The sequence below is a fragment of the Copadichromis virginalis genome, linkage group LG4, assembly GCF_057382275.1.
Source record: "Copadichromis virginalis isolate Kocher_CV1m ecotype Utaka linkage group LG4, C_Virginalis_male_GT1.1, whole genome shotgun sequence".
Lineage (NCBI taxonomy): Eukaryota > Metazoa > Chordata > Actinopteri > Cichliformes > Cichlidae > Copadichromis > Copadichromis virginalis.
In genome coordinates, this window is record NC_140621.1 from 20,449,467 (window position 1) to 20,682,085 (window position 232,619).

Consider the following 232,619-nt stretch of genomic DNA (forward strand, 5'->3'; position numbering starts at 1 on the left):
AGCAATAAAGGATTCCTGCTGCATCAAGCAAACTGCAGCACAAGCGTTTGGGCTTTGAAGACCTGCACATTTTGCAGTCAGGCAACACAAATTTTGGGCCGTTTGTTCAACATAGTAGTCAGTCACATCCAGATGAACAGAATGAAACTTTTAAAATAAAATTAAAATAATACTGTAAATTAATTAATTAAAAAACTGCAGTAATAAATGGTAATAAACCATTGTTACTCTGCAGTATAATCGAACCTCTTCTACACCTGCTCTTAAATGACAGATAACATAATGTGCTTTTTAAAAGTCAGAAAAGTGCTGTCAGGAGTGTCGTGTGTGGATGAGAGGACGGGAGGAAGGGACCCAAACGCTGGACTCACGGTGTCGGATAATGGTATTTATTGAAACGGCTGGCTGAAATGAAGTGACTGAACAGAACTGAACACACGGGAACGGCAGTGACAACATCAATGACACCACGGTGAACAGAAGGAAACTGAAGACTTAAATACTCTGACTGATGATGACGATTGGAGACCGGTGAGTACACAGCTGAACATAATCTGACTAATGACACATGCAGTGGAACTAGAACATAATGCACAGAGACAGAAGGTTGGCACAGTGAAACACAAGCATGTAGGAAACTGAACACGAACAAACTGAAATCGCTGGGTCAACGACCCAGGAACCCTGACAAGTGCTAACGTATACACAACATTTCCTCTAAGATTGCTTGAAATATAGATAATCTATAATACCATAACTGGTCAAAACAACTAAAATGCAAAAGATACATTTATAAATTGCACGTTTGTAATCCTCCCCTTGTCATGGGAACAGTAATTTGTTTAGCTTTCACCAGCATGCAGCTTCCAGTGATTTCAGTCTGCAGTTGCACGCCATCAATACAGAACATGAGGGATTTGTTTTTATGAGAGAAAAACTACCCAGTGTGGATTGAGTTACAGGCCACGGTGACTATTTGAAATTAGGCATGATGGTGGATGTCTATTTCCTTCTTTTTTTTTTGATGACTCTCATTTTTGAATAATGGGCACCCAGCTAACTAATCAGAAACACTCGGGAGGGGGGGCTATGAACTGAAGACCACGCTGAGGGGAAGAGCGCTGATTTCTACACACCAGATTAAAAGTAGGATTAGCGTGTAAAAGTGGTTTCCCCTTTGAGCAGCCACAAATGAAGATAGTTCATACTGAGCACTCCACACATTTTCCACCCTTACCGCAGACTCCGTGGATTCAGGGAAGAAATGCTTGGGGATTTTCTCCCTTTTCGTTGTGGTTAGGCCTCACACTATCTTGTTAAATTTTGACTCCGCTTTTAATTGATGAGAAAGAAATTTGGGCTGGGGAGATTTTCAAATGCTCGTGGCAGTTCAGTGCAAATTAGGAAAACTTTTGAGGGACGCCGGATTAAGAACTTTTACAATAGGATTTTATAGCATTGTTTTTCTGGACACATTTCAGCACATGTTTCCATTTCTATTTTAGACTACAGAATACCAGCTCCAGTTTGCTTATTGAGCTTTGATTGGAAACCTTTACAGAGAAGCTTGCACTTAGTTGATGAGGTACAGCGTGTTGCCAAATGAATGGAAAGCTTTCACACTAAAAATAAAACTGTATTCAACTCTTCTGGAAACACTCTTTGGAGGAGCTTTTATTTTTATTTTGCTGCGTCCACATCTGTATGGAAGCAACGTGTTTCGCAGTTTAGCTGTTAAATCTGCTCCGGTTTGCCTTCCGCCAGCAGCTTCAAACAAAGTGTTAACAAACTGTGTGCAGTCAATCACTTTGAATGAAAGAGGTCTGCACCTGGGCGTCATGCATGGTTCTTTTTAATTTGTCAAAGACCCCATTCATTAGTCGGTGAGAATGAATTATGGCTCCGCAGTTTGGCCCGTGAAGATATAACACATCCGTTTTTAATTTCCTCCATTGTGTTAGTAATAACTAATGATTAATGCAACTGTCGTGTGCACACGCACAGGAGAGTCCATAAAACACGGGATAAAGACACATATTCACCGAAAAACCTCAGTTGATGTATAAGTATGCACATAGAGTCCTGTCACACGGAGCTGCTTTTATGCCTTTCCAAAAATGACATCAAATCAATTTCTTGGCCGTATGAGAGCATGTCTCTTTGATGCAATATGTCATATGCATTCCCTCTGACTCAGTCCTTCCTATGGTTGGTATTTTTTTCCCTAAGAATAGCCACACCACAGCCCCATCTGGTGACTTGCAGTGCAGCACGCAAATCTAGGCCTAACGAATGGTCAATTGCTCAACACACAGACAGACACGAGCTGGTAATCAAGGGATAACGCTTTATTCTCTCAGAGAATGGACAGTCCAACGTCTTATTTAAAAATTTATAGTTGTTTTTCAGTTAGACTCAACGCTGCAGCATTCTTGCCTTACACTGTATATTCAAAAAAACAAAGGCTGGATGCTGATTTAAACTGATATTACACACTATTATAAAACAAACTGAAAACAGTTCAGTTTCCCTTCAGTGAATCATTAAAGAATAGGTACATGTTCAAGCCTGTATTCACATGCACATTGTTTTTCATCTGAACCTGCGATATTTGACGCAATTACCTCAAGCAAGATGATACCTCAGCACTAAGTCTCGCGATGAGCTGATGGCTATTAACAAATGTTGAAACAAGTCTGCCAGAATATGCCATAAATGTCATTTTACAATAGATTTAACAGGTCTCAGATTCAACCAGCCACATCCTGCCAAATTATTCTACCCTGTAGTCTTTTTGTGAACCTCTGTCTTCAGACACAATATGTGGTTGTTTATTCTTGCATTGTGATAATCTGTAGATGAGGAAGTGTTCATAAATGTTGCCACTTTCCGCGTTTAGATTTTTATACATAGCACATCGCTGGTCCCAAATTCTACAAAAGCCCTAAACTCATCAACATTGAGTCAGTCTGGGATTACATGAAGTTACAAAATGTGTTAAATCCACAGGCTGAGGACAGTTTGCTCTGTCTATGATGTTCACTGTTACCATTCAAGGGACTGTGCATAACATTTCTGTCAATCCATTTTTTTTTTTTACCCATTTCGGGGTCATGTTTGGGCTGGAGCCTATCCCAGCTGTCATAGGGCGAGAGGCAGGGTACACCTGCACAGGTCACTAACCTATCACAGGGCTGTCACAGAGAGACAGCCATTCACAGTCACACCTATTGCCAATTTGAACCATCACTTGACCTAATGTGCACATCTTTGGACTCCCGGAGGAAGCTGGAGTATCTGGAAAAAACCCACACAGGCACAGGGAGAACATACAAACTCCACACAGAAAATCCGAGCAGGCCAGTAGCCTCAGCCTGTAGTGCTAATCACCACACGACCACATAACAATTCTCAGATACTAAATGCACACCAGCAGCTCTCTGACAATGTACTCTGATCGACTCTGTTTATAAGACTCAGTTACCACCTGGGCTGACATCATGAGTAATGTCACCGTTATTGTTGCTGAACCGAAAGACTGTGGTCCTCAAGTAATCCCTGCTCAAAGCGTCAAAAAAACCTTCTCAGGCTCGTTGACACGGTGCTGGTTTATGTGCTGAATGTTAAACCAGAGCTGAGCTCCAGCTTTGAAGCCGTTGTTAAAAACCTGTGAGGCTTTAATACCTGCAGTCACACGGGTACAATGAATAGTATGATTCATACCTCATAAAAGACGACACCTGTGAGCACATAGCATACTAACCCTGTGATGAGGAAAAAAATGGGCCATGGAAACATTTCCCAGCTCCTGAATCTAATTGAATCTGTCATAACTGTTCTAATGACAGACATACATAACCCCAGAGTTCCCTGCAGGCCAGGGCTTGGCACTAAGAGTGTTGCAGACAACATGCCCTACAGGTGTAGGAAGATGATGTATATAGACTCAGGTTACGGCAGATTGGCCTGGGACAGGCTGATGGAGGCTCTGATTGATCCTGAAAACAGAGAAGCCTGTGGGAGAATTGTCTCTGAACCTGGAAGAGAAGTTTAAAAGTCTAAGAACTATCAGGGTACGGTGAAGGTTGACATCCTAGAAGTCAAAATTACACTGGATGTGCAGAAACACCACAGCTGATAATCTGGGTTAATGGAGGCCCTCTTTTATGTGTCTCAGATTGTTTCAAGCAAATCAAAGAAAGTATCAAATGCAGTATTTAGGTGTGACGCAATTAAACATTCGGAAGGAAATACATCTCGGCTGGTTCAATGAGCAGCAAAATACACCCGGTTTAACAAACGCTTTGTTAGTTATACCTGTTAGGCTGCTTGTTAATGCAAATATCTAATCAATTACATGAGATGAGATGAGATAGCCTTTATTTGGCAGTTGCAGGTCTTTTGCCCACAACCGAGATGACAGACCTTGCCGACCGTACATACAATACAAACATCACATTGGGGAGACAGGTCAGGCTAGGTAGCGAGGAAAAAACATTGAAATGTGTAACACAAAAGGATAATACAGGAATGCACAGGTATCAACACACCATAACACAATAAACACAGACAAGCAACATGGGAAAGTGTTCCAGTGTGTACATCTCATCTGGGACTGCTGCAATCTTTCGACTGCGCCTCCAGCTGACCCGATGTCCACATCATGGGGGAGGTAACCATTGGAGGTGGCGTTGGATAGGGAGGGTGATGCGTCAGTGAGTGCTTATCAGTATCAGTATATGTATGTGTGTGCGTGTCCATAGTTGAGCTGAGACAGTGTCCTTCGCCCCGCCAGGCTAAGTAAACAATCTTCCAGCCAACCCAGGTGGCCTTGTAGGGAATGGGAAGGAACAGTTGTTCGGCTCCAGCCTTGAGCCCACAGCTGGCGCCGGAGGGGTAGCCGCATTATGATGGTAATTTTTCTTTTGCAAACAACTCATGAGAATTTCAAGCTGTTTTTAACACTCCGATACTGGTCTCTCAATCTCCCGTTAATAGCTGCGAGTTTCTCCGTGACGTTATTAGCCGTCGATTCTGTGGTCTTGTCACTCTTTTTTGCTCACATAGCAGATTCTGAGACCTCACAACCGCATCCAACTGATCCGAGATGTTGCTTCCGCCCAGAGATGTTGTTCTGAGTTGATGGTGACAGCACCTTGGTGCGTTTAGGGTTGTTGACATGGACAAGAAAGCTGCTGAAGTTCAAACTGAGCATGAAAATGGAGAAGAAAAGTGACTTATGGTGACTTTGACTGCGACGTGGTTGCCAAAGTATTTCAAAAACTGCTGATCTACTGGGATTTTCCCCCATAACCATCTCTACGGTTTACAGAGAAAGACCCGAAAAAGAGAAAATATCCAGTGAGCGTCAGTGCTCTGGGTAAAAACTTGTTACTTTGTTAATGCCAGAGGTCAGAGAAGAATGAAGGCAACAGCAAATCAAATAACCACTTGTTACAACAAAGGTATGCAAAAGAGCGTCTCTGAACACCCAAAGCGGATTCATCCTGTCTTGTACTAACAGTTCAGGTTGTGACATGACAGTGAGTTCAAATGCTCAAATGGCCTCCACAGTCAGCTGATCTCAGTCCAATAGAGCCTCTTTAGGATGTGCTGAGAAAGGAGATCCTCATCATAGATGTGCAGCCAACAAATCTGCAGCAGCTGTGTGATGCTAACATGTCAATATGGGCCAAAATCTCTGAGGATGTTTCCTGCACCTTGTTGAGTCTGTGCCGTGAAGAATTAAAGCACTTCTAAAGGCAAAAGCAGGTAGCTACAGTATGTACTGAACTGGCTGGTAAGTGTAGCCATGTTCCTAAATTAAGAACAGCTGGGTAGTGAAACCTGTATTTCAAACTCCCGCAGTGACAAATCTGATGTTACTTTCAGCTGCTCCCTTATTCACAGGGGGCGCCACAGTGGGTAGCTCCACATGTTTGATTTGGCAGATGTACTTTTTTTTTTTTAAACTCCGGATGCTTTTCCTGATGCAACCCCAAAGGGATTTGTCTCTTCTCCTGGGATTGTAGAAAGACTTTTCACTCATTGGGTAAATGTGTAAACTGCTACCCTATGGAACTGATCCCGTGCTAATCAAACAGGTTTTTTCAAACTGAATTCTTCTGAGGACAACAAACATTTTCAACCCATAAGCTTCTCTAAATTGTAATAATTCCTTAGATATATTAAAACTTTAATACTTAAATGAACCATACGTTTTTGTTTTTTTTTTTGTAAAACTCATGGTCTTTCATGCAATTTACATCTACACTATAATGTAAGGAATGCTTTCTTAACGTTACCTGTACCTTACTGTTATTATTGTAATTTTAGATTTTACTATATAACCCACTGGGAACAAAAGCAATGCCACTAATTATTGTGGGGGGAAAAAAATCAACTTTTATATCAACATTTTGAAGTAATTGTTTTTAAGTATTTTGAGTGTGTTTCAAACATCTGGTGTACAAGATTACGAAGAGACACTTTTTCAACATTAACATAAAAACATATATGTGATTATACATAGATCACATCTGCGCTGAGAATACTATTTGAACTTTAATGCATTTATAAAAAGATGAATACTGATATGAACTGTCATTACCAATGACAAGTATTTTTTTTTAATGGAGGACTTGTTTTTATTATGAAATAGCTTTCTTATTTACTGTTTTATTTACTGTTTTCTGAAAAATATGAAGTTTCTCAAAAAGGAGAATACAAGATGCTGTTTTCAAGTTTCTGCAATCCTTTTATTTTTTACAGCAAATGATTAAAAAAGAATAATAAATTACAAAAATATAATGATCTAATGCTCATTTTAGTTTTGTTTTTTTTACATCATTACACCTTTCATTTTAATACTATAAATTACTTCATAGTCTGGTGAAAGACATAGTGACACTGTGTGATGAATATGTTTTTTATATCATGGCTAAAATACAGTAAAATAGATTATAGTTGTCCTGATTTTGCTCAAACGGTGTCACGAAACTGTGTGTTGTACTTCGGCTCTTCTAAAATGCTGGGCAAGGCAGCAAGAATTGATCAGAAATACAGTCTCGGTGGCACAGCACTGCCATCTGCTGATGCGCAAAGATTTTAAAAAAGATTGAAGCACCTTCTCTTCACGAGTCTTTATTATCTCATCTGCCTCAGTTAAGTCTCTTTTCCCGCTAATGGTCTTGTCTGTCTACTGTAAAGCTCATCGTAACAATGTCCTCGATCCCAGCCTGCAGCTCATCGTGCTCCTGCACGGCGGAGACTCCTTTAGGGGTCCCGGTCAGGATGAGATCCCCTTCCTCCAAGGTGATGAAGTCGCTGATGTAGCTGATGAGATATGGGACGGAGAAGATCATCTGAGAGGTGCAGCCGCTCTGTCGAAGCTGATTATTTACTTTCAGCCACAGGCTGACCTTCGCCGGGTCAGGGATGCGCTCTTTGGGGATGAACTCGCTGACAGGACAGGAGGTGTTGAAAGCCTTGGCCATGGTCCAGGGCAGACCTTTGGACTTGCACTCGTCCTGGATGTCTCGGGCTGTCATGTCCAAGCACAGAGCATAACCCGCAACATGCTCCATAGCGGCGGACTGCGGGATGGCCGTGCCCCCTTTCCCGATCACCACCCCCAGCTCCACTTCATGGTGCAGATTAGTGGTGTAAAGGGGCACCAAGATAGGCGAGCCCTCTCTCACATATGCAGTAGGAGGCTTCAGGAACAAGACAGGCTCCTTAGGAATCGCGTTTTTCAGCTCTTTGGCGTGATCCGCATAGTTTCTCCCAACGCAAATGATCTTCCTCCCCCATTCCCAGAACCGGGAAATATTCCGTGCTGTCATCGTGGAGAACCGTGAGCTGTTTCGGCTGCCTTGATGCAGTCAGCACGAGTGTAACTAAACTTTGACCGACACCGTTTTGACCGCTCCGGAACATCAACCTACGGCAAGCCTGAAGGGACATGCGCAGAGCACAAACGTCGAATCAATGCTATCTTATTTGAGATCATTACTGGGACTAAAATGTAAAACAAAACCACTTACTAACTTTATTAAACTACTCTTGTGCAGAATTACGTAAACAAGTTAGACAGTCACGTGTAACTTGTTTACGTAAATAAATACGTAGATAGATCATTCCCGATCTATATACCCGAGACTTGATTGGCGGAGCCTTGGAGGTCAAAGGGAGCGGAGGCGGAACTGAACCAAAACCAAACTTTTCTGGTTTGCACAAACGTGATAAGACTTTAGCTACTGTTGTTATGTTATTCAAGTCACTAGTAGGGAGTGCCTGCACTCTATTAGGAGCTGCGACAGCCTTAAAGTTCGGTACGTCCACACGGTTTTCTCTCATTTTCAGCCCGCGAAGGTTTAGCGTAGTTTTCGCTTGCTTCGCTGCCGTTAGGTGGGTAGATGGCGTTTGTTCGTTTGTTTATGTTTTGTCGTCTTAAAATGGGGGGAGCTGTCACATGAGCACAGCCGGCCTGTCTGAGCGCATACCTGTTTCCTCTTATATAACCTCCTCTATGACAGTCATATCGGTGTAATTAATTAGCGTGCCCACAAAAAATCCAACACCGAAGCGTGTTAACGTGTGGCGTTCACTTGTCCAGCGGGGCGGTGAGGTGTGTTAAGTTTCTCGCGTTTGTGGCATTAAACGAATGTAAGGCAAGGAGTATGTGAATATATTACAGAGGTACAGGGGACTAGAAGTTAAACTGTCCCGATTTCTGTCTGATGTGGCTCGGTGTTAAATATCGGCTTTTATCCCCTCATGAAGCTCCGGTGGAAGTCAAGGCCCAGGCAGCCGCCCTCCTTCACAGTGTGGTCAGGAAATCTAATCTGGTGGAGCAAGCAAACATGAAGATTGAACTGCTCCCTGCGCTGTCTGACAACTACATGTACCTACTGATCGATGTGGACTCCAGAGAAGCAGCTGTTGTAGACCCCGTGGAGCCAATAAAGGTCTGTTCAGTCACTGTATCATATCAAGTAATGTTATATAAACCAGTTGACAACACTTTAACACCAATGCAGAAAGTCTACCTACAAGTGATTGTGTTAATCTTTACACACTATTCAAGTCAAAATTGTGTCCTTTTACAAATATTTGATAGCAACATAGTTTTCTTTTTGTTTTGTCTTTTATTTATTTTTTTATTTTGAGCCTGAAAGTATTAATATTATCATTATTATTGTTGTTGTTGTTGTTGTTACTATTATCATTATTATTATAATTATTACATGATATGGTATCTGAGGAAGTGTCTAGTTACAGGACAGTTTGCAGTTCGTTCAAGGTGCAATTGTACCTGCTGCCAGTTCACCTGAGGTTAGTGTGTGTGTGAGGAATAACCAAGTTAAATTAAGTATTTTCTACACAGAGTACTGTAGTAGTTGCTTCATTTAAATGAGAGAAAGTGTGTGAAATAGTTTAGACACTTTTTTTGTTTAGTTTTTGTGTTTCTGACTGACTTTATGACTATACCTAAAATGATCCAAAATCTTATACTGTTGTACAGGTGCTACAATCTTTTGTAAACTGAGGCTGTTTGTGATGAAATGTGATTTTTAGATCTACCAGTGTGGGTCAAATAAAAAAAATGTGGTTTTAGGGAATCTTGTGTGCAAGTCATGCCTATGTGGGTTTTTTCCTTCTTTACTTTTTATTGGACAGACGTGACAGACGTCAAGGGGGACCTTGACACTGTCACGTAGACTGTCTGCGTCCTCACTATATTTGCCCAGGTTCCCACAGAGACCGGTACCAGCTGGTCTGTGAGATGGAGTGATCTCCAAACAGTGCACAAGAGGTTACATAGATGTCAGTGAGTGCCTTTAGGGATGGTGCCTTGACACAGACATGAGATTTGAAATGACTCAGCATGATGGTGCAATGGTTAGAAGTATTAGAATTGTTGCCTTTCAGCAAGATTATAAAGATACCTGAACTGGCATTTAGGTGAGTGTGGGAAACACTTGCGTAAGTTCCACACATGCAAGGTGTCCTACCACTGCCCTGAATAAACACATTAGTTTGCAATGAACAAGTTATTGAATTATTATAGATATTGTTATAGGCTGCAGTTACAAGCAGTTTTTTTATGACATATCAAGGGGCAGTGTTTAACAGTTGTAATAGTTTTGCATTGTTATATAATAAATCCCAAAAGTTGAGGTCATTAACATTTTCACTTTGAGTAGAATATAATTAAATCATAATTTTTCTCCTGCTTTCAAGTATTAGATTTTTTTTTTCACTAAAAATGAATCTTGTAAATCTCAAAAAAAACACTATCTGGTCTCTGAAACATTAATTAAGCATTAATCATCCAATTTTTTTAGATATGCTATTTATGCATATTCTATTTATATAATCTGTAGTTCAAAATGTTGTATAAACATTTATACCAGTTCTTAGCATGGGTCAAAACTGACCCCAACCATATTCTGAAGGCTTGAAATGCGAACAGTTTATAAGGGTTAAAATAGTCATTCATCAATGAGAATACATATAGTGTTCAGCATCATAACTCTGAGAGAATCCACTCTGCGTTTTGCTGGTGATATTGTGGACTTAAGAAAAATATATTATTGTTGTTGTTATTATTATTATTGTTGTTGTTGTTGTTGTTGTTGGGTGTAGGTCAAAACATAACCCTAGACTATTGAAAACACTACGTAATTCTATCCAAGCGTGATAGATTTCTTCTTATTTATGTATTTATTTATTTTACTATTTTTATTTCATTATTTTTGTATGGGAGGTGCCTACTTTCAGGACAGTTTGCAGAAAGGTGCAGAGTACCTTATATCAGTTTGAGGTTAGTGTGAGAAAAGGTTAAGTATGTACTGGATAGAATACTGTAACTGTTGCAGGAAAATGCATCCAATCTTTTTATTCAGAGAATACTGAGAATGAAATTTGATATGATGTGCATTTTTATCTGCCCGACCTTTGTTTGGGCTTTATAATGATATGTAGTGAAGGACAGACACAACTTTCCAACTACGCAGTAGTCCTTAGTTTGGAAGAAGACCAATCTCCTTTCAACTATATACAGAATCTGCATAGTTTGAAAGTCTACTATCAAGTCAAAGGTATTTATAATATTAGAAAATATCAAGTATTTGGTCATTGCTACATTTAAAACTAGCGTGTGAGTAAGAAATACCAATTTGATGTTTTCAGCAAGTCCAAAATCCAAGAACCCTGACTGGCCCTAATAAATTAGTAGTAGGGCCCAAATCTGTGAATTCTCCATATTCTATTCTTCATTAAGACCTTTAATAACTAATTGTTGTTGGATACTTATTGATAAATTAAGTAGTTATATTGGCATGGCTCCACTCAGCATTTTTTTTTGTGTGTGTGCTTTGAACAGGTTGTTGAAGCTGTCCGAAAGCATGGTGTAAAACTCACCACAGTTCTAACCACCCATCACCACTGGTAAGCTACTGCTTATTTTATAACATTGATGAATTTTTTTTTTTTTTCAAGATTATTTCTCCATAATAAGTAAGCTAAAAAAAAATACTTATTGTACCTGTTAAGGCAAAAGATACATTTTATATTCATCACCATTACCATTAATATAACCACGTTCACATCCAACGTGCTGTGTGAACAAAGTATTAGGTCCACTCTGATCATGGAAGGCTGTGACTGCAAAGTAACCTGCCTACTGTACTGTACTCACTCAAAATTTGTAAAGTCTTTTTTAGGACAAGGTATGCTTATATATTTCTCCACCAGTTTCTCACGCAGGGCTGCAGTAGGAGTCAAGTGATTTTGTTTGCTTTGATTTACTTTCTTTTAATTTTCTCATGCTGATGTGCATCTTACTACCTGGTCACATGCTGCATTTAGCAGCAGCATTCTCCAGTCTAACAAAGTGCTTCTAGGAAAAGCTTGTGGCAGACATTGTGTTTAGCTTGATGCTGGCTGACAACACAGACCACAAACTACCTGCATCATTATACTAGCATTACTATAGTAATGGTGCAAATAGCCTGCAAGAGAAGGAATGATGGCCTAAAAGGTGTTGCTGTGCAAACATGATCCCAAAACATCAGATGCTGAAGTCAGAAGATGCTCCTACTACTTAAGACGTCATCACCCCACCCATTTCCTGTCATTATGTTTCCCAGAAATCGGCAAATTGTCTTGATTGTTTTGCTGTGAATACCATTTACTGGTATTAAACGCTACTGCCCACTAAATGCACGCTTTATAAATAAACATTTCCTTTGGCTTCTTATGCTAAGAACCTGCTAAACCTGTATTGGACAAAAGAGTAATACCAACACATTAATTTTCTGTTTTAGGGATCATGCCGGTGGAAATGAGAAGATGTTGAAACTAATGCCAGGTCTGAAGGTCTATGGAGGGGATGACAGAGTTGATGCCATTACAAAGAAAGTTTCTCATTCCAACGCTTTCAAAGTGAGACGAGCAAACTCTCTGCTCTGTGGTCCAACTATAAGCTTCAAATGAATGATTGCTCACTTATGTTTTTCTCTCCTCAGGTTGGCTCACTCCATGTTAAATGCCTTTCTACTCCTTGTCACACGACTGGTCACATTTGTTACTACGTGACCAAAGAAAACAGCACTGAACCACCAGCTGTCTTTACAGGTGTGGTTACTTAAGTTAAACATTTATATGAGATAAACTGCGAGTGTAAATAAAGACATGTTTTGTGTGAACTTAAAGGCCCTAAGAACTCCTGTTTTTCCCATGTAGGGGATACTCTGTTTGTGGCTGGCTGTGGGAAATTTTTTGAGGGTACAGCAGAGCAGATGCACAAAGCCTTGATAGAAATTCTGGGTCGCCTTCCTCCTGAAACGGTAACTGCAAACATAGGCGTTAATTTTACAGATTTTTAGGATGGAAAAGGAAAGACTTAAATTCTTCAGTAGTTGATGAGTTAACTTTGCTGTATGTTTAAGGTGTGTGACTAACTTTAGCGTGTTTGTGTTTAAGCGTGTCTATTGTGGTCATGAGTACACCGTCAACAATCTGAAATTTGCACGTCATGTGGAACCGCACAATGAAGTAATTCAGAAGAAGTTGGCCTGGGCAAAGGTACGTGATTCATACAGTAACCACTTCAAATCAGTTATCCTTAATTAATTAAAACAACTTTGCAATTTTTGTGTATTTATCTGTCTGTAGGAGAAGTGCAGCAACGGAGAACCAACTATTCCGTCCACTCTGGCAGATGAATTCACATTTAACCCCTTTATGAGAGTAAAGTATGTATAACTTCATTAAAAACAGCCTTGTGAAAAAGAGTTTTCACAGGACTTAATGTAGTCTTGTAAAAAACTAAGTACAGCAATACTACTTCTATAGGAATTTAGAGAATAAGCAGTAGCCAGATGCTGCTAATGAATTGGACTTAATTAACTGATTATCAGCGAGTGTGGACTTGTAGAAAAGCTGACATTTGGGCAGCTTGCTGGTCTGGCGCATTTAGGGGTCTGTTAATATAACTAAGGTAATACAAGTCTTCCCAGGAGTAGATGTCCCGGCACAATCATCTAACAGTCAGACTGTAATGCTCAGAGAAAGTGAAAAAAAGAGAGCTCCATCTTAAACTTGACAGGCATAATTTAGCATGTTAAATGTAAAAGTTTGTGACATTACAATTAGAAAAATGCTGAACAAGTAGGGCTGGTTTGGAAGGGTTGACAGGAGAAAGCCTCTTCTCTCTACAAAGAACATGGCAGCATGACTTAAACTTTGTAAAGTTGGATCAAACCACAATTGCCTTTGGACAGACGACACAGGAGTGGAGATGTTTGGCCATAATGTACAGCGCTAACACAGCATATTTGAGGTGTTATTGGGGTGATGATTTGGGCTTGTTTTGATCCACACGACCTTGGACATGTTGTCCAAAAGAATTTTAGAATCAAATGTGAGGTTATCTGTCCAGAACTTAAACCTTGGCCCAAATTGGATCATGCAACAGGATGACGCACAGGAGCAAATCTATACCAGCATTGCTGAAACCAAAAAGAGTGGAGGTGTTGCAATGGCGCAGACAAAGTCCAGACCTTAATCCTGATTAAAATGCTGTGGTGGGACCTTAAGAGTGCTGTGCAAAAACAAATGCCCACAACTATCAATGAACTGAAGCAACGTCATGTAGAGGAGAGTATGTCGAAGTTCCTCTGCAATGATGTGAGAGACTGCGAGTCATACAGGAAATCATTACTTATTGCTGCTAGAGCTGGTCTACAAGCTACTGAACCTGGGGTGCACTTACTTAGTACAGGGCCCTGTGAAATTTCTCTTTTTCACATCACTGTAGTAGTAATTACAGATGATTATAATTTGTTTTGAGGTACCTACAGTGAGAGTGCTGCCTGACTACATTTGTTTCTCCCCCCCCCCCCAATGTGTAATTTAGAGAGCCGTCCGTTCAAGAGCATGTGAAGCAGACAGACCCTATCGAGACCATGAGAAGTCTTCGGAAGGAAAAAGATAATTTCCGAGTGCCCAAGGAGTGAAAGTGCACCAGAGTTGGCATTTCAACTGATTACAACACTGCAAGCTGTCAATTATATACTCAAAGAAATACCTGCAACTAATCTGTAAACCGACTGAAAAACAGCACATCCATTGCATTGACTTTAACTCAAGGTCCATTTTTTTCTATCACAGTGTTCAGCATAACATATTAGACTATAAATCTATAAATAAATCATTCTTTTAGATATATTTGAGTTTTTTGGGTTGGCAGTTTTAAGGAATAAATGGCCATTATTTGAATGTTTTAAAATGAGAAAAATGTAGTTATTCTGTAAATGTATCAGAAAAGTTATTTAGTCTTATGCTTTAATATATTGATGTTCAAACTACTGTTTCACTCAGCGTTTAAACATTTAACGAGACGAGGACCACATGAGTAACAAATGTTGGCGTATGTGGACACTTTCCGTGAGTTGGTTTAATAATAGGTAATCATTTCTTCGCCTACAAAACTTTGTATCAATGTTTCTTCATGTCATTTATTTTCACGCTTGCTTAAAAGATGCTAGTTTGGTTGTTTATGTGCAAAATACAGCATAGCTGCCTTTACATATAAGTAATCAAAGTGATCTGTGAGCTCAGCCTTGTCTACCTCTTGTGTCAGCATTGTTAGAAACCCCAAATCATATTTTGCTCGTAAAGTAAAAATTTTCAAGGACTATTGCATGAAGCAATTTGGAAAAAGCAATAAAGCACATTTGTTTCAGTAGGTTTACACAAAAGTTTGTGTCAATAAATTGTGTCATAAGCAAAATATATTCCTGATGCAGAATAAGGCCATTAAAACTGTTATATTCTCATATACATCTCATATTATTGGATTATTACAGTAGTAGAAGTTTGCCTTTGGCGAACGCTTTCATCGGTGTTATCTAACTTTTCCAGTTACATTTTGGGAGATGCTTTGGGTTATAATTGCTAAATCTTGTCTATTAGCAAACCATGGAATTAAGCTTCTCTCATGTCTAAATATGATGAAAGTATTAAGAAGCAGGTCCGGTAGCATTTTTTAAAAATAATTATTATTTTGTTTCATTTAGTAGGTGATTGATGTGGACACATTATTATTATTATTATTATTATTATTATTATTATTATTATTATTATTATTATTATTATTATTATTAGGACTGTGTGCACACAGTCCTAATAATGAAATTGAGGGGAAAAAAACATATGTGTAAGCACATTATGGATATGTAGCCATACTTAATCTGTGGGCTACTCAGAAACAATAGTTGTGGGCCTTTCAAAGAAGCCCGGAAAAGGGAACCACAGTTTATAAAATGTGTTTTTTCACCCACAAACTGTATATCTATTTTTTTCTAAATCCATACAGGACATATCTTTTACCCATTGCACATACGAGGGGGGAGAAGAGTCTTTCCACTTAAGTAAAATAGCTCATCTGGCCAGCAGTAATGAAAAGTTTAATGTTCTGTGTCTGGAGTTGGGCAACTTCAGGTTCTGGCCCGCACCAAACATAGCACAGAGTGACTCTGGTTTAATTTGATGCTGCATGACTTCAGACATTATATAGAAAGCAGAGGTCCAAAAGTTGGCCAACGAAGGACAGGATCAGTGCATATGAAGTAATCTACCAGGGGCACCCCCACACCTTCTACAGGTTGGGTCTGCCTCTGGCACCAACTTAGCCCTTAAATTCAATCTTAAATTGAATGAGTGTGTGTCGAGCACACAATGATATAATGTGAACTTGGCCAAGGATAGAGTCCCACAGTTCTTTTGTCAAATGAGAGTTAAGGTCCTGTTCCCATTTAGATTTGATGGCAGCTACTGAAGAACATTTTAAATTGGAAATTGAATTGTACAAGGCTGATATTATGCCCCTAGAGGCTGGATTGACTATTAAAAAGCCATACTTTATCCATTGTTTAGTAATTTGAACTATATAAATGCACCACATTCATGTTTGCTTCTATATAAAAACTCTTTGCAAAATAATGATTAGCCATCCTAAAAGGTGTCAGATAATGTCTGAAAATGCCTATTCATGCTTTACTAATAGTTAATTACTATTATAAAATAATTATAGTCTTTAACAATGTAAAAATGTGAATAATTATTTGAAATTTTAGATGTTAATAATTTAACTGGTTTTTATTTTTAACCAAGGCTTGTACATTTCCAGGGGCAGAGAAGCATGAATCAAGAAAAAACACATTGATAAATAAGCCCCTACGACACACACGTATATATTTGTAACAAATTTAAAGGCGTTTGACTGTTTCCAGCTCGATTAAAAGGTCTTAGTTTTGACCCTTTGATTCCACGATGTCGCGATAACTTCTTCGTCTGACAGAAATGTGAGTTAATAATTTGAAGATGGGCACCGTCCAGCTGCAATAAACGACCTGATCGGTACACTTAAAGAGAGGTAGCTCTTCTCTGATTTTTTTAAAACTATTTTTAGATTTTAGAGTCATGTGACATCATCAGGAAGTACTCGGCTACATGACACTGTAGTTTACGGGCTGGCGCAGCTTACACCGGCCAGCATGCTTATATCGACTACCTGTTTATGCTTGACGAAGTATTTAACATCTCGTGCAGAAGACAGGTGCGTTCAAGTAAATGATTCATACGTTGACTAATCAAACCTCTTCTTGAAGCGTCGCTCACTGTGGTGCGCATGCGTGTGCGGGTACCATGAAGGTAAAGGTGATCTCCATCCTGGAAGACAACTACATGTACCTGGTGATAGAGGAGCAGAGCAAACAGGCGATAGCTGTGGACCCGGCTGTGCCACACCGGGTGAGAGACATTGTTGTGCCTGTGATTTAAAAATGGCGTCATACTTCAGAAAAGACTTCAACTTATTTTTTTGATCATCTATGTATCTAACAAAACAAGGAAACAGTTTAAAAATTGATTCAGTGAAAAATCGAAAACTGGTTTGTTTAAAATAAGGAAATTTTAAAAAGCAATAAGCAATATTCATAGATACTGTAGAGAAAGTGCACTACAGATACCATACTTGCTTTGAGAGTGTTTATGGAGAGGTCAGAGGTATACAGAGGTCAAAAGGAATTGCACTGTCTCCAGAGAAGGCATGATAGGGTGCAAAGAGACACACTCTGGAAGTCAGTATGAGGAAGTGAGGAGTGACAGAGAAGTAGGGTGATGCAGGACCTGTATGAGGACAGCGAGATGGTGGTGAGGTGTGTTTGCTATGATGAGGCAGGAGTCAGGCAGGAGTCTCTGTGGGGACTATCATGTTTGCAGCAGACACTGTGATTTGTAGTGAGAGTGAAGCAAAACAGAATACATGTGTGTGAATGAGAGGGCGACAGGTGTGCCTCTGCAAGGGGCAAAAGAAGGGAAGGTGGATCAGTTTAATTATGAGCCAACAAAAGAAGAAGAATTTTAAGGGCTGCAATAAATGTTTGCTTTCCTCATCATTTAATGCACCTTGTACATTCTCCTACTATTACACTTTTCTGAAGCTAAAACAATCATAGGACAAAGAAGCTGCACCTGAGGACTGTTTGGCTGTTTTGCTTTAAAAGTAACTGGATGATTTTTTTCCCCCCACAGCTGCTAGAAATAGTGAAACGAGAAGGCGTCTCCTTGATAGCTGTTCTCACCACACACCATCACTGGTAAGAGGAGCGTTTCGTGTCAGGTAACAACACTGCAAAGCATCTCAGTCAAATTGAGGCTAATGGAGTAATTTGGTGCCTCTGCTTACTAGGGACCACGCTCGTGGGAATGAGGCTCTGGTGAAGGAGGTCCCTGGCCTGAGGGTGTACGGGGGAGACGATCGAATCGGGGGTCTGACGGATAAAGTGACAAATGCACAGGAACTGAAGGTGTCCACAAAGCACCTACAGGAGCTCGATGAAGATGCCGTTTAGCTGCGTTTTGAAATTTTACAAACCTGTTGTCTTTTTCAGTTCTGATTTTTTTTTGCCTCGTTGTCCTTTTCTTCATCTGCAGTTTAGCTCCATCAATGTGAGGTGCCTGTTTACTCCCTGCCATACCTCTGGTCACATGTGCTACTTTGTTTGGGAGGATGAGTGCACTGACGCCCCTGCTGTGTTCACAGGTCTTTTTCTGTACACATAAAGAATCAGTGCACCGGTTGAAATCCAAGACACTAGTAGATTTCGCCATACTGCTTCTGACTGTACAGTAAAGGCAAAAAAAAATGACTCACTTCATGTTGCAACTGTTGTGTCTTCAGGCAAATAATCTTAATAACTGATTTCTGAGTGGCTAGAGATATGAATACTATAAGTTGTCCATGTTGTGTGCGATGACAAAAACTGACCACTGCCTCCTGTGACATCCCCTTGTCCTTTCTTTGGGTTGCTAGGGGATACGTTGTTTATTGGTGGATGTGGACGGTTCCTTGAGGGTACAGCAGAACAGATGTACCACAACCTCACCCAGGTGCTTGGTTCCCTACCTCAAGACACGGTTAGTGGAAACAAGAAATACTAACTGTTTGCGTATGCATGTGTGTACGACCTCTACAGGGTTAACAACAGCTAGCATGACCTCAGATAAGTCTAAATCACTATAGTGAATCATCACTCCACAACAATCAGTGAATTGAGGGCAGGACTGGCTCTCTTTTCACCCTTCATAGTACAAACTGTCTTAAAAATGGTACAAAGCCCAGAATGAGTAAAGATACTGAAGCTGTGCTGTGAGCTAATCCCTACTTTAAATGAGGCTTTGTTCATCTTTTAGAAGGTGTTTTGTGGGCACGAGTACACCATAAAGAACTTGAAGTTTGCCATGCTGGTGGAGCCAGAAAATGAAAAGGTTAAGGAGATGCTGAGCTGGGCCAGGGTGAGCATGATACAGGAAGCTGCTACAAGAATAAGGCTTGCAGTTTTCTCTGGTGTTAGCCTGTCTCCTGATACGCAAATATATACAGATTACATAGTAGGTGATCCACAACTATTTCCAGTGTGTTAAAGGCATTTCAGTTAGATCGTTGTTGTTGTTGTTTTTAAATATCTTGGACAACAATGGTGGTCTGTTGCACAGATAAGTAATCCTTTACAGGCTTTTGCTGCACAGAGAATAGTCCAAGCCTTAATCTTTAAATACATTTAAATATGTTTATACCAGGTTTCTTAAAGTGTTTGCTGTCTCTGCAGGCAAGAGATGATGATGACAAACCCACAGTGCCATCTACACTGATGGAAGAATTCGAATACAACCCTTTTCTTCGTGTCTCGTGAGTCTGGATGTTTATGTATAGCACATATAGAGTGATGGGTCAGGTGAAACACAATTACTTTAAAATCAAGTTAGTCACTATAAGCAACCTTTAATTCCTGTTCCAGAAACAAAAACTCCCTTTGTGGGAAACCCTTTGGGTCATTTCCAGCTCTGTGCTTTACCAGCTTTGCATCATTCACAGTTTAAAATAACCCTTGTTTATGTTATAATGGCTCTTGGAACTGCCTCCTACTAACTAAGTAACTAACTTTCTTGTGATTGGCTACCCCTCACAAACAGATTAGATACATTTTCTAGTCACGATTCATCTTTGTTTATATTTTGCTCAGAAAATGGGAAATGGGTGGAGGGATTCATTGAAACAGCTACAAACATATACATCAAATAAAAGTATATAAGACAAAAACATATTCTGTACAATCCTAACAAGCTTTAAAGTTAATATTTGATATGACCACCTTTATTCTTTAATACAGCCTGAACTCTCTTAGAGAAGCTTTCTCATCATTTCTTTAAGTAGTCTTCAGGAAAAGTCTTCCAGACTTCTTGAATTAGCTTCAAAGCTCTTTTTTTGGATCATGGCTGCTTTTTGTTCTGTTTTCTGTCCAGATGATCCCACACTGCTTCAAAAATGTTGCAGTCCAGCCTCTGGGGAGGCCAGTCCATGACTAATAGTGTTTCACTGTTTGTTTTTCTATCCAAGTGTGTTTTTACTGCATTGACAGTGTCGTTTCCACATTGCACTGATCTTCAGTGCAGTTCTTGTGTAATTTGGCATACCTCAGCTTTGCCTCCCTGTCCTTAAAAATTGCTTCTTAACAGCCACCCTTCCACTTCCTGCGGCTGAACAGATTTTCCTATTTGTTAATGGCATGACTTTCAGATGGTGTTCATCTGCTATCAATATATATATATATATTTAGGCGTGCCACTTCTTCTTTTGTCTTCCACTTGTCCAGTTTCCTCTCTTTCTTCTTGTTTTTTTTTTAAGGACACTGTACACCAAGCTTTCAGCGAATAGTTTTTTAAGCTACTATTTTGTGTCAGTCAAACTGTATTATCTTTGGTATTTTTCATAGATGTAACTGTAACAAATTATGTGTTTTTGTTACAGGCTGCTAGAAACAAAGTGCCTAAAGATACTGTTTAAAATAGGTTCTTTGCTAATTTGTCACAACACCGGTTCATCACTTGAGTTGGATTCGTTGTTTATGCTCGAATGATTCATAGGTCAGTGTTAAGTGGCTGAGTAAATAATAACAATAAAAAAACATTCCTTTGAAAATGATTCACACTATTTTGCTCAAGACCACTTTAAAACGTTACAAGATAGTTTGATTCCTTGGAAGCAAAAGGGTGACTCAAGACTTGCACAACACTTCACGTACGACTGAAAAACAGGAAACGCTCAGTAACCGTGTGTTATTCTCTATGCTTGAATCAGTTTGTGGTCAACTGTTTTTAAAACCTGGACTGAACTAGAGGGAAGCTCTTAGTTTTCTCAAATATTTTTATTTTGTACTATAGTGTAGTGTAGTGGTGCATCAGTTGTGTTTCTTCCTTTTCAAATCTTTTTTTACTGCAGGGAGGAAGCAGTGCAGAAGTTCACGGGGAAGACTGACCCCATAGAGGTGCTGAGGGTCCTGCGAAAAGAGAAGGACAAATTCAAGAAGCCCAAGGAGAGACTTCCTCCTCACGCCATGCTGGCTCTGGAATGGGGGCTCCTCAGACCTTGAAGTCCACATTCACAGGCATCAGCAGTAGTATGTAAATCAGTTAACCAGAGCTAACAGAATGAGGATGAGGGTGAAAAACTGAATGCAGCGAGACACAAGACCTGTAGAGTGCATTGTTTTGTTGCTTTAAAACAAAGTCTGACCAATACACCCCTGAGTGCTGGTTAACCATCAAGTGGAATCCCCTCTTTGCATTTAAAATGCAGTACAAAGCTGCTGTCATTAAATATTCCTCAGAAACAAATTAATTTAGAGGCCGGTCTCCCAGTCTCTTACACACCAACTGCACCAGTTAACGTCTGTTAATACCAATTTTCAGTAAAACTGTCGAGATTACATTTTGTGTATTTATTGATTCAAATAACTGGTTTTGGAAGAAATGTAACCTTCAGTTCATTATTATTTGTATGCATGTGAAACTTTCATTGCTTTGATATTTACTTTTTTTTTTATAGACATTTTTCTGTCTGGTAACATTGCTACAGTTCTCTCATTTAACTTTTTTGGTCAGTTTAGAGATTATGTATATGTGTATATATATATTTCCCAGTGTCTTTGTCCTCTTAATTCTGGAAGTGAAAGCTTCAGATCTAATTTACCTTAATTTAAGTGAATTTGTTTGTCATTTAGACTCTACCTTGTGCTCACTATTTTGGGACAGGTATCGAATATGTTAAAGTGTATTACAAGGGTAGAAAAATACATGCAGTGAACATCACTATGAATGTAAATTGATGATTTTCATCCCAAAGATTACATGCACAAAATACAAGAGCCTAAAAGCTGTATATGGGAGTCAAAAGATTATTTAATAAAACATCGGTCTCAATCCATATTCAGGACACAGTGTTCTTTTTTCAGTAACTTATAAAACACACAGCTATAATTAATGTTTATTTTCAAAATGTGTACACACATGTAACGATCAAATCAATGAATACATTTTGCTTACATTTTAACAGGTTTTCACATATTTACTAAGAATATATGAGCTTGTTGGCTGTGTCAACTTTATACCAAAGTTTTCAGCAGCACAAAGGTGGCCCAGTGGCTAAATCACTGCGATGACTTTTGCTGAACCTGTTCAAAGCAGGTTAAATGGCACATTTTCATCTTTAAATGCAATACAGATTCTCTGCTGGTGGAATACCTTACATATGTGCACGTTATTAAGCCGTATCTTAGTAACATCACAAATGAAGCTCAGCTGTAAAGCATCATCTCTGATTAGAATTGGATGACACTCATAGGGATCATTTTGTGTGCAAGAGTCATCGTGTGATGTGTGAAATGCTCATTTTTTAATGTGAGTGTACATAGAACCTGAAGCAGAAATGCCAGTTTAACAGAGAAACTTGATAACCACCTCCATTATCGCCGACTCTGGTTTTAGGTTTTGTCAAGGCAGCTAAGGAAGAGACAGCCTGACTGTGTTGGTCTTCCTTCATTGTATACCCCTCTGCCATAAAGCTTTTAGGTGAGGAAAGTGTTTTACAAAGAGGTATTAGCAAACAAATATTATATATTTGGACGATCTGTAGACACAGCCTGTCCAAAATTTGTGCAAAATAAAACTCTGCAGAAACACTCTGCTGGACAACAAAAAACATGTATCACCACTTCATAGCGAGACCATTGGTCATTTTTTCCACAGTGTGGTATTGTGTGTGTAACAGCTCTTTGGCTCTTTCATCTCCTACACTGTTGAGCCAGGACTGGTACAATTCAGCTACGCGAGCGTCATCTTCTGGCAACAGGGGGCGCTCTGCTTTGTAGAGATCCTCAACTTTCTGGAGCAACTCCTTTTGGTTTTGGCCAGTCGAGGGCTTCACCTGCCCGCCGCCATTCAGGCATCCTGAACAAGAGGTAAAGACAAACATAGATAAACATTAAATAACAAACGGCAAGCTGATGTGACTATTGTGGAGTTTGTTTGTTGGTTATTCCCCTGACGATGTAATGCATGCATGTTGTACTATTCACTTCACAGATGTGACTAAATGCTGCATCTTATAATTTCATGTCCATTTGTATGTAGCAATGCCATTTTTAAAACATTCGGACCAGCTTATCGCTTAGCGTGGCTAATTTGCATGTAAAAATGATAGTGCTGAGGTAACAATTCAGTCTCTTATGTGGGTAACCTCCTATTCTAATAGGTCAAAAGTTCAATGGCTCACATGAAAAAAAAAAAAGGTATCTGGAAAGTTGAACATCTGCATTTTTCACCTCACCTGATGGGCAGGCCATAACTTCAACAAAGTGGTAAGGCGATTTTCCCCTCTTGAGTTTTTGCACCAGGTTCTGAATGTTGCGGAAGCCGTAGGCTGAGGCAAAGCACAGCAGGACAACGCCATCTTTCTCTAGACTCACCTCCTGGAAGTCTTTATTCCTGTGGCAAAGAGTGATTGTGTCGGGTTCTTGCATCATATAAATCAACAGAAACTGAACATTCCCCTGACATGGTGGAGTGGCATAATCAGTCTCATGAGTAGTGTTACTTTGAGATGATCTAGCTACTGTGAATGTGCATCACGAGCACAGAATGTGTCCTCATTTATATTTGGTTTCGAGCTTGGCTGTTCCAGGACACATCACACCACCGTGAAGCGCTTCTGCTGCTTTAAGAAGAGGCGACATGCTCACCTGAGGGTCTTGTAGGTAAGATTCTTCACCTCCTCTCCGAAAAGGTGCTTGGCAGCATGTGTAAAAACGTGATGCAGGTAACCTCCTGATCCACTCCCAGCATGACTCAGGAACTCATCTCCACAGAAACTGCTGAACCTGTGATAAAAAAAATAAATGAACAGGGAATGAGTCTAGCTATGCAGGTGGAATTGTATAATTACTTTATGTGAGTGAATTAACAAATGTAAAAAAAAATGCAAAATGAAAAAGAACGTACATTATATCTGGGGCAGCAGACTCCAGATCATTAAGGGACACATTTTCCTCCTCCAGCATTTTCAGAACCTCCCCTTTAATAGATAGGAAAAATAAGACCGACGATAATGCGAGTCCATACGCACAAAGACCACTATAGGAGTAATCACTGTACCAGACGTGATGACACAATCCACTTCACGGGTCTCAGCGTTGGGCATGTAGAAGTCTGACCGTGAAGCCTCAAGTTTCTTGTCAAAGCAAGGCATTACTGCCACATGGTAGATCTGCTGTGGACTCAGCTCCTAAAAATACATGGAACACACATTTCAGCAGCCTCTCTTTTTGAGACTTTTGAACTGTGTATATTTACACCACTCCTCAACAAATACAAAGCTCACCTGTCGTTCAACAAAATAGCTTTTGACCAAAGATCCCATCATCTGCTGGGGGGAGCGAGTGGTACTAATAAATGGAAGAATATACTCCCCGTGAGTCTTCTCTGCATAACAGATCCACCCTGAACCAAAGACAGACACTTGCCTAAGACAGTCCAGGCTGGGTTGAAGAATAAAGTTGGTCAGACTAATTATTGACTTTCAAGCTTGTTAGAATTGTACAAACTCTGTGTACCCATTATCTACTCTATTTCAGTTTCATTTTGCACATTTCAATAAATCACTCCATCTATTTCCACCATTTTTCTAGCAAAATATAAAGAAATGAAGGGTGGCCCAAGACTTCTACACAGTATTATGTCAGTTATGTGGCCCATCACTGTTAACTAACCCAACTGCATACTGGATTACTGGATATTATTTGACACTGGAGGACTGACTTCTGTTAATTTAACCTTTGATCAAATCAATAAATATACCAAGTACCTAATAAAATTTTAAACATTCTATCTTTCTTTGTGAGAGTGGAACATTTTTTTTTTTTACACACAAGGACAGTAAACGATGAAAGACAAACAAGGATGACGTGAAAAAGGCAGGACCCTCCAACATCACTAATTTTACTTTGTGCTCCTGAGTGTTTCTGGTGGAATACCTGGACAGGCTGACGTTAGCATGGGCAGGGCCTTACTATCCTGTTCCTTCCTTTGGAAACGCTCCACAAACTCTCTCTGACTTTCCAGCAGACTAAAGGTCCGACTGAAGCTGGTATCAAACACATGATGAACTCCTGCAACAACAGTAACAACAACAATTTTCAGAGGTGACTATGTCAACCTAAATAAGCCCATTGTTTGAATGCATATTTACACTCACCAAGGTCTTTGAAGAACGAGGTAAGCCTCCTGCCTGCCTCACTACTGCTCAGGTTATAATGTGCTGCCAGGGAGGCTCTGGCCTGTGGTGACACTGACACCACCACAATCTTTTGCTCTGTCTCATTGGCCTGAAGTTGAAATGATTCACAGGTGAAAATGATGCCAGGCTAAATTATTAGTCTCATGTAAGTAGCATTCAGACGACGTAACTCTACCTTGTTCCTACGGAGCACTTTGAAGAGCTCTTCATGGCTTTGCTGTGTGATGAGGACACTCTCAGCTGAGGTGATACAGCCACTGCAGGCCAAACAGTCGTTCAGTGTGATCTTTGCTTTCTCCAACTTCTGCTTCCCACCATCCTAAAAACACATTTGATGAACTCAAAATATGGGGCGGTGCAATACCTGAAATTCAACAACTCAAACTCAAGCCTTTAAACCCACCTTGTTGACTTGTACATAACTGCCATCATCTTCTATCTGTATTTTGGCCACAGATTTACCTTGTTTCTTCTCTACTTTGACAGGCTTAACACACTCCTGCAGAAAAAAGTCAACAAGAAAAAATAAATTAGCAATTTTTTAAATGCTAAATCCACATACAATGTTCTTTTAATTCTTTTATTGTTCTCAATTTTGGGGTTTGCCACGGTGGATCATCTTCCACCACCTGGCCCTAGTATCCCCTCCTGTCACACCAACTCTCTGCATGTCCTTTTTCACTACATCCATGAATCTCACTAAGGTCTACCTCTTTTCCCCATTCCTGCTTTCTCTGGTTCCACAAAGACACAGTGCAACACCTTCAGACCTTCTCTATCAACACTCTCAAAGCAAACATTGCTCCTTCTCGGAGCAACATACTGAAACACATACTGCTGCTCACTGATTGGTCACCTTCACCTTAGGTCTTCTTAACCTAACTTCCACACCTTTTTTCTCATATCTTCATGGTGTGGCTCATCAGCTTAATCTGGTTAAAAGGTTCACTAGGCATTTCATTCCTCCATAGGTATGTCATCTCGATCAACCGCCTTTCCATTCATGTACAATAGAAAACAATTTATGACAACGCCCAGAGGCACCAAAGAAAACTAAAACAACACAGGAAAAAGTATATGATAGGACATAAAACACAAAACCATTGCTAGCGAGCGCGATAAGCTCTTTTTAAAAGACTTGTTTCCAGCAGTTCGTCATACTTGCGTCATGATCGCTATAACTAGCAGTAAGCTAACTGCGCAACATCCGTCTCGTCACTTTAAAGTTCACGGATTTTACAAACTGAGACAAAATTACTCCAATTTATAAATATCGTAATATGGCGAACTTTGTTCGAAAACTACTCTATGTCAACTCACAACAGATAAGAACAGTTACGGTTAGATATGCTAGCGACTTGGGTAGGTTTTCTTCAATTAGTATTATTTTTTTATACATACACGTGAAGCTAATCACTCGTTAGCGATGTCCCACAAAAATACATATGATATTGTAAGATGTTACACGAGTGTTACAAAACCTGCCTGAGAAGGAGTTATAAAATCATCGAGGTCTGTCAGCTGCAGCACACCGCTGAAATGAGAAGCCATATTTACTGCCGTAAAGTTTACTCGTATGTCGCGAATAGCAGGGAGAAACACAGACACAAACCTTAGAAATGTCAACTGTATACCTATGTCAATAAATACATAAATTATATTGTTTTACGAAGCCAAAACACTGATACCCACAATTATCTTTTTTCTACGAATGTTTTCTTTAAAGCGTAAAACCACTTGACCCTTAAATGACCCCCCCACTGCAAGGTCATTTAAGGGTAAAAGATCACCAGTACATTTGCCAAAGTCTTATTTTTGTATTGCGTTGTTTAACTGTATAAAAAGTGATCCATATGAGGACAATCTTGACATGAGTAATGACACAATAAGTGTAAGGACACATGAAGTATATGAAGCCATTCATAGGTTGTCTGATAATAAATCCTCTGGTTTGGATCACATCACTGCAGAACATTTAAAACATGCTAGTTTAAGGCTAGCTCCTCTTTTAGCACTCTGTTTCACTGGGTTTATGATTCATGGCATATTACCAGACTCAATGCTGTGTATTTTACTGGTACCAGTTATGAAAGACAAAGCTGCAAAAGTGAGCTGTTTGGATAATTACAGGCCGATTGCACTAGCCAGTATTTTATCTAAGGTGTTAGAAAGAATCCTGTTTGATAGAGTTAGTGTGTTCATCTCTTCTCTGGATAATCAGTTTGGCTTTAAACCAAAGCACGGCACTGACATGTGCATATATGCACTCAAGGAAATAGTCAGGTTGTATAGGGCTAAAAATTCATCTGTCCTCATGTGTTTCATTGATGCCTCTAAGGCTTTTGATCGAGTGAACCACAGAAAACTTTTTGATAAATTGAAGACACGGGGAGTTCCTCAATACATCGTGAGGATTCTCTCTTACTGGTACGCTCATCAGAACATGCAGGTTAAATGGGGAAGCAGTATTTCTGCCCCCTTTGGTGTCAGCAATGGTGTCAGACAGGGTGGGATTTTGTCTCCAATTTTATTTAATTTATATGTCGATGATTTGTCCATACAGCTGAGAGCCTGTAACACTGGGTGTATATTAGGTGAAGCACTGATAAATCATCTTGTGTATGCAGATGACCTGGTTGTTTTTAGTCCAAGCAGTGCTGGGTTACAGGATCTTCTTAATGTCTGTACTGAATATGGTGTGCAATATGACATTGAGTACAATGCTGCTAAAAGTGCTGTTTTGATATGTAGAACCAAGCAGGATAAACAGCTAAATTTCCCTTTGTTTAAACTGGCACAAAAAACTCTTGAAGTTCATAAAAAGGTGAAATACCTCGGTCACTTTATTACTGAGCAAATGAATGATGATGATGACATATACAGACAATGATGTAAGCTCTATGTGCAGGCAAATACTATTGCACGCAAATTCAGCTTTTGTTCACTTCCAGTTAAAGTGGCTTTGTTTAAAGCGTATTGCACACCGCTATATACTGCCCCCTTGTGGTCATCCTACAAACAATGTAGCATGCAGAAGCTGCATGTTGCATATAATGATGCGATGAGAATCCTTTGCAGGATACCTAGAAGTGGTAGTGCCAGTCAGATGTTTGTAGCTGTGGGTGTCTGGACTTTTAAAGCACTTTTAAGAAAGTTAATGTTCAGTTTTAGAGAACGACTGGATGGTTCGAGTAACAGTATAATTTTAGCACTTACAGATCCGACAGTGAGTGGTTCCCGTTACTCATCCAGTCTCAGAAAGCACTGGTTAAAGTGTTTGTGTATTTATTGATTTATTTTAAGTAATTGTGTTTTATGTATATTATGGTTTTATATTTTTACAAATGATTTATATACTTATTTATATACATATATATATTTAATGGTATACCTTGTGTTGTGTGTGTGTGTTTCTTGTCTTGTTTTTATGGACATGTAGTCTGCCAATAAAGATTGAATTGAATTGAATTGAAATATAAATAAACAGAATTTAATGATTTTCAAACCTCTTAAACCCATATTTTATGAAAAAGCATTAATGATGCCTTTCCAGATGCCCAAGCTTGTAATTACATAAATATTAGTGCACACTCATAACATCAGAGATGCAGGCTTTTGACCTTAGCGCAGACGACAATCCCATGGTCTCTCTGTCTTTAATCCAGAGGACACTGCATCCATCTTTTCCAAAAAGAATTTCAGATTTTGACTTTATTTGACCGCAGATCTGTTTTTCACTTTGCCTCAAATCCATTTTAAATGAGCTTTGGCCCCGAGAAGCCGTGATACAGTAATTTTGATGAGATAATCGTGCCTGGTATCAGTTTAAACATTTAATGGTTTTTTTTGTGTTCTATTGTGAATAAATTAAGGGTTTATGAGATTTAGAAATGGATTCTGTTTATATTTACAGTTTACACAATGACCCATCTTTTTGAATTTGGCTTGTATTTACCTGCATTTCCCACATTGTATTTTTCTCAATGTGTGTTTAATCCCAGCATTAATCTAAATCCTAAGAGGCTGAGATGAGACAATGTTCAGTATGTTAGTGACAAGTCTCTTCAGCTCAAGTTAACATTGTTTTAAGCTTTTTATTAGATTTCAGATTGAATTATAACTTTGGCTTTTTTTTCTTTTTCCTCCTCACAGATGTAAGCGGCACTCAGTTAGGTCGAGGGCGCAGGAAGAAAACTGCTTCCCTTAAAGTGTCTGACCAGTCAGATGAAACAGAAGGAGTCGTATCTGACAGTGGTGACAGTGACAAGCTCATGTATAAAGTCAACACAGAGGGACGTTACATTTGCCACCTTTGTAAAAAAACATTTAAAACTGTGAGTTTGCATTTATTTTAATTGGAAAATGTAAACACAATGGTTATTAGGAGTTTATGTTGCTAATTTGGCCTGTGTGATTTATTCATTTTTTCTTCTTCTCAGACCAATATCTTGAGAACGCACATGAAAACTCACAGTGACCAGAAAAACTTCTCATGTGACCTATGTGGGACGTCGTTTCGAACAAAAGGTTCCCTGATTCGTCACAACCGTCGCCACACCGGTACGACGAGAAAACCGACGTCACACGAGACCTATTTATTTAATCCGACGTCATCTCGTGAAAATGACCTAACTACATTTTAAATGACATCTTTTCTCTTGCAGATGAGCGGCCGTATCGATGTACCCTGTGTGGCCAGGCCTTCAGAGAATCCGGTGCTCTCACCAGACACCTCAAAGCTCTCACACCATGCACAGAAAAGATCCGCTTTGTTCAGTACAAGGAAATCCTGGTCAGCAAGGATGGAGTGCAGAAAGGTTGGATTTAGCTCCTGTCTTTGTGTATTTGTTCTTAAGAAACTAGCTAAAAACTAACAAGTCGTCTTTATGGATGTATAGTCAGTTTAATTTATAGTGTATTATGCCTCAGTTTGAAGATTTGCTGATTCTTTGCGATTTGTTCAGGAATCGACGCTGATCAAGCTGCAGTGGCTGCCCAGCAAGAGGTTGTAGTTGTGGAGGAGCAGCAGCCGGTGGAGCAGGAAATGGTGGAGGCTGAGACTGCTGTGGTCAGTGTGGTAGAGTCTGGTTCCCAAGAGGTTCTCCATCAGGTCCACTTTACAATGGAGGTTGATGGAACTACCAGAGGTGTGGACTCGAGTCACATGACTTGGACTCGAGTCAGACTCGAGTCATTAATTTTATGACTTTAGACTTGACTTGAAAAAATGTTCTAAGACTTGTGACTTGACTTGGACTTTTACACCAATGACTTGGGACTTGAATTGGACTTGAACCGGTTTACTTGAAAAGACTTGATATTTTACCCCAAATATAAAATTTAACATGCATATTATATAGAGATTGAAAATGTGACGTCATTCACGGGTAGAACCGCAAAGGATTCTGGGAACTCGTGGCAAGCGGTACTAGCGCACGCAGGCTTTCAATTAAAATCAGTCACACAGCAATAAAAAGAAACACAAAAATGTCAAGAAGCTGTTGTATTATTAACTGCAATAGCCGGTCGCATGACAGCCACGGGAAGCCGACGGGTAAAGAGATCGGTTGTTATCGGATTATGTCGTTGAAGAGAAATTGTTCAAGCCATGTTTCCGAAGTAACAAAGAGGCGACTGGATTGCAGCCATTCAAAGAGCAAATATAACGTCCCAGAACCCTCCAGCTCACATGTTAGTCTGCTCCAAGCATTTACACGAAGGTCAGTCTGCTGTTGTAGTTAATGCGTCATTTTCATAACATAATTAGTGATATAGGTTACAAGCAAGTCTGGTGCTGAACAGAAATTGTCGCGCTATGCTCCTTTATTTATTGTGTTTATTGTGCATAAATAGTGAATTGTCCTGACACAATATTGTGTTTCGCTTCTGTTATTATGGTACATTGACAAAAACATATACTTTTATTCACAGGGTAAAACAGTTGTTTTGTATCACTAATTGCCCAGTACGATTACAACATACAATATTATTGTCACTGCTACATTTCTGTAACGCGTACCAGAAATTATTTCCACTGCTAATTAATTACCGCTGAGCTCAAAGGTCCTATTAATAAACGGTTAACGAATCTGTATTTATGACGACGATTTGTGAGACTGGTAAACTTATGATGTGTACGATGGTCTTTACTTTCTACACGGTGCATTTCAAGGTCCTGCACCCATCCGTCGGTAAACTGTACCTGGGCTTGTTGCAGTGACCTGAAGTTACTAAACTTCATGAGTGTATGCACTCACTCCAAGAAGCGTATAATTATAAATATGCATATAAATATGCTACGATGAGATAGCTGACTTCATCTAACTAGCAAATGTTGTCCAGGCTACGTTGGTGATGCAGTTTTTTTTAATGTGTATGATATTTTTGTCATGCGATTTTAAAGCCGGTCCTACAACCGCATCCAAGAATAACATGCAGCTTATCTCAGAACTGTCGGTGAAAATTATTCTTGGAGCTAGGTTTAATTGAGCTGCATTTTAAAGAGGTGCAATTTCACAATTTGTGTATATTTTCTAAGTTCACTATTTTGTCATGTGTTGAGAAAAACACAGATTTAAAAATTACATGGTCTAATATTTACATTTAGCATAACTGCAACATTATTTTTTCGTTTTTTTTTAAAGACTCGAAAGGACTTGAAATTCAAAGTTTCAGACTTGTGACTTTACTTGGACTTTTACACCAGTGACTTGAGACTCGACTCTGACTTGCCTGACATTACTTGAGACTTGACTTGAGACTTGAGGATAAAGACTTGAGACTTACAAAACAATGACTTGGTCCCACCTCTGGGAACTACACAGGAGCAACAGGTTAGGATGAAGATTCAAACACTATTTTTAAACTCTTGCTAAAATGCACACATAAGACATACTGAATCCTCTCCTTTAAAGTTATTTGGTGCATTTTTGCACGAGATTCTTTTGAGGCAGTTTAAAGTAGAGTTACACAGAATTTTTTTTTTTCTTCAAATCTGCAAAGAGATGATTGCCAGCATTCATAATTTCTGGAACTTTTCTTTGATGTAGTTTTCTATTTGTTCAAATGTAACATTTCTCACAGTGCTCCAGCTTACTACAGAGAGCTTTCCTGTAAAAATGAAATCAGTTTATCCCACTTATATCTAACATGCTTTTCAATATCTGCACCCCTCTGTAATTACACTGGTAACATTGCTACAGTTCTCTCATTTAACTTTTTTGGTCAGTTTAGAGATGATGTATATGTGTGTATATATATATTTCCCAGTGTCTTTGTCCTCTTAATTCTGGAAGTGAAAGCTTCAGATCTAATTTACCTTAATTTAAGTGAATTTGTTTGTCATTTAGACTCTACCTTGTGCTCACTATTTTGGGACAGGTATCGAATATGTTAAAGTGTATTACAAGGGTAGAAAAATACATGCAGTGAACATCACTATGAATGTAAATTGATGATTTTCATCCCAAAGATTACATGCACAAAATACAAGAGCCTAAAAGCTGTATATGGGAGTCAAAAGATTATTTAATAAAACATCGGTCTCAATCCATATTCAGGACACAGTGTTCTTTTTTCAGTAACTTATAAAACACACAGCTATAATTAATGTTTATTTTCAAAATGTGTACACACATGTAACGATCAAATCAATGAATACATTTTGCTTACATTTTAACAGGTTTTCACATATTTACTAAGAATATATGAGCTTGTTGGCTGTGTCAACTTTATACCAAAGTTTTCAGCAGCACAAAGGTGGCCCAGTGGCTAAATCACTGCGATGACTTTTGCTGAACCTGTTCAAAGCAGGTTAAATGGCACATTTTCATCTTTAAATGCAATACAGATTCTCTGCTGGTGGAATACCTTACATATGTGCACGTTATTAAGCCGTATCTTAGTAACATCACAAATGAAGCTCAGCTGTAAAGCATCATCTCTGATTAGAATTGGATGACACTCATAGGGATCATTTTGTGTGCAAGAGTCGTCATGTGATGTGTGAAATGCTCATTTTTTTAATGTGAGTGTACATAGAACCTGAAGCAGAAATGCCAGTTTAACAGAGAAACTTGATAACCACCTCCATTATCGCCGACTCTGGTTTTAGGTTTTGTCAAGGCAGCTAAGGAAGAGACAGCCTGACTGTGTTGGTCTTCCTTCATTGTATACCCCTCTGCCATAAAGCTTTTAGGTGAGGAAAGTGTTTTACAAAGAGGTATTAGCAAACAAATATTATATATTTGGACGATCTGTAGACACAGCCTGTCCAAAATTTGTGCAAAATAAAACTCTGCAGAAACACTCTGCTGGACAACAAAAAACATGTATCACCACTTCATAGCGAGACCATTGGTCATTTTTTCCACAGTGTGGTATTGTGTGTGTAACAGCTCTTTGGCTCTTTCATCTCCTACACTGTTGAGCCAGGACTGGTACAATTCAGCTACGCGAGCGTCATCTTCTGGCAACAGGGGGCGCTCTGCTTTGTAGAGATCCTCAACTTTCTGGAGCAACTCCTTTTGGTTTTGGCCAGTCGAGGGCTTCACCTGCCCGCCGCCATTCAGGCTTCCTGAACAAGAGGTAAAGACAAACATAGATAAACATTAAATAACAAACGGCAAGCTGATGTGACTATTGTGGAGTTTGTTTGTTGGTTATTCCCCTGACGATGTAATGCATGCATGTTGTACTATTCACTTCACAGATGTGACTAAATGCTGCATCTTATAATTTCATGTCCATTTGTATGTAGCAATGCCATTTTTAAAACATTCGGACCAGCTTATCGCTTAGCGTGGCTAATTTGCATGTAAAAATGATAGTGCTGAGGTAACAATTCAGTCTCTTATGTGGGTAACCTCCTATTCTAATAGGTCAAAAGTTCAATGGCTCACATGAAAAGAAAAAAAAAAAAAAAGGTATCTGGAAAGTTGAACATCTGCATTTTTCACCTCACCTGATGGGCAGGCCATAACTTCAACAAAGTGGTAAGGCGATTTTCCCCTCTTGAGTTTTTGCACCAGGTTCTGAATGTTGCGGAAGCCGTAGGCTGAGGCAAAGCACAGCAGGACAACGCCATCTTTCTCTAGACTCACCTCCTGGAAGTCTTTATTCCTGTGGCAAAGAGTGATTGTGTCGGGTTCTTGCATCATATAAATCAACAGAAACTGAACATTCCCCTGACATGGTGGAGTGGCATAATCAGTCTCATGAGTAGTGTTACTTTGAGATGATCTAGCTACTGTGAATGTGCATCACGAGCACAGAATGTGTCCTCATTTATATTTGGTTTCGAGCTTGGCTGTTCCAGGACACATCACACCACCGTGAAGCGCTTCTGCTGCTTTAAGAAGAGGCGACATGCTCACCTGAGGGTCTTGTAGGTAAGATTCTTCACCTCCTCTCCGAAAAGGTGCTTGGCAGCATGTGTAAAAACGTGATGCAGGTAACCTCCTGATCCACTCCCAGCATGACTCAGGAACTCATCTCCACAGAAACTGCTGAACCTGTGATAAAAAAAATAAATGAATAGGGAATGAGTCTAGCTATGCAGGTGGAATTGTATAATTACTTTATGTGAGTGAATTATCAAATTTTTTAAAAAAAAAAAAGCAAAATGAAAAAGAACGTACATTATATCTGGGGCAGCAGACTCCAGATCATTAAGGGACACATTTTCCTCCTCCAGCATTTTCAGAACCTCCCCTTTAATAGATAGGAAAAATAAGACCGACGATAATGCGAGTCCATACGCACAAAGACCACTATAGGAGTAATCACTGTACCAGACGTGATGACACAATCCACTTCACGGGTCTCAGCGTTGGGCATGTAGAAGTCTGACCGTGAAGCCTCAAGTTTCTTGTCAAAGCAAGGCATTACTGCCACATGGTAGATCTGCTGTGGACTCAGCTTCTAAAAATACATGGAACACACATTTCAGCAGCCTCTCTTTTTGAGACTTTTGAACTGTGTATATTTACACCACTCCTCAACAAATACAAAGCTCACCTGTCGTTCAGCAAAATAGCTTTTGACCAAAGATCCCATCATCTGCTGGGGGGAGCGAGTGGTACTAATAAATGGAAGAATATACTCCCCGTGAGTCTTCTCTGCATAACAGATCCACCCTGAACCAAAGAGAGACACTTGCCTAAGACAGTCCAGGCTGGGTTGAAGAATAAAGTTGGTCAGACTAATTATTGACTTTCAAGCTTGTTAGAATTGTACAAACTCTGTGTACCCATTATCTACTCTATTTCAGTTTGCACATTTCAATAAATCACTCCATCTATTTCCACCATTTTTCTAGCAAAATATAAAGAAATGAAGGGTGGCCCAAGACTTCTACACAGTATTATGTCAGTTATGTGGCCCATCACTGTTAACTAACCCAACTGCATACTGGATTACTAGATATTATTTGACACTGGAGGACTGACTTCTGTTAATTTAACCTTTGATCAAATCAATAAATATACCAAGTACCTAATAAAATTTTAAACATTCTATCTTTCTTTGTGAGAGTGGAACATTTTTTTTTTTACACACAAGGACAGTAAACGATGAAAGACAAACAAGGATGACGTGAAAAAGGCAGGACCCTCCAACATCACTAATTTTACTTTGTGCTCCTGAGTGTTTCTGGTGGAATACCTGGACAGGCTGACGTTAGCATGGGCAGGGCCTTACTATCCTGTTCCTTCCTTTGGAAACGCTCCACAAACTCTCTCTGACTTTCCAGCAGACTAAAGGTCCGACTGAAGCTGGTATCAAACACATGATGAACTCCTGCAACAACAGTAACAACAACAATTTTCAGAGGTGACTATGTCAACCTAAATAAGCCCATTGTTTGAATGCATATTTACACTCACCAAGGTCTTTGAAGAACGAGGTAAGCCTCCTGCCTGCCTCACTACTGCTCAGGTTATAATGTGCTGCCAGGGAGGCTCTGGCCTGTGGTGACACTGACACCACCACAATCTTTTGCTCTGTCTCATTGGCCTGAAGTTGAAATGATTCACAGGTGAAAATGATGCCAGGCTAAATTATTAGTCTCATGTAAGTAGCATTCAGACGACGTAACTCTACCTTGTTCCTACGGAGCACTTTGAAGAGCTCTTCATGGCTTTGCTGTGTGATGAGGACACTCTCAGCTGAGGTGATACAGCCACTGCAGGCCAAACAGTCGTTCAGTGTGATCTTTGCTTTCTCCAACTTCTGCTTCCCACCATCCTAAAAACACATTTGATGAACTCAAAATATGGGGCGGTGCAATACCTGAAATTCAACAACTCAAACTCAAGCCTTTAAACCCACCTTGTTGACTTGTATATAACTGCCATCATCTTCTATCTGTATTTTGGCCACAGATTTACCTTGTTTCTTCTCTAGTTTGACAGGCTTAACACACTCCTGCAGAAAAAAGTCAACAAGAAAAAAGAAATTAGCAATTTTTTAAATGCTAAATCCACATACAATGTTCTTTTAATTCTTTTATTGTTCTCAATTTTGGGGTTTGCCACGGTGGATCATCTTCCACCACCTGGCCCTAGTATCCCCTCCTGTCACACCAACTCTCTGCATGTCCTTTTTCACTACAGCCATGAATCTCACTAAGGTCTACCTCTTTTCCCCATTCCTGCTTTCTCTGGTTCCACAAAGACACAGTGCAACACCTTCAGACCTTCTCTATCAACACTCTCAAAGCAAACATTGCTCCTTCTCGGAGCAACATACTGAAACACATACTGCTGCTCACTGATTGGTCACCTTCACCTTAGGTCTTCTTAACCTAACTTCCACACCTTTTTTCTCATATCTTCATGGTGTGGCTCATCAGCTTAATCTGGTTAAAAGGTTCACTAGGCATTTCATTCCTCCATAGGTATGTCATCTCGATCAACCGCCTTTCCATTCATGTACAATAGAAAACAATTTATGACAACGCCCAGAGGCACCAAAGAAAACTAAAACAACACAGGAAAAAGTATATGATAGGACATAAAACACAAAACCATTGCTAGCGAGCGCGATAAGCTCTTTTTAAAAGACTTGTTTCCAGCAGTTCGTCATACTTGCGTCATGATCGCTATAACTAGCAGTAAGCTAACTGCGCAACATCCGTCTCGTCACTTTAAAGTTCACGGATTTTACAAACTGAGACAAAATTACTCCAATTTATAAATATCGTAATATGGCGAACTTTGTTCGAAAACTACTCTATGTCAACTCACAACAGATAAGAACAGTTACGGTTAGATATGCTAGCGACTTGGGTAGGTTTTCTTCAATTAGTATTATTTTTTTATACATACACGTGAAGCTAATCACTCGTTAGCGATGTCCCACAAAAATACATATGATATTGTAAGATGTTACACGAGTGTTACAAAACCTGCCTGAGAAGGAGTTATAAAATCATCGAGGTCTGTCAGCTGCAGCACACCGCTGAAATGAGAAGCCATATTTACTGCCGTAAAGTTTACTCGTATGTCGCGAATAGCAGGGAGAAACACAGACACAAACCTTAGAAATGTCAACTGTATACCTATGTCAATAAATACATAAATTATATTGTTTTACGAAGCCAAAACACTGATACCCACAATTATCTTTTTTCTACGAATGTTTTCTTTAAAGCGTAAAACCACTTGACCCTTAAATGACCCCCCCACTGCAAGGTCATTTAAGGGTAAAAGATCACCAGTACATTTGCCAAAGTCTTATTTTTGTACTGCTTAGTGTTGCCACTCATGACTCATAAAGGTCTCTGTGTAAATATGAAATGACTGTAACATAAGGCAACGAAGCATTGAAACAGGCGATGTGAAGCAGGGACAAGAGTTTGTTCCTTCTCCATTTAAATCAATACAAATGTAAGTTCATAAAATTAGACCTCTTGAAGAAGTCTCCCTTGCATTAAGTGCAATGCCATGGGCCATTATCAAGGTTCGATGTGAGCAACTACAGCCAGCATGAACCTAGACTACACACTTGTTACATGGATGTGGAAATTTATTTCTGCCACAGTAAAAAAAAAAAAAAGTAAGGCAGAGCTGGGTCGAAATCTTGAGTTATTATCTCAAACTTTCAAGTTACATATTTCCACTTACTAAGTATCTTAAAATTTCGAGTTATTTATGAAATTTCAAATTTTTCAATATATCTAAAGTTTGTCTTACAAATAGCAAAAAACAGTTTTCTTCAGCAGTGGGAACATGTTTCTGCTGAAAATTTTTGTTTCCTGTCCATATGTTATGTATCATACATTTTCAAGATACTCAGTAAACTGACATTCTAACATAATAATCTGAAATTTTGAGAGGATGATTTAAAATGTCGATTTAGCTCTGGCATTAAAGAAGAAGAAGAAGAAGAAGAAGATAAGTATTACAACTTAGAAGTGATTTAAAGTTACCTTTCACTCAGCAGTTAGCTCTAACCATACCAGGAAAAATACCAACTGGAGCATAACAGAAACCGTTGTTTTCCTCACTCCTTTAAGTTTAACTCATTTGGGATTAACTCGTTTAAGAGTGTGGGTGCAAAGGAGCACTCCTCACATGTATTATTGCCACCGGTTTGTGGGATTTCCCAGTGGTTTGTAAAGACATACATGTATACAGCGAGCGCCATTTATAGTTTGTTTTCTTCTAGAAATGTCTCTATATATTATTTACCCGTCACACGTCATTTCAACTGCGCATATATGAAGGAAAAATAGAAATAGAAATATTGTATATTCTTTCCTAATAAATCTTATATTAAATGTACTGAGCTGAATGAGAGCTGCCTGTATTATGTGTATGTAAACATGCATTTTCAACATAATGGATTTTCGCCTTTCTGTCCGCGAGAAGACATACGCACGCGCTCTTTGTTGTTATGACTACGGGGTCGTAAATCCGCCATGTTTTCCTCCCTTTTGCAGCGTTGCGACAGAGACGGAGGATTGAAACGACATGAGTGTGGAAAATAATCATACGGCAGAAAGTGAGCGGGAGCAAACGAAGAACGGCAATGAGACGATCACCATTCAAACCACGCTGGGAGACGAAGGTGAGTCCTCATAGCAGCTAAAGCAGATCTGAACTGTTTATTGATTATTGTGTTTGGGCCCAACTTCCTTCATCTTCAAATGTTGCTAACTGCCGTTAGCAAGATTAGCTTGTTTGCGACCTCGCCTCAGCGTTGTCCACGTTAGAAGTCCAGCCAGTATTTGGGAAAACTTTACAGCAGACAGGTGATGGCTTACTGCAAAAACAGGTGAGGTTGCCGCACATTGTAAGGGCTTGTTTCTGTGCTTTTTAGATGAAGATGTACACAAGTGCGGACGCTGTCAGTCCGAGTTTTCCACATTGGAGGCTTTCATCCAGCACAAGTTACACCACTGCAAACGTGTGGAGGCACGGGACGCCAGCAGCCTCGATGGCAGCCCAGAGGTATAAGATGTGATGTGTGTTTTCGGGGAACACTCTAAAATCGGAGGGTTTTTACTGAGTCACATCAGGTTGAATGCTGTAAAATTTTCACAGGTTGCTGCGGTCAATGGAATTTCTTCTTCAGAGGCGAAAACGGCTGAAGGAGCATCTTCAGCAGAGGCAGTGAAGACTACCGACGGTGAGTCAAGCAGCAAAATCTATTCCCCTGTTAGCCGTTTAGCTAATGCAATGATAGACCTCATAATACAAATTTTAAAAATGGATCCTTTGTAAATATAAATAAACAGAATTTAATGATTTTCAAACCTCTTAAACCCATATTTTATGAAAAAGCATTAATGATGCCTTTCCAGATGCCCAAGCTTGTAATTACATAAATATTAGTGCACACTCATAACATCAGAGATGCAGGCTTTTGACCTTAGCGCAGACGACAATCCCATGGTCTCTCTGTCTTTAATCCAGAGGACACTGCATCCATCTTTTCCAAAAAGAATTTCAGATTTTGACTTTATTTGACCGCAGATCTGTTTTTCACTTTGCCTCAAATCCATTTTAAATGAGCTTTGGCCCCGAGAAGCCGTGATACAGTAATTTTGATGAGATAATCGTGCCTGGTATCAGTTTAAACATTTAATGTTTTTTTTGTGTTCTATTGTGAATAAATTAAGGGTTTATGAGATTTAGAAATGGATTCTGTTTATATTTACAGTTTACACAATGACCCATCTTTTTGAATTTGGCTTGTATTTACCTGCATTTCCCACATTGTATTTTTCTCAATGTGTGTTTAATCCCAGCATTAATCTAAATCCTAAGAGGCTGAGATGAGACAATGTTCAGTATGTTAGTGACAAGTCTCTTCAGCTCAAGTTAACATTGTTTTAAGCTTTTTATTAGATTTCAGATTGAATTATTACTTTGGCTTTTTTTTCTTTTTCCTCCTCACAGATGTAAGCGACACTCAGTTAGGTCGAGGGCGCAGGAAGAAAACTGCTTCCCTTAAAGTGTCTGACCAGTCAGATGAAACAGAAGGAGTCGTATCTGACAGTGGTGACAGTGACAAGCTCATGTATAAAGTCAACACAGAGGGACGTTACATTTGCCACCTTTGTAAAAAAACATTTAAAACTGTGAGTTTGCATTTATTTTAATTGGAAAATGTAAACACAATGGTTATTAGGAGTTTATGTTGCTAATTTGGCCTGTGTGATTTATTCATTTTTTCTTTTTCTCAGACCAATATCTTGAGAACGCACATGAAAACTCACAGTGACCAGAAAAACTTCTCATGTGACCTATGTGGGACGTCGTTTCGAACAAAAGGTTCCCTGATTCGTCACAACCGTCGCCACACCGGTACGACGAGAAAACCGACGTCACACGAGACCTATTTATTTAATCCGACGTCATCTCGTGAAAATGACCTAACTACATTTTAAATGACATCTTTTCTCTTGCAGATGAGCGGCCGTATCGATGTACCCTGTGTGGCCAGGCCTTCAGAGAATCCGGTGCTCTCACCAGACACCTCAAAGCTCTCACACCATGCACAGAAAAGATCCGCTTTGTTCAGTACAAGGAAATCCTGGTCAGCAAGGATGGAGTGCAGAAAGGTTGGATTTAGCTCCTGTCTTTGTGTATTTGTTCTTAAGAAACTAGCTAAAAACTAACAAGTCGTCTTTATGGATGTATAGTCAGTTTAATTTATAGTGTATTATGCCTCAGTTTGAAGATTTGCTGATTCTTTGCGATTTGTTCAGGAATCGACGCTGATCAAGCTGCAGTGGCTGCCCAGCAAGAGGTTGTAGTTGTGGAGGAGCAGCAGCCGGTGGAGCAGGAAATGGTGGAGGCTGAGACCGCTGTGGTCAGTGTGGTAGAGTCTGGTTCCCAAGAGGTTCTCCATCAGGTCCACTTTACAATGGAGGTTGATGGAACTACACAGGAGCAACAGGTTAGGATGAAGATTCAAACACTATTTTTAAACTCTTGCTAAAATGCACACATAAGACATACTGAATCCTCTCCTTTAAAGTTATTTGGTGCATTTTTGCACGAGATTCTTTTGAGGCAGTTTAAAGTAGAGTTACACAGAATTTTTTTTTTCTTCAAATCTGCAAAGAGATGATTGCCAGCATTCATAATTTCTGGAACTTTTCTTTGATGTAGTTTTCTATTTGTTCAAATGTAACATTTCTCACAGTGCTCCAGCTTACTACAGAGAGCTTTCCTGTAAAAATGAAATCAGTTTATCCCACTTATATCTAACATGCTTTTCAATATCTGCACCCCTCTGTAATTACACTGCATATACACTAGTTGGCAGTGGTGGTACTATTGAGGTTTTGCAGATGTGTGACTGGTAACCATGTGACATTAACTGGGATGTAACAAGCAAGGTGAAAATGTAGGATTAAGTGAATAAGGCCTGAGTCACACAGGTCAGTGACCATCTGGCAACCGCAGGTCATGAGGGGAAAAATAAGTTCACTGACCGGTTGCATGTGGTGGCTGCAGCTTGATGACAATTGCTGGGAAAATCATTGCTAAAGCCCCAGTCACACAAGCCTAGAGACCAGTCAGTGACACTGGTTTTCTCATAGCGACTCATCTCTCCCTGGGGAAAACATTGTGTATTCCTCGATCAGTTGGCAGAAACCTCTTTGTGATTATTTGGTTGCTAGCATATCGCTGCCATCGCCTTTAGTTTGCATGTAAGAGACAGACTTGTCTACAAAATGCTCACCAGCTACTCTCCGGGCTGCAGTGACTGGTGAGAGGCAACAGTCAGCTGCAGGATAGTCTAATGAAATTAGCACAGATTGTGTTATGACTCATGCTCTCTAGTTTAAAGCCTGTCATTCTTTCCTTGTCTGTGCTGTCGGTCTCTCTCATGTCAGGTGGTGGTGGAGCAGTCTCAGGCAGAAGCTCTGGCGGCTGCTGCAGCAGCAGGTGACAATCTCATCTGTCAGGCCATCATCAACTCTGGCATTGCACTGGGGACAGAGGAGACTGTAGTTGAAGAGACAGAGACCCCACATGCAACTGAGGAGATAAATAAAGTTGTTTCGGAGCACCCTGAAGCCGACGGAGGCGTCATTGAGATCCAAGTTAAAGAGGAGTTTGTGGAGATGGAGGAGGTAAGTACTGGGAGTGTGAATTGACACAGCATATACATTCACCAGACCAGGAAATGGTACGCTTCGTTATTTTGTTAAAAGTCAAGGTTTTTCATCACGAGACACTGTTGTATTTTCTTTCTGGTGCATTTTAAGTTTTCTGTGGTTTTTGTTTTGTAGGAAACGGGTGACAGTGGTGATCGGACATCATCAAAACTGCACACTTGTCCACACTGTAACCGCTCCTTCAAGGGATTGAATTATTTCCGCTTTCATGTTAAGGGCCATTTAGGTAAGTCTCTACCCAGCACTGCGACTTCATCAATTAATGGTTGTATGGAGGCTGTGTCAGAGTAAACTGGTATGAAACCACTTGACTACAGGAATCACATTCTTCATGGGCGTGTGGATGTTAAACAGCAAGGACTGAAGGTTGCTGACTCTAGCACTGCTAACGTTAGCTAAAAATACGACTTCATTATTAAAGATTGTTTGTCACTTTCCAGTGGCTCTTAAATATATGCTGAATATTCTTGCTACATTTAACCACACCCATTATACTGGTGCCAGGATTTTGTTTAAAAAAATATAGATAAATAAGTAATTTATTTATGTTTTAATTATTAGGCCTTTATTTTCACAGGGCAGTAGAGTAGATGGGGAAAGTGAGGAGAGCAAAATGTTGCGAATGACTTGGAGTCCACTCTGTCATTCACACGTCTTTTGGTTGCTTGCTCAACTTTGTTAGCTATACTTTCGTAATTTTATTTAACCTGTAATTTTTTTTATTAGGGTTAATGAGATTTTTTAGTCACCAGAGACCTCCCTCGTCCTTGTCATGTTTTTTTGTTTGTTTGTTTGTTTGTTTGTTTTGTTTTGAAATTAACTCTCATCGTGTGACTCGGTCTTACCAACTTCCAACATAGTTGTTCCTGTTGCCAAATACAGAGAAATACAGAAAGTCGCCGCTGATTTCTCTATCGTTATTTACACTCTACAAAGTCATGCCAAGTGTGCTGGATTCAGTCTTTTGTTGTCTCAGTTCTGACCTTCTTGCTTTATAGGTGCCACTTGTGGTAAAAGATGTTTTGTTCTTGTGTTTCCCTTCCTCTTTATGCAGGTTATAAGCCCTTCAAGTGTACACTGTGCCATAAAGAGTTTCTAACTGGTTACCTGCTGAAGAAACACATGGAAGTCCATGTCAACGAGAGGAGATACAAGTGCGGCGAGTGTGGCAAGCTCTACAAAACCATCGGCCATGTACGGGAACACATGAGGGCACACTCAGATGACAGACCTTACCACTGTACCAGATGCAACAAGGCATACAAAACCAAGGTAATTCATTAAAAAAAATTCTTGAACTAATGGCATGGGGGATTTCACTCCAGTCTAACAGATTTTCTTCTCTTTCTCAGAATGCCTTGCAAGTGCACCAGCGGACTCATGGTGATGTAAGACCGTATGTGTGTCAGTTTTGCTCGAGGGGCTTCAGAGAGAAAGGCTCTCTGGTACGACACATCCGCCATCACACCGGCGAGAAGCCTTTCAAGTGCCCAAAGTGTGCACGGGGCTTTGCTGAGCACGGGACTCTCAATCGGCACATGCGCGCTAAAGGTCAGGACGACACACAAAGCCTAACTGACTTATGTACTGGCAGCACAGATGCAAACAGCCCAGTTAACACAACCTGTATTTATACCAGGCGGCTGCCATAAGGATGACGCCTGTGAGCAGCAGGTTGTTTTAACAGAAGGACAGACAACACTGGACAGTCCCGATGCAACAGCCATCATCTCAGACGATCCTAACGCTGTGTTGGTGGAGTTCTCCTCAGTGGTGGCAGACACACAAGAGTATATAATCAAGGTTAGCACTACAGGTTAACAGAAAACATAGTCTTTGCATAACAGTTATTAGATGGGCAGAAAAAAACAAAGCTGTTAAACAGTTGCTGTGAGGGGGGGTTCAAAGTTTGGAGCATGTTGCCAAATCTGTCCAGAGTTCAGTCACAGCAGGTGCTATTCTCTCTTTTAGATCAGCGACTAAAGTGCAAGCTGAAGTGTGTAATTTCACTCTTCAAGTTGTACTAAATGATTATATCTGCAGGGAACTGATTGGGTCGCTGATTACAGCCAAACAATTTCCTTTGCCAAGTTTAGGGCCTAGATTACGAGATTTCCGAACCACAGCAAAATGTTGTATGTGATATTTCATTAGTTTTAAAGAGAAGTGTTACTGCAGAATGACTGGAATGGGGTTGAAATACTTGAAGAGCAATTTTGTATTCAGTGGAAAGTCAGAACTAAGGCAGTTTGTAAAGGTCTGAATTTCAAAAGGAAAACTCCTTTTATCTTTTTAAACAAAAAATCAAAAGTTTTTTTAAAACCAAATTAGTACTTTGAGCATTTTCCATTCATACCAGAGAAATTTAGTTTGAAAACCAGCAAAAACAAATATGACTTTTGTCGAGCACTGTTTGAAGCATTTTTTTTTCTGTACAAGCTGCCTTAAGGCTGTGAAGCATTTGTAAGAATTCATGAACGCATATATTTGGCCTATGATTTTGTGGACTTGGGGACCTCCTGTTCTTGTGTCCATATGTGGGAAGATTGAAATAGGGAGAGCAGGAACTGGAAGTACATAATAAAATGTGCAACAGATATGACTTTGTCAGGAATTGTAATGTAGGTGGATTTCAAAGCAGCCAGTAGATTAAAAGCAACTGTGTGCACTCTAAATCAGGGCCAATTAGACTTGTACTCTGGAGAAGGACGTTGTGTGGTCCTGTTAGATACCTTAAGTCCATTTGCAGTCCACTCAAAGGATTTGTTTGCATGCATCCACAGTGTCTAAATAAACACAAAAATCCTGATTATTAATTTGCTTTGTTGTTTTCCATCATTCAGACACAAACGGAGGAGGAAGTGCAGCAAGAAGTGACGGTCATTGAAGACAGCCAAAATGAGGTTGGTTCACAAGGATTATATGAACGTGTGTTGGAGCATTTTGCAGAATATGTGAATCTCATTATTTGCTAAAATTCAAGTTGAACCCATATAGTGTTTTAAAAAAACAAAATGAAACAAAAAAGCCATCAAACTCTGTCCCTCCCAGATGGGAAACCACATCGTGAAGGTGGTGCAGAGACTCGTCAGCCAATCGCAGAGTGCGGGTGGCGCAAGCAGCCACCAGATCATTGTGCGAAATGTGGCCGAGAACGAGGAAGGCCTGTCCATCTCTGACTGCGGCGATACCATCACCATCGCCACGCCCGAGAGCCTCACCGAGCAGGTGGCCATGACGCTGGCCTCCGCCATCAGTGATGGCAGACTGCTGGCCAGGGCAGGTACAGCGGAGGGAACTGTTACTATGGTTACCACGGAGGAAACATTGGAAGAAGGAGTACAAGTGGTGCAGCAGCAAGAGGAATATGTCATCACCTCCCCAGACGAGGTGGAGTTTCAAACAGTCGTTGTATGATCGAAGCGGATGCTAACTACAGACTGTTGTGGCTTTGATTATGACTTTGTAGCCAGTAACTGTACAGTTTATTTGCACTTCAAGTGAAAAAAACCCAAACTAAGGCCAAAGTGTTTTTGATTCATGCGGTACACAAGTGTGCCACAGGACTACTGCTTCATCACACAGCTCATTTTTGTTGGTCGATCTACTAACATTATTCTCTTCATTAAATGTTTTGTCTAATTTGGGAACTTTTGGATCTTAAAATGATAGGCATGCACAAATGCATGTTTGTTTTTTGATGAAATAAATGAAACATGCCATTTGTCGTTGCCTAGTTTTTGGCAGTTTTTGTACGGCAAATAAAAATAGCTGTTTTTTACATAAAATGACATCATTTAATTTCAGTTTTTCCTTCCTTCATGTCTCGGTCAGGTGTGAAAAACACTGGCTGTTCTGAGCTGGTCAGTCACAATGAATCTCTAAGTTTGATAGATGTAAAAATATCAGATTAGCTAGAGTTTGCATCAAATAAATGCTATTTTCTTACATAGTTCAGTTTTTTTGGGGGGGTTTTTCCAGTCATGTTTTCTCTGAGTGGAAAAACTCCTGATGCTTCTACTTTGTGTCTTTGCTGCTTGACTAAAATAATGTGTTGTTGGTCATTTTACTTTATGGTCTTAAATTAGTTCTTATTTCTTTGTTGTAGAAGTGTATATGTGGCTGTAGAGCAGGGGTCGGCAACCCTAGGCACGCGCGGCACGCGTGCCACGGCTGGCACGCGAAGGGTTAACCGACGGTGATATTCCGTTTTTATGGGCCGATGATTTATTTTATTTATTTTGTAACGGTATAAACAATGAAAGATGGTGGATTGGCCAGATGCTGGCCGGTGTATAAAAATAACTCAGTAGTTTGGTGGTGGCTATGGCGGAGCTTCCTCAGATTCAGTAACATTAGCAAGTGGTGGAGGCCAGCAGGTGGATGAGGGAAAGGGGAGGCAAGAGGAGAGCCCCTAGGCGGCCGCCGGTCCGAGTGTGAACTGAACTTCAGGTAAGAAGTTATGACCTGTAGTCTATCTGGGTCAGATATAAACCAAGTTTAAGTGGAGTTTATTTTCGTTATGCTGACTTTTTACAGTCAGTTACAACAACTGGTACTGCAGCTGGGTGGGTGCTATGATGTTACTGATAGTGAACTTTATTCATAAGGTTAGTAGAGTTGCCAACCGTCCTGTAAAAAGACGGAATGTCCCGTATTCAGAGAAAATATTACGCGTTTGGTATTGAGGTGAAAAGGAACACAGTTTGTCCCGTGACTGACTCTTCTCTCATCCTCTCCCCTCCCTCTCCTGTTGCTTCTTCAATCATGAAACTGATCAATGATCAGCTGATCGGCTTTTCTCTCTTGTTTGTTTATTGCCTGCCTTGCGCCAGAAAGAGGAAACCAGCGGATGTCGCGCTAAACAACAGCAGCATGTTTAAGCTTGATCAGCTGTTGTTAGAATTGATTTAATATTAATTTCCAGTATCAGCTGATGTTTGCTGGAGCCACAGCTGTAAAGCTGCTGGTCATGATGTCTGTTTGGATATATGTTGAGAGGGAAACATGAAGATGAAACCAGGAGATGTCCTTACTGAATCATCAGAGCTGAACAGGTGATGGAGAAACAGGTTTACCCTTTAGGTGACATTAATGAGTTGAAGGGAAGTTATAAGGGAAGGAAGAAATACACGGATACATCCGTAGACTCCAGACACAATGCATTTTTGTGACTTTCAGGTGTATGGACCAATGTTTTATTTTCTGATCAAACCAGAAATCTTTAATGAGCAGCTAGACTTCTCTCGCATTAACTGGCTGAGTTAATGCCAGTTAATGCAACATTGAAGCAGCTGGAATCCATAGCTGTGTGTGTTCATGGAGCTTGCATTTTTACCTGCTGGGCATCACTACCTGACAAGTTTAACTGTCTTCAGAACATTGCAGAGGCCTTATTGACAGTACTTGGCTCTACATATCTGTGTGAGCAGATTTTCTCTCACATGAGTGTCTGAATGCTGGACACTCGGAGACCTGTGTCTCTGAGTGGGAGACCAGAGATCAGAGTGTATTAACAGACATGCCATATTGGCTCAGTTTATTTTTCTTATCATTGTTGTGAGGAGACCATAAATAGCATTTGTATTTTCTGTTGTACAGTTCATTTGCTGTTATGGATAAAAAGTCGTTTTTTGTTTCAAAATAGCTGATAACTATTTGCTGATAGCTGCGAACAAATATAATTCTATAAAGTGGTTCTATATAGTGTGTAACTATTAATATAGAGCGCTATTAAATTTATTGCTAATGCAATCATATGGCACACTGACTTCTGAGGAAACTTTAGATGGCACTCGTCATCAGAAAGGTTGCCTACCACTGCTGTAGAGTGAACACCACCTGCCGTCTTGGGAATCCTACCTGTTTTGAAAGCATACACACCTGGCAGGTAAAGCACAGCATCCACTGCTGTGGCTCCTTTGTAGGAACATGAAAGCACCGCTGTTCTGTCATAATTCCTACAGAGACAAACTGGATCTATTGATCCATTAGCCCTGTGGTCTTGTGGCAAATTCACTGTGGATGATTGGCTTAGCCAAAAAAAAAAACCCTCCAAAAAACCACTGTTGTATTTGATGTGTGTATAACCTTGAGCCTATCTGTAGGCTCCATCTCTGTAACCAGTGCTCCAGTAGCAAGGTTAGCACAGATGCTATAATCAGAGACGTGTCCCTGGCTCATACTCTACAGTTTCTGGGTCATCCCTCAGCCCTCTGAGAGGGCCTCATGCACATGAGCTACAGAGGGAGACAGAGAGAGGCTGGGAGTGAGAGAGAGAAAGGTATTTATAGAAAAATGGGGCTTTGCTGTACCTTTTCTCGCAAATAACCATTTCAGGACCAAGTGTGCATGTCCCAGTTTCCTGATCGTCAGCCACAGGGTTTGGACTGAGGCTGCTTCACCCAGGATGGAGAACCTGACTTTCAGACACTCTCCCTTCTCCTCCAGCCTCCACCACCACTGCCTCAGATTGCTACTTCTCTGAGAACAGGGGGAGGCACTGGCCTACGTAATCTCCAAATGTGACCTCTCAGGTACACTTGATTTACTTACGTGGGTAGAAGCCTTTGGAGGTAGTGAGCTCAGGTGAGGAGCAGCGTGAGGGTGTCCTGGGACACTCTTTGGCTGCATCAGCCCCCAAGCTGGGGGTGAAGATAGGCTGGCTGGAACGTGCCCTGCCGCAAGCCGGGCAAGGATGAGGCGTTTCCTGAGCAGAAAGGGCCGCTTCTCCCTGCGCCAGAGCAAGTCGGGAACTCGGAGTGCCTCCAAAGATTTCTGTAAGTCTATTTCTCAGAATGATAATTATTTTTATGCTATTCCCGAGGTGTTTCATCTAGTGGAAGTCAGATAAAGAGGGAAGCTTTAAAAGGACCTGGAGCTCAGATGTGTATCTGTGTCACAAGCCGGAGAGAAGAGGACAAGAAAGTCTCGATAGTGCCGCTTATGTTCTTGCAGGGAGAGAAGATTACGATTCACATCTCAGTAGTAGCGATTTTCCAGTCTGTTTTAAAGCCTTAATCAGCTACTGTTTGTTTCTGAGATCAAACTCTGTGGGTTTTTGAGTCTGTATATATGTATTGTATTCACCGCCCTGAATATTCATCCCTGTGCTCTGGTAAGATCTGTTTTTTTATGTCTTGTTTTGAAGTAGAGTCTGACATTTTCAGATTACTTTACAAAGGCTTGCAGAGAATTTGAGCTTTTTAATTAGTCTTTTTTCTTTCTTTCTTTCTTTTCTTTTCTGTGTCTTTACAAGACGAATCATTTGCAAGAAGAAAAACAATTCTTTGGTGCTGGTTGTTGCGATTGGTAAATATTTTTTAATGTGTTTTCCTTTCCGGTTTTCTGCCTTGGGATCATGATGTCATAATTTATATTTTTCATGGAGTAGCGGCACTGGCTTGACTTGTTTGATCAAATAACTTGCATCTAAGTTTTCAATCTTGGCCACATACATGACAACTATGTACAAATTAGCTGGTTCTAATAAGCAACACTGTAATACAAATACAAATATGGATGCTGCAAAAGACAAGAACATAGACAGAGATTTTGGAACAAAATAAAAGCATCTACACGTAAAGTCAAAGTGCACTAAACAGTCCCAATAATGTCCTACATATATCTTCGATGCATTCGGATGGCTGTGGAAGACGAGTGATTCTACTGGGAGACCTACAGCAGCTTAATGAGGCCAGTGACCAGGGGAAGGTCGCTGGTTTGACATGTGGGCTAGATAGCAGCAGGCATAAATAACCTCCTTTGGTTTATTAAAAGTCAATCTTTCTAAAACAGAGAGAGTGCCTTGAAATTTTGCAGTTTCATTAAATAGACCAGTGCACCTGCTGCTACAGCTACAAGCAGCTCCATATCTCAGTTGGCCCATTTAAACAGTCGGTTTGACCTCTATTCTACAGCTCGCAACCACCTCCACTGTATTAGGAGCTTTGGACCAGATTAGCAATGCTCTTTTTATGCTTTCAGAACATGCGATAAGCAGCAAAGCAGAGATGGTTTCACCCCTTCGTAAAGTGCCTATTGATATAACCATCTTTGAGTCTGAGGCTTTGCTCTGTTAATACCTAATTCCGCCCAAGAAATGTATAAATGAGCTATTTCTTTGCGTCTCTCCAAGTTTTATTTCTCTCTCTGTTATCCAGACCTCGGCCTCCCAGCCACCAATCAGAACTGGCCAGAGGCATTTGGCTTCCGACTTGGAGGCACTGGGCCCAGCTATATCCTGTCTGTTGTAGAAGGCAGTAGTGCCTACCTGGCTGGCCTACAGCCCGGTGACCAGGTGGTGGACATAGAGGGCCAGGATGTGACCAACCTCAGCACACCGGCGCTGATCGCTTTGGCTCAGACCCTCAAGACGGTCCCACCGAGCATCGGGGTGGTGTCACGGATTGAACAGGTCAGCTGAAAGTCAATAACCCACATTCAGCTCTACAATGGTGAAGACGGTGCAAAGGTGGCAAACTTTATTCATTTTTTGCCCTCTCAGATCGACATCAACCCTGGCCCAGATGGCCGTTTTGGCTTCACCATTGTGGGAGACAGCCCCCTAATGGTTGAGGACTGCATGCCTAATGGTCCAGCTGGCCGCAGTGGCCTCAAGGCAGGGGACTATGTCATGGAGGTCAACGGCATTCCAGTGAAGCACCACGAAACAGCAGCCGCCATGATAAAAGCAGCTCAGGGACGACCTCTGCGTTTGGGTGTGCTCAGCATGGCTCGTCGACCCAAGCGGCTGAGCAGCAGCATGAGGGTGCTGTCACAGAGCGGTGATAGCGTCAGGGAGAGCCGGGCCCACAAGGCCATGGAGTTCAATAAAAAAGTAATTTTCTATCATTTTTCTGCATGTTTTGAATTGAAACTTAACATATTTAATGATGCCTTTTTTTCTTTCTCTGTCAGGTGGAGGAAGTGTTAGGAGAGGAGCCAGATGTGAAGGAACAGCTGTTTGAGGTGCTAAAGCAGTACGCTGCTGAGAGGGATGTGGAGAGCCTGGCTGAGGCCCTGCCTGATATTCTGATCACCGAGGAGCATCAGCAACTGATTGACAGTGTCAGGTAGCTATTCATTCACCCAGATATGCAATCAGAGAGAGACTTGGGGGTAAAACAAGCCTGACTAAATGCCATGTGCATCTTTCAAGAAGATTGGCTTCAATGATTTACTTCTTCTTATGCAGTGATTAACAACACTTTCTCAGAAAAACGGGAGTTTCTTAAAACTGTTCCTCCCGTACTTAGATGTCCCTGGAATACCAATGAGGGGGAGACTCACAGTGCAACACAGTTCTGATCATTTTTACATCTGGTTTCAGACCAAAGCCAAACCTGATATGATATTTAGTATTTAGACTTGGATTATAATCATCTCTTTCACTACTCCAAGCTGTATAAAATGCAAGCTCACGTACTCACATTTTATAGTCTTTACATTGGTTCCAATATGTTTCAGGAAATTCTTGTATTTACATACAGAGCACTAAACAGCCAGTTTTTTTTTCTTATCTCAGCTTCTTACAAAATACACTGCTGCTCGCTGTCTTCACAGGCTCAGAATTTGTTAGTTGTTCCCCAGTTTACGGGGAATTTTATTGAATCATTATTATTCAGTTATTTTTAAAAGACCTGTTTATTTCATCGTGTCTTACGGTGCCTTTTTATTGGCTATTATGGCACTTCATTTTCTTATTTATTTTATTGTTATTGTGAACAGTGCTGTGTGACTGCTGTACCCTGCCTCTTGCTTGCTCATTCAGCATTTTACTGTGTCAGGGGCACGTCAAAACCACACATAAATAAGTTTCTTTTATGTCTAACACTGCTCTTGGGTGCTTGAATGTCACTCTTCTGTTTCCCCCCCACCTCAGGTATAGTATGCAAAAAGCGTATGATTAGAAGTGTGACCGCCGAATATTGCAATTGTTCCTTCTCAGCAATCAATGGAAAATCAAAACCCAAACCACAACACAGCTGCACACGCTTGCATTTCCGCTCTCTCTGTCTTTTCTGCTCACTTCACTCTCACTCTGGTTTTTTCTCGCTTGGTCTCTTTCTTTCCCACATCTCCCTGTCAGCTGTGATGCACTCTTTGATACACGCACCAGTTTTTTGTGTGGATCACATTACTGGATGCTCTTTATTCCCTCCTCTGCATACAGCTCTTAGCTGCTACAGCCAGTTTGCTGCCGGTGGATGAGATTTTGCACACATAGTAACACACAGTGAAACATGCAGATGCTCAATCTCCATCCACACAGTCGTGGCTTTGAAGTTCCATACTGGGAAACATTATGAGTTGCTGTCTCAGGTGAGTACCGAACAATTTGTCACGATTAATTTTCAGAGCGTTTTCAGCATATAACTGGTCATTGAGTTTGCCTTCTTTGGCATCTGTCGTGTGTGGTCATTTCTGATTGGTCATCAAGTAAACTGCACTGCTGTTAAAGCACTCTGTAACAAGTCGGCTGTCATAATCAATCAAATGAGTTTTCCCTGTGCCTCTTTTTTTTTTTTTTGGTGACGAATCTGTTCTACCTGCAGCTAAAAAAACAAAGCTGCTGTCCAGCCGTCTCAGTTTCATTTGAACACAGATGTCTGTCTCACAGCACTGATGGCTCATTTCCATCCTTAGAAAGCTGCCTGGGAAAAACAAATGGTTTGCAATGTTTGTTGTCCACAGGAGAGCCATCAATTATGCATTAGCTGCACCCATAGAGGACTGAGGACTGTTGAGCTGTTTTTCTCACTTTCAGCAATAACTCTAACAATAATTGTTTGAGTCTGTCTTTAAAAAAATCAACTCTACCTTCTTTTACCCACAATTCCATACTGTGGTGCTGAATCAGGAATGCTATAACCTTGAAAGGATTTGATGTACATGTGCTACGTTCCACGCTTTTGTCTTTGTGTCTGCCTGTTATGTTGCCTACAGCTAAAAAAAAAAGATTTGGAAGGGTTTTTTTGAGTTTGTAGTCTCAAGAAAGGCTAAAAATAAACTTTATATTCCACATTTAGAAGAAAGGTCTTTATGTTTCAGCTGAATCTTTAGTTTGTCTGTGGTGGGAGCCGTATGGAGTTGTGCTTCCAGGAGCTGTGCCTCAGGCGTTGTGTTGGTCGATGTAAACAGTTTCTGTGGACAATGAAATTTGTAATATGAATGCAATGTCTTCTTAGCTAATTTTGCTCAGACTTTCATGGTTCCCCATGAAAAAGCCCTCTGACTGCAGTTTATAGGCTTGACTTTCCAGTGAGCATCTTTTATTAAAACCATGAGGTTTACATTGCTCGTTTTGAGTGAAAAATCTCCAGATTAGAACAAGGTCCACAAAATTGAGTGCATGATCCCCTCACAATGAATTGTCATAATTTCAGCTATTTGCTTGTGACCTTTCTTAAAACTTCAGATGCATTTTGGTGCTAACTAGTAAACTGTGTTCCCCATTTATTGCATTTAACTTATCAGCATGACGGAGCTATTCAGAGCTGTTACCCTAGCCTGAATTTGCTGATACTGAATGCCTTTTTTGTCTCATTAAGTATACTGATTGTGCTATAACTCCTAATCGCAGTGATCTGAAAAGCTGTACTGGGAATCCAAGCCGCTGACTAAGGAATTAAGATGCCCGACAGCAAGATATACGATTATTAGTGTGCTCCGTCATGAGCCTGGTGCCTGTGTCGTCGTTCTGAGCGCGGAGAATCAAGTGTTTGCTCTCCTTCTGCCACCCAATCTGCCGGTCTGTGTCCCTCAATCACTGTTACTTACTACGACAGCCCTCACACACTCATGCACATGCATTTACACACGAATGTGAGAACACTCCACCCACCCTCTGATAATGAGGGGTCTGTGTCAGAGGATCTGAGGTGTGCTTAACAGCTCATGAAACTATTTCTTTTGTCCGCCTTGTGAAAACTTGACCAGCTGGGCCACACGCTGCTCAGTCTGCCTCTGTCCCCATCGCTGATTCGCCTCCCCTCCTCCCAAAGGATGTGTTCTATTTTTAAGCAGCCTACTTCTTTTAATAAAGTCTCTCTTAGGTTTCTGGCGCACTTGCCGGTGTCAATTCTTAAATGCTGTAAAGCCCAGGGGTCAGCAAGTGCTTAACAATTGAAATTAGCGACAAGCTGGGAGTACCTATTAGCTCTTTTGTTCATGTGGCTGTGCAGTGTTTTGATAACTTGTGAGTATAGTGAAGTGTCAGCCTTTGTCTGACACTGCATCCATATATAGACTTCAAAGGTGTGACTTAATTAGACTTTCACATCCTTTTGTGTTTGAGTGCCAAAATGTTTTCAGCTTCTGCTTTATGAATCAGTCTTTTCTGGTAGTTTTTGCACCAGTTTGGATACATTTCCTACCTAGCATACATGTAATGAATAGGGATGAATCACACAGTCACAACTGCCAAACTTCCTGCATGTTCACTTATGCACATTACAGTTTCATTGTGCTGACCTGCCTATGAAATTCCACTGGGGCTCCACACTCTTCTCCACTTCTCTCCTCTCTCCCTCCTCACTTACTCCTCTGTTCTTGTCATTCTTTCTTTCCTCCACTGAGGGAAGAGAAGATTTGTCACTCACTACCTCTCACTGCTGAATGATGGACAAGTCAATACTGAGGATTATCCTTTAACCGAGACCAAGAAGACAACCTTGTGTTGACCTCGAGCCTTTGCTTCTGTCTTTTGGTGCCTGTGGAGGACGAGGATAAAGGATGGGAAGGCACAAAGAGTGCTCCCCCAAACATGAAGTTGGAGAAGAGCTAATGATGCTGCCTGAGGATGTTTTGGAGGTGTGGAAGGATTTAAACCACAGCCACTCTTATAGATTGCTCCCTCCCTCTCTCTCATTTGGTCTCGTTCTTCATCTGGCTGCTTTCCGAGCCTGCAGCAGGCACCTTTGAGATCCAGGACACCTTTGCGTTTCTCATCTTTCTCTCCTTTCTCCTTTGTCCGGGAGAGTTGTTTGTTCAAAACTAGATGGGGACTAACTGAGACAGAGGGAAGGCATTTGCATTGCTTAACTGAGCTCAGACACTTCCTCAAAGCCCTGAAGAGCCATGGGAAGGGATAGGAGCCTTTCCAGACACTTTCGGTATGGCACTTTTTGTTTGATCTCAGAACAGTGTTCACTGTGCTTTGTGTTGTTGTGCTGAGCTGTATGTGAAGTTGCTGGAGCGCTGCTGCGCAACTATATCTGGTGGGCTTGTTATCAAGGTGTGTAATGATGATCAATTTTACACTTTGTGTTAGCATGTGAAAATGTCAAAACTAGAAATATCAGATTCCAGCTGGGATGAGAAAACCTCTAGATTTTAGCAAAACTCAGTTTGACATCTCCCAACAACCACTTTTGCATTTTCTTTTGGAGGCTTTTTAATTTCACTCTTTATTTTAACTTCACCGTGTCACATAGTGTGATTCCTATTTGCAGATTCATACTTGGCCCAGCTGTTAAATTAGCTGATCAGAAGTGGGTCTGATGATGATGATAATAATGGTTTTCTTGCACTGAGTTTCCCAGCTGATTGCAATTGTCACTCATCCCTCTGTGCATCATGTCCTTGATCCACCCCTCCCTCAGACCTAATTATAGATTTATCTCGCCCTCCTTATAATTGAGGGCATCCCAAGGCCTACATCCAGCTTCACTGGAGAGAAGCTTTGAAGTTTCTGCTCACTTGTTTTGGCTAAGCTAAACTTTTTTTCTTTTTTTTTACAAGTAGAAGTTTCTTTGACGTAGGTCGGATTGTTTCAGCGGAGTTACAGTACAGGGATGTAGAGAGGGAGTACAGGCGATGACAGCAAAAGAAACCAATAACTGACAGAATGAAATGTGATAAACGTGTAAAAACTGGCCCCATTCTGTTTTGTATTTCCCCCCAACTCCGTTTGTCTGGGGAACCATGGTGATGTATGACTGTTTTTCAGGAAAGTTGAATGGCCTACATAGGGTGTAAGCGCAGAACATACAACTTCATTCCCAATAGTTATATGACCCTGGCCTAGAAAGAGCTCTAGTTTTCTGCCTTCTTTCTTTCCTAGTCTCATGACACTATCAGATTTTACAGCTCATGTCTTCATATCAGTCTCTTTTCCGTTTTTTGCCGTTACTTCATCAGCTCCTGCTTGTCTGTCTTTCCTTTTCTTCCTACTTTTTCTTTCTTTGTCACTCACTCTGGCTTTCTGCTGGCTTGGATGGATACTGTTTTCTCTTATGTATTGCTGTTTATAACTGGAGCATGGTCCTTGGAATAGCAGTACCAAGCAATCTGGTGTTACAGAATAACACATTGCTGCCCTCCAGGGAAGAGTTGACTTTTTGCTGCATGAATACACAGTGCACTTAATCATTGTCACCCTCATACACACCTTTTTGGGTTCATAATTAACATGAATTTAGGTGGATGAAGCATTACCTATGGAAGAATTTTTGTCACTGATAACACTGAGGAGGTTGTCCCAACATGCTACAGAAAGCAGTAAAAGGGAAAGGGAAGGTTTAGAAGATGGTAGTGAGACCTGCTATGATGTATGGTTTGGAGGTGGTGGCACTAAAAGAAAACAGGTAGGGAGAGTTGAAGATGCTAGGAAATTTTATTGGGTCTGTCCAGGAGAGAACAGGAATAGAAATGAGTACATCAGAGGGACAGCTCAGGTAGTGTGACTTGGAGACAACGTTAAAGAAGCAAGGGTGAGATGGTTTGGACAAATACACAGGAGGGATAGTGAATATATTGGACAAATGATGTTGAATAGAGACCTGCCAGGCAGGAGGAAACAGGAAGACCTTATGGATGTGGTGAAAGTGGACATGTATTTACTACAGTCTTTGAATCTTTTGTAAAGACTCTGTATTTCAGCTACATTTTCCAGATGAGCCTCAACACAAGTCTTCAACAATGTTCTGTGCATTAATAAACACTGTATCTGTGAAGTATGTGAAGAGAGCTTCTTTTGATAAAGTTAATGTGGGCCCGTGATTGCACCATGGGGAACGCCACTTGGCATACTACACTGTTTGGTTACATGAAAAACCAATTATCTGATAGTCACTGAAGCAACTTTACCACCTCAACTCACTCACTCACTCATGTTTCCATTTTTCCCTGATGATGGGTGTAACTGACAGTTATAAATCAGTTTTTGACATCAGTGAATAGAAAAAAAATGTACAGCATTGCTTTATCTAGTGTGTCTTTCTTCAGTGAAACAAAGAAGGTTTGCATAAGAGTGACTATAATTAAGTGCATTGTGTATTCATGGGTTTGGTCTTATGTCAGTGAGACTGCAAGCATCCAGACTGCTTTTCCATTATTCAAGTTAAGGGAAAATACCTGATGATGCTGCGAGTCTGTCCATGGCTGGGTTAGACCACGAGAGTCATTAAGTGTTAATGAGGTTGAAAAACATACAGCGAATCAGCAGTTAGTTCCCATATGTATTTGTGAGTGTGTTTGAGTCAAGGTGGAATAATTTCTGTACCAGGAGACACTGTGGAAAAGCAAACTGTAATTTTGCAGTGCTTCTGGCTTTGTGCTCTTTGAGTTATGCTTGTAATATACATACAAGTGTACTGTAGGTTTGTTCTTGTATAAATGTAATAAACCGTATGAAAGCTGCAGGTGCAACCAGTAAGCAAAATAAATGTCACAAGTCTTACCAACAGTACAAAAGTAGAGACTGTATTAAACTGAGTGTTTTGTTCTTGTGGATGATGAGCACTGGATGTTGGTAGTGGTTTAACATACAGCTTGGGAGTGCATGACCTCATTTATAGAAGTTTTAAAAGTCTCAGTCTGTATTTTTGGAACACCTGTGCATAGCTGGGTTTTGGATACCGATCAATGTGCAGTGTTCCAGGTTGGTTTTAATTAAAGCTATGGTCTGGTGTATATCAGTGTGCACTTGTAAAAACCTTTAAGTTTAAGTGAGTCATAACTTTGTGTTAATAATTCTCTAGAGAGTGAATATCTATATTCCCTCAGCTTTGCATCTTAAGATATTGGTATGAAGGCAACACACTACATAAGCAAGGATTTTTAAGAAACTACAAAACTGAGAATAATCTAATCTTTGCCTCCTAACGATATTCCCAAATGTACCTCTAAAATCACTGTGACAGCTTTGAAATCCAAAGTGCGCCGCTGAGCCTTATTGCGATTTAAATCAGAATTTATGCTGTGTACATGGAGCCACACTGGAACTGGTGCACTCTGAAAAAAACAAAGCACTCTTTCCTGCTCTGCAACAGTGGAAGCACCCGGGAGATTCACGGTGAAGTTAGAGAGATAGAGAGAGTTGTGTTGAGAATCGAGGGAGCATCATTTTGTAGGCAGGATGGGGAGGAAGATATGCAAAAGAGAAAAGGTGGCGGGGAGGTGCACGCGTATGTGTAACAGAGGAGCGCCCTATATTTAAAGAAGGAGCACACGATAGAACACTTTCCAAAACAGTTATTGGCAATATTTCTTCCATTTCTAGGTCACTTCTGTTGCTTTGTTATGCATTTTTCTTGTTCTTGCAGATAATTGGCCAAATATAAACCAGCAGACAGCACTAAGACTAAGACAGTTTAATGGGACCAGACATTTCAAGCAATCTAAAAAGATCAGTGGCAAATGTCAGGTTTGGGTGTGAGTAGAAACCGTAAGAAAATGGTTCTTTATCAGTGTTTAAAGCTGATGCTAAAGATCTTAACCCTTCAAAGCCTGAACCATGAAATAATTGTGAGAAAATTCAAATCTTTGGAAAATAGGGTGTTCTTCTGACAAATTAAGAAAATAATTTCCATATATCATAAATATATTTGCTATATTTGGCTAATTTTTTTAGCAGTGTATTGCTTAAAAATGTATTGTGCAGTTTGGAAAAAATCAGGTTCATGATGTAGGCATTAAAGGGAGAAATTTGTATCAAATAAATAGCAGCAAGTTTTTTGATGCACGCAAAGCTTCTGAGAGGTTGTGCATCTGAAATACGAGCTCTCTTTGGCTTGATTCATTATTTGAAAAAGAAATTACAACTCTGTTTTGTTATTTTTAATCTCTGTGCATGAAACATACAAAAGATCGGGGGGAACTGGGTGCACTACCCTCATAACACACCCTTTAACACACTAAATTTAATGGCAACTTGATGTGAGGGTTTGCTTTTCCTTTAAGAAGAAAAAAACCCACATTTGGAGTAGATGATGGGAGGGCAAAATACCAGTAGTAGGGGGGGAATGAAGTGCTTTCTCCCAGAGGTGGCTCTGGCACTGAGCTTCCTCACATTTCGTATATTAGCAGTGAGCTGTCACTGATACTGAACACTTTTACCTGCAGCCGCTAATGTGACAGGATCACACAACAAAGCTCGTCTCTCTCTTTCATTCTCTCACTCACATGCAAACTCTCACGAAAATCTCACACACACACACACTCAGATGTTGGACCAGTTCTTTCTGCTTGCCTCGACACTCCCATGAGATGATACGGATTGAACTATTTTTAAGCCAATTAAGTGGATCCTGCTGTTGGAGCAATACGTAATCAGAACAAGAATCCCTCTGCAGTTTTGATACCTCGGACAACAGATGTTTTGAGACATTAGTATAAAGAATATGATTTTTGTTTGGAAGGTATAGGGTGAAATACTGCTTGTTTTTATTATATATGATACTGATCTCTTGTACAAATGTAAAAAAAAAAAAAGATTGCTGGGTACTGACTGAACACAAGAGAAGCTGAACTGGAAACTGCTCCTCCTTTGCTGTAAAAGCTTATCCAGTCTCTCTGGGGTTTGTTCTGATCCCACAATGTTTGTCAGGATCTTCATTCCCAAGAAGCACCGGGAGCGTTTTGACGAAGTGGTTTCCCAAAGCCTGATGAGCCGGCTGAAGGGGCGCAGCTTTAGTGACCCCAGCCGCAGCCACCTTCGCCGTAGCCGAAGCGAAGATCACCCCGAACGCCTTCTTGTCTCCACCCGCGCCAGCTCAGTGCCACGCACCCACGCAGAGGAAGGTGTGGTACCCCCTGCCCGAGGCATGCGCAAGACCACGTCACTCATAGCTGGCCACTCCAGTGGCACCACCACAAACTGCAGGTCTGTGTGAAGTAACAATGATTTTGGTTTTCCTTAAAGTTTATTTAGAGCAAAAAGATAGAGGTGCACAAGTCCCACCTCTGCAAAAATAATGAGCAGTATAAGAAATTTGGATTTTTTTCTGCTAACATTTAATCAGTTCCAGAGTGTGCTGGCTTCAGCTACACAGTATATGTCATTTTTAGTCTTCAAGATGCCAGTTTCTTTAAATAACTGTCTATCCTCCTATGTTTGATCACTGCACCTTTCCAAAAAAATCCCCAAAACTGCCTGAACCGCCGTCTCTGTGTAAGCAGGGAATTTATTTAAACTGGAACATGTAGGATTTCAGTGAAAAATAGACCCTTAAGTGGTAAAACCAGTGGCGACATAAACCTATTAGGACAGTCACGCCTGCTCTCTTTTCCTGCAGTGATGCCGTTTTTCATCATGAATTGACGTCATTCGCTTTTCCACTCATATAAACTCATTTAAAGATTTAATGCTGAGAGGTTTTTGAAAAACACCTTTAAACATGATTTAAGCACCCTTTCACCTTCTGCTAAAGTTATGGGAGTAAACCGCCACAAGACACTCCCGATCTCCTCGTTATACAGCTCCCTGGGGACAGATTGTCCATATTTAAGTAGGCTTGTTCATGCAGGATGTGAATTTAAAGTAGTGTGCTGAATATGGAAGTCTGCTCAGCTTCTTTCAGAAAAGGCAGACGAACTATGTTTAACTATGTTATGTGACTCAAGGCTACATTCACTGAGCTTGACAATTAATGAACTTTACCCCATTTATTGTAACAGTTTCTGTCCACTGGATGTTATTTTAATGATGTTTAAAAGTTTAAGAGGGCTTTCTTGTAACCGGTTTTCTAATATTTACTACAGTCGTGCTGATTTAGCCCCTGAATGTGATAGATTATTTCAGGTGACCTGCTTTTCTTTTACAACAAAGGAGCTCTGAGTATGGTTGTTAACTGAAGCTTAAATTTGCTTCTTTAGGACAGTGAGAGTTTGCAAGGGCAACATGAGTTTTGGCTTCACTCTCAGAGGCCATGCTCCAGTGTGGATTGACTCCGTGATCCCTGGTAAGAATGAAGCAGATAATGGACTTCAATAAGAACTCCATATAGGTAAACTGTCTGTCATTCCTTCTCTGTTCTTCAGGAAGTCCTGCAGACAAAGCCGGTCTAAAACCAGGAGACCGCATCCTGTTTCTCAATGGACTGGACATGAGGTTGAACTGCATAAACTGCACATATTCTTTGCATGTTTTTGCATAAAACAGTGCAAATCCTAAAGCAATTTGCTTGTAAAGAAATAAAAAAGAAGAAAAGTGATAGGACGTTAGCATAAACATGTTGTTATGATCCCACTGTTAAAGATATTTTTTTCATTTGTAAAATTTGGAGCCTTTGAATATATTACAAGACTGAAGTAAGACAAAATATGACAAGAAAGTACCCCCCAAAGCAACTTTTCATTCATTGGTTACTGGTTATTTGGATGACATAAGTAGTAGTGACATCACTAAATATTAAGTTTTAGCTTTTCTACTAAATAACTGGTAGAAATGCCTTTGACATCCTGGATACCATCTGTCCGCCTGCAGGACCTCCTCCCATGAAAAGGTAGTGTCCATGCTGCAGGGAAGCGGTGCCATGCCCACACTGGTAGTGGAGGATGGGCCGCCTACATTTACCCTTGCAGAGCAGGACCTTGCAGGAGGCGGCGTTCCTACAGAACAGGCCCGCTCTCCTGTGCTCAGCTCCCTCCAGTGGGTGGCAGAGATTCTGCCTCCCAGTATCAGGGTTCAGGGTCGCACCTTTGGGCAGCAGTTGGAGCACCTGCTGACCATTCAGGAGAGATACACAATCTGCAAAGCATTGGAGAACTTCTTCCAGCATAGGTAAGCAAAGCACAGGGAGAAAAGGAGAGTATGGATAGAGACTAGGGGTGCAACGATACACAAAATTCACGGTTCGGTTTGATACTTTGGTGTCACGGTTCGATATTTTTTCAATACAAAAAAATGTTCATGCCTTTTTAATTTGTCATTTATTAAAATTATAAATATATATTTTAACTCAAAAGTACAGTTTTTAAATTTAATGTTGCTGAAACAAAAGTAATTAAAAAAATAAATATATCTCAGGGCTCTCAAAATTTCAAAATCCCTGGTAGCCCAAAGTAAATTTAAGTAGCCTGAATAAAAAAGAGAGCAATTTTTTGATTGATGTTTTGTTTCCTGTTTTGTTTCCTTTACAATATTATACATTAAAGTATAATATTGTAAAGGAAACAAAACATTAATCAAAAAATTGTTGAAAAACAAATTACAACATTGTATAAAAATTACAATCATCAACTCAAATACTTGGTTCTAATTGAACAGAAATTTCTATGAACTTGTAAGAACTGTGTAGGACTTGAATCAGTCTGTGTCAGATCCTGAATTTGAAATTTCCGCTGAAGTCACAGGTAAGAGGCAAGTGGAACCAAGATCTAGGACATTTGCTTTTTGAAGTTTGCAAAGACTGCTAAATTTTGCCAGTGGTAGTTCACTCTTTGCAACATAGTACGCTGTTCTAAACAGATTTTTCAGGTTTATTTTTAGTATGTTATTTGCAATTGGTGTTTGTTCTGGGAAAGATATTGCAGACTGAGCAATAATGCATTTCTTGCATTTCTCATGGGTTCTAATGGGGGCCTTTCTTAAAATGACTGGTCCCAGTAACAAAGGCGCTTGTCGACTCAGAAATCGAGAGAAAACCAACAACACACCCGGCAGAACATTATGTTATTTACACGGGTGCACATAAGTGGTCCGCATGTGCGCATTCGCTGTCAAAATAAAAGACGCGCACCAGATAAGAAGTTGCAACGCGCGTTTGCGTCCATATAAAAAGCACTGTTTTTGTCCGCTAGAGTGGGATTTTCACGGCACATTCCGCACCACATCTCTGTGCGTTCATCATTTGTTTGAAGCCAGCTCACCACCTGCAACCACTTTTCCGAGAATACGCGCTTCTTTTGTGACATTTCTTTGGAGGTGGAGGAACACCAAAGTAATTGCTTAAAGGAGCTTCTTCGACATCTTTAAGAGTTCTAAACAAATGTCTGTCCTCCTCCAGAAAATCTTATGTATGCAAACACGTGTTGCAACTTCATATCTTGTGCGCGGTTTTTTTTTTTCTTCTTCACAGCGAATGCGCACCTGCGGACCACTTATGTGCAGCCCTGGTTATTTAGCTCGTCATATTGCAGCCACAGAAATTCTTTTGTCCATGAAACCATAAAGCTGCACTTTCTTTTTGCCTTATAGTCTGATTTGTCATAACTTCTCCGTTTTGTGGTAAGCTTTTCTTTGGCTGTCACTTCTTCACCCTGACCTGTCTTATTTGGCTCAGCAGAACTAAAATATATATCCTGCTGCTTTTACACACACACACACACACACACACACACACACACACACACACACACATAACGCTCAGCGATTCTCTGCGCGATCAACCTCTCATATGTTTAAGCTTGCTGCGGGAGATTTCACTTGTCATGTTTGCATAGTAAGCTAACGATTGATAAGACGATGTCAGAGGAATTGGTGCGCAAATTATCATCACTCACCAATCAGTGCTGTCGCTCTCTATACACAGTTCGCACGATTGCAAAGTGAAAGCAAAAAACAAGCGCAAATTCAAACGCGCTTTCAATATGTCACATATTGACAGTGGCTCATCGATGCCAATGACATAATTACCCAGCTACATTTCCGAAAGAATGCAAAAGCATTGACATATATTTTTCCTTCCTACAATAGCCCAACGGGCAGGGCAGAGATAGATTTTGGTAGCCCGACGTCCCGGGGCTAGCGATTTTGCAAGCCCTGTATCTGATTGAGGAATCATTCATCTTTGGAAAAGAGAGTTTATTACAGAGAAATGGCTCTTTCCAAAATAAAAGCTATACTATCCGCTTCTTCTGGGCTATATTCTCAGCAGCATATTGTAGCGGGTCAGGGCTGTTCGGGGTTCTGTTTGTACAGTTATGTTTTGTTTATGTTGCCATAGTGACGGGAGACGCCCTCTCGCTGCGACGGTGTGTCCTTCCGGGGTCAGAGGGCGCCCTGTGTGTTGTTGTTGTTGCTGCTGTGGGGTTGCACTGAGCAGTTAGCTAGCGGCAGTGTTCTTCTGCAGATGTCGATAAACGGCTGTGCTCCCTGGCTAGCTCACGGGAAGCAAGACCAAACGACAACTCTGTCTCCACCTTGTCTGAGCTCGCCACATTGGTGTCAGAAGTGGGATGATGGTGGCACCCCATGTTCTGACCCGAGTGACTTTTCCCCCTCCGGTCGTGACCAGCCGGTGCGCCAAAAGAAGGCACCTGGACATTTGCAAAGTGAAAGCAAAAAACAAACGCAAATTCAAACGCGATTTCAATATGTCACATATTGACAGTGGCTCACTGATGCCAATGACATAATTACCCAGCTACATTTCCGAAAGAATGCAAAAGCATTGACATATATTTTTCTTCCTACAATAGCCCGACGGGCAGGGCAGAGATAGATTTTGGTAGCCCGACTGGAAAAATCGCTAGCCCCGGGACGTCGGGCTAGCGATTTTGCAAGCCCTGTGTTACAGGCATGGCCCTTTAAGGATGAAGCCTGATGGGAAATGTATTCGGGATGTGTGTAGCGGGACTGCCTGGTGTGTGTGTGTGAAGAGAGAGAGAGCGGAGAAGGGGAAAAGGTAACGGTTAGCTACAGAAGAGACGAAAAGAAAACAAATAAAAGGAATATAATAACTCCCTCAACAGCCAGAGTTGTGTCGGCGATGCTCGCGGTGAGTAAACTGTTTCAGCCCACTAAAAATGTTGCTGTTAATTTCGGCATGTTTCAGTTTACAAACGGCGCCCCATATGTTCGTGCCTTAGAGAAGAAATAAAGTTCGGTGAAGCAGTTTCCTACGCCTCCTTCGATCTTTTTGCTAGCGGAGTTGACCTGTATAGTAAGCTGTTGCCAGTGTTGTGCCAAAAAGTGATTGTCTGCCAAAAACAGATTTCCAGTGTTTCTGTGTATTTTTTATGTGTAATATCTTTACGTATGTTCGTAAATAGACTTCGGTGAACAGGGGATACAAAGGGGTTACATAAAGAATTAAAACATTATCTGTTTTTTAAGTATCTTTACAACTTGTACTTACATTATAACCAATCCGGTCCTTTATCCCCACTTAAAATATTTTTACAGAACTATTGTAATATTTGCTGCCATTTCTGCTGTCCTGTTGGGCAACTTACTCTTACAAAATACATTTTTAATGTTAATGAGATTTTTTTTACTGCATAAATAAAGGTTATATAAAAGTCGCTGCCAAAAACTGATTGCGGCTTGTATCTTGCTACACGAATGTTGTTTGTGGCTCAAGATGACTTTATGTCATCCATAAGGGATGCATTTGACATATGTTTAACATATTATAGCCCAACAAGTTACTTATAGCACTTTAAATATGAGCAATCGCTTTTTGGCAAATACCGGAAATCAGTTTTTGGCAGACAATCACTTTTTGGCACAACACCCGGCTACGAGTCAGTTACGGAACCTTCAAGTAACTGCCAGAGGTTTCCTTACTATGGTTCGGGGCCGCGGATCTGGCACGGTAACACCTGTATCTGATTGAGGAATCATTCATCTTTGGAAAAGAGAGTTTATTACAGAGAAATGGCTCTTTCCAAAATAAAAGCTATACTATACGCTTCTTCTGGGCTATATTCTCAGCAGCATATTGTAGCGGGTCAGGGCTGTTCGGGGTTCTGTTTGTACAGTTATGTTTTGTTTATGTTGCCATAGTGACGGGTGACGCCCTCTCGCTGCGACGGTGTGTCCTTCCGGGGTCAGAGGGCGCCCTGTGTGTTGTTGTTGTTGTTGCTGTGCGGTTGCCGCGCTGAGCAGTTAGCTAGCGGCAGTGTTCTTCTGCAGATGTCAATAAACGGCTGTGCTCCCTGGCTAGCTCACGGGAAGCAAGACCAAACGACACCTCCGTCTCCTCGTTGTCTGAGCTCGCCACATTGGTGTCAGAAGTGGGATGATGGTGGCACCCCATGTTCTGACCCGAGTGACTTTTCCCCCGCCGGTCGTGACCGGCCGGTGCGCCAAAAGAAGGCACCTTGACATTTGCAGGACTTTGTGTGGGGTAATGGGGTCGTCGGGGACGACTGACCCCTTAGGTGGGGGCTATGTAGCGGGTCAGGGCTGTTCGGGGTTCTGTTTGTACAGTTATGTTTTGTTTATGTTGCCATAGTGACGGGTGACGCCTTCTCGCTGCCACGGTGTGTCCTTCCGGGGTCAGAGGGCGCTCTGTGTGTTGTTGTTGCTGTGCGGTTGCGCTGAGCAGTTAGCTAGCAGCAGTGTTCTTCTGCAGATGTCAATAAACGGCTGTGCTCCCTGGAAGCAAGACCAAACGACACCTCCGTCTCCACCTTGTCTGAGCTCGCCACAATATTAAACATATCAGGTCCCCATAAGGAGAATCATGTGCTAACGGCTGTCTAAATGACTCGGGTAAAGTTTGTAGCATGCATGCTTGTTGTTTTTGTCTGCTTCCACTTGTCTTTGCACTAGGATGATGTCGGCGTAAATGTGCAGTCATATTCGTTGTGTTCCCACTAGTGCTGTCAGCGTTAATCTCGTTGAAATGACGTTAACGCCACAACATGGCAAATCTCCGTTAACGAGCTACCCCTGCATGGGGCTAGACAGCCAACACGTTAAGCTAACTGCGCTAACGCACTAGTTCCCACCCATGTAATTGAGCATTGCGTGGCACATCCAACATACTGTTTTACTTTAGTCCATGATGCGCTTACCTTCAGGGTCATACGTCACATGAAAACCAAAATAATTCCAAATGCCAGATCTGAATGAGGGTGGGGGAGGTTCAATTTGCCATGTTGCAAGGAGAGCTTAACTTCTGTCTCGCTAGCTTGCCCTGCGCTCTTCCTTCTAACGATCCTGTCTGTGTTGAACGCTTAGTGGATCTGCGCTCGACAGTGCAGCCTAGGCAGTAGTCGAACGCAGATTCACTGAGCGCTCAACACAGACAGCATCGTCAGAAGGAAAGTTGATAAAATAAATTACAAATGTTGTATTGTTCGATACATATGCGTACCGAACCGAAAGCACTGTATCGAACGGTTCAATATCGATACGAGTATCGTTGCACCCCTAATAGAGACCATAGATTGTGTACTGTATAAGGGGGAGACAGAGAAAGCTAGTGACTCAATAATATTGCTAGTAATATATTAATATGGTTGTATTTTGCTCAGCTAGAAGCAAATTAAGTTGTGGGTTTGGATTTCAGTTCAGTTCAATAACTTGGGCCAACTACATAGATGATGGCCATACACCTGAGTTCAAATTTTCCTGTTACCCTCTAATTCCTTTGACCTCTAACTGGACAGCCAGGTGATCTCTGTCCCGTTGCCTGTGCTTCAATGACAGGAATGTTGACACTCTGATCGTGGATGTGTTCCCAGTGCTGGACACTCCAGCAAAACAGGTGATCTGGCAGTTTGTTTACCAGCTGCTTACGTATGAAGAGCAAGAGCACTGCCAGAGCAAGATTTCACGTTTTCTTGGATACAAATCCCCAGGTAAGTGCACAAATTTGTTGTAGTTTACATTTTTATGACACTTGGTATTACATATGGATTATGAAAATGTGTTTGTGTGTGAGATGGAGACTCTTCTAATGAAACGGCAGTGTCCTTTGATGTGGTCTCACTTTTCACATAACTTCAAATGAAGCAGTGGAGACTGCCAGCAAGACCCATTGCAGCCAACCTTTGCATGGAGGAAGTGGAAAGTAAAGCTCTTGGCTCTTTCACAGAGACAGCACCTAGCCACTGGTACAGATACATCAGTGACACCTGGGTCAAAATCAAAACTCAAGAACACAAAGCCTTCACAAGTTCCCCAGGGAAGATGCAAAGTTAATACAAAGATAATAATTTAATGTTTCTGGCTGTGCTGTTGTATTACGGAGGATGGAAGCCTCAACATTGAAGTTTACTGGAAGCCCACACAGACCAGTACCTACTCTTTGACTCCCACCACCCTCTGGAACACAAACTTGGGGTGATCGGGACGAATCGGGCAGAAAAAGTTCCCTTGAAGCACAACATCCCAGTGCACTTTAGACCCAACCACACACTCAGACAAAAACTGGTTCATCCCAAGGACAAAACTCCCAAACACAAGCTAAACAATGTAGTGTATGCTGTGCAGTGCAGCGAGGAGTGCTCAGACCTCTACATTGGAGAACCCAAGCAGCCGCTCCATAAACACATCGCACAGCATAGAAGAGCCACCTCGACAGGACAAGATTCATCTGTACATCTGCACCTAAAGGACAAAGGTCACTCTTTTGAGGATGCCAGTGCTCACATTTTGGACCGAGAAGAGGAGTAAAAGAGGTCATCTATGTCCGCTGTGAATCACCATCTTTGAACAGAGGTGATGCTTACGACACCAACTGTCAGCCACCTACAATGCATTTTTGAGATTCCATCTAAGGCAGCTCAACCCCATTCACATCTTGTGTCAGGTGATCTCAACAGGTCATATGATAGGAAGGCTGAGAATCGATACGCCACTCACTGTGGTTTCATTCGAAGCCTCTGGTAGCAATGACTCATGGCTTGGCTTGGCTCATGTTACGATGCATAATGACCACCTCCTCAGAGACAGTTTCCCAATTTTTCCAATTTGTGGGACTCACCATCTTTTGGTTTAAGAACCGAAGAAGCTTCTTGAACATCTCCAAACAACTTAAAGAAGTCAGTCGACTTCGTTTCAAGCTCTTAGGACTACTATGACCAGGATGACTGAGAATCTGCAGAGACGTATGTCCTGACGATAATCACGGGTCATTTTTGGGGATCTTAAATAGAATCGCTAGTTCGGTGAAATGCAATCAACCCAGGTGCTGCAGCCCCTTACACTCCTGCATTGCAAATACATGTGTGTGTGTTCCAGTTCCACCTCCACCACCACCACCTCCCCCTCCTCCGGAGCCCGAGGTTGTCCCTGAGCCCCACCGCCGTAGCAGTTCCATGAGGGTGACAGGGACCACGTACAGGAGCAGTGTGAGGGGACGTAGCTCTGATGACCTGGTCATTGGTACACACTTGGGCATGGGTACTGAACTTTACTGTCTCTGTCATCATCAGCAGCAACATTAACACCCCGACCACCTCGGCACGCTTGACTCCTATCATGATCATGACGCCATTAGCACTGATATTGTTATCATTGTGCCTGTCCACACGGTCCTGTTTAAATTCACTTATTGATCAGAATTAAATTTTCTTCAAGCTTCTTTTATATGAACAGTTTTGTTGAAATCACTACATGCTTTTACATTTGCATATTTAATGTATTATTTAATGTATTTAACATGATCCCATGCAGTCATGTAGTAACATCAGTCTAAATCCAGTATATCTCTTTGCTGATCTCACTCACTCTGCTCACTAACTCACAAGCCACCCAAAGCCCAAATACTAACAACACATGCAAAGCTGGAATCTATATTTGGGTCTATCTCACTCATAAGAGTCTAAGTTCTTCCAATGGTTGTGTTATCATAGGCCACCGTGCAGAGCCATTACTGGAGACGGGGATGAGGCTAGCTCCAGGAGAGAGACAGTCAGGGGATGGTACCTCTCTCCCTGAAACTCCCAACAACCTCACTAATGTACGTAGCCATGCCCATTTTAATGAGACAAGATGCATATAATAATGGCAATTAAAGAGTTAGGATAAGAATTCTCAAACCAGTATATATATATTTATATATTCGTTTGCACATTTTCACCATGTAAGCTGTCAGCAGTGTACGCTGAACTGGAGAACATGTATTCAGCCAAGAGGTCCAAGTCTCTGAAGAGTCGCCCGCCTCCTGCCCCTGAGAGTTTGCTGGATCTGGACCCTCCGTCACGCACGGCATCCCCTACGATACACCTTAACACAGGTAGCTGATTGTAGACGTTTGCATTTGGAGCTGGAGTGGAATCTTACTCTAATACACAAAATCTCCATCTGTCTGTACATCATGAAAACCTCCTATATGATCAGGAGCTGAGCACCCAAACCTGACACACAGGTACATCTTAGAGCCCTGAAATTTCTTATCGGTGTCACATATTATTGGGGCGTTGTCACGTTACCTAGCAACCACCTAGGTAACGTGTGTGTGTGTGTGTGTGTGTGTGTGTGTGAGGGAGAGAGATTTTAGGGAAAACATAGAAGTGAAGGGGAATGACAAAAAAGGGCTGCAGAAAAAGAAATATATACAAAAATCCTGGGTTAAACGAACAGATTTGTTTTCCTGCTGTACATAAATACACAGCAGAGCAGAGGTTTGAGACAAATACAAAATTTAATCTCCTCAAAAAATTCTTTTCCCAAGGGCTAATTTATTTTTTTTTATGACCCACGTGGGAAGGATCAGAGCAGTCCTCACAAATTAAATCTGGATCACACTGGGTTAGGCTCTGACGATTTAAAAATTTTACATCAGTAACAAAGTGCTGTCATCGAACACTGAGCTGCATACATATTTGGTGATGGTGGATGTGGAACTAGAAAACACACCATTAAGTACACCTGTCAGTCAAAAATTAGATTTCTCTGATAGTAATGTAATTACTGTATGTAATATGAACACGAGAATCATTACTTGTATTTGTTCTCATAATTCACTGACTGCAAGGTATCATTAAAGAGACATTTCTTTTAACTGCTACATTTCAACATAATTAAGAAAGCCAAGATTCTGTTGTCATCATTACAATATATTATTTCCTTGTCCTAGGTAGCCGCAAAGGCCCTTCATCCCATACATCCTGGCCGGAGCCTCTCCCCAGCCCCCCACAATCCCAGTTCTACCCATCAGGGTTAACAAGCCAGACCAGTGGGGAGTCCAACCCTTACATCAGCCTTGACAGTCCCCCTCCCTCACCTCCAGAACCCCCTGACTACCCGTCTAGCCCCCCTGCTCACCGCAGCAGCAAGCGCCGTTACACCTTCTCCAAACCGCCTCGCTCTGAAGACACGGACCGCTTTCTGGATGCACTGAGCGAGCAGCTGGGACAGAGGGTGGCAATTGTCGATGACTTCTTGACTCCTGAAAACGACTATGAAGAGGTAGAATCACATTAACACTGCACCAATTTTGCAAAGCACTGAAATGAAATTATCATCGAGTAACTGTTTAGCTACTGGGAAAACTAATGTTTAACTTTTCACAGTAATCAAAACTCCTTTAATTTCTACAAGGTGCTTTATGCAGTAAAAAATAAAATGCCTGTTAAATCCTTTGTGGCCACAAAGCACAGGACACACAAAGACATTGTTCTGTGTTTGTAATAAAAGATGCTGGGACATGTTTCCCCAGTTTGTTTAATATAAGATTTCAACAGTTTACCAGTTTAGTCTCTCTTGTTGTATAGGTCAATCTGTCTCATGCCTCTGGCTCCTATTTTGGAGTAGGTTATCTGCTTATATTTTTATTTTTGCAGTACAACATGTCATATTTGCTCAATCCAGCATGAAAGATGAATAAAAATTGTCTTTTCTTTATTTTTGTGACTAAGAATTGCATGTTTTAAAGGGTTCTATGTGCTTTATTTTAAAGTATTATGAAATTATCTTTGACCAGAATAGTCTGTTACCCTCAGTGAATTTCTGTTGTTTCTGTGACTTCAAACAACATCATAAAGCATCATTAAAATTTACTGCCAATCTTAAGGTTTTCTCATAGGTGGACTGCCTTGACCTTGGTGTTTTTAAAATCAAAGACAATTTATAGAATAATATGTGTCATAGAGAGAGGTTCACAAGCTGTTGTTGACCTGACAAATAAATCTTCAAATGAAAGAGCATGTAAAGGATTTAAAAACTTAACTGCAGCATTTGCATTGAAATACATTGAGGAGGTTGTAGAGAACCTGCTTACACATTTATGTATTTTATTTCTGGTTAACTCTTGTAGTTTGACAAATGTACCAAAAAAATCCACTTTGGCATTAGGTCTAATGAAGTGTAATTGGTGTTAATGCCAGGATGTTGTGCAGATGGGCTTCCCAGATGAAGAGGATGATGATAATGAAGACGATTTGGTGGTGGATGAAGAAGAAAGTGGAGGATTTGTCGCTCCAGAGCTCAGCAGCCCGAGTGATGTCCAGAGCAGCAGTGGAGAAGAAAATGCCTCATCTCTGACCTACTCATCTTCCTCTGATCACATTCCCCCACCCCCCATGACCCCTCCTCCACCCCCACCAGTCCAGTTCAATGATCCACCTCCGCCTCCTCCGCCCCCAGCACCTGCACAGAGTCAACCGCAGCACCAACAGCAGCAACAGCAGCAGCAACTAAGCTACACTCCCGAACACTCCCCAAGAACATACGTGCCCATCCGCCGGAAATCCGGCCCTCCTCCCCCACCTCCTCCCCGCAGTAATCCACCACCTAAACGCCACTCCTTGCATAAAGTCCTCCCTACAAGGGAAGACCTACAGGTGCATGCTACCATACAAGAGCTAAAAGCCTACCAAGAGCAACAAGCCTACCAGGAAAGGCAAGCCTATGAGGAGCAACAGGCGTATAAGGAGAGGCAGGCATATGAAGAGCAAAAAGCCTTTGAAGAGCAACAACTCCTGCAAGAGCAGCAGGCCTTGCAGGAACAACAAGCTTATCAAGAGAAACTTTTCAAAGAGAGACAGGCTTATGAAGAGCAGAAGGCATTCGAGGAGCAAAAAGCTTTTGAAGAGCAACAGTTGTACCAAGAGCAACAGGCCTACCAAGAAAGACAAGCGTACGAGCAGCGTCAAGCCTACCAGGAGCAAAAAGCATATGAACAGCGTCAAGCCTACAAGGAACAAAAAGCATTCGAGGAGCTTCAAGCCTACAAGGAGCAAAAAGCATTCGAGGAGCTTCAAGCCTACCAGGAACAAAAGGCCTATGAGGAGCAAAAAGCCTATGAGGAGCGACAAGCCTATAAGGAGCAGCAAGCGTATCAAGAGCAACAGCTGCAGCAGATCTACCAGAGCCACCACTCGATGCCTGCCCAGCCAACGCAGCAGAAAGCCCATTCACCTCTTCCTCTTCAGTCCTTACCTCCTCTTCCCTCTCCAGACTCCGTCCATCACCACGCAAACCACCCTCTTTACATGATGCGCCAAGCACAGCAGCAGCAGGCCCACCAGACTCATCATCACCGACGTCTGTCCCGTTCTGCGCCTCCCCCACACCAGCCGTCACCCCAACCAACAGGCCATCCCAGCCAACAAGGTCAGTACGTAGAGGGCATCTACCAAAGTCATCAGAGTGTAAGACCCCAGCCCCACCATTCCTCAACTGAGATGCTCCACCAGATGCACCAAGCCCCGGCTCATCATTCCTCAGCTGAGGTGCTGCACCAGTTGCAGCAATCCCAGGCCCACCACTCATCTGCTGAGATGCTTCAACAGATGCAGCAAGTCCATGCCCACTACTCATCATCAGAAGTGCTCCACCAAATGCACAAATCCAAGGCCCATCATTCGTCAACAGAGCTCCTGCACCAGGCTCAACAGATGCAGCAAATACAGCCTCTCCACTCCTCCACCGAACTTCTCCACCAAGCCCACCAGATGCATCGAGGACAGCCCCACCATTCCTCAACTGAGCTGCTCCATCAAATTCATAAACCCCAGGCGCACCACTCCTCTACAGAGCTTCTTCATCAGGCTCATCAAATGCACCAACCCAAGCCCCATCACTCCTCCACAGAGCTTCTGCATCAAACCCAGCAAGAGCCTGCATCCCTCCCAGTTCAGCTAAATCGGGATGGCCACTCCCATCAGAGCAGGAGAAGTCTAAAGGGCCATCATCAAACTGAAGTGTCGGTGCAGGGGAGGCACCAAGAGCAGCAGATCCACCAAACCCACCACCCCCAGCCCACAAAACCCTCCCCCCAGAGACCCCACTCTATCCAGCAGACGCACCACCATTCCAGCACTCCTCAGATCCACCACATCCATCACATGACCCCACAGCCACCTCCTCAGGACTACCAGCACCAGATTCAGGTCATCCACCCTCCCCAGCAGCCTCACAGGCCCCAGCCCCTTCTCTCCACGTTTCAACCCCTGCAGCCACACCAACCCACCCTCTCCACTTTTCAGCCACTGCCTCAACACCCCCAGTCCTCCACCCAAACTGCCCGCCCACAGTCACAGCCCTCGCATCATTTGCTGCAATCTCAACACCAGTCACAATCCCACAGCCAGAGCCAGCCCCAGTCCCTCCCCCACTCTCTTTCTGACCCCACGGAGCACCTAGAGCCCCCACCACCTCCTCCTCTTCCCCCACCCTGCTCCCCTCCACCTCTACCAAGACCTAGTCTGTCCAGAATGGACTCCAACCATATGAGTGTAAAGAGGCTGCGCTGGGAGCAGGTGGAAAACTCAGAAGGGACAATATGGGGACAGGTGAGTTCTGATTGGAAGCCAAAGCTTCTCAAAGTGCCACCGAGTTTAGATTTAGAATTCTAAATGTAAAATATTTTGCAAAACTATAACATTTAGACCTTTTTTAAACTAAAAAAAATTGTGTTTCTAACAGTTGGGAGCAAATTCTGACTATGAAAAACTGCATGACATGGTGAAGTATCTGGATCTGGAGCTGCACTTTGGAACACAGAAGAGCGCCAGTGAGTATAAGGGGCTGTGTGCCTAACTGGAGTGCTTTTATCTGTGTGCACAGCTAAATATTCATAAGAGATAGGGAAGCCCAGTATAAAGAGTGAAAAATACTTTGATTAGTGATTCATTTGATGGGAAGACAACATTATACGTCAACATATCAGGTTTTCAGATGTCTTTAATCACAGTCCAAGGATACAGAGATTTTTAAACAAAGAACGAGGCAGCTTCCTCTTTGGGTTGAAGGACCTTGGCTTGATCTGTCATTGTACTCTATATAATTTGCCTCTAAGAAATCAATGTAAGCTATGTAAAAGGAAAATTTAGACTAAATCTGTTTGTCCAGTCTCTCTCACCTACCTTTCTAAATTTTGACATTTAACTTCCCCGGTCTAATTTTCAGTGCCTGCCCCAGAACCATCCCCTCAGCTAGAAACCTTCAAGAAGAAAGGTGTTATAGAAATTCTGTCCCATAAGAAAGCTTACAATGCCTGTGAGTATGACTGCCTTTAATAAAATTTTTCAAATGTCATTTGTAATTAAGATGTCAAGATGAAAGTTAGAAACCATAGTTGTAGCTCTGTGAATCAGAGTTAAGTACTTTGATGATGATTATCTTCTGCCTCTAGCCATCCTGATAGCCCACCTGAAGCTGTCTCCAGGGGAACTGCGTCAGATTTTGATGAACATGGCCACAGACAGGCTGGAGCCAGCCCACATTAAACAGCTGCTACTGTATGCCCCCGATGCAGAGGAGGTCAAAAAATATGAAGAGTATAGACAGGACCCCAGCAAACTGAGCGAGCCAGATCAGTTTGTGCTGCAGGTACAGTTCTGGTTTACCGTTACCGGGCTACTTTTGAGTTTCATTGATCTTGCATTTATCTTGATCTGCCTGTTGTGCATATATCAGATGTTATCAGTACCGGAGTACCAGACCCGCCTCCAGTGCCTCCTCTTCAAGTGTTCTCTTCAGGAGAAGACAGAGGAGCTGAAAGGAGCATATGACTGTATTTACAATGCCTCCATGGAGCTGAAGACCAGCAAGAAGCTAGCTAAAATACTAGAGGTAGCCCTTATGTTCAGAAAGGTTATGTCACTGTAGATTAGAAACACATGAAAATACCACATACTTTTTTGACTAGTCTGTGAGATACTGATAAGAGACAGAGTCACTGTAGAAGCAAAGAAGGACATTCGCTAAATTATGTCTTTTTTGTGTGAAAGAAGAAGAAAAGAAGAAAAATTTAATTACTGGAGCAAAAAAATTACACTCATAAACTAGGGGTGAAAATTAACGATCAAGATAAATTACTGTTGATACAATAACAGATCTGCTTACTAATTTGTGCCCTGTTTAGTTTGTGTTGGCGATGGGGAACTACTTGAATAACAGCCAGCCTAAAACCAACAAAACTACAGGCTTTAAGATCAACTTCCTTACAGAGGTACACCGAATGATATTTAACATATTATGGAGTATTTATGTATGGGCTTGCATGTGTATTTTATGACTCCACAATATCGCGTGCAGCTGAGCACAACTAAAACAGTGGACGGGAAGTCAACATTTCTGCATATCCTGGTTAAATCGCTATGTCAACATTTCCCGGATGTGTTGGATTTTTCCAAAGATCTTACGATGGTTCCACTTGCAGCAAAAGGTAGATACATACATTTGCCTTTTAACATTCGTTGAGAGTGCCAAAAATGTACTGGCACGATTGTCAAATTTAAGTGGTTGTTTTCATTTTGGCTAGATCTGCTTTTTGTCTCTGAGCATCTTTTTCCTCTTGCCTCTGGTTTCCTATGTTGCACGCACACCTGCTTTTAGTAAACCAGAGGAACATCACCTCCGATCTGAATGACCTTCATACCACAATCCAGGACATTCGCTCAGCTTGTCAGAAGATGCCTGCGACCTCTGACGACCGCTTTGCTGTTGTCATGAGTGTATCCTTAAAACCCCCTCACTGGGGTCAGGGGACAAAGAAAACACTATGTAGTAAATAAGATTAAACATTTTTGTGCCTTAACTCTGTGGTGTTAAGAATTTCCTGGAAAACAGTCATCCTGCAATCCAGTCTCTGGAGTCTCTCCAACAGAGAGCCATGGAAGAATTCAGCAAGACTGCCTCCTACTTTGGAGAAGACGGCAAAGCCACAAATACCGAGGCCTTCTTTGGTATCTTTGCCGAATTCATAAACAAGTTTGAGGTGAGCAGGAAATATTGAGCCATTCTTCATTCAAATGATTATCTTTGTTGTGTCTGCAGCATATTTCCTTTGTAGTTCCCTCCCAGCAGTCTCAGTTGCTTTTGCTCAACCGCTTGTGATGCATAACCTAAAAGGTTGCAGATAAACAGTTGCACTGTTATCATCTGATGACTGCCTCATTACTTGCTATATTTTCTGCTTTGCCAGTGTTTTTATTTTTAGAGAGGGCCGTGCATTGTGTTTAGTAATGAGCACTGTCTGCATTAAATCAAAAAAGCACTCTGCTAGGTTACAGCACTGATAATGAGCTTCATGATGTAAACTAGCAGGGCCACTTTGTAAACACTCAGCATTCATTAACGTGTTCCAGCCCGCCAGACGTTTGATATTGGAGGTTTTAGATACTATACTTTAAATTTTAAAAAAGCAGAGTTTTGAAAAATGTAACACTGTTTTGCATATTTCTGTCATTTGCATTTAGTGTTCAGTATGTTAAGTGCAGCAGCTCTTTGCTTTTCCTTTTTCCTCTGCTGCTTTTTCTTTTTGAACTTTGCTGTGCTTGTGGTTTTCAAACTTATCAAACTTTTATTATTTTTTTGTTTTTTTACACCTGTTTATTAACATTTCTATGTAGTGAGTAGACCACATGAATAAAAGTACAGGGCTACACCTCTTTGTCTATGATTTCAGGTGTATAAAATCAAGTACCTGCCCGTACCTTCTGGTTTTTATAAACATCACTGGGATAAGTCAGTTCATGAAGTTTCTCACCTCCCAGATATTCCACAATCAACTCTAAAAGGTGTTATTGAAAAGTGGAGGTGTTTAAGAACCACAGCAGCTCAGCTACAAAGGGGCAGACCACATAAAGTTAAGAGCAGAGTCAACCAGTGCAACCTACATCATTAACATCAGCGCAAAAACTGTGCACCTGGAGCTTCATGGCATAGGTTTCCATGGCTGAGCACCTCCTGCAGGTGTACTGTACACGTGGCCCAGTACTTTTGTCCATATAAGGCACGCACAACGACTGTCACAAAAAATACAAATATATATCTAGAAATATTACATATTTCAATAAGCAGGATGCATGCAACAAAGCAATTGGTTAGAAAAACTAAAAATAATACTACATGGAAAAACAAAGGATGTATATAAAAGTAAATTAAAAGAAAATCCTGCATCATCTTTTTTCTGCATTTCTTTGCCACAGAGAGCTCTGAGTGATCAGCAAGTTGCTGAAATCCCAAAAAGCCCCAGGAGTCCACGAATGGCCTCCCCGCTGGCCTGGTAACACACATGCACGTGTGGAGATTACAACATGCAGTTGTTCATACAGAACAAAGTATACCCAAGTACACAAACATCCTATATACATATACCAGTATATAAATACACTAACATACAAGCACATAAACCACACATCACAATACCAAGCAAAAAAAACAAGTTAGATGAAGGGAAAAGCAGAAACATTGGCATCAAAGACAGATAATGTAGCTTTAGACCAGTGTTGTACTATATTATATGTATCTTCAATGATGAAGACCAGTCAGTAGACTGCAACCTTGTTTAACCTTCAGGATAACTCTGCTGTTTGATAGTCGCTCAGTAACATCGCATAGTTTAAGTAATATTTCTCTAAGCCCTCTAAGTTTAGGTCATTGAGCACCTGCATAGTGCGGTACGACAATGATTTAATAAAATCTTTGTGGCATAACCACGATTAAGACATAGATCCAAAAATAGATATTTAATTTAAATATATTCACACTCGTTGGTTCAGATGAAAGTACAAAAAGCAGTTTTTGAATTAGTTTGACCTTTTTAAGGTGCCCACCGCACTGAATGTAACCTAAATTCTTTACTAAGTGATGCTTGTTTTCTTAAGTAAGTCCTCAGCTTAGGATGCTTTCTTTGCAGCACTCCTTTAGTTTCAGTGGAATTTTCCATTTTCTACCATGCCAGCTGTGGTGGTAAGATTTTTTTTTGTATTGCTGTTGTATAATGCTTAACTCCTGACCCTACCAACTTGTGTATATTAATCATTGGCTCAAAGTCACTGTTGGTGGAATTTTCCATCTCAAACCGTGCCAATATACCAGTAGGATTTATTTATTTTTTGGATTGTTCATTTTGTTTCTGCATTGCTCCTATATAATGCTTTACTTCTTATCCTACCAACATGTACGTATATAAAGGTGACACTGGCTCCAGTCTCGAAGACACTGATAACAGATTGCCGAAGTGGGATTATGTGGATCTTACAGCGGGCACTGTGCAATAAATGAATGTTTAACTGTAGTCCACTGTTTGGTGTTATATCTATTAAAGTGTAAATAGGGATTATATTGTGCGTGTGGACTGTACAGAATAAGCCAGAATATGAAGAAAACATACGCTACAATTTATAAAGCACTTTGTTACTTTAATGTATTACCCAAGTATTTCTTTTACTGAATGTGTGATATGATGGGACCATAGAGTTATACCACTGAGAGGGCGAAATATCATATCGTGTAGCAGCATTTGATATCATTTTCACACACAACTAATAACGCAGTATACCAGCTGTTCAGATATTCCAGTGCTTTGTAAAAACTGAAGCTTATAGCTAATATTTTTTGAAATCATAAGACAAATTATTACGGTAACAGTTATGTGTGCAGTCAGTAAAACCTTTGTTTTCTAATGGTATAAGTTGTAATGTTCTGGCTAAAGTACAGAATGTAAACCTCTAAGGCACTGGCGTTCATTTAAGGCCTACTAAGTGTTAAGTCTGTGTTTTGTATTGTAATCTAAATCTGACAAATATAAAGAGCTGTGTGAGATCCACATTTGGGTGAATGTCTTCTTCAGAACTTAAGCTGTCTTTATACAGGAATGCTGAATGGACTGTATTTATGCCAGGGCAAAATCAAACACCTCATATACCCGTGTCCTTACAACTTGATTACTGCTCCACATGGCATTGCTGCAACCAGTTAATCTCTGCTACTGAGGTGCAGTGTTAATGAGCCTTTGTCTTTGTAAGATAAGCCTGTATCTGCATTTTTCTCTCCTGGACGTGAACACACACACAATCTCAATGTTACTTTGATAGCATACTATCACTGCCCACATCTTTAGTGTATTTTACATGCATTTAACACATTCAGCAATCACAGTTATTTTACTGGCAACGGGACTCTGTTGTGAAAAGACTTCCCTGTGTGGAGTAATAAATCTCTTACATTTTAACTACACCGTGTCGTGGACGAGGTAAAAGTGGAGTTTGATCTTTTGGAATGGAAGTGGAAGAAGCTTTGATTCCCAAGTCATTCATGACACATTTGTGAATCGGTTGGCTTGCACGAGTTGACTTGCAGAGAGCCCAGCTGGAATGATACAAAGTGTGACGGTGTACTGAAAGGTAAGCTTGTTTTATTCAATTAATATCCAACAGAAAGCCTAAGAGGGTAAAATGGCGAGCTGCAGTTGTTGCCGTTATCTCAGATATAGCTGTTTTGTCATTTTTAATTCTACTATATTGGAGGAACTTTGACTAAGTCTTAAACAAGCCAGCAGATGTGTTTAAGAGTGAAGTACTTTTGGTGCTGTATAAAGCAGTCTGTCTGACATGGTGGTCAACTCAACTGCACACGCGTACATATACTCATTGGCCACTTTATTAGGTACACATTGGGTTGCACAACTGCTCATGAAGGCAAATCTTTAATCATCTAATCACATGGCAGCAACTGTGCCAACTCAAGAGGACATGCTGAAGTTCTAACCAAGCATTGGAATGGAGGAGGTTTTTTTTATTAAGGTTGTTTGTGCAAGATGAGCTCGTCTAAATATTTCAGAAATTTTTGATCTGCTGGGATTTTCCCACACAACCAGGGTTTCAGAGAATAGTCCAAGAAAAGAGAGGATATCTAGTGAGCAGCAGTTCTCTGGGAGAAAATGCCTCAGACTAGAATGGCCAAACTGCTTCAAGCTGACAAGAAGGCAAATACCCACTTGTTGCAACTAAGGTATGCAGAGGAGCTTCTCTGAACACACAACATGTCAAACGTTTAAAGTAGACATGCTACAGTAGCAGAAGACCACACCGAATACCACTGCTGTCAGCTAAGAACAGGATACAGTTCACATGGATTCACCAACGTTGGACAAAAGGAGACTGTAAAAATGTTGCCTGGATGATGAGTCTTGATTTCTGCTGCACATTTGGATAGTAGAGTCAAGGTCAAGGTAACTTTATTTATACCCATAGGCAAGGTAAATTTGCTTTACAGAAAAATTATAGCATTTGGCATCCCTTCAAAAAAATAAAATAAAAAAAAGATTTGGTGTAAACAACATGAAAGCATGGATCCGCTCTGTCAACAGTTCAGACTGTGGTGGCACAGGAGATTCCTGTCACATACGGTCAGCTGAGAAATCTGCAGCAACCGTGTGATGCTTTTGTGTCGATCTGGATCAAAATCTCTGAGAAACGTTTGCTAAACTAACTGAATTTATGCCATGAAGAAAAAAGCCAGTCCAACCCAGTTCTAGCAATGTGTAAAAAAAAAAAAAGAGTCTGGTAATTGGATTTTATGTCTGTGTTTAAGGTGAAAAGAATTTTCTACTTCATTCATTGTTGGCTCCTGAGACTGACTTTAAATTCTTGGATTCCAGATGACCTTTGACCTTCCAGTAGAACGCCAGGGGACCAGCGTGCCCCCATCCCCATCCACATCGCCATCTCCAGGGCATGGCAGTACGCTTGACACCGTGGATATAGTGGTGCTGGTAATCTATTTTCTACTGGTGCTGGGAGTCGGCCTATGGGTAAGCACAGAAAATGATACCAACATTTTTACATGGCAATCTGTATTCTTTGTCATACAAACTAAAACGAATTCAGATCTAATGCCTTTAAATATAAAACATATTGTGAAGACCTCTGTATAGTATCTGTATCAGTGCTTTTTTCTTACTTAATCTTTGCAATCGGCAAATGTCCTTCAATGAGAGCAGAGTGATCTGTATCAAGCTTTATCAGAATTTACATTCCACTTTTTTATATTGCCCCTTTTCTTGCCCTTCTCCTATAATTAACTTCCTTTGATAACCTGGATGCTCACAAATGGAGATTAAAGATCATATTACTGTCCAGCGACAGTAAGAATGCAGTGTTTTTTTGTTGATAACAACAAAGAAAACACCTCTAAATGTAAAAAGGTGGATTTGAGGTACCTGTGTTGACACATGAAGGCACATGAAGCTACAGAGTTCACCTACATGGGTGGATTTTGTAGCTCTACAAGCTAAAATAAGTGAGCCGGTGGGTCTGAAAGCCAGCCGGGATCTTTAGAAGCAGACGCATTGTGATAATTTATACACAGAAGATACGAGGGATGTTTAGATTTGGGATTGGGCAGCGAAATTTGGGTTTTGTGGTCCCTGAGATATGTTGTCTTAGAAGTTTTAGAAGCCTTTTAACTTAATCTCTATCTTACAAATAGATTCCATCTCAGCATTATGAATAAATAGGTCTTCTGTTACTGTTACCTTTAAGAGGTTCTATAACATTTCCCATGTTTTTTCCAGTCCATGTGGAGGACAAAGCGCAGCACGGTGGATGGATACTTCTTAGCCGGGAAGAACATGACCTGGTGGCCGGTGAGTTGTGCAGAAACTCTATCTAGAGCACACTTTAAAAGTCAGATGGAGGCAAAATGTTCTGATTCGGACTCTCATCTATATTTAGGTGGGTGCTTCGCTGTTCGCCAGTAACATTGGCAGTGGACATTTCATCGGCCTGGCAGGGTCAGGAGCCGCAGCGGGAATTGGTGCCATTGCATACGAGTGGAATGTAAGAAAATAATCTGTCAAAAATAACTTTGATATGAAATATTAATAGGTTTAAATTCTTGATGGTGCTGATATTTGTTAACTGACAGGGTATGATGATGGTACTGCTGCTGGGATGGCTCTTCCTGCCCATTTATATTGCCTCTGGTGTGAGTTTTCTACACACACTCTGAACAAAAGAAACAATAAGTTGTTGCATGCATGATTTTGGTCATTTATTCCCCCGTGATCTCATAGGGCTTGACCTTATTTCTTCTACAGGTGACAACGATGCCAGAGTATCTGCAGAGGCGGTTTGGTGGTAGAAGAACTCAGTTGTTTATAGCCATCCTTTCCTTATTTATTTACATCTTTACAAAAATATCGGTAGGCTATAATCCACAATAGTGATTTATTTTGTGAAGCTTTATCTGGGTTAATTTCTTTCTAGTTTCTTAGCATAAACCTATGTGTGTTTTTGGCCAGGTGGACATGTATGCAGGTGCCCTGTTCATTCAGCTTGCCTTACAATGGAACATCTACCTGGCTGTGGTGCTGCTGCTGTTAGTCACTGCTATCTATACTGTAGCAGGTGAGCTACAGTCCCGCTCATGTTGGCTGTTCTGTATTTTACCAGCTTCTAGAAGTGCATAATGTGCTGTTTGCTGTTCACAGGTGGTCTGGCTGCAGTTATCTATACAGATGCAGCTCAGACTGCTATCATGCTGGCAGGAGCTCTGACCCTCATGGGCTTCAGTAAGTGAGGATATGAGTGAAAATCACAGCTTCCAGTTTCCAACCCTTTATGATCCAGCTGATCTGACTATTTTGTCTCTATGTGTAGGTTTTGTGGAGGTTGGAGGCTGGAATGCTTTCATGGAGGGTTACGGCAAAGCCATCCCATCAATTCGTGTACCCAACTCGACCTGTGGCATCCCCCGAGAAGATGCTTTCCACATATTCAGAGATCCAGTGACTTCTGACCTCCCCTGGCCTGGTGTTATTGTCGGCATGTCCATCCCCTCCATGTGGTACTGGTGCTCTGATCAGGTCAGTGATTTTCAAAGCTAAAGTTATGAAAGTTAAAGTTATGAAAGGAAGCTTTCCCCTCAGAGAGTGTTTAATCGGTAGAGTTCAAATCAAAGGCTTCATAGGCAAACCTCGTTTCTACAGTGAAGGCAGTTCAGAGCTCGTGAGCCCTGATTTACCAACATGAGCATTAAAAATGAATTTAAGATGTAAGATGTCAAGAGATCTTTCATCTATAAAATATAAAAGTACAACTTAGAGCTTTTACATCTTGTTGACACCGATTAAAAATTTTCTCTGGAGTACTCAGAGAGTTTTAATCTGAAAATCCTCATCTTGAGAATTACTCCGTAAAGAAGCTGGCATGTTTCAAAGGTCCAACTGAAGTGAGATAAGAAAAAGCACGGTTAGTTTTAATTAGCATTTACAGTCTTTCCAGATACACAGCAGCATCTGTTTAGCCCCTGATATCTTACAAATTCCTGAGTGATAGCAGTAAGCTTTGTGGTTCCATTCTGCCTTACATTACACAGATATGTAGTTACCTGCTTTACATATATATATTTATATATATATTTATTGGTCAGCTTTTAATTCGGGACTCTCTGCAGGTCATTGTGCAGCGCTCTCTGGCTGCCAAGACCCTGACCCATGCAAAAGGAGGCTCCCTGCTGGCTGCGTACCTCAAAGTTCTGCCCTTCTTTGCCATCATGATCCCCGGCATGATCAGCAGGATACTTTACACAGGTACAGTGAGAACTGTAGGCTGCAGCTGGAATACTGTGTTTGACCTTACTGCATATTATAACATTAGCCTCCATAATGGTGCTGAAAGTGTGTGAGGTATTTAGGTAACACTAAACAAAAATATTGTGGATATTTGAGTTTGACTGACGCGGGTGTGTTTCTACTGTGCATAGACGAAGTGGCTTGTGCAGAACCTGAGGTGTGCAGAGAGATTTGTGGCAATCCAGTGGGGTGTTCAGACATCGCTTATGCCAAACTGGTCATGGAGCTTCTTCCTGCAGGTGAGAGACTCTTTCTGCTGCACCTCGTTTCCTGCTTCATGCTTTACGTGACGAGTCTTTTATGGTAACTGTGCGTCTTTCCTCCCAGGACTGCGGGGCTTGATGATGGCTGTGATGATTGCTGCTCTCATGTCTTCGCTGACCTCCATCTTTAACAGTGCCAGCACCATTTTTACCATGGACCTGTGGAAGAGTTTCAGATCCCGTGCTTCTGAATGGGAGCTCATGATTGTGGGCAGGTATGTGACCGCGTCAGGGCATTCTGATATAAAACATGCAGCATGTATATCGTATGCTGAGACTGAAGTTTGAGCAGAAAAGCATTTCTGCACTTTATTCTCACTTAGAGCATCTACATTTGGAAAACTGAGCATAGTATTAGTTCAGTAAGTCGATCTTGTTAATGCCAACCTGCGTAAACTTTTATGATTCAATCAACAAATCTCACACAGGGGACACTGTTTAAGTTGCTGCTGCTGCCTCTGCAAGCTATTTTGAATCCCACCCCCACCTCAGCTCCTTCTTTTTATGTTGTCTGACTTAATGAATGTAATGTTTGTGGTCTTTGATGCCTGCTCTGTTCCGTAAGAGGCGTTTTGATGCTGCTCTCCCCGCCTCCAGCTTTGCATGCATGCAAAATGAAAGAGTGGGGTGATCCCATAAGAGAGCTCATATATGAATTACTGCAGATGGAAATAACAACCTACTTTAATTAAAGTGGTCCTGTCTGAGAAAGCTTTGTATAAGGCCCTTTATGTGAGCTCATCCACCAAACTTTACTCAATAATGGCTAAATGCATTGTGTCGTTTAGATTCCAGCGCCTTTAGTTTTCTGCTCTTTGTCAAATCTGTGCATTGCAGAACCTCATTATTATTGCATAACGCCCGTTTTATGGTTTGATGTGTGTGCTGCAGAGTGTTTGTGCTTGTGTTGGTTGTGGTGTCCGTTTTGTGGATTCCAGTCGTCCAGGCCAGTCAGGGTGGCCAGCTCTTCATCTACATCCAGTCCATCAGCACTTACCTCCAGCCCCCCGTCTCCATCATCTTCCTCATGGGCTGCTTTTGGAAGAGGACCAATGAGAAGGCAAGATGTTTTTTCTTCTTCTTCAGAATGTTCTTGCGATTGATCAAGTAATTCATGGAAAATACACCCGCTGGTCACTTTATTAGGCACACCTGTTCAACTTCTCGCTACTGCAAATATCTAAACAGCCATTCACATGGCAACAACTAAATGCTGCCATGTGACTGACAGACGTGTTCAAAACGACTTGCTGAACTTGAATGTGACAATAAGGAAATTTAAGTGACTTGGCACAGTTGCTGTTTGGTGTGGCATGCTTCCAGCAACTTGTTGAATCTATGCCCTAAAGAAGTTAAGTTCTGAAGGCAAAAAGCAGGTCCAACCCAGCATTAGTGAGGTGTAGCTAATAAAGTGGCCGTTGAGTGTATATTCATGTTCCATTACACTGTGTATAATGCTGATGTTTGACTCCCTCCCTGGTGCAGGGTGCTTTCTGGGGCCTGGCTATTGGCCTTGTGGTCGGGTGTATTCGTATGTTACTGGACTTCATCTACCCTGCTCCACTGTGCTATGAAGAGGACGACAGACCTGCAGTGTTAAAATATGTTCATTACCTCTACTTCTCCATGTTGCTGTCCTTCATTACCCTCGTTGTGGTGGTTGTAGTGAGCTTGGCTACAGAGGAACCAAAACCAGAGCAGGTGAAGCCACTGTTAACTTTCAAGAAAATGCCGACTGTCTTTAAACACACTTTTGCTAAGACATGAGCAATGGATGGATGGAAACATTACAAGGATCAGCTCATAACATCACTCTGTAGCACCACTAGGTGTCAATAATACCACAGGGTACATTTATAATGAGACTGTCTTGTTAATTACCTTTTAAAGTCTGAAGAGAACATTTCAACATATGTAGTGTAAGTCGCACCTCTCTACAATACATAGATTTCTTTAACTCTCAGAAAGTTTGACTGTCACTTTTGTTTCTTTAAAAAAAACAAAAAAAAACAAAAACAAAAAACAGATTAGTCGACTCACATGGTTCACAAGACTCGACCCAGTGAAGCCTCGAGAGCAGGTGTTTGCATCAGAGCAAAGCAGCACAACATTAGATGTAATTGCTATTCAGACTGATGATGTGGGAGCCACTGGGAGAGAGGTGGGAAGCAGCAATGGAAACGCGTGTCATCACAGGAAAGGTGGGTCTCTGTCCTGCTCTCTTTTCCATTTGGCAACTCTTCAGCTCAACGCATCTATGAGACAATTCCAAGTTATTTTTCCCCTCCCTCTCTCCTTTTAACCCTTTAGATTCAGCATCGTCTGCCAGCAGTGTACGCAGTCAGTCCAAGCTGATGTCTGCCCTCTACTGGCTGTGTGGGATGGAGAGACGGAACAAGGAAGATGATCCCGCTCCGCTTCCTGCACCTGAACAAACGATCTGTTCTCTGGAGGAAAAGCCCCGTCTACAACTCATTGTTAATGCAAACCTCATCATTTGCCTCTCTGTAACCGCCTTTATCATTGGTTACTGGGCTTGATGGGCAGTAAATGGACAAAGAATGGGCTGCATGAAAGACTGTAGAGATTTGAATGTTTTATTTTTTCACTCTTTGTAAAGTTTTATCTTAAAAATTATAAAAATGTGGTTGACTTTTTGTAATACGAATCATATAAAAATGTCATGTCAATTGTTGCTTAAAAAACAACAACAAAAAACCCCTCAAGTAATGGACAGAGTGCAGGCAACTTGTTTTTTTCCCCAAAGAAGAGACCATTTATGAGCAATAATATTTGGCATAAAAAAATCATTCAAGATAAAAACTGTTGAACAATCTTTATTTAGATCAAAAACACATTGCGCAGTGCATTTTGTGCAGAAGAACCACCATAAAAATGCTTAAACAACCAAAACAAGAAAAGAAAAAAAAAAAGCTGAAAATAAGGCAAAGCTAATGAGCCATAGTAAAAAAAAATTCTACAAATTTTAATCACATGCTGGAGTTTGGTCATAGCTTTTGAGTGTGATAGAAAAATCAGTTATATTTTTGTCAGCTTTGTGAATCAGGTCCATGGAAATCAAAGAAAATTCAAACTGAAAACTGCCCTGAATAACTAATAAATGGCAGTGTGTGCACGCTGGGATGGGACAGCAGTGGAAGAGAAACTGTTATATTGCACTCACACTAAAATATTTGGTCATTAGCAACCATAACAATGGCTCAACATTTGAACTCAGTTTGCTTTGACTAACAGTCATTTCCTTTGGTCCTTCATAGTATTGCTGTGGACATGAGGGAATTATTTACTCACTGAAAAATTTTCTTTATTTGGGTTTATGTGGTAAAACCAGATTCACATTTTAAAGAAGTGTTTGCATAATTGAAGATTTAATAGTAATAGTTTTAAAAAAATAAAAAGATTAACTTTACCAGCATTCTGAAGCCAGCTGCGATATTCAGCTGCGATATTGCTGAGGTTTTATGTTAAAGCCCCGCTAGCCTTGTTCCTCACAAGGCCCTGCAGTCCAATCAGAGAATACCCAAGCAGTATGTGGAGCAAACCGTTTAATGTGCAGTCTAATGTGGAAAGTGATAGCTGGACAGGGCCCTTGTGGTCTGAACGACTAACTTAAGATGAGGTTTCTGGTGTGAGTCAGTATAGCGGAGGAAAAGGCAGCCATTCGTTTCCAGCGACACTCTGACATCATGTGAGCGGTACTTGAAGAGCCGGAGTGATTTCATTTTGAGTTACCCCGTCTTATGTTTGATCATAAACAGTCAAGCCCAGACTTTAAAAAGCGGTGCTCTCTGTCTGGATGCTGGGGTCTGGGTTCAGGGCTGGGGGGGTGTTAGTGGTAGTAGTGGCGGTGGCAGGCTCTTGACCAGCAGAGCTTTCCGGTTCTTCGTCCTCAATCACCTCAGGAATGATGGCTCTTCCAATCCCCTTTAGAACCAGGCCTCCTTCTGGAAAGGATGTTGAAGGGAACCAATCAGCAAACAAATCAATAAACCAAACCATATATAGACACACAGTTTTAGACCGGGGAGCTCACACTCACACATACAAACACGCACACACAGCAAGACACCAAGGATTGCTCTCATAAATCTATTCTAACCAGCACTACTTGAGTAACTCTTTTTTAGTTGGTGTGGCAGTCATGAGAGTTTCCTTGGTGTGTTAATCTTTAAATGCAATGCAAATTATTTAAAAAAAATAAAAATCTGTTCACACACACACACACACACACACACACACACACACACACACACACTCTCTCTCTCTCTCTCTCTCTCTCTCTCTCTGTGTGTTAGTAACCACAAATACAAAAAATTGCAAGCATGTTAGTGTTGTTGCAAAGCATAGCTAAAGCCTAGGACAAAAGCACCAAGCCTACATATAAATGTATATGTGCACGCCCACACACGCCACTTTTCTCTCCCCCAGACAGATGCACATGCAGTAGACACAGACCGAGGTTAATGCATCAGCCAATCAGATCCTTACCATTACCTGCCTTACAAAGCTCATCTTACAGGCAGGCCCGCAGCTCAGACATCTGCAATATTTACACATATGCCGTCATGCATCAGATCACCACAGCTCTTTTGTAAGTGTGTGAGCCAAAAATGAGACAGTGAAACCAAAAGCCACTGAGCTAAATATAGCACTGCTCCGAGAAGAAGCTGAAATCACTCAATAACAGAAGTGAATATAGTACCAGCAGACGGCCAGCAAGTGAGTGAGTTCAATAATGGGAATGTCTGCACAAAGAAAATCATTTAAACAAAACCCACACCAAAGAAAGCTTCTATTCTTCAGTAGATCTGGTAACTTCCTTCAAAAACTTGTCTGAATAAACAACAATTGCCTTTTATCTATATTGTTTTCAAAGGTGGAGTGTAACCATGGTGGAAGTGGTCAGATGTTAAGTTAAAATGATACTTCACCATTACTCGGAGGTCATTTTAGCAGATATACATTTCAATATTTGTACTGCACTGTAGTTTTACTTCCCACTTTCACACCATTATAATTCATGATCCCATTGAAATCCATTTTACAACTGCATTACAGTTATTTACATGATCATTTCAGATTAATGATTTATTATGTGGTTTATTATCTGGGGTCGCATCAAATTTATCACCGTACTGTTATTTAATTTGCATATTCTTCTGTACTCTTGTATTTTTTTCTTGGTAGCTCTTCGAATGCACGACCCTTAAGTAGAGTTTTTAAAGTTAACAAAAAATAAATTAATAAATTTAAAAAAATATATATAAAAAAAAAAAAAAAAAAATCACATCTTTGCAACCACTGCACTGCAAAAGTGGCCAAATCAACGATTACTCTGTTTAGAGGTTAAAGCTTTGTATGTACACATACAACTTATTTTAGCAATGTTTTTGTTGCAGTAGTTGATTTCTGCCACACTGTATTGCTGACACCATTTAAGTCGATGATGCAAACCTTTGTATTTGTATTTTAGTATAAAATATTTTTAGTATAGTATATTAATTTTATACAAAAAAAAGAAACTGAGACACAGACTGGTTTACCTGTTATGATCTTTGAGGCCGAGTTGCACATGCCATTGCCGCTGTCATTTGCTGCCGGTTGCGGAGGCGGTGGCATGCTGGGACGGGGTTTCGGTTTTGGAGCTGGCCTCGAGGGTCGAGGGAGAGATCCGGAGTGGAAGAGCGGCGGAGTGTCAGGAGGAGTGGGACTGCTAGGGGGAGAGTGCTCTGACTCTCCCTGGGCTTGTTGGGGTGTAGGCGGCTGTGGGGGTGGATGGCTCGGAGCTTGGATTAGGGCATCTTTGCTGTGGACACGACGGGGCGTGATGGGTGGGTGCTGCGGGGAACCGGGTGCTTGGGTGTTACTGAGCTGAGAGGCGAACGGGCTGGCCTGTTTGGGTGGGGCTGGGGCTTGCTTCTTGGTGCCTTCAGAGGAAAACGTACTTATTAAATCTCATTTGCTATATTAAACCACTAAAAATAACAGATTTAGATTTCCTCACCTCTGCGGACCATGTGTGGACTAGGCCCTTTGGAGCTTCCCTGAGGGTGTGGGGTTCCTACAGCAAGATGGACCGCTGAACCATTCCTCTGCGGAGGCGGGGTGGACATGTGCTCACGGGCCGGGCTGTGAAAACACCACAGTTCCAATTATTAATCCATTTCCGTGTCATACACCCTTAACATTCAAGGATCAAGTGCGGCACCAGTGCTCATGCATAAAACCAACTGCACACCTTTCCATTCAAAGAATAATTATACTTGATTAGGTTATTACAGAAAGAATGACTCAAAAGGATCGATAAACGCACGAAGAAAGCACGGGATGCAAAAATCATGAAAGAAGTCCATTCAGCGGACGGAACAAGTGTTCAGTAATGAGACACATGCATAAAAACAAAGTCTTCAAAGCTTCAAAGTTGTTAAACCACCAAACAGACGAGCAGACAGGAAGGAAAGACAGCTTCTCTTTATAAACAGAAACCGAGAGTTCTGTTGATCATCACAAACAGAGGGCAGGGGGAAAGTTGTGCAAAGCATAACAGTGTTTTTCATTTATTTACATTATTAATTAATGAAGCAGATTTAATACTTGCAGACATTATAGACATTTTTATGCTCATGATTTTTTTGTGACGTCCAGTAAATCAAATTAATCAAATACATGGCAAACAAAGGGTGGCGAGCTCCGGATCGGATGATTGGCTGCAGTGGAGTACCGGTGCTACCTCAGCTCACTCCTTACCTGCTCTCCTCTGTGCTGAGCTGGGTTACAACCTGATGTTGCACTGTGGCTACCTGGACCCCACCAACCAGACCACCACCACCACCACCACCACCACTGCCAGCAACACTCAAGCCAGGCTGCTCAGCCTCTGAAGGAGGAGGAGGAGGATGGGGTTCGAGCTGTGTAGGAGTCCCGGCTTCCAGAGGGGGTAATGGGGGTTGGAAGGTGGGTGAGGTTAGTGGTGACTGCTTTCTATTTAAGACGCTGGTTCTGCGAGGAGCAGGCTCCGGCTGTTTGTTAACAGGGCTAGGGAGGGGGGGAGAGGGGAGAGTGTTCAGGAGGGCAAACCACAGGCCATCAGACAAGAGTGAAGGAGCAAGAGACTCAGAGACAGAAGTAAACAAAAACGACAAACAAAAACAAAAACCCCCTCGAAAGAACCCAGCGAGAGCAGTGAGAGATGTTGTGATGTCGAGACAGAAAGAGACGCCACTTCCTGAGTGGAACGAAACCGGTTCAGAAAGAAGAACCCAAAGAGGACATAAAACCACATGAGTGACCTTTAAAATAGAACAACTTTGAACTGCAACATTAATGCGGCGACAGGTGAAATAGAGGAAAAAAAAAAAAAGATGACAAAAATGCAAGCCCACGCAAAACATAAAACCAGCAACCTACAGTGCAACCTAAGCTTTAATTGGAAATTAAGGAGATAACACAAGAGTACACAACAGTAACACAAGAGAAATAAAAACTTGAGACATAAATGGATTCCCAAACATTATTAAAAAGGCTTTGTGTTTCATAAATGTTATGGTCATGTTACGGACGAATCTCAGCAAAATATAACTGATTAGCTTAAAACACAACAAATGTAGTGCACAAATCACACAAAGCATCATTTCCCTTATTTCACTTATTAGTAACTGGATTCGTGGGATCTACGTTAGACTGCGGCACAGCCTTGAAGTCTGGACTGGGCAGATCTTCAGTGGGCGTTTCAGTGACCGTGATGGACTCGTTGGCCACGACATAAAGGGCCGACACCGCTGGGCCCCTCGACTCCTGCCTGCTCAGTGTCTTGGGACGGGACGGCAGGGTGAGGGGCAGGCTGAGGCTGAGGTTGGGACGAGACAGGTACCTGTCTTTACGAGGGGTGTGACTGTCCCCGTCCTGCCCCATGCTGCCGGGGCGTTTCCTGTCCAGGATAGGTTCGGGGTCCGGGGTGGGTGGATGGCTGGGCAAGGAGAACATGCCTGACACGTTGAAGTCCACCTCTGGAGGACAGAAGCAAATTAAGCAAATTAAAAATGACCTACAGCTTGCAAGAAGACTGTATACAAAAGATGCACAAAGCCTCTGTGACATCACTCACTGGCCACTTGGAGCCATGATATTTTCAAGAGACGGTAGAGTGTGCTATAATCAGCTGACTCTAGGAGACCGTACAGGTGTATAACTTATACACCTACCAGCTAATAAGTGCCAACCAACACACAAACAGAATACTACAATTTCCCTCACTGAAACTAGAGTAACACACAATAAGCCTTTTTTCTCCAGATAATTTAATTAAAAATACTCAAAACTAGAGTCAAAAGGTCCAGATTAGTCACTCAAGTTAGCAAAATTGAGGACTAGCAGATACCTACAGACTCTGCATCCTTTTCTTTAAGGCTCAGTAAAGTTATTTTAAAAATGCACCCTCTGCTCAGCTGTTACAGAGTAAATTCATTATAGAAACCACAACTGAATAATAGTTGTGGATTTCATCATCATAACAACTTAAAGCTGAGCTTTGATAGTGAACTGGGTAAAATTATCATCGCAAAATCAGCACGAGCATGGCTACAGACTCTTAGCCTTGCTGGCTAATGTGGAGAGAAACCGTTTCAGCTACTATTCATCAATTTAATGAGCTTCAACATTTTTCAAAGTACCCACTGTCAACCCACAGAGGATGAGCCTGCGCGTTAACATTGTTGCATGAAAACTAAGTGCTGGCAAACTCCACAAATCAACAATGGAAATTTATGCAAATGTTATCTTTTGCAGCAGCACTCAACGGACGCATTACCACACGCTGCAAAGGTTCAGGTAGATTATATCATCGAGAATAAGCACGCCAAACAGCAGACAACAGACAGAGAGAAGGAGAATTATTGCAAATACAACAACAGTGTTTCACCTTCAGGGAAGAACCAGTCAGCGTGTTGGATAATAGGCTCAATGATGGCAAGTACATGCACAGATGTAGCTGCTGCCATCTCTGCCAGCGTCCTGAGTACGAGCACAGAGACGGAGATAAGAACGGGAGGAAGGTCAGTCAGCCTAAGAGAACGACGCGCTTTGCATTTCAGAATGATGACATAAAAGTGAGGTGAACCGTCCACGACATGCTCACCCTTCGGTCTTCGACCACAGCAGGTTAGGCCCCAGGACTATTGCGATGTTGCTGGGAGTCATTTTATTAACATCACTGTCCTGAGCCAGTTTAGCCAAGAACTTCACCAGATACCTGCAACGGAGACACAAACTGCCTTAAAAAACAAAAATATCTCCAAAATATTTTTCCCACCTTTAATCATACACTGTCCCCAACCTAGTGGGTTTCTGACTCCTCGAGAAAGTTACGGCCTTGCTGTGAATGTGGCCTGAGAGGCTCAACCAGTAAACTGGTTTACTAGAGCATCAAAGTAACATCTGGTACAGTGGTGAAATACACACCTATTTTTCCATCTACAGTGCTGTGCAAAAGTCTTGAGCCAAGCCTCATTTCTAAGTACTTTGCTCTCAAGGAGCCAGATGTTCTTGTCATTTTTTAAATTAATGTTGCGATTTTTTCCACTCATTTTTTTGTTAAGCGTATTAAACCACTTAACTCTGACTCCTGAACCAGTCTGACATAGAAAAAAGGGGAAATAAAGAAGGTGTTTAACTCACAGAAACAACCACTTTTGTGTTTGCACCTAACAAAGAAGCTGTAACTGTAGAGCCAATTTGTTACCAGCAGCCTTTTGCAAAGGCAATTTATTCCCATTGTTTAACCAAAAAGATGATTCTCAAAGAGCTATTTACTTAAAAAAAAATCCAGCAGAGTTTTTAGACCTGATGCAGCATCTGAGTGATGCATCTGTCCCATTCATTTGATTCACCTTCTGTCCATTAAAGTCTCATCAGAAATGGTCTCAGTGGAAGTGGGGTGGGTTTCAAGAAGCTTAAAGAAGGCAAACTGGAGGAATATGTGGAGGTATGCCAAATTATACAAGAAATTCACTTAAAAATCCACTGCAAAATCTGTTGTGGTTTGGGGCCCCGCATTTTAGCCTGTGGTGTTTGAGATCTTGCCAAAATTGAATTATGAATACAAAAAAAAAAAAAAAAAAGCACTGTCAGATTTGATCCAACATGCAATACCATCTGAAAAGTGCCCAAATGCCAACGGCTTCATTTTTCCGTATAACAATCATCTCAAACCTGCTGCCAATGCAGGAAAACCACACCTGGATAGAACAAACACAGTGTAACTATGGACTGATCTCTCCAGAGCCTGGACCTCAACACAGACATCATGTTGACAGAACAGAACAAAAGGCAGCCAGCATCAAAAGAAGAGCTTTGAATGTCCTTCAAGAAGTATTCCTGAAGACTACTTAATGGCAAAAAAAAGAACTCTCAGAGAGCACAGACTGAACTGTTCAAGAATAATGATGATATCTTTATCTTTTGCTAATTACAGCTCCAATTTTCCATTTTTCTGGCAATATATAAAGAAATGAGGGATGGCTCAAAATCTGGTGAATTCCTCACATGAATAAACATGTACAAAAAAGGTTACATTTAAAAAACAAACCAAAAAAAACAGCGTTATTTAAAAAAAAATAATAATAAGGCTGGCATAAATGATAGTAATTAAAAGAGAGTAATATAGAGTACCTGAAGTTGGCTTTGTGGGCCTTTGGCAAATGGTCACATGTCACCCACAAGGCCTGAAGTCTTTTGTCAGAGTCTAAGGTACTGAAACATTAACAACATTTACTGCAAACATACTTCACATGTATCTAAAGTTTATTAGTGCTGCACAAGTGTTTTACAGGACATTACAGGAGTCGTGTCTTTGTGTGCAGTGTCTTACTTGGAGGCCTGTATCCACTCATCATAAAGGCTAAATGTCATTAGAGGTTCAGGAAGTTCCCTGAGGTAGGACTTGAGAGCTCCTGTGTATCAAAAACAAAATGTATGCCATGAGACAAAGACCTGGAGCTGATGTTTTTACTTTCTGTGGATTTGTAGAAGTAGTACCAGCCACGGCATGGGGATCAGAGTAGAAGCCCTCGAGCTGTGAGGTGGAGCAGTCCAGCGCTGCTTTCAACTTTTTCAATTTTGAAGCTCCAGCAGCAATTCTAAATAGACCCTGAAAAGAAAATAAGGGAGAGCAAGGTCACAGCAGTGCCTGGTTACGGGAGGCTGTTTCTCTCCTAAAATTAAAGAAGTGAGTCTGGGTTGGTAACACAAAAGAAGAAGTAATGCAATCGAGTACTGAATGTCTGCAAAAGTAAAGAGAAATGCTTTTGCTACCAACAGAGATGTGACTCTTTCAGGATGAGCACCAGACGGATGCACAGCAAGAAGAGGTTTGTTTCCATTTAGAAATGTCTTGAATCGTACTTCATGGGGAGTCTAGTGATACAGTTTCATTTCAAGAGTGCAACAGCGATCATACTAATGGGTAACAGATGCCTGTGTGTGCACACACACAGAGGTTTTATTCCCACAGGACAAAGACTGGCTAACCTCAAGTTGGCTGCAGATGTTTCCAGACTTTACATGCCATCATTTTTAAAACGCAGTCCACATGACCCACATGTCCTTCCAGTTCAAACACACAGGAGGTTTATGGGTACAAATTTAATCCAAATTCTGGTCAATTAACCCTCAACTTTGCCCTACTTTAGCAAAGTCTCCAATTTTCTTCTTCCATCTCTCCATCCGTACCTCCTCCTTCATGCCGGTCTCAAGCAGCATCATGACGCAGGCCTCAATCGGCAGAGCGATCTCACGGTTGGTCCTTTTCAGATGCTCCTCCAGCGCCGTGCCAAATGCCGGCTTCTCTATCCAGGAGTCTAGGTGAGACAAGCATCGGCAATGTTCTGCGTTGGCACTCGTTTCACTAACTGTCTGCAGTTAACTTCATGGCTTTCAACAATTTTTATATAGTTCTACAGCTGACAACAGAAATACCACATTCTTTATTTAGACTTTTAAAAGAAGTCTTTGCATGTATGTTTGTGTGATACGATTGCTCTTTTGTCATGTGTATGAAAACATGTAAAAAGCCAACTTGAAATCCAGTTATCCTGGCTTTCATCTGGATAAATCTGGGCCAAACAAATAAATCTATAATCAGATTACATCAGAAAGCTGATTCTAAGGTTCATATAAACACACTTAAAAAAAAACAACCCCAAAAAAAACCCTCTAATGTGACGATGTAATTGTAGTGAGTCGTTTCACTATGTTGCAATAAGCAGTGCACTTCGCAAATGAGATAAAAGCTTCTTGTCATAAACAAATTCAACAGTTTGGGACACACACACACACACACACACACACACACACACACACACACACACACACACACAGTGATATATACCAGCCAATAAGACAGAAAACCTGCAAAATTTATAACAGCACACCCTGCTAAGGGACCACAAAATAAACAATTATAATGTGAAGTCCTTTGTGAGAACTGTTAAGCAGGATGACAAGCCACTCTTTATTTCTCTAACCCTAAACCAGCAGATCAGCAACAAAAAGAAGAAGCAAAGTTTAAGTGTTTATGTTATTTACATGTTTAATAATATGTTTTGTGTCTTATTGTTCACCTTGCTGTGTCTGGATGGTGGGTATAACTACTTCCAGAGCTGCCAGAGACCTCCTGTGGTACTCTGCCTGGGTCTCTAATAACTGTTATACAGAAACACACACACAAAATCACATACACCAAATCTAATGTGAACATAGTACTTGGTTATCACACATCGCCTAGTAACTGTGTTACAGTGGAACGTTCCATATTTGCATTTCCATTACCAGTAAACTGAGGTGCACTCACCATCACATAATAGCGTGCATAGTCTCCCTCTTTAGAAGCAAAGTTGTACAAGTCTGCAGAGAGCTGGTCCTGCATGAAATGACAAAAGAATGACGTGTATGGTAAACAATGAGAAACTGTTCACGAAGACATGGATATGACAAAGCTATGAGCTTTAATTACTCGGTCCAAAAATGTGCATAGCATCAGTGTCCTGATTTAGTCCCCCTTATAAAGCCTTCTTTGTTCAGCCAGTTCATCAAATATGAGCCTAACCTTATGCAGCAAGGCTCATGGGAAAGAGTCGACATGAAATCTACCTTGCATATTTCTACTTTATTGAGTGCCTCATCCATCTCGTCTTTGAGCGAGTCAACTTTAGCTGCCATGGCTGGATTGGTGGACTTGGTCGCCTGTAACCACCTGCAGAACAAAGGATTATTTAAGTAACCATGTTAGTGGAAACATTTGAAAGATTGGAGCCATACAAAGACTATTAATTAAAAAACAATTTTAAAAAATTGTTATCAGGCTGTGTGGAAATGTACCGTGTTTTAGCAGAGTCATAATCGAGAACCAGCTTAGCAAGCTGCTTTCTCTGTTTCAGTATGTTGGGAATCTCTACCTGTGAGAGAAACAAGAGGAACCATGAGAACGACATGACTACACATGCACTGCAAAAGGTATAATGAGCACTTTTGAGCAATTTTCCTGTGAGAACCTTGTGTCAATTTTAAAGATACAGAATAGCAATGAACCCAAAACAGTGCTAAAGGCATCGTTGAATTTGGTACAAACACAAAGTTCAGCTTGATGTCTCTGCTGCTGGGTCTTTGTTTTTAAAATATAGTGCATGATTTTAAAGGGATTAAAAGGAAGAAGCCAATCAATGGTTGTATGCATGAGCTTTTACCTCTGCCAGCTGGTTGAGAGGATCCAGAATGTCTTTCTCCATCTGCATTTCATGCTGCAGCAGCTCAAAAGCCAACTTGCCCTCGGCTTCGCCACACACATCCATCATCTTGCTGTTCACGTGCACAGAGACATATATGCAAATATCCCAGTTATCACTACTTTTCCTCACAGCGAGTAAAACGTATGTAAAGAGCTTCAGCTAGATCCCACATCCCATTTTTATTTAAATACTTTTACACTGATCTTGATAAACACTTACTTGTTCACCAATTTTTCCCATTTAAAGGTGATATTTTCAACTTAAACGATGCTGAAACTGGTCTTTCGATGGAAACTCACCCAATCATACTCTCTTCTCCAAGCTGACTGCCGCCCTCCTGCATGGTCTGGGACAGCCCGGTCAAGGGCAGCTTTTTCTACGAGAGAGAAAGAGAGAGAGAAAGAAAGAAAGAAAGCAGCTCAGTCTACTTAATAACGTTCACTTCATTGACATGTTTTCTTTTCTGATTTGGATCAGACTCAAATTAGTTGCACAAACACCAAAATACCAAATACGTCATATATTTAACTTAAATATGAATTTGCGAAAAGGGGGATATAAAGGCAGGTCTTATAGCATCAAGTAAACATGTAGACAACCCCCTCCCCAATTCAGCTTAGCTTCAGCTCATTTTTTTTCTCCCCTTCATTATCTATACCCTGCCTGCTGTGGCTCTACCCAACAGTTTAAGGACAACTGATCCAACCACGTTGGCTTATCTGTTAATTTCACTTTGCCTGCAGGAGTGCCAAACACTGCACCATCAAGATGACTTAATTTAGAAAAGTAATCAAAGTATGACAACGTAACAGGGATTCCTTCAGAGTTGCGTCAGTTTTATTGGCCTTTGGGCTGGGTCTGCTAAATGGTGATAGTGAAGCTGGAAGGAGAGTCTCTGTCATATCTATGTGTTACATAAGAAAAACACATGATAGCAGGGCCCTAGTTCAGAATGGCTGTCACAGTGATTCATCCTAATTATGCTCTTGTAAATGAAGCCATATCCAAAGTGTGGCATGTTGCTAACATGATGGGATGAAAAAGTGAAAATGAAAAAGCTAAATGATGGAATGAATCTGACAGAGAAAAAAAAAAAGAAAAGGTGCCTCTTACATGTCTCTTCTCTGTGTCTGTGCCCAGCTGACCTTGCAGACAGGAAACCAGCCTCTTGTGCGTGTTGTGAGACACCAAACGAACCAGCTCCAGCCGCCTCTCGATCTGTGGGCACACACAAAAAAAAGAAGAAAAAAAACAAAAAACAAAAGATAAAATGCAGTGTTATCAAATTAGAACAAGCAAAACAGGTCTACTGTGGAAGAGATCAGCTAACTGATTTAAACAAGGATGAAGGAAATAAGTGTAATGGACCGTTTAACCTTCCTGTTCAGCAGAAACAACACAGGTGAGGGCTACAAATCAAAATACAGATGCTGCACATGCACACATTCATCTCGCATATTTCCCACCCTGCTAGTGTTTTTGAAATATGACGGCAGTTGTAGGTTGTTTGTCCAATTCTGTTACATGGCGTGCAGCTCTGACAGCCAGATGGAAGGAATCAGAGTCAAGAGCAAGTCTTTACCGATAACAGGAAGCGAGAGATGCTATCAAAGAAAGCAGATGCATCAGTCTAACTGCAGGCCTGAGCTACTGGTAATGGAGGGCATCAAGCACACTTTCCCAGTGGTTTTCGATGTCTTTGTTTCTCTTTCACTCACATTTCCATGACCCCCTATAGCATGCTATACGTTTTGTAGCTTGACAAAACGGTTTAATTTTAAGAGGCTTGAAGCCAGCAACAACAATTCCACATTCTGCCCTCGTTTGCTGTCTGCTCCCAACTGATTTGACTAATTTTCTCTACGGTGGCCCTGAGTGCACAGGACACAAGTGAGCCAAGAAAAACACAATCACCAAATACGACAGCATGTGCAACATTTGGATAAAAATGCTGAAAATTAAGACAACAGTGATCTGCAACTACAAAGAACATAGCAGGATAACCAACACATATTTACACTTTGAGTTGACAGTAATCTTGTATTTTATTGCTTCATTTTTCCAGCACCAGGGTGGGACTGTGGCCTTTGGTAACTGAGTCACCAAGAAAAAACTATCATGTCCCACAAATCAGGTTGAGAGTTCCTCTGTAGCCAGACACTTTATATCGATGGGCTGATGGAGACTGTGGTTTGTGGGTATCGAGGCTGTCAGGTCACTTGGTGAAGACCTTACAAAAAAAAATACACTTTTGAAGTTGTATTTGGGCGTGGCAAGACCCAAATATGATACGCTAGATTTTCTTATGCTGTATATTTTCTTATGCTGTATATTTTCTTGTGCCTTTTTCCTATTAGTATTTGGTTTTGGTCTTGTCAGCGTTACTGAGCGATGACCTCGAGTCTAAAAGTGGGGCGGCCTGTGATCGAGTGTGAACCAGATGGGATGCAAATTAGCGCCTCCAAGTCTGTTGGTTCTCAGCTGGCAAAGGATAGAGTGATCGCTCCAAGTGGAGGAGTTTATTTATCTTGGGGTCTTGTTAAGACTTGTTCAGTTGCAGTGATACAGATGCCGTACCTGTCTGTTGTGGTGAAGAGAGAGTCCCAGCTGATTTATTGATCGATCAATGTTCACACCTTCACCTATTGTCACATACTCTGGGAAATGACCAAGAATCTTACTTGATTGTGGATACAAGTGGCGGAAATGAGTTTCCACTGAAGGGTGGCCGGGCTCACTCCAACTTGCGAATTATATTTCTGCGCCAGATCTATGTCGAAACTTACACCACAACCAGAACCCCATTTTAGCCCTACGCCACAACCTTCTAAGTAACCTTATGTGCCCATCCCGAGAACTGTGACTACGCATCGGCTCGACACACTCCACAAAACACTTGGGTTGCGTGGAATGTTGCCGTGTGGGGATAAAAGGAGTTTTTTGTTACTACACATGTTAGGACGCAAATTTCCCACAGAAGTCTAAATAAAGCTTTATAGATGAGGTGAGAAGTTCAGAGTAGAAAAGGAGACAGCTAAAGTAGTTCAGGCATCTGACCAGGATGTCTCCTGGGTGAGGTGTTCCAGGCATGTCCCACTGGGAAGAACCAGGACACAGCGGAGAGATTACATCTCTCGGTTGGCTTGGGAACGCCTTGGTATCCCCCGTGTAGAGGTTAGGACGTAAATCTCCCACAGACAAATACACATTTGCCTTCAATACATTTTCTGGAAAATCTGCTTAGAAACTTGTAGTGGATACAATTTTATTATTACAGTTACTATTACAATTACTATTATTAGTGATTAACAAACATAAAAGGAGAACTTTACAAATCTTGGTATAGATAACTGGCCCAATAACTCTCTACTGTCAGACTGTCCTCAAATGCACCACCAGTGCAGAGTTTCAGGTACCTATAGTGACGTTGTGAGAATTACTGTGCTCTGCTGAGTTTTTAGTTCCTGACTCTTCCAGATGTGGGTTTGAAAAGTCTGCTAAAGATGGCAATTATAGAGAGAATTTACTCTGTAAATGATCAGCAGTTATGTGAAGTAAAAAAAAAAAAAATCTGCTGAAGCTTGCATAATCACCAACATGGTCTGCCATAAGTATCCACTTCCTCTTCCTGTTTCAGTATAAACATTTAACTGCAGCGCTAGATCTGAGAGCTGCTCATTTGCTGTCTGATCCCATCTTCTTCCTTCGTTTTCATCCTCCCAAATTCACTGATCTCCTTGCCCTGTTTGAGTCTCTCCCATACACTCGTACAGCTTTACTCCACCCTCCCTTTACTCTGCTCCTCCTTTCCTGCAGCTGTTGCAGCATGCCAAACCACATCTGGACTTGGCTTCCTTGCCTGGATCCAATTGATTCACTCACTATTCAGCTGATTCCAGTTCAATTGCATCCAGACTTCCAACACTTTTGGCCAGAAAGGAAGAAAAAGACCTGAGTGACTGCAAAGTGGGCGGTATTGTGGACTGAAAAGACTGGATAATCACAGTACTAGTGTTATTAGAGCATTTGGTTCTATTTATCGACTTCTTTTTTGTGAGAGCACACCAAAATAAACTGGGGACAGACTTCAAGATATTCTACAAGCTTGTCTATAAAATACTTTGTCATAAACTGCAAAGTGTTTTTTCACAAAAACCCCACAAACTTTTCTTTTGCTTGATCAGAACTAGAGATGGCAGAATACCACTTTTTTTTTTATGTCCGATACCGATATGAATCCGACATAGTGTGTTTTTTAATCACTAAAACTGTGTTTTTTAATATCTTGCTGCTTTTTGTATAAGTTCATACTCAAGTTAAACAAAACCCCCAAAAAACACTAAAGCTATTCTGTTATACCTGTATGCAAAAAATACACTGCACCCAAAATATTTCATAGTTCAGCAATACTGATCAATCTAATAAACTTAAACCTACTCAATCCTTCCTATTCTGGTATTTTAAAGAGTAAGCAACCTAACCAATAGGGTTCTAAAACTCCTAGCAAAGAAAAAAATAAAATAAAATAATAATATAGGGAACCACCCACCCTCCACCTCATGTTGCTTAATTGACGTAATCAACTTTAATTTGATGCAGGTTGGGGGGAAAAATGCACAGAAATTAATTATTTTTCAAGAATAATTAAATAGATTCAATATCTTTCTTCAACAGAATTGCAGACTGCACAGATCGTACGTTCCCAAAGGATAAAGTACTATAGCTTACTAGGGTATATTAGACTTAATAGTTACTATATACAGTAATGGACTTCTATACATTTTACATCAGATTAAAACTTTGGGTGTAAGATTCGGCTAAACTTTGCTAGATCCGCCCCTGCACAGTTACCAGCCGTGAGCTACGTAGAAAAGGATCCTGCTGTAGAAAGTAATATTAAATAAATTCTAACAAGGTTATCAAGGTTAAACGTGCTGATGTTGTTAAGCCGCTGGTTTCCTTTTTCTGGCGCGAAGTGGGCGATAAACAAACAAGAGAGACGGACTCGGGACAGAAAAGCCGATCAGCTGATCATTGATCAGTTTCATGATTGAAGTAGCAGCAGGAGAGGGAGGGAGAAGAGGCACTCCTCCATATATCGGTTGTTAAGCTTAATGTGGGAATGCTTTACAAACATTCAGAGATGAACTTACACACTTGCTTTACTTCTCTCTGGGATAACTTCCTCGGAGATGAAATGCCGCATTGCTAGAGAGGCTACAAATACACACAGCCGCTCTATCACGTGACGCATACTGCTGCAACGTGCTACGGTTATGAGCCGAGTTATGCCATGTCGCAAGTTTTGTGAGGTGCTTTTTGATATTTAATGGATTGGATTACATTTTTTATTTCTCTCCGATATCCGATCCAGTAATTTACGTCAGTATCGGACCGATACCGATACGTAATATTGGATTGGTCCATCTCTAATCAGAACTGAGAGAATATGAGAGGAAGTTGCTAAGATTCCCTACAGCACAGAAAAGGCATCAAGGACAGCAGATATGGGATTTATTAATTCAGATATGATGGTGGTGGGTTGCAAATTGACTTACACAGTATATTGGAATTAAATGGAGGTTTCAGTAGCATGCCTAAGTCATCAAGTGGTAAAGTTGGAATTGTTGGAATTACAAAGGGGGACAAAGTGTTTTCATACAGCCCTCTGAAGTCTTTTTATAAATAAATGAGATGTGCATATCTTTAACTCTTTATAGTGGTAATACAGCAGAGACAACTATGTGCGGGCTGGAACCGTATTAAAATAATAAATGGTGTGGTAACAAAATCTAATAAGTTTGTCTCAGGGTTTAAACTTGTAGGATCATCAGGAAGAGCCACCATTAAGGAAACAGAGAGATTCCAAGTATAAGAGTTGGGAAAAAAAGAAAAAAAAAAAAAAAAAAGATAGGAACACTCCCTGATCATAGGCAGAAACAAGCCCACACACAGACAATTAACACAACAGAAATGAGCACTTCCACTCTCCAGTTACTTGCTGTCCAAAGGTTTACAGTCCTACAGTCTACTTGCCAACTTTTCCCCCCTAAACAGCAATGAAATCAGAATAGAGAGAGCTGACAACCTCTGACCTTCCATAACAAAAAAAAAAAAAAAAAAAAAAAAAACATGGAACATTTAGTGAGTCACACAGGATGCAGTCATGTTTTCTGGATTGGACTGAATGGCTGGTTAACTGCCGGCTGGCAGGTGACGCTGTGGCTGACCTTGTTGGCAGGCCGGTTTACTATTCGACGGGCCGATGACTGAGCCGAATTGAGACTTTAATGCAAAAACAAAACAAAGTGTCATGTTTGACTGAAAGGAGTAGTCTCACAAGTTATGTGAGAAAAACGTGTCTGTCCTTTAAATGTGTCTGTAAGTAACTGGTTTTGTTTACATTAGACTGGAAATATGACAAAGTGGTAAGACAGTTTTCCTCCAGCATTTAGCTTGTGATGAAATAGTAAAGGAGTTGTTTAAAATTTAGTTGTTTTTTTTTATCCCAAGATAAGACAACCGGCTGGAGAACTCTCTACAGAGACTCCTGAGTTTTGTTTTTCCTCACCAGCCGTTTCACTGGTAGCCACTTGCTTGTTACACATTATCAATTATCAGTCCATCATGCCCTCATATCAATTTGAGTACTTAGGCATGGGTCCAGCTCTAGCCTTGCTCACTAGTATGAGATCAGGCAGCAGAGATACAATCCAGTCTGACAGCCGCCTCAACTCCCCCTCTGAAGCAGGACGTGTCCAAACAAGATGAATGCCTTAGCCAATGCAAACGACTATGGAAAAATGGAAAAGACTAGAAGTCATATAGAGTCAAATTTCAATTTGAACTTCTCAGGGAAGGCAATTGTGGAAGAGTGTGGGGAGGGGGAAAGGAAAACTTATTCTCTCTCTGTTCATGTTTGGAAAGAGGGGAAAAAAATAAAACTTTTCCAGGCAGTGTGATTAAATTACAATGGCGATACTGATTCACTGCTATGTGAATCAGTAGTGCAGCAGCTACACACTGTATGGAGATGACTAAACAGGCAGCAAATCTGAAAACAGATTCTTTGCGTGTATACGAGGTCTTCGTTATTTGCAAAAAAGAACAGATTCTGACATGAGTTTTCCACTATGCTCGTCGTTTGCCAATTACATTCCTTACTGAGAGCCGGAGCTTAAGGAATTCCCAACAGAAAGCTCCTGTCACTCTGTTATTTGATGTCTTTGCTAATCATGGTTTATCCATAACAAAAACACCATCTTCCATCATAAGTGAGTTCTATGAGTGCACAGGGCACCCTAGGTCGCAGGTTGATGATCAATCAGAAATGCGTCTTATGCACTACTTTGTGTGAATGGGGTTCAGCGGTCAGCTGCTATCATAGAACTATGACTTCCTTGACTGAATGGGGGTTGGTGAGTCTTTTCCCCCATCAAGCCTTCATCTTTACCTTCTTCCACAAAAGTTGCTTTCTTCCCTGAACATGATTTATTCCTCTCAGTTTGTCATATTTATTCACACCATTTTCCCAACAGTGATCTCACAGTTTCACTAGCCAGAGCTTCCCCATCCCCCTCCGCCACACAGCGCTACAGTGGACATCAAGTATAATTTCAAGATAACAGAGAATCGCCAGAGCTTGCCTTGAGTGGAAAACCATAAGGCGCTTCTGCTGTGCCAAACCCTTGAGCTGGCTAGGCAATGCTGAATGAAAGACTAGCCAGTAAAGTTTTAATGGCAGCAGTTATACTCCGAGATTGCATACAGATTTGGCATCAACAAGGCGCAAAGGCACGATTGCTTTAACAGAACTTTTGCGAGGAGCTTGTAAGTCTTCTGATAACTTCCGTATTTTACTCTACCAGAAAATTATATCTAAACAAGCCGGTTTTACATGCAGACATAAAATAAGCTATGGTTAGGCAGTGAACAGGACATCTTTCATAGGTGGCAGATACCCAGTCCCAGTGTAAACATATTTTATCGTGTGCTGTGGGCAAAACCTGAACTGTTATAGGGGTTCAACAATAAAGTCCAGTGAGGCCCTGGAGTTTACTGGACTAACAGATTTGAGGAAAATTAAATGTGAAGTCATATTAAGAAACTGCCTTCAGAATGACATTTATTCTTCATGGTATACGTTTAACTAGGGGCTGGAAACATTTCTGAGAGATTTTGTTCCATATTTACATGATAGCATCACACAGTTTTGTCACATGTAAATCAATGATGCGAATCTCCTGTTTCACCACATCCCAAAGGTGCTTTATTGAATTGAGATCTGGTGACTGCATAATTCATTGTCATGTATAAGAAACTAGATGATTTAAGCTTTAAGATAAGATAAGATAAGATAACCTTTATTAGTCCCACACGTGGGAAATTTGTTTTGTCACAGCAGGAAGTGGACAGTGACACAGCTATCCTGCTGTTATCCTGCTGGAAGCAGCCAACAGGACATGGATACGCTATGGTGTTACGCATATGGACATTACTAAGGGACTCAAAGCGTGCCAAGAAAATATCCTCCACACCATTACACCATCACCAGGAGCCTGAACTGTTAATACAAGGCAGGATGGATAGAGCCTCAGTTTCAGTTAGCTCATAGGAGGAGCGGCACACAAGTGTGGTTTGCTGCTGTAGCCCATTTGTTTCAAGGTTTGACGTTTTGTGTGTTGAGATGATTTTCTGCATAGCTTGGGCGTAATGAGTGGTTGAGTTAATGTTGCCTATGAAACATCATGCAGACAAATTCACTGCATTTAAGCACTGTTACATTTTTTCTAAATAAAGAAGGTTGCATTGACTTTCAGGTAGGCTTGGCAGCAAGGTTACTATAGTTACATATAACTAAACTAAAAATTTAAACTAGATGTGAAAACATGTTCATTTAGACTCTGGATGTTTACAGTACTATAGCACATTATGGATCAACACTAAAACTAATAAAAATTAAAGTAAAACTAAACATTTTCAAACTGATGAAAATGAAAACTAGAAAAAAAACTAATAAGAAAATACAAAACTATTATAACTCTGCTTGGTAGCCATTTAACTGATGGACTAAAAAAAAAAAGCATTCAGTCGTGTCACATCCTGAAGGTGTTTTTGTACATGTGCATAAACTTGAGTTTGCTGAAATAAGCAGCTGCACCAGTATATAGGTCTCTTAAACCACAGATGTGAGAAAACTTTCTATGACATTTAGACTTTGTATTTATTATTCTTCTACCCGGTTACCACCATTAAAAACAGCATTGTTCACATTTGAGGATAAATGCTTATCACCTGCCCACCCCTCATTAGACTGCCAAATGGAATTTTTTAAAGATAATAAAAACTATTGGACGTAAAGTCCCTTTAAATAAGAGAAGATAAGATTTACCTGCAGGAGGTCATCGCTCAGGACCTCAGTTTTTTCAGCCCTGTGAAGAGAAACAAAGGCCAGTGGTCAAAGACTGAGGACATACAGAACACACCCGTGTCCTACAGCAATACAGGTGAGACACGAAAAGCTTGCACAAGAGAGTTATTATTGCATTTTACGACTATCCGGCATTGCCTTCATTTTTTCCTCAGGCTTCACTGTAGTAAAAACAGGTGTACCTCCTTCACGCAGTGTCATTGCAGGCATGTTAACCTGACTGGCCTGTTATCAGCTGAGCTTGGGTTTTTCCTCTCCTTTTTCTCCTGGTGGTTTTGGTGAAATATGAGACTAGTGATGCTGACATTATATGCACTTGTACTTATTTATGTATAGTGCATTTATTGCTTTTTGTGTACAGCTCTCTATTGCTAAATAAACTCTGGGACTCTACAGACCACCAAAGTTGAGCACAATCTCCAGCACAACCAGTCTGCAGTTTGCACTCTGTGCTGTATGCCTGCAGTAAGTGAACAGAATAAGCTGAAATCTACAATCAGTTGTTATAATGATATACTTATTTGCTACTATTGGTACCCCCAGGCAGTGGATGGCAGCCCCTCCCCGAGCCTGGTTCTGCTGGAGGTTTCTTCTAGTTAAAAGAGAGTTCTTCCTTCCCACTGTCACCAAGAGTTTGTTCATAGAAGGTTGTGTGATTGTAGGGTCTTTACGTTGCACTATAAAACCACCTTGACTGGATTGTTTTTGTAAATTAGCACTATACAAATTAAAACTGAACTGGATTTGTACAACCATGTTGAACATCGATGCATAAATGTAATGCTGATCCCCCTCCTGGTCTAAAAAACACACTTCCCCAGGTGTCATCTGCACCGTGTTTGTTATGGCAACACGTAAAGGTGTGCCTTTTTCTATGAAGTGAGGAGGAAGTTGCCAGGTGGCCTGTTGATTTCTGAAACACACCAAATACATGCTGAACTGTCGTAGAGTCTGTGGAAAATATTATGGCACAACAGCTCTCCCACATTTCTAGGAAATGCTGACAAAAAGCCAAACCCTTTAAACATCAGCAACTGTTCTTTAGCCATTTGATTTACATCTCGCTCAGCTGGTGAGATTGTCAAAGGAGTGATTGGTTTCCCCGTCAATAAATCCATCAACACATACACAGATGTTGTGTATTTATGCACAAATCTCTGAAGGCCTGTCCCCACCCTCTAACAGCACCAGCCAAGAAACACACAGTAGATTTACACCTTGCAGGGGATAAAATAATCCGCTCACATGCAAGAATTATTACCCAATACTGACGTGGGACACAAAAATAAGATTTTCACATTACACTCTCAAAATGCAGTACAAGCTTACCTCACTCATGCCTGAAATACTCTCACTGTTTAGCGAAACTGCTTGTGGTGGCTGTCTGCTGTCTCGAGCTCAGATCACAAATAAGACCAATTCACATTGGTAAAACTTTGCAAAGCATAAAATGAATAAGTAATTTTTTGAATGATTCTGAAGACAACTTTTACTCTGAGCTGCTAATTATGCTGTTCAGTACTCCATATGCAGTCTCTCAGATATTAGTGCGAGAGTCTGTGGAAGATTAAAATGTGAGGCATTACAGTGGATCACAGCAGAAGAGTCCTGAGTTCAAACCCGAGTAAGCCCTTCTTGTGAGAAGTTTGCACGTTCTCCCTGTGCTTGTGTAGGAAGATTAGTCTATGGTAATGCCCAGGACCGTCTTGCAAAGCAGTGACTCTAGAATGAAGCTGTGTGAGTGAATGTGCTCAATAAGACCAGAAAAAGTACCTGATATATGCCTCTCCATTTTCCATTTAATTAAATATCTCTAGGGTCTGGATGATGGGACACACCTCAAAGTGTACTTGTCAAAGCATCCTAATGAGGACCAGTCTGAGATTTAAAACCAATGCAGTCAGGACATTTTGAAAAAGTGGGGACCTTTTGGTTAGTCCTTACATCTCATCTCTTTAAAGGCCTGCTTGAGGGTGAAGAACTGGTTTTAATGTTATATTTATGTTACGATTAGCGTGAGGGTCAGTCAGTGTCTTCACAAAGATATTTACGCAAATGTGTGCATTTTTCTTGCCAATTTATTCCACATAGTCAGCATCAGATGTCCTAGCTACAAAATGGTTTTACCCAAACAAAGAAGAAACTGATTTAAAATAGAATATAGACAAATGGATACAAGTCAGTGACTCCAATGTATTAAGTAAACAGAAACTGAAAACAAGCCATTTATTAACATAATGCAGCTAGAATACCTCCACATGGATCCATATGACGTCATTAAACATTAGGCTTTACAGGCTTGTCTCTGAAGGAAAAAGCTGCATGAGCAATCTTTAGATTCCTATCAACACGGAATTAGAATCGATTGAACTGGAGTGGAGTGCAGCTTGGCTCTAGCCAGAAGCTACTGTTCTTAAAAAAACCGACAGCTGGAGCCGGACCTTGGAAAAAAAAAAAAAAAAAAAAAAAAAAAAAAGGTGAAGGACAACTGTAACTGTAAAACATGCACCTGTAGGAAAACTGACCAAAACAAACACACAAAATCTTAAAAGCTGCTCGCAAAGATGGATCATATCATGTTTCACTGACTCAGTTTTGGTAAAGGACACTGTGTAAGCATGTCCTATAAAAACACGCTACCCTGCCATCTTCTACCGCAATGCAACTACATCTAAATTGAATCGCTTCCTCTTATTATTCACATGCAAATGAAATCTGGCTTCCTCTTTTATAAAAAACGACTTTGTGGCTGCATGACGGCCCGAACCCTGCCATGCCTCTGCTGTCAACAGCTACATAAATGCTTACTCCACAAAAACTAAAAACCTGTGTGTGTGTGTGTGTGTGTGTCCAGCCTTTCCTGGGCCAAACAGAAAACCACAAATCATCACAAACTCTCACGCGGGTGGACACAGATTTACTGGTTTATGATCTAGATCTTCACAGCCAGCTTAATTTCAATTCTGTCAAATTGTATTTGGAGCATTTATTAGCAGGAAAACCTTTTTTTGTTTTACCCCCGAGCTCGAGACAGAGATCTAATCTAGACCTTTATAACTTCACTTGATGGATTATGATGTGTGATCATGTGTAGCATAAAGACTGGGGGGGGGTGGGGGGGGGGGGTGTAACATTTAACCTTAATTTAACTTGAGTGCTTTCTGTGATTTTTTTTTTTTTTTATTTTGTTTATTTTCTAGCTCCCACCCACTCTTACTTAAGCTGTGGTATTAATGGCACCCGAGGATTTCTTGCATGTTAAACTCGCCCAGCAGTAATCCAGAGTGGGTGTGGGCAAGCAAACTATTTTGCCTTTCAGTATGCAAGCTGTCATCCTGCCTTCTCAGTTGAGTTTTACTGCTCTTACACAACAACATGTGGAGTCATGTATGCAAGGAATCCAAGGCCAGCACCTGCAGGGTATCACAGGGTATCGACAGCAGTCTGGTTAATTAATACAGCAACAAATGGAGACACTGAATCAGAGACGCAGGAAGAAGGATGGTATACGTAGTTTGCCCTATCAACACCCATCAGGTAACATGCGTGTGAGCACATCCTACCCTGTAACTGAACATATACCTGCACATGTGAGTACATAGTGCAGTAAAAGGTGGGGTCATTCTTGGGTCCACAGAAGGGCAAGGGGGACTGTTGACAGACTTAATTAAATAGGTGTTGATGACAAAAGTGAATTCAGAATCGAGGCCTCCTTCAAGTACACTAAAAGAGTGCAATATAGAGAGCAAATAGAAATATTTGTATTTATCTATTTAGCATATATTTAAGTCTCTCCATCCCTTACAGTGATGCCTCTTTATTAATATTTGCCACTGTTGTTTTATTGTTTGCGGTTTGTATGTTTTGATAGTATCACATGCATCCTAAGCAGGGCTTCTCTATTTAAAGAAAGACATACTTTCATTGCCTCCATTTGAGCCATTAATTTATTAAAGGCAATAGCTGTGATAGTACATGAACTGTTACAGCAGATTAGATGAGAGCCGTTTGTTCTCATCTAAAATTGGTTTTATGTTCAATAGATTATACAATCTAAAAGAACATTTGATTATAAGGTTATTAATAAGGATTTTTAAAAAATCTGTTGTAGCCATTTATCCATTGAATCCACTTACTTAATGCTAGTAAATTTAAATGTTTTCCCAAAGTTACAGCCACATACTTTTAAACCAAATCTGGAAAATCTACTTTTCAAACTTCTTGTATTTTTTGAAACAAACAAACAAACAAACAAAACATTGTTCTGGTATCTGGACAAGCTTTGTGTGCTTCTGACACAATTTCACTGCAATCTAAACCTTTAGAAATTCTCCAGATTTTTTTAATCACACAAAATCGTGGTCAGCCCCTCCGACACCGCCCACAATAAAAATCAGCCAGATGACAACAGGGAGACATAAATTAGAAGCGCTGGCCTAACACAATAATGTATGACATCACGTTGCAACAATGTTATGTAGCCTACCTTCCAACAGTCTGGTTGGCAAGTTGCTTCATACGATTAAACTGCTTCTTCATGTTGCAAGTCTCGTGAGCTTCTTCCTACAAGTCCGTAAAAAGTTTGCGGCACCAACGAACGCTGTCGATCATCCACCAAAAAAAAAAAGAAAAAAAAAGTTGCGCTACGTCGCAGCCATTGTGCTACCAAGACCTGACTTCCGACCGCTTTTAGTCACAAAAACTGAACAGTTTTCCTGGTTGAACCCGGTGACATCGGCCGTTACCGTTAAGACGCGCAGGGAAGTGAGCAGAAACAGCGGCGGACGACCTTCAGGGTCCCCATTGCCAAGAATGTCAGCGCTCCTGTTAGACTGGCTGATTTCTCTACTACAGCTGTGATAGGAAGGAGGAAGTGCTTTTACTTCCCGCACTGGAAGCCGCATGGGCCCCGTGGTGACATGTGATACCTTAACATGAAAAAAAAAAGACTTTGGTCATTGCAAAGTCACATGTTTTAACGTGGGGATGAATTCTTCAGAATAAATATCAGAGTTTTAAATCGGGGGTGATTGTCAAGTAATGACAAATCAGAGAAACGTGACAGAAACTCATAGATGCAGTAGTATGTATTGTAGTGTGGTGCCAAAATATATTTTTTTAAAAACGTGGTTGTGATGCACGTGAAAGCCATTAAGAATTAATTAACAATAGCAGAAAATTATACAACTTTAACCGCTGCTTCTGGATCAGTCCGGGTCACTGCTCACCCGGATTGTGACTAACTGTCTGATTTCAGATCAGTTCGTCACCAACCAGCACAGAGTTTTCCGGAGTGATCTGCCGCCACCTTGTGCCTGTCACGCAAAGGCTTTGTTCAGCAGTTCTTCACCGATCAGTTTCATTATTAGACTCATATGGGCACGACTGCCTGTCTGGGTGTTGGGGGATTAATGTGAATGAATGGTAGTCAAGGCGGTTGTAATTCTCCCAGGTATAACCTTGTTAAAGAGCTCATAACTCTCTTAGCACCACCCCACCTTGATTATATTAGAAGGGCTGTTGATGGTCATTCCTGCTTGAGGAGCAATCATTTTACGGGAACTGTAGACCCTGTTTGTCACAGCAATGACTGGTAGGGACTATATGATCCCAATAAATTACAGCAAGCACGCAATCATTCCTGTGTGCCCTGAGCTGAAAACTTGTCAAACTCTGTTAAAGGTACTTTAAATGTGGTCATCTGCTGTTAAAGAACAACTAGTGCCATAAATAGTTTCTATGTATAAACTGTGATGTACTGCTGTGGGGAAAATGACCTTTTTTAAAATCAGTTACTGGACTAAATTATCTTTAATTAATTATTCTGTGGGGTTTATTCTTGTAAACCTGCCCTTTCACTTTTGCTACTATCCTTCTACCACAATTCATCCTCACAAATCATCACCATCCTACCTGCACTCTTTTCTTCTGTCTTTGCTTTGGATGGTTGATTCCAGGTATTTAAACTCATTTACCTTCACTGTCTGCCTTTCACGCACACACACACACACGCACACATGTATTCTTTCCATCTCACGTTTGCTGACATGCAGGCTGACACCTATCCTATAAATACAAATAGTTCTAATAATTGTAATAAACTATAAGAAACCTTAAGAAACTGCAAACTACTCAGCATTACTGTTTGAGTTGTTTTTCCTGTTGCCATGTGCACAATAGCTTCAGTTCTCCTCTGTGACACAGGAACTTTTTCATCTTAATGAATGACTGAGCTGTGCCGTGTCATGAAATTTAAGTGAACTTAAGTGATCCAAGGTAAACACTGTGCTCTGAGAAGACACGTAAGAAATTTGACCTTCAGGGGGAAAGAAAAACAGACAAGTCTGAACTTTTCATTTTCAGGTAATACGTCATCTCTGCATTCAGTGCCCTTACACCCTGCTTTGTCCTAATCTTCCCCAGTCATGAAAAAAAGGTAATAAAGAAACCTAATCAGCAAATACATTACACATTTACCTTAGTGAGTGCTCTCTCGCAATGTCAGGGCATGTTGTAAATATGCCTTCTTGCCGACATATTTATAGAAAAAAAAAGTCAGTTAAGCATCATTGCCAGATAATCTGACAAAGACAAAAGGAAAAGAACAAAAAAGGACACAAGAAAAAAAAGTAGAAAGTTCATTATGAGTAAAAAAAAAAAGCCAAACAAGTAACACTGGTAGTTTTATGACTAACACTAAATGTGATGACAGAGACTGGGCAAAACAACTTTTCTTTCCTATACAATAAAATTAGACGTCTTTCACATTAGTAAAGGTGTGTGTGTTTGTGTAAAGTTTTTGCATTCTCTCACTGGCAGTGTTGGAGACAAAACAGTACAACGCTTCACACTGCAGTAGGTTTAATTTCAAATCAGAGTTACAGCTGATGATGGAACTCAGTTCACCAGCCTCTTCTTCAAATACAAAGAAAAACATGTTGTTTATCTGGAGATTAGGTTGGTATTTATGTGTTAGACTGTATCTGCAATTTTATTTCAGCTTCAAATTACCAAGAGCGCGATAGAAAGTAATGTTCAACCAGATGCTGGAATGATGGCAATAAGACACAACTTTATAAAAGCTCTCAGACTGATGCCCTTTGTATTTTTTTATTAAAGCTTTGGTCAGAATTTGATTATTTCAAACACAAATGCTGCCCATTTTCAAAAGGAGACCAAATAGCGATCTTTTCAGAGCGAAGAAACATCTCTGCTTCAGCTTTGTGTTGCTGCTACCCATGTCCCAGGTCTCTATAGCGGGAGCGGTGAATGCCGGCTCGGCATTGGAGGGTATCATGCTGTTTCCATATTGTACCCCTGGGCCTCCCCACAGCAGTGGCCCACATGGGAAAGCAGACCAGGCGGTGGGATAAACCAATTACCCCCCAGTCTGGGTGGACTCCTGCCGGCGCACCATGCAGCAGCTCCGGGCCGAGCCCTCCTAGGCTCGATCCCCATGAGAGCCTGCTGGAATTCCCAGAGATGAGAATAGTGTGGTCTCAAAGGCCTGCAGAGAGACTATATTTTGCTTGGAAATTTGACATGGTGGCCTCCTGGGACAAAGCTGAAGGAGGAGACTTCAAACTGTGCTTCCGTAGGATTAAAAAAAAACATTTGTGGAAGCCTTCATTTTTGTGGACCATTCATCAACATTAGGCACTTTTAGACCTTTATCCACTTCTTATACTCACAGATATCTCTGCAGAGACACATGCGAAGAAAATGGGCTTTTTTCTAAAACTCTGATCTCCAGAAATATTACCCATCTGCTAGAACTATAATAAAATATGCACATAACAAATTATATTTTCTACAGGTAATTACAAATTAACTTTTACTAAATGAGCACATTTTGGGTCTATATGCTGCTGTGCCTTGGCAGAAGCAAATATGAATACTAACAGGAATGATGGAGAAAAATCTAAACTAGAATATGAAACTGAGCCTAAATGTGCAAGAAGAGAAAATATTTATGGAGTTAAAGAAAACAGAGGGCTCTCCTCTCCTCTGACTTCTTGCATTCATGAGCCCTGATGGTTTCTAGATGACAGCAGCCGTGACAATGGTCATTATGTCTGCCAGAGGCCTAGTCGCCGCAGGGCCATTGTGTGTGCCCCATTCACCACACAGTCATTTACACTTTCATTGGCAGCTATTTAGTCCTCATAAAACGTTCAACACACCAATTTGTGAGCCCTGCTCAGCCAAGGAGAAGTGTGGAATAGGCTCAGAAAGCAGTTGCTTTAAAAGTCAATTAATTGTTCCCTTCTCCTGGGAGGGGCTGAAGGGGAGGATCCCCGGGCTTCAGGGGGCCTCACATCTGTCTATTCATCTTCTTGGGCCATGATGCACAGGCCACACGGCTCAAAAGAAACGCCCGATTCAGTCTGCTCAGAGTTGTGGCCAGCTAAGATTCTGTAATTCACTTCGAGGAAGGGTTATCCTATTATCATAAGAATCTGATTCCTGGGCGAAAAGATGTATTAAAGAGTGAAAGAAAACAAAAATGAGCTTGAAGGGAAGTTTGGCACTAAATCCTCTTCTGTGCAGACAGATATAAAAAAAAACAACACAGATTATGCTGCATGCAATGAGAAAGTGGGTGGGAAGTCATTTAAGTCATCACAAAGGAACCTTTTAAGAGGCCAAAGCATATTCTGTCTAAACAGAGGGCCTCATGAAATGTCTGTTTTATTCATTGATCATGAGCTCATTGCACTTCTCAACACTTCATCAGACACAGTTATGAGCTGACCACAACATCTGTGCAAACTGTTTAAAAGAGTGTGTAAAAAAAAAACCCATCTGTGGATTGATTGTGTAAATAATGAAATGTTGATTTATCTGTTACAAAAAAACATTCTTCTGAATAACATTATTTATGTTATTTATTTTAAAATGGCAAAATGAGCACATGAGAGCGACGGAGACGTGTAGACATATTTGATTTATTTAAAGCTCAGCAATCCAGAGTCTCAGTTGTTTCTAGATTTCATCCACTCTCCAACCGAAAAAAAAGAAAGGAAATAAAGTAAAATATCTACGGCAAACATCTCCAGCTGCAAGAAAAAAGATCACTGCACTGCGATCCTGAATCAGAAAGAAAAGAACTGCCTCGTGCAGGATCCAACAGACAGGAGTAAACACAAAACAGATGATTTCACAATGCTGTAAGTGATAAAACGTCGTATATATGTACACTCCTATTCAGTAAAACAAACTGGCAATAATAAATGGCTGTGCACCCTCCTGCCTCAGTTCATAGGGCAATTGTCACAGAGAGGCAGCAAAATGAACAACAGTTAATGCAGGGAGAGGCACAAAAAGAGAGCAGCAACTCAACCCCTCCTTATTCTCCCAGGACTGAGGGCATTGATGGAAGAGAGACAAAGGCCGGCCCTCTCTGAGCTGCAGTGCAGGAGGCCCTGCTGGTTAACTCTATTCTCCTCCTCCAAATTAGTTTTTATCACCAGCATTTCAGCGGCTTTTCGCTGCTGGTGCCACCTTGGTGGAACGTGACAGCAAGGATCTGAAGTGCGCCAGTGCAGAGGTGGTTAGACTTCTCAGCTCAGTATTGCTAAGATGACCCGCGCACACACACCCCTCCTCAGTCTAAAGGAAAGTCGCAGGAATTCTGGCGTGCCGTTCGGGCATTGTGGTAGACAGACAGGAAGTCTTTGTATCGCGGGGCACACCCTAACCAAGCTTCCCCAAAGTGTTCCGACCCAGTGAAAAGAAACTCTCCGTCTCCGGGCTTGACGTGGCACTGCAGGAGTGTGTGGATGTGTCCACGCCAGGACTGACATGACACCAGTGGATCCAGATGTTGCTCAAACACTCCACTGCGCTGCCAGTACACCCTCGGCGCTGATACCTCCACTGAGGACATTTGACGCCGAGAGTCATGGGTGACCTTTTTGATGTAGCCTCGAACAACTTAAAAAGACAGGAAAGCAGAACCACGTGTTTACGCCGCATCCAGTGGATGTTTCAGATAAAGTGGTCACTTAATTAGGGGAAAAAGCTGGCTTGATGGGGGCTAAACAAAGGTTAAGTGTAACAAGACAGAGGACTATTTTTGAACTGGGACATATGAAGAACTACTCAAGCAGAGTTTAGTCTCCCTTTAAAATGAACAAACAAAAGCACAGACAAAAAATGTCACAGCCTCACTCAGCAGATCATCAACATCTGTTTGAGTTTGTCTGCACTGCTGTTGTCCCATTATGCAGCCTAACATGAGATGGGTTTTGAAGTGTTGCCAGGTAGAGAGTGCATTCAGCTGTAATTCAATTAAATTTTGTTTATATAGAGCCAAATCACAACAACAACAGTCACATAAAGGCATTTTATATTGTAAGATAATGACCCTATAATAATAGAGAGAAAAAGCTCAGCAATTCCCTAGAAAGCATTGGTGACAATAGGAAGGAAAAACTCCCTTTTAACAGGAAGAAACCTCCAGCAGAACCAGGTTCAGGGAAAGGCAGCCATCTGCCTCGACCAGTTCAGGATGAGGGAGTCAGGAGAAAGGAGATCCTTTAGACAGTGGTGTGATGTACAAGATTATATTTCAAGGAAAATCTTACTGTTGCTGAGTCATTAAGATAAATTCAATGATGCAGCTGCAGGAAAAGCCAGAGGGAACAAGAACAATAGCAAGAGACGTGTCATCTTGTCATCTCGCTGAGTAAGATACCCACCAAAGTCGCTGCTGCAGATAGCCATGAGAAGTTCTGTGTCATTGCAGGGTCGACAGGATGCTGTGGGTGGAGAAAATCATTTCACAAAATTAGAAATGTGCTCTTTGCTGGGCAGCTTTGTGACTATCGAGTCATCTGCATCGAGTAATCTTCCGCTTGTTCTGCTATGTTGTTTCTCGCCTTACCCACTTCTCTCTGTCAATCACGTCCTCGCTCGGCCTGCTTAGCTCTCTTTTCTCTCCTAACCGTCATGATTCAAAGCTCTATAGCTGACAGTGACTGACAGAAAGGTGTCACTTCTCCTCGCCAACACTTCACTGACCTAAAATCTGACCCACATACCGGCTCCATTCATCCCCCTTCTCACATCACACACTGAAGAAACCATGGCTTGGCCAGAGGAATGCTGCTTCTAGCCTCTGCCCATCGCACCACCAGATCAAAAACCCACGCTAGTCTCGACCCCACGTTTGACTCCTTTTGTATCTGCCTAATTGACTGACCCCGTGCCAATGCAGGAGCCTGCAGGAGTCAAACACTCCACCAGACTGGCAATACAGAAAAGATAAACCTGCAGCTGTCTATTATCGGCACAGAATGACATCACCACACTGAAACCAGCCTGCACACATGGATAAATGCTAATAAACAGACAAGCACAATGATAAGGCATTTGTGGAATCTGCAAAGTATTTGCAGTCTCAATTCAGGCCCTTGGCCCGGTGCCCTCCAGCCACTATGCAGTCTGCTCAGTCCCATCTGCTTTGTCCCTTGATGGAAACCAGACAACTAGACTGACCAGCAGCTGCATGCTGCAGTCCACAAGGCAAGACTATAATTCAATAACCACTTTTTTTTTCAAATTGGGAATTATGACTGGTAGGCAAGTCTCCCTCGAAGATCCAAATCTGCCTTTTGAAGTCACTATAGCAGTACATACCTCTGAAACCATGAGAAAGGTTTATATATATATATATATATATATATATATATATATATATATATATATATATATATATATACGTATATATATACGTGCAAACGTGACTTTAAAGCAGAGCCTTTACATTAATACTGCGATATTGACTGAAATGATTTTGCTTTAGCAAATAAGAAATATTAATACGTTCATAATGGTGCTTTATCGGGACCTAAAGCCAAATTTTGATTTAGGTTCAATGTCCTCGAACCAAAAGATTACTACTCACTCTCCAGCCCGCTGGGGCCGAGGTTTGGCGCAGCACTCCTGTTGGTGAGCAGCTCGTATTTGAAGCCCACCGTGCGTCTGTTCCGCGGTCCATCACTCTGAGGGCTGGCCTGGAGGTAGATTACGGGCTTGTGAGGTCCGTCTGCCCGGAAGCAGAACACCTGATACTCCGGCCGCCCTCTGTCCGTCACCAGCAGCTCCAGCTGCCCGGCACGCTCAATGAACACGCTGGCTCCGCCGAAGGAGGGAGACGGTTTGATGCAGATGGAGGTGTGCCGGGCGGAGGACAGATTGGGCTCGAGGACCACTCTGAGGGCCTGACCCGGGTAGACCCACCTCACCGAGCCCTTTGTACAGCGTAATCGCACCTGGAGTACAATCCTGGAATCCACGCCAGCTGCAAAACCGCTGGATTCGGGGGGAAATGCCAAATCAAATACTGCATGGATGTCATCACTACTAATAAAAACTAAATGGTTCGATCCTTAATAAATTATTCAACCATATTAATCTAACAAAAAACTCAAATGGACCAGATTCCAACTTATTTGTTTATCCCTTCTGCATTAAATTTAAAAAGTCTGTTCATAAATTCCGACCATCAGATCCGCAGATTTAAATATGAATTATTCATTAATGTTCTTTCATCTACCAAGCCTCCTGTTTTAATCCTCTTAACGGATTGTAAATGTTCTACAAAGCGAACGGTTTGAAAAAATATAAGTTACATAAGAAAAGTATCAAAGCTTCTCCCCAATCTTTACCCGAGGAGCAACATTGCACTCAGTATTTTCAAAAAATCGTTTAAAGAAAAGAAAAATCCCATCTGAAATCAGAGTTCTTACCTTCCAGTCCAGTTACACAAATCAGCTGCACAGCGGAGAGCCAGAAAACACGTCAAAATAATCAGATTTGGCAACATCTCACCCACACAAAGATAAAAAACCCCAGAGAGGCTGGTAGCAGTGCATGGCTGGAGAGTTTGTCAGTGAATAAACAGAGTGAGGGCTTTCTGCTGCTGCTCTCTGGGGACTGGGGCGGGGGGGCATCGCTCCTGTGCTCTCTCTCTCTTTCTCTCCCTCTTTCTCTCTCGCTACACAGCAGTTAGCACACTCTCCCCTCTCTTTGTCAACCTCTAATTAGGAGCGATCCAGTTGTTGGGTACTGCCGGCCAGCTCTTTGTCTTTGCTCTATAAAGACACAATCGGTTTGAAGGCCCTCAGCCATCTGTTAACATCCTTGCGCTTTTCTGCACTGTAATTCATTCACTCCCGAAGTGTTCAGGGTGTATTATTAAGTTTTACTGGAGTTCTTAAGTTGTATTTTGTATCTGATTCATTCAACTTTCAAAAATGTTGCTTGCCATAAAATTGCTTTCATTTTCAAAAAAAAGTTACAGTTCCTGGGAGGGGAAAAACGTCTGATTTCAAATCCCCGACTGCGTTAAGAGAAGCCTGATCTCTGTATAGACATTCTTTTAGAGGCAGGCCATCTACAAACAGAAAGAGCAGGCAAAGGAGGAGGGAAACATGCATCCGAACTTGAGCTTCATCTAGTGGCGGGATGATGCACCGCAAGGTCTCCCCACATCTGGAAGGCAAAGTAAAGCCTGCTGCGGGCTTCTTCTGCAAAAGAGAGCGAGTGCAGGAGCAGGCTGCTCCCCTCCTGCCTCTAATTCTGCAGCTGGGTACAGAGTGGAGTGAGTCACTGAGTTGTCATCAAAAATTCATCCACTGAGGAGCTCTTCTGAATTTTTAACCTGCGGGGTCTTTGTGTTTAAGTAGGTTGGCATCCCTTTAAAGTCCCGCTGGTAGCGACATCTCGTGGACGTGTGCGGAACGTAACAGTAACGTAACTGATCCGAGAGCTTGCGCTTCGTGTTTGTCGAAAACGCCCTGACAGGAGGGGATTTTGACAATGAGTAGAAGCAGTCACGGGGACAGTCCCCCCCATCAGATGTCGCCTCAGCTGCTTGTAAGCCGCAAATATGGAGGAATCAAATCATACCCGACATTACAAGTGTGAAAATAGGCTTGGTAGTTTTTAGTCCCTGTTTACTATACGCCTTTTTAAAATCGTGAAGTTCTTTTTCTGTTATTTTAAATACGATTATAGAAGTGTTCGCCGCACTTCCGTTTCCCATTTAAATATGACCTTGTTTGCAGCTTCAGTTCAACATTAGAAAACGTTAAAGAGGTTAAAAATAAACAAACAAATTTAAAAAAAAGAAAAGAAAAGCAAGAGTCAATTTCCAGGATCGGCTCACAGAGAGACAAAGCTAACAAAAAAAAACAAAAACAAAAACAAAAATGAATGGAGGCTTTGTGTGTGAAGCGTGACCTCTTACAGTGCAGACTGGATCCGGAGGCCAAACGAACCAAGGTGCTGCATATCATTAATAATAATATAAAAACTACAATATCTACACGATCAATCCATCGCTTTATATTCGTGCATTTTGTATTTTTTTTATTTAACTTTTAATGAAATGTATTCATCGCTCATGTGCATTCGGGGCACGGGGTCACGGTGTCTGTGGTCATGTCTGCAGGCTTTATGTCCAAACCACAAATCACTCAAACTAATTACAGATGTGTGTCATTTACTGCGTTTATTTCTTTATTTATTTGACTAAATAAATTCAAACTGTTAACGCTAACACTCAATGCCTGACTGACAGTGGCGTTAAGGCCTCTCTGTGTCCATAACGTAAACGCGATCTCATCTACTGAGATAATTAATTACAAAAAAGAAAGAAACAGATTCAAAGATTATAACTTTGATTTTTTTTTTTTTATTTTTTTTTTTTTCGGTCTTAGGTTTTAAAGCTCCACAGTTCATTTTTTACTCTCGAGTTAAAACCCTTTTCTATTTTTTTTCTATTGAATTAAATGTAAAAACTAATGATGAAGTTCATGATTTCTTCGGCGTGACCTCAGGCCTTCACAGTATGAAGTGAAGTTCTTGGGAACGTAAGCTCCACCGTTTGGCTGCCTTGACAAAATTTCCAATCAAAATGTTTATTTTTAAACGATAAAAAGATTTTATCTGCTAACAACATTTTCCATGCCCACACAGGTCAGTGCTTACAAAGACTTTGTCAGCTTTCACATGTTTAAATAAGCGTTTTAAGGTCAGGACTTGACGCAAAATATAAAGTCGCGATAAACAATTTTCTGGAGACACTTCTAAATATGAATCTGTGCATTTCCTCTTTGTCAGGAATGATAAAACATTACACATTATATTTACATTATTTTTGGATAATAATACACTCCCACGAATTAATATGAGCAAATTAATAAAAAAAAAACCAATTACAATAACCTCTGATCTTAATTAAAATCGCGGTGTTTTGTTGAACGCAGGATGGTGCAAACCTAAAGCTAGAAATTGGGCTGAATCACGTACAAAACTTCATCACAATTCAACCAAAACCACCTGTCAGCCAGCGAGAAATCGTATTTGGCATCGCTGTCAAAGAATGTTCCAACTGAATGAATTTTAGCCAGCAAAGATTGTTCCACAAAGATCGCGATCAGATAACTCTACAGAAACTCTGCAAGTATAAACAAACAGTGCAAAAAGAAATAGTGAGAGCGGACAGTCAAAGAGCAACAACAGCAACAACAACACTCCTTAAACTTCAGTTTGATTTTAATTTCATCAGCAGCGTATTAAATATCGGTATGTACACGTTTGAAAGTTACATAGAAAAAATATAGTATTACAGTAGGCCTGTTTGTTAGTAGCTTGTTACACAGTTACCTCCTTGGCAGGTATTGGCCTCCTCTGAACTACATGAAATACTCATCTTTTATCTTTGAAGAAGCCTTTGTCCGTGCTGCTCTCTCTGACGGTGACTGTCAGGAAGTTCAAGGTGACATCGGTTATGGTCACAGTGTCCAGGTGAGCGAAACAGGGGGTCCAGGATGAGGCTGGATGCTCGGAGGATTCGTGGATGGAATCGGTGTGTGAAGGTGAAGCTTGTTCCCGGGGAAGAGAGTTCTCGTTCGCTGCAGGCCGCTTCATGCTCAAACAGTGAATCCTGTGCCTCCCCTGCTCGCTTTTGCGCAAATCCGAAGCTAATGCGCACGGGTAAGAGAAGCCCGCGCCCCCCAAATGTCTCTGCTCGCTGTGGGATTTGGGTGTTATCGTGGTTTCCTCCTGAAACCTCTTGGTCAACTGCATGAGGCAGTGATCTGACGTCTCCCCGTGATGATGCGGGCGTCGGCTGTGGTGAGACGTGGGCTCATTCGTGAACTTGCTACGTTTGACGTCTGGCTCTGCTGAGCTGCTGCCGTCGTCTTTATCATAATGCATGTGCATTTTGGGTTTGCGTCCTCTCTTTTTGGGGAACTGCTGAGCAGCTGCTGGAGTTGTTCTGGGTCTTCTCTCCAACTCTGGTGGGCGAATGTGGACACTTTCCCCTCTGTTGACCGCGCTGGGCGGGAAGATTGTGGGAACCACGGTGCGCAAACCCTCCCTGGCCCTCGGTGTTATGATAGGCTCGGGGATGGGATAGGAAACCTGGATCCCTCTGGGAGCCTCTCTTCTAAATTCATACGTCTTTTCTTTGGCTTTGGCTTTGGCCTGAGGAAGCAAAAAAAAGAGAAGAGAAAAAAACCCAATTACATTTGTGACGAAAAGTTTCCCAGAATTGAAAATTTTAAGTCTCTTGAGCAAATGTAAAGTTTTAGAGGCCTTGACCTAAAGTTTCTGTGATTTAAAGGGAATGAAAGGCTGTAAGAATGAAAATACTGTTAATATTCACATGTAAAGTCATGTAAAGTTCTTTGTCCAACATTACATGACCAGAAACCTTTGAGAAAAGAGATCTTTGGAGACATTTTTTCAAACTTACAATTGTTTTCAAAAAACTGAAACCACAGCACAGTGGCATCAAAGTTTATAGGAGTGCACACATCACTGAAATGATTCAGCCTGTGTACACATGAAGCCACGCCTCGGAAAGACAAGCGAATAAAACGGAATACCCAGAAATAAATACAAACACTCACCTTTAAAAGAAATGTCTCAGGCTTGGGTCCCCTCTTTTTCGGCCCGAACATCTCCCTTTCTCGCTCCCTGAAGAATTTTTATAAATCGTTAAAAGAGTCCGCACGACACAATAAACAATTATTTTTCATTAAGTCAATGATTAAATTGGAACATCTCATTTTACTGGACTATGGGCTGAAATTCAACCAGCTTCCATCAGCTTTCACTTGTAAGCTAAATACAAATCGAATAAAGCGAAATATATATGCATCTGTTTGGGATTTATTTATTTATTTTAAATGGGTGACATCACATCTTGCAGCTACTTAAAGTGGCTCTGCTGACACTTTCCTGTCAGGAATGGGGATGTGGGGCTCATAGATTTAAACCCAGACTAAATGTTTTATTTAAAGTGACACTTTTGCAAAATGCGCGGTGCCAACTCGATTCTGCAGGGAGAGGGAGAGAGAGGCCTACTTGTTTCACTGTCAAACCCTCACCTCTCTTCGAAGGCAGAGAAGAGACGTGCATCCAGAATGTTTTCCTCCGGCTCCCAAGTGCTGTACCTACGTCACAACAACCGAGAGGAGAGGTGTTTGGCGACACACAGACACACACTGAGAAACGCTCATTTGTCAATGCGCAAAAACACGCGCTCCTGACACTTTTATCAAAGCAATCTCGCTTTGCTCGCTCTGCAATTACAGACTACGTAGCAGGACAGTGACGCATGGTGAACTCAGCCATTGCTAAAGCTAGTGTAGACTTCAACACATCTCAGCGGGCTGAAAGCGAGATGTGTTCAAACACCTGCCAGGTGCACACGAGCCAGCAGGCGCACGGCACACGGCACCGCCGTACACCGAGTGCGTGAAATGCATTTTATTTTATTTTTAAAACAAACCACACATCCACAAAGCTGAGTAACGCCACACTGTGTGATGGTGCAGTTGTGCAAGCGGCCAGGATGGAGCGCTGTCCTTCACAGCTTCGGTTATTATACTCACTTCTGAGACCAACCCTTCCATTTCACGAGATATTCCCAACGACCCTGCAAAAACAGACCCACAACAGAGTCAGGTTATCAAATGTCTACGTGTCGACACTGCAAACGCACATGTTTGCGTTAGAGACGCAGAGACACAGCCTGCGGGTGGAGGAAAAAAAACAGCGAATACCCGTCTGATTCGCCGTTTAATGATGGACTCGGCTGCGAAGACGCTCTCACCGACAGCCGAGAGCTCCATGGTTCACCATGCACCTCGTTTATTTCTGTGTTTTTTATTATTTTTGGCTTCCCCTCGTCCTCTTCGGGTTGTTTAATTCCGCACATCCCATAATACGCACAACAGGACGTCATCACGTCTTTTTCTGTTGCCAGGCGCCGCGGTCGGTAGGACGGATCGTGGCGGAGCTCATTGGCTCAGTTGTTGCTACGTGCTCCGGATTTCTGAGTGAATGGGGCGGAGTCTTGTGCTGTGGCTGCCGTACAGGAATGTCTGGCACAGTGGACTAAGCAAAGTCAGAGGGTCTCGGAGCGGGTCTACTGACCCCCCCAGAGGTCCATGAGGGGGTACAAAGAGCCCTCCCCTACACGGCGAGAAGAAAACGCTGAATTCCACTAGAATAAAAAAGAAACGCGAACAAAGATGGAAGACTAACTCCTTTATTTAATGAAAGATTGTATACTTAAAAAGCTCAAATAAAGGTGTAAAAAATCCACAAAATATAAGTCTATAAAAAGCAGAAGCATGAACTACTCAGCGCTAAAATAACAGGCTAATAATTATTATGATAATAATGACATGCAGATGCAAATGTATTAAATGAAACCGTATCAAGCTTGTACTGAGTAACCCCGGGTTACTGTTTTAACTGATCTACAGATCTAAATAATTTTTTTAATGACCTGTTTATTATAAAAACATAATTTAATGTTAGATGTAAGCAGTGTCGTGTTCACACGCCGAGTCTCTAAAGAAGGTTGTTCCCACTTGTTCCCATTGCTCCGTCCTTGAAACACTTTCACTGTCTGTGTCCATAATTCAGCCAGCATGGCTCAAATTACATAATAGATAATAGAAATATTATTTAAAAATACGAATTTTAAAATTGTCTGTTTTTAGCGGCAATTCCGGGACCTACTGGTGTAAATCTTTATGGCAGAAGAGAAATCTCTGGCACATAAAACAAAGTCGGTTTGTTTTAATTTGCTATTTCAATGGCAACAGTTATGGAAACGATTGTTACAAGAAGATCTAAAGAGTATGAAGAGCAAATTTACGATTTAATTTTAAGTTCTGCAAATTAACGCACAAGCAGCAGCATCCTGTCAGAGTTTATCCTGGGAAGATGTGAGAGGAAACAACATGTCAGGGACTTTGAAACTTTGAGGAGAAAAAACTGTCCAAGTGAAATTTACAATCAAAATTGTAAAATTTAAAGGATAATCAGATTTTATCTGCTAACAACATTTTCCATGCCCATACAGGTCAGTGCTTACAAAGACTTTGTCAGCTTTCACATGTTTAAATAAGCGTTTTAAGATCAGGACTTGACGCAAAATATAAAGTCGCGATAAACAATTTTCTGGAGACACTTCTAAATATGAATCTGTGCATTTCCTATTTGTCAGGAATGATAAAACATTACACATTAGATTTACATTATTTTTGGATAATAATACACTCCCACCAATTAGTATAGAATAGAATCGAAAAATCCTTTAACTGTCCCACAAGGGGAAATCTGGTTGTAACAGCAACCAGAAAGACACATATACAAACAAACAGTACACAGGACACAGAGCAGAAACATACACAATGTTTTTCTTACATATTTACATCAAGGACAATGGTTACTATAAACAGAGTAATGTATGGGCAAACTAATTAAAAAAACAATTACAATAACCTCTGATCTTAATTAAAATCGCGGTGTTTTGTTGAACGCAGGATGGTGCAAACCTAAAGCTAGAAATTGGGCTGAATCACGTACAAAACTTCATCACAATTCAACCAAAACCACCTGTCAGCCAGCGAGAAATCGTATTTGGCATCGCTGTCAAAGAATGTTCCAACTGAATGAATTTTAGCCAGCAAAGATTGTTCCACAAAGATCGCGATCAGATAACTCTACAGAAACTCTGCAAGTATAAACAAACAGTGCAAAAAGAAATAGTGAGAGCGGGTGGACAGTCAAAGAGCAACAACAGCAACAACAACACTCCTTAAACTTCAGTTTGATTTTAATTTCATCAGCAGCGTATTAAATATCGGTATGTACACGTTTGAAAGTTACATAGAAAAAATATAGTATTACAGTAGGCCTGTTTGTTAGTAGCTTGTTACACAGTTACCTCCTTGGCAGGTATTGGCCTCCTCTGAACTACATGAAATACTCATCTTTTATCTTTGAAGAAGCCTTTGTCCGTGCTGCTCTCTCTGACGGTGACTGTCAGGAAGTTCAAGGTGACATCGGTTACGGTCACAGTGTCCAGGTGAGCGAAACAGGGGGTCCAGGATGAGGCTGGATGCTCGGAGGATTCGTGGATGGAATCGGTGTGTGAAGGTGAAGCTTGTTCCCGGGGCAGAGAGTTCTCGTTCGCTGCAGGCCGCTTCATGCTCAAACAGTGAGTCATGTGCCTCCCCTGCTCGCTTTTGCGCAAATCCGAAGCTAATGCGCACGGGTAAGAGAAGCCCGCGCCCCCCAAATGTCTCTGCTCGCTGTGGGATTTGGGTGTTATCGTGGTTTCCTCCTGAAACCTCTTGGTCAGCTGCATGCGGCAGTGATCTGATGTCTGCCCGTGATGATGCGGGCGTCGGCTGTGGTGAGACGTGGGCTCCCTCATGAGCTTGCTATGTTTGGCGTCTGGCTCTGCTGAGCTGCTGCCGTCGTCTTTATCATAATGCATGTGCATATTGGGTTTGCGTCCTCTCTTTCTTTCTAGAACTGCTGGGACACTTGGAACGTCAGAGCAGCTGCTGGAGTTGTGTTGGGTCCTCTCTCTCTCCCCCTCTGTTGACCGCGCTGGGCGGGCAGATTGCTGGATCCACTGTGCGCAATCCAGCAATCTGGCCCTTTTCTTTGGCTTTGCCTAAGGAAGCAAAAAAAAAAGGCCTTCTTGTGCTTTTTATTAACAAAAACGGTGCAAAAATAAAGCTTCACGTCGACTTTATGTGTAGTGTTCAAGTAGAAAAGGATTTTTCTTCCGAAGTGCAGAGTAGCTGAAATACATTTGTGACGAAAAGTTTCCCAGAAATGAAAATTTTTCCCCTCCTGTCTGGAGGGGAGAGGGAAGGGAAACAGGAGATCAAAGGAGGGAGGAACAACTAAGCTGCAGTGCCTCTGCACCTCACTGTACAATACCTTGTGCAATACTTTTTGTAAATAGTCAACAGTGCAATAGACTCAATACTTGAAATGTGCAATTCACTTGTATTTTTATTTTTTATTCCTATTTATTCTATTTATCCCCTTTGTATATTTTATTTATATTTGTCTCTGTATTTATATATGTGTGTGTGTGTGTGTGTGTGTGTGTGTGTGTGTGTGTGTGTGTGTGTGTGTATATATATATATATATAACAGTTCTGTAACTGTAACTTCGGTCGTTGCTGTGCTTTTTTTGGAAGTCGAATTTCCCAGAGGAACCCACCCGAGGGATTAATAAAGTTCTATCTTATCTTATCTTATCTAAATCTTAAGTCTCTTGAGCAAATGTAAAGTTTTAGAGGCCTTGACCTAAAGTTTCTGTGATTTAAAGGGAATGAAAGGCTGTAAGAATGAAAATACTGTTAATATTCACATGTAAAGTCATGTAAAGTTCTTTGTCCAACATTACATGACCAGAAACCCTTGAGAAAAGAGATCTTTGGAGACATTTTTTTAAACTTACAATTGTTTTCAAAAAAGTGAAACCACAACACAGTGGCATCAAAGTTTATAGGAGTGCACACATCATTGAAATGGTTCAGCCTGTGCACATGAAGCCACGCCTCGGAAAGACAAGCGAATAAAACGGAATACCCAGAAATAAATACAAACACTCACCTTTAAAAGAAATGTCTCAGGCTTGGGTCCCCTCTTTTTCGGCCCGAACATCTCCCTTTCTCCCTGAAGAATTTTTATAAATCGTTAAAAGAGTCCGCACGACACAATAAACAATTATTTTTCATTAAGTCAATGATTAAATTGGAACATCTCATTTTACTGGACTATGGGCTGAAATTCAACCAGCTTTCATCAGCTTTCACTTGTAAGCTAAATAAAAATCGAATAAAGCGAAATATATATGCATCTGTTTGGGATTTATTTATTTATTTTAAATGGGCGACATCACATCTTGCAGCACAGCATCCTATCAGAGTTTATCCTGGGAAGATATGAGAGAAAACAACATGTCAGGAACTTTGAAACTTTGAGTTGCTATAGAGTTATTTAAAATAATGCACACAAACGCTTACATACTCTGTCTATAATAATAATAACAATAATATTAATAATGAAATATTTTTTTAAATGGCTTTCTTTCTGCTTGGACAGATCAGCCATTTATTTATTCATTTATTTAATTTTAAATAATTACTTATTGAGAACATAAAATCATTTCCAGTTATTAAAGAAATTATCAGAAAAAAATGCAGAAATTGTTGGCTTCATCATCATCATCATTATTATTATTATTATTATTATTATTATTATTATTATTATTATTATTATTATTATTATTAGTATTACATTTTCTGGAATATCTTTGATATTTTTTAATGCGATTGTAACATTTATTCTGAGTATTGATTACTGGGGCAGGACTGTGCCTTCCAGTTGTATTTTCTGTGGGGCTCATGTTCGTTAAAATAATGCATGAAAATAAAATTAGATAAAAATAATATTAATAATAATGCATTTGGGCTTCTCTTGAATGAGTGGGTTTTTATTCTTAAACAGTCCTTATCACAGTGAATTGTTAGGCCATCCACGCGTGTCTTTCTGATGTCAGTCAGAAAGGTTTCCAGGTTTGAAATGTATTCCGCGCAGTTTATTTCACGTTGCTCTGAACAGCAAAAACACGAGGACGGTGCTTGAAATGCGCAATTTTCGTTCCAAGATTCTGCGACTTTTTTCCTCCTAAAGTTTATCTATTGACATGACAAACAGGCAAAGCTGCACGACCAGCTCAGAGTACGAGAGTGTATCAGTTGAATAAGTAAAGCAAGTCTCTGCACGGATTATTTGACATTAAACCTTCATGCTGATGTTGCGTTTGGCTGTGTGCGCGCTGCTGATCTGTTTTGATTGATAGTTTTTGGTCCATTGGCAATTTGTTTTGTCTTAAAGACTCTGCTTCGTCCACAGATGGATTGATCATGAAATTTTAAGATGATTAAAAATATTATCTGTAGAGGCAAAATCTCTCTCTATATATATGTATATGTATGTGTATTTGTGTATATATTTCGCCCCTGATCTCTGATCTTGAATTTTCACATGAGCACCTCAAACAACACCTCAAGTGAAACTCTTGGAAACAGGAGGACAGAGGCGGACAGATGCTGAATGTAATTGAATTTATGTGAATCACTTAAACGTTTAATCTCATGTTTGGGACCTACTGAATGAAATTACCCCCCCCCCCCCCCCCCCCCTCTAAAAAAAAGAAATCAGGAAGGAGGCACTCAGTCTGCTCTGAGGAGAGGTGCAGCACCAATTTGTCCGTCTTTACTCTCGATCGTCTGAGAGATCGTGGATAATTGGCTGATAAACTTGTGCTGCTGTCTGTTTTTTCTCTTCTTCTTTTTTTAAATTTCCCAGCAGTGGAGCAGACAAAGGCGGGAGCGCAGCGGACAAAAGATGCGTGGTGGCTGCCGTCGAAATATGAACCACCATTTTGATAGTCATAGCCTGTAGACCGACATTTCCTGTCGGTACTAGAATGGCTGTACAGCCTACACTGCTTCTGCAGAGGCAGAGAGCGGACTGGGGCGTGCTGACAGGAGGCAGCCGCACATACAGACACGTTGCTGCTTCTGCGGCTCTCCATATTTGGCTGCGAGTCGGTGAAAAGTGGGTCTGCAGGAGCCGCAATGGCGACAGCCGTACATGAATAAACAGAGCTGGCTCTGTGAGAACATTATTGGCTCTCTGGTTTCTGGGCAACTGCTGCGCACAGCTCGCTGTCCTACTTACCGGGCGACATTTTCTGCTCAAGGTGGCTGCTCAGATGTTTTAAAAACAACAACAAAAAAACCCACAAGCGAGAAGATGTGAAGCCGTGTGGCTTTGACCTGCAGCCTGAATCAGACTTGAGCGCATGATTTGAATTAGAAAGCATTATCTACAACAGCAAACGCAACCGCAGCTCCATGTCTAATTTCTCACCAGAACCTCTTTCAGGTTTCTTTAAGGCGCGGGGGGGGGCTATATGTGTTTTAATTGCTCTTTTGAAAGGAATGAGCTCCATTAAAAAAAAAAAAAAAGATGCTTAAGGAAATTTTTAAAAAGGGAGAAAATGAAGAGCCTTCGCTTCTATTTTGAATCCCTTCATATTTCTGTCGTTTCTGGGGTGTCGCAGGCCTCCAGCGGTCCACGCGCAGGGATTTAAATTAGAGAAGTGATCCCTGCTGCTCGCGCACTCCTGCGAGGCTGCACTGCTGAGATGAAACCGACACTGTGTGCAGGCTGCTGCTGGGTACGATGATAAAGGGGGTATGTGAAACATCACACTTGGTCTATAAATATGTTCCCCTGTTAAAACATGTTTCGGTTTCCTATAGCTGCTGATGCATGACTGGCTCACAGGTTCAAAGCCACGGAAGGCCTGTAGAGAGAGCCTCACGCATAGAGAGAGCGAGAGAGATTTCAAAAGCCAGGGTGGAAAAAAGCTGCATGAAATATATAAGATATAGGAAAATATCGACTAAGCTTCACCACTCTGAAAACAGAGTATGCGTTTATTTGCCAGTTTCAGTCGACCGCACACCTTCCGGTGGGCCTGTTAGGATTCATCGAGCATTTGAGACTTCAGCAGGTCACCTCAGCTCCCCAAAATGGCCACAAATACATTTCCAGTTCATCCACAAATAAATGATTCCTGGATAAATAAATAGTAACTCATAATCTATTGCCCGCTTTAGCTGAAAGTCTGGTTAATTAAGTCTATATTACAAGATTATTAAGGGGCCATTTCCAAAACGAAATCTCAGAGAAAGAGGGGGAATGGCCTGAAATGTTCGATAAAGGTTTGAGAGTGTCATTTAGACCGGAAGTGAGCTCATTCTTGTAAAAATGCCAGCAGATTACCTCCTCATTATATGCGTCACCTATTGTGCCTGCAGTCTTCCACCTACGTAGGTGGAAAAATGCATTTGTTTATCAAAGAGGTTGATTTTTTTTCCTCTCTGAAAATCAAGAAACTGATATAGTTGGTCTCCTAAAAACTAACTCTAAGTTGGCATTAATGTCAAGATTACAGGGCAGCTAGTTCGCCCCCCCACGCCCCCACCCAAAAAATAATAATAAAAAAAAAAAATAGAAGAAAGCGACGTTAAATGGTTCACTTTGCTCCGGGATCACTTTTAATTAAACCTGGCAATAATATATTAATTATTAAAGTAATTAAAGGACTTCACATGACTCGTTCTGTAACGATAGAGCACCATTGTGGCCCTCTTTTGTAGGTTTTCATTTCCTTATATGGTTGTTTGATTTTGATCAGTCAGCTGTCACTGACAGACAATGACTTGACTAAAGAAACAACCAAAATACACCTCACACATTTCTCCGGGCCTTTCTGTTTGTCACACCATGCAAATGTTATGCCTCTAATCAGTTTGTAATCCTCTTATAACAGAGTAGATTGTTTCTCCGTACAGTTTCAGACCTGGCTCCAGGCTCCCCGGGCCTTCATAAAGTCTGGAAGAGGCCCACAGAGTTTGAAGGTGTCAAGAAAGGTCAGTGTTTAGAGATGATTCACAAAAAGTCGTGCACTCGAGTATCAGCCCTTTCTGTATGATGACAGTGCAGAAAAACTTGCTGTGTCATTGTGCCGCAGGCCACACAGACCTGTTTTACAGCAAGCTGGAAACACAATAAAGCCTCCTAGCAGACTGGTTTTTTTTTTCAAACCTCTTATTGTTGACGTCCTTTCCTTTCTGCATTGTGCTGGACGGCACAATGCAAAACAGCATCAGGCCAAACACCCTCCATGAAGACTTTCTTCTTGATAAAATCTAAGAATTACATAACCTCCTTCCTTCAGCAGATTTTAGATTCCTGCTCTGGATCAAGCTGCTATAGAAAAATAATTCTTGGGTAAGGTTTTAATAATACAAGTGACCGGTGCAGTTGTGCAATACAGAGCGCTCTTTGTGTGGGGTCATTAGTGATTATGCAACATGATCTGTTTTCCTATTTTGTTTTTGCTTAACAGCCAAGTTAATGTTTCTAAAGTTTAACGCTTCATTCTGTCCAAGCGTGAGCCAGGAGGCTTCAGACAAACTGCAGGGTGAGAGCATTGATACGCACGGCGGTTTTTACTGGAACTCTAAAGGGCGGCCGTGAAACGTTAGCCCATAAAAGGAAGCCAGTTCAAATTATAAACTGACAGCGCTCCCAGTTTGCCCCCAGCAGATATCAGTGCCACACATCAGAGGTCAAATCTCTTTCTTTATTGTGAAACATACCAGTCAGTAAGCTGCGCCAACAGCTGTAAGTCAGCCAACTCCAGGTATAACATACTTTATAACAATCATTTTGACTTTTGAAATGAGTGCAAGAAGGAATGAACAGAGTAAGGTGAAAGGAGGGGACGGGAAGAAGTAGCAAACAGACTCAAAATCATCCGAGAGGGCGAAACTCTTCAGTGGATTCACGCAACTTCTGATGCAGCAGACATCTGGGAAATGCTTCTCGAACGACATGCTCAGTGTCAATAAATATGCACTCTTCATTTTTAACATTATAGCATTTTTAGCATTCTCACTGGCTTTAAATGTGCATAAGACAGCCGTTTAGACTCAAATGTAGGGTACATCCAACAGCTTTGACATTTGAATTCTCAGCAGCATAGTCGAAACAGCTCGCACTCATCGGATTGCATGTAACAGTATACAAAGTCAGTCTCGTAACTCACATTTAATCTCTGTAGCATACTCATTTATGACCCTGGCAGCTTTCTTTTTTTCCTTGTACAACAAATAGTCCTCACTTGTACTCCTCAGATCATAGGATGAGCTTTGAAAGAAAAATGAGATGAATGTTGTAAAGCAGTGTGACGTTAAGCCTTCTAACAAGACTAGCAGTGTTTTAAACTCCAGCAATATATCAGCAGTATGGTAATAAACCCCAATCTAATCAAGGGAGGGGGTGATCTTGACGGGAAGACACGTTTGATAAATGACACCATCTTCTTCATGTGCAACGGGCCTTTAAAAGTCTACATGTTATTTATTTATTTTCCTAAAATGATTCTTAAGTGGGAGAATGTGCAATATATTAGCAGATTGTGCAGGTTGCATCGGCTGCTGACTGCTTTTGCAGCGTCCCAGTAAAAAGAAAAGGCTGGGAACGTCACTTAAAAGCCGTCGTTGCAGCTGAGTGTGTCCCACTGTTGCCACTGTGTTTACACAGTTTTCAGACGCACCTGCTTTCCAAATTTGCATTTCATGGGCAATCATAATCCTTAAACCAAGCTGCAAACAAAACAGGCCATTTCAGTGTCAGGGTATTTGTCTGGGATTTAAAAAAAACCCCACAAAAAACAAAGAAAAATCAAAGAGACTAGCTGTTTCTCTGGTAGTAATGACACAAGTAAACGTGTGGAAAATGTAATTAAGTGCTTTCGAATTGATCTTTGATCAGCATATACTCAACAACGTCCTCTCTAGCTTCTATCAGGACCAAAATAAGAGATACCGTTAATACAAAAGACGTATAAACCTTCATACATCTCGGGTTATAAGTTTGGTACAGGTATGAAACAACAGCAAAAGTTTCCCATCAAGCTCCGTATGACAAATTAACAGATTTTAAACCAGAAATTATTTTCTTTTCTCGGTGAATATTTCCACCTGAATGTATTCGCTCAAATCCTCGAGGGCACTTTCTTGGCTATGACGTCACAGAGAGGAGTTACAGTATAAAACATTATAAGAAACATATTGAATTTTCATGATAAATTATAAATTTCCATATATACAAAATTCTGGTGTTTTTCTTCTTTTCTTTCTTTCTTCTTCTTTTTTTTTTTTAAACATATGCACATATGAACAGGATCGTCCAATTGGTAAACACTAGTCCCGTTTTATCAATAGTTTCTTAGAAAGAAACGTATTCCTTGAAGGTTACAGTGAGACTGTTTGTTGTGATGTCAGTGATGATGATATTTCCCATAAAAGGGGAGGTTTTTTTAACAGGCGCTTCTTTAGATGCCTCTGTGGATATCTGCGTGTCCTCTGTCACAGGAGGTGCATCTTTGACAGCAGGCTCTGGCTCCGGCGGCGTTTCTGCTGGAGCTTGCTTCTTAGTCTTTGGGCAGCTGAGGTCCATCGGCTCCTCTTGACTACCCAAATCCTCGTACGTACATACACCGCTCTGGCGTGGGCCGTTGCAGTGGAGGTCCATAGGTTTATCCTGAGGTGGCGTGACCACAGTGCTGGGCACGCTGAAGCTCCTCGAACTCAGGTAGATTTTGGATACACTCCTATCCTCCACGGGATCGGAGAGCTTTCTCTTGCGGTCAGCGGGAAAAGAAGGGATCCGGATCTGGTCGACAGCTGTTGGCGTTGGAATGTTGGTGTCAACAGCCCAAGAAGTCATAGGAGAGCTAGCGGTCAGCTGTAAGGGTAAATCGTCCGGTAAATCAGCTTGACCACGAGCCACTTCGGTGTTGTATTCCTCTGCTGTGCTTGGTGAAGGTTTGGAGAAATGCCTGTCCTTTGGGGAACACTTTATAGGATGCTCCGCTACAGAGAGGGAACTTCCATTACAAATCTCTTTGGGGATACCGTTCTCCAGGTGCTCCTCCAATTTGGTTGCATGTGCTGGGTTGTTTTCTGACGTCTTCATGTTTTGGGGTTTGTCTTCCCTTGATGATTCCCCGTGTTTACCCTTTGCACCGTGAACCTTGTTACTGTCCATATATTTGCTCATGACAATAACAATACGTCCGTTCTTGTTTTTATTCTTGATTATCTTCATTTTGCTGCTAATAGCACTCGGCAGGGTTGCATCCTTGGGATTGGGCTTAAGGGCGTGCTCACTCTCCGCCTCTTTAACAGCCGGTTTCCTCACTTCCACGGCCAGCTCCTTGACTTTGCTCAGGCAGCCTGTGTCTTTGTCACGGATCCACTTCTGCTGCAGGGCCAGAGGTAAGTTCCAGCCTGGATTTGCAGGTTTACTCGCTGCCTCCTGAACTTTAACCACCTCTTTGAGCCTAGAGGCCTGCGTGTCGTACATATTTGGGTCGGGCTCATAGTGGTGGTGCTTCTTGCTGTTTAGCTGATAGATGAACTTCTTCTTGTTGCTGGCCAGCTGGTCACCGGGGACCTCCTGGCTGCTGGGCTGGTACTGATGGTGCTTCTTGCTGTTCAGCTGGTATTGCTGAGGCTGGGAGCGCTGCTGTGCCTGAATGGGATCAGACTTCAGGTTGCCTTCTGCATCCTGAGATGTTTCTTCAAAACCAGCAGGAATGCTTGATCTTCGGGCAAACGAGGGCACCTTCAATAAGAGATGAGACTCAATTCAGCAATTTACCCACATTTAGACAAAGCTTGCACTGTACTCCACAATACGGTAACAAAATAAAGAAAATGTGAGAAAACTGACTGAAATTCTGGGATTGTTTAAAGTAAAATTAAAGCTCTTAACCAGAGAAGGGTTAGGGTTAAGTAACATACCGACCTTATTATGGAATCTCTGCTTATTTGGCAACACTAAAGGGAAGTGCTTATAACAGCCAAAATGCTTGTGCAAGATTTGTTTTCAGAAGTAGTAGTTTTTCTAAACTGCTCCACCGAATTTGTCATGCATATTTTTTAAAACTGAAAACTGAACTGAGTACACTAAGATAGCTTCATTAAGACATTAGTCATAACAGAATTGTGTGGTCAGGCTTGACAAAGGGGTGACTGTACCTCAGGAGGTGCAGCAGGTCATCTAATAATAGGAAGGTTGGTGGTTTGAAGTATACTGAAACCCAAGTTACTCACCGATGCTTTCACTGGAGTATGAATGTGTGTGTGGAAGTACAGCAGCAAAGCGCTGCATAAGAACCAGTCCATTTACAAAGCCGTTTGTTCTTTTATGGGTTGGGCATAAAAAATAATAAACTAACATTTGTTGCTTGAAGACCTAATATAAAAAATTATAAAACCTATCAGTGATCGAATAAAACTATCCAACGAGCTCTCAGCTCGCCGCCACCCTCCCACCATGTTGCCCCCTCCTGCTTTACCAGTACAGGCCGACCACGCTGACGTCAGAGACGCGGTAGCCGAACGATTTGACTATGACCTCAGGTCAGTGAAGTGCCACCTGACGTGTCACGCTCCATCTCAGATTGTCGGCCACGTGTGACTCTGGCAGGATGGTATGCCTCTTAAGGAGTGACAGTCCATAACAATCAGCTCCGAGTCGCTCAAAATATATAATCACACTTGGCTCAGGTCATGTAAGCTCAGGCCTTTAAATGCCTGAGCTGAGGAAATTAAAGCGGAATGCTGCTTTGAACCATATATTTTCGTCTTGGGATAACAAATGGCAACATGAAAGAAAACATTTCCACTGGTACTGATTCACTTGGTTCAAAAAACAATGAAAAAAAAACCCCTCAGGCATAAGACCCAGTTTCAGAATGAGTGAGGAGTGAAATTCAGCTGCACCCACCCCCCCCCCTTTAAAAAAACCAAAGAAAGAAAGCAACACACGATAACAAGACAGCAGCTCTAGCACACCTGACAGTATCCCTCTTGTTTAAGCCTTTGACAGATTCAGTGGAAATGTTTCTACGGAAACCGTGTTGTGATGACTCATACAATACCTGGAGAAAAAGATGTTTTGGTTTCGGCCCACGTTTTCGATATCCCATCAGCTGCTCTTGCCTCTCTCTGTGAAAACAAAGAATAATGGCATTAAATCTCATGCAACATGCTCGTCTCCCATAAACATATAAAATGCTTCATTTCCCAGACATCTTTAGAAACCTACACGTCTGACGCTTGAATTATTCAAGGTCAAAAGTGGAATTTTGATTTAGAGGACTAATGAATGCCCGCATGTGACCCACTGCAAAGCATTATGGTCCTTATTTGCATAGCTCTCCATGGTAATCGGTCCATTCCTTATTCTCATTATACTGAAGAAATTCAATTAAGGCTAAAGCAGGGAGAATCTCAAACATCCTCCCTCCTACAGCACACCCTTCCCTCTTCTTACATTCAATCTCTAATTAGGGTCATGAGGTACAAATGAAAAGGGATAAATACTACATTGTGGAGTACATCTGGGATACACCCTAATGCCAGGCCTTGTGCAAGACAACGCCTACACTTTGAAAGTGCAGGGTGAAGAGTATCAGATTAATAACAAACATCTACTGGAGCTGTTTTTATTGAGGGAGGAGATGCAGACGTGTGTTTTTGTAGTTGCACTGGCTAGACCAGGCCCGGTCTTTGAAATATTGCTCCCTGATATAAACCTCTACTCATCACTTGGCTCATAAATAACAGCAGTGGGCGAAGGCCGGCTGTACACAGGCGTCACCAGGCGCGAGTAAAGCCAGCCTATTGTTGCTACAGATGTTCAAACTATCGGCGCTGCCAGAAGATTGCCACAATAAACAGTCGACGTTGTTATAATGTGTATGATTTCAAAAGGGCGACTAACGGGGTGACCCCTATTCACAGAAGATTTGGCAATTACAGACTCCCTCGTCGAATCCCATCCCCCATCCACTGGGAGCAGAGAGGAATCCACACACACACACACACACACACACACAGTGCAGAGGCAGCACTCCATGACCATCAGCACACAGCCACACACACACAGAACCAGGCAGGCGGGCAAGCAGGCTGTGGGGGAATATGAGAGCGGTACACTGGAAACGTTGAAGAGCGCTTGCGTGTCAATTAGCCTTTTCAGAGAAGCAAATTCCTTTCCCCAGCCATCATGTCTTTACCCAGTCCCATGAGCTGCTGCCTCCTGGTCTACAGAGAGAGAAAAGATCTCAGGGGCTGCATGGGTCCAGCAACCCAGACAAGATGTAGTTGTTTGTGCGCTGTAGAGTTTGAATGAACTAACATCTCCACCTCTTAGGTAGACATTGACCCATTCTTGATTGTTTTACGGGCCTCTGGGTAAACCCAGATTGATAGCAGGCTGTCAACACAAGCATCCAAGGTCCAAAATGAAGATAATTTCATAGGATGTGTCAAAACTGAATGCTGAGCAGAAGCCAGCCTAGCCTTTTGGCAAACTAATAGTGAGGAGAATCCCATCAGGCAGCAGCGTGGCCCTCCTCACATCGAAACCCACAACAAACCTGCTGTGCTCATGTCCTGAACACTAGTCACACTCTCCACAGTGCAGCTTATCCTCTGGCTCCTGACTGCACAGCAAATTAACGCGTCAAACATTATCACGCACAGATTACACTGCCTTTTAACTGTCCTTCATGCATTTTGTGGCAAATGCACCTTCTCCTGTTTTCTCTGTTAGATTGGCCAATGGCCATCCTTGTAGCTCTCCAGGCCAAAAATAACAACAACAACAACAAAAAAAAAATCACATTTATTATGATAGATTTTTATAAAGAGAAAATGGAGGTCCTCGTGCAGATCCCTTCAGTCCATTAGCACATTGGGGAATTCTCAATATCATATCCCTAGAGTTTTTACACCAGGGAGAAAAGGAGGGGGGGTGGGGGGGGGTTAGCGCTAGAGTTACTAGCGCGCCCCTCCTCCCATGCCCTTATATGGCCATGGCTGCACTGGAGGCTGAGCGGCCTCGTCCGAAGTCCACGTCTCTCTCACCTGTGTTGAAACGCGACGAGGAGGCGCGGGTCAAGGATGTTTTCCTCTGGCTCCCATGTGTTGTATCTGCAGAGAGGAGCAAACAACTGTCAGAAAGCTGGCACGTGCAGCCTGGCTTTTCCACCCCCAGCTGACAGGCGCACAGGGCTTTGCCTATGACACACACACACACTCCCACGTCTTCACAACTAATGTGCAGTTAGAAAGGAAAGCTGTATCCAGATCTCCAGTGTAACGTAAAAACAAATGGTTCCTGCTTTGTTTTTTTTATTTTACTGTTATTAAATCAAGATGATCGAATCTGCAAGGAACCCCGCTAAGTCGCAGTGCCCGCAGCAGGTTACCAGTCATGGGGACATCCACTGGCAGAGGGGGGAAATGTCAAACAGAAAGCGTCTGTGTGAGCTCTCCAAACGCTTCTCCAGCACCAACATGCAGTCGGCCATTTTAGCACTCCTGTCTCGTAAAATTCGCTGGCAGAGCAGAAATAATTAAAACGGGATTACATGGCTGTGCCTAGCCCCCCCTTCCCTCGCATAAATTAGTGAAGGCATCCGCGGATACACTGAAACGCATACCGACCGCGCTCTTCCAGCTTCTACACACACTCACGTGCGCGCGTACAAGTCACTGTGCACGCTCGCCCTTCATGGTTTGCGTTTTTTTAAGTAACAACACTTGATCTTGTGACATAATATTGAAATGCATCGTTTCGATGCAGAATCGCTGGAAATGCATTAGAAAGCGTGCAGTAAGACTTACTTGGGAGACCAGCCTCGCCACTTGACCAGGTACTCTATCTTGCCCTGTGATGGTGGAGAAGGAGAACATTTTTTAAACCCGACATTTTCATCGTCCGCGCTTTTTTTTAACCCCCATTTCTTTCCTACAAAGACGCTTCGTGTCTCTTTACCTTTCGTATGCGCTTCTTTTCGATCCCCTCCACCGCAAAGACGTGCTCTCCAGCGGCAGGGAGCTCCATTCTCGGCTCAATCTGATCGAAAGCGGACGGGGAGTAGATGTACTGCTGGCTACGCACAGTCGATGTGCCGTCCGCTCGGTGCGTGCTGTGCGCGCTTGGTAGTTTTCCAGTTGTATCCGAATTCAACTGTATCCCCCCCACCCCACCGCTCTCCCTCTCTCTCCTTTGCACACTCCACGATCTTGGTACTGAGCGTACAGACATTCACAGTAGTGCGGCTGCGAGCAGCTCTGTTCGTGCAATAGCTTCAGCTCGCCGTGTGACGTCAGGAGGGGAGGGGGGCAGTGTGGATTGGGGGACCTTGCAGAAAGGTTTTTTTTTTTTTATCCCGAGCGTACCGGACGGCGGGACGAATGTTTGGGAATTCAAATCAATCCCAACTTTATCGTCACGAGCACGAAACCCGCCCCTGTAATGGTGCTAATGTAATGCTTTGCTGTCAAACGTAAAAGTGGAGACGCTCGTGAACACCCCAGAAGCCACTGAAATCACTCTGAATGACTTTTATTCAACTACACTTTACGCACAGGTGTAGGTAAAAGGCAGACTCGTTTGCATCAGTCATGCAAATTAAAATGAGCACGATACTCCAGCAGAAGTTAAGGTGATCTGTTTCCAGCAGTATCGGAGCAGTCGTGTAATACTGCGAGTGATTGGGGCTGAAATTCCGTTTAGTCACCTGTTTTTCTGCTGTGGAGCAAACACTGGTTTATCAAGAGACCAGTCTATAAGCGCGGGAACAAAGGTGGGCCCCGACCTTTTACGCGAGAGCCCAGTGTCACCAAAGCTCGGGCCATCACCCCACATCAGACTAGCTGACTAAGTTATTTAAAAGTAGAAGTTCTCTTTTTGTTTGCTATCCCTCTCCGTGAATCAGCACAGTTGTAGATGTGCACAGTGGAGCTTTCTAACGGCGCTGTGCAAATATAGGTCACACACGCTGAGATAGTCAAACCAGTGCCATGTTCCCTGGGCTCGGTGCTGTTAATTTGACAAACGAGAAAGGGGTTGCTGTGCAGCTTTTACTCTACCTGTGACAACTTTAAAGCAGTCGAATCAGCTCCCACAGCCCCTGATTCGACCCCATCCCCCCAGAAAACACCACGATAGCCTTTTATAGCTTGAAATATTGGCCGTATCCACATAAAGACAATTTAAATCAAGCGGCATAAACCACATGAGCAGTGAGCATGTTTTCTGGGCTGTAAATGTCATCCACGTTTAGTCAGCTGATTTATATGGACTTTATTAGTGCACAAAAGTACAGTTTTTGTGCGTAAATTGTGATCGCAACAAACCGTAATCAGCAAAAACGGCAAATTTCGTTTGTGTGCGATGAGCCGATGCTGCCATAAAGAAACTAACAAGCCAAAAAAGCCCAAGCTTTTCTCGCTTCAAAAAAAAATTCAGCACCACAAGGGTTAAAACGAAGCCTCTAAGCAGAGCGGCAGCGAACAGCCTATTAAATACAGGCACGATATATCTCTGCCCTGCCATATAAGGTAATGGCGCAAAAGCGCCGAAATATCGCATTTTACACTCTTTAATTCCCGAGTTTGAGCCCTGAAATGTGTGCTGGAGGGGGTTAAGAGCCAACCCGTCACAAACAAGCTCGATTAAAGCCAACTATTTATGCGCTATTCCCGTTTTTTCTCCATGCCCTTCATCCGCGGCCAGGGAGCGTATACGCCCTGCTTCCCTAGCAACAGCACGAAAGGGGAGAGAGAGGCAGAGACACAGAGGGGGGGAGAGAGAGTGAGAATTTAAGTTTGTGACAAACAAACAAAGGTCGTGACAAGAAGAATACGTTGTTAATCTTTTCTGTCGAATCGAAAAGCGCCTTCAAAATCGTCGAGCTCCAAACTGCACAGACCAAAGGGGAAAAAAACACAAATCTGGGAGCTGTACAGTCTTCACAGTCAGCTCTGTTTACTCAACAGAAACCCAAAATACAAATTATCTATCATTTTATGTTTGTACCGGCGGGAGGGACGCCTGATGTCTGCGTCAAGACAAAGACATTCATTTAGAAAATCCTCTGACTCTGCTTGTCGGGGAGATCTGATCACAGCGCAACATCATGTAACCTGAATATATTTCACAATGAGTCTGCAATCAGTGGGCTTCATCTCAGTGGGATTTAATAATCGCGCATTATTCTGAATTAAAACACTGTTGCCAACACCAGGAATGACACTTTTATTATTTTTACAGATGTGTGAGGATTCTTTTCTTTCTTTTAGATTTTTTCCCCTCCCACACGAGCTTGAGCTCACTTTATGTGGACCGGTGTGAATGTTTTATCACACCTGCGATTTCCATTTGTCCCGAAGCACTGTGGTAATTTTTCTGATCACTTTGGAAAGTCATCACATGTAGATCGAATCGTTTACAGCGCCACAGCTGCGTGTTCTTGTTTGGAAATGAGAAGGTTTCTGGTGTTCCACTCGCTCCCCGTGCCCTCTCAGGAATGCGCTCAGGTGAGCTCATGCCCTGTTGCACTTGTTCACCTGTGACTTTTCAGAACGAGATAAACGTCGCTCCGTGGAAATCGACCAGATTTCGAGGGCAGATTCGATTGCCGACAGTGAGAAAAAGAGAGAGACACAGAGAGAGGGAGACTAAAAAACACACACACACAAAATACACAAAAAAGTGAGCGAGTATTTTATCAAAGGAAGGGCAATCAAAATCTACCGATGCCGATTCAGAGAAAAAAATTACAGGTGGGATAAGTTTGTGTTGTGAGTCTTTGCATTTTATCCAGGAAAATGCGTCATAATAAACACCAAACGCGCCCAAGCAGACTGCACAGTCAACGCTGTTCTTATACATTTTTTATTAATTAAATAATTTCATTGTCAATACTTCAAATTTTATGGACTTGTTTTTTCCTTTTTCTTTCCTTTTTTCTCCTTTCTTCTTATTTTCCCTAAGCACCAGAGTGTTTGCAGAAACCCCTCTCCACGTTTATTTTGTCCTTCCTGTGGCCCGTCAAGGTCAATCGAGCCGTTATCTAAAACACGAGGATAAACTCAGGGTCAACCAGTCTGTTTTTTATCTCCTGTTTGAAGGGACTCTTTTCAAACAACCTATGGCGTCATCCGCAACAAGGCTCTTCGTGCCACTGGTTCAGATTATTACTCAGCAGTGAGAGAAAAGAAACATTTTAGGAAACGTGTTTAGGTTGGCTACTTTTATATCAAAACTACAAACTTTTTTCTTTTTTTTAAATTAGAGGAGGTGTTGTGATAATCCTGAGTGGGAATTCTACAGAGGGGGGAAAACAGGCAAGATGCAGAAACTACATGGCTGTGTGTGTGTGTGTGTGTGTGTGTGTGTGTGTGTGTGTGTGTGTGTGTGTGTGTGTGTGTGTGTGTGGGCCAGGGTCAGGTAAAGTCGTGATCTATGATCTTTAGTCCAGCCTCAGCAGGAAGCATAGAAAGCTGAGTCTTCTGACCTTTTTTCTATTGCAACACCAATTCTTTCATCATTTTCCCTTTCCCCCCTCTTTCACACACACACACACACTCTGCATACACACAGCTGGCTCACTCGAGGTGCAATCCACAAAATGGTGGCTCTGGGTAAGCCAGGAGGCCTTCCCTCCTTGGCACCTGCCACCCGCTGCATCAGGGCTGCCAGCTGAGGGAATCGAGAGAAGCGAGAGGAGGGAAGGAGGTAGCTGGGAACTTGTGACTGTTGCAGTGTTCAGGAAAAAGGAAAAAAAAACGTTGCAAAAAGATGGAGGATGGAGACAGCAGAGAGGGACGAAGAACCGTGGCCAAGCATCTGATTCATTCCTCCACAGAGGAAAAGAGAAAAGGGTTGACTGGTTTAAGGACAGAATACAAGGACAGAGTGGAGAGGAGGAGAAGGAGGATGAGGGGTGGGGGGTATTGCAAAAATGTTTAGAGGGCCCTGAGCCATTCTCAGAGTGCTCAGCAGGCAGTCATTAAGCTCCGCTATCAAACAGGCTGATGTGGCAAGGACATGCAGATGAAACAAGAATGGCGAAGACAGAAGAATCAGGGTCGCGCTGTTGCCGAAAACAGATTATGAAACCTCCGAATGACTGAAACAAAGGCTCTTTAATTGGCTACTGTAAATATGTGCTGTGATTCCCAAACGCGAGTCTGTTCGGGGATAATTACGCTGTTACAAAAGCTTTCTCCTTTCCAGTACCTGCATCCCCTTCTGCTTCAAGTGCTAACACAGAAATCTCTCCTTTCCTTTGTCTGCCCCTGACATATGTTTAATTATGATAATTGTAACAAATGAAAGCTATTAGGAAGTCATTCATCTTGCAGATTTTAATGCGCTATGAGGAACGGGTGGGGAGATTTGTGTGTGTGTGTCTGTGGTAGCTGGTGAAGGGTGGGGGGGCAACGGAAATTCCTCCTCCAGTGTCATTGTCACGGCCATTGTTGCGCCGAGGGGTGCTCCTCTGCCAGGGTGGCCCCACCACCACCAACACCCAGCGACCACCCTCCTTTCCTCCCTCCATCTCCATCACTTCTTTTCCTCTCTGCCCCCCCTCCACAAGCCTCCTTGCCTGCGAGGCTGCCGTCGTGTGGGGTTCACACCCTCCCCTCAACTCCACCGCCATACACTTTCCCCATTGATCCCCCGCCTCCTCCCTACCCAGGAGCCTGAGCAATAGGTGGGGGAAAGGGAGCCTGGGAGAGATAGGAAGGGGGGCATAGAGAGGAGTAGGCTTCCAGGGGGTTGGTAGGGGTGAGGGCCAAGGCCAGTGGAGGAGTAAGAAAACGAGGAGGAAGGGGGTGGTGCAGTGGAATTCTAGCAGACTGTAGCTGAATACAGGACTTGTCGATACTGTATTGAGCTGCAGCCATAGGCGAGGAGCGAGGACATCAGGCCGCTAACAGGGACGCATCTTTGTGTTCTAGCACATTGCCACAAATGTGCATTCAGAATGCTGCGGCATGCTGGAATCTCTTGTTCACTACCATCGGCGACAGATACTCTGCAGCTCCATGCAGCAAGACACAATAGTAAGCTTGTTCACGCAGCACAATAGTAAAGCACACAATAGCATGCTTTCAGACAACAATAGCTGAATAATCCACTGAGTAACTGCGTGGATTTTATTTTTTGTTTGATCTAAGGCAGAAATGAATCTTACTGGATGGGATGGTGCAGTTATTTTCACTGGTGCGAAGACCTCACAGTGGCAGGAACAGCTCTCTCCAAATGTGCCTTTGACCCAGTGTTCAGATTTAGCTCCCTTCACTCTAATGCCATGCTAATTATGAGTGACACAGGCCCTTATCCTGAGAGCTCCTTTTCCTCGCTTTTCCTCCTCTCCACTCCCCTTCTTCCTCCCCCCAACCCATCTCCCGGGAACAGCTTATTTGCCTGTTTTTAATTGCGTTTTAATTTACATGTAAGCCTGCAAGCACCGTGATGAGAAGCTGGTTTTTTTCTTCTTTCTTTTTCCCCCCTTCTTCTTCTGCTTCCCCATTTCTTTCCATCTCTCTCACCGCTGAGGAATCATTAACCGCAGCTTTAAAGAAGAGGAAGGGCAGGCACGATGGAGCAATAAGACTCTACACTGCACAAACGGGCACAACAAACCACGGCAGGGGAAAAAAAACCAAAAAAAAACAAGCGCAGGTTCCTCTTTATGGGGTCAACACCGGTTCAGGAACAATCAAGTGTCCAGGGCAGAGAGAAACATGGCAGAGAGTGAGAGATGGGAGGGGTAAATGGGAGGGGAAGGGTGGGGGGTGTTGCGAGCTGATGATGTAGATGAAGCGAGCATCTCTCCATCAAAATGCAATAAGAGGCAGAGTGGACAGAGAGCTCGCAGGTAGACAAGTTTAATGTGCTCGACTATCTATATGGAAATTCAGCCACACAGTGGGCTGTTCACTCTGCTGCTTCATTTTTCATAATTCACTTTGGCTTTTTTCTTTCCTTTTCTTTTTTTATTGGCTTCTCGGGGGGAGAGGAGCAGAGAGATAACGCAAGCTTTCTTTACTTGACAAAGAGCATGACAGGGATTTAAGATTTGTATAATATTTAGAGAGATAATCAAGCCGCCATGGAGCGTCTGCCATTTCTCACAATAAGGTAACTCACAAACTGCCGTCCACAGCAGTTCTAAAGTCACAGTATAAACAAAGACTTTGCTGCACAATGTTATCTATTGTTTTCATTCTTTGTATTTCACTCTCTGTTTTTTTTTATTTTACATTCTTGAGCTACACTTTCAGAACCTCAATTTAAAATCTCTCCAACTTGGAGCTGCGCATGCATCCTCTCTGTATTCACATTAGCATAAATCTGTTTTACATTATAGAAAACTTTTCCGACAATAAGCCGGAATACCCACACGGCTGTATAATCAACCCTCACACCCACTCTGATGGCCTAAGGCAAGCCTGTCAGGACTCATAAAAGCAGGGCTGGCAGTATGTGCGCCTGTCAGTCATCGCCCTGTCGCTCGAACTGCTGCACCAGACATCATACACTCAACACAGGAACCCGTTGTGTGTCACAGGTACTGCAGCTTACCACATCAGAACAGAAAGGCCTCTTCCTGAACACAACAGCACAGACAGCCTTTTGTCTGTTGCATGTCCTGTATTATCCCCCTCTGCTGTTCGTGAGGTCCTGTTGTCACTGCGACTTGTTGCAAATACGTCAATTCAGTGTAGCACATAGCACACCCATATGTACATAGCACGTGTGTCAGCTGAATCCCTTTAAAAACATTTTTTGTCTTGTTTCATGTTCTTCCGTGAGAAGAAAATAATCACTATTTGGAGGACTTTACTAATAATAATACAGTTATAGACAACGGGAAAACTGACCTGCACGACTGCCTGATGAAAGCTGAGGTCAATACACTTGGTTAATAAGAAAATTAGAAAAAGACGCCTATTTAAACTTGCTCATGCTGTTTGATTTGAGTTTATGACTTTTAATTCTTTTGTGTCTCTTTACTGTTATTTTATCTATGCTGTGGATTTGTTGCTTAATTGCTTCCAAGGTGTCATTGAGTGTTTTGAAAGGTGACTATAAATAAAATGTATTCTTCTTATTATTATTAACATTTCATTTCAGTGTGTTGGATCTTTGTTAGGTATGTAGAAACAATATTTCATAGATATAATACTAACCTTTCATGCACATAGATCACTCCTTTCAATCAAAGACAGAAAATCAAGGCATAATTTAATGCTCTGTGGGATAAAACACATGGGTCTAGGATTAAACTAGGATTGCTGCACTGAAACTGCATCACTTCCAATGTAAGCGATGGAGGGAAAGAAAACCTGTAAAAAAATGCTTTACAGCTCAGCCAGAGTTAAGGTGATGCCTCCAAACCAGACGTGTTTTTAGTGCAGAAAGGTGCACCGGCGACCAAAAACTCCTCCACCGAATATGTCGCATAAAATAGACTTAAATAGTTATACAGACTCTAATGTTGCTGAAACAGTACTTGTATTGGACAAAGTATGTCACCGTGAACCAAATGTGAGCCACTCTGTTCTCCAGAAACAGAAAGCCTATATTCTTTTTGGCGTTTCTAAAGTCAGGGAGGAACCTTTGAGCGTGCCAACACTGTGATTCCTCTGTGATTTAAATACATTCAGATTTATTGGTGGAACTCAATGTCGAGAGAAATCCCTCGCAACAATAAGCGCCATCAGGCTCTCTAGTAACGCCTGAATCAGCAAAGCTTAAGATAATACACCAGCTTCTTCTTTGTTGGCCGTAAGATGCCGAGAAAATATTGCCTTGCTTACACTGGGCGTCCTGTGTGTTCCAATTCGATATGGTTTCTCCGTGATATATCTCTCTTGTCTTCTTGTGATGGTTATTTAAAGGGAGGCCCATGGATTTTCTCCCCCGCATAACATAATGGCAAATCAATAGCACAAGCCATACAGGGAAGAGTGGGCTTTTCATAGAGCAGCCTAAAGGATGGGAGGCTAAATTGAACTGGAGTTTTGGCAAAAAAAAGGGGGGAGGAGGGGTAGATGGATTTTAAAACTGCATTAAAAATAAATGTGTAATCATTCTTGTCTTTTGTGGGTCTGAATGAGAAATTTCTCCTCCTCCTCATCATCATCATCATCATCATCGCTGTTAAGCTGCGTGATTGTTTCTGAAAGTTCAAATGTGCAACAATTTTAAATTTGGGGATTTTGTTAATGTGCAGGTCAGCTAGCGTGTCTGAACATGTGACAGGCGTGTGGAGGAGTGTGTTGTGCCTGAAAGGTCTCAGGTGTGTGTGTGTTTTTGTTGTGTTTGTGTGTGTGTGTGTGTATGTGTGCACACCTACTTATGCATGTTTTTCCCATGGTGAGGCCTGTCAGCCAGGAGATGTCTGACATCATCCACTGAGCGAGTAGGTTTTCCACTGCCTGAGTTATAATATATGTGTGTGTGTGTGTGTGGTGGGGCGGGTGTAGGAGGAGGAAGATGGTTGTTATCATGACTTATGGATTGGAAAGCAGTTCCTACTGAGCAGAGAGAACACAGGAGTGGTTACACAGAGGAATGCTGGGTTTTTTTCTTTCCTTTCTTCCCGTGGTCAGAGTGGAAGCGGTCAGGACAGAAGGATGAGGAGAAGACTGAAATCAAAGAAAAACAAGGAAATGAATCTCCGTGAACCACCAGTAGTGACGACAAACACCAGGGGAGAGAAGAGACAGCTGTCAAAATGCGTGGAGGTCTTCTTGTGTTTACACTTTCCATTTTGTCAGTCAGTGCCTCCTCCATAGTCTTTATCTCTGACACAGCTCGCAAGCCCTCCGTGACTCACTGCGCTCTGAAGTGCTGCGAACCTGTCTTTGCGGGAGGAGGAGGGAAGGGCTGAGGATCACCAGCAAATCCTGCTTAATCATTCCCGCCACCGCTGCTGCTGCTGATAGCCTTTGGGTACGATTTAAGGATGGGGATAGTGGGGGTGGGAAATAAGGGAGTTGCACCACACATCCAGATATCATGACAGCTGAGGCAACAGTTTGTGACTGTTCAGCTTCACTCCCACACTGACCAAACTGAAGGTTGTCTTCTTTAATTGTGTGGCGAGTTGGAGCGCCCTCGTTGTGGTGAAGCTTGCCAAAATCTTGGTTCCTTAGTTGGAAATTTGTTGTAAAGAGCATTTATTGTCTTTTTCTTTTGGCTGAGAAGCGCTGATGACTAACAGGCTGTCAGGTTGATCCCACTTCTCTCCACGTGGGCGCAATCAGATCAAACACACTAAACTTCTAATTCATGCTTTCATTGGCAATGAAAGCATGAATTAGAAGTTTAGAAGTTTAGTGGCCAACACAAAGCATTTTAGGCAGTGTGCTGTAAAGAAATTTTTTTCTACCTAATGCACACAACACAGTAGATGATGAAGAGCTCTGGTGTAATTTTTTTTATAGATGATATTGTGTCACTTTATCATATCGCAGATCTTGGGGTGTGCCTCGCACCTTTGCAAAAACTCCACAAATAAACAGTGTGTGCCCTGTGCACGCTCAGAGGTTAGACTGATATTACTAAAAGTGGATTATGGGCAACATCACAGTTTCACAGGTTTTTCTTAAACACAAGGCTGGTGAGGTTTATTTACACGCACACACACATTTTCTGCATATACTGGATTGCCTGGTTTGAGTCTAGTCAGAGTAATAGAAGACAGAGCCAGGAGGAGAGCTGGGATGTGCAACATTAAACTAATGCTGAACTCTCACTTTTCCAACTTCCAGCTGAATCTGACTTATCGTCTGCATTATCTCGCTCACAGAGTCATGCATACGTGTAGAAATGTGCACACAGGGCTTGTTTGTCACCTTTTTCTTACTTCGGATGGCTTTGTTCTCAAACACTTGAAGCTAAAGAAGGCTGAATTGAATCTTCTAATTTCAGCAATAACAGATCATTTAGACAAAAATATACACCCTCAAAATTCTGCAGATTGCTCTGTCGAATGCAACTTACTGATTGGATAAAGTGCTATCTTGTGAAAGTACCCAACTCTCAAAGACAAACCCTTGTGGTCTAGGCAGAATCACACCACAATGTTCACACATCCTGCTAGAGGATGGATGCAGCTACAGAAACACAACCTAACAAGCTATGCAAAAAAACAACAACAAAAAAAGCTTTATGCTTGGTTGGACTCCTTCTCACACACACCGCAGACACTAACAAAATCTTTCTAGTTATCAATCATACATGTGAAAACACGCACAGCAGCCACTTGATCATCTGCTCTGTCCTATTTCTGCAAAACTGCCAAATCATGTTGTTTCTAGCAACGCGGCTCAGTGTGCATACCACAATGAGCACATGTTGCAAGGTGAAGAAAAGATCAAGTGCCACATTCACAAGTCCACTCATTTTCTCTACTGCAAAGGTTCTAAAATCAGGAAAACCAGAAGGACCTTCCACACTTAATTGCGTCTTGAGGACATGTAGTCTCCTTAAAGTTTAGTACTGTGACTGGATAGTGTAATTTGAGCCACAGCTCTGGGAGTTTGCCGTACAGGCTGTGAGCTCAGAGCTCCAAACACATATATTACGAACAGAATTTGGGGAGTGATGAGTTAGGATTATCTCCCCAGTCTATGGGTGGATGCTGGGGTGGTGAAGGGGTTGAAACAGCAGCCAGATGACATGTTGGATGGATGTGAAATTCTCCAGCTTAAATAGACTGCCGAATTGGGAGGGAAATAGAAAATGACTGAGAGTTGACTTCTCGAGCTATCTTAAAGGCTTCGCTCCCTCAGTAGTGGTTGGAAATGAGGAGTGCAAAAATGTGTTCACTGGACTTGAAAACCAGACTAAAATGAACTGAGCAAATGTGACTCTTTTAGTATTTTTATTTTTAACTAAACATTATCTATGAGGTAGGGGAAAAGATGCAAGAGTGTCCTGTAACACACAAAATAAGCTCTAATAAAATACATCCTGAAGTTCCAGTCGATAAAAGGACCAGCCAGTGTCCCGAACAGGGGCAGAAATGTTCAGGCACAACATCTGCAGCCTGAAGTTACTGCCTGCACGTCATTTACAAATCACCTCCAGTTTATTTAGTGCAACAAACTCCATGAGACTTAATTCGTTTTGCACCTGATTCCAGGCAAAAGGAGCTTCAAATTTAAACTTAGTGCCAGCTTTAGGGGCAGATAGAAGGACTTGAAACCAAAGATCATAACTTCCTGTATTTTTCTGATGGATGCAGGCCAGTAAGTTAGGTGGGAGCAGAACAAGAAGGGGCTTGTTAAGGAGAATATACCAGCTGTTGAGTCGCCACAATAAAAAAGCAACCACAACCTTTCTTATAAAACTCATTATTGCATTATTATTAATCTTTGGCTCGCTCTACAGTGTGTCTTTTGTCCTGTCTCCCTCCTGCTTCCTCAGCCTGGTTCTGCCGGAGGTTTCCTGTTAAAAGGGAGTTTTTCCTCCCCCCGTGACCAGGCGCTTGCTCAAAGGGGATCATCGGACTGTTGGGGTTTCTCTGCGTTAGTGTGGAGTCTTTACCTTACAATATTAAGCACCTTGAGGCAGCTGCTGTTGTAATTTGGTGCTATATAAATAAAATTCAATTCAATTCAATTGAATATAAACATTGCAAAGATGCATGTGTATAACATCAAAATACTCCGAAACTGGCAAAAAACAGAGTGTAAGCAAAGTCTCTTTCTTGGCTCAAAGGAAAAGCAGAACTTAGCTTTAAAGTAAAAGGCAAGTTTTAACTTCATTTGTTTTCACCTGTTGCTGAATGTGAGGTGCAAAATGTTAACAGCGATAAAAACGTCCCCTGATATCTGCTAATCACCCATCAGCAAACATTTTTTGTGAAATAAATAAACTGCTTCCTGTTCATGTTATTGCAATAAAACACAAATTTTCTGCAATATTTAATTTTGACTCACGTTTCTAAAGCTGCTTATATTTGTGAATCCTCCATAAGAAAGTGAAGTCATTCCACGGGGACTAATGAGGGGCCCATTTAAATAACACACTGTCAGTCACAGGCAGGCAAACTCTGGACAGATGAATTAACTAGTGCTGCCTCTGCCCTATGACCCACAATTTGACTGCAGTTCTCATGAAAGTATTGATAAAAATGGCCACATGAATGATTGCATCAGTTGCGTTATTGATGGGCACGCGGAGAAAGCGTGTAATTAAATAGTCCCCGGTGTGCACTCAGGTCATCCTGATCGCTATCAGCAATAAACAGGAGGTGGACAGCGAGGGGCTGGAGATCAATGCGAGTGTATCGGATTTCAAACCCGGAAACACAGATTTACCCGCCCCCTCCCCCAATGCAATTTTGTGGCATTTAACAACAAAATTTACAAGTGCAACCAGAAATCTGAACATCACCATCAAATATGCGTAATTCTTCCTCACACGATCTAATTTTGTGTCATGTTTCCTTGTCACACGTATATCTAAATCCTTCTCCCTCTGGGCTCGTGCGCGGTGACCTCTTCCATCATCTGCAGCGGAGAATGACTTTGATTCCTGTTTCGGCGCCTCGTCTCATCCATCTCTCGCTTCTCTCCATTGTCTGAAGCCGCATTTAAATGACAGTGATACATATGGCGCATTACAAAGACAAAAGGTGGACAAGGCCCAGTTTTTGCTCGCATAAAAACCGTGACAAGACCACGGCGCGACTCGACCTCACAGCACCGCATAAAACATTCACGCGAGCTGGGAATTTAACGGCAGTGTCTTTAAAGGCAGCATCCAGGGACTTAGCCGGGCTGAGGTGTGCGCTGGGATCCCATTAAAATGCACTACAGAAAATGAGATTTGGGAGAGCCCTGTGAAAAACCATGCGTGTAATCATCTCTCTTTCTCTCTCAGTTTATCTGCGAAGGATTTGGAGGAGGCTTTGATTCCCCACCCGCCCTGCCCCCCCCAACCTCCTCCATACCACACATTAATATTCATAGAGAAGATTTCTCTTTGCTGTCTGTTGTTGTAGCCCACAGACTTGGCTTATTAGGAATCTAAAATATGGTTTGCAGACTCTCTGATGGGAAAGGCTATTGTGATTTGTGTGTGTGTGTGTGTGTGTGTGTGTGTGTGTGTGTGTGTGTGTGTGTGTGTGTGTGTGTGTGTGTGTGTGTGTGTGTGTGAGAGAGAGAGAGAGAGAGAGAGGGTGATACTTGGCATCAGTCATGTTATGAATACTGCAGACTATTTATATTGATGCAGTAACTCTCATTATGTGCATATGCTTATTTAGTTTTTTCAGTAAAACCATTTTGGACTTGTTGTTTTTTTTTTTGTTTTGTTTTGTTTCGTTTTGTTTTTTTGCCGCTCAGTCTTTTGTTAATTTGTTGCCTTGTACTGAGAAACAGATTCAAAGGTCTGTGCTGCTCAGTCAGGGCTGACTGGTTGATCTTGCGGCTTGTTTTGGCCACTGTGGTGGAGTGAGTCAGAGTGAAAAAGATCGCTCTACTTTGCCTTTTCTGCATTGGTTCACGATGTGCAGAGAGAGAGAGAGAGAAAGAGGAAGGTGACTCATGTCTCCCATGAACAGCCTCATTAATTACATGCTTACACTCATTAAATCACCTTGCAGATCTCAGAACAACAAGCTCCACAATGGCAAAAACATTACGGCTCTTCTTCTTCCCTCAGTCTGACTATAACGTTTGCTTCTCCAAACCTTAAAACTGGAATAAATTTCCAGATCTTGTCTCTTTTACTTAAATATGCATTTCTCTTCCTATTACTTCTTGTTTTTTAGAGGATCAGGTGTGGCAGATGCCAGATGTTGGCCTACATGCAATATGCAAAACTTCCAGCTGTCTCTCTCTCTCCCTCTCTCTCTCTCACACACACACCCTATACCAAGTAGCCAAGTTTATATATTGAGTCTAATGCAACTAAATCTCATAATATTACGGTAAAATCAGCATCATGCTGGCAGTAGACTGTGCTACAGTGTTTAATAAAGTGGCTACTGGGTGGATATTAAGGTCAGGAAGCTGCATAACACAGGGGATTTATGTCATTAGAGAGATTACATTACAGATTTATGTCATCATTATAATCCAGTGTGTACAGATAATTTGAAATACATCTAACCATTTTTTTAAGCATTTGTGCCTTCATTCGATGGTAAAGATCAACAGGAAACACAAGGAGAAGGCAGCATAGTTCCCATGGTGCGTGTGTCAAACCACAGGCCACAGAGCGCTCAGTCATCAACGTTTTTAAGTGGTTAGATGCTCGAACATCTTTATCTGCATTAAAGCTAATAAAGAAAAAAACAGCAAGCACATTAACATGATACGTAAAAAAAAAAATGCAAAAATCCCCCAAACGCATACTTAACATGCATGGGTAAAGCATGGCCTCGTGTCCCATCTGAACCTCTTCTCCAGATTACACTCATGTGAGAAGAGCGCAGTTAGTTCCTGCTCTCTCTCCCTCTCTCACCACTCTCCTCTTTCACATGTAAATGAGTCTTTAATCTCTGCTGCTCTAATAGACAACCATGGCAACGGAAGGCAGGCCTAATGAGGCAGGTTAAAATATGCCTGCATACAAGCACCACTCACACAATCAACAGTTTAAACAAACACCTACACACACACACACAACCACGCATTCGCTTGCATCCATGTAGTGTAGTCGTCGCCTATTGCTCCGCTGCTGCTGAAGTTGCTACTGTTGGAGAGAAATCTCTGAGAGCTTCTTCAGTTTCTAATTTTGGAGGCGGTTAATTGAGAGACACACTATTGCAATTCAAATTCAAAGCCTTTAAAAGATATTGTGCATATATGTGTGTGTGTGTGTGTGTGTGTGTGTGTGTGTGTGTGTGTGTGTGTGTGTGTGTGTGTGTGTGTGTGTGTGTGTGTGTGTGTGTGTGTGTGTGTGTGTGTGATCAGTTGCCTGACTAATTAGGGAATCGGTTTAAACGAAGCATTAAATTAATGATCCATCCAGTCTGCTCCAGTGCATGAAAACCAGCATAAAATTTATGATCGTAAGTGGAAGTGATCTTTACAAAAAGAATAACCAAACACATAACTGACCTCAAACACAGTCAGCTCAACCAGCTGAAAGATGCATGGAACTCAAGATGCAGCGCTCACACACACACTTGCAGACACATGCACACACACACAGCTGATAAAGCTCTGAATACACCATTAAAAGGCACTCAAGTAGTTCTCATTTCCATGTGAGTGGTACTGATGCTACAGCACTCAGTTGACTGTGATTTACAGCCATATTAAATACATTAGACCAACATGTGTTTTCAGCAAAGGGTTACCCGCAGAAAAGCTTTTCAGCATGCTGCAGCACCAAACCTCAAACACACACACACACACACACACACACACACACACACACACACACACACACACACACACACACATACACACAGTGAGTAAAGGACAACGGGGGGGATGCATGTTTGTTGCATGAGAGCTACAGTATAAGAGCGGCACACTGTAATTATTGCATTAAGAGGATCTTTGACAGCACCAACCTTTCAGTCCTGTTTTACTGGTTACTTACAGAACATTTTGTTCTTAATCTTTACAATTTAGCTGGCTCACATTCAAATTTGTATGGCTGTCTTTGTGATGATAATTCATTGTCTGGTTGACCTAAAACTAAACGGAACCCTCAAACAGCTCATTGATTCATCAAGTCTTCACTTCCAAGGTCTCAAACTGGTGCTAGGCCTCACAAAGACAGCCATCCGATTACCCACGCATGTAGGCTTACATCACATCAAACTTATCTCTTGAACAAGAAACTGCCACAGCAGCATTGGTAGATTTAACCAGAGATGTCATCATGAGATAATCATACTAATACTGGTGCTCTTTGGTCTTTTCATTGGTTTCCATTGTGCAATCACCAACTGTAACGGCACAATAGAAATAAAAAATGACAGCCATTTGTTAAAATCTAAATAGAAAATTGCAAATTACAGTAATGCTGCCCAAATAATTATTAGAAAAGCTCATTTATTCTATTCTACTTCTCCACGTCAGCTGTTCTGCAGCAAATGACCCGCAAAATGTTCCAAATCCCCCCAAAAACACAGCGCAGATGAAAAGAACCCGTCAGTCTGTGAGAGCTTCTCTCATCAATCTTTTTTTTTTTTGTTTCATACATCCTCGCAGGGAGCAGAAGCTGACACGTTCCCACAACACCTTTCATTGTAATTATTCTGTGTACACCGACACAGTGCTATCACCTCACACTGAGGTCTGTTGCTACCCCAGCCTAATTAGCAATTAACAGTCCTATAGTGATGAAAACACCGTCCACCGGGATTCACTGCGGGATAACGGCTGTAAATAAGAAAAGAAAGAGCATTTGAAACAAGACTCGTACTTGTATCCTTTCATGACGTGTAATGAATCTAATGAGTGATTGTTTCGGGATATTAATAAATAAGCTACTGCTTGCTTTATGATTCCAGCATGAACATGTTGTTTAGTCTTGAGGATAAAGGCGTAGGCTGATGAGTGAAAAAACACACTTTGTCTTTCTATCTTTGGTGCAATGTTATTTTTGCCCTGAGGCCCAACACAATTAACACCCACTGCCAACTGGTAGGCTGTGTGTGTGTGTGTGTGTGTGTGTGCGTGTGTGTGCAAGCTGCAAACATCTCAGTGCACACATAAACAGCTTTAATTTATTTTTTCTATTAATTTAGGAAAAATACAGTTTTTCCTGACAGAATGAGCGCCCTGTCTCGATTATTAATGCGTTTACATATCTAAACACGCATCATGAGGGAAATTTCTGTTTGACTGATTTATGTTTTCATCATTTCCGACTCCTAATTAATTGCTCTTCAGAAGTTAATTTCTCAGTAAATCTGATATAAGTGTGCAGTAAAGCTGTGTTTGATTTGGCTCGCAAACAAGGCAAATTAGGGCAACACACACAAACTTGGAGTTAAAAAGAACACGCACGCACGCACACACACACACACACACACACTCCTCAGATTGATCACTAAAAAGCAAATCAATGGCATTTGGACGTTTAGGAACGTATCAGTAAATCAGTTTAACTGGTTACAATACGAAACAATAAACCTTCCTTCAGAGGTAATGAAAGAGTAAAGTCCCTTCCATTAATTTATTGCCTCTGTGTGGGTGTGGGTGTGTATAAATGAAATACGAGTGGATAATCGCAGGCCAGGAATTTTTCTGGCAGTGTGACTGGGCAGGTTGGTATGCTGTCCAGAGGAATGCGGAACCTGGAAAGTCAAAACAATGTTCGACAAAGGAATGTGGGGGAAAAGTGACGAAGGACCCAAGAAGGGCCGCGGATGACAGGACCAGGGTAAGGGATGCAAAATAGAACCAGCCAAAAAGTAGAGAAGGAGGAAGAAAAGATCAAATGAGGGTTTTTTTTAAGTCATGCTGGAATAAAAATAGTGCCATCCAGATATGTCAAAGTAATGGGAAAACTATTAAGTATAGTTGGAATTTATAGCCTCTTCTCAGCCACCCCCAAAAAAACCACTGTGTGGAGCATGCTTTTAAGGAAGAAAAAAAAACAAGCATACGCACACTGCTTAAGTGCTCGGTTTATTATGAGGCTCTGAAATCCCTCCATAAAGGTGGTTTTGCCACAACAACCGTCTTCATTCTCCACCTTCTCCCTGCCTCGAGCCTCATCCATGTTCCAGCCTCCAGTTGGGACACTGGAGGCTGGAACATGGATTGGGACATCCAGAATCGCTCTAAATCTGTGTAAATAAGGAAACGCACCCATTTCGATGCAAACCGCAAAAAAAAAGATGCATGAAAAGATGTGTGAGCCCTGTAACACAATACAATTCAGAGGTGTGGAAATCTCCCCTCCTTAATCCAGAAATCAGTGCTGTGGAAAGAGGGATTTGGGGGCTGTCACTGCTAAGCTCCTTGTCCCTAGTGTATTATTGAAGCTGTGGCATAGAAGAGAAACACTAGGAGGATGATACCACCTCTCGTTCAGCATAAACAGGTTCTAGGAAAATAAGCAACTTCCCATACCCAAATTTTCAGGCGCGACATAGAGGAAGAGTGATATGGATGCTTATCTCTGTCCTGCATCTGGGTATACACAGCCAGCCTTAAATGCTGAGCCACAATCTTTACATGATTATATGGTGTAAGCTGGTGTCTGGAGGAGGAAAAGCTGGGTGAATATCAAGAATGCAAAGGTGTGTAATTGTTTATTAGCAGTTTCACACGTAGTTTTCTTCGTTTTTTAAGCTCCACAGCTTTTTAAAGATTACATGCAGACACCTGAGACACCTGCATTCAGACAGACAGAATGAATTCACTGAGAGATCTGTTCACACATATTTGAACACTGTAAAATAATTCCCTTAAACTGCAATGAATTACTGAATGTATTATAAGGTGTGTAATTCTCTCACACCTTCAGGTAATTGGAGGGGGAAAAAGCAGTACTGGAGCTGCAGTAATGCTAGAAATGGAGCTTAAGTGATTCTGGCACGCTGGAGCCATACATAAGGCACAAGCAATGGTGGGGAGGTGAGTGGGTCGCAACTCCAACCCTGTTCTATTCATAGACCCTGCCGATAACAGGTTGACTACTCTGGGAGAGCAGCGGGGACAGAGAGGGAGAGGGGGAGGGGGAGAGGAAGGTGATGGTGCGGAGACTAAGGGAAAGGTGCAGCAAAAATTCACCTGTGGAAAGGAAACAGAACGGAGCCGGAGGAAGGAAGCATGTTTTAGGGTTAAAGTGGGAGGATAAAACAGGGGATAACGAGGCATCTGGCGCAGAGAAAACACCACCCACACACCTGCAAGGCAGGAACCTCACACTTTCAAATAAGACTGCTGATGACAGTTGTGAAGAAAAGAGGGATTTCCATTGAAATAAGGTGGAGTGGGAGGCAAAACAATGCAAGGGGGAAACTGGAGGATTTCCAAAGTTGCAAACATGAAGAATCATGTCCCCCGACTCCATCTCCCCCTGTTACATAAAAATAAGCCTAACCCAACCTTATGAAGTGAGGCGACGGTGAGGCAGACTAGAGACAGACACAAGAAGCAGCTGCTGGGATGGGCCTATCAAACCAGACTCTTTTGGCATGCCCAAGTACAGTTCAGTTACTCACATTTTTAAAATAGCTTATTACAGCAGCAGAATACGGTGGTTACGGAGTCTAGGAGCTCACCACACCCCACAAATACGTTCCATTCAATTCAATTTATAAAGCGCTAAATCACAGCAGCAGTCATCATGAGGCAGTTTATATTACAAGGTAAAAACTTTATAATAAAAACCTCAACAATCAGCAAGCACTTGTTGACATTGAGAAGGAAAACCTCCCTTTTAACAGGTAGAAACTTCAGGCAGAACTGGTAATAATTAATGATTAAATAGAGAGTGATGTATGAACACATGGTGAGTGTAATAGGGAGAGTGAAGACGATTCAATACATCATGACAAGCCTCGGCCAGCTGAGGTCTGTTTCAGCACAACTAAGAAAAGGTTCATGGTCACCTGATCCAGCCCTGCTGGTGTGGTGGAGGGGTCAGCGCTGCACTGGAGAAAGGAGTGAGAAATCTGCAGCTTAAAAAGATAAAGTTAATTTACGAATGTGTGTTTGGTAAATGACTCTGAGAAAAGTGACTCATTGTATGTGTGAATGATGCAATGCAGCTTAAGTTAACTATGTGAACTATCTCATAAGTTTGGCTCTGTTCAGGTCAGATATGTGTTAGCGCAGGAGACCACGTCCTGTCTGTCAGCAGCAGAGGAAGCTGATGCGCTTGAAGAGATTAGAGCAGTGTTTTAAATACAATACCGGCAAATCACATCCTGCAGCCATCAGCTTTTACTGTATACTGTCTTACGTCGTCATCAAAAAGTCTTATTTGCTTTTAGCAATTGTTGAATTGGATTCAGAATGGATGCAATAAAAATAAAAGGTCCAACATTTCTTCTGACAGCAGGGGCTGTGGCTCAGGTGGTAGAGCGGGTTTTCTACCAATCTGCAGGTCAGTGGATTAATCCCTGAATGCATGCTGGAATAACCTTGAGCTTGACACTAATGCCCAAGTTGCCCACGATGCATTCATGAGAGTGCATGTGTGTGAATGTTAGAAAGCACTTAGGCATAAATATCATGTATGTAGTAGTAGACCCAGCTGAGTTGAAAGGTGCTCTGTTTAAGTCCAGCTTATTTTACCACAAGCTCCTCCAGACTGCAGGTGGATCAGTAAACAAGAAGCAGCATTTTTTGAGAGACAGAAAGAAGAATAAAAAAACAAGATCTTATACTAAATACTAGTATTCCGTTCATGAGGTCAAGATTGTTATTGAAGACAGATTTTGTTGGCCCAAATAAGTTTGGCAACTCATGTCAGTACAGAGAGACCACACAGGAAAAGAGTTTGGATTGAGATTTCCTCCAGTGACAGACTAGTCACCAAAGCCATCTGGCGGAGGCACAGGCGGACTCTTTCAAGCAGGCCTTGAGACCAAAAACAGAGCTGATTAAACACAAAGGGCAGCATTGGTTGGGGTGGCTTGCTTTAGGCACCGCTGACATTCATGAAGCCCGGTTTCAGTAATAGATCTGTTCATTTCAAGGCTTATCACACACACACACACACACACACACACACACACACACACACACACACACACACACACACACACACACACACACACACACACACACACACACACACAGCATGGCAGTTTGTACTCTGAAAAGCTCTCACGGCATGAGCAATTTTATGCTTTCCTGTGATAAAAACAAGGTGAACTTTAGACATATTCTGTCAGGCTTTGAGCGTATTTCACCTGCGCTGCAGCTACTGTTAAGCTATGATCTTTTTCGCACAAGGCTTCTGTTGGTCTGTAGATAATTTTATTAATTATGGAGCCGTGAAACCAACAACAAGCATGTTCCAAAATACATAAATAAATATATAATCTGTTGATTTTATAGAAACGTTTCTGCCCACTTGACTTGATTCTCTCAGTTTCCTCTGACTGAGATTGGAGCTGCTTTTACTCCATGTCACATGGCCGCTCCATCGAGGAGCTCTGCCAACCTAGCCAAGCCCCCTATGCCAACGGAAATAGCCTCCTCTAATTTAGCTGGACCGGCTACATTCCTCGCCTAAAACAAAGCCATTGCTGTTCACCATATTAAGGCGATCTTGCAACAGATACCAGCTCCATGTTAAAACGGACTCTAATCCCCCTTTCATGCTGGCCTCTTGGGCCTCATCCAGTTGTACTAGTATTGACAATTGAACTCCCCCGGGCATGTGCACTCTCATTTTTTCTGGCTTTAGTAATAACAGTGATAATGCATTTTATAAATAACACATGTTTCATTACATGCAAATCTCGCAGGGGAAATGGGGAGAGTGGTGGGGGGTTAAGCTACGTGATAATTACAAGCAGGTAAAAACAGCATGGAAAAGAAAAAATGTGCAAGGGTTTAGAATTAGAGATCAGCTAGTGATAACTTGGAAATATTGTGATTATTAGTGGATCAGTGTTCTTAGGATTGCCTAAATGTGCTTGGAGGTGTACAGGGTGTGCATTCTAGATGGAGAAGACACCTCCTCCAAAATTCTAAGCCCCCTGTGCTTTATGTTACACCTTAGGCCCACAGGATGAGAAGGGATCCTAGACCTGATGATGCTTCAGATGTCATTTACACTTGGGTCAATCGAACTCTCCTTCCTCTTATCCACCCTGCTCATTTTCCTTCTCTTCTCCTCGCTCTCCCTTCACATGCTTCCTTCTTTCTGTTGCTCCCTTATTCTCCGTCGGAGCCCTGACCCAGACGTCTGTTCCCTGTCTGAGCTCCTGCCAGATTCCTGCAAGGGGAGGAATGCACAGGAGGGCCTCACCGAGTCGCAATTAACATTTCGTCATTGCCGTGCCTGCACCTATGCAGGGTGCTTAATGATGGCATATTCATGAAACGCAAATATTTGCACTGAAAAGCAGTCTCCCAGCGACCGGCGAGAGTAGAAGGGAAGATAATTGAAAGGAGCTTGCGGCACTTCTAAAAAAAAAGAAGAAGAAGAAGAGCTGAGATAAATGGAGGGCTGTGCTTTAAAGGGACTGGTGGTAGCAAGAGGATGCCCTGTGAGGAGTGTGTAGTGACAGGAGAAAACCCTCTCTGTGGGGGACAGATGCGCATGCTGAGAGGACACCGGCATGAAAAAAGAAAAAAAAATCCTGGCACATCAATGTGAAGAGAGATGTAGAGAGAGCAGGAGAAGACAAGGAAGGGTGTCAGGTAGATTTTTTTTCTTTATTTTATAGAACAGTGCCAATTTAGATGGAGCATTTTAGAGGTATGCTTATTATACACAGAGAAGAAGAAATCAGAGGGAGAGAAAGACATGATGCACTGATTTTCCAAGAGGAGCAGACTGCATGCTGTCCTCCATTTCCCCAAAGAACATCCCTCCCTACTGCTGCCCCCAGCTGGGAGCGCACACACACATAGACACATACACACATGTGCGTACACACACACACACACACACACACACAATCAAGCCTGGCTGTCTGGTTGGGGGAAGGGTATGCTGAGATTCAGAGAGATGGAGAGGGATAGTGATGGAGAGGGGAAAAAGGGATTGGTGAGGAGACAGTGAAGGAGAAGGATGCAACAAAAGGGAGGGGTTGATAAGATTGGGAGAAAAAGAAAGAAAGACGGAATTGGGGGGATGTCGAGAAAAAAAGGACCGCGAGCGAAGAGGCGAGGAGGTGGTGCGGCGGTAACAAAAGAAAAGGAAAAATCACGTTACATATGGCATCACTGCATTTGCGTCTCCATCTGCTCGCCAACAGTCAGACTATAAATCACCCACCTGACTCAGCATACCACTCTGTCCACACACACGCTCACAAACACGCCTCTCTTTTCATCATTCCTGTTCTGTCCGCCACCACACACAAACACAAAATTCCAGCAAAAATTCCCCCCTTCCAGAGAAGTCATTCAGGAGTCAATATCACAGCACACACACACCCACTCACACACACAACGCTCCTCTTCAAATCTGCACGCTTATACATGCACCCCAACCACCACCCCCAACCCCAAAGCACACGCATACATATACAGTATATGTGCACACTTGCACACACATGCAGTCCTAAACGAGACAGCTGGAGCTATCAGACCAAAGCCTGAGAGAGCCAGCTTTCTTCAGATGGATTTGAGATGTGGGCTTTACCGTATCATCTGCCAGCACTGCTGGGAATGAGACGTCACAATCATAAGAGCCTACTGCCTTATAAGGCAATTATCTCTCTCTCTCCCCCACCGTGCCCTCGCTCTCTCTCTCTCTCTCTCTCTCTCGCTCTTCTCCTCTTCAGTGGGGGGAGGGATGAGTGGTTTCAATTATGTGCGACAAAGACCAAATTAGGCACCTGGCAATTTCAATATGGCCTCTTTATCTGCATTAAGTTGATAGGATGTGGTTTTGATGGGGAGGTAATGTGGTTGCGTGCATCTCAGCCTCATGGATGAACATGCCTATTTGTTTGCACACAGGTAAACAACTTGCGTTTGTATTTTTTGTGTATTGCAAGAACAAGATACCTGCAAATCTTCTGGAAAATCTGAATAAGATGTTCTTTTATTTTATTTTCCCTTTCCTGACGAGGAAAAAAAAACACTGCACACTGTCGTGCACATTCCATTATGCCGGTCACACAAAAGCTCAGCAGCAGCAGCAGCAGGCCGTGATCGATCCGTCGGCAGCTTTGAGGGCGCATTGAGACTTTAGTCTCATTGACTACTTCACAATCAATAGTAGCTGATTACTGGCTGGTGAAACTAGCTAGAGTATCTGTTCTGCTGCTGTGGTTATGCACTGGGTTTTCACACATACAGACCACTGTGAGCACAGGATATAGACTTAAAAACCAGTAACTGCTCTTCAAAATTGCTCTCACACAAAGCACGCTGTAAAATGTGCAAATTGACAGACACTGAAGTATAGATAATGTGTCTGAAGGAGGATGGGAGGTTGCAGTTGTATGGAAGCTGTCATCGGTCCGTCTGGATGCTGCATACATGTCCGTGAGATACGACAACAATAGGATGAATGCAGCTTTTATTTAAATGACCTTTTCGGCTATTTAGTTTAGCACAGTCCACCTAAACCTATTATCTCCTGACACCATATTTGAGACTGGAAAAATCAACTCTTCGTGTTGTATGAGTGTGCACTCAACCATCCCCTTTTTTCCATCTCCATGTATGGTGCTCCTGAGTAAGCTGTGAGGGGACCGGCGAGGCTTGCTGCTCCTCTCCTTCTCTGCACCTCTCTGGCAGCTCGGCGTCTGCGCGGTTCTAATCCACTGAGCTGCTCAGGAAAGAGTGCTGACGGTGCCCTTTTCCATCTACTATCCTCTAATCCAGCAGGGTACGGGGTCTGAGCGAATAATCCTGGATTAGGAAGTCTCCCAGTGGGGCGACCGTGGGGTCCCTTGTGGGGGCCCCGTCACAGTCAGCTGTGCCTGAGGCGTCGTGAGAGAACATAGCAGCCAATCCAAAGAAAGAAAGAAAAAAAAAACAAAAACAGGCAAACAGTGTCTGATTAGTAGTGAATTGGTTCAAACCTCGCCTTGTCACCCTGAGGGGAGCTGCAGTGCTTATTGGAGATGAATAATGGTAAAGAGGGATAATGGTGGATAGGCCTTGTGATGTTACAAGCGCTTTGAATGCAAAGATTTAGATTGAAGACTGGGAAGAACTGAGCCCCCAGCGCTTTATTACAACGGGACACACACTAATTGATGCATTGTTGGAATGGCAACAGTTTTCTTAATGACATCCCTGAAACGTGTGTGCGCATATGTGTGTGTTCCCATCTTGACAAACACAGACATATTTCAGCTGAGGGCTTCACAGTCTGCTGGGAAACCACACAGATGCTCAAAACAATCACAAATAGTGACACAAGATTTTACTCAACATGTGTCACGTTTCTCATGACGACTAAGGTGAAAGCTAAACCATGTTGGGGATGAAGAAAAGTCATCCACATAGATTGTACTGCCACCCCCACCGCACGCACTGAGCAAAGATGTAGCTGCACATTAAATGAAAGGACACTTTCAATCTCTTCAAATTGGCTTTCTCCTTAAACTGAAGGGAAAGGCAATTTTCATCATCTTCTCTATCTAAATCGATGACTCTCTGCCAAGCCTGCATATAGATGCAATTAAATGCAAATTAATGACACCGCGCTCTGGAGAGTTTTTCCTGCAGGTCAATAGAAGATTTGTATTTCGGTCACCCTATTAAAGATTGATCCAAAGCTCATCCCGAGGCTGAGAGTCAGGGCACAGAGTATTACCGTGGCTAACTAATCAGTAATCAACAGGCTTTTCCATCTGGGCATGTGACGTCCTCCCTCAGCACACAATCACCAGTTTATTTACCTGCATGGCTGCCCAAGAGAGACGAGAGTTTGCGTCAGTGCACACATCCCACGGCCCCAGTGAAGCACAACGGGGGACGGCAGGGACAGCAGGGAGGCTTAATACACTGAGCGTCTGTGTGGACACATCGTGGCTACACCTCAAGATGACTCCAAACTGTCAATTTCATCATCATGATTGGGTAAATAAAGTGCAAAGTGGCTACTTCTACCCATTTTTGTTGTTATAATGGACAAATAAGTTTGTTTAGTTATCTAAAGGCTGATGTTCTTCTGGATGTTTGCCATTCTGCAAAATTTTAGTCCATTTCTTGGTTGTTTTAGGATTTTCAGTCCTGTCTGTGCCACTCAGTACATCCATTCGTGCCCAGTGAAGACAATAAGCTTTTAAATCCTCATAAATATTTAGATATGTATTTTTAAAAAAAGGTTTAAAGATGTACAATTGTTGGAGGAGACTATTACAAGTTGTGGATTGATGCGTGTTTGGTTTGGTTTTTAGAGGGCCGGGATGATGTACAACACCTCGTCTACATTTGTAATAATAAAGAAACATGTCCCACAGTGCAACTCACTGATGTGTTTTTGTGTGTACTTTCAGGCAGCTGTAACCTACATACATGGCTGTAAACACAATGAAGCACCATTAGCAGATAGAGAAAAAAAAGCACATGTTCAATCTTGTGCAATTTACTGAACTTTCATAATATGAAAGTAAAGGAAATGCTGTGTTTCCTTCCTTGTTCTGCCTCTACCAAAATATGCGAACACACACACCATCACCACCAAGAAACCCGGCAGGGAGAGGGAGGGGATCTGAGATATGCATGCAATAATAGAGATATGTGTTCGCATTCACCTGCACTTTCTCTGCATGTCACATTCACACAACCAATTGCAAAGTTAATGCGGCACACAGCACGCTCCGCAATCCATCTCAACACCTGTGACATATCTCAGAAGCATTCAGAGACTTAAAACAACCCACAAGCTCTAAAATACACACAAAGTCATAACATATATCTTCACCCCTGTCACCCTCAATCCCCCGTCTTACTACTCCCCCACCCCTCCGCCGTCCCCGTCTGCCTGTAGCTATTTTGAGAAACGCCTCATTTTCATTTCAATCTTGTGTATGATACAGTGCATGGCTGCCATAAGCTGACTCCTTCACCTAAATGACAGCAACAGTTGAACAGAGCACTGAAAAGGCAGGCATTTGAAAGAGCTCCTATTGTGATGATAAGAGGGCAAGTCAATCTATTTGCATTTATGGATGAAAAGAAATCCTTTTTTTTTTTTTTTGCATTTTTTATGCATGAATAAAAGAAAAAAAGAGACAAGGACACAGATGTATATGGGAGTACGAAACCACCGATCAGCTTGTGTCTTCTGTCACGCTCGATCGGTTTTCCTTGCTGAATGATATCGGCAGCAATAAGCAAATGACACGCTACGCGGAGAGTGGAATTTGTATGGGAGATAGTGGCTCTTTTTCTGAATGTATCGCACTGTGAGTATTGCTGAGGTCTGAAGATCAAACGTAAGCCGAGCTGGATGAGCACTTTACCAGAGCAATGAGGCAGTAATTCAAGAAGCAGATTCTTCTTTAATGCCGCTGCAGACCTTGACTGTACAGAGACATGGTTCTCATACTTGCTGGGTAAATTCAATAGGTGAACCTGCTTTGCCCTTCTTCAAATTTCAGTGTAACTGATCAATATATAAATGTAGTGTTGCACTCGTGTGAGCGTAGTTTGTTTCGTATATCCTTTAAAAACACAGCTAAAAATGAGATGGCCCTAATTTAACTTGTCACTACTGTAAGAGATGCAGTGATGAGTTAGTGTAGTCTTTTATTTTTGTACCACTTGTAATGTGCATTCCACAGTGATTATGTAATTTAAGGTAATCAAAACATAACTGAACTGAGTAATGTTATATTCTTTGCAGCACCATACATACTGCTATCATGCTGAATTTGTAAGCTTGCTGACTTACAAACAAATGAATCATTTTAACAGTAAGAGAAAAAAAATCCAGAAAAAAGAACATAGATAAAAGTTATAAATTAAATTTGAGTGAAATAAGTATTTGACCCCCAAGCAAAGCATGACTTAGTAGAAGCAGAGCAGTGAGACGTTTCTTGTAGTTGGTCACCAGGTTTTCACACGTCTCAGGGGGGTTTAGTCTGCTCCTCTTTACAGAAACCTAAATCCTTTAGGTTTATTAGCTGCTGTATGGATACTCGAAGACTGGTGAGGCCACTCCATGACCTTAATGTGCTTCTTTAGCCACTCCTTTGTTATCTTCGTGATATGTTTTGAGTCATTGTCATGCTGGAAGACCCATACATGACCCATTTTCAATGTTTCATAATGTTTCATAATGTTTCCACATCTCTGCCTGACTGTGGCAATGGTGCTTTTTGACTTGTACTCAGTATTTCTCGTCCTCCAAACTCGGTGGGTCGAACTGATGCCCTCAATTTCAGTTTCATCTGACCAAAGCACGTTTTCCCTTCCCTTCTCTGAACCATTTAGATGTTCACGGTCAAACTTAAGATGTGTCCCTGGTGTCCTTTGATTGCTCATTGCTCTTGCCCACGGTGGTGGACAGGATGGACAAGTGTGCGTCATACACATAAGAACTTGAGATCAGGATTCTGTCTGGATTATAATGACATGCAAATCAATTTATAACTTTAATTGAATGAGTTTTTCTCTCAATTTCTTTGTTGATATTCTCTCTCTGTTAAAAAACAAACAAAACAAAAACAAAAAACAACACTACTATAAAAATTAGACACTGTTGATGCCTTTGTGATCTGAGCAAACTTACATGTTCAGCAGGGGATCAAATAATTATTTTCTCCCACTGCTGATATTTAACAGTACATTTGTTCTAGATTGCAACAGATTGACAGCATAAAACTACAGTCTAAGTATATTACTGCATGGTGACAGCTCAAGCAATGTGCCCAGTATGTAATGGGAATCTTTCCACTGAAACAAAGCTGCACATTAAAAGTAACGTCGCCATTATTCTTCCCTTGCAACTGCCTCTGAATGCTCACTGAGAAAAATCATGTCAGGACTTGCAAGTGACACATGTGGAAAAGTGCATGTGCAGCTCTGGCTAATAAAGTCGATCTATCACTGCAGTAACACCAGAATCCCCACTGCAGTTCAGCATGAGTCTGTCCTCTCATGCTGTTATCAGACACCCCGGTGGATCAGCCTGCTGACTGCAGCCCTGGAAGGCCCATTAACACCTCCAGAGGGTAAAGCCCAGCCCCCTCTATAAACAGCCCAGCCGGAGGTCCTTCCTAATGGGCTAAGCTCATTCCCAGCCTGGCCTGCTGCAGGTGTGGAAGCCGAGCCCTGTAATTGATAATTAGGGGGTAATAACCCAGCATTCAGTGCAGGCCTTAAGACAGGATAGTAGCCAGGCCCCACACTGTCACTCAGTCAGAGGCAGTGGAAACTAGAGAATTGAGGAGGAGGTGGGGGTTAAGGGCTATAATTCAACAAGGGGTGCATTTGTCTAGAGGTGAGGAAAAAAAAAAACTTGGAAACAATAACACATGTATACTCCGGCTGGATTTAGAGTATATGCAAGGACTGATAGAGAACACAAAGAGCCTCCACAGAACTCAAGTGCTTTGCGTAGGTCACTGATAGCGTGTGTGGGGCTTATGATACCACAGGTAACAAAGTGAAGCTGCAGCACTGTTGGGGGTGTGCTACAATAGGTCGACCATGTATTTCCACACACACCCATTTCCATGTTACTGTTAAACCACAGATTTTATCAAAGTGATGCACTAAAAATTATCTAAGTAGAAATAAGCAAAAAGCCTCCAACGGAAACTGCAGTTCTCAGGTAGACTTAACAAACAAGGTGATGTTTTGTGTCTTTTGTGCCTCCGTTGTGGTGTTTGATACATTTGGATGTTCTGCGAATGAAAATGGCAATTGTGCTTCTTTTTTTTCTTCTTTTTTTTTAAAGGGGGCAGAGGCCAAAGATTTGAGTAATGAAAAGTGGGAGTTTATTCATTTATGTATTTATTGTCATTTTCCTTTTATCTAGTTTCCTGTTATAGAAATGCATTAGCCCTGAAAGAAGCTATCAATCAGGGAGCTAATGGGTTGTAATTGCAGGCAGGGAGGCACCCACATCACAAGCGACGGGGTCCCTGTACAGTAGAGAAAGACCTACAGTGGATTCGGTCCCTGGGTGATCCCAGGTTAGAGGAAATTCTCAAGTCATTTTCCTTTTGAAACCATTACACTCATCTCAGTGCAATAATCACCCCGGCTAGTATATTTATGGTTTTAAACAAAAGTACATGGACGAAGTACGAGGGAGTTTCGGGGGGGGGAACCCTGACTGTGTTATTCATAAGATTTGAGGATTTTTCCAGAGAAATATGTCTGAAATTTGGTCTTCCTGGAACTGCTGAGTGGCTAAACCAGAATACCTGCTCTGAGTCATTCCACACACACAAAAAAAACAACACTCCGTCTGCTCCAGCGTTTCCAAGGAATGACAGCATCTGATACTCTCTATAGCTGTCCGTGATAGTCACTCGATTCCTGTCAAATGCCTGAGCCATCACTCACTCTCATTCTCTCTCTCTCACACACACACACACACACACACACACACACACACACACACACACACACACACACACACACACGGCAAACGGTAGAGGCTGAAAAGACTTTGCTAGACAGTTTAGGGTTGAACTCTGGGAAACACGCTGTTCAAGTTATTGGTTTACTGCTGGCTTTAAAAGGTTTTGGTACCATTATTGCTATTATTAATAAGAAGAATCTGACTAACCAAACATAACACAGGTGTAGTACTGTGATAAAGTCTTAAGTCTTCCCTCGTGTCTTTATATGCTACTTCCAAGATCCTGGAGAACCAGAGAAAAGTTTCACGTTTTCTGCTTTTTTCACTCATTTTCAGTCCAGTCCTTATACTGATCATTTTCAGATTTTTCTTTCCTTCTTTTTTATTCATTACAACAACTTAACACACATTATGAATAATTCAAGCATATAAAGGCACCTAACTTAAGGAATGAACCAGTGTTGCATCGACACATAACAGACAACTTGGAAAAGAATCAATTTTAATGGATCTTTAGGCACTTTGTTACTAACTGCCTGTTGCATAAACATTGATTGGTTCACATTTCTTTAGTGAATCCACAAAGAAATGCCAAAGATAACACAGTTTGACTGGCATGAAATAATATTTTATGCACCAACAAGGCGACTCCCAAGAGCTACAAACCTAAAGCTTGATATAGCTCAGCATGGTGAGCAGTGTGTCCTTAAAAGAGTGAAGAGGACAAATGAAGAAGGGGCAGGACAGAAACAAGTCTAGAGTAGGTAAACAGTAACTGAAAGTAGTGTTCTTTAGAAAGAAAATCCTCAGAGATGCATCTGCTCTTCACTCAAAATTCATCGGAAATGGTCTCTTGTTGGCTGACAAGAAGTCATTCTTAGTGGAAGGAGGGAGGAAAAAGGCTCAGGTATCCCAAATTACACAAGACTAAAAAAAAAATCAGTGGCAACCGGTCTGATGCAGTGTTGAATCCAAATTTGGATTCATGGCAATGATCTCCAGTAAAAACATGCCTGATAGAAAAACTCAAAACAGAAAATATACCTTTCACCAATTAAATCACTGAACATTTTCAGTACAGCTGTTCAGTTCAGTTTTTTATTCAGTCCAGACTTCAAAATTACTGAGGGAGTGAGGGATCATCTGGACCGAGGATGGAACAAAAGGCAGCCAACATCCAAAGAAGAGCTCTGAATGTCCATGAAGAAGCCTGGAGAACTTTTCCTAAAGACTACTTAAAGAAAATATTGTAGCCTGGATATGTCGTATTAGTAATAATACACTATAATATCTACATGGCTGAGACATTAGGTATTTTTTCTTTTGGTTCATTTGGGCATAATCTTGATACTTGCATTTATTTATTAGATAAAAAAAATACTAAATTTTAGTATTTTTTTAATCTTTATACAGAAAAATGCTGGCTCTAGTGCAGTAAACCCCATTTCTGCTTTATTTTCTACCAGATCAAAACAATTTATCCTCAAAATGACATAAACTGAAATATTATTTAATCAGCAAAACAACAACAATCTTTCAGAAGTGCTTCATGAAAGCATTAGTGTCATTTTATTTCAGTCATTTTCAATGATACCAATGATAAGAATAGGCTCTTTTTTCCCTGTGACGTGTACAATAATGCATCAACATATCATAGAGCTTAACAGCTGTACATTCGTGACCACAACTCACAACAACCACCCCTGGAAATCGGAGTGTTCATTAATCAAGCTTGTGACTTGCAGTGTCCGTGTAAACAAATGTGATTTCAATGCTAATACAATTCATGAGCTCCCTTTCACACACATTCGCGCCGACCGTTGCTTTTCCGTTTTTCTGACTTTGCTCACTTCGCCGCAGCCTCCCCATCTTTAAAACTCTGCGGGCATCTCCAGCAAACAGCTGCACATGATAACTAATATGTCATTTACTGAGGCTGCTTGCTGAGAGATGCAGAGAACCGAAAGAAGGGGGAAGTGCGGCGGTGTGGGGGCGGTGGAGAAAGCCCGATTGAAGATCTTAATGTTGCGTTTTAGCAACAATTTAAAGATGTTTTCACTTAGAGGCCTGTTGCTCAAAATGTCTCAGGGATGTTTTCCAAGTGGAGATTGCCTTTAAGTCTGATTTAAGATCAGCACGCATCCCTCCTCAAAGCCTAACTGCTAAAGCGGCTGGCTTGTCTTTCTAATTTATCTACCAGGTTTTTTTCTGCAGGGTGGCTGCTGCTAATCTGGTCGTAGGGCATTCTGTGACTCACCAGATGTTAGCGGCCAATCGAGTTTCCACACACACACACACGCACGCACACACACATACATATATCAAAGATTTTAACACTTCTGTTGTCGAGTGAGACGAAGCAAAAAAACAAAACAAAAAAACACAAATACATTCATGTGAACTGATTCTTGAGTGTTGTCATTCATTTTAAGGTGAAGTGGAAAGACTTCTGGAAGGAAAGGGGGGAAAACAGACTAAAAACTGTGCTGATAATTTTTCACAAGGCTGTCTAAACATGGTTCAACACAGACGAGGATGAAGTTTCAAGTAGGAGAGAAAGTCATCAGTTTTTCCTGTCTGGATAAAAACCGCCGTCCGCGTTCTCTCTGGCGTCACACCCATTCGACACCTCGAGCAGAAAATACATTTCATTTGCTTTTTTATGCTAATGTGAAAACGGGAAGGGAAGAAAAATAAATATCCTATTGCTCAACAGGTAACATGACAGCCTGACTTTCTCAGAAGGAAGAATGTTGTTGTTTTTCTCCGGCTCCTCAGGAGAAACTACGAGAAGGTTCTTTCCCATCATCTGATGAGGAAATACAAGAAAGCCCTCAGGATGTGTTTGTCCTGTAAACACATTCTTACCTCTGTGTTTTCTAAAAACAATTACTGTACGCTGTGCCCTCTATATGTAAAGAACTGCTCATGCAAGGATATAATATTGCTAAATATTTGTAACTGTTGATATAAACGCAAAACATTCACTTTGTTTAAAAATCAAACAAAACTTAAACAGACCGCTAATCCATTCAAATTCATCATATGTAGGTTAACGCCTCTCTGTTAACACCAAAGGATCAGGTTTCACGTTAAAAATGTCCTGCTCAGACTTGAGATATGCATGTATAAACTTGATACTCAGACAAATATTCCACTGTCAGGACATGGGAACAGTGTTCAAAATGTAAAGTTCAAGTTATTGTGAATGAATCTCCAGTTTGTTTTGACCCTGGGTCAGCATCCGCAAGAATTCAGCCCAGTTGCCTCGGACCCTGATGTGACCCCCTACCCACGAAGCCCCTGGAAGAAAGCCAAGCCAGCGGCAGACTAGAACCTGAAAGTAACTCCAGCCAACATAGAGGCTGGTGATTGTCCATTTTGCTCCTGGAGGAAAGTAGCTTCTTGACCTCTGATCTATCCAACAGCGAATCCTCATCACGGAGTCTTGTGAAATGAATGTTAATAACAACATTCTGGTAAGGCAGTGTTCTACATTGCTCCATGTGTGGCAAAATATCCTTTTTAAGAGTGTAAAACTAGAAGCATGGACGATGGAGAGACACAGAGAAAGAGAGAGATGGGGAGGGGACAGGTGCTGCACGGTGACAAGCAAAAGCACCTCATAACCTCCACCTCAGGTCTGTTTCCGAAAGGTGAAAATGTCTCGAGTTTTAGAGCCTCTCTTGCCCTCCGGTGGAGGTGTCGGGGTGAGGTTCGGTGAGGGTGTGGATGACGGGGAGGGTGAGGAGGGCTGGGGGGTGGAGGTGCCTCCATAGGGGCAGCTCTGCGAGTCTGGATGTTCACCCGAACACTCCACGGCGGGGATGTAGCGGCTGTCCCACATCCCCGGGCCGCACAGTTTACAGAGGTCGTGAAGGCTGCACGGGATCCTGGGAAGCAGGCGGAACTGGTAGAGTAGACTGCGGGCCTGGAAAGCAGGACGAGAGGAAAGGAGTTCTAGTTTGCCACGATGCGGAGCCAATAAATGCAACACAGATCGATGCTGATATCAAACAGCGCATTAAAACACCAAAATAAATCAATGGGCTCGACTCCAGGCTAAAAGATAACAAAAGACTCTCAAGGTCAGAAAGCGTGATGTTGCCTAAAGCTACAAAGTCCGCATCGCATGCAGCAAAGCTGTGGAGTTACACCACCTGCATGCTAACATGAACTCGCTGCCTGTGGTTGCAGTAGTAACACACAGTATCCATAAACATGAGGAAGCAGGCATGGACACAATAGCCGGGATGGAGATCATAAATCCTCCACTTTGGCATGGCAGCCTCCCATTTAGTACCTCAAGGCCTCTGTGGGCAACTTAATGTGCATCAGTTGCTTTGCTGCAGCATTGGGGCAGGGCTGCCTTAATGCAAGCAGCACTGGATTTGGTTTAAATGTGTAGCAATGCAGCAGTCTGTCGAAGAATTCTTATGATGATCGTAAACAACCGATTATTCTCATATTTGGAGATTGCTGCGTGATAACCTTTATTTTTGGTATGAAGGAAGCGGAGTAGTGAGATGAAATGGTAACATAAAGGCATGAAAACCAAAAAAAAAAGGTTTTACTGTGATACCTTGCGCAGAACCAGCTCTCCGTTCATGTGCATGGAGAGATTGCTGAAGTGCAGCAACATCTGGTCAGTAGCGAGCTGCTGCTCTGTCACATCCTCCCCGTAGAGAACAATGATGGCCACACACAGGAACAGGTGGAAGTAGTCCGTCTAAAGAGGAGGAGATCAGCAAAGAAGTGAAAGGTAGAAGGAAAATATGCATATTATCAGCTTCTGTGGTGTACAGTCAGTTATGTTACTAATGCAAATTTAAATTTCAGTAAGTGCTTTGCATTTATTCATGCCTTTGTTATAAGGAACAACGTTAAGGACACGTCTAGGATAAGGATACATCTACGCTCACTAATATTTGCTCAAATGTCCGTTAACAAGTTGCAACTCTATCAGATGCTTTTGGTAGCCATCAACAAGTTTCTGGCATAATTTTCTGGCATGATTATGGCTGGATATTTAACCCCCCTCCCGGCAGAATTGGCAGAGTTCGTTTAAATTGTTTGGTTTACTGGCATAGACCAGAGTTTTAAGTATAGTAAATAGATTTTTAATAGCGTTGAGGTCGAGGCTTTGTGAAAGCCATTTCAGAAGCTTAATGTTAGCCTGGTTTATCCATTTAAAAACCAGTTTTCTTGTGTGTTTGGGATAATTATCCTGCTGAAACACCCAGTTGTATCCAAGTTACAACCATCTAGCTGCTGATTTGAGTGGTTAATTCCAGCAACTTTGTGGAATATATGCCACCAGAGTGGTGTAAGATCAGAATAACTTGTCCTTACGTATAACTGTCTGTAACTTGTGTAAATCTAGATGATCACTGAGTTCCTCGAACCTTCTCATTGTTCTGAGCGTTGGTTAATCCAATGGGAGGTGTCTACCAGAAACTACCAGCTGTAGCCAATCATGATCACTAATGAAAAGTTGATATGATTTGGCAAGTTCAAAGACACTGTAGAACCTTCAGGACCATTTATTAAAAGATTTAAGTGAGTGTATATTTACGTTTGACCCTGTGTGGATGCAGGTTCAAATAAATCATTATAAGCCCAAAAATTACCATGATTTTCAATACGAAATTAAATAAGGCCTTTATTAAATCTACTGTACACAATGAGCTATTGATGTGCAATAGTATTTGTTCAGTTGTCCATAACACATTAAAATATCTTCCCCCATGCCTTTATTATAGGTCTGTTTTCACCTCCTGGTGGAATAGCCAGACTTTTACAGTTTACCTGTCCTTTTATCATTAAGAAAGCAATAAATTCTTTAAGAAAAGCAAAACATTTTTCATGAAAAATCTATTTTTGGACTAACCCCAAACATTTCGTTTAGCAAGAACTGTCGAGATAAATATTGTGTGACCCAATATTACACGATTCTTCCCTTTCACAGAAAAATCAGATATCAATCAGAAATTCTTGCTTTTAGCCCATCTGGTATGTGACACTCAACTGTCTAAACCAAGGTTTCACTCTCATATCTCTTCTATCACCACCTGTAGCTTCAGATCAGAACATCTAGAAGAGAGTTTGAGCAGATGGCACGAAGCAGTGAGGCTGATATTTGAGGAGAGGTGTTAACCTCTTTCTCACTACGCACTACACAGGCATGACTAACTCTGATAAAATACAGAAAGGGTGGGAAAATATGCACTGGGTAGATCGATTCAAGATAAGCCAAATGACTTTTTTTTTTTTTTTTTTTAAACAGTATTTTTACTTTTTACAATTTGTTTTTTAAGCTAATATGCTATTAGGGGTCACTGTAATCTCTGGGAATCAAAACCCAAAAATAAACAAAACCATTAAACCCCTTGAAGAGCAATTACAGGTTTTAAAGGCAGGATTACAGAAGCCTGCAGTGGGAAGCATTAAAGGAGTAACATGCAGCGTAGTATATGCAAAGTTTTTCTTTCAAACTTGTGTATGCAAAGGAGCCGTTCGGACTTTGACCTGACCTGGTAGTGTGCCCAGCACGCCTCCCACATGCGCAGGGCCTCGGTGTCGGGGAACTCTCTCTTAAAGCAGAGCAGGATCCAGCGATGGCAGAAGAGGAGTTGGAGGCCGTCCTCCCCGAGCCTGGTCAGGTGCTGGTGAAAACGTGGCAGCATGAGGCGCAGCAGCTCCCGCAGGTACATCTGGAAGCAGGATCATAGGGCTGTTTAAGCTTATTTCTCCTTCTATTTAAGCCAACTTTATGATTGGCTGCCCTTCATAAACTCAAAGTTTGAACAGCAGGCTGTGGAGCTGTGTGGCTGGGATGACCATATTAGGGATATCTACCCTCACTGACATCACAGAGTCAGAGTTTTATACTGCATAGTGGCTCTATAGCGTAATGATTTATACAGTCACCTAACAAGCAAAAAGATCCCAGGAGGAGAGACAAATCCCTTGAGGATTGCATCAGGAAGGGCATTCGGCATCAAATATGCAGCACCAACAACTGTGGTGATGACTTATGAATAAGGGAGTAGATCAAAGTAGCTTTGTACAATGTGATTCATCAGAAAACTGAAAGAGTTGTTTAAAGAATGAACAAAGAAAGCTTAATCTAGCCACTTGCATCTGGTCAAGGAAATAGATATAAATGTCTAAGTTACAGAAATTGTTAGAGACAACTTGAAGCTGAAGTGTCAGAAAGCTGTGGTGTAAAGCGTCTCTGCAGAATCAATTCAGACATTCGTACAACTCACAAAAGACGCACAGAGAAACTGCCTACCAGCTGCCTCTCCATGTCTTCGTCCCGCGGGGAGCTGATGAAGATGGTGTTCTCCATGAGGCCGACAAAGCACCAGAAGGTGTCGCTTTCATCCTGGATCTCAGTGAGCAGCGGGGCCACCAGGTCAGACATGCCCTGGCAGTAGCCCATGTCAGGATTAAACACTGCATAGTTGAGCAGAATCCGCCTGAGGCGACAACAACCACGAACATCTTAGTGGTGTCATAACATCTCAGCATCTCAAAAAAAGCGCTGTAAGTGGCCACAGTAGAACCATAAACATAAACCCCTTTCACAGTCTCCAATACAGCCTCTACACAGTCCTGCCAAACCAAATGTATAGTCCCACCCAAACACTCTCAGGTTTTTTTTTCCCTTTTTCTTGCATGGTTACCAATTTTGAGAAAACTTCCTTTGCTGTTTTCAGACCTTAGTAAGTACTGCATAAACAAAGGAAACAGGCTAAAGATAGTTTCTGTTGTTTGAGCACTAAATTAAAAACAAAGACTGAATTTGTGGAGACGGAGACTGCAATATGAGGATGCCGGTCTCTCTGCTTAGACTAAATGATCCAGACAAATGTCTATTTGACATATCAGTAATAGCTGTGAGCTAACTTATGAGATGAGTGCTCTCTATCTGGACATGTGCAGTGCTGGTATCACCCCAGCTCACATACAATATGAGACATAATGCCAGGACAAATACCAGGAGCCTTGATGAGAGTCACTAAACTAATATGCTATTTAAATCCTCTTGCTCCTCGTTTGGAAAGCTATTAGCTCTGAGTATGCATCAAAAGTGCTCAGACGGCTTAGTCAGAGTCAATAAAGCATGAAACTCATTTGCCGTTCCCTCAGGGTTCAGAATATGAAATGAATAGGTACGCCTGTGCGTTGGGCTGAGGAACGATAAGGCTGGACTGGGAGAAGGTGACAGATAGAAATTTAAAGTGGATGGGAAAAATGAGAAAAAGATGGTGGTCTGACCTCATGATCTCCACATTCGGGTTGTTCTCGCCTCTAAAAAAGTGGTTGCTGCGGTCCGTTCTCACCACGTCTTTATCCACCGTGAACTGGACCTTTCTCCAGAACTCACTGTGCTCCTCCGGGCTCATGGACAACCTGAGAAAAATTCATATAAACACCAGAAAGCAACAGAAATATTAAGCGAAAGAAAAGGCAAACTTAAAGTTGCAGCAGTTAATAAAGCTGTTAAAGCGGTGGCGTTAAAAAAAAAGTTTTTCACTGCACAGTCTCTTAGGAAATGCTTGGTAATTAGAATCACAAAATGAAGGGTTATCAAGTGATCGTTGATGCAAATGTGACTCAGGTGTAACACTAACACTTAGCTAGAAATGAACAAAAAATCCAGGGGTGTGTAAACAGTGGGCCTGGCAGGGTATTTTACAATCAAGTGTTCCACTGAGAATAATACCACAACCATAAAACTCCCCCTATCCTTCCCTGTAGATGTTAGCAACTATATTAGCAATGTACTCTGAGTGTGGCACTAATGTACTCAAGTCCTAACAAGCAGAGGGGATTTAATTAACACTGTTTGTTTTCCATGAAGCCCCACCAGGAATAATGAGCGCACACCTGATGCAATGCCACGCAACTGTTTAGTTTTTGTTGTGTTCGTGTCCTTGGACCCTTCTACTTCTCTTTGACTTGAAATTTGAATTGTTTTCATCACTTTGTAGTTCATAAGCCTAGACAATAAGAACATAGATAGTTATAATTGAATGAGGCAAAAATCTGTATTTTTATGTGACTTTTCTGAGGTGAGACTTTTTTTGAGGGAAAAAAAGTCTTAATCTATCCCTCGTTTCTATATATTTTGCAAAGATGGGACATAGGTGCAGCAATTTATTGAAAAATGTGCAAACATACATGGAAATACAGGATATAAGGCAAAAACAATTCTGGTTTGCATGAGTCTAACAACCTTGAAAGTCAGTATTTGGTGTGACCACCTTTATTGAGCACAGCCTGAACTCTCTTAGGCACGTTTTTGTGTATTGTGTTTAAGTAGTCTTCAGGAACACTTCTCCAGGTTTCTTGAAGGACAGTCAAAGCTCTTCTTTGGATGTTCGTTGCCTTTTGTTCTGTTCTCTGTTAAGATAATCCCACACTGCTTCAATAATGTTGACCTCCAGGCTCTGGGGAGGCCAATCCATGACCAACTCCATCGCACTGTGTGTGGGATGCAGTCGTGGAGACTTTGAGACTCTTTCCACGTGGCAATTCATGGTGGATCAAACGCTCTCTTCAGATTTTTCAAATTTTAACTAAAGAAATAAATTGTGTGTTTTTTGTGGCAGGCTGCAAGTAACAAAGTGCCTAAAGATACAATTTAATGTTGCTTCTCTTCCAAGTTGTCTTTTATGTGTAGACTGGTTCATCCCCTGAATTAGGTCTCTTTTATATGCTTCAATGTTTCACAGGTCTTTGTTAAGTGGCTTAATCAACAAACAACATTACTCTGAAAGCGGTCATATACTATACAAAGACTGGACGAATGAGTAAAAAAAAAATGTCCAAAGACTATTGCTCAAGACCCCTTTAAAAACTACAAGAAAACCTGGCTCTTAACAACTTTCTTAAACCAATAATGAACTATTTTTAATTTTAATCTTGATGGCATTGATATATTTTTTTAAACGTTCTTCAAGCAGGAACTGAAAACGATGAAACCTTTATCTGCTTTAAAAAGAAACCTAATCGGATGATATCATCTGCCGGACATTATTCAGGTTAGACCAGAAATGCGATTGACATGATTCCTGTCATGCCACAAGTGAGAAGCAGCAAGTTAAATTTGACATATGTATGGTAAGTATAAAAGCTCAGAAGCCTTATCAACTGGATTATTTGGTATCCAATAACTAGACTGTGATTAAAGGCCAAAGGCTTCTCATTGTAGCAGTATAGGTAAGATCTTTTAAATGTGTTTTTATTGTTTTGTTTTGTTATTTGTAATTTGAGGACAGATCTGCTCCATTTTCTTTTAAAAGTTGAGCAGTCTTAATTTAAAAATAGCTAACCTACAGATACAATTTAAAATTGGTTCTTTGCCAAGTTGTCTGTGTGTATAGACCCTAAACTGGTTCATCCCTTGAGTTAGTCACCCGTTTTTAATCCTTGAATGGTTCAGAAGTCAGAGTTCAGTGGCTTAACAAAAAATCTCCTACAAAAATCATCAGGTAGAAGGACTAGAGTGAAAATGACTGAAAAAGCAGCCAAAAAGTCCAAAAAATGTCCAAAGAAAACCTCTGAAAAGTCTTCAGAAAAGCCTGGAGAGCTATTGCTCAAGACCACTTTAAAAAATTAAAATAACTTTTATTTATAGTATAGTATACTTATACTTATAAGCTCTAAAAAAAAATGAAATAAAACAATTTATCTTCAAGTTAGCCAGAGGACATTTTCTTATTCAATATATATCATGTAATAAAAGCTGCAAACAAAAAAAATTATGACAACAGCTTGAAATGTTTTTTAAATGATAGGGATAAGAAAAAGGACAACTACTGGTATGCTTAATGTATGTTCACATTCCTCTGTTAGTTTCGCATATTTTCTTGTTGTGCGCTCACATTTCAAATTCAAATTCAAATTTTATTTGTCACGTACACAGTCATACACAGTAATCACAATAATCTAGTGTCAGTCTGGTTAGTTTTGCTTTACTTGTTATTGCTGCCCCATTTCCATTGACGGCCAGGTAGTTATCACATCTGACGGTGACACAGAATGAACAGACATGTCTCTTTGCTCCTAATGATCAACTAGTGGCCCCGGAGGCTGGCTCTACTCAAAGGCTCTTTACAGGAATCCACATCACAGTCAGAACAAGGACTCTAATTACCTGACTTCAATAAGACCTTCTCAAGCACTCAAAATGTTAATAGGCCATACACATGAAACCTGTCCAATTATCATATTCATTACAGACAGAGGGGCACAATGTGTGAAAATATGTGTACACTTAACCTTTTTGATGGCAGGCTGGAGGCAAATGAAGACTGGGGAACGTGCTCGTGTGTGTGTGACGTGTGCGTGTGGTTGGCCGTGCATACCGAAGCTGTGTTCTGTTTTTTTGTTTTTGTTTTATTTTTTCCATCCGACAAGACAGTATGATCTGATAAGCGCTGACATGTTTTTTTCTCAAGAGACCTTTTATTTCACACCCAGCACCTCCCCTTAACACTTTCCTGATTGCGCCTATTGATTGCTGAGCGCCTGCGATGAAAAGCCACAATAGGCTCACATATGGTTTAATGTTTGACTGACTGAGCATTTGGCAGCAGACACTGCAGCCACATGATAGTTTATCTGTGTTTCAGAGAGTGAAGCATACAGATGTCTCTCAATACAAGCTTTTTCTTTTTTTTTAATACTTTTAAAAAGACTTCATGATGTTAACACTGTACTTCCACAAACATACCTCCTCTGCTGGATGTCATGGTACTGGCTACGCTTTTGCAGTCTCCAATCTTCCCTTTCTTGGGAAGAGGAGTCATAGCTGTAGTAGTGCAGCAGGAAGGGCCACACCTCACCACGAATGGATGGGTCGATACCACCGAAAAAGATGGCCTGGTAAAAAGAGTGTAGAGGTGAGCACAGAGGGAGTGTGTTCTCTGCGTTCAAAGGGCAAGCAGGGGCCAAAACTGATAACTATGAGAGCAAACCATACTTTATGCAAACAAGGCATGCAGACAGTGCGGCACAGCCTGCAATGCAACTATCACCTCACTAGGCTTGTTTATCAAGTGCTGCAAAATGTTGCAAAACTGAAACTTCTGTAATGTTAACGGGGGGGGGGAACAAAAAAAACAAACACTGCTTTGTCAGCAGGGGGGGGGGGGGGGGGGGGGGGGGGGGGGGGGAGAGAGAACAAAAAAACAAACACTGCTTTGTCAGCAGGTCCAGCAAGAACAGTCCTCTTTTGCAATTCCTGCACTTGTGCATTTACTGAGGAAATGTTTTGGTCTGAGTCTAACGGCCTCTGAGTCATTTTCAACAATATGGTAAAGTTTAAACTGAGTCAATCAAAGAAGACTGAAATGAGTCACAGGGGGACAGTGGCCAAGACCAATCCTCTCATCATTTACAACCTGGGAGTGCTGATTCAAACTGAAACTTCAGTGTAGGGCTGAGTTTCAAAATGACTTTCCGAAGCATGTGCTACCAGAAAATGTGATGCTTACAGTATGGATAGGTATGACTGAGCTTAACATATTAGCTGATTGATTACGTTCTGACTGATTCCTCAGAATTATAATAGCCTGCTTGTGTTCACACCTGCATACATACCTTGCGCAGCTTATACTCCTCCTCCACCTGTCCGTTCTGGTTGAGGTGACGTAGCCAAGTGGTGACATCCAGCCTTCGATAAAGCCTCTCTTCTGGGTGAGTCTCGGCCGATGGCAGGGTGGGCCTCTGGATGGAAAACTGCATGCAAGACTTCTCATCTGACACCTGATGTTAAATGAGACCAAAGGGGAGAAACACATTGGCGAGGACACTACAACTGAATAAAAACTGTTAAAAAAAATGCTTCCTTTTCCAATAAAACTAGAAGCCAAACTGGGAATTTGGGCTGTAACCCGACCTGGTCTTTGAGCTGAGTTTCTCTGCAGCACTTCCACTGCTGGAACACCTCAGCCAGCTTGTCCAGGCCAGCATGATGAAAGTGGAGGATCTTATATTGGCTTTCTCTGCTAGCTATCACCAGCTGGCCACTAGTGCAGGCCTCGTCACTGCAACAACACAATGGTGAATGATAAAGTCAATAACTACTGTAGTAATAAAGAACCTCACGCAGCGAACAAAGAGCCTGTGAGAGAGAGTGAAACATTACGCAGTAGCGCAGCAAAGTGACCCCTCGCGACCTTTCTCCGACCTTTTGCACTCTCCGACTGACCTGAAGAAGAGTCTCAACGACCTCATGTGACCCAGGTCGACCCTGAAAACTCCACACAATTGCTCCAGAGCTAGGAGCTTCTGCTGCTCCTCCCACCGCATGCCCTGCGACTGGCTGCTGCTCTCAGAGGGGGCATGGCTGTCCAAACTTGAAGCAGAGCTGGCCGAGTGGTTCATGGATTCCTCGCACAGCTCCCTGGAAAACAAATAAATTTAAAAAAAAAAAAGAAAAAAGATTTTGGAATCAGAATTTGGGGGTTTGTTTAATTCAAGTATTTTCCCCTTTACATCACAATAGGGAGTCTTTAAATGTAGTTTCTCTCTCTTTGCTTCTTTAACCTCACATTCAGATAGAAAGTTGTGTTTTTCAACGTGAAGCATTGACAGTTAATATCACAAAGTCAGAGGCCGTTGGTGGAGACACTCCTCGGCTCAGCTCTTCCCTGTTGTTTTATGTCTCAATATGTTTTTCACCAAGAGGCTGAGAATAGGAGGAATGCATGGAGGCGTCAGAGGACAGAAACACACACATGCACAAACACACAAGGAAATCTGTACACACACAAATCACACACACACACAAATCACACTGTCCGCTGTCCAATTTCCCCTGTCATTCCCTCATGGCAAGCATGTTGTTCCCGGCACTGAAACCTGAGCTGAAGGCTCCTCTGCTGCACGAGGAGACACACAAGAACACACACATTATAATCACACGTGTGTGCAGAGAAACATGCATGCGACAATGCCAAAATATGTACGTGGCCAACACAAACACGCACTGCGCACCGCAGCAAACCACACGCCAGCCAAACTGCTCGCTGGCTGGCGTGTTCTCTCTAACGTACACACATGTAGACACACACACACAGACGCTCAAGAATGGACCATAGCTAATGACCAAAATGCACTCGCAAACACGTCTCCAGACCTGCTAACGCTGAGAAACAGAAATGCATTAAACCCGGCGACATTTGAGAAGCACACGTGTAAATTAAGTTGCCTGATTATGACTTGCTATAAATCCTACACACACACACACACATATATTTCTGATGCATATATATATATTTTTTAACAATACAGCCAAGAAGAGGTCATTCACGATCAAAATTTAGTAAGAGAAGAATATCAATTTGTAAAAATGTATATATTTTTTCCCACTCTGCTCGCATCAGCTGACACGTTGGCTTCTTTGATCACGAGAGAGGCCGGCTGAGCCTTTTACGCCCCGAATCAATCATGTCTTGCTAATAATTTGCCTGTTAGCAGATGGGAAAATAACAAGGCTGATCAATCCAAGCTGCACTGTTTCCTTATGCTATCTGGTGATTTACTGCTCTCTGTCTCATGTATCATGCCACAAACCAGACTGTGGAAGACTACGAGACGGGGAGAGAGGCGCAGAGAGTTCTGGTAAGAGAGTTAGGCAATGTGAACTATGAAGGAGATCTTTTAACGGACAACTGTGTTTCCCCTTTTTTTTTGTTAAGTGACTGTGAAGGCCCATAAGCCCATTTACAGCTGACATTTCCTTCTCTCTTTCCTGCATGCTTAAGACTCATACATTAAAATCTTTTTGTATATTTCGCCACACAGACAAAAAAAAAAAGTAACAAAGGTCAGAGTGAAAAAGCACTTGATTTCTGAAATCTGAGCATGGGTCATTCACTGTGCTGCGTTCAAGCGTAAACTCAAGAAGTGATTAACAACATCTGTCAGTGTTTAGAGCTCGATTCTATTCATTTATATTAGGGAGCAAAAGTAGGCAGCAGTCACGCCATAAATTCTGCACAGTGTACATTATATAAACAAGCTGTTTTGCTTGAGTGAGACTGCTGTAACCATCATGTCCCACCAGGCCAGGGTGAGATCAAACTGCCCTGAGGCCCTGTGTAATGCTTCCCTCCACACACATAAGGCTTTACTCCGGGGGAAAGTGCTGCCAGGTCACCCTGAGAACCACCACGCAGTGAACAGGCCTACAGAGACTCCCAGGTCCTCTAGCTAATCCCTGGAGAGAACAGGGAGTTTAAGGGAGGGCTCAGATGAAGGGGGCGGTGTGGGCGCACACTGAAAAGTGGTCAGTACAATTTGAAGTTTTAGAAAAGGAGAAAAAACATCCAGCATCATCTTATCCTTTTCGGAAATAATCCCTCAAAGGCACTTTCTGCACTCTGGACACTCTTTTGTCCATATTAAATGTACTTTAATTTGATTATAAACCAACAGATAAAGAAGAAAGAAATATTTCTGCTGAAAAAAAAATCCTGTTTACCGATTTTTTCCCCCTTACATAACAATTAGGTAGTTGAAAAAATATTTAAACATGGAAAACTGGAAAAACAAGGAAAAACTAAGATCGCAACTGCCAGACCAAATATACGTAACAAATGGTTGCAAACGTTTTCAGGCGTCACAGTAAAAAACCACTGTTCTTAGACATAATCATATACTAAACGTTCCACAAAGTGCAGCCCCAAGAAGGCAGTACGCATTGACAGCATCATAAACTAATGTTAAACTTTAAAGAAACTTGTTAAGAAGCTCGACAGAGATTGCTGCAGATTTCTCTCTCTCCCTCTTTTTTGCCCTCTCCCACCGCTCTCCTCTTTCTGCCCCCCCTTTTCATCCGCTCTCACTCTCATTCGCAGAGCTTTCTCTTTGAATGATTCCAAGTGACATGTTTCCAGTTCCTGGCCCCTTAACAGTGTCAATTAAAGCAAGAGAGAGAGAAAGAGAGATTGAGTGGGTTCCAGGGTTTTGGCTGCTGCTCTGCTCTCTTCAGTCCTCTAATCCAGAGAGCTGACATTCAGCCCAGCACAACAACCCTGGGAGCACTGAGAATCAAAGGGCTTCACACAGACTTTAGGAAGGGGAAGGGGAAAGGGGGGGGGTGGTGGTGGGCCGAAGTATTTGAGAGGTGGACAACACCAAACGATACAACTCGAGAATATGCAAAAGGAAGAGATGTGAAATAATAATAATGAGAAAAGTGGGAGGAGTTGACAGATATGGAGAACAGAGGAGAATCCAAAAGAAGAAGAAAAAGAAGGAGGGGGGAAAAAAATAACAGGCAGAGGAAAAGATGGATACAGTGCCAGAGAGCTGTGAAGAGACACCAGCAGCAAGTGAGGCAGAGAGTTTTGGATGAAGAGAGGGACGGAGTAAAGGTTAGAAGCTGTGAAGCAAAGAGCAATGCCAAGTCACACACTGACTGCACTTACAGCGAATGTGAAAAAGTGGCTAAAAACACTTAAAGTCACACTGTCTCACTCTTTTTTTTCTTTTTCGGTGGGGGTGGGGCGGTGGGGGGGGGGGGGGTGGGGGACACTGACACAGGCTTACACATTTCTGGGCAACATATCAGGCCACATAGCTGCGTGAGGAAACATCCGCGAAGGGAATCATAAAATCACACGACCGCGAGGTCTGAACAGCAACGCAATTACTGTACAGATGGCTCCCCTGACTACAGAACAGTGTGTGGAGGGATTGTGGTTTGGCTTGCTTTATTTTTGTTTGTTTTTTTAGGATTTGGAGACTTATTTAAAGACCTCTGTGACATTACACAGCATTTAGATCGAAGGCCAATTTAAATAAAAATTGAAATTGTGAAGCCTGATAACATTTCATGGTTCCTGCTGAAGTCATCTACCTGCTTTCAGGTCGCTCGGGACATTTAGCTGTAGTGCAGTGAGCCACCTTGTGGCTTCAAACTGTAAACCAGCTCACATGCAATCAATTCTTTTCTTTTTGGCTCCACCTTCTGGTAGCTTAGGGCAACTAAAAAAAACAATTTGTGAATAAAAATAACACAAAAAATTACAGTAAGGGAAAATTTAACATTATGTTATTCGAAGCCACAACAAGAAAGGGAAAGAAATCAATCATTTTGACTTTATGGAGCAACTTAGCTGATATTAAATAGAATGAAATATTTACTATAAATTTACTTTGGAGTACCACTGAATACCTCGAGGAATGTAGGAACAGCCCACTAATATAGCCTCATTCGCTTTTAAAAGAAACACACACAATCTCATAATATTTATAACACAATCTACTCACACAACACTTCCATGATCTTTAAATGTATGCAAAAATAACCCAAAATAACCCTTCCCATAAGTTAGTTCCTAAACACGTGGCAGGCTCAGTCTGAAAAAAGCTGTCCAAAGTTTTTGATTATATTTTCTTAAAACTGCGCATAACAGGCTTTGAATGTGTTAGTTCCTGTTTGGTGACTGGTTAGAAGTGTTATCCAGTCAACAGAGATGTGTGTATGAACCCTGCTGTATGAAACAGAAGTGTAAACGGTTTAGCTTCACCTTTCTTTGTTTGTTAAATAAACTTGAGAACCTGGACAACAACGGGTCAGTTACTGTAGTTTTCACACAGTGTCTTTATTTTTATGATAACAAATACAAACACAAAACAATATGTAAAATGCTAAGTCACACCATCCCTCAAAAAAACCCCAAAAAACCCCAACAAATAATTAAATTTGAATAATTTTAAAACTGAGTTTGCACGCACTGAAGGATTTAGTGTTGCATTGTGCTTAAAATTTATTTATATATATATTTATATATATATGCAACGATACACAAAATTCACGGTTCGGGTCGGTTCGATACTTTGGTGTCACGGTTCAATATTTTTTCGATACAAAAAAAATGTTCATGCCTTTTTAATTTGTCATTTATTAAAATTATAAATATATTTTAACTCAAAAGTACAGTTTTTAAATTTAACCCTAACCCTTGTGCGCGTTTTTTATTTTGACAGCGAATGCGCACCTGCGGACCACTTATGTGCAGCCCTGGTTATTTAGCTCGTCATATTGCAGCCACAGAAATTCTTTTGTCCATGAAACCATAAAGCTGCACTTTCTTTTTGCCTTATAGTCTGATTTGTCATAACTTCTCCGTTTTGTGGTAAGCTTTTCTTTGGCTGTCACTTCTTCACCCTGACCTGTCTTATTTGGCTCAGCAGAACTAAAATATATATCTGTCTGTGAAGGTTCTCAGTCATCCAGGTCATTGTAGTCAAATATATATCCTGCTGCTTTTACACACGCACTGACCTGTCTTATTTGGCTCAGCAGAACTGAAATGCTTTTACACACGGACTCACATAAGCTCAGCGATTCTCTGCGCGATCAACCTCTCACATGTTTAAGCTGCAGGAGATTTCACTTGTCATGTTTGCATAGTAAGCTAACGATTAATAAGACGATGTCAGAGGAATTGGTGCACAAATTATCATCACTCACAGATCAGTGCTGTCGCTCTCTATACACAGTTTGCGCGATTGCAAAGTGAAAGCAAAAAAACAAGCGCAAATTCAAACGCGATTGCAATATGTCACATATTGACAGTGGCTCACCGATGCCAATGACATAATTACCCAGCTACATTTCTGAAAGAATGCAAAAGCATTGACACATATTTTTCCTTCCTACAATAGCCTGACGGGCAGGGCAGAGATAGATTTTGGTAGCCCGACTGAAAAAAATCGCTAGCTCCAGGACGTCGGGCTAGCGATATTGCAAGCCCTGTATCTGATTGAGGAATCACTCATCTTTGGAAAAGAGAGTTTATTACAGAGAAATGTCTCTTTCCAAAATAAAAGCTATACTATCCGCTTCTTCTGGGCTATATTCTCAGCAGCATAAGGAGAATCATGTGCTAACAGCTGTCTAAATGACTCCGCTAAAGTTAGTAGCATGCTTGTTGTTTTGGTCTTTGCACTAGGATGATGTCTGCGTAAATGTGCAGACGAAGTCATATTCGTCGTGTTCCCACTAGTGCTTTCAGGTTAATCTCGTTGAAATGACCTTAACGCCACAACACGGCAAATCTCCGTTAACGAGCTACCGCCGATCGCCCCGTGTGTGGGGCTAGACGGCCAACACGTTAATGAGCTAACTGCGCTAACACACTAGTTCCCACCCATGTAATTGAGCATTGCATGGCACATCCAACATACTGTTTTACTTTAGTCCATGACTGGCTTACCTTCAGGGTCATACGTCACATGAAAACCAAAATAATTCCAAACGCCAGATCTGAATGAGGGTGGGGGAGGTCCATGTGTCTTGCTAGCTTGCCCTGCGCTCTTCCTTCTGACTATGCTGTCTGTGTTGAGTGCTCAGTGATCTGCGCTGACAGTGCAGCCTAGGCCTAGTAGTCGAACGCAGATTCACTGAGCGCTCAACACAGACAGCATCGTCGGAAGGAAAGTTGATAAAATAAATTACAAATGTTGTATTGTTCGATACATATGCGTACCGAACCGAAAGCACTGTATCAAACGGTTCAATATCGATACGAATATCGTTGCACCCCTAATATATATATATATATATATATATATATATGAGAAGGAAAAAAGTGACCTGACCAATTAGTGTGTTTTCGTAATAATAATAATAATAATAATAATAATAATAATAATAATATTTTTTAATAATTATTATTTTTACTCAACCTTGAAGGGAAAAAAAAAACATACAAAATTAAACAGTTTAAACTCTCCTATGTATAACTAATAATAAAGATTATTGTCTTTATTCAGGACAAGGTTATAAGTTGCCTCTAGCTACTAAAAAGCTGTATAAAAGATAATTTGTGCCAAATGCAACATTTGCTCATAATTGTCAGTCTTTTTATTATTAATTGATTTGTGACTTGGTGAGCCAAATTTTCCACTAATGTGGGCAATAAATTTATTCTATTCTATTATTAATAAGGCGATTTTCAATCCTCTCACTGACCTGCTCTCGTTGTCCAGGAAAACGGAGCCACTGCTTTCACAGAGGGCCTCACTAACGGGGGACAAGCAGAAGGGAGAGGAGAAGGTGTCCGAGTCCGAACCCATAGTGCTGTCCCGGCTCACTTCATCAGACAGCTCACAGGAGCCCTCGTCGCCTTCCTCCCCACCTGAGGGGAGCTGCTGCTGGTGTGAGGACGGATCGGCTCCAGCCTCGACCACCAGGCTGTGGCTCTCTGTGGAGGTGCTGCTCGTAATGTTCCTCTCCTCATCCTCGTCTTCCTCCTGGGCTGCTGGGGGACGGGAGTGAGGTCTGGAAAGGATGTTTATAAATTGAGTTCCTTGAGAGTATTTCAGTTCATGCTTTACTGAAAACTGCTTCCCACTACTGTGTGGTGCTGATCGAGATATCAGCACCGCATAAACAACCCAGAGACACATTTTAAGTAACACGTTCTTGTACCGTCTGCCTCTGCGGCGGGCGTTCCTGCGTACAGGCGAGCTCTCCGGAGTGATGTATCGCAGCGCCTCTTCATCCTGCCTCTGGATGCGGGAGTTGGGGACCCAGGTCAGGATAAGAGTGGTGCCCAGGCTCTCATCCTTCTCCACATGGACACAGAGGTAGCCTGCAGAGGGCAACAAAACCTTGATCGTGTTATGACTAATTATGGTGGAGGTAATTTGGGAATGTAAGAAGAGCTTGTGAAGCATTTTATATATAGCAGCCAATTTAAAACAAACACGTAACTCGAGAACAGGGAGATGATGATGACAGAGGAAGTGTTGCTCATATATGCCAGGAAAAAAGACAACACGTATTCAAAACCACTCCACTAGCCGTGTACGGTCTTTACATGTATGAATAAGGCAAGTAGACAAAGGTAAAGCAATTCAACTAACGACCAAAGGCTTCATAAAACAGAGGAACAGCTCTTGTTTGAATTTATGAGGCAGTACAATAAAAACCTGAATGAAGTTTACAGCAGCTTATCGGACACAGCTATAAATGTCACATGGTTTAGAGCCCCTTTAATCTTACCTTTTAGATAGAGGTTAGAAGTATAACTCTAGCTATTTTAACCTTGATTTCAAAGCAAAAGTGTGCTCTTTTGGATTAGCAGCAGTATCAGTGAGGTTTATATAGGTTTATATTAAATCAAGTGCCTTTTTACTCAATTAAATTTACTGCTCTTTTTATATTTTTAAAACGTCGTCTCACATTTTCTTCTTCATTTATCGTTTTATGGTTTTCATGTTTGTCTTTTTATATTCCCTTGTGTTTCTTCTATATCTAAATGCATGATAGCTAAAAGAGTGTGACATCGCTTGCTTCACAGTTGAACACTTTCCCCAAACAGGCAAATTTATATTCCATCTATTCAAATCCAAAGGTTATCACTAGATCATTTCTACATATTTGACACTGGTGTGAAATTCTATCATCGCTGGCATGTGGATTGTTGAGTTGTGGTCACAAACACGTTTTATTAGGTCAAAGTGACCTTGACCTTTGACTGTTGAGTTCATACTTCAATCCTGGTCTTGAGCAGTAGCTTTTCAGGCTTTCTGAATATATTTTCAATTATACCAGGGGAACACTTTTGTTGGTTAAGCCACTTAACACTGACCTGGGAGTTACTCAAACATACAAAACGGCACCTAACCAAAGGTAGCCAAAGATAAGACAGTTGGACGAGTGTGAAATGTTTGCACCAACAAAGTGATTTCTACAGAGCCATGAGGTGAAAACATTTGAGGAAGAGACAAGAGAAGAAGTGTCAGGCGTTAACAAAAAAATAATAATTATAATAATTCAGCAAAAGGACATCTAGTCCTTTTAGTGAATTATTATAATTTTTATTAATTAGTATAATTCCAGCTATAATTTATAGCTGGAGAGTGTCTGAAAGTCACATCCTATTCAGCTGATCAATGAACTGTTCACAGAAGCTTTGTCAGGGTGGCTGTTAAGAAGAAAAAGAAGGCTGAGAACTTGTCAATATCTAAGGAGGAGGTCGGGAGAGAGGGATAACAGTGTCTAGACCCATCTGTAAAATATGATGGAGACTGTCATGGTTTGGTGCTGCATTTCAGCCCGTGTTGGGGATTTTGTCAAAACTGAGGTACAGAAAAATACCTTCAGATTTTCATCCACCATAAGTATCTGAAAGATGTCTGACGTGGCACCTGCTTTATTTTTCAGTATGACAGCGTTCCCAAAATACACGGCCAATACGTTAAAAGCTTACAGGGATAGAAAAAACACAGAGTGGAACATTAGCCACGGACTGGCCAACCCAGACCCCAGACCTCAGTGTGGGATCATCTTGACAGATAGAGGAACAAAAGGCATCCAACATTCAGAGAAGAGCTTTGAATATCCTTCAAGAAGCCTGGAGAGCTATTCCTGAAGACTGCTTAAAGAAATTACAAGAGAGATTGCTAAGAGTTCACGCTGTGCCGTGACACTAAATATTGACTTTTAACTGCTGTGTTTGCCTTATATATACTGTAAATTGCTGCACCCATTTCCCATTTTTTAGCAAAATAAAAAGAAATGAAGGGTAAATCAAGACTTTTGCACAGTAGTGTAATCTCCTGGAGTTTCTCAAATAACATGTTCTGAAGAACGAGGCATGTCACATTGACCGTCTTTGCACTTTGACCAGTTGTGCCAAACCGCCAAAGAGATATCACATTCACAAGTTGGAATGAACACACATCCCCCAAAGTATAACACCTCCGGTTGTGGTGGCTGCCAGCGCCGAGGTGTAAAAAGCACTTCCATGCCAGCTACAGATAGATAAAACACAATGTAATGTAATGCATGCGCTGCAAATACAACACAATCAAACAGACAAATGCACTGCAAAGTCAGTAATACCCTGCAAAAAAGTCTAAGTAACAGCTGGGGACAAATAGCTGACTTGAGCAAATTAAAAGGGTACAAAACACTTAAGTGTCTCAGCCATTTTCACTTTTTCATCATGACCTCTATAAACAACTGTATTACTGTCTTGGCTACTTGCAGCACATTTATGTATTTTCTTCTGTTGTATTTGTCAAGTTGAAAAGTTTAGAAGAAGAAACACTTGGTTCAGTCTAACCTGGGTGGTGCTCAGCCAGGCCAGGCAGGGGCTCCGCGGGGTGCACGCAAACATTATTTTTGGAGAAGATAATCTCGCCATCCAGTCCCGAGCGTAACGATGAGCCCCCCGCCCCAGGGTTAAAGGTCAGGAGGTCGGAGGCCTTGGAGGAGGCACGCCGTAGGAGCCGACCCAAAGACATCTCCTCAGGCACCAGGACACTGCGCCCATCCTCTGAATATGAGAGATTAGGGAGTAGAAAAAGTCATCAGGTGAAGGGGAGGATATAAAGGAAAAATTAAAAATATAATTTCAGTAAGGTAAATATTTGACAGAAGGTGCAGCACAAATTGGTTTAAGAGCTGCACTGATCCTCCGTCACACGTGTGCTAGTATTTACTGCAGTGTCCTTACTGCAACGCCCAGCCCTACAAGGATCCCCTCTCCCCGCCGTACTTGTTCAGCACTTCCCCATCCCACATTTTCTCTGCCGTGCACCTGCGCTCCCAAACACATTACCACCTTCTGCATACTGTACTACTGTGTAGCCGAGGGTGTCCCACCTTTTGCAAACAGCACACACATATGCCGTTGTGTGTACACACACGGAGAGAAAGACGTGCGCAAACACACTTTACTCCATCTGTGTGAAATTCAGGGCAGTTATCAGTAGCCAGCAGATGACATCAATGCCAGCAATGAATTGGGATCAGCTTGTCACACCAGCAGTGTTTAACTTGTCTGCTTTAGAAAGAAAGCTTTGTGCGATGTCAAGTTAGATGTAACAGGGCTCTTTTGAAGCTTCTGCTTCGGCGTGTTGTTGAAGGCTTTCGTCAATGATAAGGTTTAAAGGGGATCTTAGTTTGCAGACTCAAAGAAAACTAATTAAAGCCTTACTTTTGCATTTAACTTCTCTTCATTGACATCAAAGAACTGCAGAATGCAATGATAACTTTTATTTATCTTAGCTGTGCCTGTATCTTTGAATCCAATGCAAGTGTGTAACCTTGTTCTCTTGCAGGCTGAACACCCCGGCATGTACTCCTCACTATCTGAGGAATGTTCCCTGCTTTTTCCTCAGAGGGCATGTTTACCTCTGCTTGATTAAGAAGCCACCCCACTTCCTGATGCCAGGCCCCAGACAGGAAAGCTACTGGCACGAAATCCGGTGCAGGACCACTTTTTTGGGGGGTGGGGGTGGGGGTTAGAAAGTGTCTGTGGTTTCTTGCAGATGTCAGTAATCTTAGGCTTAGTCCCATTTTACTAGTTTTGCTCATCACTGTTTTTAATTTAGTAGATTAATTAGTAGATTAACACATTAACATTTTGTTGAATTTGGCACAAGATTAGTCTGCTACTGAACCCGTCATAAGACAATCTATTGTGCACTCACCTGCCATTTCATTAAGTACAACGGTTCAGCTGCTTAATACAAATGTCTGATCAGCCAATCACATGACAGCATTCAGGCACAAAGACATGGTCAAGATAGCCTGCTGAAGTTCAAACTTGGGCTGGGCCATATTATACCCTTCACGGTAATACCGGTATAATGTTAGGCAACGATAAGAAAATAAAATATCGCGATAGAATATGGGTAAAACGCGCATGCGCAGTGCCTTTGTTCCAAAAAGCATGGCGGCAACGGAGAATGAGAAGGGGGGAAGCGGATCGTTGAGTGCAATGGATGAACCAGAATTGGTTTGTAAAAATGGTGCAACTTCAGTGATGTTGAACTGGTTTGGTGTTTGTCTGTCAGATACCCACCAAAGGACATTTTTTTGTAGAACATGCAAGCGGCCGGGTCCCAAAGTCAAACGAACAACTGTGGCATATTGAGAGTTAAAAACTGTCTAAATGATTTCACCTTTAATAAAATGATCAGCACTGCTGCTTTACCAGGTGTAACAATTAAGTTTAACATCCAAGTATCCATGAAAACAGAATTTATTACATTTAACGGAGTTAGAAGTTAGCAGGAAGTTAGCTCGCTAGTTTCACTAGCTACCTAAGCATGATATAGCATGTTCTGACTGAGAGATTTCTGAAAAAATTAAAACGTACAGCTCTGCTATCACTTCCAACATAAATGAAGACAGGAAACTAAACAGCAGTGACGTTTGTAGGGTTACTGAAGTTGGGCTAGCTGGTATATAATGATGTGCTACGTGATCGCTAGCGACACAGCTATGTTAGCATAGTAAAAACAGTGAAGATGCAGGATGAATGCTAACACTTTTCCACTCGATAAACGTGAGGGTTCCTGATGGTTAGAGACAAATGCAATCGCATGGCAGCATGCTATAAACGGACCAAACTTCAGTCTGAGATAATCCAGCCACAATACAAGGTTAGTCATTAATATACTGCAACAACATGGGAATAGAGCAGCTGTGATAGAATACAGCATTAAGGAATCAATGGTACAGAAGTGGAGGAAGCAAGAAGTATGAGTTGAATAAAGTTTGATTTATCTGACTGCTTTGTTTCGCTTAATGTGCCTTATAATCCCATGCACCTTATGGTCCGAAAAATACGTATTTGACTTTTTTATTTGGCACAATGCAGTTTAATGTTGCAAAGCACCTCTTTTTAACTTCAGTGGATATTATACATGGTTATGCTCAGGATACATCTGCCCATTTCTACTGGAAATGCCCTTGGATTAAACTTTCAGCAAGAAATTTGCATTTGCACTGTTAAATTTTTATATAGCTTTAATGCACATAAAAAAACAGCTGCTTTTTTTGCGCTAGTAAAGTTGTGGAGTTGTATTTTGTCTCCCATCAATTATATTGTCAGTTATATCGTTATCGCAAATTTTCAAATATATATCGTGATAAATATTTTTGGCCATATCGCCCTGCTCTAGTTCAAACTGAGCATCAGAATAGAGACAAATGCTCATTGCATGGTTGTTGGTGCCAGACGGCCGTTCTGAGCATTTTAGAAACTGCTGATCTCCTGGGATTTTCCCACACAACCATCTCTAGTGTTTACAGAGAAGGGTTGAGGAAAAAAATAACCAGTGAGCGGCATTTGTCTGCGTAAAAATGTCTCTTTGATGAAACAAAGGTTTGCAGAACAGCATCAATGAATCCACAACACCTCAAACACTGAAACAGATGGGCTGCAGAAGTCGACACCACCTATCAGCTAATAACAGGAAACTGAGGCTACAGTCCACACAGGATCACCAACAGTGGACAACAGAATATTGGAAAACATTGCCTGGTCTGATGAGTCTCAATTTCTGCTGCCACATTTGAAGGGTAAACAACATAAAAATCATGGATCCATTCGCAGGTCACGTGATGGTGGTGTTGTGGTGTAGGGATATTTTCTTGGCAATCCTCCACAGTCACCAGATTCAATCCAACAGAGCACCTTTGGGATGTGGTGGAACAGGAGATTTACATCATGGATGTGAGCCAAAAAAGATTTGTGTGATGCTGTCATGTCAATATAGACCAAAATCTATGAGGAATGTTTCCAGCACCCTTTTTGAATCTGTGCCACAAAGAATGAAGGCAATTCTTAAGGGGGAAGGGGGTTCTAACCACTACTCGGAAAGTACAGCTAATACAGTAGCCTATGAGTGAATATACATAAATACTTCAGACTAGCAGTAAATGAAGAAAAAGAATAGTTGTATTTCTGCATACTCTGATCCATGCACATAAAACATGCAAACTGACCATTATTCAAATAATAAGAGGGCTAGACCGTAAAAATGATTCTTTTGTGAAATCCCTGCTACTGTGTAGTTATTTTGGTCTGTATGCGATTACAGGGTGAACCGGGTCATCTTCTCAATCAGGCTGGACAGCGTCCTCTCACTCTTTCCTTCCCCCTTCATCTTTATGCTGTCAACGCCTTGGCGTGCGCGCACATTCCCTCTCTTCTCTGACCTTTCAGTTTTATCAAACCGCTCACATGCTCAAGACTGAAACACCATGTTCGCCTCAGTCTAGTCCTGCTGTGACAGACAGAATGATGCACATTTTTCGCAAACTTTTAACGGATCACCTGCCAGAAAGATTGAAACTCTTAATGTGAACATGAAACTTTGCAAGGCTGAAGCTGAGCTGAAAATGTAGAAAGCAACAAGCTTCCACGATCTCAAATTCTCACCTCTGGGCTACATTAATTAAGTTGTCACATTGTGACATATGAATGAAGGAGCCAATACTTAACACTCCTATTTCATCACCACTGTATATTAATGCCTAAGGCAGGTGGAAAAAAGGAAGGCTGAGAAACAAGATTCTTCTGAAGTCAGCGAGTTATGATAAAATGTTACAGGTGACTCTGGGAAATGGTTATAAACACAGCATAGTTCTCTCATTTTTTCTTTTTGGTGTTTTACATGTTAAAATGACTTAAGTGTAAACCAATATTAAGTTTTTTCAGATATGGTGTTGATAACTTGCAGTACAAACAGGACAAAGATAAGTAGCTTTTTTATAGATAGAATTGAAAAGATGATTCACCTTTTTTAATTTTATTTTATTAAATATGAAGTGATAACATGTATCCATCTCATTTTGCAACAGAAACAGACCACAAACTACAACTTGTCTCTAACAGGTCCCACACATAGGGAGCACTTTGAGAAACTTGACTTAATTACGATGCGCTCAGGTTATACAGATTAGACGTGCACCCGTGACGTGGGTCAACGCGTTTCTGAGGACATAAAAGGGTGCCTGGGGGTGGTTTGATCCCTGCCCTGACTGCGGTGGGGCAGCCTGTGCAGCAGAGGCGTGCCGTGATGTCCATCAGCTATCAATACAGTCCTGACAGGCAGCATCCGCCTGACAGCGGAGGCGAGGATGGACAAGCCTATTTACACGCAGGCCCTTACGAGTTTTTACTGTGGCTCTGTGGCCTGAGCCTCACTCTGTAGCACCTTGAACATAAATATTTTACTTTAGCTCAGCTGAGCCATGGCCGAAATCCGACTGCTTGGCTGGTGTTTTAAAGCCGTCCGCGTTTGCATGCAACTTAAAAGTTGCCGGGAGACAAAAACACTTCGGGCTCGTACCGGAGAAAAGCGTCCTCCTCGGCGCTTTGGCACACACCTGTTCCAGCGGCAGAAATGAATGAATAACAAGCAAATTGTAGAGAAGCGGAGCGAGAGGGGAAGGGGGCTAAAGCAGCTGAGCTCTCACCGTCAGTCCCGCCGCAGGAGTCTACAGCCCACACCGGACAGCCATCACACCGGGCAGGCAGGGGCCGAGCGGGACGTACCGGCGCTGTCTCGCCTCCTTTCTCCCAGATCCGGCTCTGTTGTTATTAACTGTAAGTCCTGTTTGTATCCTTGTTTTCCGACAGGGCACGCTACATGTCTGACTGCTGCGGTTTCTACAGCGGAAAAAATACACTTCCGGTTCGAATTTTCAAAGTAAAAGCTCGCGCTAGACTAACAATGCGTGCGGTTTAATTTGTAGCCCGCACATGTCGCGCTTCCTACAACTACCCGATCGTTTGCGTCCTACTTGACTTCACAGCTCCCAGACCAATCCACAAATTTATTGCTGCTTCCGGAAATTTAAATGGGTTTTTCAATCCAAAAAAGCCTGGGCGTAGATTTCATATTCAAAATAGTGAAAGAAAAGTTGGAGCATGGCTGCATTTGAAAATACAAATACATTTCACACCATCCGCAGTCGTCATCGGCCCCAGCCTATCATAAAAAAGCAGAGCTTTTTCATCATAAGTGACGTTTTAAAGGTCACTGGCAAAGGCTTGAATACAGTTGGTCAGAGGCTCTTCACACACCAGCACTGCTGCCTTTACCTGCCAGTACAAACCTGATTTTTTTTTAGGTTATTTCCCACTAGAATAATATGCTTAATGTAAATCATACAACCATACATACATACATACCACTCAGAATACAAAGTGTGCAGTAGTTTTGTGTCAAATGCATACACTAGTGGGGCATGCAAGTCCAATTACTCAGAGGGAGCATGATCACCCTCATCCAAGGATTCATCCAGCTATGAGTCAGTTACATCATGGTTGGCTTTTATCAAACTGTTCAGAGGACACAGTAAATGTGACATCTCATCATAGTAAATGCTACACAAGTGCTGCAGACAAACAATTTTGAATTATTTTTTAACTATTTCACAAAAAAATAAATGCAAAAATCATTTTCAAAAATAAAAACAATTAAAATAGTTATAAAAAATAAATACATTTCAAGGCATTAAACCGTTTTGAGTGTAGCAGTTAGGACATGCAAACCAGATATACCACGGTGGCTCCCGTGCTTTGATATTATCATGTCCTGTTTTGTTTTTTTGTTGTTGTTTTTCAACAAACCTGCTGATCCAAATTCCAGGCAATTTTGAAGAAGAGATGCAGCAAGTCTACGGTGCACAAAATGAGTGTTTTTTTCTTTTAAATGAAACTCAGTGTATTAGAGAACCCACTGGACCGTAAACACTTCTGACATGGGTAAGGCCAGACTAGTCACTGCTAAAACCTACGAGAAGAGACAGGGAGGAGAAAGACAAAAGTTTATTTGAGGCAAAGAAATGATGGAAGTAGTGGGGCTCATATGTTGCTGGTTAAAAGCTCACCTTGGTGTCAGTGCGATATGTAAAGTCCCTGACTTTCTCCCCATTTGCTAAAATGTAGCGAGGTGGTGAAGGCACCCCGAAAACCTGCAGCCCTCCCAGCACCAGACTGTCCAGTGCCCCATTCAGCTTTAGAGGGTTACTCACAACCTGAGACTGAAGTAAAGCCAGAGATGTGTGTGAAACACTGTCCCTCATTCACACTTTTTGCATCAAGCAGTCGTGCATCACAATGCATAGCAAAGTCTCTGCTGCTTTCCATATGGAAATATAAATAATCTCTACTTACCTGTTCAGCAGAGAAGATAACGTAGCAATAATTTTGCATTTCAAAAGTGTCGACGCTCTCGCCATCATCCCAAAACAAGTCGCCCCGGGCCCAGCCGCCCGCTGACAGCGCCACAGTCAGGAAGAAAGGGTTGTTGCGTGAGGCTGTGGTTGTCAAAGCAGGCTCCTGCGCAAGAAAAGGGAAGATCAAAGAAAATATGATGTTAAGTTACAAAACATCCTCTTTTCTTCCAAGTGTCTCAGCTAGTTTTGAACTTTAACACCTCATCTAGGAAGTCGTGACAGTAATGGGTCAACATTTGATCATAGAAACTGTGGATGAAAAGAGATTTCTCCCATGTAGCGAAATAATTCCTTCAAAGAGCTGTATTGCTTATAAAGAAAAGCATCACAGGGTGAAGTGATGTACTGATAACGACTACCGTAAATTGCAATGTCTGAATGAATAACTATCCAGTAAACGATGTGCTTTGCTTTGTTCTTTTATACTGAACTCAAGCATAACTTAACAAGCCCTTTTTAAAATCAGTTTTTCCATCAAACCTGTAAATTGTGTCTCCAAACAGAATCAAGATCTTCAAACATTTGCTTTTTTTCCCTAAAACAAACACCCACCTGCTGGGGAATGATGTGTCCTTCCCTCACATGAACATTGATGGTGTCCAGAGGAGCTGGCAGGAGCAGGAACTGCCCTTTACTGTAGAAAGGCTGACCCTTGAGAGGCCAAAACACAACATAAGGTTGTAAATCCAGTAAACACTAATGTCACGTCCCTCCATGGTTCATACATGATTCATACATGATTTATTATTGTGTGGCTCATACATTCTAGTGGTGTTGTCAGAGACGGCTGAATATGACTGAGTGACTCACATTGTGCAGGCTGTACCAAGTGGCGGGGGGCAGGTATGCAGCCAGTTCTACAGCCCCTTGCTCTAAAACTGGACTAATAAGAAGTGAACTCCCCCACAGGAACTGTTTGTCTATGGTCCGACTGTTAGGGTCATTGGGAAACCTAAGAGCGATGGACATACAGGGAAGAGGAAAAGAAAGATGAAAAGTGAAATGAGATGGCCTAAATGGCTTTGTTTATGCATTACAATAGAGTACCAAAAAAGTAAGGGAAGAATAGCTATGAAGAGGACACACACTCCATGAATAGAGGTCTGGCCACAGTTTCAGCAGAGGCGTGTGCATGGTGGAAGAGTGTGTAAAGGAACGGCAGTAGGGAGTAACGGAGATACAGCGCACTCCGCATGGCTGCCTGGGCCCGCTGCCCAAACACATAGGGCTCTTGAGCCTGAGGGACAAGACAAACACACACACAGTGAAGAGATTGAGTTACTCCTTTTCAATAATAGATGAAACAGATGGACGTCTCTACATGACCCGAGAAAAGAAAAACATGCTGGATAAACCTCTTCTTCATCATATAACTCCCCCGACAATTACTGTCACTAAACAGTTTGCACATGCATCTGAATTAACAGACCATAAACATAACCAGTATCAGCGTCCGTGTCTCACAGCATTGGGCTTGTCATTGTGGTTCCTCATAAATGGGTAGAAGGCCCCAAGCTGCATCCACCGAACGCACAACTCCTCAGTGGTGTTGCCTCCAAAGCCGCATATGTCCGCTCCCACCAGAGGGACCCCGAACAGGCTGAACTGCAGCACCGCTGGAGGGGACAGGTACAAAAGCTCCATTTAGGTCAATTCACTATTAAGCTGTGGTAACTTCAAAAATACATTCCAATTCTGATGTTTTGGGTCAATATTCTTACGAGATGAGAGGATCTCAAAAAGCCAGTTCATGTGACCTTTCAGAAATGACATTTCCTCACCAGGAATTGAGAATCTGAGCTGCTCCCAGTCACTCCTGACATCTCCTGTCCACACTCCAGAAAAGCGTCCGATGCCGGGGAAAGAGGAGCGTGACAGCACAAAGGGTCTCTTCCTCCGTATCTTCAGCAAAGCACTGAGGATGGGAACAAACCCCACGATAAAACCCCCCCCACAAAGAACAGCTACATGTACATGATCTGTAACACTGGGCACCATTATTCCAAATTCAAATTCTGAATCCTACAAGACATCACAGGAAGTGAGAAGTTATATGACCAGGTGGTAAAAGCATTCGATTTCTGTCATTTCATCTCAAATTATTGACTTTTTTATGCAACAATAAAATCACTGTTTCATAAAATTATCATGTTTACAAAGTGTTACTATATATTTATTACTCGTTCTTTCATCCACAACAAAACAACTAACTGTGCAACTGTGTCTAATCACATCCTGGCCCAACCTGTGTGTTGCATAAGCTTCTGTGAGTCCGTAAAGATTGTGCAGGTTGTAGTGAAATGACATCTTCTGCCGAGCCGACATACAGAGGGTTCCTGAGTTTAACCGTCCTCCAACGACACCTGTGTGTCGGAGAGTTTTGTAGAATAACATTTTGTCTTAAAAAAACAACATAAAATCTGAATGTTTATGTGCTTTTAAATGTGTTACTTGGTGTGTATGGTGGGTTCTCAAGGTCACTGTCAGGACAGCCCTCCACCGAGCCCTGCACAAAACTGGCTGGTTCGTTCATATCCTGTGTGGAAAGAAAAACATGGAAAGCTATTTTTATTTGATAGTGTATAATAAATGTCCACATTTCAAAAAAGTCATGCACATTATTTGTGAATTACAACCCTGTCCTGTGTACACATACAATCCAGAGACCATCTACAGGAACTTTAGAGTGAAAATCTCTGATGCAGTCTTCCCACCATTGTCTGGTGTCTGGGTTCGTGAAGTCAGGAAAGGCTGTTGGGCCTGGCCAAACCTGCGTATACAGAATATGACAACCTCACATTTTCAGATAAAAAAAAATGCTACATACATATTGCCCCCCACCCACCCCGACCCTATCTCACCTTCCCTATCAGGATTTGCCCTGTAGCGTTTTTGATAAAGACATCTCTTTTAAGTCCATCATCAAAGGGAGGGTACATTCCTGGGGTGCTGCTGCTGCTTATCCCTGGGTCCTGTAACATAAACGAGGAGCCTCAGTCAAAACTTAGGACATTTTTGCTGCCCTCCACTGGAAAAATATGGTTAATACCTGCTTTTAGCTCCAGTGAAAGCAAGAACAAAAATGTTTTGTTTGCATCAAATTCAAATGCAAATGTATATATGTATATAGTAGTTTGTCAGGTCTTTTAAACACAAAGATGTCACACCAGAATAAGGATGTACTTCATGCCTCTCTTGTGAAACTCCTCCACCATTTCTGGCAGATCCCCGAATCTCCAGGGGTCAAAGGTGAATACCCTTCGCTTGTTTGCGTAATCCAGGTCATTCCATTGTACATCCTGTTGGTGAAAACGGTTAAATATTCTCAGGAAAAAGGCAGTTTAATGAAGACTCCAGCTGCCACATAAAATCAGTGAGTGCCTAAGACTTCTAAAGATATTTTCATTTAGTTAGACAGTTTGGCACATCAGCCACCTTATAAACAAATAATTAAAAAAGTAAACATTAAAATCATAAACATGAAAAACTGAGGACAAACTGCCTTCAATTCATTTTTTAACTATCATTAGAGTTACTGTTGTTACACATGGATCGTTAATGTTATCAATCTAAAATGAAAATTTAGAATGAAAAATAAAATTTTGAATACTTTCTTAAACAAATGTATAAAGCAAATGCACAGATGGAGAATCTTCTATGAATTTCATACCATCGGAAAGTTTTCATCATGCATGCTTTGTGCAACCTTTCGGGTCGTATTAGTGGTCGTGTAACCCCAGCGGCACAGATGAAAGCCCAGCGACCAATAAGAAGGCATCATAGGATAGCCTGGGGACAGATACATGATAACTCTGAAACACATAAATGCATTCCTTCTTTTTCTGATGCCCCAGGACTCGTTCAAATGCACAAACGCTCACAGGCTTTTACAAATTACTATTTTCAAACTTCACATCTCTTGTAGTAAGTATACATGCTTATTACTGCATGGACATGTGTTAGTGAATGTCAGCCAGACAACTCATGCTGCATACCAATGATCTGAAGGTACTGTCGTATAACACTTTGAGGGTCAGGACCCAAGAAAATGTAGAGATCCAGGATTCCACCGGTGGACACCCAGGTGAGAGCAGGGGTCGGCTGTAGAATCACCTCTACAGAAACATTTGGGAAGTCAGTGAAATGGCATCAGATGCTAGAATCTGTTCTATGGAAAGTGAATTCAAAAAGTGTGGGATGTTGGATCAGAGAGCTCAGTACCAATTGCATTGCTATTTAGAAGGAAAACTCCATGTGCTAAGCCATCCTCTTCCTGTACTATGTAAAATGGGTGGGAGCCATAGAGGTTGGCATCAGCCTGTGGGGAAAGACAGTGTCAACATCATAAAGAAAGCTTACAAAAGACTGTTTAATATGAATGTCTGCTGCCAGACATATAGTCTAAATCGTTTGAGTATCTGTCCAGAAGGGGGCGCTCCTAACCTTTGAGTTTGACGACTGTTATTGAACCACTGCAATAGACTCACATGAGGTGCCATGTCTCTATTCCAGAGAGTCAGGGAAGTCCAGTTTAGATCCAAGAGGAGAGAGGTGTAATGTTCCCCAAGGCCAGACACAAAAGAAGAGGCCAGTGTGGTAGACAGCTGCAGGTACTGGTCAGCAAACAGCAGAGGAGCAACTGTGGTGTTCATACTAAACAGGCAGAGGATGTGTACAAACAAAAAATAAAGTGATTTAAACATATAAGTGAAATGAAAAAACTACCAGCACAAAATGATAAATATGAACAGAGATAACAGAGCAAATATGAACAAGCTGACTAAATAAGAGTAAGTTATTGACTGACACTATGATGAAACTCACTATATAGTCCATCCTCAAATACATTAAAAATGAAGTGAACTACTCACATCACCCTTCCATTGGATTTCCGTCGCACCATAAAGCCAAATGGGTCAGACTGGTATTCAGTGGTATAGAGGACACTCTGTGTATTGGCTTTGCTCTGAGGAACACCGCCTGGCAGATGAACTTCATACCGCTGAGATGATGGGTCCTTTAACTTCATAGAAAAAAAAGGTTGATAACTATTTTTCTTTGAAATGACAAAGTATGTAAAATAATAGAGGGTCCAATACTCAGTTTTTTCTCAAACTGTGGTGCCTGTCCTACTGGTGGGACTCTTTATTTGTGGATTTCATTTGAAAATTACTGGAAAAGTCAGCATAAATATTCATTCCTGGGTTAATTCAAGGACATTCAAGACAAACGTGCTTTTATAAAATAGATTTGTTGGACTATTTCAAACATAAAAATAAAGCAAAATAAAATTAAAATATTATCCTTGACTGTGTTGTCTTGATCACATGTTTGGGGATGAATGCTTACTGTTAGGTGGAAACAGTTTGCTGTCTCTTGAATGTCATCTAGTCTTAGAGTGGAGATATCTTTGGGGAGGTAGGAGGGGCTGGCACGAGTCAGTGTGGCACCCTGACCCCGAGGAGTAGGTATGAGGGGTCCCATTTTATAGCCAGGATACACACGGGGGTAAAAGCACCAGGGTGGTCCTGCGGAGTCAAGCAGAGGGGCGTAGCAGCATCCTCTGTTCTCACACTCGCTCTGGCTGAGCAGTTTGTCCCTGCCACAGTCAAACCGACTCTCTGGGGCCATGGCGCATTCACTTCCTCTGGAAATATTACATTTCTGGGATCTTTCAGGGTGTATACCCCGACTTGAATTGTTCTGTGGCTTTGCGGGATTATAAACAAGCCGTCCATGTGCCGTGATGTCATGTTGCTCATCCCGAACTGACCCAATCTGTAGTCGGGCTTCACTGGTGAAAAAGCGGTTCATGAACAAACAAGCTAATAAAGAAAATGCGAAGAGGAGCACGGCTACAGTGAAGTGAGACAACAGACCCATCGTGCATTGCTCAGTCTAAGGATCCTTAAATGAACTTTGCGCTGTCTTCATGAAAATATTCAGTGGTAGTAGGGTATGTAGTAGGTCATGTAGCTACATGTAGCAGTCCCAGTCCGGTGTCCAGCGGTTATCTGTTCCCTCTAATCAAATTATCCGCAGTGTCGGAAAATAGACATTGTTGTGAAGTTGCGACACATTAAATCAAGACGTCTACAGTGAATTAGGTTAACCATTAATAGCAAAAACAGCAACATGAAGGCTAACGCAAAACTAGGGCAAGCATACTGGGATAGTGATGGGTCGGTCGCGAACGAAATTGCTCTTAGAGCCAGTTCTTTGACGTGAACGACGCGAGCCGGCTCCTTGTCCCGAGCTGTGGATTTTTTTTTTTGTTTTGTTTTTTTCTTTCTCTCACCCTCTCTCTCGCACTTTTTTTCCGCTTCACTCAGCATGCGAGCCTTGTGCTTTACCCTGGGAAGAGGGGGGAGGGGCGGTAGCTATACTCAGTAGCACAGGAACAGAGCAGGAGGGAGAGAGAGAGAAAGAGAGCCAGGGACAACAACGTCACATTAGAAAGGTATAATAATCATCCACAACTATTTTCAGTTGCGGATGATAAAGGATTCATAAAGTTTATTCATGCAGGTCCATATGACAGAGGATGTGCATGTTCTTTTTGTTTTCATATTTTAATTTATATTTAATTGTGTTGTGGTTTGCAGTGTTTTGTGTTGTTTCACTTTAAATTTGTAAAAGGAAAAAGCTGAAAATTTAAATAGTTAAAAGTTGAAATGTGAATAGTTGATTTTTGTATTATATGATTTATTTATTATATTTTATGTGGAGTGAATAAATAAAAGTATATTTACGGTGGCCCCTACAGACAAAGCACATACAAACTTCAAATCACGTACGAACAGTGTTGGGGAGTAACGGAATACATGTACCGCCGTTACGTATTTAAAATACAAAATATGAGTAACTGTATTCCGTTACAGTTACCGTTTAAAAAGGTGGTATTCAGAATACAGTTACTTTGTTGAAATAAATGGATTACACTGCGGTACTTTCCTGTTTCATTTTGTCGCGGGTCAGGACTGTTTGGGTTTTGTTTGACAGCTACGTTCTGTTGTGTTACGGTTGCCATGGTTACAGGGCGACGCTCTCTCTCTCTCTCTCTCTGCGACTGTGTGTTTCCTGGGTGAGAGAGCGCCTTTTCGTTGTTGTTGTGCTAAGCTAACAGGCAGAATGCTACAAGCATAGCTCTAAAGAATGTAGCATCATGGGCAGTGTAGTCCGTGCTGCAGGGAGAATGGACTGCCATACACGTTATGGGTCTGTGAGTGCGAGGAGGAAGAAAAAGGGGAGTGGAAAGGTACGAGTTGTCATCGAGGAAAAACGGGAGCTGGAAGCATGTAAATATAATAATAACCACTGCAGCCAAGAAGAGTGCCTGAGGAGCCCAGTTGTAAGTAAGCTATTAAGACTCGACTGTACACCGTGTTCGTGTTTTCCTCCGAAAACAATAAGTTCTGTTGGAGCAGCCTTTCAACGCCTCTCTCTGTCAAGAAAAGTTGACCCACACAACAAAGTAAAGCTATTTTTCGGCTACGAGCCGACAGGGACCCCGCCGTATTAGTCAGAGGTCCCTTTACTACAGTTCGGAGTCGCGGACCTTCAGTAACAGTAATAAATCACACAGCAATAGTACATTCACGTTGTTGTAAAAAGCATGATAATATATTAAGTAATCCAAAGTATTCAGAATACGTTACTGTCATTGAGTAACGTAACGGAATACGTTACAGAATACATTTTGGGGCATGTATTCTGTAATGGAATACATTTTAAAAGTAACCTTCCCAACACTGCGTACGAACCCTGAAGCACGTACAAACTCAAAAACACGTAAAAACCCCAAAACACGTAAAAACTCCAAAACACATAAAAACACGTACAAACTCCAAAACATGTAAAAACTCCAAAACATGTAAAAACACGTACAAACTCCAAAACACGTACAAAAGACAACAGAAGTGCTCCAGGATGATAGGCGCAGTGTTGTGCTTTTGTTACCTAGTGGCTATACAAGCCAGCAAGTACCAACGACTGGATTTGGTATGTGGCAATAACAGGTAAATGAACTTTTTTTATTTTTATTATTTGACTATATATGAATGCTTGTGTATAAATACACAAACAATACACATATGCTTTCATGCTTTCAATTGTGTAATTTCAGTAATCTAGGTAGCTCTGTTTTGGAAGTTCAGTTCATGCTAGAAATGTGTTTTGGAGTTTGTACGTGCTTTTTGGAGTTTGTACGTGTTTTGTCTAGGGGCCACCGCATATATTTATATATAAACATATATAAATAAAACCACTTTTTTTTACATTAGTAATTCCTTTTGTGCGTAATATTATTGTTAATAATAAATTAATTAAAGCAACAAAACAACCTGAAGAGCTGGTTCGGAGCCGAAAGAGCCGGCTCTTTTTAGTGAGCCGAACCGAAAGAGCCGGTTCTCTAAAAAGAGCCGGAAATCCCATCACTATACTGGGACAAAAGTGATCAAAATAGCAATAGTTTAGATGAAAAACAGAAACCAGATGGTTATCTTTTATCATTAAAAACATTAATTATATTTCATAAAATAATTATAACTTACCTCCAAATCTGTTTTCTGTATTGTACAAATGAGCAGTGGCAGTTACAACCCAAGTTCCAGAAAACATTGGGACATTATTAAAAAGGTGTATAAAAACAAAGTTTAATGATTTGCAAATCTCATAAACTCATATTTTATTCACAATAAAACATAGAAAACAAACAAAATATTTAAATTAGAATAACATAATGGGCACGACACAAGTCTTGAAAAGTAAGTGGCACTGAAAAGAGAAAGCTGGAGAAACATTTTGCAGCTAACTAGGTTCACTGGCAGCAGTAACATGACAAATATAAAAAGAGCATCTCAGAGTTTCTCAGAAGTATAGAAACCAGAGATTTACCAGTCTTAAAAACATATAAAAAAATTACAGAATAATGTTCCTCAATGCAGAAAATTTTAATTTGAGTATCTCCTCAAGCCCGTGATGTAATGGCATTGTCCCATTAAGTCTGCGTTATTAGGTGATATTTGTTCCACTGTGAAATAATTCTTTTAGTTTGAGCAGAACTGTAGAAGCTGAAACTGAAAAAAGAAGTTTAATGTATTTAGTTCATTATTATTATTTTTATATATTATAAGGACATAAAAATGCAGAACTGGTGTTTGATGTTTTCTTTTTTCTCACTGATGAAGTCTTTGCTTGTTTCATCACAATGATTGACCGTCAGAATCTCCAGCGAGTACATCTGTTCCTCTACATGTGTTTCGAGAAGACACGTCCCTTCCACAAAGACCGGCAAGTGTTTGGTGAAACACACTTTCATAGGTTGTATATGTTGCAGAGTTGCATTAATGTGACTCATTTTCATTCCAACAACACTGGAATTGTCTACAGCTTCTTTCCCACATGAACCCTCTGCAAAGCTTTGCCATTTCTGGAAGTTTTTCTCTGATTCACAGATGCAGGTGATGTATTCATGACCTTCCATGTCTGTCAAAAACTCATAGAAGGTGTGCAAGAGTGGTTTCTCAACTGGTGATTATAATAGAAATATGACGTGGAATGTACCTTTTGGCAAAATCTGTTTACAGATCAAAGACACAGACTCTCGGAGTAAAATCATTTTTGTTTTGATCCAAGTCAAAACAAAACAAAAAAAAGCAAGAATGATAAGGCTTTGATAGAGATTATGAAAAAAATGCAATACATTTTGTTTTTTGGTACATTAACAGCTTCTAACTTCCATTTTTCCCATTCTGATTTCCTTCAGGACCCACATTTTTTCTAAGATAGTTAACTCAAAGGTGCACAGTTCTTCATGTTACTTTTGCATTTATGCATCATGCAATAGACAAAACTTCTCACATACTTCATGAATTATCAGTCCCACACCCTCTGATGTAATGGAAGTTCATCTTCCAGTTAAGTCTGCATTAAAAGCTGACAGTTGTTCCAATGTTAAATCATAATTTTATTTTAAGCTGGAGTGGAGATATCAAATTGAGAAGAAATGTCAAAGAATCAACAACAGAAAATCATAAATGGAAAAAGAGTTTAATGTATTAATTTTTTCTCTTTTTCTTTACATGTTTTAAGAACACTTATAATGTAAAATGGAACACAATTTGACAACCATTGATATTGCTATGCATTCTGAATGGTTGCACGTTAGGTTTGCTTACATAAACATGTATAAGACACCTTGTAAAATCAGTGTACAAATGGTCAGCCAAGTATGAACTTCAGTCCTTCTAAACTATAAGTACAAACAGGAAAACAGAGGAATTCAAAAACAACCAGAACCCTAAAAAATTACATTTAACAAGCTAAGGAATACATTTGTATTAATTTGTAAATTCAGAGTAAATATATAAATTTTTTTCCTTTATATAGTACACTTAAAAAGAACAATTTTAAGCTGAAATGACCCCAAAGTGCTTTCTAGGTGAGGCCAATATTATAACAAAGCAAGTTCAGTTGTATTTTTAAGAACCTTAAATACCTTCACGAATATAATCATGTTTTAAGTTTTGTTTTTTGACCAACTGACTAACAGTCTAAAGCTTGTGGGTTTTTCAGTCATCATCCACAATCTTTTCTTTCCCTTTGGAGTAAGCTGGATTCTAGGCCCACGCTTCAGCAAGTTGACAACCAACTACTTTTTCACAAGGATGTTGCAGGCAACAGGGCCTCTAAAGGTGAACCCCAGGTAGAAGGTGATGTTTTCATTACTATGAGGCACTGAAGGTACATAGAGAGGCAGGATATTGAACTTCTTTTTCTTAGGACCTTCAAGATAAACCACACGATCTTCAGTCCACCCAGAAACCCGCTTCAGCATTGTGGCAATCTCTGGCATCTTCCATGCCTCACCACTAAACCACTTCATGCGTTTCTCAGTGACTGAGAACCACTTGGTGATTCTTTCAAACTTTTTCTTGTGAACAAACTTGTCCAATCCATTCCCATTGCCCAGAAAAAAATGGCTATAAATCCTTCTCTTCCGCTGAGGAATGTCTTTCATCTTGCTCCAGTAACCCTTTTCAAGGTGTTCAACTGCTGATTGTACAATTTCATATTTGGTTTCTTTCTCATGCTCTGTGTCGTCATCCTCTGGCCAGAATAGCAATGTAAGCAAGAACAGGGCACTTGGCAAACATTTCCTTTTATCAGATGGAAACTGACAACAAAGTGCTTGTAGATCTTTCAAATGAGCTACCTTGTGAGTTTGCGGTGACAGGCAGTTCAGAGAAATATGGGCCACAATGTAATTGACAATGTCCCTTTGACCGAATTTGGCTTTTAATGGATTACTGGGGTAGAGAGAAATTATATGCTCTAGAAGTTTTACTGCATCCCTCTGATCAGTTAGCTTGGAAAGGATGGATGTTATATTGCCGCCACCAAGATGATAGATGATCATGCGTTTTTGGAAAGGAGTGAGGTTGGCTGGGATTGCTTTACCATGCTGTAGGACTGCAGTGGAATACGCTTCACTGAAGTACTTTCCATACTCAGAGGATTTTTTTGCCAGCCATGTCAGTGGATGGCTTATTTTCTCCTCGGGACTTTCAGGTGTTTCTTCTTCATCTGCACCAATGTCTGTCTGGAAGTAACTCAGGTCCTCTGAAATCCACTCCAATGCATCCTGCATTGTCTTGTGAAGTTTTTTCAAACGGTTATGGAATGGTTCCCAAACATCTTCAACTTCCTCTGGGATGTAATCAGTTAACAGGTACTTCATACATTCTGCATGGCCATTGGATCTGTTTGCAAACACTTGTAATGAAGAAATCAGTTTGAGCAGGCTGCACCCAACCTCAACTTCGTGAAAAAATCCTGAAGTGTTGACATTTTCCATATCAGCATCAGCTGCTCTCTCACATTCTTGAAAACACTCAAGTGCTTTCAGTGCAGTTTCCACAGCATCTGCTGTGTTTTGCACCGTCTTTGGTACATTTTCAATTGCTTTACATTTTGCTTGGAACCATTTCTTATATACCTGTCCCTTTGTGTCAAGTATATAAGAGTTGTTGGGCAGCTGTTTAGCTGCTGTCTCTGCCCAGTGTTTAGCCTCTTCAAACTTTTCATAAGTATAATGAAGACGAGCAAGTTGTTGTGCAAAGAATGGATCATTATGGAAACGCTCGAATGCTTCCTTGAGCAACTCAATTGCTTTGTCCGGGCTTTTCTCATTTTCACACACATGCTCAATGAAAGGAGAGAAAAAGCTATCATATTTATCTCCTTTGCTTATCCTGGATCTCCGAATGAAAAGTTGTCTCAAAAATGTGAGATACTCATCCCTTCCAAATCTGTGCTCAAAGAGCACATCCTCGTGGAGCAAATCCATCGCCAAACTGCTTTGAGTTTGTTGGGGTCCCAGAAGTTGTTGAAGAATTTCTTTTGCAACAAGTGGGTGGATGATTCTGATTGATTCAATGTGCGTCTTGTCATCTCGAAGGTGCAAGAAGACTAGCTTAGCCTGATCACTTAGAGAGCTCTCAAACTCGTAGTGGCGAAACCTCTCCAAGTGGATCGTTAAGGCAAGCAAAGCTTCACAGTGCGATTGAGAGATGAAAGAGTTTTGAACATTTGTGTTCAGCAATGCTACATAGTGAATGAGTCGAGTGACAACAGAGTGACGGTCAATGTCTTGGAGCAGATGTTTCACAAACTGATGAACGTAAACCTCACTGAATTCTTCACTCATCAAAACAAATGTCAGAATGAATTGAGGTTCATATCTTTCCTCGAGTGCCTGCCGTTTTCCAGAAAACTTTCTCTTCTCTTGATCAGACAGTTTATGAGTGACAGACACATTCTGTAAAGGAGACTCCTTGCATCTTCTCTCTGGATCATGGGAGCGTCTGCAGCTCAACAAAATGAAACACGGGGTGCCATACTGGATTTGTTTAACATTAACTGCAACTTCTAATTCATTCCTGAGATCATCTAGATATTCTTTGTCTGAGTCTTCAGTGAGGAGCAGCACAGGAAGACATCTCTGTGGATCCTTTTCTTCATATTCTCTTAGTTCAACTGCATGTTGTGCAACAACAGAAACTGGATATGAGGGCTTCACAACCGCACACCTTAGACTTTTTCTGTTGTTCCACAGCACTTGTCTTGCCACAGTGCTTCCACCACTTCCTGGGTGATGGTAGATGTTTATGATAGTCACTGGAGTCTGGTCTGCATTATATTTCAAGGCATCGTTGAGAAGTTTGGAAGTATCGTGATAAGCATCTCTTTCAATGACCTCTCCAGCATATTTGTTCTCAGCAAGCCAGAAATTCAACCAGGTCACTCTCCCACCATGGTAGAACTGGCGCTCAATGTTTTCTTTTTTCTCATTGATGAATTCTTTGCATGTTTCATTGCAATGATTGACCGTTAGAATCTCCAGTGAGTACATCTGTTCCTCTACTTGTGTTTCAAGACGACATGTTCCTTTCACAAAGACCGGCAAGTGTTTGGTGAAACACACTTTCATAGGTTGTATATGTTGCAGAGTTGCATTAATGTGGCTCATTTTCATTCCAACAACACTGGAATTGTTTACAGCTTCTTTCCCACATGAACCCTCTGCAAAGCTTTGCCACTTATGGAAGTTTTCCTCTGATTCACAGATGCAGATGATGTCTTCATGGCCTTCCATGTCTGTGAAAAACTCATAGAAGGTGTGCAAGAGTGGTTTCTCAACTGGTGATGTTAATAGGAATATGACCTGGAATGTACCTTTTGGCAAAATCTGTTTACAGATCAAAGACACAGACTCTCGGAGTAAAGTCATTTTTGTCTTGATCCAAGTCATTTCGTCACATGAAGTTTCATTTCCTTTGAAGTCAGTATGGCCATTGCAAAAGATCCAACTAGTTTGATCAAATAAATGCAGATGGTTTGTGAATTCTTTGATGCTTGTGCCAGTGGATATTCTGTAGCTTTGCAAAAAATGCATGTTTGCAGCACGGTACTCAAGGTATCTACTGCAAAGACCTGATATCTTTGAGTCTGGGTCAAAGTCAAACACGCAGAAAATATTCATGTTAATCAGCCAGTCAATGTTACAAAGGTCATCAGGTTTGAATTTGTTTGTTACGAGTATGAACCATTTTTCCTTTTCAATGAATTTCTTACCACTGGTCATCAGCATGGTGAGTTTCCTTCCAAGGTCTTGACACACTTCTGGAGCAATAAGGAAATGATTTTTTTCTGCTTCTTCTCTTTGAGCATCACGATCTTTGACTCTTTGGTAAAAGTCACTTAGGTCCTTGTCACTCACTGGCTCCGTTTTTGAACCCACTCTTCGCAAAATCATCTCTTTCTCATACTGTACTTTGTTTGCCGATTCTTTGAAATTTGGCAGACGGACTGCATACACTTTGTTCTTGACAATACTTATTAATGGCACAATGTCAACCTCTACCACATATCGCTTTTCTGTACTTTGTCGATCTATAACCTCAATGAACCTTGGCGGTCGCACACACTGGCGTATGTGCTCTTTGTCAGAGGAGAAACTCCTTTCAATGTAGTCCAAAGCATCGACATAAATATCCTTGTCTGTTACAGGGATACCAGTTATCTCACCGTGCACATATTCTCCATCCTCCTTGCTGTCCATCACACCAAAGTGTATTGTGCCATTTGATCTGATATTCATACAACCAGCTGCAAATTTAAGAACCTCTTTGGCAAACTTAGCTTGGAGTCTTGTGCGATCCAATGTAGCAGCTACAGCAAAAGACTTAAATTCGTGGCATGGCGATATCAGATTAAAAGCACCTGATTCAGGCTGCAGGATTCTGTGTTTCACATATAAAAAATCAATCCCTTCTTGATCAAATGGCCTTGGTTTACAGTCTTCCTTTGAGATTAACACACATTGTTCCTGAGAAGCATGGTTCTCCTCAAAGACATCTTGTTCTGTCTCTGTAGTTTGTGCTGGAGGACCATCACTTACTGTTGAAAGAGACTGAACCAATTTCTGACTCCTCTTTTCCTCAAACTCAGTTCTTTTGGAACCAGTATTTTTTTTCTTTTCTTGACATTTTTGCTGAGAGTTGATAAGCTCATCTCTTCTCTGAATAATCAAATGAGCAGGCCCTGACGTCATGTAGATTTTTGTTTTTAGAAAGTCCTCATTTAGTGCAAGTAGGATTTGTCCATTTACTTCTTCTTCATGGAGCTTTTCTATGTACTGTTCCTTCACTCCAATTGATCTTAGCCAGGTGCTTACTTCAGATTCAGTCCAATTCTTGGGTGACTGCTGAGGTGTGTCAGCTGCGAAAGGACAAAAAAGCAGAACAAAACATGAATTACCCTATGCATAAAAACATCAGTTAAATAATATGTGTGACAATAACTTTTTTTATTTATGACAAAAACTGACAATATATTATACTGCTTCTTTATTTTGAAATTCCTTGTATATTAAAACATTTTTTCGCCGTTCCGCCTAATCGCATTATGTATGTGGCGAGAGGCAAGCTGCATACACAGACATCCTTTTATAATAGCCCCTGTGCCATAGATGTGACATAGGCTTCATTCTATGAGAGGTAGCCCAGGACACAAAGAATTGGTTGCTTTTCCTAAACCCCTGAGTCCTGTTTAGCTAAATGCATAATGCGCAGACAGGACAAAGTGAATTAAGCCGCCTCTGGCTCTAATCAGCAAATGGCCGGTGGATGAAAAGCTGATAGCTCCAATGGTAGACTCCCTAACCTTAGACACAAAGGTAGGCTTAGGGCACAGAGCCACCTTTCTATAATTTGGGAAAAACTGCAGACAGGAACTGTGCATAGAGGTTCGCCTGGCCAAACCTCTATGCACAGCTGGTGCACTATTTCTGTATTGAGTGCCCATTCTCCATAAAGAAGATCTGGAGAGCAGATCTGCAGCAGTTTTCAGTGCCTACCAGCCCAGTTAAATACAAGTTCTTAATGAGACCAGCTTTCTGTTGCGAAACAGAGCAACCATTTGACCTGCTTCAACACACCAAGTGTGTTGAAGCAGGTCAAATGGTTGCTCTGAACTGCTTCAACACACCTGGTGAAAACCCTTGGGGCAAGGGCCGATCCCAAATGGAGGGTTTGATATTTGTAGGCTATGCCCTGGAAGACAAACCTTAGGAATTTCCTGTGTGCTGGACTAAAGCTTATGTGGAAATCATTCTGTAGATGTGAACCAGTCACTCCATCAAATAGATCAAAACAGCACATTTTGTGTTAACATTCTAAATTTGTAGTTTCTGAGATGAGAATTGAGGGAGCGTAAATCCAGAATGGGACAGAATGAGGAAATATCTGGAATAAAAGTCTAGATTAATTTCCTCTTATTGCCCCTCGGCTAAAGAGAGAGGAGATTTTGCTCTCTAAAGCCTTTGTGGCTTCCCCTGTAGCAACTGAACCCACGCCACTGAAAGTGGGTAGTTTTGTTGCAAACTGTAGTCTGTAATCCCTGGCAACAGTTGTTAACACCCATGGATTGACTGCACATGCATCTCTGGCAGCTAATGGACCTGGGGGATGTCTCAGGTGACAGACTGACCTCCACTTTCAGATTTTTTTTGTAAACATCCTTGACTCTATGCCTGGCTGTGGCTGTGGTAGTGGCATTTTTATTTATTTTTTTATCGCCCATAGAGGTCCAGAGAATAAGATCAGTGACGATAAATATCTCCACCCAAACTGTAGGAGTACCTTTATCCAGCAGGTGGCCCAAGTCCCGAAACAGCTCAGCCTGGTAGGCTGAGAGCAGGGGGAAGCAGTTTGAAGATGACTTTGAAGATGATGGAGAGGGGACAGCAGCACTAATACAGAACTGTCAGATTAGCATCTATAGGAATGTCTGAATTTAGCAGATTTAATGAGCTCTTTTGCCAACACTATATCTTCATTGTGCATTGATATTCTGCTTGTAAATAATGATATCTAACTATGTCACACATGGCTCAAGCCTTTTTAGATGTTTTTTTTGTTACTAATATTTGAATACACTTTGTGGGGAAAAAAAAGATGTAAGCCTGTGATTCTGAGCTTACAAACAACTGATCTTTTTTTCTCACAGGACAGCCACTGCAAATATATGCTTTACAGAAGATTATGTATATTATGTATATATATTATTTTTACTTTTGAAACTTTATGTACAATTTTCTAATAATACCTTTATGTGTATTGAGGTGTTTTCATAGTATTTTATTGCCTTTTCCTAAAAGAATGGTTTGAAAATTCCCCCACAACTTGTCATTTTCAGCTAATAATAAATCCTACTATATTAACAATACTTTATTAATAATAATAATAATAATGAATACCTACTATATTTTTGGTAATATAGTAGGTATTTATTCAACTAAAGAAGCTGTAACATTTAAAAGTTCTTAAGCCAGGAAGAAGGACAATATGGTGAAGATGTGAAGATGTCCATGTAAAGTGCATACATCTAAATATGTTTTAATCTGACTTAATTTTGTCATGTTAAGTTGGTGTAGTAGAGCAGTGGTACCGGTCGTTTGGTACCGGGCCCCGAGAGTTGAGGCTCAGGTGTGAAATTTATGGTTTTCAGGGTTTTTCAGTTTTTATTGTTAACTTGGTTTCCCTGGGTCTTTTCCCGTGTTTATGCGAAATGCTTACGCATTTTACTATAGCAACCAGAGAGCATGTTGTATTTATCCGTGACACCTTAAAGGCCGGTCGGTGAAAATATTGTCTGACATTAAACTGGTCCGTGGCGCAAAAAGGGTTGGGGACCGCTGTAGTAGAGGATGATGTTTGTACTAAAGCAGTTACCATAGCCCAGATTTAGCAAATAGTTAGTCATTTTCAGCTGTCTGGTTATTATACACTGATGATAAAGCCAGTTAAACATGGAATGTTTAAAACAACAAAATACAATTAGTCTACAGAAACCTAAAAGTATCATGTATGTAAAAAAAAAAGAAAAAGAAAAAAAAGGGATCTCATAAAAACAAACTTCACTCACCCATGATTTCCTTTCTTGTTTTGTCACACATCAGTATTGGTTTTTACTTATCATCACATTCCATCTGTCAAAAAGAAAAACCGTCACATTAAGTCCTGTATTATTTTTGCTGGGTCATTTATGTTGTCAAATTTTATCATTAACTTTTGAAACTGGAACTGACTATAACTTTAGTAAATTTTATCTTTCCTGATAGAGTTATTGTACCAAATGTCTCCTGAATCCAATGCGAAATACTGTCAGATTTTACATTAGAATTTACACATTACAAATATTCAAGAATAGAGCTTACTGATATAGGATCTTTAAGGCAGAATACTAGAGAAAAAAAACTCACGCAGTGTTGTGTAATTTATTATTAGACACTAATGTATAGTATAAGGTGCATGTTAACCTTCATCTGATGAACATATTTTGCATTCATGGACTACCAAAGGTAATTAATGTCGTCTAAGAAAACATAGATTATTATTATTTTTGCTACTTTTTGTTTCTTTACATATTTTGTCAACCAAAAATCTGTACTAGTTTTCATTTGCATTTTAATGATGAACTAATCTGGGTCATTTAGACTCCAATATAAAATAACTGAAATAAAAACACAACCAGGCAGCCCAGAGTCAAAATCTATCCAGTGTGCTGGGTCTACCCCGAGGCCTTCTCACAGTGGAACATTCCTGACAGACGGAAGGGGTTCGGACGTCTGATCGGACGTCCGAACCCCTTCAACTGGCTCTTTCCAATAAAGAGGAGCAGCAGCTATACTCTGAGCCTTTCCCGAATGACCAAGCTCCTCGTCCTATCTCTAAGCTAACTGCTGTCGCTTTTGTCTGCAGTCTCATTCTTTCAATCACTATCCACAACTCATGATCATTGGTAAGGGTAGGAATGTAGATGGACTGTAAATCGACTGTTTCCCGCTCGCACTTCACCACCGCAAACCAGTACAGTGTTGCTACTGATGCTGCACTAGTCTGTCTGCCAGTTACCCAGCTCTCCCCTCAGCCTCCCCTCACTGGTAAACAAGACCTTAAGAAACTCTGCTTGGGGCAGCAACTCATTCGCAACGCACACTTCGCCCTTTTCCCAACTAAGAGCAATGGCTGCAGATTTGGGGCTGTCGATTCTGTTCACAAACACTTCACACTCAGGTGACACTGTGACCACTAATCTCTCCAACCTCTACACTGCATCAACACTGAATATGAACCAGCTCATAAAATCCAAGTACAGTTGGTCAAGAGAACACAAGGAATACAGACAAGTAACAAACACACAGGCATATTAGCCGGAGAGGATATACCCAGCCATGACAATAATTATATTTACATTGTTATTCCTAATAATTTTTAGATTCAGAGTAATTTATGCCGTCCTTCTAATAGCACATACCATAAGAAAAAGTTGGCCCCAAAGTGTAGTTGAGATTAATAGACTAACAATGCAAATATACACTAATAGAAGTACAACCTAAAATGAGACTAATGAAGCATAACAAAATGTGACACCCACATAATCACAATACAAAGTAGTTGGATAAATAACTTGGCCAGATTAAATACATTTACAACTAAACAAAACAGTGGTTAATTATTTTTATGACACTTGAGCAATGTTTTTTGAGTGACACTAAAATTGCATACATAATCATTACATGCTACAACTGTTTAGCTTTATTCTTTTTTTCACAAACTGAAGCTCGTGTGTTTTTTAAAAACCATCCATAGTTTTTTAACATCCATAATACTAAAAAGTAAAAGTAACTTGGATTGACACTGACAGGCAGCGGTTGTTGACTATTTTGTCACAACTATGTTGTAAGCAACAGGGCCTCTGAAATTGAACCCCAGGTAGAAGGTGATGTTTTCATTACTTTGAGGCACTGAAGGTGCATTAACAGGCCTGATATTGAACTTTTTTTCCTTGGGACCTTCAAGATACACCAATCCATCTTTAGTCCACCCAGATACATGTTTTAGCATTGCGGCAATCTCTGGAGTCTTGAATGCCTCACCACTAAACCACTTCATGCGTTTTTCAGACAACTTTGTGATTGAAGACAACTCTCTGATTTTTTCAAACTTATTCTTGTGGACGAACTTGTCCAGCCCACTCCCATTGCCTAGAAAAAAATGAGTGTAAATTCTTCTCTTCCATGGAGGAATGTCTTTCATCTTGGTCCTGTGACCTTTTTCCAGGTGCTCAACAGCTGTTTGCACAATTTGATATTTTTTTTCTCTCTCATGCTCTGTGTCGTCATCCTCTGGCCAGAATAGCAATGTAAGCAAGAACAGGGCATTTGGCAAACATTTCATTTTATCATATGGAAACTGGTGACGAAGTGCTTGTAGAACTTTCAGAGGAGCTACTTTTTGATTTTGTGGTGACAGACAGTTCAGAGAAATATGGGCCGCTATGTAATTAACAATATCCATTTGATCAAATTTAGCTTTTAATGGATTACTGGGGTAGAGAGAAAGGATGAGCTCTAGAAGTTTTACTGCGTTCTTCTGATCAGTTATCTTATAGAGAATGGATGTTATGTTGCCACCACCAAGATGATAGATCATCATTCGTTTTTGGAAAGGAGTGAGGTTGGCTGGGATTGATTTCCGATGCTGTAGGACTGCAGCAGAAAAAGCTTCACTGAAGTACTTGCCATACTCAGAGGATTTTATTGCCAACCATTTCAATGGATGACGTATCTTCCCCTCAGGGCCTTCAGGCGTCTCTTCTTCATCTGCATCAATGTCTGTCTGGAAATAACTCAGGTCCTCTGAGATCCTTTCCAAAGTGTCTTCCATTGTCTGGCACAGTTTTTTCAAATGGTCATGAAATGGTTCCCAAGCATCTTTAACTTCCACTGGGATGTAATCTGATGTTAGGTACTTCATACACTCTGAATGACCATTGGATCTGTTTGCAAATACTTGCAATGAAAAGATCAGTTTGAGAAGGCCCAGCCCAACCTCAACTTCAGCATAAAACCCTGAAGTGTTGACATGTTGCATCTCAGCATCAGCTGCTCTCTGACATTCTTGAAAACACTCAAGTGCTTTCAGTGCAGTTTCCACAGCATCTGTTGTGTTTTGCGCCGTCTTTGGTACATTTTCAATTGCTTTACATTTTGCTTGGAACCATTTCTTATATACTTGCCCCTTTGTGTCGAGTATATAGGAGTTGTCAGGCAGCTGTTTCACTGCTGTCTCTGCCCAGTTTTTGGCCTCTTCAAATTTTTCATAAGTATAATGAAGACGAGCAAGTTGCTGTGCAAAGAATGGATCATTATGGAAACGCTCGAATGCTTCCTTGAGCAACTCGATCGCTTTATTTGGGCTTTCTTCAGTTCCACGCACATGCTCAATGAAAGGAGAGAACAAACTCAAAAAGTATTTGTCTTCTTCAGTTATTCTGGATCTTCGAATAAAAAGCAGTCTCAAAAATGTGAGATACTCATCTGTTTCTAAACTATGCTCAAAGAGCACATCCTCGTGGAGCAAATCCATCGCCAAACTGCTTTGAGTTTGTTGGGGTTCCAGAAGTTGTTGAAGAATTTCTTTTGCAACAAGTGGGTGGATGATTCTGATTGATTCAATGTGCGTCTTGTCATCTCGAAGGTGCAAGAAGACTAGCTTAGCCTGATCACTGAGGGATCTCTCAAACTCATGTTGACGAAACCTCTCTGAGACAAACTTTAAGGCAAGCAAAGCTTCACAGTGAGACTGAGAGATGAAAGAGTTTTGAACATATGTGTTCAGCAATGCTACATAACGAATGAGACGACATTCAACAGAGTGACGGTTAATGCCTTGGAGCAGATGTTTCACAAACTTTTGAACATAATTTTCACTGAATCCTTTGCTCATTAGAACAAATGTCAGAATGAAGTTAAAGTCATATTTTTTGTTAAGTGCCTTTTGTTTTTCAGAAAACTTTCTCTTCTCTTGATCAGACAGTTTATGAGTGACAGACACATTCTGTAAAGGAGACTCCTTGCATTTTTTCTCTGGATCATGGGAGCGTCTGCAGCTCAACAAAATTAAACAGAGTACCATACTGGATTTGTCTTTCGTTTATGGCACCCTCTAGTTCATTCCTGAGATCATCTAGATATTCTTTGTCTGAGTCTTCAGTGAGGAGCAGCACAGGAAGACATCTCTGTGGATCCTTTTCTTCATATTCTCTTAGTTCAACTGCATGTTGTGCAACAACAGAAACTGGATATGAGGGCTTCACAACCGCACACCTTAGACTTTTTCTGTTGTTCCACAGCACTTGTCTTGCCACAGTGCTTCCACCACTTCCTGGGTGATGGTAGATGTTTATGATATTCACTGGAGTCTGGTCTGCATTATATTTCAAGGCATTGTTGAGAAGTTTGGAAGTATCGTGATAAGCATCTCTTTCAATGACCTCTCCAGCATATTTGTTCTCAGCAAGCCAGAAATGCAACCAAGTCACTCTCCCACCATGGTAGAACTGGCCTTCCGTGTTTTCTTTTTCCTCATTGATGAATTCTTTGCATGTTTCATCACAATGATTGACCGTTAGAATCTCCAGTGAGTACATCTGTTCCTCTACTTGTGTTTTAAGAACACATGTTCCTCCCACAAAGACTGGCAAGTGTTTACTGGCATGCGTTTTCACAGGTTGTATATGTTGCAGAGTTGCATTAATGTGGCTCATTTTCATCCCAACAACACTGGAATTGTTTACAGCTTCTTTCCCACATGGATCCTCTGCAAAGCTTTGCCATTTCTGGAAGTTTTCCTCTGATTCACAGATGCAGATGATGTCTTCATGACCTTCCATGTCTGTGAAAAACTCATAGAAGGTGTACAAGAGTGGTTTCTCAACTGGTGACGTTAATAGGAATATGACCTGGAATGTACCTTTTGACAAAATCTGATTACAGATCAAAGACACAGATTTTTTAAGTTGAATCATTTTTGTCTTGATCCAAGTCATTTCATCACATGGAGCTTCATTTCCTTTGAAGTCAGTACGGCCATAGCAAAAGATCCAACTAACTTGATCGAACAAAACCATCTTACTTGTTAATTCTTTGATGTTTGTGCCAGCGGACACCTTGTAGCTCTGGAGAGAATGCATATTTGCAACACGGTCGTTAAGGTATCTACTGCAAAGACCTGATATCTTTGAGTCTGGGTCAAAGTCGAACACGCAGAAAATATTCATGTTAATCAGCCAGTCAATGTTACAAAGGTCATCAGGTTTGAATTTGTTTGTTACGAGTATGAACCATTTTTCCTTTTCAATGAATTTCTTACCACTGGTCATCAGCATGGTGAGTTTCCTTCCAAGGTCTTGACACATTTCTAGAGCAATAAGGAAATGATTTTTTTCTGCTTCTTCTCTTTGAGCATCGCGATCTTTGACTCTTTGGTAAAAGTCACTTAGGTTCTTGTCACTCACTGGCTCAGTTTTTGAACCCACTCTTCGCAAAATCATCTCTTTCTCATACTCTACTTTGTTTGCCGATTCTTTGAAATTTGGCAGACGGACTGCATACACTTTGTTCTTGACAATACTTATTAATGGCACAATGTCAACCTCTACCACATATCGCTTTTCTGTACTTTGTCGATCCATAACCTCAATGAACCTTGGCGGTCGCACACACTGGCGTATGTGTTCTGTGTCAGAGGAGAAACTCTTTTCAATGTAGTCCAAAGCATCGACATAAATATCCTTCTCTGTTACAGGGATACCAGTTATCTCGCCATGCACATATCCTCCATCCTCCTTGCTGTCCATCACACCAAAGTGTATTGTACCATTTGACCTGATGTTCATACAACCAGTTGCAAATTTAAGAATCTCTTTGGCAAACTTAGCTTGGAGTCTTGTGCGATCCAATGTAGCAGCTACAGCAAAAGACTTAAATTCGTGGCATGGCGATATCAGATTAAAAGCACCTGATTCAGGCTGCAGGATGCTGTGTTTTACATATAAGAAATTAGTCCCTTCTTGATCGAATGGCCGTGGTTGGCAGTCTTCCTTTGAAATCAACACACATTGTTCCTGAGCAGTTTCTTTCTCCTGATCGCTCAGTGTAGTTTGTGCTGGAGAACCATCACTTACTGTTTGAAGACACTGAACTGATTTCTTACTTTTCTTTTCCTCAAACTCAGTTCTTTTGGAACCAGTAGTTTTTTTCTTTTCTTGACATTTTTGCTGGGAGTTGATAAGCTCATCTCTTTTCTGAATAATCAAATGAGCAGGCCCTGACTTCATGCAGATTTTTGTTTTTAGAAAGTCCTCATCCAGTGCAAGTAGGATTTGTCCATCTACTTCTTCTTCATAGAGTTTTTCTATGTAATGTTCCTTTATTCGAATTGATCTTAGCCAGGTGCTTACTTCAGATTCAGTCCACCCAGAAGCACTTGGTAACTGTTGAGGTATTTTAGCTGTGAGAGCACAAAAAAGCATGTATTTGATTATGCATTAATAAAATTAGTTAAAAAAATATGAGGAATTAGAAAAAAACATCAAATCACTAGAAGAAGCCTACGCGTCCCACCAAGATCAGGAAACATTGAACAAAATATGCAAAACAAAACTAGAATTAAATGAAACTATTAATAAAAAAACACAATTCCTTATACAAAGACTTCGCTTGCAGAATTTTGAACACAGTAACAAATCAGGTCGATTTCTAGCTAACCAGCTAAAAATAAATAAAGAAAAAATAACTATATTTGCTGCTAAAGATTTATCGGGGAACACAATATATGATCCTGGAAGAATAAACAACATTTTTAGGGATTTCTATGAAACTTTATACTCACCACAAATAAACCCATCTAAAAATGAAATTGATCTGTTTCTTGACAACGTAACTCTTCCAAAATTACTAGACAGTCAAGCAATGGAACTGGATTCGCCACTGACGCCAAGTGAACTCCAGGAAGCCCTGATAAGTATGCCCAATAATAAGGCTCCAGGTCCAGACGGCTTCCCTGCAGAATTCTACAAAGAATTCTGGACAATTTTGGCACCAGTATTCCACAGCATGTTGCAGGAAATCGAGGAAAAGGGCAGACTACCACCAAATATGAATTCTGCCAACATTAGTCTCCTGCTAAAACCAGGCAAAGACCCTTTATTTCCCTCAAGCTATCGTCCAATTTCTCTTTTAAATGTAGACCTTAAAATAATCTGCAAAGCTCTCTCAAAGAGATTAGAGAAAATGACCCCCCTCTTAATTCATCCTGACCAAACTGGTTTCATAAAAGGTCGGCACTCCTCAACAAACACTCGTAGATTACTTAATTTAATAGACTACTCATACGATAAAAACATCGAAACCATAATATTATCTCTAGATGCAGAAAAAGCATTTGACAGAGTTAATTGGAAATTTTTATTCGCAACTTTACACAAATTTGGTTTTGGAAACTCTTTCATAAACTGGATAAGAATATTATACAATTCCCCAACGGCTCGTATCAGAACAAATGACCAGACATCCTCCAGCTTCTGTCTCCTGAGGGGCACCAGACAGGGATGCCCACTCTCCCCTTCACTTTTTGCAATTTTTATCGAACCTCTAGCAGCAGCATTTAGACAGGCTACAACAATTAAGGGCATAAAATGTAAGAACATAGAACATAAAATCAGTCTCTATGCGGATGATGTGTTGCTTTTTCTGCAAAACACACAAACCAACCTCTCTGAGGTAATTACTTTAATAAACTGGTTTTCAAGAGTTTCAGATTATTCAATTAACTGGCCAAAATCTACAGTTCTCCCCATTAACTGCTCCTTCCATAATTCTTCCTCTGCCCCACTGCAATCCGGAAATATTAAATATTTAGGTATTAATGTCTCTCCTAAGCTTTCAGACTTAACTAAACTAAACCACATCCCACTTCTAAAGAAAGTAGAAGGCGATCTGACTAGATGGAAATCTTTACCCATATCACTCATGGGAAGGGTCGCCACTATAAAAATGATGATCTTGCCAAAAATAAATTACTTATTTTTGATGATCCCTAACAAACCATCACAAGATTGGTTCAGATCTCTGGATTCATATATTTCCAAATTCCTTTGGAAAGATAAACCCCCGCGTATTAGCTTAAAAACGCTACAAAGAACCAAGGATAGAGGAGGATTAGATCTGCCTAATTTTCACCAATACTTCTTAGCCAACAGGCTTCAGTTCATCTCAGAATGGTTAAAACATACCTTCTTAGTTGAGCCCTGGCTAGATGTTGAACAGGCACTATGCAAGGATCTAGAGATTTCAGACCTACCATTTATTAGCTCAAACATCAAAAGACATGAATGCTTTAAAAGTATCAACATCAGCTTTTCTCTAACAGCATGGTGGGAGTTTCTAAAAATAACGGAGTCTTCATTAATCCCATGCAAACGTACACCTATCTGGAATAACCCTGACATATTACAAAACAATAATATGATTAATTTCCCAGAATGGAGTTGTAAAGGAATTAAATACTTAGAACATATATTAGAGGGAACAGAATTTATTCCATTTGACAGACTAGTTGAACAATATGGGATCAACAAGACAAGGTTTTTAGAATATCAACAAATTAAATCCATAGTAAAAAAGAAATTTAACCTCAGTCAAGTTGAATTACAAACACCACTAAGTGCGGCACATTTTCTTACTCTTAAATCCCCCAAATTATTATCTAAAATATACAGAACACTTTCTAAATTAGATGAATCAATATCCCTTCCTACTGCAAAGTGGGAAGCAGATTTATCAGTCAACCTAGACCAAAACTTCTGGTCTCAGATTTGCTTAAAAACTTTCAAATTAATTAAAAATCCCAGTCTGCAATTAATACAATACAAAATACTTCATAGAGTGCACTATACAGGTCATCGGATGTTCAAGATGGGCTTTACATCTTCCAACAACTGCTCACACTGTCAAGGCAATACACCAGACAATTACATCCACGCTCTTTGGTTCTGTCCACCAGTGCAAAAGTTTTGGCGCGAGATATGTGAAGACTTATCAAAGTGTCTGAAATGTAACATTCCAACTTCCCCCTTAGTGTGTCTACTGGGCAGCTTAGATAATGTCACTTCAGAAAAGAATATAGCCCATATGATCTTCACTGCCCTATGCATAGCCAAGAAAACAGTCCTCATGAACTGGAAAAATAAAAATAATCTTAATTCTAACCAATATAGAAATTATCTATTAGATTACATTAGTCTTGACACAGCCTCTGCCACCACATTAGATCAATTGCTCTGGGCCCCTTTTATCAGCTCCATCACCTAGTGGGGGTGGGGGGGTCATAGTTTGGTCCCGCCTTCACTGTTGTGATTGGTGAGGGGGTAGGGACAGGCTTAGGGCGTCGGGGGGTTCCCCGGAGGCATCTTCCTTGGGGGGCTCAAACCGGGGTAGCGGTCACGTCCGGTTGGGGGCTCTGTTGGCTCTCAGGTGACTGTTTCCTCGCGGCTGCGTGCAGCGGGGCTAGGGGAGGGTCTGTGCTGACGGACGTGGGTTACTGACCTGGCAACCTGACTGCCCCTGGGTGGGTCCGGGATGGGCGTGAGGTTCTGGGGGCGCTCCGTCTCTGGGCTGGGGCCCGGGCCGGGCCTCGGGGGCTTGGGTCCTGGTTGGTGTGTTGCCGGGGTTGTGGGCGGGTGGGTGCATGGGGGCCCGGCCCTGGAGCAGGGTGCCGCCGGTGCGTCGAGCCGCCTGGGGGGCTCTTCATCTGGTGGGGGGGATGGTCACATCTTGCAGGAGCTTTCTTCTCTTCAGGAACTCTCTGCGGGAGGGAGAGATACAGGAGAGGTGGAGGAAGATCTCAGCCTGGGCGTTTACCGTCTTATGTAGTCTGGAAGATGTGTGGATGGTGGGGTGGGTGCAGTTTTCTCTGTGGTGGGGTTGGGTGGACTGTCCAGGGCTCTGTGGAGCCGGAGGGCGCTACTGCACTGGGCCCCGGTCTGATGGGCCTGGGCCCCCCTTCCCTGGCGGGTCGCGGAGGGTGGGAGTGCCTACTGGGGTCAGCGGGGGAGCTGGCCCCAGGGAGGGGTTACCTGCCCCTCCCTTCCTTCCCTCCCCATCTCCAGCTGCCTCCCTCTTCCCGCTCCTCCACAACCACCCACACATGCAGGGCCTTGGAGTGGGGGTATGTCACCAGGGTGCAGAGGAGGCTACCCCCCCTGTCCCCTTCTGGCTGCCTCTGCCTCAATTTTATCCCACAACTTAGACATTCACATTATTCACACTCTCATTACACATACATATAGGATCTTGGGGGTGGGCACAATCACGGAGTCCAATTTACCATCAGGGTGTATACCTCACCCCTGACGTCGTTGCCCACCTCTCAATTTTAAATACACTTAGTCATTGAGGGCTAGCAGGAGGGACTATGTGCTTACCTGCTGCTCCATGGCAGGTAGCTCCATGCCCTCCTGGGTTTTAATTGCACCTTAGAACACATATGCATCAACACTACAATGAGCGGGTGGAGGGAGGTTTGGAGTCTTCTCCCACCCCCATTCTCTGCGGCCTGCTGGAGCGGGAGGGCTAGTAGGAGGAGTTGGCCGTCCGACTGCGGTCTGGGGTGTGGGGCCTCCCTGCTGCTGCGGAGTCGGGGTGGTCTGCCTCTCCCCACCGCAGGGAAAAGGGTAACACCACCTGGGTCTGGGTGCAATTCCCCCCTCCAGGGGCAAGGGTACCTAGACCCGGTTTGTAGAGTACGCTTGGGGAGTGTGATTGTGTGTACAGCGTCTCTTTATGTCTGTCTCCACGTTGGTTGAGTGTGGAGTGAGTGCATATGAGAGCATGAGGGTGGGAATGGATGTTTGTGTCTGTGTGTGCCTGTATGTCTGTGTCTATATGTCAGGTTGGGTATCAGACGCCACCTCTCTGGGGACACCTCAGGCCCTCCAAGGTTTGGAGGCCTATCTCCACCCACCACCACTTCCCCTGCCGGTGGCGGACTCCCTCAGGTGTCGGTGTGTTGGTGGTTCTTTGTGTCTGGGGGTGGGCGTCCGGGTACACACCGGCTCACTC

At 41.6% G+C, this 232,619-nt stretch overlaps 15 protein-coding genes and 2 pseudogenes across 24 annotated transcripts; 6 read left to right on the top strand and 11 right to left on the bottom strand.

The window, feature by feature from the left end:
• Positions 1-6,920: 6,920 nt before the first annotated feature.
• Positions 6,921-15,347, top strand: LOC146711306 (hydroxyacylglutathione hydrolase, mitochondrial-like). 4 transcript variants are annotated; one of them, XM_085454116.1, is made up of 9 exons: positions 6,921-7,735; positions 8,783-8,969; positions 11,390-11,454; positions 12,333-12,450; positions 12,534-12,642; positions 12,751-12,854; positions 12,991-13,092; positions 13,183-13,262; positions 14,426-15,347. In XM_085454116.1, the coding sequence occupies exons 1-9, from the start codon at positions 7,185-7,187 to the stop codon at positions 14,523-14,525; spliced, it is 1,416 nt and encodes a 471-aa protein (XP_085310242.1). In that variant the 5' UTR covers positions 6,921-7,184; the 3' UTR covers positions 14,526-15,347. The 4 variants fall into 4 exon arrangements, with proteins under 4 accessions (XP_085310242.1, XP_085310239.1, XP_085310241.1 ...); XM_085454113.1 differs by lacking the exon at positions 6,921-7,735 and adding an exon at positions 8,164-8,333 and having other exon boundaries at positions 8,785-8,969; XM_085454115.1 differs by lacking the exon at positions 6,921-7,735 and adding an exon at positions 8,391-8,409 and having other exon boundaries at positions 8,785-8,969.
• Positions 15,348-16,809: 1,462 nt separating this feature from the next.
• LOC146711307 (hydroxyacylglutathione hydrolase-like protein) lies at positions 16,810-22,338 on the top strand. The gene is made up of 9 exons (XM_085454117.1): positions 16,810-16,945; positions 17,181-17,322; positions 18,106-18,170; positions 18,263-18,380; positions 18,508-18,616; positions 18,887-18,990; positions 19,267-19,368; positions 19,683-19,762; positions 21,353-22,338. Exons 2-9 carry the CDS (start codon positions 17,218-17,220, stop codon positions 21,501-21,503), a joined length of 834 nt encoding a protein of 277 aa, XP_085310243.1. The 5' UTR covers positions 16,810-16,945; positions 17,181-17,217; the 3' UTR covers positions 21,504-22,338.
• Positions 22,294-27,278, bottom strand: LOC146711308 (cytosolic Fe-S cluster assembly factor narfl-like). The gene is made up of 11 exons (XM_085454118.1): positions 27,188-27,278; positions 26,106-26,201; positions 25,878-26,021; positions 25,661-25,790; positions 25,440-25,574; positions 24,788-24,906; positions 24,562-24,691; positions 24,409-24,481; positions 24,150-24,287; positions 23,738-23,895; positions 22,294-23,358 (listed from the first exon to the last, which is right to left on the bottom strand). The coding sequence occupies exons 1-11, from the start codon at positions 27,251-27,253 to the stop codon at positions 23,117-23,119; spliced, it is 1,431 nt and encodes a 476-aa protein (XP_085310244.1). The 5' UTR covers positions 27,254-27,278; the 3' UTR covers positions 22,294-23,116.
• Positions 27,279-29,738: 2,460 nt separating this feature from the next.
• LOC146711309 (transcription factor E4F1-like) lies at positions 29,739-30,908 on the top strand. The gene is made up of 5 exons (XM_085452957.1): positions 29,739-29,745; positions 29,855-30,036; positions 30,142-30,262; positions 30,367-30,519; positions 30,667-30,908. Exons 1-5 carry the CDS (start codon positions 29,739-29,741, stop codon positions 30,906-30,908), a joined length of 705 nt encoding a protein of 234 aa, XP_085309083.1.
• Positions 30,909-33,211: 2,303 nt separating this feature from the next.
• LOC146711310 (cytosolic Fe-S cluster assembly factor narfl-like) lies at positions 33,212-38,202 on the bottom strand. Its single transcript, XM_085454120.1, has 11 exons — positions 38,113-38,202; positions 37,031-37,126; positions 36,803-36,946; positions 36,586-36,715; positions 36,365-36,499; positions 35,720-35,838; positions 35,494-35,623; positions 35,341-35,413; positions 35,077-35,214; positions 34,665-34,822; positions 33,212-34,277 (listed from the first exon to the last, which is right to left on the bottom strand). The coding sequence occupies exons 1-11, from the start codon at positions 38,176-38,178 to the stop codon at positions 34,036-34,038; spliced, it is 1,431 nt and encodes a 476-aa protein (XP_085310246.1). The 5' UTR covers positions 38,179-38,202; the 3' UTR covers positions 33,212-34,035.
• A 1,388-nt stretch (positions 38,203-39,590) lies between these two features.
• On the top strand, positions 39,591-47,065 carry e4f1 (E4F transcription factor 1). Its single transcript, XM_085454121.1, has 14 exons — positions 39,591-39,772; positions 40,025-40,155; positions 40,249-40,333; positions 41,107-41,288; positions 41,394-41,514; positions 41,619-41,771; positions 41,919-42,109; positions 43,056-43,295; positions 43,455-43,566; positions 44,395-44,612; positions 44,693-44,891; positions 44,980-45,143; positions 46,184-46,243; positions 46,392-47,065. The coding sequence occupies exons 1-14, from the start codon at positions 39,676-39,678 to the stop codon at positions 46,755-46,757; spliced, it is 2,319 nt and encodes a 772-aa protein (XP_085310247.1). The 5' UTR covers positions 39,591-39,675; the 3' UTR covers positions 46,758-47,065.
• Positions 47,066-49,680: 2,615 nt separating this feature from the next.
• grid2ipa (glutamate receptor, ionotropic, delta 2 (Grid2) interacting protein, a) lies at positions 49,681-81,246 on the top strand. Of its 4 annotated transcripts, none has more exons than XM_085454122.1 (23): positions 49,681-50,119; positions 51,503-51,756; positions 51,847-52,179; positions 52,260-52,414; positions 61,171-61,446; positions 62,439-62,524; positions 62,604-62,673; positions 63,049-63,345; positions 68,947-69,098; positions 70,483-70,644; positions 71,097-71,203; positions 71,332-71,479; positions 72,323-72,654; positions 73,572-75,980; positions 76,114-76,201; positions 76,597-76,686; positions 76,823-77,019; positions 77,107-77,262; positions 77,555-77,641; positions 77,728-77,857; positions 78,028-78,146; positions 78,245-78,409; positions 79,623-81,246. In XM_085454122.1, the coding sequence occupies exons 1-23, from the start codon at positions 50,038-50,040 to the stop codon at positions 79,701-79,703; spliced, it is 5,976 nt and encodes a 1,991-aa protein (XP_085310248.1). In that variant the 5' UTR covers positions 49,681-50,037; the 3' UTR covers positions 79,704-81,246. The 4 variants fall into 4 exon arrangements, with proteins under 4 accessions (XP_085310248.1, XP_085310249.1, XP_085310250.1 ...); XM_085454123.1 differs by having other exon boundaries at positions 73,584-75,980; XM_085454124.1 differs by lacking the exon at positions 70,483-70,644.
• Positions 81,247-81,326: 80 nt separating this feature from the next.
• Positions 81,327-90,541, top strand: slc5a11 (solute carrier family 5 member 11). The gene is made up of 15 exons (XM_085454131.1): positions 81,327-83,230; positions 83,993-84,064; positions 84,153-84,257; positions 84,346-84,405; positions 84,518-84,622; positions 84,722-84,827; positions 84,911-84,991; positions 85,080-85,285; positions 85,876-86,011; positions 86,185-86,292; positions 86,381-86,531; positions 87,208-87,376; positions 87,802-88,017; positions 88,343-88,517; positions 88,627-90,541. The coding sequence occupies exons 1-15, from the start codon at positions 83,078-83,080 to the stop codon at positions 88,854-88,856; spliced, it is 2,073 nt and encodes a 690-aa protein (XP_085310257.1). The 5' UTR covers positions 81,327-83,077; the 3' UTR covers positions 88,857-90,541.
• Positions 89,138-114,423, bottom strand: arhgap17b (Rho GTPase activating protein 17b). 4 transcript variants are annotated; one of them, XM_085454127.1, is made up of 21 exons: positions 114,032-114,423; positions 109,507-109,546; positions 101,229-101,333; positions 100,415-100,491; positions 100,074-100,185; positions 99,709-99,785; positions 99,481-99,583; positions 99,182-99,250; positions 98,952-99,033; positions 98,062-98,189; positions 97,369-97,480; positions 97,202-97,283; positions 97,003-97,083; positions 95,471-95,584; positions 95,255-95,346; positions 94,208-94,343; positions 93,085-93,372; positions 92,342-92,466; positions 91,881-92,264; positions 90,826-90,877; positions 90,217-90,281 (listed from the first exon to the last, which is right to left on the bottom strand). In XM_085454127.1, the coding sequence occupies exons 1-20, from the start codon at positions 114,082-114,084 to the stop codon at positions 90,870-90,872; spliced, it is 2,268 nt and encodes a 755-aa protein (XP_085310253.1). In that variant the 5' UTR covers positions 114,085-114,423; the 3' UTR covers positions 90,217-90,281; positions 90,826-90,869. The 4 variants fall into 4 exon arrangements, with proteins under 4 accessions (XP_085310252.1, XP_085310256.1, XP_085310253.1 ...); XM_085454129.1 differs by having other exon boundaries at positions 90,219-90,281; positions 90,832-90,877; XM_085454126.1 differs by lacking the exon at positions 90,826-90,877 and having other exon boundaries at positions 89,138-90,281.
• A 4,035-nt stretch (positions 114,424-118,458) lies between these two features.
• On the bottom strand, positions 118,459-124,228 carry LOC146711315 (meteorin-like protein). Its single transcript, XM_085454132.1, has 4 exons — positions 122,301-124,228; positions 121,457-121,863; positions 120,249-120,308; positions 118,459-119,481 (listed from the first exon to the last, which is right to left on the bottom strand). Exons 1-4 carry the CDS (start codon positions 122,375-122,377, stop codon positions 119,153-119,155), a joined length of 873 nt encoding a protein of 290 aa, XP_085310258.1. The 5' UTR covers positions 122,378-124,228; the 3' UTR covers positions 118,459-119,152.
• Positions 124,229-125,094: 866 nt separating this feature from the next.
• Positions 125,095-127,848, bottom strand: LOC146711316 (chromobox protein homolog 8-like). The gene is made up of 5 exons (XM_085454133.1): positions 127,635-127,848; positions 127,464-127,507; positions 126,957-127,022; positions 126,477-126,543; positions 125,095-126,048 (listed from the first exon to the last, which is right to left on the bottom strand). Exons 1-5 carry the CDS (start codon positions 127,701-127,703, stop codon positions 125,266-125,268), a joined length of 1,029 nt encoding a protein of 342 aa, XP_085310259.1. The 5' UTR covers positions 127,704-127,848; the 3' UTR covers positions 125,095-125,265.
• A 1,837-nt stretch (positions 127,849-129,685) lies between these two features.
• Positions 129,686-133,654, bottom strand: LOC146711317 (uncharacterized; annotated as a pseudogene).
• Positions 133,655-136,102: 2,448 nt separating this feature from the next.
• Positions 136,103-143,688, bottom strand: cbx4 (chromobox homolog 4 (Pc class homolog, Drosophila)). Its single transcript, XM_085454134.1, has 5 exons — positions 143,401-143,688; positions 143,250-143,293; positions 142,488-142,553; positions 140,495-140,561; positions 136,103-139,173 (listed from the first exon to the last, which is right to left on the bottom strand). Exons 1-5 carry the CDS (start codon positions 143,671-143,673, stop codon positions 137,773-137,775), a joined length of 1,851 nt encoding a protein of 616 aa, XP_085310260.1. The 5' UTR covers positions 143,674-143,688; the 3' UTR covers positions 136,103-137,772.
• Positions 143,689-175,048: 31,360 nt separating this feature from the next.
• tbc1d16 (TBC1 domain family, member 16) lies at positions 175,049-201,882 on the bottom strand. The gene is made up of 13 exons (XM_085454137.1): positions 201,824-201,882; positions 196,671-196,883; positions 194,027-194,189; positions 193,568-193,876; positions 186,788-186,982; positions 186,476-186,623; positions 186,178-186,342; positions 185,309-185,457; positions 181,846-181,980; positions 180,857-181,043; positions 180,093-180,272; positions 178,142-178,288; positions 175,049-177,490 (listed from the first exon to the last, which is right to left on the bottom strand). Exons 2-13 carry the CDS (start codon positions 196,849-196,851, stop codon positions 177,197-177,199), a joined length of 2,253 nt encoding a protein of 750 aa, XP_085310263.1. The 5' UTR covers positions 196,852-196,883; positions 201,824-201,882; the 3' UTR covers positions 175,049-177,196.
• A 1,187-nt stretch (positions 201,883-203,069) lies between these two features.
• gaa (alpha glucosidase) lies at positions 203,070-210,610 on the bottom strand. The gene is made up of 19 exons (XM_085454135.1): positions 208,940-210,610; positions 208,462-208,613; positions 208,078-208,243; positions 207,812-207,908; positions 207,586-207,705; positions 207,261-207,379; positions 206,758-206,889; positions 206,452-206,562; positions 206,247-206,360; positions 206,042-206,126; positions 205,836-205,953; positions 205,372-205,505; positions 205,055-205,206; positions 204,679-204,827; positions 204,401-204,542; positions 204,143-204,241; positions 203,529-203,693; positions 203,243-203,395; positions 203,070-203,145 (listed from the first exon to the last, which is right to left on the bottom strand). The coding sequence occupies exons 1-19, from the start codon at positions 209,471-209,473 to the stop codon at positions 203,080-203,082; spliced, it is 2,808 nt and encodes a 935-aa protein (XP_085310261.1). The 5' UTR covers positions 209,474-210,610; the 3' UTR covers positions 203,070-203,079.
• Positions 210,611-213,621: 3,011 nt separating this feature from the next.
• Positions 213,622-228,015, bottom strand: LOC146711321 (sterile alpha motif domain-containing protein 9-like). The gene is made up of 3 exons (XM_085454138.1): positions 227,960-228,015; positions 221,579-221,642; positions 213,622-218,872 (listed from the first exon to the last, which is right to left on the bottom strand). Exons 2-3 carry the CDS (start codon positions 221,607-221,609, stop codon positions 214,242-214,244), a joined length of 4,662 nt encoding a protein of 1,553 aa, XP_085310264.1. The 5' UTR covers positions 221,610-221,642; positions 227,960-228,015; the 3' UTR covers positions 213,622-214,241.
• Positions 222,340-228,068, bottom strand: LOC146711322 (sterile alpha motif domain-containing protein 9-like; annotated as a pseudogene).
• Between the last annotated feature and the right edge of the window lie 4,551 nt (positions 228,069-232,619).

What these genes read in the sequence shown, in the direction of transcription:
- LOC146711306 (XM_085454116.1), top strand. Translation starts at nt 7,185, where the DNA reads ATGGTCTTGTCTGTCTACTGTAAAGCTCATCGTAACAATGTCCTCGAT. An exon ending in CTTCAGGAACAAGACAGGCT is followed by an intron (nt 7,736 to 8,782) that starts CCTTAGGAATCG and finishes ATCCCCTCATGA; the next exon opens with AGCTCCGGTGGAAGTCAAGG. An exon ending in AACCCCTTTATGAGAGTAAA is followed by an intron (nt 13,263 to 14,425) that starts GTATGTATAACT and finishes TGTGTAATTTAG; the next exon opens with AGAGCCGTCCGTTCAAGAGC.
- LOC146711307 (XM_085454117.1), top strand. Translation starts at nt 17,218, where the DNA reads ATGAAGGTAAAGGTGATCTCCATCCTGGAAGACAACTACATGTACCTG. An exon ending in ACCCGGCTGTGCCACACCGG is followed by an intron (nt 17,323 to 18,105) that starts GTGAGAGACATT and finishes TTCCCCCCACAG; the next exon opens with CTGCTAGAAATAGTGAAACG. An exon ending in CGCCCCTGCTGTGTTCACAG is followed by an intron (nt 18,617 to 18,886) that starts GTCTTTTTCTGT and finishes TTGGGTTGCTAG; the next exon opens with GGGATACGTTGTTTATTGGT.
- LOC146711308 (XM_085454118.1), bottom strand. Translation starts at nt 27,253, where the DNA reads ATGGCTTCTCATTTCAGCGGTGTGCTGCAGCTGACAGACCTCGATGAT. An exon ending in GCTATTTTGTTGAACGACAG is followed by an intron (nt 24,692 to 24,787) that starts GTGAGCTTTGTA and finishes ATGTATTTTTAG; the next exon opens with GAGCTGAGTCCACAGCAGAT. An exon ending in AGTTATGGCCTGCCCATCAG is followed by an intron (nt 23,359 to 23,737) that starts GTGAGGTGAAAA and finishes CCTCTTGTTCAG; the next exon opens with GATGCCTGAATGGCGGCGGG.
- LOC146711309 (XM_085452957.1), top strand. An exon ending in GTAAAAAAACATTTAAAACT is followed by an intron (nt 30,037 to 30,141) that starts GTGAGTTTGCAT and finishes TCTTCTTCTCAG; the next exon opens with ACCAATATCTTGAGAACGCA. An exon ending in TCACAACCGTCGCCACACCG is followed by an intron (nt 30,263 to 30,366) that starts GTACGACGAGAA and finishes TTTCTCTTGCAG; the next exon opens with ATGAGCGGCCGTATCGATGT.
- LOC146711310 (XM_085454120.1), bottom strand. Translation starts at nt 38,178, where the DNA reads ATGGCTTCTCATTTCAGCGGTGTGCTGCAGCTGACAGACCTCGATGAT. An exon ending in ATTTTATAACTCCTTCTCAG is followed by an intron (nt 37,127 to 38,112) that starts GCAGGTTTTGTA and finishes TTTTTTCTGCAG; the next exon opens with GAGTGTGTTAAGCCTGTCAA. An exon ending in CTTACCTACAAGACCCTCAG is followed by an intron (nt 34,823 to 35,076) that starts GTGAGCATGTCG and finishes TCTTTGCCACAG; the next exon opens with GAATAAAGACTTCCAGGAGG.
- e4f1 (XM_085454121.1), top strand. Translation starts at nt 39,676, where the DNA reads ATGAGTGTGGAAAATAATCATACGGCAGAAAGTGAGCGGGAGCAAACG. An exon ending in CACAAGAGTATATAATCAAG is followed by an intron (nt 45,144 to 46,183) that starts GTTAGCACTACA and finishes TCCATCATTCAG; the next exon opens with ACACAAACGGAGGAGGAAGT. An exon ending in TTGAAGACAGCCAAAATGAG is followed by an intron (nt 46,244 to 46,391) that starts GTTGGTTCACAA and finishes TGTCCCTCCCAG; the next exon opens with ATGGGAAACCACATCGTGAA.
- grid2ipa (XM_085454122.1), top strand. Translation starts at nt 50,038, where the DNA reads ATGAGGCGTTTCCTGAGCAGAAAGGGCCGCTTCTCCCTGCGCCAGAGC. An exon ending in CAACTGATTGACAGTGTCAG is followed by an intron (nt 52,415 to 61,170) that starts GTAGCTATTCAT and finishes AATGTTTGTCAG; the next exon opens with GATCTTCATTCCCAAGAAGC. An exon ending in TAAGAAAGCTTACAATGCCT is followed by an intron (nt 76,687 to 76,822) that starts GTGAGTATGACT and finishes TTCTGCCTCTAG; the next exon opens with CCATCCTGATAGCCCACCTG.
- slc5a11 (XM_085454131.1), top strand. Translation starts at nt 83,078, where the DNA reads ATGACCTTTGACCTTCCAGTAGAACGCCAGGGGACCAGCGTGCCCCCA. An exon ending in CCATTTATATTGCCTCTGGT is followed by an intron (nt 84,406 to 84,517) that starts GTGAGTTTTCTA and finishes TTTCTTCTACAG; the next exon opens with GTGACAACGATGCCAGAGTA. An exon ending in TGCTATCTATACTGTAGCAG is followed by an intron (nt 84,828 to 84,910) that starts GTGAGCTACAGT and finishes TGCTGTTCACAG; the next exon opens with GTGGTCTGGCTGCAGTTATC.
- arhgap17b (XM_085454126.1), bottom strand. Translation starts at nt 114,084, where the DNA reads ATGAAGAAGCAGTTTAATCGTATGAAGCAACTTGCCAACCAGACTGTT. An exon ending in CAGACACAGAGAAGAGACAT is followed by an intron (nt 100,492 to 101,228) that starts GTAAGAGGCACC and finishes TCTCTCTCGTAG; the next exon opens with AAAAAGCTGCCCTTGACCGG. An exon ending in CTCTCAACCAGCTGGCAGAG is followed by an intron (nt 99,786 to 100,073) that starts GTAAAAGCTCAT and finishes TTTCTCTCACAG; the next exon opens with GTAGAGATTCCCAACATACT.
- LOC146711315 (XM_085454132.1), bottom strand. Translation starts at nt 122,377, where the DNA reads ATGTTGCCAAATCTGATTATTTTGACGTGTTTTCTGGCTCTCCGCTGT. An exon ending in TTGTGTAACTGGACTGGAAG is followed by an intron (nt 121,864 to 122,300) that starts GTAAGAACTCTG and finishes CCCCGAATCCAG; the next exon opens with CGGTTTTGCAGCTGGCGTGG. An exon ending in CGGCCCCAGCGGGCTGGAGA is followed by an intron (nt 120,309 to 121,456) that starts GTGAGTAGTAAT and finishes CTCCACCCACAG; the next exon opens with CATCCTGTCGACCCTGCAAT.
- LOC146711316 (XM_085454133.1), bottom strand. Translation starts at nt 127,703, where the DNA reads ATGGAGCTCTCGGCTGTCGGTGAGAGCGTCTTCGCAGCCGAGTCCATC. An exon ending in TTAAACGGCGAATCAGACGG is followed by an intron (nt 127,508 to 127,634) that starts GTATTCGCTGTT and finishes CTGTTTTTGCAG; the next exon opens with GGTCGTTGGGAATATCTCGT. An exon ending in TGGAAGGGTTGGTCTCAGAA is followed by an intron (nt 127,023 to 127,463) that starts GTGAGTATAATA and finishes GTTGTGACGTAG; the next exon opens with GTACAGCACTTGGGAGCCGG.
- cbx4 (XM_085454134.1), bottom strand. Translation starts at nt 143,673, where the DNA reads ATGTCTGTACGCTCAGTACCAAGATCGTGGAGTGTGCAAAGGAGAGAG. An exon ending in TGGCGAGGCTGGTCTCCCAA is followed by an intron (nt 142,554 to 143,249) that starts GTAAGTCTTACT and finishes TCCTCTCTGCAG; the next exon opens with ATACAACACATGGGAGCCAG. An exon ending in CAAAACATCTTTTTCTCCAG is followed by an intron (nt 139,174 to 140,494) that starts GTATTGTATGAG and finishes CTCTTATTGAAG; the next exon opens with GTGCCCTCGTTTGCCCGAAG.
- tbc1d16 (XM_085454137.1), bottom strand. Translation starts at nt 196,851, where the DNA reads ATGTCTTTGGGTCGGCTCCTACGGCGTGCCTCCTCCAAGGCCTCCGAC. An exon ending in CCTGGCTGAGCACCACCCAG is followed by an intron (nt 194,190 to 196,670) that starts GTTAGACTGAAC and finishes TGCCCTCTGCAG; the next exon opens with GCTACCTCTGTGTCCATGTG. An exon ending in TTCCTGGACAACGAGAGCAG is followed by an intron (nt 186,983 to 193,567) that starts GTCAGTGAGAGG and finishes TTTGTTTTCCAG; the next exon opens with GGAGCTGTGCGAGGAATCCA.
- gaa (XM_085454135.1), bottom strand. Translation starts at nt 209,473, where the DNA reads ATGGGTCTGTTGTCTCACTTCACTGTAGCCGTGCTCCTCTTCGCATTT. An exon ending in CAAACTGTTTCCACCTAACA is followed by an intron (nt 208,614 to 208,939) that starts GTAAGCATTCAT and finishes TTTTCTATGAAG; the next exon opens with TTAAAGGACCCATCATCTCA. An exon ending in TCTAAATAGCAATGCAATTG is followed by an intron (nt 207,706 to 207,811) that starts GTACTGAGCTCT and finishes ATGTTTCTGTAG; the next exon opens with AGGTGATTCTACAGCCGACC.
- LOC146711321 (XM_085454138.1), bottom strand. Translation starts at nt 221,609, where the DNA reads ATGTGTGACAAAACAAGAAAGGAAATCATGG. An exon ending in AACAAGAAAGGAAATCATGG is followed by an intron (nt 218,873 to 221,578) that starts GTGAGTGAAGTT and finishes GTCCTTTCGCAG; the next exon opens with CTGACACACCTCAGCAGTCA.